The 225,529-nt window shown below is 42.1% G+C and overlaps 2 protein-coding genes across 4 annotated transcripts; both read left to right on the top strand.

Annotated features, from left to right (window-relative positions):
• The first annotated feature begins 59,800 nt into the window (after window positions 1-59,800).
• Window positions 59,801-68,623, top strand: LOC132086928 (ketosamine-3-kinase-like). The gene is made up of 6 exons (XM_059492896.1): window positions 59,801-60,017; window positions 63,190-63,341; window positions 64,705-64,796; window positions 65,221-65,303; window positions 65,707-65,829; window positions 66,523-68,623. The coding sequence occupies exons 1-6, from the start codon at window positions 59,877-59,879 to the stop codon at window positions 66,859-66,861; spliced, it is 930 nt and encodes a 309-aa protein (XP_059348879.1). The 5' UTR covers window positions 59,801-59,876; the 3' UTR covers window positions 66,862-68,623.
• A 26,789-nt stretch (window positions 68,624-95,412) lies between these two features.
• FBN2 (fibrillin 2) lies at window positions 95,413-218,533 on the top strand. Of its 3 annotated transcripts, none has more exons than XM_059491937.1 (65): window positions 95,413-95,663; window positions 96,443-96,525; window positions 99,831-99,929; window positions 100,410-100,505; window positions 102,812-102,907; window positions 118,206-118,403; window positions 123,511-123,636; window positions 128,487-128,612; window positions 131,086-131,238; window positions 132,470-132,706; window positions 133,531-133,668; window positions 139,329-139,448; window positions 140,010-140,135; window positions 140,773-140,895; window positions 142,009-142,131; window positions 147,488-147,640; window positions 148,537-148,590; window positions 152,153-152,278; window positions 155,028-155,153; window positions 160,229-160,348; window positions 163,746-163,883; window positions 165,210-165,260; window positions 166,417-166,542; window positions 169,521-169,748; window positions 172,800-172,925; window positions 174,735-174,863; window positions 175,998-176,123; window positions 176,829-176,954; window positions 177,757-177,879; window positions 178,002-178,127; window positions 178,704-178,829; window positions 179,779-179,901; window positions 181,106-181,228; window positions 182,784-182,909; window positions 185,499-185,621; window positions 185,846-185,968; window positions 186,250-186,411; window positions 187,354-187,422; window positions 188,083-188,208; window positions 188,900-189,025; window positions 189,539-189,691; window positions 193,758-193,826; window positions 194,360-194,485; window positions 195,253-195,378; window positions 195,717-195,842; window positions 197,149-197,265; window positions 198,733-198,858; window positions 199,160-199,279; window positions 202,433-202,558; window positions 203,118-203,270; window positions 203,580-203,645; window positions 203,896-204,021; window positions 204,111-204,230; window positions 204,798-204,920; window positions 205,317-205,448; window positions 206,949-207,074; window positions 209,477-209,683; window positions 210,367-210,492; window positions 211,111-211,233; window positions 211,379-211,495; window positions 212,138-212,266; window positions 214,336-214,455; window positions 215,924-216,155; window positions 216,758-216,914; window positions 218,153-218,533. In XM_059491937.1, the coding sequence occupies exons 1-65, from the start codon at window positions 95,413-95,415 to the stop codon at window positions 218,531-218,533; spliced, it is 8,727 nt and encodes a 2,908-aa protein (XP_059347920.1). The 3 variants fall into 3 exon arrangements, with proteins under 3 accessions (XP_059347920.1, XP_059347919.1, XP_059347921.1); XM_059491936.1 differs by having other exon boundaries at window positions 218,168-218,533; XM_059491938.1 differs by lacking the exons at window positions 95,413-95,663; window positions 96,443-96,525 and having other exon boundaries at window positions 99,863-99,929; window positions 218,171-218,533.
• The last annotated feature ends 6,996 nt before the right edge of the window (window positions 218,534-225,529 follow it).

Here is a 225,529-nt window from a genome sequence, read left to right on the forward strand (position 1 = left end):
AATTTTTTTGTTCGTTTTTGTTTGTTTGTTTTTTAAATAGGAATTTCTTTAAAACAGAGTGGGAGAAAGGTTTTAAGACACAGATATTGGTGGGAAGTTATTACTGTGTCTACAAACCTCATTAAAGTACCAGTGAATTTAATGGGCATGTCCTCTTTAACAGAGTAAAATGATAGGTGACTTTTGAGATAAAATTATGGCTGTTCCGCACTGCTGGACAAAATATTTCCTCCTATAGGACCAGGATACTAAGAAAATACAAAAATCAGATATTTTAAGTCGGGTGAAAAAAAAATACAGTATCCATTTTGCAGTTATGCACTGTAATTTCATGATTATGAATTCAGAGCCAATATGCTGAGCTATTCTAACTATTTTTTATTATTCCCAATACAACTGTTAGAGCCACAAAAGCAGCACCAGGTTATCCAGCTCCTCCTCCTGGAAGATAGTTTTTCTCCTCCTAAGCATTCCAGTATTGATTACTTTGTGTTGCTCCAGGAAAATGGAACCTCAGCACCTGCGAGCCCACTCTTTTGTGAGAAAGGGAGAGTGAGGAAGCAGCAGCTTCCATCCCACAGGGAGCAGGGATGCTGCTAGGGGATGCTCCTGCCTTGTCTGAAAACTCTGCTGGCTCTCTGCACCAGTTCTGCAAAACAGCTGGGACGCCTCAAAGTGTTTGAACCCTCTTGAACTGCATTCCCTGCTTCAGGGAATCATGCTTATCAGCAGTCTGGCTCTGTCTGGTCGCAAAGACACTTAAAGAAATTGCAGTGTTTGAATCAACACTGGCTTTCTGAAACTGTTTATGCTCTGGATTTGAAGCAGGCTGTGAAGCTGTGGTTCTTCCTTAGGGCACAGTGGCATCTAGTGGTACTCCACGGAGTGGATGATGAAGACAAAAAGTATATTAAAAATAGCTTTATTTCCTTTCCCTTTTCCCCTTTTCCTTTCCCTTCCCTGAACTTCCCTCTCCCCTTCCTGTTTTCCCTTCCCTTCCCTTCCCTTCCCTTCCCTTCCCTTCCCTTCCCTTCCCTTCCCTTCCCTTCCCTTCCCTTCCCTTCCCTTCCCTTCCCTTCCCTTCCCTTCCCTTCCCTTCCCTTCCCTTCCCTTCCCTTCCCTTCCCTTCCCTTCCCTTCCTTTTTTGTTTCTTTTCTTTTATTTTTCCTCTTTCCTTTTCGCCTTTTTTCTTTTCAATAATTTATTTTTTAAAGCACTTCTTGCAAATGAATGGGTTTAGGAATGAATTTATCACGTGCTCGAATTTCATCACTACAGATCTGGGCAAGCACTTCAGGAAAGGAATTTATGCTGTCCAGTGACTTAATTTCAACTCCATTAAAATAATGTATTTTCAAGTTAGTTAGAATGTGACTGTCTCAGTCTGGCACTGGTTTGTTTTTTGGTTTGTACTATCACATTTTTATTTTTAATTTTCCTATTAAAGAACTGTTATTCCTACTCCTATATCTTTGCCTAAGAGCCCCTTAATTTCTAAATTATAATAATTCAGAGGGAGGGGGTTTGCATTTTCCATTTCAAGGGAAGTTTGTGCCTTCCTTAGCAGTCTTTTCAAACCAAGGGACTGGCTTTAAAATTAACGTCACTAGGAAGCACCAAAGGATCTGCCTCCTTCTTGAAATGAGGATGTAATTCACACATTAAGGCAAGTCAGAGCACACCTACTGGAGAAAACACCTCCATATGTAACGGAAGAAGTTCCACACTTTACCTTAAAAATAATAATAATGAGGAAATCACAAGAAACAAATGGTTTTGTGGCTGATGGAAGTGATGCCATAGATCTCACCAGTTTCAGCCACTTTTTTCACTTGCTGTATTTATGATTCCATATGCTAGGCTACCAGAGCAGTGGAGAAAGAAAAGAATTGCTGTAGGAAATAAAATAAACATAAGGTATCCCCAGTTCAGAGCCTGTCTTGTAGAGCTCTGTGATGACTTCACCCATATAAATTCCATATTAAGGCATTTTTAAAACCAGCTATGAGATATAGAATAAGGACCTGACAAAGCGTATAATGCTGTAGAATATAATGCACTTCCTGAGTCAAAATAAAAGCTGGAAAATTAATTATTCTTAGAGTGATGAGGAAGAAATCACTGTACTTTGAACATTCTTTTTTTCTCAAAACTACTTATATCTTGAATGCAAGAAAGGTGATTGCTGGCAAACACCAATATAACAAATATTGCTGAAGATGTGTGTTTTTCATGAGTTGCAGAGCCACAAAATGTTGTCCTTGCTAGAAATATAAGTGGTGTGAGGAGGGAAATGGTGCATTGGGTAATGAACTGGATGAATTAATACACTATTCCCTTGCTAAGTCTTCCTGAAAAGAACAACTCAAAGGCAAGTGAAAGGAGCATATGTAGGTCAGAATACTTTTAGTTAAAAAACAAACAAAAAATTTTTAAAGTAGATTAGATTTAAAGAAAAATTAAATCAATATAACCCACTTCAGCAGAGAGATTTTGGAGAAGACAAAGAGGCTAAATAAGATTATTCTAGATTGCACATAGAAGTTTATTTCGATAGCCAATATTTGAGCAAGAAACTGGGGGAATTTTGGAAAAAAAAAGTACATATTATACACTATTCTTACCAAGGTGGACATATGAGTGAAAAACTCAAGAAATCAACCATCTGCTGACAAAACTTCCAAGACACCTGAATGCTGCTCTGCAAACTTCCTTCCTGACACACCTGCACAAGACTTGGCATTGCAAAGCCATCCCCAACCCCATGCAGAGAGAGCAAGGACCAAGCAGACAACAGAGTGTCAGCATTTGGCAATTTTTATGAATAGCTAAAAATACAGCACAGAGCTGAGAAATCTTATTGGGTTAGATTTAGATAATGAATTACATGGTAAATGAAATTAAAGAAACAAACTCTTTCCACTCTTTGTCCTATGAGTCTGAGCACTTTACAGTTTTTAATTAGGTTGCTCCAAGCTCACAGAAAACAAACAAAACAAACATTTCTAATTTTGCAGCCTAGTGATGTGGATGAGCCATGCTAAGACCTAATTAAAATAAACGCTCTCCAAGCTCATCATCACATCTAGCTGAAATGAATAAAATATGGTGTGCAACACTGAGAAACATTAAAATGAGAAAAAATGAGAGCCAGGACAAAGGGATTTTTGGATTCCCACAGGTCATACACTGGAAAGCATCTTCCTCTCTGGAAGGAAACCTCCCTGTTTCAGCAATCAACAATAATCAAGGCGGCTTGTGTGATGGTTCTCTCTTTCCTTCATGGTAATAAATCTGGATCTATTAGCCTCAAATCCATAGGAATAAAGATCATTCAAAGGCAATGGAGAATATCCTTCAGTAGGTTTTATTCTGAATCTTTTCCTCCTGTTCCTGTTGAGAGTTTTTCAAGGCTGCTCTCTGTCAACAGAAAGACGTATGTATTCTGAGCAAACTCAGATTAAAGTCAGCTCCAAACTTGTTTCTAGATAGATTAGCAGGGAAGAGGAAAAAAACCAAACCAAACCCTAATATTCTGGTTATATCATGTGTTTTCCATCCTCCAACTGCCTGCAAAATCTTGACCCTTCTTAGATTTCTTTGCTGATCTTTAACCTTCCCATAGACCTGAAAACCCAACACATCAGTTGGTTAGTCAGAGGAAGTTCTACAAAAGTGGAAAAAGATGGGAAGATGCTTCCTTCCCAGGAGCAGCAGGGAAACACTTCCTTTCCAAACCTGAACTATTCAGTTTATAAGGTGAAGGAAGGAAATGAGCAGAAAGCATAGATCAGTTGTGTTCCCATGAGGTGTTCAACCTGGTATGAGGAAAAACTTATGTGATAACATAGTCTCAACTTCACATTACCCTTGCTTGCAGAGGTCCTGTACCATTTTAATAATAAATCACGTGCTATAGTAATTATTATATCCTGTTAAAAATTTATTTGTCACTGTGATCTCACAGTCACCACGACAGAAGGAATCACTGTGTCCCCTCAGTGATGGGTGACACCCACATACTGTACAACATTTAGCAGAATGTTTTTTAAAAAATATGTGGATGATTTGGAATTTCTTTACTTCAGGAGTTGAACAATTTTATCTGAGATTTAAGGCCCTGTGCAAACCATTGCTTTTGAGATCTTTCCTGAGCAAGTTTCAGCTGTCCATGATCTTCTCCTCACACCTGCTATTGTAAAGAATAGCAAAAACAGGAAATAAAAAACTGTTATGCGACCACCAGCATCCTATAATACAGTAGTGACACACTGGAAATTTATGAAGACAGAAAAGTTATGTAGTTACAAGCAGAAGACAAACACTTCCATGGCTGATATATATTGGTAGCCAAATTCTTAATTGAATTAAACTTATTATACTTTTTCACACCAATAAGCAATGGTATTTTCAGGAATTGTCAGTGTTACTGAGCATAATTACAAAACAAAGGAGAAAACAAATAGATAATCATCATTTTCTTGATGAAAAACCTGAGCATGTGCTTCCTAAACTCCATTATCTTCCAGGACATTTTATTAATAAGATTAATTATTTATCTCTGGTATAAAGGTAAAACAATACAGCTCATTAATCTAAAACCACCATTGATTATGTGTCATCTCCACTCAGTCATGACGTGTGATAAAAGCTGAAACAGTCCCATCATCTTCCCGTAGCTTTTGAGACAAAAAAGAGAGGCCAGCAGCCATCCCTACCTTTCAATACTTTGGATAAATCTGGGACTCTTTAAATCAAAACATTCAAACAGGCGTGCCCAATTATCTATAAAAAGAATTTCCCTGGGTGTCTCTCCCGGTGGTTTCCAACCCAAACGCTCTGAGCGTCGCGTCCCAACCAGGGCGGTGCCGCCAAAAATCAGAGCAGAAACTTATGCCCAACACCTTGAAAGCACACTTTGAGCAGAAACACCGTTTGCATTCCCTGCCTGTGTTCCACAGGCGTTTTCCAAAGGCGAGTTTTACTGCCAGGAAGGAAGGGGAGGAGCAGGTGCGGCTCAGTCGTTACGGCACACAGCAGTGCCATTCCATCCTGCAGAACCCAGTCACGGCTGAGCTGCGTTACCTCATCTACGTGGAAATAAAACCTGCTGTGCACCCATGAGGTTTACACTCAGATAGCCCAGTTCCCCATAAAGCTTGTCTTTCACCTGGTTTAGCATTCCTGTCACCACTTTTTTAAGTGAAACACGGAAAAACAGAAGTTTTTCCGTTCAACTGTTTGAGTCAATGTTGACATGTGGCTAAACTCTTTAAAACCTCAAGTTTCCTAAGCTACAAACTCTGGAAAATGTACTTTCTCTGCTAAATCTTCATGCCAATGAGTAATCTAAGATTTTTCTTCTCCCCACACTTAGGGAGAAGACTTACACTTGTGTTTTCCTTCTTGAATTTACACCTTGCGTTATTTTTCAATGGAAAATTGGGGAAAAAATGACCCTTCTCTCTTCTGATTGTTGAAATCTAGTCAGCACTCTTCAATTCTATTCTTTCTACAGTTTTCTCTTTTCTAGATTCAATAATCCACTTTTTCCAGCATTTCCTTGGAAGAAAAAATAATTTAACCAGTTAAACTAACCAAGCAAATACATTTTGTTTCATTATATAACACATTCTGCATTTTAAAGGTGCAAAGACAATTAATTAATTATGTGAATTAGAAATAAAGTATGACTTTGAAACTAAGAATTACATTTTCTTTTCAGAGTTTCAGTTTTAGACTTTTGATTTTTAATTAAAGTTACATAGAACTGGAATGTTCTATGCAGATATTTTCAAAAGTTATTCAGATATTAGTTGTGTGTCTTGCCTAAGACAAAACACAGAAGTTATATAACCTATTTTATGACTACTAAAATTACAAAATTACACCTGCACAGTTGGTGGTCCAGAAGACTGAAATGACAGGTAAATTATGCTTATCTGTTCTTAACCTGGATCAGGTTTTTGCAAAGTGGGCTAGCTGTAGAATAATTTTCTTTTTTTATTTTATTTTTTTTTTCTCCAAGACTTTGCTAAAATAGGATTTGGTTTAGATCAATTAGTCCTGTTCTCTACCAATTCTGAGCTTTGCTTCTTTGGTGTTTCAAAGGGATCTTACTGAAGGCTTCACTGAAAAATTTTCATAAATCCATCAACTCCATTTAGCTTGAACTAAAAGGAATTTTAAAAGATCATCTAGGATATAATTTTTCATCTTTTGTTTAATATCTGCTTTGCACTAAACTGCACTAGGTCAGCTTGACATAAATAGGGGCTTTTTTGCATGGGTCAAAGGCCCAAGAAGATCAATCTTTTGTATCTGAGAACCCATTTAAGTACTGATTTTACTACTAGTTTGATGCTTCCGCTCTTTACCAGCTCAGAGTATCAAGAATTCAATTGCCTTTGTGCTGAGCAACAATAAAAAACTATTTATGAGGCTATATGCACAAAATGTGACATAAATAGAGTGACTCAAAACCTACTCTTTTTATTAATGTTGCAAATTCAGTTTCTGATGAATCATGGAGTAACACAGACAAAATATGTTTATGACCCTACTGCATTTGAAAGATGACTGTCAATTAGAATACAGGAAGACAAGAATACAAATTCTTACAATCAAATAGAACTTCCTTGAAGATAACAATATTTTTCGGCTATAGAATTGTTAAATAGCTCCGCATTCCCATAAAAAACATCCTTGAAATTTCATGGTATGAGCTAGCATTGGTATTTAGAATAAGAAGCTGCACCTGGAATCTTGGGAAATGGGAAACATAAAAAACCAGAAAGAGTTATTTTCTTATGCAGCAGGGAGAATCTGAATAAAAATACAGTAAAATGACAATCTAATTCTGAATGCTCTGAACTGTATGGAGTACTCAATATGGTGTTCAGCTGATCTCCAGTAAAAGCACAGCCTCTCTTCCAACACAGAAAGTGAAAAAAATATACACTAAAAAGCATAAGAAATTTAACTGCTCCCTTGAATTGGGTAATAAGGAAATTAATGAAACAGGTGGCTAGCTTGGATGGTAAAACAGGGGAAAATGTACTAGAGAAATATAAAAAGGACTGGGAAAACCATTTAAATCTCATGTTCCTCCTTTTGGTCCTTCTTTAGATCAGAATTGTGGCACTTCGCTATTACTTTACCATTACAGAGACACCCCTTGTGGTGAAAACAGACATTTTTAGGGTTGGGGTTTTTATCAGGACCGGTAGTCATATCCAGGTTTGGTTTTTTTTTCCTTTTGTATAAGTATATAGCTATATTAATATATACATACACCAATTTCATTCAGGTATTTTGGGAGTATATTCAGTTTTAGCTGATGGTCCAATAACTGCAGTAGAAAGACAGAAAGGTGCCTCTGCCAGGTACAGAGGCCTGAAAGGTGTTGTCATTCTGAGCGTGAGGGATGAAAAAACATTTTGCTGCAGCGCACAAAGATTATGGAGTCAAAGAAGGAAATGTTCTTTTAATTAATTCTGCGAATTCTTGTTAATTAATTGTTTATTACCTGCGGTTTAGATTGTGGTTTGCTTACTCTGCTCATTGCACTTAGGCGTTGCTGGGAGCCAGGAGAGGAGGAGGGTGGAAGATACGACCAAAAAAAGGCGAGAGGGGAGGGGACAGAAGGGTAGGCGCTCGGGAGAGGAGGGAAGTTCCCGAGTACTCCGATGGGAATAGGGACAGGGATCGCCCCTGGCAGGAAAAGGTTTAAAAAGCTGCCATTTTGATAAGGGCTGAGTTTGTTCTCTTCTGCGAGGCGGGGCACGCGTCAGGCTGTGCTGACTGATCGTCGAAAATCGGGGCTTTTTTTTCCCCTGTTTTGAGGAGTTTGTCCTCTCTCAGTTGCATCTAAAGTGAGGTACTTGTCACATGAGGGACTGATTTAATTTTGAAATAAGAACGCCTCAACACTGTGACAACTGTGTAGTTTTATTTCTGAAGTGTGGGCTATAAATGTGATTTAACTGCATTTGATGTCAAGTGGAAAAGCAGCAGAAGGGCTGCAGAGTTAACAGCACATGGACAGAAAAAAAGCTGTGCTGCTGGGCATCCAAGGGCTGTGTCCCTGGGGAGATGCCTCCAGGCACTGCTGTGTCACAGACATCTTTTGTGAAAAATCTTTTCTTTAGGATTTTTCTCCCTTCTGAGAAGTTGTGGCCTCAGCAACAAGATGTAAACAATGGTTATCTGCTGCTGTGGAATGCAACAGGTGCATCCGTGATTGGTGTCCTGTGGATGTTTGGATTTACTGACCACTCACGGCAGAGCTGGGTCTCGCTCTCTGCTGAGCCACAGACCTTTGTTTATTCATTCTTTTTCTATTCTTAGCTTAGCTAGCCTTCTGAGAACTTTCTTTTACTATAGTAACAATGTAATATATATCATAAAATAATAAATCAAGCCTTCTGAACATGAGGTCAACATTCTCACGTCTCTCTTCACCCTGAAAAACCCTTGCAAGCCCTGTGATACTGCTGGGGTGAGGACAGCCTCTGCCACCAGGCTCTGGGCTGCTCCTGCTGCTCTCCAGAAACCCCTCAGATAGTCAGACCCTGGCAGGGGTGTTACAGTCCAGTTTAAACCCAGAAGAGCAAAGAAAATTAAAGCCTCTGTGTATAAACTCAAAAGAACTTTGAAGGTTCAAAGTATTACCAAAAAGGAGATTAAAATGAAACAAAATTAAATGTTGATGCCAAAAAATTCATAGATTTTTATTTAATATGGACAGGCCCAAGGGTGGGTCGCTGCAGGGGATGTGTGAGCTACATACACTATTTTTAAACTGCAGAAATTCTATACTAAATATGTGCATTGCTATATTTTGTCCACCTTGAAAGCTATCATTTAAAGATTGCCTTTTATGTTACCACTTCAGTATTGTTTGGAAAAGTTTTGTCTCCTGATTCCAGGCAACAGCACCAGCAGAATGGGCAGCTGCAGTGACTTAGACCAAGGATTCCCAAAATATCCCATGACTCACAGTATTTTATGATTCCACTGCAAAACTCTCGCTGCTCTGGGGGAGGTACTGAGCATTCCCACCTAAACATACATAATTTTTGGACTTAGGAGAACACCACCACTCCTTCAAGGGAACTGGACCTTCCACAGGACCACCACTTTATACAAGAATGCCACCATCACTTGAACAAGGACTGCAAACACTACCTGATGGAACTGTGACCAACAGCATGCCGGGCTGCAGTCTGACTTTGTCAGTCTAAACCAGTTTCCTCTGTATAATTGCATTTATAGTAATGTCTCCAGTAAACTGTAACTCTCAACTGAAATCTTTCCTAAGGTAGTTCAGTGGGGTTCATTTCTCCTGCTGGCTCACTTTCAAACTAGCACATCTTTCCATCCCAAAACATGTTTAAATTTCAGAGACTATATGAGAGCTGCAGCAAGCCCTGGGGGTGTTTGTATTTTTTGTGAAAGCACAGCCCAGTCTGAGGGAAGGGTCCCTGCAGATGGAGCAGGGGCAGAGAAGCTGGCATGGCCATTTCCAGCACCTGCCCTGCCTGCTCCAGCAGGGCCTGGCAGCAGCCCCCGGCCACAGAGGCTGCACACGGGTGTCCCCAGAGGCTTTCCCGCTGTCCCCACCAGTGTGGGAGGTCGGGGCTTTGATCCTCAGTCCCTGTGCCCAAGAGAGCCCCAGACACTTGGGTGGGAGCACAGCCCAGCCGGGATCCGTAAGGGCGGGATCGCCCCACAGCAAAGCCCCGAGCTCTCCTTCGCTGGGCCCTGCTGCCGTCTCCCAGCCTCTGCTGTGCCGCAGCTCTCCAGGGAATCCCTCCTTGGTGCTGCCGGGCTCCTCAGGTGGAAGGAAACGGAGCTCCTGCAGCAGCCGCGGGGAGTCGGCGGGGATGAACCCCAGGGCCAGGCTGGGCCGGGGCTGCTCCTTCCCTCCGGCCCTGCGGCCGGGCCCCGCAGAGCCGCGCCCTCGGTTCTGCCCTCGACAGCACAACCCCCGCGGGCTCCGGAGCCCCTCTGCGCCGTCCAGAGCCCCTGTGCCCCGTCCGGAGCCCCTCTGCACTGTCCGGAGCCCCTCTGCCCCCGCTGGCGAGGGGCTCCGGGAGTCCCTCTTGGGCAGCTTGGCTCCGTCCCCCCAAGCCCAGGGGACGCCCCGGGCAGGGCCTCGGGCTCTCCCTGCCCCTCCTGCCCTCACAGCCGGGCTCGGCGGGCACCTCGGCCAGCGCCGCGCCCTGGCTAGCGCTGCTGCTGCTGCAATTGCTGTGACAGCAGCAGCCTGGGGCAGGCAGGGTGGTTTATGTTTGCAAGATCATACAGGTGTCATTCAGCATGGATACCACCCTGTCCCATAGGACTAAGGCTGGCAAACTCTTGTTATGATCAGATTATTAAATCAATAGAAATGCCTCTATTACCTTAATTTCCTTGCAGCATTGCACCCTCTTTTTTCCTCCAGTGGTTGTGGTATTTGGAAGGTGCAGACTTCCCAATCCACCTACTACATATCCGTTCTTAGTATAGACCTCCCTTCCATGGAATTTTAATTCTACCCTGGTGCAAAACTTAATACTCATAAACCTGTTAAGTCTTAGTTCCTGTTCCCAGCACTTTAGCATGACTTTAACCAAGCAGTAGTCTATATCCAACTAATAAAGTTTGCTAATGTAATGGGTACTCTCATTGTTTCGTTATATCCAAGTGTCTGGCCTTATCTACAAGACTCCATTTGTAAGGACACATTTGTCTATTATTGTTCTCTATGACTCCTCTAGTTATAAATTACTTATTTCAACTGATTACAGTAACTATCGCGGTCTGATGTAGCAGCCTTAACTGGAACTTTTTACTACAGCATCCAAGTACAAGTCCAGGCCTCTCTTTTTGAAACAATATTAACACACAATTACAATTACGTTAAAGACAGCAAAACCAATTGCTAAGTAGAGATGGACCTTCCACAGCCAAACCAAGAGCAAGGGAGAAACTTCCCTTGACTGTCAGGTACTGGCAGGGGGGCTTGGGTCAGTGCTGCAGCTTTTGGGGTGCTCACTCATTGCATTTGTTCAAGGCTGTTTGGGGACGCACTGGTGGTTTTGTAGTGCTGATGAAGTCTCAGGGTGGAGTTAAATTTGGGGGGTTGTTGGGGTCTGAGGGGTGCTGAATTAGCCCCCCAACGCAGGTGGATTTCTAAGGGGGTGTTTGGGGGGCTGAATCAACCCTCAGAGTTGATTTGTTTTCATCAAGAAATGTAGGCAGGAATCTGCTCCTCTTGAATGTGAGATGTCAGGGTAGGCTATCCTATGGAAAGCTTGGAAAGCCAAGCAGGGCCTGTTGCAGTGGGAGAGAAAAGGCTGAAAAAGCAAAGCTGAGGCAGTTGATAATGGGCTGAAGCTGCCCCTCTTACACTCATTTATTAGCATAAATTAAGACAGCAATTTGTCTTATGTGCAAAGAAGGAAAAGTTTTAACTTAGGAAAGAAAAAAACATTTACAAATCCTAGTATGGGAAGAAAAAAGTCTGGAGAAGTACTGGGAAGCACCTCCTGCGCTCTGTGACTGGGGTTGATGGTGCCATGCATGAAATCATGGCCAGGGCTGAGGGCACCATGCACAAAATGGCAGCTGGGGCTGAGGATGCCATGTACAAAATGGCAGCCAGGGCTGAGGGTGCCATGCACAAAATGGCAACTGAGGCTGAGGATGCCATGTACGAAATGGCGGCCAGAGCTGAGTGCACCATGCAGAAAATGGCAGCTGGGGCTGAGGATGCCTTGTACAAAATGGCGGCCAGAGCTGAGGGTGCCATGCACAAAATGGCAGCAGGGCCGAGGTCACACCTTCCAGTATGCTTGGTTCCCTTCTGGCCCTGGAGCAGACTGAACCCCGACTTTCAGCCACCCTCTGTGAGGGACATTAGCAGACACCCAGCTGATTCACCCATTGTGCTGGGCAAATTCACCTTTGCTCTGTGCACACAGAGACAAGCCAGTTTGTAATCTCAGCTGGCTGTATTTTTAATCTTGTGTGAAAATAACGCTATGTAAGATCAATGTCCAAAAGGCAGATGGAGTCCTGCCTGGACCAACTTATAATAACATGCTAAAGCTCACCAACCCATAGCCCTACCATACTCTCTAAAGTTTCTGGAGGATGCAGTCCCCTTTTACCCTAAACTGCTGGCTGCATGTTACTGAGAGACGAGGGAGGAATAGCCTTCCTAAACCGCCAACTACATGTTCTCTTTTTAACATGTATTCTGGTCTCTACCTTACATTGTAAAACCATTAAAGTCAATCCTAAGCGCACCCTGGGCGGACAAGTTAATATTCATAAATCTATTAAGCGCGCGCATTTTTCTCTAAAGTAAAGTTCAGGCTGTACTGGGTCCTGAAACAAAGGGGCTTTTGATGTTTGTAAAGACCCGCACACCCGTTCTTCCAGAACCTGATTGTTTCTTTCAGATCTAGCTGTTTGTGAAGAAATTAACACCTATTTTTTCCATCAGTCACGTGCTTCATAACGAGATTCTTCAGGTGCAGCACAGACTTTCTGTTCCAGCAACATGCAGACATGCAGGCAAGGGCTTCTTGGGCTGCTGCTCCAGTACCCATGGAAGGCAGAATTGCAGAATAAAAGCAAAGCCCATAAACAACTGGAGAAAAACAGTCACTGACAAGAACCAGTGGATGAAAAGAAGCAGAACATGAGAGTGGAAAACTGGGGGAAACATGAGGGGGTATTAGGATTGACTTGGCCCAAGATGAAGAAGATGAGCTGGGAATCTGTTGCGATTCCAGCTGGGAATTCCCATGTCTGGGAGGTTGTGGGAAAGCCTCTCAGACTCACAGGGAGTCAAAAAGGCCAGTCCCAGAATTCCCCCAGTTGTTATATGCAGGTTGTGCTAGAAAGTTCTCTGCTTTCCCCAGTTTGATTTGTTCCCAGTTACCTCATTACCACTGATTGGTCAATGAACCTCTGCATTGTTTTTCATATCTTTTCCTGTTGGACCTGTCCCTCCGATCCTGCCTTGACTCCATCCTAAACCCTAACCTATATGTACCCCTGCTTTACCCTGGACCCCAGGCTTTGGCTAGTCTCTTCTGGTTTGCTCCCATGTAGTTTGTTTGCCTTCCACTTAGTTATTTTCCATTTATTAAAGCGTGTAGTTCCTGAGCCACTAGCCTGGGGAGAGAGATACTCCAAAGCTATCCGGGCCCAGGCTGGATTGCAACGTCTGGCACCCAAATAGGGACCCCTGACATTCAGGAGACCTGTTGGGAACCCACCCTGCCTCCAGGAGTGGGTCATAGGACATTGCCTTTCTCACGTATGCCAGCAACAGGGCAAAACCTGGGAGAACTTTGCCGGATAAGGAGCGAGGTGGACGCTGCTTCATCACCTACCTTTGAGGAGAAGATAAGAGAAGGGCAGACATCCGTCCCATTAATTTCCTCTCAGTTGGCATTCTATTTTTTTTTTTTTAATGGGTGTGAGGATGTCACCCGTAGCAGAGATCAAGACATTTACCAAAAATTTAAGTTAAAATTGGCAAAACGGGGCAAAAAAATTTGAGAAGAACTTAAAAAAAATTAATTCAGTGGATCCATGGAAATTTCACAGATATTGCTGAGCCCAAGACAAATTCACTGGACTTTTGGGACTTGGTAGGGAAAAAGCTTTATAATTCAGCAGCAAATTGACACTGCTCCACCTAGAAATTGATTCTAATCTTCAAAATTACATTCAACATTATTGTTGTGTTGTGTTATTTAATTTCCCCAGTTATTCCCCTATGTTATGTATTTCCCCCCCTGCTTATGTACAAATGGTCCCTCCCTTCCCTGATTTTCCCGCCACTGCCTCTCCTGACAGTTGGTTTCCCTGGTTACCCCCTTCCCCCTCAACTGCCAATCTCCCTCTGTTATATAATTTCCCCTCCCCTACACACCTTATATGTAAGTTTCTCCTCCTCCCTGGGCCCAGTCAATCACCCCCCACTCCTCCCAGCTTTCTGGAAGTTTCGCCTCTCTGGGGGTTGTGGTTGGCTGTGGTCCCGGGGCCCCTCCTTTATGTTGTATTTATTGGTTTGCTCCTTATGTCAGTTATGTTTGTACCTCTCCCTGGTTGGCTAGTTGGGCTTCCCTCCTCTCTCCACCCCTTCACTTTAAAAACTTGCTTTCTCCCTTGTTCAAGGCCGTTTGCTGGTTGGCAGTCTCCTTCCTGGTCTGTGTCATCCGACCCTTCAATAAATCGGAGTTAGCCCCCAGCTAGTGGACGCCTCTTTTCTTCATCCCTCTGCGCTTTCCATCCACGCCGTGCATCCAGCCCAGCCCAAGGCCAAGACGCCGAGGGGGGCTGGCAATGCATGCGCCGGGGGTGTCGGCCACCTCCCTCCCGCATTGCTAGCCGGACATTAGGGCCAAGTACGCCCTCGCGCACATTATAAAGAGAGACTGAAAGGAAAAAGAAATGAGAGGAGTCATTTGACACATGCTGCGGTTTGCAGTGGTTGGTGGATGCAACTTTCCCCAAGAACATCAGGATAGACACACACACGCTGACAAAGCAACTCAAAAGTGAAGACATGGGAGGGTCCAGGCATGGAATTCCAGCAAATGTTTATTAGAGTCCAACACTGAAGGGGTCTAGGGGCCAGAGACAAAGAGGAGGGTCCAGGGTTCTGGTGGTGTGTTTTTTCTTTACGAGTTTGTAGTGGTTTGTTCTGGTGGCCCTATGCAGATGGTTTGCCCCTGAGTTATATCCTCCCACCTACCTTGTCCATCTTCCCAAAGACCTGTCCTCTGTTCCAGCTCTTTCCATGTCCATCATTGTAACCCTGCCTTTCCCTTGTCTATCAGGATGACCCCACCTTTGTTTCCAGAACTCACCCTGTCATTTGTGTATCCCCTGAGACCCCATTGGTTTACTCAAACTGTCCTCCCTTGTTATTCCCTATTGGCCTAGACATTGTATTCCCTGCCTTGCACTGCTCCCCAGCTGCCTTGCAACTGGTTAAAGATTGTACCCACCCCTAAGATCTCCCCAGTATATAAATGATGTATGGCTTTGTTCAGTGCCTTTCGACCCTGCTCCTTTCTAGGAATAAACTTTTTCTTGGGGAGCCATACGAAAGGTCCATCCCTGTTCTTTGTCCTGATCTTTGGCGTGGGAACAGCCAGTGCTGTGGAGAGCTGCCTTGCTGCTCTGGTATTAAGCAGCCCTGCTCTACCACCACCTGGACCGATCCAGGTAAGGGGTGGCCAATCTTGGCACAGTCCAGGAAGGATCCAGCTGAAGATTCATCTGGTGCTCACATCACAGGCTATAAATCCCATGAAAGAGGGCATGGAAGAGAGCACTAGTATTTTGAGGGCTCAGGAGTGGTACACACGGAAGAGACCAGTTGGGAATGCCAGGGTGGATAGGCAGGGACATAAGCCAGTGGGAAGACAGGGAAGGGAGATCCTAGAACATGAACATGTAAGGATAAAACATATAAGGAAACATATAAAAGGGATAAGGAAGGCCAGCAGGCCAATGGGGAGGACAGAACTAGGACAAATTAACCTTGTGCTGCTGAACAGCATCAGGGAAATCTCTTTCCTTACCTTGAGCTGTGAAGAGTGCCTGGATCCTAGAGCTATGGTGCATCTCTCCAGGGTATTGGCCGCTGCCCTTTCACTGTTAGGTTCACAGAGACCTCCACAGACACGCAGCAACAAAAGTCTAATTCAGGTCAGCTCAGGGACACCAACAAACCCTTTCTCGTCAAGCTTTTTCCTTCTGCACACTCTTGAGGACAGATGCAGGGCCGAGATGGCAAAAGCTTGTGCCCGTGGGTGGCCCAGGAAGTTACGCAGCTTGGCTGGTGACTCTGCCACCCTATGTCTGTGATCACCTGTCCTTCCACCTGGGGCACATCTGAGATGGTACTGCACAGACCATCTCAGATCTCTCCTCATTCCCTCATGCTTCCCTTATCCTTCTGACCTTAGTGATATGAAGCCATGCACTTCCATTGCAAATATCACTAGCTGTAATACCACCAACCACCATTTTAAGAATGACAGCCATGTTGAAGATCGTTCTACCACCTTCAGTCCATGCCCTGAGGCATTGGGAAACCCAGCCCAAAGCCCCACCTGCTGTCCTGCCCACTCCATCTCAGGACATCCAGCGCTCCAAGAAAGGTCCCCTTCCTGCCTGTGCCAGAAACTCAGCCAATTCCCTCTTCCAGAGACAGGAACCACAACCATTGGGGTTCAGGAAGGACCTGCCTGCAAAATGGCAGTGCCCACATCACCTTGGCCTGCCTTGAGGCCTAGCCTGAGGCAAGACCACAGGTACAAGAGGGTGTATTGTTGTAACTGCTACTAATAAAGTCCAGGATAAGGAAGCAAAAAGGCCTTTGCATAGTAAGCACAGGTGTTTAATTCAGTTGGCCAGTAAGATGTTCAGGGTCCAAAGCACGCTCATGGGAACACCCAGGTTTCTCTCTCCCCAAAGGTAAGGGCTAACCTGTGGTCTCGGGCAATAAAAAGATGAGGGCCAGTCAAGAAATTGGGAGGGAGTGGCTCAGGGACATAGGAATAGGGGAGGGAGCCAAAGGGGTCACAACAGCCCCTGAGAGAAGCCTCTTGTTTCCCCAACTCAGAGAATGCCTCCCAGGGTCCCCTCAACTCTCCCTTTCAATATTATTAAGAAAGCTTCTCTGAAGGATCAACTGAACCAACATAAAATGACAAAAACAATCAAAAGTGCCCATAAGACAATTTTCAAAATGCAAACAATCCTGAGTCTCCAGTGTCCAGACAGATTTTCTGGAGCTTCTTAGAGCTGGCAGGAGGGATGCGGGGTTATCTTAGTACAGTTTATCAGGAAACTGAGTCAGGAGAAGGTTTCTTCAGCAGGGGCTGGTTCTCTGTCACCTGTGGCAGAGTGGTCAGCTGTGATAGACTCTGTACAAGGTAGTGTAGGGGGTGGTGTGCCTGTTGGAATCCCCAAATAGAAGTCATTAACTTTGAAGAAAAACATGGTTACTTTAAGGAAACTTACTTTTCTTTCCCTCCCAATCACCACTCCTCTGCTATTGAGAAGGTGCTCTGGAGAAAGGATTAGTGGAGAGAGATCATGGGAGAGGGGAAAGGGAGGTAGGAATTTGTGGGGACATAGAAAAAGGGTAAGAGGACAGTGGCAAGGAAAAAAGGGACAGTATAAGTGAGGCAGGCAGGGAGGCCACAGGAGTTGAGGAAGGGGTATTAGAAGAAGTGGGACTTATCCAATGGGAAGGTTCTGTCATTATGGAGGTGGGCTTTCGGATGCAGGACGGCTAGCTCATTGGTGTTCTGTGCTCTTTTTGTTTTTAGGCTGTTGCTGGGATTTGATGGCTGTTGGTTTTGTGTTCTATTTGGTAGGTGTGTGGAGGACTTGTGTGATGTGGATAATATTTTGCAGGTGTGCAGTTTGGTGCATGTTCCCTACCTTACATTGGAACTCTGTCTGGTCCTGTTACATCAACTGTGTGGGGGTCTTTTATTCCTAGTACTATATTAAATTCGACAATTTCTCCATCTCCCAGACTGTGGAGGTATTTCCTGGGGTTGTTCTTTTTTATTGCAGTCTGTTGCAGAAACACATCTTTTTTGTTATCATTCTGGCTTATGAAACTGTATCTGTTTTTACACTGAACTATTTCACTATCCCCAAAATGTTCACGGCAAGGACTTTTTCACTTTTGCCAGCGGGGTTGTGTTTGTGTTGCTGGTGCTGAACTTGGTGCTGGCATGCAAGGTTTGTCTTGCTTTGGCCATGTGGAGTGGCAGCGGGGCAATGGCGGGTTTTCCACAGGGCGGGAGAGTGTTGTAGTGTGTTTTTGATTTGGCATGTTTATTGTTTGATTTGTGGTTTGGCAGTCGTTTTGTGTTTTTCTCCCTGTTTTTAGAGTGACACAGACCTGCCTTTGTTATTTAATTGAGCCAGGTGTTGGTTTATCTGTTTGTTACTTAGCTACTTCCCTGCCAAGTTTCAAACCCCCTTTCCCCCCATCCAGTTGTTAACCCCTCCTATCCCAAGCTGTTCCCCTCCCTTGAAATCCTTCATTGATTTACACGTTGCATTCCCTGCTTTGCGTTTCACCCACAGCTCTCCTGATTAGCTAGAGATTGTATCCTCCCCTGAGACCTCCCCCAGTTTATAAGCTGGTTTTTGCCCCCAATTTGGGGCCTGGGACCCTGGACTTTTTACCATCAAATTTTTACCATCAAATTAAAAGTCACCCCAGTTCCAATCAGGGCCCATGCTGCTGCCTTTGTTTCTGTGCCAAACCTCCACTGGGAGCTGGGAGTTTGCAGGGCTCAGAAAAGGCCCCATCTCGCGCTCCCCTTTATCATCTAGCTGGGACTTAGTTTACAAAGGGAGACAAGTAGGGATTAGTGCAAATCCTAGGATGTCTTTTGCAGTATAGTATGGGTGGAAAGGGATTTTATCGCAGTCTGAAGGGATGCCTAGAGGATTGTTTGATCCTGTTTCATGAAGCAAGGTGAGATGGATAAGTGTGAGGCCTACGATGATGAATGAGAGGAGGAAGTGAAGGGTGAAAAATCAAGTCAGTGTGGGGTTGTGAACAGAGCCTCCATCTCAGACTCATTTGACTAGTGTTTGCCTAGTTGATGGGATATATAAATCTGGACTATCTATAGCTGAGGAGACTGTGACAGGGGAGAGCCGTGGCGTAGCACGGAGAGGCAGCAGTTCAGTGCAAGGGGAAATGGCTCCCACCACCCACACCGCATATTGTGGTGCTGTAGCAACCGAGGTAAACACAGCCATTCTTTTCTTCACAACCCTTTCCTGCACTTTAAGGCTGATTAAACTCTACATTTGGAAGAGGCTTGCACGTGGGGTTTCTTTCCCCTTGCTTGTTAAGAAACTGTAATTTGCCAATCTCTGGCCTCACCACCCTCACTCCTGGGGCTGTGGGTAGGAGGAGGGGGGAGGAGGCATGGGGACCAGAGGGTGGAAGGGGGGACCCTGTGGCCCCTGACACATGGTCTCCACTGTCTTGAGCACATGAAAGCGACCATGTGGTGTGGTGGCGTGATTTCTTGTGTATGCTTATAATTGTTGGTTGTTACTCCTGTGCAAATGGTTTATCCCTGAGTTGTATCCTCCCAACCCCCTTGTCCATCTTTCCAAAGACCTGCCCTTTGTTCCAGGCCCTTCCATGTCCGTCACTGTAACCCCACCCACCTTCCTTGTCTGTCACTGTAACCCCGCCTTTACTTACAGAACCCTCCATGCCAGTCTTGTACCCCCTGAGACCCCATTGGTTTATTCAAAATGTTCTCCCCCGTTACTCCCTGTGGGTTTAAACATTGTATTCCCCACCTTCTGCTCCTCCCCAGGTTCCTTGGAATTGGTCAAAGTTTGCTCCCTTTCCAGCACGTAAGTTGCTTCACACCTTTGTTCTGTGTCCTTTCATCCATGAATAATTTATTCGATGGAAAAACTCCCTGAATCCAGGGTTCCAGGCCCTGAACCGAGGGCAGACACTGGCTTATAAACAGGGGGGGTCTCAGGGGAGGATAGAATCTTTAACTAATCTGGAGAACTGGAGGTGGAACAAAAGGCAGGGAATAAAATGTGTAAACCAATGGAGGATTTCAAGGGAGGAGAACAGTTTAAGTCGACTAATGGGGTTTCAAAGGACACAAAACTGACAGCAGAGTTTCTAACGGGAAGGGGCAGGTTCAAGGAGGGATTGACATTTAATGGAAGGAGGAGTAAGGAAGTTTCTGGGGAAGAGGGTAGGGACAGGAGGGGTTCACAACTGGGAAGGAGAGGGGGTTTGAAACGTGGTGGGGAATGGCCAGGTAACAAACAGCAAAATCAACACTGAACTGAATAACACTGAGGGAGGAAGGCTAATTTTAGAAACATTATATACAAAATGGGGGGCTTGTGCTGCTGCAAAGACAGCGGGAGGGCAATACAGAGGGATTGCAAAACCTCAGATTAAACAGTGAATTGTCAAATAAAGAAAACACACTACAACACACCACCTAGGCCAGTCCAGGTGTTATTAATAGGGCCAGGAGAGCAGCTCCTTTAAAAAGGCCTTTATTAAAAGACAGCTCCAGGTGGGGAACCCGAGGGGTCGCAGTGAGGAGGAGGAGCACAGCTTTGTCTTTCAGCAGAGCTGGAGCTTCTTGGCTCATAGCCCAGCGGTATCCTCCAAGCTGGGTACTATCAAAGTTATGGTGACAGGACGGAATCCAGCTCTGCTCAAGGGTGGGTGACTTAGTGTGGTTCTGGTGGGTTAAAGTCAAAGTTTATGTGCTGGTTCGTTGTTTTGAGAGGGTTAAATTAGTTCCCACAACCTCTCATTTGAATTCAGTGCGTGTGCAAGGCCTCCTGGGAGCAGGGGAGCAGGGAAGCGGTTCCCTACGGAAATGGGTACAAATCCGGCGTGAGAGGGAAAGGGGAACAAATACAGAGTATGACGGGGAGAGATGCAAATACAAGGTAAAATAGTAACACTTAACAGTGCCAACTAAAGGCAAGTCTTGGAATTCTAACATTCAGTGTTTAACAACAGACTAACATGGGGTACAAATGCAGAGTACTATGAAGACAGATACAAATGCAGGGTAAAATAGTAACATTTAACAATGGCAACTAAAGACAAGTCCTAGAACTCTAACATTCAATGCTTAACAACAGACCAACACTTCAAATTAGGACTCTATCAACTTCATTAACATCAACTACCAATTACTACTCTGAAAAAGAACTCTCATCTCCAGGATTTCATTCCTCACACAGGCAAGGTGTGGCCACTCTTGGCATGGTGCAGGAAGGGGCTGGCTAGAAGCTGACCCAAGACCTGTGTCAATAGAGCTGCAGCCATGCAGTGAGAGCCAGCTTGGTCAGTAAGGACAGGAAAACCTGGAGAGGCTTTTCTTGCAGCAGGGGAGGGGGTGCAGGGGCATGAAGAGGGGAACACAGAGCAGGGGTTTTCAGCTGGTGCTCACCATTTTTTAGATGTTCCTCAAGAGTCAGAACACATTTCATCATCATAGTAAAAAAAGGACAAAATTCTTTATGGAATTCTTTCCTAGTTCCTAAATTTTCCCAAAATACTTCCAAAAGTTCATAGTTTAGGACCGAGTTTGGCAAAATGTAAGGAAAGTGTTTTAATAACCAGTGTACAAAACACTTCAACTCCCCCTCTGAAAAACAAAAATTTTCTTGAAGGACTTTTTACGGTGGAGACAAACTTCTTGTTGTGTGTGGGTGAGTATTGTTTCCATCTCAACCCAAGTCTCGTCCCAACATCCAAGAGCAAAAGAAGGAAAGAACCAAAATTTCAAACTCATCACACTGGGGTAAAATCCCCAGATTCTCAGAGTGGTCTATTGCAGATGTTTTCCAGAAGACGTCCTTGTTCAATGCACCATAGGAACAGGGGAAGGAGCCAGTGGGGTCCCAACAGCACTGAAGGAAGCCCCATCCCAGGGAATTGAATGCCTCCCAGGGTCCCCACAGTGTATAGTTAAAGCTGATCCCTCCAAATCCTTGTCCTCCTCATTGGAGGAAGGTATCTATTGGCTAAAATCTGAAAAAAAAAGCCTGGGGAAAAAAAATATAAAAAGAAAAGCAATGAAAACAGGGGATTGGGAATTAGCAAACTATTACTGCGCCTATGTGGGTCGCAGCTGGTGAGAGAGAGACGGTGAATCTTGTTTCTTGAATCAGAAGGTTTGATTTATTGAGATATTATATATAATACATTAAGACTATACTAAATAGAATAAGGAGAGAGGTTTGCAGAGCAGCTAGGCTAGGCTAGAATAGATAGAAAGAAATCTATAACAAAGTTGTGTTCAAGGACTCAGTCCCCTGGCTTGCACTAGTGATTGGTGTTGTGTTGTGTTGATCAATTTCCCCAGTTATTTCCCCATTTTATGTATTCTCCCCCCGTTTCTGTACAATGGTTCCTCCCTTCCCTGATTTTCCCGCCTCTGCCTCTCCTGACACTTGGTCTCCTTGGTTACCCCCTTCCCCCTCAACTGCCAATCTCCCCTTGTTATGTAATTACCCCTCCCTTGCACACCTTATATGTAAGTTTTTCCTCCTCCTCCAGTCACCCCCCCCCACTCCTCCCAGCTTTCTAGAAACTTCGCCTCTCTGGGGGTTGTGGTTGGCTGTGGTCCTGGGGCCCCTCCTTTATGTTGTATTAATTGGTTAACCCCTTATGCCAGTTATGTTTGTACCTCTCCCTGGTTGGCTAGTTGGGCTCCCCTCCTCTCTCCACCCCCTTCCCTTTAAAACCTTGCCTCTCCCCTCACTCCTTGCCATTTACTGCTTGGCACCCTCCCTCTCGGTCCGTGTCATCCGACCCTTCAATAAATCGGAGTTAGCACCCAGCTTGTGGATGCCTCTTTTCTTCGTCCCTCTGCGCTTTCCATCCACACCGTGCATCCAGCCCAGCCCAAGGCCAAGACGCCGAGGGGGGCTGGCAATACATGGCCGGGGGTGTCGGCCACCTCCCTCCCGCATTGCTAGCCGGACATTAGGGCCAAGTACGCCCCAGCGCAGATTGGCCTTTAATTATAAACATAGAACATGAACCAATCACCAATCAAAATAGGTGCCCCTGCTGCATTCCCCAGCAGCTGATAATAATTGTTTACCTTGTCTTCTGAGGCCTCTGGCCTCCCGAAGACACAGAAATCTGAAAGAAAGGATTTCTGTGAAGAAATGTCTGCGACAGCAAACAAATTGGAAGTTATGCCAGTCTGGTACAACAGGAGGGAAAATTGATTTTGGGAATCTCTGGCATTCAAGCAAAGTCCAAGAATTAAGTAAAGTGGCTTGAAAATATGGCAGAAGCTCACTGTACTTTTTCTAACTGATCATGGCAACCTGATCCAACAAGGGCCTGCTGAGGCCTATATGAACTTTCTAGACAGGCTCAAAGATGCTGTAGAAAAACAAGAAACTGATGATCCAGTGAGGGAAAAACTATTTTAAGAATTGGCCGTTGTAAATAGCAATTCAGAATGCAAGAAAGTTTAACAGGTGCTGTCATCCCAATCAGAACCTACCATTCCTCAGATGGTTGAGCTTGTAATAAAGTAACCACTGCAGAACATTTAGCTAAAATTCAAGCCCAAGGTTTGGACAATCAAACAATTCTCAAAAAGAGCCTCAAAGCCAACAAAATCAGAAAACTGGATTAAATGTACGAGGTTTGAACTGTGATCTTAAAATCCATTGGGAAAAAAACTGCAAAAAACCAAAAAGGGGCAATGGTCAAGGACAGTGTAATTGCAATAAAAGCAATCCAAATACTAACCAGTGTTATCAAGTCCAAAGGCAGTGAAACTGCCGATAGTAAGTGGGACAGTGGCCCACGATGACACAAGATACCCTGTCACCCCCCTGGTGCTCAGCACTGCAGACATCCAGTGCAGAACTGCAGCATCTCATCAGTGATCTCCCAGTTCCAATGCCAGCAGGTACCACACTGGACCTGTCAACTGCCCAGCCAGCAATGATCTCTGACATTGCACACCACACAGTTCCTGCAGGGCTCCTCGGCCCAGAACAGCGACCACAAGACTTTCTAATTGAAGGTGTGGACAGACGAGCTGTGGAAGGATTAGTCTTACTAGTTATATCCAGTCAGGAAATTACCATTTTGACCATATGTCCTAACCCTCCTCTTGTTTCATACCTAAAGGTTTCGGTTTTGCCCAGACCTTTTTTCTTCCTGCTGCTGATGAAGAGACCAATAATGAGACCTCCAGATGTTGGAATGTTGGGGGACACAAGACAGATGTTGGACTTTGGACCCGGTTAATGTAAGAGATTTGATAACAGGATGCCTTGGCAAAAGCAAACGGAACTTTGAAAATTAGACCTGGATTGCAAGAAGATTAAATCAAACGGGTTTACCAGCAAAAGAAAATCCCATTAAACTCTGCAAGTAAGAGATGTTGTTACATGCATAAGTTTGTGTATGTGATTTTAATCTAATCATTGTAGTACACATTGCCAGTCTCTCTGAAATAATATATAAGTGCTTGTATCCCATAATAAAATTGGATTCTGAGCAGGGAATCAGTCTCCCCATCTCTTTGCATCATCAACATGCAGAGGCCCATGCATGGCATGGATCCAGCACATGACATAAGGAAAACCTTGATGACCTGCACCCTGACCTGTTTGGGCAAGAGCATCACCCTCTCAGGCCTCACTGACACGGGGGCAGACATAACTGTAATATCAGAAATTCACTGGCCTCTGGAACGGATTCTTGTTCCTTCCTTAGATTCATTCATCGGAATTGGAGGGCACAGCATCACCATGCATAACCTCCATCCCATCACTTTTAAGGGGCCAGAAGATTGAGTGGCCATCATAAAGTCATTTATAGCCAAAAAAGAAAAAATAATTGTGGGGAGAAGAGAAATTTTGTCTCAACAGGCTGGAAACAAATTTTTAATGAGGGCCACTGTCGACCCCAGCAGCCTAAAAATTTACTGTTTATCTGGGTTGATCAGTGGCCCTTCCAGAAAACAAATTAGCTATGCTAGAGACTGTTATTCAAGAACAATTAGGCCAAGGACACATTACCCCCACAAAAAGGCCCTGGAATACTCCAGTATTTGTTACCAAAAGCCCCATAGTGAAAAATGGAGGGCATTGCAAGATTTTAGAAAAGTTAATGAAATAGTCGAAGAAATGGGACTGTTGCAGCAGGGGTTACCATCACCCAACATTATTCCAATGGACTGGTCACTGATGATTATTGATATCAAAGATGGTTTTTGGAGTATCCCACTCCACCCAGAGGATGTACCGCAGTTTGGTTTTTTGGTACCTTCAATTAACAGACAAAAATCACTCTTTAAAATATTCCATTGGACTGTGCTCCCGCAAGGTATGAGGAATTCCACAACTATGTGCCAATGGTATGTGGCAAAAATCTTCACCTTTTCACAGCAAGTTCCCTCAATCTACCATACTTAATTACATGGATGATATTTTCATAGCCACCAAAGACAATACAGCTTTACAAATTGTTGCTGCTGGAGCAATTGATGAGATAAAAAACTGGACTCTCTACAGCTGAGGAGAAAATGCAGCAATCCCTTCCTTGGAAATATTGAGGGTACAAACTAACCGAGTGCGCCATTGTCCAACTGCAGGAAGACCCAACAACACTGCATGAGCTTCAAAAACTCATTTGGTCTGTCTGTTGGATTTGGAGCCTTCTTGGAATAACCAACCAGGACTTGACTTCAGTGTTTGATTTGTTGAGAGGCGATATGGACCTGAACTCCCACAGGAAACGAAGTGAAAAAGCAAGAGCAGCCCTAAATAGAGCATCCACAGCTTTGCAAATCTGCCAAGCACACAGATGTAACCCAGATATACCCTATTTGTTTGCTGTGTCAGGGGAAAGTCCACACCTTCATGGCTTAATTTTCCAATGGGACCAAAAGTTATCAGACCCTTTGTTAATTCTAGAATGGGTGTTCCTATCTTATGAAATGATTAAACCATTACTACAGGCCCTGAAATTTTGTCACAAAAAATAACGAAAGCCCAGGTTTTATCCCTTTTGGGAAAAGATTTTTCTGTTATATTTATATCTGTTACCTTTATTTATTTAGAATGGTTAATTCAACAATCTGAAGTTTTTCAATATGTGTTAATAAATTTTTCAGGGTGTTTTTCTGTTCGTTATCCAAAGCATAAATTATTGCATTCCCCTTTAAAAGTAATTCAGAAGCCTGTAAGAAGCCATACTCCCGTCAATGCTTTCACTGTTTTTACAGATGGGTCTGGGAAATCCTCTGAATGAGTAATTACATGGAAAAATCCTAACAACAGTGACTAGGAGTCGGACATTAGGATTATTGAAGGATCACCACAAATTGCAGAGCTTGCTGCAGCTGTTTGTGCCTTTTCTAAGTTTTCATTTTCTTTTAATTTAGTCACAGATTTGTTTTGTGTTGCAGCTATCATGGGAAGAGCAGAAGGTTCTCTCCTTTAACTTATTGCTAATAAAAAGTTGTATAATTTGCTTAAAAAGTTAATTTTTCTTCTCTCTTTGAGAAAGCAGCCCTATTTTGTGACATGTATTCGTTCACACACCACTTCACCAGGATTCATGACTGAAGGGAGCACCCACACAGCAATGCCAGTCCAAACCTACTGAATTTCTTTCACCAAGCTCATTTAAGTCATTCATTTTTCCATCAAAATGCTCCTGCATTAATGAGATTATTCAATCTAAATAAAGATCAAGCTCACATGATTGTTAGCTCCTGTCCTAATTAGTGGGAAGCGGGGTCAATCCCTAAGGAATAAATAGTTTGCAAATCTGGCAGTCAGACATAACTCACTATCAGTCCTTTGGAAAGTTTAAATATATACATGTCTCAATTGGCACAATTTGCCACTGCACACAGTGGTGAAAAAATCTAGAGATAGCATTAAACACTTCCTGCAAGCCTTTTGTCTTTAGGTATCCCCCTGGAAGATAAAAACAGATGATGGATGTGGGTATGTATCTCAAAAAGTACAGCAATTCTTCAATCTGTGGGGTGTGAAACACGTTATAGGCATCCCCCACTCCTCCACCAGTCAATCTATAATCAAAAGAGCACATGGATCCCTAAAAGATGTTAGAAAAAAACAAAAAAAGGAGGATGGGGACTACTAACAGTAGAAAGATTATCTAAAGCTATGTATGTTTTTAATGTTCTTAACAACTCTTTGATGGAACCCCTTCCGCCAATTTGCAGGCACGACACAGTCTAAATTGAAGGAAAGATCTTCTGTGCTAATTACGGTCTCTGGGCTCTTCCCACTAATTATATGGGGCAGGGGATGTGCTTGTATCCTCCACAAGTGCTGGATCCCAGTGGATACCAGTGAGGAACATCAAACTTTATCTCTAGCCCCTGCCAGAGAACGCCCCACCAACAGAAGCCCAACCAGAACACAGGAAAGAAAAAGAAGACAAAAACATTTCCACAAAGAAACCATCTTAAGACAGGCATGAAGTAGACTCAGATATCCTTGCTCACTTGCTACTGGGTTTTTTGGTTTCCTCCTTCCATGTATCACACAGGTAGTCCAGCAGGCGAAAGAAGATGTATGGACAACTTTAGCTAACATCATCATGCAAGAAACAATGACTCTGTTGGTGGCCATCCCTAACGACCCCTTTTCCACCTGCTTAGTGGGGTTGCCCACAGATGTGTGAGGATTTTGGCAGTGAATGAAGGTGACTGGGGGAAAATGTCCAAGCAAACCCAGCATATCCCTGAGTTCCAGTAAAGCTGGGCAGTGAAACCGCACATTTTCGATGGCCCAACCCACTGTGTAAACCCTAAAATCCAGAACAAGTTCCCTGTGGGAGAGGTCAAAAGAGGAACAGCTCCAGGGCACTGATGGATGTCTCTGAGTCACTCAGATGTGGTTGTGCCAGGCATGTGCTCCTTTCAGCAGATGCATTTTCAGGATATTGGCTGGGCAAGCCCTTGGGTGCCCACTGAGCTCTCTGTGCTTCTGTAACACCCACAGAGGTGCAGAGCTGCTGGAAAACCCTGCGGGACTCTGGCTGAATTAGCCTGGCAGAAATTCACCCTGTCCCAGCACAGAACGGGCTTCACGTGCTCCCGCAGTTCCCTCTGCCTGTGCTGAGAGAGAGCAGGGAAACAAATTCCTTCCTGTCAGCAGTTAGAGTTTGCAAACCATAGCTGTCAGTGTTTCTGTGTTTGTATTAATGACAAGGGTAGAGAGCAGCTTTGTGGTTTAAAGGAGGGTGTAGCAGTGTCAGAATTCAGTTTACTTCTGTTTTTATCTTTGATGGCATTTTTCCTGTCATAAGTCTGAAAATAATGGGCATCTTCTTGGGAGTGCTCAGAATCCAGGATCTGTGACTCAGCAGTAGCCAAGTGTCCCCTATGAACCTGTTTGCCTCAAAGTAAGCAAAGTTCAAGGCAAAGGATGTTCAGAGCAAAGGTGTAAGCTCTTGGCTACTTTTAGACACAGAAAACATACCAAACTCAAACCTGCTTGCTGAAATCTCTGGAAGATCTGACTTACTTGAGGAAGTAACATTTTGGGATACTTGTGATGTCAGAATGTGCAAATTTTCTGTTGGTCATTCATTCAGACACTCAGTGAGCCAGACCAATAATGTTCTTCTAAATGTTTTAACACTTCTGATTGAAATAAAATCACTTGAAATTTGGCTTCCATCTGCAACAGTGTTTTGAATATGAGATTATTCATTTTAAGGGAGGAACAGATTGCGTTTGCACAGCTGTGGTTTTTTGTTCAGCACACAGATTCTCTCATTTTCTCTTCTGTAGCTGTAAGCATTGAAGTAAACCACATGCTTTGGAAATGCAGCTCAAATGTACCTGTTTATATTTTGCTTAATGTAATTTTTGCATGAGCTGAAAGTATTAACTTGTCATTTGCTTTATAGCATTCTTTCTCATTGTGAGACTGGAAAAAGACCATAGAATTTCTCCCATTACCATTCAAGTAAGGAAGAGAGCATCACAAAGATTCTTTGGAAATATTCATGTTTAGATTTACATATAACTTTATTAAATGTATAGTTTGAAATAGATTTTACCAAGCAGTCTTTCAGTTCAATTACAGCAATTGCTTTTCAGTCGGCTGGACAAGAGAAGTATTCACACCCACATCTGCAATACCCTCCTTGTCTGTTACTCCATCTGAGTGAACTCCTTGCAGTTCCAGAGTTGCAGTGCAATGTAAGAAAATAATCAGGCACTGCATCAGAGTTTAAGAGGTCGGGCAGTCCCTGCTGCGGATGCTGCCCCGGGCACAGGGCCCTGTCCCCCGCTGGCTCCTCCGGGGCCGCTCCGGCTCTGCGGGGTTGGGCACAGGCTGGGGACAGCTGTGGCTGCTCTGGGCTGTTCCAGCATCTTCCTGCCCGCTGGAGCCTGGGGGGACACTGGTAGGGCTCCTGTCCTGGGAGCTGGAGCTGCTGGAGCTGCTGGAGCTGGAGCCGTTGTCCTCTCTGGTGTCGTGGGAGCGCAGGCGTCTCTTGGCCTCCCTGCTGCACCAGCCCGCAATGACACTGATGAGGCCATGGACCAGAGGTGCTGTGTGTTCCTGCAGGAAGTTCTGCAGCCTCAGGGCCAGAATTGCTGCATCGGGACCGTGGAGGCAGAGCTCACGCAGGATGGAGCTCTCTGCCACCTCTGCCTGCCACCAGCGGTCCCGGAATATTCCCTGCAGCCTCTGGCGCAGCCAGGGCCGCATGCGCTCCAGGACACACCGTCGCTGACGGAAAATGCCTGCCCACATCTCAGGCAGGAGGCCGCCCACAGACTCTGGCCCTGCAGTCCCCTGCTCAGCTGGGGACAGCATCCCCTGTGGAGAAGGTGCAGGGGACACTGCAGGGCCCTGAGGGCTGCTCTCGTTCAGGTGACCCGGAGCTCTCCCTGCCTGGCTGTGGGTCTCAGCTGATTCCACAGGGGAGGTGATGACAAACTGGACATAGTCCTGTTCGCCCCTCTCAGAAAACCTGACGGTCTCTATCTGTGTCCTGCAGAGTGGGCATGAGGGATTTGTTGTGGCCCACCGCAGGATGCAGCCCAGGCAGAACTGGTGGCAACAGGGCAGGGCTGAGGCCACGTCATCCCAAGTGTCCTGGCAGATGGGGCAGGTGCTGTCTGCCCCCGTGGCCATTCCTGTGCTCTGCAGCACATTGGGGACAGCTCAAGACCACGAGGTGCTCCCCCTCACTGGCAACACATGCTGCAGGAGGGAGAGGCCTGCCTTTTATTCCTTTCCCTGGCTGTGCCGGGGAAAGGAATAAAAGGTAGGAGATGCCCAGGCCCCTGGGGAAGGACACCTTCCTCTCTTGCTGAGCCCTGTCACCTGCTGCTCAGGCACTGCAGGGACAGCGGGGGTGTCACCCTCGGTGCTGTACCCGCTGTGCCTGGCTGCCCCAAGCAAGCAGCACAGGAGCAATGGCTCTAGGATAGGCTCTGGGAGCTGCTGAATTCTCTGGCAGCAGCCCCCAGCACTGGGAAAGGCCTGGCTTCAGACCAGACCTTGCAGTCTTGGTTGGCAGAGGCCAAGGTGTGTGGGCCAGACTGTCCCAAGCTCTGCTGGTGCCCAAGTGTCACCAGCAATGGAGGCGATGTCACAATCTGCCAGTTGTGATGTCAGCCTCCAGCACCCCGTGATGTCACAACAGGATGGTCCCCCCTGCAGGTGCACATTGCCAGGAGCAAAATGAGAATACTCTTTCTTATTTTCAACTTTTACATATCCCTGTTACTTTCATTTGGTTACCTGTGTTGGTGGCCATGAGTGTGTGTCTTGTCCCTGCTCCTGACATTGCTGAGCTGTCCCACGAGCAGGACTACGGTGGGAGCAGTCAGCCTGTGGCTGGATGACATGTCACTGACTTTCCCAGTGCAATGCCAGGATTTGGACGATTTGGGTGATCAGTGGCCAGCCCTGGGTAAGAGGAAGGATCATCTCCAACCACAGGCATTCAACCCACTGGACCCAGCTGTGAGAGGAAGCCCCTGCCAGGCCATTTGGGATGCTGACACCCTGATGTGTTGTCCAGGGCTCTGAGGAGGCTTCCTCAGGCCAGGCAGAGCTTGGGAGGGTGCTCATGGCACTGGGACCAGGTGAGGCAACTGGAGCTGCCAGCAGAAGCCAGGAGGGATGTTGAGTTGAACCCCCAGTGGAATTGTGATAAGTTGTCCTTCATGCCCAGTCTACCTTTGGCATCTGCTTCAGGTGTGTGAGTGCACGACGATTTTCTGTGGGAAGAGGCATGGCTGACACAGCCCTGGGGCTCTGGGGGACACAGCTGAGGCCCCCAGCACAGGGGTGACACCCACAGTGGGGCACAAGGGGAAGGGGAGAGAGCCCAGAATGGGGAGAAGCCAAGAAACCATGTAAGGGAAATGACAATGCATTCCCTTGTCTTTCCTGACTGAAGGGCTGCATGGAGCCTTGCAGCTGCTGCCATGGGGGGAGTCTCTTGCTGGAAGGAGAAGACTCCTGGTGCCAGGGGCCACCTGGGCAAGCAGTTCCTGCTGTGTCCAGGATGGGAGGAACTGTGGATGCTGCCCTGGGCACAGGGACCTGCTGCCAGTGGCTGCTGCAGCTCCTCCTGGGGCTGGTGCCACTCTGCAGCGTTGGACACAGGTCAGGGACAGCTGGGACCCCCAGGGGGGACTGTCCTCCTAGGTACCAGCTTCTTCCTCCACACTGGAGCCTGCAGGGCTGGTGGTGCCAATCCTCCCCCAGAAACTGCTGGATTCAGAGCTGCTGGAGCTGAGGCTGGCTCTGGCCACAGGGCTGTTGTTCTCATCCCTGACTTGGCCAGGGCTCAGCAGCCTCCTGGCCATCTCACAACTCTGGGCAACCCCAACACTGCTGATGCTGTGTGTCAGGGGTGCTGTGTCCTCGTCAGGAGAGGCTGCAGTGCCTGGAGGAAGACAACCAGCCCACAGAGGCAGAGGTGCACAGGATGCAGCTCCCTGTCCTCTGCCAGTCACCACCAGTCCCAGTACATTCCCTCACAGGCAGGACTACAGAGTCCAGGAGAAAAAAGGAGGTACCACTTTCTTGTTTGAAACTCCTGCATTTCTGTGTCGCTCTCCCTTGGTCAATTTTGGCACATATCCATGGCTCCGTGTCTCCCGAAATGATCTGGATGACCCTTCTGCCCTTCAGTGTCCTGGTCTGGGAAATGCTGGCATTCAGAGGACCTGGGGAATGTGTGGCCAGTCCCACCCCTATGGGTTGTGCTCCTGCTGTAGGGAGAAGCAGAAAGGAAAGGTTTGCAGCAACCCCATCCACTCCTGCTAGCATTTCCCACAGTCTGTTTCTGCTTCCCAAGTCTCCATGTTCCTGCAGACTGGTGCCTTGGTGCTCCTCAAGAGCACCAGCAGAGGAATCGGGCCCCACAGCTGCAGGAGGGAGCTGGAGTAGGCGACTCTCCAGAGTGTGGTACAACTTCTGGAGAACTCAGGATTCATTAGCATAGTCGGCCCTAGTGTCCCAAATCCCTTCTTGCCTCGGGCTGTTGCCATCATTTGGAGTCTTCGGCACTTCAGGCACCTCCGTGCATCCCCCACTGGCTCTGCCCAGGAACATCTCCCAGCTGACAGTCCCTGGTCTCTGCTCATGGGGCTCCTGCTCTGCCTCGCTGGGAGAGGCCATCGCCTCCAGGCATTGCAGGCCACTCCCTGCACAAGATAATGTCAGTGTTTTGCTTTAAAGTCCGAGTTTGTTCTCTCTGCAGCCCCGCTGCATTCAGGGCACAAGGGCACTGGGCACCAGGATTGGGGCTGTGTGACTGTCGTGCCTTGCTGGCCCAGTGAAATGTTCCCCTTGGTGCTGTCCAGCAGAAGTGGGGCTCCAAACCCAGGAAAGGATTCCCTTTCTTATTTCTTTTGGCGTCAGTTTTTTCACTGGCACAGCGACAAGGCCGGGCAGCCATCCTGGAGGAACACAGACCCGTGCCACACCACAGCATCCTGCTCCCTGCTGGGCACCGCCCAGGGGTGGGAGATGCTGGAGCTGTGCCTGGCGGTGTCCATGTGGCCCTGGGACCTCACTGCGACCTCATCAGCTCTGGGAAGCTCTGGTGTTACAGGGGGCTTCCCCGGCCAACCGCGACCTCACGGTGATTTTGGTCCTTGCAGACTTTTGCAGGCCCTAACAAAGGGCCGGTCGTGCTGGAACTGCTGAAAGCAGCCTATAAATCTCTGCCAGCACAGGGATTCCATCCTGGCCCACCGTGACCTCACCGGGGATGTCGGTTCCTTGAAGCTCTGGCGCCACAAAGGCCAGCCGTGCTGTCCCTGCCGACGCCGGCCCTGCAAAGCTCCGGCACCCCGAGGGGTCCCCCCGTGCCCCGCTGCGCCCTCGCTGGCGGCACCGGCGGTGCCCGGATCGGGCGCGGCACGGGCTGTCCCGGAGCATTGTGACCTCACGGCCGCCGCCGCCGCCGCCTCGCCGCCCCGGTGCGCTATAAAAGCGGGCGCGCCGCCCCCGCCCCGCGGCAGCATGGCCCGCTACCGCCGGCGCTCCCGCGGGAGCCGCAGCCGCAGCCGCTCCCGCAGCCGCAGCCGGCGCCGCCGCTCCCGCCGCCGGGGCGTGCGCAGGAGGCGCCGCGCTTCCCGCCGCTCCCGCTACCGCCGGAGCCGCCGCTCCAGCCGCAGACGCCGCCGCCGCCGCTGAGCCGAGCGCGGGGCTCGGCCTCGCCCGGGCTGCGGCGCGGGGCTGCCCATGCCAATAAAGGCCTGCAATGTGTACGGGGCTGTGCGGGTCCCTGGCTGTGCTGCGTGTCCGTGGGTGCCCGTCTGTGTCCTGCGTGTGTCTGGATGCGCCCGGAGTCCCTGGGTGTCACACCCTGGCTGTCCCTGCGTGTCCGTGAGTGTCCGTCCCCAAGCGGGACCCTGCCCCCAGTCCCTCTGTCAGTGACAAATCTCTCTCGTGCACGTGGCACGGTCCTGACTTCCCAAGTGAAGGGAACACGGAGTGAGGTCAACACAAAGCTCTCACGTCATCAAATCCAAAGGTTAACCCAAGCTACCCAGCCCACCCCCGAGCCATGGCCCCAGGTGGCACATGCACATCCTCCACCGCTCCCCCGTGCAGCCTTGTGGGACCCGGGCAGCCCCACAACCTGTCCCCAAAGAAATCCGCTCCACAAGGAGCCACTCACAAGTGGGCCGTGGAAAAGTCACCAGGAAACAAAAAGACACTTCAGGGCCTTTAGGGTGAAAGCAGTGTCACTAAGTGGGAGCTTGCCCTGAGCCCCTCTCAGTGACAAATTGCTCTTGTGGAAGTGATGGGGCCCTGAATCACCACATGAAGGGAACACAGAGTGAGGTCTATAGAGATTTCAGCTCACAAAATCCAAACGTTAACCCAAAAGTACCCATCCCACCACTAAGTCATGTCCCTAGTGCCAAATTTACCCCCTCTTTCAATTCCTCCAGCAATGGTGATCCCTGGCAGTCTGTTTCAATGTTTGACAACACTTCTGGGTGAAGAAACCTTTCCAAACAGCCATCTAAACCCTCCCAGGTGCAACTCTCAGCACTTTTCTCTCATCCTTTTTCCTGTTCCCTGCTAGAAGAGCCTGGTCCCTGCATGTCCCTGATTGTCCCTGTGTGTCCCTTGGTGCCCATTCGTGTCCCCAAGTGAAAGCTTGCCCCAAGTCACTGTCAGTGTCAAACCCAAACCTTTACCCAAAATTACCAATCCCACCACTTTGTCATGTCTCAGGTGCATGGTGACACCACCACAGCCCTGGGCAGTCTGTTCCAATGTTTGACAACAATTCTTGGTGAAGAAACCTTTCCAAACAGCCAACTAAACCCTTCCCAGTGCATCTCTCAGCACTTTTCTCTCATCAAATCCAATAGTTAACCCAAAGCTGCCAATCCCACCACTAAGCCATGTTCCAGGTGCCACATTTACACAAACAGCCCCTGGAGAGCCCTGCTCCACAATGAGCCACTCACAAATGGGTCACCAAAAAGTCATTGGGAAATAAAAAGACACGTCAGGCCCTGTGATCATTGCAGGGGGATCAGCAGCCCAGGTGCTGAGTCCCGCAGTTCTTCCCAAAACACCAAATTATGGCCATAGGAATAGGCACATCCCTCAGGCCAGTGCCTGGCTCTGAGGTTGGTGTCAATGGAAAAGTTTGGGGCTTGTTCAGCACAGAATGATCCACTCACCACCTGATCCTCTGACACGTGATGGGAGGCACCTTCTCCCTGAGGAAAAAGAGTTCCAGCACAGGAGCCAGCAGGGCTCATTGACAGAGCTTTGGAAGGGGGAAAGGGTCAAACCTGCCTTGCCAATTACGGGACATGGCATGGGGTGCCAACAATGGAACAAACAAGATGGAATCGATCCCCCAATCTGCTTCAGGAGCTGTTGGCCACAATGTACCACACCTGAAATGTTTCTACATGCCTGTGCTCAGCCAGAGGCAGAAGCCAGAGGAGCTCCAGGCTTTGTTCCAGTCCCACAGATCTGACATCCTCGGCAGCAGTGACAGCCAAAGCTGCTGGGATCAGTCCTGTGAATGCAGAGCCCTGTGGACACTCCAGGCTCTCAGGAGGGATGGGCAGGGCAGGACAGGTGCTGAGGGACAAGTGTTCCTCCTCTCCCCAAGCTCCCGTGTTTGGTCCAGCACAGCTGCAGCCTCTGCCCCACAGCCATGGCCATGCCCTGATTTACAGCTTCCCTGCACACAAATTTGTGTCCATCACCCACAGGGGTGATGCTGAAACTGCGTTTGGCTTTGAGTTCAGCCCTGCTTTGTGTGTGGTGCTGGACAAGAACCTTTAGAGATCAGTGCCAGCAGGGCTTGTCCTCCATTCCTGTGGCTGCAGAGCTGCATTTGCCAGGGACTCCAGTGGCACCAAGGCCAGCTGAGCCCTGGCAGGTTTAGCCACCAGACCCTTCTTCAGTATCCCCTCTCAAAATGCTCAGTCATGGTCTGGTTTGTGTGTAGCTGAAGCAGAAATAAAAGGTCCTTCTGCCAGTCTCTGGCGACTTGACTCCTGTTCTTGCCAAAATGCACGGATGGCCTGTGGTCACTTGATGAAAGATGATGGGAAATATCAAAGGGTCATCCCGGGTGTCCTAAACACCAGTTGGAGACACAGTGCAGACAACAGAGAAAAACATTAAAACATGAATGGTATAGATTTTGATAGTTCTCCAAAAAAGACAGTTTTTAAAAGTTTAAATACAACTTGTATTTTCTTGAGTAGTCCATAAGGAAAAAAATAATAGAATGGCCATTTCTTGCCATGCACAGCAAGGACATGACTGCTAACTGAATACCTGGCACCCAGCAGTGTCAGCTCCCTGCTGAGCACCCTGTAGTGATGGAACCACACAGGTAAGGAGAGTGGCAGCCAAGGGAAGGGATGTGGAGCCTGGAGCCCAGGAGCTCCTGAAGGTCCACAGGACGCCCAGGGCTCTGCTTTATCACAGGAACCTCACCTGCAGGGCCAGTTCCTCCAAAGCAGAGCAGTGAGCACTGCAAAACTGTGCTGATCTCGGTGTCTGTGAGCGCTGGGCACTGCTGGGTGTTCCTGAATGCCAGTTTCACCTGGGATGTGCCATTCCAGCATCCTTCCCAGCTGCAGCACTGGATCCACAGACAATATTCGTTTACTTTCCTGTTTCTCCAGTGATCAAACACACGTTTGCTCCTGGAAGCCGAAGGCACCTGAACTTCAGTAGTACGAGGAGATCCCTGTGTAAGAAATGGCTGCGTTGCATTTGCACAAGCACCATCTCAGCACTTATGTGTAATCTGCCCTCTATAAGAGAGATGACAAAACTAAATTACGCTTTTTTTTTTCTTTTCTTTTTCCTGAAATGGTCGCTGCCATTAGAGGAGAGTCAGGTAAAGCAGGCTCTGTGTAATTCCTGATTTCAATTGGAGCGAATCGAAGTCACCCACGGACGGCGCGGCCGAGCCCTTTGTGATGCCAGAGCATCGCAGAGGCGACGTCCCCGCTGAGGTCACGGCGGGGCCGCCCCGGTGCGCTATAAAAGCGGGCGCGCCGCCCCCGCCCCGCGGCAGCATGGCCCGCTACCGCCGGCGCTCCCGCGGGAGCCGCAGCCGCAGCCGCTCCCGCAGCCGCAGCCGGCGCCGCCGCTCCCGCCGCCGGGGCGTGCGCAGGAGGCGCCGCGCTTCCCGCCGCTCCCGCTACCGCCGGAGCCGCCGCTCCAGCCGCAGACGCCGCCGCCGCCGCTGAGCCGAGCGCGGGGCTCGGCCTCGCCCGGCCCGAGGAGCGCGGCTGTGGCGCGGGGCTGCCCATGCCAATAAAGGCCAGCAAAACTTACGGGCGTGTGCGGCTCTCTGGCTGTGCCCGGTGTAGCCCGCCGGAGGGCTCCGCCCCGAACGCGCCGCTCACAAGCGGGGCCCGTGTCTCAGCAGAGCTGTGACTCCCAGAGCCGTCCGAAGCTGTCGCTGGGCTGGCGGCGCAGGCACCCGGTGTCACACGTGGCTCTGCTTGTGCAGAACTGCACGTCCTGTGCTGCTCCTGTTCCAAGCCTGCTGAGGGCAAAAAATGAGCTTTGGGGTTTGGTGTGAGGGGAATGTCACTAAGTGGGAGCTTGACCTTGAGTCCCTGTCAGTGACAAATCTCTCTTGAGGAAGTGATGGGGCTCTGAATCACCACATGAAGGGAACACAGAGTGAGGTCTGCAGAGAGCTCTCAGGTCACCAAATCCAAACGTTTACCCAAAACTACCTATCCCACCACAAATCCCATCTCTCAAGTGCCAAATTTACTCCCTCTTAAAATCTTCCCAGGAATGGTGATTCACCAACAGCCTTGGGCCGTCTGTTCCAATGTTTGACAACACTTCTGGGTGAAGAAACCTTTCCAAACAGTCAACTGAACCTTCTCAGCACTTTCTCTCATCCTTTTCCTTGTTCCCTGGCAGAAGAGTCTGGTGCCAGCTGGGTACAGCTCTGTCTGTGCCCTGGGGAGGTCCATCCTTGGATAAGACTTGGAAGTTTTGATGAGGACAGCAAAACAGAATAGCACAGCCTTAGACAAATGGATGAAGGATGTAGCTTAGGCAAACAGAAGCCATGCCGAATGCAAACAGGACAGCTTTACTCCTTTTTTAAGTCCCTCCAGGAATGGTGACACTGCCCTGGGCAGTCCATTCCAATGTGTGACAACACTTTTTGGTTTAGAAACTATTCATAATAGCCGACTTAAACCTTCACAGGTGCAACTCCAGACATTTTTCTCTCGTACTGCGCTTTGTCCCAGCAGACTCGCCTGAAGCCAGCGTGATCAGCAGGAATCACAGTCTCCCTCAGCATCCTCCTCTCACCGTGTTCCCTGTGGGATGCTATGGCATTCCCTCAGTGACAGCCGGCCCTTCCCGCTCCTCATTTCCTCCCTTCTCCCCCCAGATACACCCCAGGGATCTCCCCGTGCCGGGTGCCCCGGAGGTGCCGCTGTGGCCGCTCCCGGGCCGGGCCGGGCCGGGCCGCTGCTGTAGCAGGGCCGGCGCTGCCGGGGGCTCCGAGGCTGAGCGGGACGTCGGGGCCGGAGGCAGCGGAGGGAGATCGTGCAGAGCCCATGAGGCTGGGGAGCACCTGCGGGGGCTGCGGCGGCCGGGAGGGAGCGGCGGCACTGAGGGGTCTGACGGGGAGCTGAGGGGCACGGCGGGACTGAGGGGACTGAGCCATGGCGGGGGCTGCGAGGGCCTGGGGGCTGAGGGCGGTGGCGGCGCTGGGGGCGCTGAGGGCGGCGGTGGGACTGAGGGGGATGGGGGAGAGAGCAATGAGAGCGCTGAGGGCAGCCTGGGGAGGTGAGGGTGATGGCGGCACTGAGGCGATGGAGGTGAGGGCGATAGGGGCAGTGACAGCACGGAAGGTGAGGGCGATGGCGGCTCTGAGGGCAGCATGGAGATGTGAGGGTGATGGTGGCTCTGAGGGCAACATGGAGAGGTGAGGGCGATGGTGGCTGTGAGGGCAGTATGGAGATGTGAGGGTGATGGCGGCTCTGAGGGCAGCACGGAAGGTGAGGGTGATGGCAGCTCTGAGGGCAACATGGAGAGGTGAGGGCGAAGGTGGCTCTGAGAGCAACATGGAGAGGTGAGGCCGATGGCGGCATTGAGGGCAATATGGAGAGGTGAGGGTGATTTTGGCTCTGAGGGCAGCATGGAGAGGTGAGGGTGATTTTGGCTCTGAGGGCAGCATGGAGAGGTGAGGATGATGGCGGCTCTGAGGGCAGCATGGAGAGGTGTGGGCGATGGTGGCTGTGAGGGAAGCGTGGAGAGCTGAGGGCAATGGTGGCACTGAGGGGGCTGAGGGCTGGACTGCAAGGGCCATGGCAGCCTTAGGGCACTGAGGGAAGCATGGAGAGGTGAGGGCAGTGGTGGCTCTGTGGGCAGCATGGAGACGTGAGGGGGCTGAGGGCAATCGCAGCACTGATGGTGCTGAAGGCAGCATGGAGAGTTGAGGGTGATGCCAGCACTTGGGGCAACATGAAGAGGTGAGGGTTATGGCCATGAGGGCAGCATGGAGAGGGGACGGTGATGGTGGCACTGAGGCCGATGGCAGCGCCACTGGTCTGAGGGCAGTGACAGCTCTAGCTAACTAAAGGCAAAGCCACACGCGAGTGATGTGGCAGCATGGCCCTGGCCCTGCTGCACCACTATTCCTGATCCAAGCCAGGTGCCACTGGCGTTCCTGGGCCCCATTTGATGTATGGCTGTTGTGGAGCCTTAGCAGACACTTTCCACAACATACACTCAAATAAAAAGCTCAACCAAATGTCAGTAAACATTGTCACTGTGGTACATTGTATTAATGCTTGCCACCACTTTATCCTGTTCAGTCATATTCCATGGATTAATTCAAAATAGCTGTCACCACTTTAACATGAAGCTTTTTTCTCTCTCTGGAGACAGGGAGGGCCATGCCTTTCTCAAAGGTCCCTTAATGATGTTGAGCCTCTGGGAAAGTGGAATTAGCAATTAATATTTGGTCACTCAGGGTTCCAGAGATCTAAACATGATTTTGACAGATACTGAAATCAGGTGGAAAAGAAACTTTCCAACAGTTTGAAGCATTAGAAAGTAGGGATTCTTCACCAGTGCAAGATACACATGGTATCTCCTTTAATCTGATGCGTGTCGTGAAATTTTACAGCAGGGTATTTATTCCATCACAGACTCACAGCATTCACAGAATGTCTAGGTTGGAAGAGACCTTCAAGATCATTGAGTCCAACCCAGCCCCAACACCTCATCTAAACCCTGGCACCCCATCTAGCAGCCCAGGAGGACACTTGTCCAGAGAACAAGCCCTCTTCCCACCAAAAGCTAAGGCAAAGAGGGCATTAAGCTCTTCTGCCTTTTCCTCGTCGTCATTACTGAGTTCCCTCCCGCATCCAGTAGGGAACAAAGGTTCTTTGTTGTTCCCAGTAGGGAACAACGGTCTTACCGTTCCTTTTGCCATTAATATATTTGTAAAAGCATTTTTTATTATCCTGTATAAAAGGTGCCTAATTAAGTTTGATCTGAGCTTTGGCCTGTGGGAACTCAGCACATCACTCCAGATGTCCAGAGTTGCCGGGAACCCTCTTGGGGGGCTCAGAAGACCTGGAATGTTGCCAGAAGCGCCTGGTGGCTTGACTTTGATCCATCTAGGGATGTGTCACCTGTGTATGAGGACATGAGAGTCACATGGGTTTGAATGGTGCAGGAATGATATATTTACAGGGCGAAAATGTAGATCTTAGGGGTTTTGGTGGACAAGATGGAGGAATCAGAGTGTGTCTCGTCCTTCCTTCTTCTTCTTGTCATCCATTTTCTGTGATGATGTTGGCACTTTGGATTGGTTTAGAGTAGAAGTGCACTGTCTAACAGGTGATGGGTATTGGGACATAAAAGTAAATACGATATACGTAGTTTGTAGTATATAAAGACGACGCTGCCTTGGGGGCGGTCAGAGTGCCTGTGGCTGCCTTGCTGTTCAGACCTTGGCTGGGCAGAAAGGAAAACTTTGTAGATAAGAAATAATAAACAACCTGAAGATTGAAAACTGAAGAGTCCAGTCTCATCCTTCAAATCTCGGGCTGCTCAGAACCATCCCATGCACCTCAGGGCAGAGACAGACAACAGCTCCCGAGATTGGCCTCCCTAATTTTTTTTTCCTACATGCCCTAGCTACCCCCTTAAAAACTTTCTGAGAGATCTGACCTTCCTTCCAAATATAATACGTCCTCTTTTTATTCCTAAGTTCCTTCAAAACCTCATTGCCCATCCAGGCTGGGTGTTTGCCACATCAGGGTGGTAACCCCTTATTAGAAGTCGTTGTCTGGTTCTTTAGGGTCTGACTTCTGTATCTGGTGTCCTTTCTAGGTGCTGTTCCTTGACCTGTTCCTCAGCCCTTGCTTTTGAGTATGCACAATATCATTGTTTTGCCTAAATTGTGCCTTGTCAGCCTTGCAGAGCAGAGCTGGTGTCCTGCTTGTGTTTGGCATGGCTTCTGTTTGCCTAAGTTACATCTTTGATCTGCTTGTCCAAGGCTGTGCTATTCTGTTCTACTGTCCTTGTCAAAACTTCCAGCTCCCATGGACTGCCCAGAACAGAGACCCAAAGCACCGGGAACAGCACCCGCCAAGGATGGACCTCCCCAGGGCACAGAGAGAGCTGTACCCAGCTGGCACCAGGCTCTTCTGCCAGGGAACAAGAAAAAGGATGAGAAAGTGCTGAGAGTTGCACCAGGGAGGGTTTAGTTGGCTGTTTGGAAAGGTTTCTTCACCCAGAAGTGTTGTCAAACATTGGAACAGACAGCCCAGGGCTGTGGTGGTGGCACCATTGCTGGAGGGATTTAAAGAGGGAGTAAATATGGCACTTGGCACATGACTTAGTAGTCGGATTGGTACTTTTGGGTTAACGTTTGGATTTGGTGACCTGAGAGCTCTCTGCAGACCTCACTCTGTGTTCCCCTCACTTGGGACAAATGTCACAAGAGAGATTTGTCACTGACAGGGGCTCAGGCAAAGCTCCCACTTAGTGACACTGCTCTCACCCTAAAGGCCCTGAAGTGTCTTTTTGTTTCCTGGTGACTTTTCCACGGCCCACTTGTGAGTGGCTCCTTGTGGAGCGGATTTCTTTGGGGACAGGTTGTGGGGCTGCCCGGGTCCCACAAGGCTGCACGGGGGAGCGGTGGAGGATGTGCATGTGCCACCTGGGGCCATGGCTCGGGGGTGGGCTGGGTAGCTTGGGTTAACCTTTGGATTTGATGACGTGAGAGCTTTGTGTTGACCTCACTCCGTGTTCCCTTCACTTGGGAAGTCAGGACCGTGCCACGTGCACGAGAGAGATTTGTCACTGACAGAGGGACTGGGGGCAGGGTCCCGCTTGGGGACGGACACTCACGGACACGCAGGGACAGCCAGGGTGTGACACCCAGGGACTCCGGGCGCATCCAGACACACGCAGGACACAGACGGGCACCCACGGACACGCAGCACAGCCAGGGACCCGCACAGCCCCGTACACATTGCAGGCCTTTATTGGCATGGGCAGCCCCGCGCCGCAGCCCGGGCGAGGCCGAGCCCCGCGCTCGGCTCAGCGGCGGCGGCGGCGTCTGCGGCTGGAGCGGCGGCTCCGGCGGTAGCGGGAGCGGCGGGAAGCGCGGCGCCTCCTGCGCACGCCCCGGCGGCGGGAGCGGCGGCGCCGGCTGCGGCTGCGGGAGCGGCTGCGGCTGCGGCTCCCGCGGGAGCGCCGGCGGTAGCGGGCCATGCTGCCGCGGGGCGGGGGCGGCGCGCCCGCTTTTATAGCGCACCGGGGCGGCGAGGCGGCGGCGGCGGCGGCCGTGAGGTCACAATGCTCCGGGACAGCCCGTGCCGCGCCCGATCCGGGCACCGCCGGTGCCGCCAGCGAGGGCGCAGCGGGGCACGGGGGGACCCCTCGGGGTGCCGGAGCTTTGCAGGGCCGGCGTCGGCAGGGACAGCACGGCTGGCCTTTGTGGCGCCAGAGCTTCAAGGAACCGACATCCCCGGTGAGGTCACGGTGGGCCGGGATGGAATCCCTGTGCTGGCAGAGATTTGTAGGCTGCTTTCAGCAGTTCCAGCACGACCGGCCCTTTGTTAGGGCCTGCAAGAGTCTGCAAGGACCAAAATCACCGTGAGGTCGCGGTTGGCCGGGGAAGCCCCCTGTAACACCAGAGCTTCCCAGAGCTGATGAGGTCGCAGTGAGGTCTCAGGGCCACATGGACACCGCCAGGCACAGCTCCAGCATCTCCCACCCCTGGGCGGTGCCCAGCAGGGAGCAGGATGCTGTGGTGTGGCACGGGTCTGTGTTCCTCCAGGATGGCTGCCCGGCCTTGTCGCTGTGCCAGTGAAAAAACTGACGCCAAAAGAAATAAGAAAGGGAATCCTTTCCTGGGTTTGGAGCCCCACTTCTGCTGGACAGCACCAAGGGGAACATTTCACTGGGCCAGCAAGGCACGACAGTCACACAGCCCCAAAACCTGGTGCCCAGTGCCCTTGTGCCCTGAATGCAGCGGGGCTGCAGAGAGAACAAACTCGGACTTTAAAGCAAAACACTGACATGATCTTGTGCAGGGAGTGGCCTGCAATGCCTGGAGGCGATGGCCTCTCCCAGCGAGGCAGAGCAGGAGCCCCATGAGCAGAGACCAGGGACTGTCAGCTGGGAGATGTTCCTGGGCAGAGCCAGTGGGGGATGCACGGAGCAGCCTGGGCTCGGAGCAGCCCTCAGGCTGAGAGTGAGAGTGCTCTTCCCAGGGAGAAAGAGGTGCCTGAAGTGCCGAAGACTCCAAATGATGGCAACAGCCCGAGGCAAAGAGGGGATTTGGGACACTTGTACTGGGATTGATGCTGGCTGGCAGTGGACAGGGAGCTGCACCCTGTGTACCCTCTGCCTCTACAGCCTGGATGTCTTGGTGCAGACCCTGCAGGGACCACCCGACCACTCTGATGCAGTGCCTGATTATTTTCTCATATTGCACTGCAACTCTGGAACTGCAAGGAGTTCACTCAGATGGAGTAGCAGACAATGAGGGTATTGCACATGTGTGTGGGAATACTTCTCTTGTCCAGCTGACTGAAAAGCAATTGCTGTAATTGAACTGGAAGTCTGCTAGGCAAAATTTATTTCAAAATATAGGTTTTATAAAGTTATATATAAATCTAAACATTCTATTTTTCCCTCAAGTGTATATTCTCATTTTTGAAACAGTGTTGCAGATTGAAGTCAAAATTTCAAGAAATTTTATTTCAATCAGCTGTGTTAAAACATTAATAAGAGGATTATTGGTCTGGCTTACCAAGTCTTTGAATGAATGATCAACAGAAAATTTGCATTCAGATATCGCAAGTATCCCAAAATCTTACTTCTTTAAGTCAAATTTTCTGGATAATTCAACAAACAGGGTTTGAGTTGTGTGTTTTTTCTGTCTCTAAAAAAAGCCAAAAGCACTCACAGTTTTGCTTACTCTGTTCAAGTCAAACAGGGGACACTTGGTTGCTGCTGAGGTCACAGATCCTGGTTTCTGAGCGCTGCCTAAGTAATGTCCTTGGCTGTCAGACTTAAGACAGGAAAAATGTCATCAAACTAAAAAAGGAAATCAGCTGAACTGAGACTCTGCTTCACCCTCCATTAAACCACAAAGCTGCTCTGTACCCTTCTCATTAATACAAACACAGAAACACTGACAGCTATGGCTGCAGAGAAATGGAAAGGAAAGCTGTCCATGCCTGTCACAGCCACGACAGCAGTCAGTGCTGGCCGGGTATCTTCTGCATTTGGGTCTCCAGCCATCAGCTTCACTTGCTGAGTTCAGGTGCCACCTCTGCCTCCTGGGCAGGGCAGCCCCACACACCCTCTGAGCTGGGAGTTACTCTGACAGCTGAAGGAGCTGATGGTGCAGCAGGTTTACAGACCAAATGCAACCTTTGGAATGTACTATTTCGCTCCTTGTGAGATTAAAAAACTGTCATGAAAAAACACTTCTTAAAAATGTCCTAAAGGGTGTGAGTTATGTCTGTGTGTGTGTGTGTATGTGCTGGGCTGGGGGCAGGAGTTATGCAAGGAAAAACTCTGTGAATTTTCCATGCAAGAAAATTTGTATAAATGCAGAAGCCTACACCAATACAGTATGGGCAAAATTGGCACAAGATGATCAGCTGGTTTAGTTCTTCAGGTCTGAGTCAGGTTGTTACTGAAGATCAGTAAAATAAAACTCCTTTACACCAGTGCAGCATTAAAGAGCAGGCATCCTTTATTATCCTTTATATCCAGATGTATGGGGGATAACTCTGATGTCTAATTTGTTTGTAATTTTGCAATTCAATCAGAGATTTGTTGTGGCTTGGGGGTTAGTTGGGTTTTTTGTTTGATTGTTTTATTTTGTTTTGGTTTGTCATGGACAGTTTGTGTTGTATTTTGATTTATTTCTAAATAATACTGTATTTTTGAGGGACAAAACAAGTAGTATTTTTTCCAGAAACCTCTGAAAATGGAGAAGTAATTAACAGAACTGAGAAGGAGGTGAGGATTGTGTTCCTAAACTGTCAGAAAACAGTGTGTTCACCAGAAAATGCTCTGCTGTAGCCTTGGGTGAGGGATGGCTCAGTCCTGATAACTGTGTTCTAAATAACAACATTCTCCCAGCCATAAGAACCATGTAATTTTCTGGGACATGTTTACTGAATTATTCATACTGTTAAGGAGTAGAGTTCATAGCCTTACCATAAATAAAATGTTATGTTTTGTAGATGTTTGCCACACATAGATAAGATTATCAGTCATATATTTCAATGTAGTTCTGCTGGAATTATATTCTCTTCCAAAACTGTCCCAGCATGAGGAAAATCAATTTAATTTTTTTCTCGTTTGGACAACGGGAAACAAAGACACATATTAGAACAGCTTTTCTAACCTCTGCTAGTGGTGCTCAGAGGGATTCCAGGGATTCAGGAACACAGGGAGGCAGAGCAGGAGCTCCTACTGGTATTTCCCCTCCTAGGGAAGTGCCTTGGGCCAGCATAAATTCTGCAGCTGTGACTTCACAGGTGCTGCTGGCAGTGCTGTGACAGCCTCTGCCACCAAGCAAGAGCATCTGCAAGGGTGGGATGGTGTAGAGATGCCTCTCAGAGAACAGTGAACACCTTCAAACAGCATCTGACAGAGGTAATGAAGGGGCGGTAAATCACTTTTGAAGGGTCAGATGGTAAAAATCTCTGTATGTGAAAATAAGAGACAAAATTAGTGAAGAGAGAAAGGGAGCGGGAAGGGGAAAGGGGAGAGGATGGAATCCTTGGAAATTCTACCTACAGGCCATTTTCTGACAATCTGTGTCACTACCTAAAGGTTCTGGATTTCAGAGCAGTGGAAATCTGGGTTTTTCAGGTCCTGGTCATGATGGCCACACACAATCTCAGCTCTTTTGTTTTGGAAATACATCCTGCAAATGCATCTGCTGGAAGCAGCACATGCCTGGCACATCCACAGCTGGGTGACTCAGAGACATCCATCAGTGCCCTGGAGCTGTTCCTCTTTTGACCTCTCCCACAGGGAACTTGTTCTGGATTTTAGGATTCACACAGTGGGTTGGGCCATCGAAAATCTGTGGTTTCACTGCCCACCTTTACTAGAACTCAGGGATCTGCTGGACATTTTCCCTCAGTTGCCTTCACTCACTTCCAAAATCCTCAGCATCATGTTTACATCTGCTAATTGCTTTGAGTAACACAGATCAACACCCATTTCAATTAAAACTTTAATTTATTGGAAATTGCTACAATTACACTGCTAGTATATGTAAATATCAATTTCAGTTTAAAAATTTCTTCAGGTTATTATAACAGGACTGACAAAAACCAAATATAAGAGAGGGCTGTACATGCAGACAGGTCTGTGGCCTCAGTAAAAAGTCTCTAAATTCTTAGCGTGGTGATCACTTTCTCTGGAAGAGCTGGGGAAGCCTCCTTACCTGGGAGCAATCCAGAAGCAGCTTCACTTGAGTGGTCTGGAGAAAGCCAAAAAAGGGGGAGAGTGAGTCAGTATGAGCTGTGTGCACATTTCCCTTGGCAGCAATTGTACTTCCTCTCAGGGACTATAAAATCCCAGATCCTTCCAAGCAGGCTTAGAAAGAAAACAAGGTCTCGAGCTTTCTAATAAAAAAGAACTTGTCTATTTAGCTCTCACCTCCCCCATTCCCTCCTCCTCAAAACCAGCCTACCTTACAATTCTTTGGCAGGAAAGCACTCACTGCCAGGTGCTTTCCCTTCTGCACACAAGTGACAGAAGTTTCAGCTATCCCTGCACACAACTGACCCCACATCTACACAGATCCCAGGATTTTCAAACCCTGCACCACCCAAACCCCCCATGTCCCCCCTGTGTCACCGCTCAGTTGGCTCTAGGGTGGCAGCAGCAGGGCTGAGTCCAGGTGCTGCTAGCAGTGGCTGGAAGCAGGGCTGGACACCTCCAGGCCGCCTGTCAGGTTCTCCTTGTGGTCCCTCTTCAGTCTCTTGGTGTCTGCAGGGACCTCGGGGCAGCACTCGGGGCTCTGCAGGAGGAGCTGCGGCCCCGCAGCGCTGCCGCCGTCGCCACCCAGCAGGGCCGGCCCAGGCCGGTATCACCGACCAGGGTCTGTGTACAAATCACAAACGGGACGGGGCTGCTGAGGAACTGCCTCGAGCTGTTTGATTTTCCAGCATCACTCTCATTACATGGGTGTGACAATGGGAAGATGCCAGCAGCTCACATCCCAGGCAGCAGACACAGAACTCAATGTCACAACTCACTTTATAAGATTTTTGACCAATCACACAAAGCAAAAGCACATTGACAGTAGTTCTATCCAACCACTGTAAGCACACGTACCTTTGGTTAAACAATGCTTGCTTATTTCAAATACAACACCTGCTTGTGAGCCTTAAAACATAATGCACAGAGCTCCATTATTAAGCTTCAAACTTCCTAATATCTTGCTAGATAAAATTTTCTGCAGTTTAGGGAGTAATTCTATACAAGTGTTAATACACACACCACTGTTCTATTTGTCCTTGCTATTGTACTTTTAAAATAACTTTTCTGCTGACCTATTTCATGGCTGCTGCTTATCTTCAATCACAGTCCCGCTGTCTCTGATGCCTGCCTTTTGCAGCTTTCCCAAAACCCTCTGGTTTTGTGGATTCCCACAGCCGGGAGCCTGGGCAGTTCCTCCTGGCAAGGCACGCCAGGTGGAGCTCTGGGAGGCACTGCGAACGCGGAGTCAGCAGCAGCCCTCGGGCGCGTTTCCCTGGCGCAGCAACTGTGCTTCTTCCGGGGACTGCGAAAAATGGCTGGAAAAGCAGACTCTCGCTTGGGAATTTGAGGCTGCTCGCTAGAGAACAGCAATCCTTCCAGAGCTTTCCAGACTGTAAAGTTTTGAAGTATCCTCATAAAGTCACAGCACTCACAGTGCAAGTGGCACCCACGAGAGCTTCAGTCAGTCCCAGCTCACACAAAGAAGCCCAGCCCTGCTCTTTCCCCGTGCTGACAGAGCCCTCAGTCCTCACTGAAAGGGCTGATGCTGAAGGGTGCTGTGAGCTGAGTCGTGAACCAGCTCCATTCCCTGGCGCTGAGGAACTCTCTCTGCAGTGAGCCACAGCTCCCACAGCCCTGCCACCAGCTCTGGGAGGGAAAGAGCTCTCTGCTCTCTCTGCAAGGCTGCTGCAGCAGCTTTGATCTGGAGTGCAGACCCAAAGGGCTCCCTCTCTCCTCTGAGGCCTTGCTAAGCTGGGGACCTTTAGGCTTTTCCTTTAGTTATTGGATTGGAGAATTGTTTGGCCTCAGATGTTCTGCTGCTTGCTTTTCTCCTGTGTCTCAGGGAGAGGGATCAGCAGACTGGCACCAAATTTAGGTAGTGATTTGAGGCAACAAGTTTGGACTTTTGCACTGGCTTCATCATTTTGGTGGGGTTTTTCCTGTTGCTGCAAGAGTCAGCCTGCTCAGTGCTGCCTCCATAGCACTGTCACCCTGCCGCACATTGATGCATGGACCTCGGGTGGCAGTGGGGACATTGGGGTTGGTGACACAGCTCCCACAGGCCAGGCTGGTGACACAGCTCCCACAGGCCAGGTTCATTCATGGCTCTGTTGCCACACGGTGTCGGTGGTGCCAGTGCAGGATTTGAGCCAAAGGCACAGGAGGCAGCAACACTGCAGACAGGGACTGAACTCTCCTGATCTCCCTTCCCGTGTGCCCAGCTCAGAGCAGCCCTTTCAGAGCTCTCTGCAGGAATGTGGGCTCTCCTCTTACCAGGCTCCTCAGAATCCAGGGGGCTGTGCCCATTGCTTGTGTTGCCAGGCATGGCTGTCTCAGCTACAGCCCTGTTCACAGGCTGCTCTCCTGAACACTCAGAGGCAATGCTGACATCCTCCTTAGAAGAGAAACAAAAACAAGTTAACCAAAGATCACTCGGTATTTTCATGGAGTCACTTCGGGCACGCAGTGACTGTTCTCCACTCCCAAGGGATGTGGGAGAGCACTGCCCTGGTGGTTCACATGACAAGTGTTTTGAACTGAAAATTAAAGTTGTCAATGAGAAGCCCATGCTGTCAAAAAATAACCTTCTAGGCAAAACATGAATTCAGAAAACCAGAATACACCAAATGAGGGTTCATGCCCTCACGCTCTGACCCTGACCTATTGCATGAGCTGTAAGTAAACAGCCACCAGAAATCCAGGTACTGTCCTTGTTCCTACCACGGCTGAGCAAGGGCAGATCCAGGGCAGAGCCAGGACGGTGTGCTGCAAACCCAAATGCAAAACACACATTCTGGCTGTGAACCTCACCCCAGCCCACCCAACTGCGTGATATTTTAGCATGCTGCTTTTTGAAGCCCTCTGCTGCTGCTCCAGATGTAGTTTGCAGGCAAAAGTACCTTGAAATTGGCAATTTCCAGGAGCATATGGCAAAAATCTGTAGGCTAAAAGCACCACTGTCCATTAAAAGATGAATGTAAGAAACCTTTACTTCTCTAGCCTACAAGAAAGTCCTGATCCTAGCACTGCCATTGAACAGACTTACCTCGAGAAAGGAGGCCATTTCAACATGGAGCACTGAAAGCTTCTCCTCAAAGAATCTGCCAACCCTTCAAGAGCTGCTGAGTTCAGGCTGAGGACTGCAGGTCAGGCTGATTCCCTCAGTGCAGCAGCTGCAAAGAGCCCCCAGTGCCCTCCCAAGCCGCCATTGGCCTCAGTGCCACCACTGCCCTCAGATGCACAGTGGCATCGTTGTTCGTGTCCCCAGAGCCGTCACTGCCCTCAGACAGGCGGGGCTGCCATCGGCCTCAAGAGCCCTCACCTCTCCATTCTGCCCTCAGTGCTACCATCACACTCACGTCTCCATGCTGCCCTCAGAGCCACCACTGCCCTCACTTCTCCATGCTGCCCTCACCACCACCATCATCCTGACTTCTCCATGCTGCCCTCAGAGCCACCATCGCCCTCACGTCTCCAGGGTGCCCTCAAACCCTCATTGCCACCATTGCTCTCCCCTCTCCATGCTGCCCTCAGTGCTACCATTGCCCTCACGTCTCCATGCTGCCCTCAGCCCCTCAGAGCCACCATCACCCTCACCTAAAGCCCCTCAGTGCCACCATTGCCTTCACCTCTCCATCCTGCCCTCAGAGCCATCATTGCCCTCACCTCCATCCCCTCAGAGCTACCACTGCCCTCACCTCTGCATCCTGCCCTCAGAGCCACCATCACTCTCATCTCTCCATGCTGCCCTCAGCCCCTCAGTGCCACCATCACCCTCACCTCTCCATGTTGCCCTCAGAGCCACCATCGCCCTCACCTCTCCAGGCTGCCCTCAGAGCTGCCATCACCCTCACCTCTCCATGCTGCTGTCAGTGCCACCATCGCCCTCACCTTCCGTGCTGCCCTCAGAGCCACCATCGCCCTCACCTCTCCAGGCTGCCCTCAGCGCTCTCATTGCTCTCTCCCCGATCCCCCTCAGTCCCACCGCCACCCTCAGCGCCCCCAGCGCCGCCACCGCCCTCAGCCCCCAGGCCCTCGCAGCCCCCGCCATGGCTCAGTCCCCTCAGTCCCGCCGTGCCCCTCAGCTCCCCGCCAGACCCCTCAGTGCTGCCGCTGCCTCCCGGCCGCCGCAGCCCCCGCAGGTGCTCCCCAGCCTCATGGGCTCTGCACGATCTCCCTCCGCTGCCTCCGGCCCCGACGTCCCGCTCAGCCTCGGAGCCCCCGGCAGCGCCGGCCCTGCTACAGCAGCGGCCCGGCCCGGCCCGGCCCGGGAGCGGCCACAGCGGCACCTCCGGGGCACCCGGCACGGGGAGATCCCTGGGGTGTATCTGGGGGGAGAAGGGAGGAAATGAGGAGCGGGAAGGGCTGGCTGTCACTGAGGGAATGCCATAGCATCCCACAGGGAACACGGTGAGAGGAGGATGCTGAGGGAGACTGTGATTCCTGCTGATCACGCTGGCTTCAGGCGAGTCTGCTGGGACAAAGCGCAGTACGAGAGAAAAATGTCTGGAGTTGCACCTGTGAAGGTTTAAGTCGGCCATTACGAACCGTTTTGTTATGTTTGCTCAATTATCCCATCATAAAAATAACCAAACAATATTAAAAGTATTTTAATTGAACAGTTAAAATAAAAAATATAAAATTGTATACAATTTAATTTGATTAAAATAAGGGAAAATTTGGTTCTAATATTAGCGCATAAGCAAAAGATAACCCCAGGGTACAGAGTGCGGGGTTCTGGGACCCTTGCCACATCACGTACGAGCTTGCCAAGTACAGATTCCCCCCTTAGATGCCATGTGCAAATGCCATCTCCTCCATTTTCGGTTCGTCATATTTCTATCTCCGCTCTCATCACCAACTTTACCGCGCATGTGCCATCACTCATTTCGGTGGTCACACAAGTCTTTGGGAGTCTTCTGATGAAGATTTCGTAATCTTCCTCTGTGTCCTTTAATTCACCTTTGGGCTACACATGCGCACCGAGCCAGTACAGTCTAGGCCAAGACTAACGTATCACTACATCTACATATCAAGGCAATAAATCCCTTATAATTAGCATTTTTTGGGACCCAACCAGGTTTTGCTTCCTTTCTGCTCATTTTTAGCAACTGTATCTTCAGCTTCTTTCCTCCTGTCCTTGCAAACATCTGCCGGGAGGGAGGGTGGTGGAGCCCCTCCTCTCCCTCTCTTCTTTGGCATTACAACTTTTAACTATTTTATTATTCCCAAATATTAATTACTGTATCAGTATTGATTACTGTTTCAATTTTTATCAGCACAAATCATACCTATTTATCACAGTTTCTAAACCAAAAAGTGTTGTCACACATTGGAACAAGCTGCCCAGGGCAGTGTCACCATTCCTGGAGGGACTTAAAAAAGGAGTAAAGCTGTCCTGTTTGCATTCGGCATGGCTTCTGTTTGCCTAAGCTACATCCTTCATCTATTTGTCTAAGGCTGTGCTATTCTGTTTTGCTGTCCTCATCAAAACTTCCAAGTCTTATCCAAGGATGGACCTCCCCAGGGCACAGACAGAGCTGTACCCAGCTGGCACCAGGCTCTTCTGCCAGGGAACAAGGAAAAGGATGAGAGAAAGTGCTGAGAGTTGCACCTCAGAAGGTTCAGTTGGCTGTTTGGAAAGGTTTCTTCACCCAGAAGTGTTGTCAAACATTGGAACAGACAGCCCAAGGCTGTGGGTAGTCACCATTCCTAGGAAGATTTTAACAGGGAGTAAATTTGGCACTTGAGAGGTGGGATTTTTGGTGGGATAGGTAGTTTTGGGTAAACGTTTGGATTTGGTGACCTGAGAGCTCTCTGCAGACCTCACTCTGTGTTCCCTTCACTTGGGAATTCAGTTCCCCAGTGGCACTTGGAGATATGGTTTAGTGGTAGGATTAGTAGTTTTGGGGTTAACGTTTCTATTTGATGACTTGAGAGCTCTCTGCAGACCTTGACCAGGACCCCGCCACCTGCACAAGAGAGATTTGCCACTAACAGTGACTCGGGCCAAGCTCCCATTGGGGACGCGCAAAGGTACCCAGGGACACACAGGACACACACGGGCACCCACGGCACGCAGGCATAGCCAGGGTGTGACACGCAGAGACACCGGGCACAGCCAGGGACCCGCACACGCCCGTAAGTTTTGCTGGCCTTTATTGGCATGGGCAGCCCCGCGCCACAGCCGCGCTCCTCGGGCCGGGCGAGGCCGAGCCCCGCGCTCGGCTCAGCGGCGGCGGCGGCGTCTGCGGCTGGAGCGGCGGCTCCGGCGGTAGCGGGAGCGGCGGGAGGCGCGGCGCCTCCTGCGCACGCCCCGGCGGCGGGAGCGGCGGCGCCGGCTGCGGCTGCGGGAGCGGCTGCGGCTGCGGCTCCCGCGGGAGCGCCGGCGGTAGCGGGCCATGCTGCCGCGGGGCGGGGGCGGCGCGCCCGCTTTTATAGCGCACCGGGGCGGCCCCGCCGTGACCTCAGCGGGGACGTCGCCTCTGCGATGCTCTGGCATCACAAAGGGCTCGGCCGCGCCGTCCGTGGGTGACTTCGATTCGCTCCAATTGAAATCAGGAATTACACAGAGCCTGCTTTACCTGACTCTCCTCTAATGGCAGCGACCATTTCAGGAAAAAGAAAAGAAAAAAAAAGCGTAATTTAGTTTTGTCATCTCTCTTATAGAGGGCAGATTACACATAAGTGCTGAGATGGTGCTTGTGCAAATGCAACGCAGCCATTTCTTACACAGGGATCTCCTCGTACTACTGAAGTTCAGGTGCCTTCGGCTTCCAGGAGCAAACGTGTGTTTGATCACTGGAGAAACAGGAAAGTAAACGAATATTGTCTGTGGATCCAGTGCTGCAGCTGGGAAGGATGCTGGAATGGCACATCCCAGGTGGAACTGGCATTCAGGAACACCCAGCAGTGCCCAGCGCTCACAGACACCGAGATCAGCACAGTTTTGCAGTGCTCACTGCTCTGCTTTGGAGGAACTGGCCCTGCAGGTGAGGTTCCTGTGATAAAGCAGAGCCCTGGGCGTCCTGTGGACCCTCAGGAGCTCCTGGGCTCCAGGCTCCACATCCCTTCCCTTGGCTGCCACTCTCCTTACCTGTGTGGTTCCATCACCTACAGGGTGCTCAGCAGGGAGCTGACACTGCTGGGTGCCAGGTATTCAGTTAGTAGTGGTGTCCTTGCTGTGCATGGCAAGAAATGGTCATTCTATTATATTTTCTTTATGGACTGCTCTAAAAGGAGAGAAAATACAAGTTGTATTTAAAATTTAAAACTGTCTTTTTTTGAGAACTATCAAAATCTATACCATTCATGTTTTAATGTTTTTCTCTGTTGTCTGCACTGTGTCTCCAACTGGTGTTTAGGACACCAGGGATGACCCTTTGATATTTCCCATCATCTTTCATCAAGTGACCACAGGCCATCCGTGCATTTTGGCAAGAACAGGAGTCAAGTCGCCAGAGACTGGCAGAAAGACCTTTTATTTCTGCTTCAGCTACACACAAACCAGACCATGACTGAGCATTTTGAGGGGATACTGAAGAAGGGTCTGGTGGCTAAACCTGCCAGGGCTCAGCTGGCCTTGGTGCCACTGGAGTCCCTGGCAAATGCAGCTCTGCAGCCACAGGAATGGAGGACAAGCCCTGCTGGCACTGATCTCTAAAGGTTCTTGTCCAGCACCACACACAAAGCAGGGCTGAACTCAAAGCCAAACGCAGTTTCAGCATCACCCCTGTGGGTGATGGACACAAATTTGTGTGCAGGGAAGCTGTAAATCGGGGCATGGCCATGGCTGTGGGGCAGAGGCTGCAGCTGTGCTGGACCAAACACGGGAGCTTGGGGAGAGGAGGAACACTTGTCCCTCAGCACCTGTCCTGCCCTGCCCATCCCTCCTGAGAGCCTGGAGTGTCCACAGGGCTCTGCATTCACAGGACTGATCCCAGCAGCTTTGGCTGTCACTGCTGCCGAGGATGTCAGATCTGTGGGACTGGAACAAAGCCTGGAGCTCCTCTGGCTTCTGCCTCTGGCTGAGCACAGGCATGTAGAAACATTTCAGGTGTGGTACATTGTGGCCAACAGCTCCTGAAGCAGATTGGGGGATCGATTCCATCTTGTTTGTTCCATTGTTGGCACCCCATGCCATGTCCCGTAATTGGCAAGGCAGGTTTGACCCTTTCCCCCTTCCAAAGCTCTGTCAATGAGCCCTGCTGGCTCCTGTGCTGGAACTCTTTTTCCTCAGGGAGAAGGTGCCTCCCATCACGTGTCAGAGGATCAGGTGGTGAGTGGATCATTCTGTGCTGAACAAGCCCAAAACTTTTCCATTGACACCAACCTCAGAGCCAGGCACTGGCCTGAGGGACGTGCCTATTCCTATGGCCATAATTTGGTGTTTTGGGAAGAACTGCGGGACTCAGCACCTGGGCTGCTGATCCCCCTGCAATGATCACAGGGCCTGAAGTGTCTTTTTATTTCCCAATGACTTTTTGGTGACCCATTTGTGAGTGGCTCATTGTGGAGCAGAGCTCTCCAGGGGCTGTTTGTGTAAATGTGGCACCTGGAACATGGCTTAGTGGTGGGATTGGCAGCTTTGGGTTAACTATTGGATTTGATGAGAGAAAAGTGCTGAGAGATGCACTGGGAAGGGTTTAGTTGGCTGTTTGGAAAGGTTTCTTCACCAAGAAGTGTTGTCAAACATTGAAACAGACTGCCAGGGATCACCATTGCTGGAGGAATTGAAAGAGGGGGTAAATTTGGCACTTGGGACATGACTTAGTAGTCGGATTGGTACTTTTGCGTTAACATTTGGATTTTGTGAGCTGAGAGCTCTCTGCAGACCTCACTCTGTGTTCCCCTCATGTGGTGATTCAGGGCCCCATCACTTCCACAAGAGCAAATTGCCCTGACAAGGGCAAGCTCCCACTTAGTGACACTGCTCTCACCCTAAAGGCCCTGAAGTGTCTTTTTGTTTCCTGGTGACTTTTCCACGGCCCACTTGTGAGTGGCTCCTTGTGGAGCGGATTTCTTTGGGGACAGGTTGTGGGGCTGCCCGGGTCCCACAAGGCTGCACGGGGGAGCGGTGGAGGATGTGCATGTGCCACCTGGGGCCATGGCTCGGGGGTGGGCTGGGTAGCTTGGGTTAACCTTTGGATTTGATGACGTGAGAGCTTTGTGTTGACCTCACTCCGTGTTCCCTTCACTTGGGAAGTCAGGACCGTGCCACGTGCACGAGAGAGATTTGTCACTGACAGAGGGACTGGGGGCAGGGTCCCGCTGGGGACGGACACTCACGGACACGCAGGGACAGCCAGGGTGTGACACCCAGGGACTCCGGGCGCATCCAGACACACGCAGGACACAGACGGGCACCCACGGACACGCAGCACAGCCAGGGACCCGCACAGCCCCGTACACATTGCAGGCCTTTATTGGCATGGGCAGCCCCGCGCCGCAGCCCGGGCGAGGCCGAGCCCCGCGCTCGGCTCAGCGGCGGCGGCGGCGTCTGCGGCTGGAGCGGCGGCTCCGGCGGTAGCGGGAGCGGCGGGAAGCGCGGCGCCTCCTGCGCACGCCCCGGCGGCGGGAGCGGCGGCGCCGGCTGCGGCTGCGGGAGCGGCTGCGGCTGCGGCTCCCGCGGGAGCGCCGGCGGTAGCGGGCCATGCTGCCGCGGGGCGGGGGCGGCGCGCCCGCTTTTATAGCGCACCGGGGCGGCGAGGCGGCGGCGGCGGCGGCCGTGAGGTCACAATGCTCCGGGACAGCCCTTGCGGTACAGGCGTGCCGTCACCGATGAGGTCACAGTGGCCGCCTGGACACGCCGTGACACTCCGCAAACCTCCGTGATTTCGGCTCGCACGTTCCACAACTTGAGTATGAGAACTCCTTAGGTCCTCATGAACGTTGAGGCATGTCGGCTGGCGTTTAATTTTTGGCTATATTGCTGTTTGTGAGAAGTGCATATTATATGGCTCTCCGCAGATATTTACAATATGTATTTTGATGTATTGATTAGTAGTGCTGTATTAACATTTTAATAATACGGTAAATGTCGTCTTGTAGTTAAAAGGGAACTTTTGTAATTAAAATAAGAACTATGTTAGTGGGATTTCTTTTTCAGAATGTAATGAGGCCCTCGGAAAAGATAGCAGCCCCAGGACACCTAAATCTTTCAGAGAAAAATAATTTATTGCTCCTTTTCAGGAGAAACGAACTTCTTCCCTCCTCGACGGCCCTGTTAGGATTCAGAGGAAGAAATTGACACAGACCAAGCAGAATCCTATGTTTGAATGGAATTTATGCATCATGTATGAAGTGTATGAATATGCAACAGGGTATAGTTTTTAAGGGTTAATCCTCTGTTAACGGGGGTCCTTTTTTGAGCTCGTGCTGCCCAGAAAATGGTACCTGGACATCTGTAACTCTTTGTCTTTATTGTCTCATATTGTCCTAATTCAATTTGTCCAAATTATTATTACTCTGATTGTGTTACTATTTTTATAACCATTTTATTACTATTACACTTTGTAAATTTTAAGAACAAGTGATTGGCGTTTTTCACACTATTGTATTTGTTATTCCTTGTCGCTATGCCAGGAGACAAAAGGAAATCATGAGGAATTCCCACTGATGCTCAGACTCAAGGTGTGGTGACACTGATTTTGCAAAATGTGAAAAACGCCAATCACTTGTTTTTAAAATTTTAAAGGTTTGATAGTAATAAAATGGTTACAAAAATAGCAATATAATTAGATTAATAAAAATTTTGGAGAATTTGAGTTAGGACAGCAGGAGACAATAGAAACAAAGTGTTACGGATGTCCGGGTACCATTTTCTGGGCAGCATAAATCTGAAAACAGACACCTGTTAACAGAGGATTAACCCTTTAAAACTGTGCTTAAAAACAATATGCAACTGTTAATAACCTGTTGCACATTCGTACACTTCATACATGATGCTTATATAAATTCTACTCAAACACAGGATTCTGTCTGGTCATTGTCAACTTCTTCCTCTGAATCCTAATGGCTTTGTCCTGGCTGAGCGGGATGGAAAGAAGTTAATTTCTTCTGCTAAGAGAGCAATAAACTCCCTTTCTCTGAAAGATTCAGGTGTCCTGTGGCTGCTATCTCGGTGCGAGTCCTTTCTTTAGAAAAAAAGCATCCTACATTAGCAGAGTTTCGATTGTAACATTTTGTTATAACCTAAAACTCTATTTAACACACTACGTGAAATAATTAATACAGCATAACTTTCTAACACAACACATATAATATTCATTTTAATGCTTGCGGAAAGCCAATCATAAAATCCGCATTTTTCACAAAAACGAAGCCAAAGACTCTGTTCAGCCCTCAGACTCCACCCACTTGAGCTGTCTTTGGTGCTGCTTCAAACGGAAGAACATGAGATTCCAAACTCCCCAGAAATGTTTACATGCCTTAATCTTCTTTTTATCTTTCATTCTTAGTGTAGCCCTGGCTATTGTGAAGTGAAGAATGGATGCCAGTCTGCACAACAGTGTGTTTTAAATTAAGAGACTAATACAGAAATTCTGCAACAACGAACAGAGTCCTGGCACACATCATCTGCTTCAGCCAGGGCACGTCTATCAAGTGCACTTTATTTATTTAAAACTTTAGGTTAATGCATGTAAGATTACATATGTCATTACTTAATCTTGTAGTTTATTTATTTAAGATTATGTAAACTAGCATCAAACTTTTGCATTACAGTTTGTAACTTTGTAAATTGTAACTACTTCTGTTGTCACCTATTACCATATTTGAAGCTGATTTTTTTTTTCCTGTTCTTTTCCTTTCTTCAAGGCTTTATCTAATAAATTTATCGGTAGATCCTGAAGATCCAATAGCTTTACTATGCAGCTGTGCAGATTTTAAGAAAAATATTGTAGGAGAATGCACTCAGGCACATGGGATAGTGGGGATGTCATGTGCAGGGCCTCTAGCTGGACTTGATGGTCCTCGTGGGTCCCTTCCAACTATTTTGTAATTGGTGGAACAATTTTGGAATTGTTCAGCAATTAAGAGAAGAATAAAACTGAACATAAGGGGAATTGGTGTGAAAAACGCCAATCATTTGTTTTTAAAATTTTAAAAGTTTAATAGTAATAAAATGGCTATAAAAATAGTGATACAATTAGAGTAATAATAATTTGGACAAATTGAATTAGGACAATATGAGACAATAAAGACAAAGAGTTACAGATGTCCAGGTACCATTTTCTGGGCAGCACGAGCCTCAAAAAGGACCCATGTTAACAGAGGATTAACCCTTAAAAACTATACCCTGTTGCATATTCATACACTTCATACATGATGCATAAATTCTATTTAAATATAGGATTCTGTCTGGTCAGTGTCAACTTCTTCCTCTGAATCCTGATGGCGTCTTCATGGTTGAGTGAGGCGGAAATAAATTAATTTCTTCTGATAATGGGGCAATAAATTCCCTTTCTCTGAAAGAACCAGGTGTCCTGTGGCTGCTATCTTGGTGCGAGTCCTTCCTTTAGGAAAAAAGCATCCTACATAGCATAGTTTCTATTTTAACATTTTGTTATAACCTAGAACTGTATTTAACATGCTACTTAAAAGAATTAATACAGCATAACTTTCTAACACAACACATATAATATTCATTTTAATATTTATCTGGTCATTGTCAACTTCTTCCTCTTATCCTAACAGCGCCTTCGAGGCGGGAAGAAGTTCGTTTTTTTTGATAAGAAGGCAAAAAATTCTCTTTTTCTGAAAGATTTAGGTGTCCTGTGGCTGCTACCTAGTGCGAGTGCCTCATTCCTTCCTTAAAAAAAAAATCCCACTAACATAATTCTTATTTTAACTACAAAAGTTACCTTTTAACTACAAGACGACATCATTAAAATGTTAATTTTAATGTACAGCACTACTAATCAATACATCAAAACACATAGAGCGAACATCTGCGTAGAGCCACATAATATGCACTTTTCACAATCGGCATACGAAGAACGAGGGAATCTTTTGACGGTAGTGCTCGAGTGCCTCGGGCGCCTCAGCCGGGCGCGTTAACGGCCACAACCGCCTCAGCCGCCCTTCGCCCGCCTCGTCCCTCCCCTTCTCGGCCCGTCCCTTCCCTTCCTTGCCCGCCCCTTCTCGACCCGTCCCTTCCCTCCCCTTCTCGGCCCGTCCCTCCCCTCCGTTGCCCGCCCGGTTCCGCCCCGTCCCTTCCCTCCGTTGCCCGCCCGGTCCCTTCCCCGGCAGCCGCCGCCATGGAGGACGCGCTGAAAGGAGCGCTCGGCACGACGCTGCTGCGCCCGACCGGGCACACGGGGAGCGGCTGCATCAGCCAGGGCCGCAGCTACGACACGGACCAGGGCCGGCTGTTCGTGAAGACCAACTTCCAGTCGGAGGTGAGGCGGGGTAGGGATGGGGGGGCTGCCGGGGGTGGGCAGGCAGCGTTCCAGGTCTGGGGCGGCAGAGGGAGCGGGGCAGGGCCCGTCCCTGGGCCGGCCCTGCTGAGGCCGCGCCTCGAGGGCTGCGGCACCTCCGGGCCCTCACACGGGCAATGGAGGGGCTGCGGCGTGGCCGGGGCGGGGAACGGAGCTGGGAAGGGAATGGAGCCCCAGGAGAGGCTGAGGGAGCCGGGAAGGGGCTCAGCCTGGAGCAAAGGAGGCTCAGGGGGCCCTTGTGGCTCTGCACAGCTCCTGCCAGGAGGGCACAGCCGGGGGGTGTCACCGTGATATTCTCTGAAAAATCCCCTCACCAGGATCTTTTCTCCTGAGAAGCTGGGAAGCTTCAGCCTCTATATGTTGTGCTTCTCTGGAATGTGATTTAGAGAATTGTTTATCCAGCATGTGAACTTTTTTTAATTAATGGCCAATCACAGTCAACTGTGTCAGACTCTTGAATCTGTCACAGGTTTTTATTATTCATTCTTTTCTAGCTTTCTGATGTCTCCTTTCTCTTTCTTCAGTATAGTTTTAGTATATAATTTTCTTTTAAGATAATATAACATCATTATATAATAAATCAGCCTTCTGAGAACGTGGAGTCAATTCTCATCCCTCACCTCGTCCTGGGGCCCTCACAACAGCACAAAGGGGGGGTCGGGCTGTGCTCCAGGGAACAGGGACAGCAGCAGAGTTTGGAACGGCCTCAGGCTGGGACAGGGCAGGCTCAGGGTGGACATCAGCCTTTGGACACTGCCAGGGATGCAGGGGCAGCCACAGCTGCTCTGGGCACCCTGTGCCAGGGCCTCACCACTCTTACAGTCAGGAATTTCTTCCTGATGTCTAACCTAAACCTATTCTCAGCAGGGATTTCTTCCTGGAAAAGGTTGTTAAGCATTGGAAGGGGCTGCCCAGGTAGGTAGTGTAGTCCCAGATCCTGCAGGTGCCCAAGGAACACCTGGACGAGGCACTTGGTGCTGTGCTGTGGGTGAGAAGGTGCAGGTGGGTCAAAGGTTGGACTGGATGGTCTGGGAGGTGTTTTCCAGCCTGACTGATTCTGAGGCAGGACAGGGTTGTGATATCGGTCTTGCTTGTCCAGGACAAGCAATTTGTTTGCTTGTAGATTTTGTTAGAGGCGTACCCTGGCACGCTGTTGTCACCTCCAAGGGTCACAGTGTGTAACAGAGTCTGCAAGTGCTGTGACAGGGGCTAAGGCAACCCAGAATTGTCTGCTGATGGGGTGTGTGCCTTCTGTGGTTTTAACTAAAACTTTTAATTCCCTGTGCACAAGAAAGAGTAAGTGATGCTTTTCCATAATTGTTCAAGCTTTTCTGCTTTGTCCTTTCAATATCTGGAATGTGCTGTCAAAGGTGGATACATGCATTTGGTAGAGGTAAATACAATACAACTTATTTCTTTAGGATCCTTTGCAGAAACAGAGTGGAATTACTTTAAAGATACTCCATACTTGTGTTTATCACACAAATAGCTTCAGTGGCAGAACAGGAGTCAAAACTTGTATTTGCCCTTCATAGCAAGCAAATGTGTTTGAAAGTATGCATGCAACTTTATCTATTCCAAATTTCTCAACAATTTCTGATCAAGCTGGGGAGCTGAATGGGGGTGGCAACATGGGATAACACAGGAAGGTTATCCTGCTTCACAGAAGAGAGTTTGAATTGATGTAGCCCTTCCTTAGAGCTATACACCATTCTGTATTTAGCTGCACAATCCAACGAGTTACAAAATGAGGCTTTGGGGGGGGGGGGGGGGGAAGAGATCTGGATGGATTTTCTATTCAGCAGTTTCATTTTGTGTGCTGCTGCCTGTGTGTGGATCCTGAGCGCTGATTGAAGCAAACTTTGTGGAAAAGTTTGTAAACGCTGTGCTGTGCGAGCAGCAGCTGCTGTGCATCAGCAATTCATGGCCCGGGGTGGTGCTTTGGACAGAGACAGAGCAGTCCCTGATTTCCTGTGGATGCTCCTGGGGCTAAAGGATGGCCAGAGATGTCTCCCAGAGATGGTCAGAGGCATGGAGCACCACGAGGAAAGGCTGGGAGCGCTGGGATTGCTGAGCCTGCAGAAGAGAGGGCTCTGTGGAGACACAGTGGCACCTTCCAGTGCCAGAGGGGAGAGACATTTTACAGAGAAACAGGAATGGCTTCAAACTGACAGAGAGTAGGGTTAGGTCAGATATGAGGAAGGAATTCCTGACTCTGAGAGGGGTGAGGTCCTGGCACAGGGTGTCCCTGGATCCCCGGCAGTGTCCAAAGGCCCGGTTGGACAGGGGTTGAAGATAGTGGGAGGTGTGTCCCGGCCCAGGGCAGGGGATGGGACAGGGTAGTGGTTTTGGATGTCTTAAGGTCCTTTGCAGCACAGATCATTCTGTGATTGCCTCTTAATTGATGTCTACTGCAAATTGTCCTGTGACATGTGTTGCATGGAACATTACTAAAGGGCTAGCATTCTCTTTGTATTTCATTCATTCTACTTCCCTGCTTTTGCTTTTGCCAAATATGTTAAATTTCCCACCTGCTCTTTCTACAGCCCCTGCCTGACTCTTGTAGACAAACATTTCTCATGTGATGAGTGTCCCTGGTCTCAGAGGAGGAACTGGGGAGAGTAGATGTTCCTTGCTGTGGGTAGCAGGTGCAGAAACTGGTCCCAAATTCAGAATATCTTCCAAGCAAATGCAGTCGGTGGTGGCTTGGGTTGTGCAAGTGTGATAAGGGGCATTTGGCCGCTACAGCTGATTGCCACCCACGCCCTTCCCCTGTGAGGTGAAAGGAAACACCATGGAAAAGCATTCTGGTGAAAGCTCTGATGGGGCACAGCTGAAGGAGCTCAAACTTTATGTCTAAGCAGTTTGCACTCCTTCAGTTCAAACAGACTTTCTGAATTATAGAGAATTCTAGAACCTAGGCCATTTTCACTCACTTGTTTTATGAAGTGAAATCCCTGTATTTGTAAAACTACCATCAAGTCTGATGGTGTGGTCCTGTCTGTATTTTGTGTGTGAATAAACATTTCCTCCAACCTTTCTATGCAAGTTTTACAAAATCAGTTGATTTTGTGGAAGTGCTTTGTGCGGCTGATGCTTGTAGACCCTAATGCTTTTCCTTAATATCTGGCAGGCCAGAAGAATGTTTGAGGGAGAAATGGCAAGCCTGGAAGCCATCCTGAAAACAAAGACAATAAAAGTGCCTCAACCCATGAAAATCTTTGACCTCACTGGGGGCATTACTGCGTTTGTGATGGAGCATTTGGACATGCGAAGCCTGAACAGGTAAAACAGTGTTGTCCTTGCCTCCTTTAACCAGAAATTTTGGCTCTTATGAGAGTTAATCACTTGTTTTCATTGGGGAACCTGGTTCAGTTTTTTTCCAAAGTGAGTCAAGAACAGTATGGGAAATCACACAGCAGAGAGTTGTATAAAATACTTCATAATGCCTCACCTAGCAAATAGATCATACATCCCAAGCTGAGTCTGGGTTTTGGTTAGTTTTGGGTTTGTTTGCTTAGGTAATTAGTGATTTTTACAGTAAGGTTTGTTTTCACAGAGAGGAAAATGACCCCCCTCGTGACCTGTTTTGTGTACTTGCCCTCTATATAAAAACCACTACTTTATTGCTTGGCATGGTTGTGCAGAGGCACTTCCCCAGATCAATTAATCTTGATTTCAGTATTTTCAGCTCTTACCTTCATTTTGATAGTTACAAACTTTTGACCCTTCCCTTTTGACCCTGACGAACATGATGAATTGATCTGTCTGATTCCATTAGGGAGGTGATCATGACCAATTTCTCACCTCTCTCAGAACTTCTGCTGCCAGTTTAAATCTTGTCCCTCATCCTGCTTGTTGGCAGAGTTTCTAATTCATGAAGATCCCTCACTGAGTCCCAAGAGAAAGGGCAGAGATGTTGCTGGTTTGGGGTCAAAAATGGTACCTTTGGCATGCAGATTCCCTATGTTAACAGGAACAAATTGAAGAAATAACTGTGCCTTAAATGACAGTGCCTGGACAACAGGGGAAGTTGAGGAAGGTCAAAGACATAAAAGGAACATAATTTTGTTAATATGGGAGGCAACTGGTTGTAATATCTGTTTGTAATTACTACAAGACTCTTCTGAACCATGTAGAGGATAAAGTTTTATTAAAAATAGGTAATAAACTAGGCTCCTGTGACTCTGAGCATTTAGGCATGTTAGAGAAAAGCAGCTGGAAGCAGCAGTAGAAGGAAAAGGATCAGCATTTTGGTTCTGTTTCCCAAACACAGTTTACCAGAGTTAAAAAAAAAAAAAGGCACAACATGTTGTGCATTCTTTCTTACATATATCTTACTGAGAGTCCTTACAGAAGTGATGTCACACAGAAACTAGAATTGGTAGTTTCTCATTGTTAGTAAATTTATGCTTTTCACTTTCAGTAGTGATGTCAGAAACAGCCAGGTAAGTACATTTCTTGCTAATATGCAGTGTTGATAGGCAGACAAGGTGTTTATAACTGGAATACACTGAAAAAATATTTTGTTAAGAGGTGTAGAACTGCTTTTATTTACTTGATAGATCTGTTCAAGTAACTCCTAGAATATCAAGCCCTGATTGTGTTCATGTGCTCGTGGGACTCACGTTACTTTTTTGTTTCTTAGACACTCAGCACTGCTTGGAAGTCAGCTGGCTGATCTTCACCTTACTAACCAGAAACTTGGAGAGAAGCTGAAGAAAGAAGGGAGCATAGTTGGTACAGTACACAGCTGTTTGCAAATTTAAACCAGTTGATAATATTCTACAAAGCAGTTAAAATGGCTTTTGCTACTTCAGGACAAGTTCATCTTCCCCTGAAGATAGCATGAGACTGGTTTGGATGAAACAGACCAAGGCAGGGATTCTTTTTGCTTTTGTTTGCACTCTTTGGATCTGTGTAAGCAAAACACATACTCAGTTTTGGCGTAAAGAACCTCAAAATACAATTTTGAAGAGCAGAATATAGCTGCTTAACATCGAACTTTAAAAAACGACGACATTGTAACCTTAAAAAAAAATTAAAATGCAATTTTTTTTATTCTCAGTAGAAGCAGCATTTTACTCTTGTGTGGTTTTAAAGGTTCATTTGTGTTGCTCAGTATTATGTCACTGTTGCTGAATTTTTGTCTTTGGTTTGAAAGGTAAAGGTCAAGGGCAATCAGAACTCCAGTTTGTGGACCAGTTTGGCTTTCATACAGTTACCTGCTGTGGGTATCTTCCACAGGTAGGTTGTACTTTCTCAGACTGATAGAATTTTAAATTCATTTTGTTTTCCCTTCAGTGATACAGAAGGTCAAAGTTAGCATAATGGAAATAAATGAATTTTTGTGGAGCTATGAAAATAAAAAAATGTGGTTCTGCCTGCTAAGGAAGGTTGTGTTTTGGACAGCACTTAAAAGTGCTTTGGACACTGATAGCTCTTCAATTTCCTGCACTTTAATCACTGAGAGAAAATTATTCCTCTAATTAGTGTTTTAAGATAACATTTGATTAAATGATGATAGCATTTACTGTACTGGATGGTGCCACCACAAAAACTGTGTGGTCCTCAAAAGTGTTATTTGAAAAAGAAGCAAATGTGCCTTTTGTGTGGTGTGGAACTGACATCTGCAGTGCTGCTCCTTCAGGTGAACGACTGGCAGAGCGACTGGGTGACCTTCTTTGCTAGACAGAGGATCCAGCCCCAGATGGACATGATTGAAAAGAAATCAGGTGACAAAGAAGCAAGAGAACTTTGGTCACAGCTTCAGGTAGGAGCAATTCCCTCAGTTCTCATTGTTGGGAGAGCTGGGTATACTCAAGTTTTATTTTCGTAAGCCAAAGTTGCTGTTTGTTGGTTTGCACCAGGTTCTGTGGGTAAGAGACTCCAGATTTTAGGGATCAAAATGCCCTACTTCTAAGGTATATTGGCATTTGCCACATCTCCCTATGCTAACATTCCAGAGTGAACTCCATAGTGCCAGATAGCGCTTTGCCTGATTGTTTGGGAAATAGTGGATGGAGTGCATATTCTCATTCCCTCTAACACGCTCTTGATGAGAAATGTACATAAACAGCTCCGTCCTGCATGCTCTCTGTTCATTCAGTGTGTGCACCTGATTGAGGGACTGCACTATTGGCTCTTTGGCTCCTACATTTTGGAAATTTGGTGAGATATCCTTGAGCTTTTTAATGATGAAGTGTTGGTGGCTGTTGTTACTAACCTTGGTCGATATCTGAGTTTCAAGACTTGTATTTTCTTGCTGAAAGAGATTTAGGTGACCATTCTGCTGCTGCCTTTCATGTGCCATAAAAGTCCTCTGGATGTACTCAGCATTTCTGCTGACCAGGTCCTGTGTATTTTAAATTATGGGTTTTAGGACACTTCAAGTATGCAGATAAACCCCTACATTTTGAAGTGAATGACTGTGTAATTTACATGTCTTTCTTTTCTCCCCGTGCAGCTGAAGATACCCAGTTTTTTCACTGGTGTGGAAATCGTTCCTGCCCTCCTGCATGGGGATCTCTGGGGAGGAAACGTAGCTGAGGATGAATCTGGTCCAATTATCTTTGATCCAGCTTCTTTCTACGGCCATTCAGAGTACGAGCTTGCAATAGCTGGCATGTTTGGTGGCTTCAGCAGTTCTTTCTATTCTGCTTATCACAGTAAAATCCCCAGAGCTGCAGGGTTTGAGAAGCGCCTGAAGCTTTACCAGCTGTTCCACTACATGAACCACTGGAACCATTTTGGGACAGGCTACAGAGGCTCTTCATTAAACATTATGAGAAACCTTGTAAAGTAAATTACTGCTCAAGCCGAATATTTCTTGTGTTGTTTGGAGAGCCCCATACTTGGTGGTGCAGCTGCAGGAGTAGTGATGTTAAAAACAACCTGTGAGACCCTTGACCTTGTTAAAGACCTAGAGCCAGTGTCTCCTGCTGAATACCAAGTGTAAAATAGTCATCCCTTTTTAGGATAGCTGGGGATAACTCCACGAGGGAAAAAACTAAGGAGGGAGTGAATTTGCACAGTGAATTAAGATTTCAGTGTCTAGAATGCATGTGAGACTTCTACAATTTTAGATGCCTAAAAGTTGCTCACTGCATTTTGCTGTGTCTTCCTCCGTCTTTGAGCTCTTCATGTCCAGTTGTGTGCATGAGAGCAACATTAACAACAGAGCGTGAAAGTCCAGGAGATTTTTGTAACAGGAACTGTGAGAGGGGATTTGGACTTGCTATTAATTTTCACAGAATCAGAGTGAGTGAGGCTGGGGGGGGGAATCACAGAATGCCATCTAGTCCAACCTCCCTGCCTAAGCAGATTATTTAGGATTGGGTCCAGAGGCTTTTAAAGAGCCCTCCAGAGTTCTGCTGATTGATTCCATTGGATGCAGACTGTGGATGCCTCCTGGACTTGTTGTAGGCTGTTCTGAGCTTCAATATCCACAGCAATTCTGCTTCCACCAGAACTAGTTCTCTTCCTTTTTGGGTCGTGCTTTTGTCCAATAGTGGGCATTCTGAGAGAACTTTCCAGGTAAGACACTTTGCACGTACACACCTTGTGGAGGTGTGTTCTCTAATGAAATAAAGTCAGTCAAAATGTACCTAATAATGAAACTATGTCAGTTGGCACTTTGTGTTTTCCACACCCACAAAGAAGACTATAAAAATATAACTTAAAAGGGGAAGGAGGTCAGGGGAGACTCCTGGGATGGCTCACAAGCTGTAACCCTCTGCTTCTCCACAGGAATGCCTATCAGTTAATTTTATTCTAAGGGGATACTACTGCTTGTGCTTTCTGATAATCCACAATAGTTTATGAACCTTATTCTGGCACAAGGATCAGTAAAGCACAGCATTTGTGTCACGGGGACCACAAATGTGCCCAGTGCAAGGCTGCACTGTTTGTACACCTGTGCTGGTGGGAGTTCCAATGCAGACTTGGAGTGCTGCACTGTTCACAATATTCTGTGTAAAGGCCTCAGACACGCCAGGAAGGGGAAGGTGTAGACGCCTCTGGGCTCAGTGCTTGTCTGGATAGCCTGGAAAGCAAGGGAATCTTCCTTTCCTAAACTCTGACCTGGCAGTTCCCACCAAGTGCAGGCTGTGGCTGTTGTGGTAAGAGACAAGAAACCAAAGGAAGGTGACATGTAACTCCCAGAGCAGCTCTTGACCCTGTCAGACGCCCTTGGAGAGAGTTCCAGACTGTGGCTGTAACACTGAATTTGTGCCCTTGTGATGTAGGCTGGTAGTGTGCTGCTGTGCAAGCCTGCCAGGTAGGTGAGAGAGATGCATGGCTCTAACATGCACCTTGAGTGCTGGGGAATGGCTTGTGTTAACTAAAACTGCTTTGCACTGGGTGTTGGCAGGTTAGTGAGGGTTTTCTAGTTGCAGTTACTTACACAAAATCTCCAAGCAAGTTTGGAGAACACTGGTATTTGGAGTTACTTTCCTTAATTCTGCTACTTTTGTCACTGGCTGTTTGACTTCTGCTGAAAAAAATCTGCTTGGTAGAATAGGTTTTACTTTTACCTTGTTGCCTGAATAAAAGGTTTCTCAGTTGATTATTGTTGTCACTGTTTTCTGAATTAGAACCTTACATCTTGGTTTATTCTTGGGCAGTTACTTGCTCTGACCTGTTTAAGATCCTTGGATAAATTATGATCATTGGAGGTGTTTCTGGGAATGTGCATGGTCATGGATTGGTTTGGAGCAGTGTGTCACTGAGGAAAATTTACATGTTCATTACAGGGCAAGTCAAGATGTTAATTTTCTTAAAATACATTTAACTTTTCATTTTAGCAGGGGAAAATGAATATGAGAGTGGATTTTCTGTCGGTTGTAGTTCTGAGGTAAACTTACTGATAAACAGCAACCCTTCAGGGATGACCTTTCAGACCTAATAGAACTGAATCCAGACATTTTTGTGGTTGAAGAAAAGTTGTGTTTATGCAAGTTATGCAGGTAGAAACAATTGTGTTTAGAGTTTTAATGTAAGGATATTATGCTGAATTTTTCAAAGCTGTTTTTTGCTGTCAGCAAGATCCAAAGAGGTGTAGAGAGGCAGAGAAGTGGAATGTGACAGGAGTCTCTCCTGGATCCCTCCTGGATCCCTTGGCTCTGAGCCGCTCTCGGGCTGCAGAAACTGCCTGCAGATACAAATGTTGCACTCCAGCGCTGGTTTTCCTCCTGCTTCCCATCTTCAGTGCTCTTCCAAAATAGATCTGGTGATTAAAACTGCTGCTGGGATCTTCCAACAGAAGCCAGAGCAGGTGGGAAGTGTCACATTTGAATGTGACAAAAAGCTTTAGAGGGAAAACGTTTTTCTGGTAACTAAGCCACACCACAATCACAACAGCTTTATTATTTTTTCTTGGTAGATATTCAGTTACTTTTGGTTTTATTTGAGGTTTGGTTTATTTGGGGGTTGGTTTTGTTTAACAACTAAACAGAAAAATGATCGAGGGTTTCTTTCATTATGCAGATGTAGATTTTGCTCTATTTCCTGTCATTATTTTGTTGCCAAACCACTTTATTCCTTTCCCCACATGCTCCACTGCAACCCAGCGTATGATTCTTTCCTTTCAGCAGCTGGAGCGCCATCTAACCAAGAATCTTATCTTTACAGAGAAATTAGAAGAACAAATGTTACAGGATCTGGGTTACAATAATGTTTTAAAGGCTCAAAACTTTATACCTGAGAGTGCCAGTGCACTTTGCAAATACATCATATAGGTTGATCCTGTTTTTAAATTCAGCATCATCGCAAAAATGAGTTTAAATTTTTCCTTCTTTTTAAGACCAATCCTCTGCACAACACAGTAGGACTCATTTACAGTGAAATACTGTTAAAAATTACTGTCCTGATCTTCATCAGTACCACTGATACAATGTAAATTACAGTCAACACTTGCTAGAAACACAAAACAATCTCCCAGCCAAAATCACAGGAAGGAGAATGAGGTTTATTGGTTTCCAGAAAAACACCTGGTCTGCACTGAGGAGATTTCTCCTTTATTTAAAAGATGAATTAGCATAATCCTTTCTCTAAATTTCTATACAGTTCTTTGCATTCCTTGTGTTCCACGGGAGCTTTAATAAATTGTTCCCAGAAACTGGCTGCATCCAAGCATGGCTTAATGTTCTGCATGTTTTCTTCTTGTTGTTTAGTGTAAATATTTTCCTCCCCTTTTGCAGTCCCTGCCTCAAACTTTTGCTGCTTGGTCCGTTGTCACTTTATCTTCCGTTTCACCAGCTCCTACAAACAATAAATGAGAACCTTCTGAGGTGAGTTAGCACTAAGGACAGCAGGCAGTGCTTTTTCAGGACCAACATGAACATTCCTGACATTCCCCTTGACTGCAGAAATGATGGAAAACATTGTTTCCTTGTAAGAAAATAATAAAAAAGGGGAGATTCTCTGCTCTGGATGAGGTCTGCATGGAGTGCTGTGTTTGTCAGTGCTACACCCTCAGGATTCAGAGCACCTAGAGAGGTATGGGGTTATCTGTGACACTGTCTTTTGATACTCTAAATTCTAATAAACAGCATTTTAAACCCCACTTTCTAGTTCAAGTGTGTTTCCTACAGGGATGACAAAGGACCAGCAGCTCTGGGTACAAAACACACGCCTTCCACAGAAATGTAAAAGCTCATAGTATGGTAGAACATTTCGGGTCCAGCAGCAATTTGGTTTCTGCCTATTTTTTTTTTTTTTTAGCTCCTTGCTTTTTCTACAGTTAAGATTACAAAAAATATGAGTGATTTTAAACAACAACTTGAGTGTGGCTAATACAGATGGGAAGTAATCTATTTCATCAGGGTGGAGTCATACCTTGTTGGAAACATGCTGGAAGAAATTTTGCAAGTGTTTGACATGTAATCTAATATAAATTCATCAAAATCTATTGCTCAACCAGCATACTTGGTGGAAAGACTCATTGCTCTTCCCACCATCTCAAATGTGAGCAAATAGTAAGAAATGCTTCAGAGTAAGCAGATGTGCAATTTGGTATTTAGTTTTCGACCATTCCACTCTGAATTACATGAATGCATGTAAAGATCTGTACGAGTGCAGAAAGATCCTTTACTTCATTTGAAATAGCTGATTTTACAAAGTTCATGATGCTTTCTTTTCCTGGCATAGTCCGCAAGTTATGACTGCACCTATTTCCAGTACTGCCAGTGGTCACATTTGTGATTAATTTAATAATCTTTTATGTTTTAACATGTTTCCTCCACTGAGAGAAAGAAAACTGCCTAAGATAAATGCTTGCAGCAGTATCAGCTGTAAGCAGCCCCCTGTGCCATAATTGTGCATTTTTAGGTCTGTAATTATTTTCCCCTGTTACAAATAGCCTGTTGTACATATTTTTACTTTAGCTCTAACACTCAAAGGTTCAGCAGTGGGCAGAAAGATAATTTTGCTCAGCCTAAAAGCATGTAAGTGGAAGCATTGTGCAAGGTAAATTAGGGAAGAACAAAGATGTATATTTTACCTGAAAGCTCTTCTGCTGAGTGCCTTTTTATTTATTTTTGAACAGAAAATTAGGTACATACATGCCATTGACATGTTGCTGTGTATTTAAAATACCTTTAAAAAAAAAAGGAATCCAGGTGATAAAAGGCCAAATGAAACCTTGACTGAAGCATCCACACTCAATGGATTTTCAGAGGATGTGGTAATTTACAGCTGGAGTTTGGCGTGAGAAAATCTACAAGGAAGTTACCACCAAAATAGTCAAACTGGTCAGAGAAGTGGCTCAACATGTACGTATTTCTCTATAATCTTATTTTTTAATCTTTTTATGCTTGTAGGTCTGCAAAATGCTTTAACCTAAGACCAGTGTCCCACTCATATTTTGCAGTTAGAAAAATAATTAATGGTATTGAAAATGCCAGAAATTAGTCAGTGATAGTTACCATTGGAAAAAAAATATTTAGGAGACATCATCAAACACAGGAATGTGCTATTTGCAGCACGCTCACACTTTGAGCAGTTTGCAGCTCAAATGGGTATTTGTGTTTGACGGGTCTGCACTTGCTTTTCTGGGGCTTGGATTGCTTTTTGAACATTTAGAAAGCTTCATGTGCACAAAACTGGACAAGCAAGAAGTTCCATGCCTAAACTAAGGGAAAACCATGCCAGGTGTGCTTTAATTAATCCATCTGCCACAAAATTACCCCAAAATACACAAGTACAGTGGAAACAGCTTTTATTCAGGCTCCACATATCTCCTGCTTTGATGTGGGACATTATTTGCCACACAGAAATTGTGGAGGTTCTCTCCACTGCATTCCCTGCAGAGGGGGTAGCCTGCCAAGCCCTATTTTTAACTCATTTTAATCTTCAAACCTCTTCTTCCATTAAAAGTGCAGCTTCCTCTATGTCCAAATTAAATCAGAAGAGGGCAGCATTTCATTTATTTTGACAAATTTTTTCTGGGGACACTCAGAACATTCTCTCTTTAGCTTCCAGACCATGATATAATCAGTTTTACAAGTATTGGACACATTTTCCCTGTAGCTTACTGAAAATAATAACTTCACCACATCACCTCGAATTGAAAGAAAAGATAATATCCTGGAGGATTTTTACTAGGTTCTGGGGGAATTTTACAAGACCACTTTCTATCTGCACTTAAAATTGCCTGAAGTGGCATCATTTTATGCAATTGCATGGAAATATATCTCATTTACAAGACTTCCATCTTTAGGGCTGTAAAATAGGTAGGGATAAGAGAGATAAGAGTTTAATTTGTAAAAGCTGTAGTGCTGTGCTTATTTTTTTCCTCACTGTTGTTTCATCTTTATATCCCTTTATATATATATATATATATATATATTTATGTATATAACTAAAAAGTTGCCTTTCAAGTCTCTCATTACTGATAATTTATCACATTTTCTGAAGGAATGTGCCTCTGGCAAAGAAAAATAAGGTAGGTACAAGAGCCTTGGAGTAACTATTTCACACAGCAGGTTTAAATGGAAGGTGTAGGAGAGGTTTACCCCAAACCTGTTTTATGTCAGATTGGTTTATAAAGGGCTTTGTGAAACTGACATTTCATAGGGGAACACGTTAGGCTTGCTCCAAAAGGAGGGATTTTGACTTGCTGAGATGAAAGTATTGTTAATTAACTAAATAAGAGCCCAAAGGAACGCTTGGGTTATAAAGAGATGCTAATTTTTTAATATAATGAAACTCTTTCAGTTGGGAGAAATAGTTGAATTGCTTCGTGAATGGGACAAAGTGGCCAAGCTTTGGGAAGAGGTATCACAAATGCTGAGAGATTAATCAGCATCTTACACCAAGATTACCAGGAAATCTTTCTGTCACTTAACAAATCATTTGGGAGCATTCATCTCTACAAGGATTTTCATTAAAGTACTGATTAACGAGATCTAGGGAAATTTCATGTTGAGTATTCTGGCTTCTGATGCTGTTTTAAAGGGAAATTTAAATACTGAATTTAAATTGAAATACACAATCCTGCCCCAGGGAGGCAGGGAGGAGGTGATGCAGAGAGGAGGAGAGGCTGTGCTCTGGTAAGGTCTGAGGGCTGTTGTTTTTCTGCCCTGGTGGGTGGGGGTGAGGAGTTGAATTTTGTCATCAGATTTTCCTTTATCAAAAGAGCAGTTCTCCCCACTTGTTTGGGGTTTTTGGTGTGGTTTTTTTTTTTTTTTTTTCTTTTCCCCTTTGATTCTGCAGTTTCTGTGTTTGTAAACAGAAATAACTCTAACATCACCCACTTTTAATTTTGCCGCTGTTGATTTCTTTCAGCATCTATTTCAGCCTAATTGTATCTGTGCTCTGAAGAAAGCACACTCAGAGAAATCAGAGGAGACTCTTTCACCTGGAGCATCATGGCAAGAAACAAACAGACAGTGAGGTAGAGCTAAAAAGGGCACAAGGAGGCACAGAGGTAATGAATTACTTCATTTCCACAGGAGAGATTCACCTGATCAGATTGCTGACCCTGTATAGCCTGCAGTAGGTGAGTCCAAAAAAAAAAAAAGTGGGATGCTTAACAACTCCTAAAAGATGCCCAGCTGTAATTTATGACAAGGTATTTTGAAGCAAAAGATCTGCAGAGAGATCTTTGTGGAGGTATAGTCTGTATCTGTACGTTGAAAATATTCTGCTTTGTGATCACTTTCAAAACACTGCAGCTGCTGTTGCATGCACAAGGTACCACACATTCAAATACAAAGGGTGTGCTTAAAGGTTTTGTGTCCAACAGTTATGTAATGGTAGTTTCTGAAAGAAAGAAACCAACACGGAAAAAACCCCCAAGAATTAGGAAGGGAAAAATTTATCTCATTTCCAGGGAGTCCAAAGTGAACAGCAACAAAGACAACACAAACCCCACAATAAAAGAATTGCAGAAATGTGTGACCCTTGCCTAGAGCACATATTCCAGATGAGCTTTTTCTGATTTAAATTTGAATTCTTTATCAATTTCTTTGTCTCAAATCAAGGCCAGTGTCTCTCACACCCCTTGTTGAGTGCTCTACAGCAAGAAAAATAATCTCCTAGATTATTAAAAATAATCTCCTAGATTATTAAAAATAATCTTCACAGCCTTTAGGGCCAGTTAGCAGATGGAGTGAATCTCACTGTCTTTGAATCAAGGTGCCTAAATTCTGAAGTGTCTTTTATTGATGATTAGAGTGCTCCTAATAAACTGAGACATGGGTTTATGAAATTCTTTCAAGGTACAGCATTTTAGAAACTAGAAAAAAAACAGGTGCTGGAGTCCCTAGGGCAAAGATTGTAAGATATAATCCTTACATAGAGAGGCATTACTGTAACTTCCCACTGGCTTGAAGACACACAGGAACTGGAATGCTCATAAACAAAGACATTTTTACAGCCCCTTCTCTGACTGTAACAATAATACAAGATCAACAGTTTAAAAGTGCACTGGGATGTTAATTTTTCACTGATGTGTAGTGTAATAACTAAAATATTCCTCATATAAATACACATGTGTAAAATAAACAGATGGACTAACAGACCCCAGCAGCATATTCCTAATTTTTATACAAGAATGTATACACATGTACATTAAGCACATTAAAACACTGTAAGAAATATCTGGGGATGAAAAAAAACAATTCTGTGGTCAGATGACTGTTTGTACTAAATGAATAAGCCAATTAAACTACTTTGTAAAAAAAAAAAAAGATTTTTCACATAGTGCATTTTTTCTTGCTAATAAACTTTATTTCAAAGAGGGATTGCAGCACTGGGTTTATTGTTTGGATTTGACTAATGGTTAGTTTAAAGGGTCTAAGTTTGAACAAAATTCAGTAACTACTTTATACTGTCACCATTACAAGGCTGTTTAGCCTGATTTTCCAACGAAGTTCAGCCATGGAAGAGAAATATGTGGCTCAGTTAAGCTGTAATGAATGTAGAGATGGAGAAAGAGTAAGTACAAATACACTGGTGGCTTAGCTAATTTTGCAGGCAGATAAACCTTGGGGTGAGGCTGAAAATCACTCGAGAAAATTTTGCCTTTTCTAAATTATTTTTTTCTGCTTTCTTACTATTGCTTTCTGGTAGTAATTTTCAGTCATACTACCTACTGTGTAAGCACACACCAGGTGTATGGGACTCCAGCTGGTAGCTCTTGTAATCACTGAAATGGAATTATCAGTACACAAATTTAGTTGCAGCAGTCCTTTTCTGCTTCATGCTTTCTTGAAAACACAGAATATGAAAAGAGGGGGGGGAAAGTGCTAGATTTGCTTCTTGCAGCAGTAGAAAATAAATAAATTTTAAATTTTATTCCTTTTAACATTGAAATTAATCATCAGCTGATGAATTGAGTCCTGTATTAGCGTTGCCTGTTTTAAGTCGTGTTTTGAGCCTCACAGGGAGGCAGCATTTGCTCTGTATCATTTCATATTTCACCTGCTCCTCATTCAGCTGCTACTGCTTTACTTTATATTTAAGATTACTCCCATAGTCAGAAAATACTCCATTACTCAGAAAAGCACTTTATGTGTGAGAGGTTCAGTTAGAAATGAGAAAATAATAGCAGGGTTTTTTTGAGGGATAACCCTGTGATGCCAATGAATATAAACACAAATCCAGATGTTTTGGCAGGCCAATATGAAGAAAATATTTTTGGTCTTCATTTACATTTTAAAGCAAATATTTTACTAGGAGAAAGTGAAGAATGTTGACATTCCACCACTTAGACCCTAGTGAAAGCCATGTTCTCAATGCCAATATGTCAACATTTGTTGCAGTTTTCTTCACATTAACATGCTATAAACACATCTGGCACATTTATTTCTCTTTTTCCCCCTTTTTTCCCTCCACTGTCTGTTGTAGATAGGACAGTGGGAAGGCAAGATAATTGTCATTTCTCTCAGACAGCCATCTGCACTCAGCTGTTTTGAAAGAAGAATAAAACCCAAACAAAACAGCCCAAAAAGCAGAAGGCAGCCATCTCAGGTGCACATCTTGTACACAGAGATCCATATTTATTACCTGTAATCTCTAATGCTTACATCCCTTTTAGAATATATATTTACTTATTATAATTCCCGTTCTTTATTAGGGTTTTTAATTCCTAGGGCACCTATGACAGTTGCTATAGATTACAGGCAAATTAATTTTATCTGTTTTCATCTGCCTGGTGCTGTCAGCAGAGTTTATTTCACGGCTGGACTGCATCCTCCAAAGCTCTCAGGCAAACTCCTTGGTTTTGGCCCAATTCCTCTTCAACCATTCCCCTTTTCCAGACACACCCAGTAGCAAATTAAGACTTTTTTCTCCACCCACATCTCTTCTGTTTTGGAGAGCATTTGGCTTTCCTGACTTGCCCTGATTCTGCACCTTTTTTGTGAACAAAATATTTTGTCACTGATTCTTCTCCTCATCAGAAGGGGAAAAAAGAAATTTCCAGCTTCAGGAGCCATGAAGTGCAGACACAAGGCTTGGTGTCTTTGTCCAGCTTTTCATTATGAATTTATAACGAATTTCATCATTTCATTATGAATTTGTCCATATTGTCCCTTACAGTCTGACTGCCTGAAGAACCACTTAATAATATCTGTGTTCCTGATGTTTCATCCTTCCATTTGCCAACGGAAGTAAAAAAAGTCCCACAGAATCCACAGTTGTGTTTATATTAATTATTGTGAATTATTGGCTTTTGTCGTTTTCCAACTGCAGGAAATCTCCAGGAAGAAAAGGAGATCCAGCTGTGACAGTCAGACTTATTTATAACATTCTAGAAACTGAAAGTGCTGCGGGAAATATTTAAATTTTTCTCCTTCAAAATTTCATTAACACTTGTTTTGCTTTGTGTGTCTTTGCTTTTAAAAAAATTACAATATAAGCTACTCTCTCACGTGCAGGAATTTCTGTGTGAACTAACAAAAAAACCCCCAAAAGTGCACCACCAAAAAACCCAACCAAAACCAAACCAAAAACAAACAAACAAAAAAAAACCACCAAAAAACAAAGCACAAAATTAAAAAACAACAACAACAAAAAACAACCAAAACCCCCCAAAACACTCAAAAAACCCCATTAAAAATAACCACACCATACCAAAGGCAGCATCCCGATTTGCATTTTCTGATTGGGCCCAGAAGACAATTGTGTCAATGACGAGTGATAAAAGCAGACAGAGGATCTCCAGTGAAAAGAATGAAATTGTTTATTTCCTTTAAATACAAACTGTCTGGATGCTGAAGGATGATGTGTCCCATCCAACAAATTCCCAGTTCACTTGGGCCACACTGCACTGAAATTGTGCAGTGGTTGGGTGTTTTCAATTGCAGGCAAATTTCCATAGAAGTTTCCATTTAATTTATGATTTTTTGTTACTTGAGGACTCCAAAACTACAACCACAGCACCTGAGAAGGTCACAGGCTCATTAAAAAAGGCCGAAATGTGAATTATCAGAAAAAGTCATGAGAGTAACTAAATTCAGTCACAAGTCCTGGAGAAAATTCTCACTGGATTCATTAAGATTTCACAAAAGAAACTGAAATTCAACTGCAATTCCTTCATTTTTTTTCCCCTCACATTCCCTTGTTTGCCATAGCTAGCAGAAGGACAAGAAATTTGGAGAGCTTTTTTAAACTTGTATTTGATATAACTATTGCTGTTTTCTTATTCCATTGGTAATGTTCACAAAGTATTTTTTATTTGCAGGATTTTATTAATGTCTTAGCAAACTGGACATTTAAAAGCTCAAGGACCTACTTCAAACCTTCAGCTCTGCTTACTTTGTCTTCTAGAAGAAAACAAAGTCAGGCTTCCCCCACTTCCCTATAATATATTTATATTTTTCAAAATTTCAAGTGTGGTTGTTTTCCAAATACAGATTGTGCCTTTAATTCCCATCTTGTAGATAAATAAAACAAAGCAAAATCACATAAAATTTCTAGAGGTGTAGAATAAAACCTCTCCCACTTGTGTAACAGCAGACATCTGCATTTAAAATTTTGAAATTCATGCACCTGCTTTTTAGTTTCAAACCAAATGCAGCATCCTGTATCTTGCACCACTAAAGAACAGGACCAATTTTGTGGTCACATTATTATTTTAAGTATTGAAACTGTAAATCTTGAAAGATACTGTTTCTGAATTCATAACTTGCTAAATGCAAGCGTAGCCCTAAAAAGAATGTAGTACGTTTTATTTTGTACTTTCCTTTTTTTTTTTTCTTGCGGAGCCTAGGCCAGATCAGGGAGACAAAAGCCTTGATCTCTGCGCGAAGATTTTTGACAGTTTTGAAAAGAATTCACAGCTTGGATGGCATTTTATTGACATCTGTCCTACAGAAGTTTCGTCGCAATTTTCTGTAATTCTTGGAGAGATATGTTAAATATATCTGTTTGGCAGAATGGCTACAGTGGCCTTTTGTTTGCAATTTTTTCCTCTCTCGTGTTCCTATTTTTAGGGATGGAAGTGAAATGCAGGAAGAGCTATCCCTGCCAGCCAGGCTGGTTTGGAACCACGCACTAGAACCTCTCAGAAGTTTATTGAGGAGTTTATGTGAGGAGTTTACTGATGTTTACCCAATGAAACACACACACTTTCCATGGCCCCAGACCCAGATATGGCAATGAATTCTCATCACAACTCCTTAAGGTGTCTTGGATTCTTTTAATCCATTATTCCATCCCAAAGACACCACCACTCCCACCCAGTTTTTTTTTAATGTCACTTTAAGTCTTTTTGATCAATAAAGGGTTCAGTTATTTCAGTTATTTTTCCTATCCTCTCCAGACAAGAAAAAGAAAGTAGAAGAATAAGAAGGTATCTCTGGAATGGCTATCCCACTTGATCCTTTCTTTTTCCTTGGAAAAAGATGCCCAATCCTGAAGGAATGCAGAGAGCAGTAGGGTTCTCCCATTTAGCTATGAGCAAATCTGGGAAGGAACTGGATAAATCTGCGGCCTGCTCAAAAAAAAAAAAAAAAAAAAAAAAAAAAGGCAGAATTTGTACATTTGTAGTTTTCTGTATGTGTTCTATCAATTGAAATTAATGTGTCATTTTCTCTTCTGCCACCACAAAAGTCACTTGAAAAGGAGCTCTAAAAAAAAAAAGGGCAAAACAAATAACACCAGAAACACAAACCACACTTCTAGAATTTTGTTCCAAAACACAAAAAAGGGGTGTTTTTCCCCTTCTGTGAATAGAAAATTGAGAGGTCACATCATCCCGAAGGCCAACGCAGCAAACCAGACTAATTCTGACACCAGCCCTGTTGGCAACTGCTTCAGCAGCTTTGGCAGCCAAAGGTGGGGCCAGCCTGGAGCACCAGGAGATGCAGGCAGGCAGAGAGCCACAGCCCCACACATCAGTCCTGGAAAAAGCATCCCAGGGCTTGGCATCTGTGCTCTGGTGCTTGGGGAGCGCGGCCCAGCACTGGCCACACGTGTGCTGGCGTCTGCAGCACAGAAACTAAAGGCAAGCAGGGAACACGCCAGAGCCCATTCCCTTCTTCTAGGAAAAAGAAGATTCTCTGAGAAGCCAAAGGTGAGGCTGCACATATTTTGTCTAAGCTACAGAAGGACTTTTACTTCGTATTTAGCTCCGGAAGTTTTGTTCTCTGTTTCTGCTCAAACTGTTTTCACCCTCTGTTATTTACAGGGCGTTATCTCACAATGCTTCTCGGTCATCCCAAGTCATTCACAAGGAGATTAGGATGAAAATCCATGCATGACAATCCACAGCATGCAGACAGCATTCCAAATCTCCCCATTCTGTGCCATTAACAGGATTCTGACTTTTTCCAATTTTTTTTGTTGTTGCTTTTTTGTTTTGTTTGTTTTGTTTTTTGGGGGGGTTTTGTTTGTTTGTTTGGGGTTTTGGTTTTTGTTTGTTTGTTTTGTTTTTTGGTGTTGTTTTGTTTTGTTTGGGGTTTTTTGCCTGTATATGGGCCAAAGATTCTTCCATTACATGATGAGCTCTTGGGAAGACAGGAATTGTTGTACTGACTCAAACTCAGGAGGGTTCCAGTGTTTGGGCTGAGGCTGCCTCTGAGCTTCCCCCTCCCAAAGGGAAGTCCACCAGATGTCCTAGGAAGACATCCTGGGCACAAATGGACAGAAATACATCCTAACACCAACTGCAATCTGATTTCCAGGTTGGCTGGGATCAGAAGCTGCACAATTGTATGGTGCAGTAGGAATTCCAAGTGTTTCAGATATCCTCAGGGAGGCTGCTCCAGCCTTGATGATCCCTTCACCCAGGGATAAACTGCAGCACTCACCCAGGGATGCAAAGGCATAATGCTGACTTAGAGAAAAACTGTCCTCACCTTTTTTGGGTTACAGCTGCTGGCTGGAGCTGTGAGAAACACTAATGTCACAGGGCTTGCAAGGGTTTTTCAGGATGAAGAGAGAGACGAGAATGTTGACCTCGTGTTCAGAAGGCTTGATTTATTATTTTATGACATATATTACATTATAACTACACTAAAAAGGAATAGAAGAGAAAGATCTCAGAAGGCTAGCTAAGCTAAGAATAGAAAAGGAATGAATAACAAAGGTCTGTGTCCAGGCAGAAAGCAAGAACAGCTCTGCCGTGAGTGGTCAGTAAATCCAAACATCCACAGGACACCAATCACAGATGCACCTGTTGCATTCCACAGCAGCAGATAAACATTGTTCACATTTTATTGCTGAGGCCACAGCTTCTCAGAAGGGGGAAAAATCCTAAAGAAAGGATTTTTATGAAAAGATGTCTGTGACACACCAACAGCAGGTGATCTTGGCAAAAGCAGCGTGATCCCAGAGAAACAGAGACGCCACACGCCTCTGGCAGCCAGCCTGTGAAATCTGCAGATGAGTTTGGTGATTTTGTGAGACCAGCCCGTGAAATCTGACCATTTCCTGGAGATGAATGTGCTGGTTTCATGAAGATTATTTCTAGCTGTTTTATTGTTTCAATAACATTCAACCATTACTTCGTTTTCATGGTGCCCTCCGTGGAACCAGTACTGGAAATTTCCAGTAAAGTACTGGAAAACCTGTAATTGCTAATTTTAGACCAGTTTCCTCATTTTCATAGACTTAGCTAATTAAAGCATGTCACTTCCATGAATGGTCAGCTGCATGCCTTGGTCAATTATTCCACTGGGGGCTACACACCAGATTGTCAGAATAGTTATTAATAATGCATTATTAATATGGAATTCCATCATTATCAAGGCTGTTTCACAGAATTTATGGACTCTGAAATCTTATTCTGTGTATTTCTCATTGCCTGAGATCCCCAAACACTGAAGATATGACATGAAATTCCCACCACAAAACCAGGACATAATTCATCCCTAATTTTATGTGTTCTACTGAACCCTTTATGCCACAAAAATTGGAGTTCTAGTCTTGAAAAGGAGCTTTCAGAAATGACAAAAAAACAAAAACAGAAGATAGATCTTTACACATTTCCAAGAAAAATTCTCAACCTGCTCAATTTCCAGAGGCCTTTTTACTCACAGTGGCACTTCAAGTGGCTCTGAATTTGTTTCCTGCAAATGCAGGAATAGTGATTTTTTTAAAAAAATGTCCTTCCTGAAGCTGAATTTATAGTCTTTTAACATTGGATGTATCCTGGGATATAAAGTGGATCTCCCACCTGAAAAAACAATGCATTTTTAATTATGTAGAAGCAGCTGAAGATTTTGAAACCTTTGCTTTAGTCTGCTAAATTTTGAAACATTTAATTTTTAGAATTCATTAGTACAGAGTGCTAAGTAGAGGCTCTCAGGACCTATTATGCTAAAGAAAGTTGACTCTTCTGCTAGCAGACAGGTATGAGTTATTCTGCCATTTATACTTCAAGCAAATGCTGATAAACTTTAATCAGAAATAGGTGAAGAGGAGGTCTATCCTTTCAATTGTAGTGCACTGAATTTTATACCTGGTTTACTCTGAAGCAGAAATGGCTGCATGTGAAGAACAATGCCAACAGTCCTAAATTTATGACCATTGATGACAACATTGGTGACAATTTTGTGGTTTTGTAAGTGATAAATATTTGGTGGGAGATGGTCACACGAATCCTGAAAATTGCCCCCACCTCAGCCTTGCACCACTAACACTGTCAACCTGTAAAATTTAAATTTCTCTTGACTAATAAGAGATGCCTTTTAACAAGATAACACTCACTGGCATGAGTGATCACCCTCCCAAATTATTATGCCTATTTTAATTGAAATATTTTTAATATTTGGACTGCTACATGCAATAACAAGTGTAAAATACTGTCTGTCCTCAAGAAATCATCACTTCAGGATCTCCTGTCAAATGAACTGTGAGCCAACAATTCTGGCAGATGTCTGGCACCTTTTCCCTGACTTCCCAAAAGTCAGCAGGTAGGGAAAGCCTCTGCACATATTTGAGAGCTATAAATTAATTTTACATGTGTCTATAAAAGCAAAATGTGTAAACAGAGCATGCCAGCACAAGAACCCAGTGTAAGTTGAGTGAGTGACAATTGTGGGGTACAAAATCACATTCTGATAATTTTCACAGAAGTTTTTATGGTAACAGCTGGATTTGGCAGCCAGGTTGAAGAATTGGCACCTGGAGTTTACATTAATCAAGTTTCTAGAGTGTCAATTGTGGTGAAGGTGATACCCATACAAGCTTTCTTTCCAGCCTTATAGTCACTAACAACATGCAGGAAAATCCTCATATCTAAAGCTCCCTATAGGGTAAGTTAGTATTTCATAGCTTTAACAAATGCAATGTTAAAAGACTATAAATTCAGCTTGAGGAAGGACAGTAAAAAAAAAAAAAAAAAAAAAAAAAAAAATCACCATTCCTACCTTTGCAGGAAACAAATTCAGGGCCACCTAAAGAATGTACAGAACTTCCTGCAGTTTATTTCAATTCACATTTCTCTGCTTCAGCCTACTACAGCATTAGTGCACATAACTTCCACATTCAACATCCAATTATGTGCAGAGGGGATAAAGTCATGTACACAAACACCACCACTGCCCACCTGTTTGGGTCGTTTATTTTCTTCATGTTGGTCATAAACAAGGGGCTGTTTCTCCAGATTTCTGCAGCAAGATCAGTTCCCATGAAGAAAGTGAGACTCAGCCTGTGGTTTATTGGAGAATTCAGCTTAGGCTTCACTTTTTGTTGCTTTCAAATTTTGAATAATTATTCCAGCATTTTCTTGTTAGAAAGAAAGAAAGAAAATTACAGTGAATTATTATTTTTTTTTTTAACAGACGAAACAGAATATTTTCAGTAGTATTAATTTAAACAACATGTTTCAGTTCTGGGCTTGCTTAGCTTACAAATTCCAGGTTCCAATCCTGGAATATTTTATCAAAAGGAATATGGATTTACAGAACTGTTGGTGATGGAATTTGTAGCTTGTGAGATAACAGAAGGAATGGGGAATGGGTAGGGCTGTGTTATGCAGTTTGATATGTTTGCTATGGTATGTCTCAACGAGGCAGATTAACTTTAAATTACGTTTTTATCAGGGGACTGATTTTTATCACAGGGGTTTAAATTCTTAAAGACACAGTATTGCATTGTAGTTTTCAAATTCTATTTTAACTTCAGAACAATACAGGAAAGGAAACAGATAAATAAATAAATAGTGAAATAAATTGTAGGTTTATGGTAAACTCTTTTCGCTGCAAATTGAGAGCTGTGCCAGTCCTTGTCACTGTGCTGTATAAGTAATCTGAATGCCAGAAGTAATTTGCTCACAAAGACAGGCTAAATGCCATGAATAATTTGTTTATTTGCTTCTGACAAAATTATTTCCCTGCTTCCACATCCTACATGATATCAAATTCAGGTTATGTCACCCTGCTTTGTAAAAATCTTGCAGTTGTTGCTCTTGGGATGAAGAGAGTCACTGTTGCTGGCCTGTGGAACCCTCACAGATGAGGATGTGTAAAATCTTTATATATCTCTGCCTCCTTCTTTTTTCTCTTCTGGAGAGTATCTGCAAAACATCTTTTTTCCCCCCTCATCCATACAGCTCTAGAATTTCAAGTAGCTGTGCATAAAATGCACAATGAATCCACCTGCCAAGCTTACCAGCATCTCTTCTGAGCAGTCCCTGATAGACAATTCCCTCCTCTTTTATACTGATCATAATATTTTGTGATCAAGAAATTCAGTGTTCATCCCATGAAACAAGAAAACAGCCCCAATGCATGAACAAAACCCCTAGATGTCAGTACAATAACACACACAAAAAAAGAGTAGCAGCTGCAAATAGCAGCAGAATTGTTTTAAAGTTAAGATGGTCTTGAATGACATTCAAGGAACTTGATAAAGAGATTTCAATCTAGGATTTAGGGAGAAAAAGAAAATATTTTTTCTTCACATTCACATGTGTTTTCCTCTAGGTTCTGTGCCAGTGGAAGTCAGTGGAGAACATGCCTTGGTTTTAGCTGCTGCTCTGGAAAGCTCTAGCATGGAAGCCTTATTTTGTGCAGAGAACCTTCTGGGCTATGTAAGAATAGCCACATTTTATGTCAGGTTTGGGTGTTTTAGTTCTCCTGGGCCAAGTCCTTTGGAAAAATATTAATGTTACATATATAAAACCATATTTGTTCACTTGCACACCTATAAAAATACAAATATATGCTCTTTTCCTAAACAAAGGAAGATGTCTAAGAGAACAAAAACATTCCTTTTCTTTGCGTTTGCATGTTGGGAAAAAACCCATCTTAATCCTAAAAGCTATTTTTTTTAAATTGTGGGGGAAATGAATATATAAAATAGATAAATAAATATACAGGTATGAAATGTACGTGAATATCTATGTATGAAATAAATATGATGCTTGAATTAGCAGAGATCTGTTTTTCTCTGCGTGCAAGACACACATGCAATCTGTGAAATGTTCTACTGTAGGCTGAAGGGGAAAGGGGTGTAACCAGCATTTCCTTTTCCGTCTGAAAATTTACAGGACTGCAGCAGGACATCTGTATGGAATTAGCATGGCTTCTGCCCCTCAAAAATTGAGATTCATGTGTCTGCAAACTGAGACTTTGCAATCTCGAGTCCCGATTTGTTTTACCTAATAAAAACATCAGGACTGACTGCACCTTAGGGTGTAATATTTAGAAAGGCTGAAATTAAGTTTTTAAGGAAGTAAAAATAAAAGCAGACAGTTTCATGTTGCTTTAAAGTCTTTGAATCTTTAGATATCTTTAGATGTGTGTAAGGGGTTGTGTGCAGCAGCCTATATATACACCAAACCCTATCCCTATATTTGCAGGCAATATTTGGGAGCTTAATTTGGGAGCTTCAAATGTACTCAAAAAATCCTTCTTTCTGGAAAGCCACGTGACAAACATTTCTGCCAGTTTTCTTATGGAATTTGCACTGGTGCATGACCTCTTATTTTTCCTTCCTATAGTCTATAGGAAGGGCATGCTGTACATAACATTTCATAATTACAACATGCTGGCCTAGAGCTGCTGAAATACATTAATGCAAACTCCGAATTGTTCTTAGTGTATGTAGTTCCATCACAGATGTTTTAAACATTCCATAATGATATTATAACATATTATACGCGAGAATTTTATACAAGACACGGAATAGATTTTATTTCTCTGCTTGAACAGTGAGATGGGACCAGCTGTGTGGTCCCTTGCCTGAACCATTCTGGGATTCCATGAACTCAGCGTTTGCACAGCCCTTACTGCCCTGGTTTAGGGCAAATTTGGGAGAGAATCTCCAAAGGGGGCCCTCCAGAAAGCAAACCCACACGGGCCCCTCCCCACAACTGGATCGGGAAGGATTCCTTGGAGAGAAGTGGAAAGAACCTGTTTATTGAACAGGCACAGCACCCCCAGCACACAAAATTAACAATACCAGGTGACACCACTCTGCCACCGCTCTGAGAAAGATGACAAAATCAGAAAGTCTCTGTGGGGGTGGTTGCTCTGTTCTCTGTCCCTCCTGTGCTGGGGCAGCTGCTGCAGCCACAAGGTGCAAACTCTCTCTGTTCCCAGGCCCCAGTCCGGAGCAGGTTCAGGTTGGTCCAAAAAAGGGGAAGGAGAAACAGTCCAGGGGAAAATTTGGACTGCTTAGCTAAACTAACTAAAGGGCCGAAGCAAAAGCAAAAAGCCGAGCAAAAAGCAAAAGCAGCACCATGCACTGCCCCATCTCTGAGTCCCGCCAGCCGTGGGGGAGCAGCTGATAACAAAACCAAAACAAAACTTTCACTCTTCAGAGCCAGTCGTGAAGGCACAGAACGTCATGTCCTGCACAAGCAGAACACACAAATGGGGATACAAGCATCAGAATGTCACCCCAGGACAAGCATGAAATGAATCAAAGTCTACCTTTACTTATATTCCATGAACCTATTTTAATTTGGCAGAAAAATGAAGTTTTGTTCCAGTTTTGCAAAACCAATCATGTAATCACGGATTTGTGAAGGTTGGAAAAGGCTCTAAGATCAATGGGTTCACTGGACAGGAAAACCACAAGATGATCACCACAGAAAACTGTTACTACTTCTTTTGTTCTAGATTATTCATATAAAACATAAATAACCACATATATAGATATATCAGGATGTTACACATATAGATGTATCAGGATATTTATATTGCTTAATTCAGGGGTGATCAGAGAACATGTCATCTCAGTGAGTTTTAGGACAGCTGAATCCTATCTTTCTAAATATGTTATTTAAGAGAAGCTGAATCAGAAAATGATGCTTGGAGAAACGTATAAAATTACTGCTACATCCAGCTATAAAATTATTAATGTGTTTAAACAACTTAAAACATGTTGACTGAGTTTAATGCCTGATGAATTTTCTCCTGAGTAATTGAGCCCTTTTATCTGCTCCACCTACAGACTCCCAAGGGAAGAGCTTCCTAATAAGATACATTAAATTAATTATTAATTATAGGCATATTCTTAACCTGGGAATTACTCTTGCAGCTATGTTGGGGTTTTCTTTCCAAAAATAAAACCAGAATATCCAATAATTTCTACCGGGGTTTTTATCTTGTTTAACTTGAATAATTTTAAGATAGACACTGAAGTGTTGGAGGTCTACGTACAACTTGCTGTTTAATTTTATTTCTTATTTCTATTAATAATTTTGCAAATACAATTTGGTTACCTTTTTCTAGAAGAAAAGAGAATGCCTTTTTTTTTTAACTCTTTCAACTCCTTCATTTTGATGACAGATTTCAGACCTCAAAGTAGGATTTGTTTGGTGGTAGTTAAAATGTCTAAATTAGGAACATTTCACTTCTGTTTGCTAGCACTTAAAAAAAAAGAAAAATCAGTAGAGTGGTCCACCCTACTTCTACTATGCTAAAAAAAAAAAAAATCCCAAATTATAATGAGATCTTACAGGCAGAACACACAAATCAGTTCTGGAATGATGTGCTAAAATATCTTGCCTTGTTTACATTTTTATTTGTGCCGCAAAGGTAAAGAATCAGACATTCCAAGCTGGGTAATCCTTTTGTAGATGATGCTTTGCATTGTTGAGAGATCTTTTGTTTAATTGCATGGAACAGTTCCCTCATGACGTCTTTCACCACATTTTTTTGCTTTTTTCAAATTGTCTTGTGTCTTAAGTACCTTTCTCTTCTGTTTTTTAAGCCTCGCGTAATGTTTTGCTCTTTTTCAATATGCCTCAGGCAACACATACATTTTTTTCCTTCTACAGTGAAAGCATGGCTTTGAAACCACTACTAAAATATTTTTGAATTTTATAAGTTATAAAACCGAAACTGTGGAATAATTGATCTATTTGTTGCATATGCAAGGGACTTTATGTTGAATAATATATTCACTTATATAGGTATGAAAATTAATTAATACAAAAATGCGAATCAAAATTGTTTCTTAAATGGCTGTAATACCCTTCATATGCATTGAAGTTTTACAAACAAGCACACAGAGAGGGGAGATCATAACTCTTTACTTATTTCTTTTTTATTGAAAATAAACTTAGAGTGGGAGAAAATTAGTTTTAGCTCTTTTTCCTTACTAGTTTTTATTTTTTGTTTGCTGAATTATGTCATATACCAAATCAATGCCTATATTTAAAGGGTGGGAGAAAGGAAGTTAGACCAACCTCATTTCCTGGCCTGAAATAATGCTGAAAATTGAAATAATTCAAGTTTCTATGTGAAAACAAGAAAATCAAAGCTAATCAAAAGATACTCCTCTAAAGCAAGGAAGGAACAGGCAGAGAATGAAGCAGACAGGCTGAATAATAAACAAATAAAAAAATATATTGATTACCTAATCTCAGCAATGCTTTTGAAACAGTCTCAAATTACATCTTCTAAGTAAGAAAAGCATCACAGTCTAGAGTAAAGTATTTCATTTTATATTATTTATTCTATTTCCAGATTAATGATGATCTGGAGATAGCACAATTACTTTGGAGGACAGGATTGGAAATCAAAATGATTGGTCAGATATATGGTCAGAAATACTACACAAATGGTAAAAAGAAAAGAAAGCACAGGTAAAAATCAACCAAGCAAGCAAAAAGCAAGCAACCTCAATCCTTCTTTGTGGTGAAACCACTGTAATCTATAGCAGATCACCTACAGCTGCGCAGAATTCCTGTGCTTCAGGTACAGGCTAAATGGTCTATTTTATTTTTGCTTTAGAGCACAGAGGTTTAATCAAATGAGTTTCCAAGGTCTTTGCCAAAAATACTTTTAAAAAAGATCTATGGTAAAGATACCAGAGATATCAAACAATATTAACAAATTTGTTTGATAATATTTAAAAAAATTAATATTTGTTAATATTAATAAATATTTAACAAATGTTTAACAAATGAAGTTCAGGCCCTCACTGAACATGCAGATGTGTGAATTCAGTCCACTGGGGAAAAGGGAAAAGCTGAAAAGAAATTTTTAGTCCTGACATTGTCTTGTCACTTCGACTTTCAATATCTGTACTGGGTCTAGACATCCACCACTGGGTGTTCTTGGTGATTCAAGTAATGAAGGGCTGAGAATGCTTTTACTTGTTAAATCAATGTGGCCGTTGAGAAACATCATTTTCAGAACTGTAAGAAATTATTTACAACCACTGAGTCTAGTTTAGTTAGATCCTACATTAGCAAAATGATGGCCTATGTTTTTACTCTGTTTCAAAGTGTCAAAATAATATGATTGGCTTTACTTAAATTTATCTCTCACCCTTGTCTGGGAAGAAATTTAATCACTTGGGAAAAGTTCAGATCAAAAAATAATCCCATAAAGCATTATGAGATTTTCTCTGGAAAAAAATCATTTATGCAGATGTACACTTGCATGCTTCCCGAATATTCACAATATGTAACATTTTGAACAATTGTTATTGGAATTGGCCAGACTTGAGGTGGAAGTTCAAGTAGAGCAAGAGAGGCATCACTCATCCTTCTGCATCAGCTACATGATGCCAATATATCATGGCATCCTCTGTGAAAGAAGCCTTTTTATTTTATAACACTCAGGGAATATAGAATTTGGATCAGCAGATCCAAATGTGTCCTAGGCTGATAAGAAGTGAGTCTTTTGGGATGCCGTGGTCAGACCACTCAGTGCCCAGATCTGAATATTGGCACCTGGTGTGGCCGCTGAAGACAGGGATACAGCTCTGAGAACGCAGGGGGTTAAAAAGCAGAGCACTCCCAGGGCAATTCTCTCTTGGTTCCATCTGTGAAAGATGTCAGCCTTCCCCTGCCCAGCTGCAGGATGGAAGGGTGGAGGAGCACTGAGAGGCACTGGGCAGCCTCTCGGGGTCTCTGCTGCTCACAGTGACCCTGAGGTATTTTCCAAAGTCTCTTCTCCCAGCCCGGCGCTTGAAGAAGGAGTCAGGGCTCGTCATTTCTCGGTCTCAATGTTGCTTATTGTTCCTTATCTATAAAATTCTCTCTCCTGTCCTGAGCAGGTCTGCTCAACAGGACAGTTCCAGGCACTCTGCCTGCCCCCAGGGTGGTGTTATGTCTTTAAACTAAAAACTTTGTATACAATATTTACAGTAACTTCCCAGTGCCTATCACCTATGTTAGACAGCGAGCTTCTACTCTAAACCAATCCAAAAGTGCCAACACCACAGCAGGAGATGGAGGCCAAGAAGAAGAAGAAGGAGAAAGGCTGGACACGCCCAGATTCCTCCATCTTGCCTCCTGAACCCCCATATCAAAAACCCCAAAATCTACTTTTCCACCCCGTGATAACTTCACTATCATTCTACCTGAACTATTGTGACTTGCAGATCTTCATCTGAGGTTGGTAATTTGCTCCATGGGTCATAACCAAACCCACAGGGGCATCTTGGACTCGGTGCCAGGCTCTCTGAGCCCCCTGGCAGGGGTCCTGGCCGTCCTGGACAGCCAGAGGGATGTTCTGGGTTCCTACAGCACCCACCCAACTTCCCCCCGGGAGAGAGAGAGGGAGAGAGCCTGTGCTTGTGCTATCTTGAACTCTGATGTCATGTGCTGGCAGCACAGGGGGGCTGTGGTGAGAAAGTGCTCGACATTTTAAGTGTTTTCTTGGACAGTGGAAACTTCACAAAACACGAGTCCGCCTTGGTTTGAACGAGGAGAGAGACAGACACGAAACAGGAGGAAACGGGCAAGCGTGGTGAAAGCCAGAGCAGGTGAAGGATGTCAGAAGAAGGTGAGGAAGAATCCTAGGTGGAAGGAGATGATGGAGTGGCCTTTGGCTGCACTTTTTTCTTGCATAGCCATGGATTGAACCAATTTTTCCTGTAACACAGAGACTGCATTTTAGGGGGATGCAATGAGCCAAGAGAGTGACCTGCCTCAGTGACTGCCAGTGCAGGAGTGAAGTGAACAGAAAAGGCTGAGGAGGGTGTGGTGGTGCCCTCTCTCTTCAGGGAAGAAGAACATCTCTGTTCTCAAGACCCTCGGCCCTAGGGAAGGTGAGAATGGGGGAACTGTTGTCCCAAAAATGAGAAACTGTTGGTTTTTGGTACTGGCAAAGCATCCTTAAAAGGAGCCCTATAAGCAGTTTTGGTCCATAGATGGTGGTGAGAGCACTGTATATGGAAGGAGGATGTCAGGATGGCAGTGCCATGTGTGACATGGAAACACAAGAGGCTTCAGCTGTGTTTCCTGGGGAACTATGGTACAAGAGAGACTGCTGCCTCCCTTGATGAACTGAGAGTTGCTTATCTGAGGCGTGGTAACTCGACTGAGAATCTAAGATGATATTTCGTGTGGTGGTGGAAATTGGGGGGAGGAAGAGGAATGCTTTTGGAAAGCTTTCATTCTGAGTTCTGTGTGCTCCTTTTTTCATACTTTAGTAAGTTAATAAAGTGCTTCTCCTTATTCCGAAGCTGGAGCCTGTTCTGCTCTATTTTTGGTCACATCTCACAGCAGCCACTGGGGAGAACATATTTTCATGGGGCACACTGGCATTCCGGACACATCGAACCATAACAAAATGCTTTCCAAAAGCTGTGGGAGACAGGATCAGGGCTGGGATGCCTTGGAAGAACACCTTGGTTTAATTCAGGGTGAAGAAGTGAAACATTTTCCTACAGCTCCCTGCGCCTCCACGAAATGCCGCCAACTGTCGCTCACCCTCCAGTTCTGGAAGGTTCTACGCTCCGAGTTTCCCCATTGGCTCTCCACAGAAGGCCCCTCCCTCCCTTCTCTCTGATTGGTCCAGCCTGTGTCACTCCACTCTGGCTCCTCCCCCAGACCCTTTCCCTGTTGGATTGTGGGAATCCACAAAACCAGAGGGTTTTGGGAAAGCTGCAAAAGGCAGGCCCCAGAGACAGCGGGACTGTGATTGGGGATAAGCAGCAGCCATGAGATAGGTCAGCAGAAAAATGATTGAAAAAGTACAATAGCAAGGACAAATAGAACAGCGGTGTGTGTATTAACACTTGTTTAGAATAGCTCTCTAAGCTACAGAAAAGTTTATCTAGCAAGATATTAGGAAGTTTGAAGCTTAATAATGGAGCTCTGTGCGTTCTGTTTTAAGGCTCACAAGCAGGTGTTGTGTTTGAAATAAGCAAGCATTGTTTAACCAAAGGTACCTGTGCTTACAGTTGGATAGAACTACTGTCAATGTGCTTTTGCTTTGTGTGATTGGTCAAAAATCTTATAAAGTGAGTTGTGACATTGAGTTCTGTGTCTGCTGCCTGGGATGTGAGCTGCTGGCATCTTCCCATTGTCACACCCATGTAATGAGAGCGATGCTGGAAAATCAAACAGCTCAAGGCAGTTCCTCAGCAGCCCCATCCCATTTGTGATTTGTACACAGACCCCCAGCCGATGATAAAGGGGAGCCACCTGCAGCAGAGGTATAATATTTTTCCTAAAAAAATCTAGTTTCGTCCCACAAGTAGTTGTAGTCTTGGGTTCTGCTCTTTAAAACGCAGAGCTGTGTTCCTGTCTTGTCCAAGCAGCTCTTAATTGTAGTACTGATTTGATTTATCATGTTGCGCTTTTTATTCTATGCATTTTCTTCCATATTTTTAAGAGAGCTGCTGCTAGCTAAAGAACCCAAGCCTTCTGGCAGTGATTTTTCTCTCCTTTACCACAGCAGTGGCTTTTCTGGGCAGCTACTGGAAATTTACCATGCGTAGTTCTAAGATGAATGATCAGAACATAATCATTATTTTAAATCATGTCTGGTCTTTTACCCATAGAGTATTTGTGATGCCCATTCTAACAAAGACAGCTTTCTTGGGAAGCATTAATTTCTATTCATATGTACAAGACCAGACTTACCAAAAGTAAGACATCTTGCCCAGTGAATGTTTTATAATTTTGCGTGCTAGCGCCTTCTTGAGTGCAAGAAGGTCTCTTGAGTCTTACAACCACTTTACAAATCGCTGGTAGCTGCTGACTTTGCTTTTGATACTCTACACATTATTTCCAGTTTGAAATTACGTCTCTCTTGGCTTTAAATTGTAACTTTCCTATGCTCTAATTTCTAGCCCACCCTTGCTGTGTAATTGCCAAACTTTCTTGGGGTGCTGTTTCACTGTTTGGGGTTTTTTCCCCTTCAGGATTTTCTAGTGTTGTCTTTTTACAGATGTGCTGTGTTTACCTTCTGAATTCCTTTTTTATCACTGTGTTTCCTCATACCCAAGACCCTGAGCTTATCTCAAATCAGTTTTTTCCTTTTGATTTCTTGTGTCCTATCTATCTATTTATTCCATGTGTTTTCTGGAGATAGTTATTCACACGAAGTGGTATGGAATCTTCCTCTTTTCCTCAGCTGCACTTCATTCACGACAGGTTTAACAGCTTCTGCTTGAAAGAAATTCCAAATCTCACCCACAATCAGGAGGTTGCTGAGCTCTCCAAACCCAGCTGCCTTCATAAATACTTTTAGTTTCTTAAGGTTCTTTAAAGACTGAGGTTCTCTCATGCAAAATTGGTTCTGCTAAATTTAGAAATTTAAACAAAATCAGCTTCTGCTCTGTCAGTAAATGGATCAGTAAATGGAGCTTCTGTCAGAGCCACTGGTGGTCTGTCAGGACCATCAATGCAGGGCAGTAAATGGAAAAAGAGAGTTGGCTGCTTGGGTTTTATTTCAGAGATAACAAAATCTGGCTCCTGCTTCTCACCCCTAGAAGTGACAGATAAAGTGCACGTGGAGGTAAATGAAGCTGTGACATGTCCCAGTTTTGTTGCAAAAGACAAAAACTCTAAAGTTTCCAAGTTGCCACACTATAACCATGGGTTGTAGAGCATGAGGTGTTCATCCCTAGAGGCACAGCTCAAAGGGATAAAAATCTCAGACGACAAAACCAGATTGTGCCGTGTTATCGCAATGACAAGCACCCAGCACTTGGGCACTGTCAGCAGGGCCACGTTTTTGTTCTCACTTCTTTTATTTGTTCCTCACCGGCGGCTAACTATTCGGCACATCTAGCTAAATGCATGCTCTCGGCCTTAAAAAGCAAGCAGGAAAATCCCTAAGCCAGAGGCTTTTTTGGGGATGGTTATGTAGGGAGAAACAGCAAGCAGAGAACAAGCAAAAATTTTGCTCGTTCCTGAAGGGAACTGCTCCTGAAGGAAAGCGCCAGCTCTTCCAGCACCACACATCCCTGCTCTTGATGGCAGAAACGCCGTAAGACGCTCGATGCTGAGGCGATAGGAACGGGGAAGGAGCTCTCGGAGGAGCCCAGCGCTCCTGTGCCAGACCCAGCTGGCGGGGCAGGTGTGCTGGCTCATCCTTGCCACCAGAACCTTTTGGGGAGAACGGAAGGAATGCGCAGAACCCGCTTTGGGACCAGCTCTACCCTCACCGCTGGCTCTCCGAGAGCCCCGTTCCCTCCAGCAGCCGCCAGCCCTCACTCCCTCCTCCTCTCCCCTTCCCTCCTGCCATCCCCTCTTCCCGGCCCCCTCCCTCCCTTCCTCTCCCCCTCCCCAGCCCCTCACCGGCACCGGCTCCTCCTCCGGCTCTTTTCGCTGTAAATCCGCCCCTGGCGCTGGGCAGGGGCTTTTCGCTCCCCTCTCGCTCTGCCCCAGCACGTTTATTTAGCCGCGGTTAATTAGCGTCTGGTTCTTTTTTTTTCTTTCTTTTTTTTTTTTTTTTTTTTTTTAAGGGAAAATTCAGCGCGGTTCCCTTAGATTTCCTGTTGCGGCGGAGTGGGCGGGGAGGGGGAGAGAAAATCCAACTATTCACCTCTTTTTTCCCCCTTCTCCGCAGAGGGCTGTCTGCGAGCACAGTGGAGCCCGGGCTTTGATGGCACCGGCCGGGCAGGCTGGGAAGGACGCACGGCGCATTTCCCGCGGCTGAAGTTTCTCCCCGCCCGGGGGCCGCCCCGTGCCCGCTGAGGGCGGTGCGGGACCCGCGCTCCCGCCCGCGGCTGCCGGCCCGCTTCCCGCCGGAATAGCCGCAGCATGGGCCGGCGGCGGCGGCTCTGGGCACAGCGCTGGTGCTTCTTATCGCTGTGCCTGGGCTGCCTCGTGCTGTGTGCGCAGGGAGCGGCCGGGAGGCAGCAGCGACAGCCGCAGCAGCAGCATCGGCCGGCGCTCCGCGCTCCCTCAGGAGCGGGCGGCCCCTTGGCCGCTACCGCCGCGCACCGGGAGGACGGGGCCGGGGGCGCCTCCGGTCGGGTCCGCAGGCGAGGACAGCACGACGGGCTCCGAGGGTAGGGACAAGGCTGAAACCCCCTTCCCCGCCGCCTGCGTGCTCCCCGGGGCATGTCCCCAGCCAGAGCCCCTTGCCGGTGGTCCCGGTGTGTGTGCCCCCGGTGCCGCTCTCCCTCCCGCCTCTCTGAGGCTGGGGACTCGCGGTTCCATAAGCGGGAGTTTGGTGCTTGCCTGTGGAATCTGGCTTCCTAATTAGTGCGATTTAATTAAACGCTGACCTTGTGGGGAGCCTAGATTACAGCTAATGAATTGACCCCATTGGGCTCCTTGGTACAGGGTCTTCCGATATTGAGACGCTTAGACGCTCACTGTTTTGGAGGGTTTCTACAAAGAAATTATGCAGAGTCGGTTTGGTTTTCTTCTGATATTTCAGGGATTTCTTGGTATTAGTTTATCCTTATGAGAGGGCATCCCTTCTGTCTAGTGTCAGATGACAGCAAGAAGCTCGTTTTTATGGCAGTGCTTCTCAGACTTTGAATGAAAGCAGAATCAAACTCATCTCTTCCATGTCCTCAGTTATTGCAAGAAGGATGAATGTTACCCACCCTTGCCTCATCTACCTCTCCTCTTTTGTATTAATCAGTTGAACTAACCCAAAAATAAAATCTCTTGGAGGAAGATTTTTTTTTTCCCTTTGGGGAGTAGACAACTTCACTATGCAGTTTTTTGTTTGTTTTATGCAGCTAGATTTTTCCCGTGTCTGTATGTAAAACATTAAATTCTCTTTGGAGTGCTTCCTGTTTTCCTGTACACATTTATTGATTTGTCTGTGTTGCAGGCCAAATGTGTGTGGTTCTAGATTTCGCTCCTACTGTTGCCCTGGGTGGAGGACCCTTGCTGGAGGGAATCAGTGCATTGTTCGTAAGTGTCTGGCTGCTTCTACTGCTCAGGGCTTAATAAGGAGAGTAAATATTCTCCTACGAGTCACACTTATCCTTCAGCACAAGAAAAGCTACTTCCAGTTCTGTGCTTCACGTTATTTTTAGGCACTAATTTATTTTTTTAGGAAAAATAAACCAAGATGGAATTGCAGTTTGACGTTCCTTGTAGCTGAAACGGGCTGTATGTTGATAAGAGACATGTCTCCACCTAGTTTGTAAAGAAAAGCCGTGACAGCTCAGGAAAAAAGTCCGAAACTTTGTCAAATCAAATGCTGAACTGTAGTAACGGGGAAAAAAAAGCCAAAAGGTTTTGATATAGGCAAATCAGATCTTAAAGTTCTCTGAAGCTTAGAATTACAATCAAATAGAAAGCTCCTTTACATCTGGGATGCTTACTGTCTTGGCTGTTATTTTTAGTTGTGTTTTGATGGCTGTCAGGCATGTAGACTGGCTACTGGCTGGTACTGTGCTGACAGATGTGACTTTTGACATACATGGTATGGCAAAAAAATAAAAAAAGGAAAAAAGTTGTGTGTGAGGGGAATGTGCTCAGAACTCTGGTGGGATGATGTCTTTGGGGGTGTCTACCATGAAATAGAAAATGAAGTTGAGATTTCTCTGTGTTAGGTAACAGCTGATAGTAGACAATGCCTCCTTCAGACCTTAAATTTTTAATCTGTTGCCATTTAATTTAGCCTGTCACTGTCTGTTTTGTTAATAAGTATGCTCAACTTCAGAGTGAAGGTCTTTGTCATTCTCCACCTGATTAACTGCAGGTATGCAGGACAAAACTGGGCAAGGGAAGGGTGATAAGCCAAGGTTATTTTTTATGATTCCAGGCCTCCCTCACCTGCTCACATCTGTTGGTTTTACATGGTTAGACTTGACTGGCTAATATTGGGGATAACTGTGCCGTGTAACACTTATTTTCACCTCAAGCTGACCCAGAATTTTCCAGTGAAGGATTATGGTGCCATTCAGAGGAAGATCCTTTTATTGATGTTGCTGTGGAATAAAAGGAGTTCCTCACAATGTTCTTTTCACGTTTATCAAATCTTTCAATACTGCTTGATTTGCTTTAATGTAAAGTAGAGATTTTAAGAAGGCTTTGGGCTGCCTATTATGCTCTTGATAGGCTTTTCAGATTCAGCTGTGTGTCGGGCTCAAATGTGTTTAGGGGCTTTCAACAATCCTTACAAGATATCCTTTAAATTGTCTCTCAATGCCTCTTAAAGGCCTTGCTCTCAGGCCTGCCCACATCCAGAACAATCTGTTTTATTTTTAATTTATGTGCACAAGGGACATCTTTTAGCTCCTGCCTGCTTACTGCACTCTAATTGCAGTAAGCAATTGGAAAGAAAATTGCACTTTCTAACATGTTTATAGGGTGAATGATTTTGGCAGAGCAGTATTGTCTGTGACACTTTTCTGCTTTTGGTCGAGGTTTAAGTGTACACATTTCTATGCTGACATTTAATGTCTGTGGAGATGACATTCCCTTTAGCTAGAGTTTTTCACCTAGAAAAAAACCTCCTGCACAGGATGCTGGACAAGGTATCAAACTTCTTATTGGAGATGTGCTGGTTATAATTGATGCATACTTTAACTGGTGATTTTAAAGTGGTATTTCAGTGAGGAGAAATCTATGAGCCAGTGGTAGGTGAAAAAGAAACCATCCTGACCTGACAGCGTTTCAAGCTGGTGATGTGGTGGTGGTTGTTGGTGGTCTGTGGCACATTTATGATTAAAAGTGATCTTTTGTCTAAAAACCAAGATTTTAGACCTTGGTCTAAAAGGTCTACTTACTTTTACTCTTTTGTTATACAGAGTAAACTGTTCTGATGAAGGCATATTTAGGATATGGCCTTAAAGTCTAGGGCTTTCAGTTTGGTAAAAAAATTACTCCTTTGTGGATAATAAATTAAGAAATGGACTAAATGTAAACCTTACTCTATCAAGAGGTTGACATTGTAGTATATAAAGATGGACTGAACAGGAATATTAAAAAACAACCCCATTTCCTGTGCTCGTCAAGTGCTCTAAATCCACATCCTGGCTCATGGAATTGTATTTTAAGTCAGCCTATGGCACGTCTCTAATTCCAGTTGAACAGAAAAATCCCATAAACTCTTTGACTTCTCGTGCTTTCACATTTGGGACATTATTGTAGCATGTAGATGATGCATTTTGCGTCTTTTGGATGCCCAAAGAGTGGCGTGTGATCTTCTCAAGGTATTTGTTTGGTTGTAGCCCTTCGGTGGAGATGTGCTGCCAGATTATTTGGTTCTCACAGAACTCTAGGCCAATTTACAAAGAAATTGTGATTCTTAGGGGTTTTTTGGTGGTGGTGTTTGCTTGTTTTTGAGGATTTTTTACTATACAAGCTATCTGTTGCACAATGTATGTCTTTCTGAAGTCCTCTGTTGTGCTATAGTGACTCTGACTGCTTCAGGCTCTTTTGATTCATTTGCTACTTGAGCAGATGGATTTGATGTATTAATTTGTATCTGCTTTAGAATAATTTATACTTCTAGCTCTTTTTTTTGTGGTTCTGTCACTCCTTGCTGTGCTGCATGGTGAGTGAGAAGGAAAAGCAGGAACTTGGGGTCATCATGGGGATGGCACAAGGTCAGGCATGCAACATGCCAGGTGTGGGCTCAGCAGGCTTTCCTGGGCTTTTTATGCTTTTTAAATAAAAGTGTGGGAGCTACCTGAGTGCAGGAAACCATATTTAGGGAAACACTACAAAGTTGCAAAGTCCAGCATTTGCACATTGACTTCCCGCCAAGCTTCTTTGGGCAAAGGATGGATAATCGTGGTGATAGAAAAAAAAAAAAAAAAAAGACCCTAAAATGCTTTTAAAATGGTGATTGTAAGAGTGAAGCCCATAGTGCAAATTGGCATTGGTTATATTCCTTCAAATCTTGGGTTCTTGGTAATGTTTTCTCACAGGTCTTGTGGTCTAAAAGACGTGTTTTAAATGATTTTACATTACTTGCATAATTGGCTGATACTTCTAACTGGGCAAAGAATTGATTACCTGATTTCAGTGGTCAGGTCAGTGTTTGAATATGCCTGATTTAATTCTGATTGTCTTCAAATTTGTCAAGAGATACTAATTATGTCAAAATTCAGTTCACTTTATGTAACTTAAAATTACTTTTGCATGCGTAATTGCTGTCCCAATGAAGTGAGTTTTCAAGAGTTGGTTTGTTGTTTGGTTTTTTTTTTTTTTAAGCCTCAGGTTTCTGTTAATCCCTGTCACCTTTCTGTGTTCTTCCTCAGCAATTTGCAGAAATAGCTGTGGTGATGGATTTTGTTCCCGTCCCAACATGTGCACTTGTGCCAGTGGGCAGATATCACCCACCTGTGGATCAAGACCTGGTAAGGACTTAAGTGTGTTTTCATCAGAGATTTCATTGAAAGTCATTCTCTTCAAGTTTCAGTGACAAAAATGCCAACTTCCTTAAAAATAAGTTCTCATTACTGCATGTGCAAGTGTAAATTATGCTTAGGTAAGACACCTGGAGTTTGTTATTCCGCACGTGCCTGTTTATTCTGTGTGACAAATCTAAACAAAATATGCTTAAAGAGAGAAGTAAGTTTAAAAATGAATGTGTGTGGTATTCACATTTCCATTGAGTCCATTCTGGTAAGAAATCAAGATTGTACAGTTCTCAATGCAGTTAAAAGTTCTGAGTTGCAACGTAATCGTAGAAAACTGTAGGAAACCCCTCCATGAGTGTGCACCTAAAATATGCAGCATAAGGTGGTGCAAAGCCCACCATTCGGGTCCCATCTCCAGGGCTGTGAAAGGCCATTCCTTGGTGGTGTTTTTGGCTGATTTTGGGTCTCTCCCAGCAGCACAGCAGTGCAGCATCAGCTGCAGGAACGGCGGGACGTGCGTGGATGAGCGGTGCCAGTGCCAGAAGGGCTTCTCTGGTGCCCACTGTGAGCAGCGTAAGTCGCAGCCGGGTTTGCTTGAGGCGCAGTGAAACCCCCGAGAGAGATGCTTGTTTTGGGGTGTGGTGTTCAGCTGGCAGTCATTTCCTGCATGAGGTGCTTTTGTGCTCTCTAAAATTCAAGTTACAGTTTGGAATCACTGAGCAATTTTGGGGAGCAGCATCACCGTGCATCCCCCTCTTCATTCCAGATGTTCGCCGGTTTTTCATTCTCCCTTAACAAAGTTTTCTCTGCCTCAGAACAATAGTCTCACTGCTGAGTTGGAGAATGTTCTCCTGTTTTCTACTTAGTCTAAGGAAAAAAAGGATTGAATATGGTTCAAGCTATTGGATACCTTTTTGGGTTGGCAGACAAACTAGAAAGTGAATTATTTGCCCAGCTTTACCTATAACAGCACAGTGTTTACAAGCTGCAGCAATTTAGCAAACAATAAAAGTCCCTAAAGGCTGCAGAGATGAAGAAAGACTCAAAAGTGTATTCTGAGGCCAGCTGACTACTAATTAGGAGATAAATTAATTCCATAAAGCAGGGCTGAAAGAACTAGAGGCAGACAGAGGGCAGCTCTGCAAAAACTAGATGGGCTGAATAGTGTGGAAGATTGTTTTTTCCAGCATTAATAAAAATGACTAGGGAAAAAAAATTGTCTTGCTCCTGCTTTAAGTGGATAAAACTCTCTAAAATTTTAGCAAATAGTTGTAATCCTCACCTGTGACCCCAGTGAAGTTTTGTATTCAGGGTTGCTGGTCCCTTCCTGCTTTTGTTAAAATATATTAAAACATATTGTTAATATATCCAACACCTGAATGTTCTCAGACAAGGCAAGTTTCCAGTGAATAAATAAAAAGATGATTGAATTTTCAAGTGGTGACCCTGAATCAGTCCAGAAAATCTGAACAAACGCTGGAGATTGGTTTCACTGTATCATGTAGTTAAAATTTCAAGCAGGATTATGAATAGGTGTCTTCTAGACAGTCTTAAAAATGTAAATATGTTTTAATTTCTATTTAGAAAAATTTAATTGTATATAATCAAGTTAATTGTCTTGCTGAAGTGCCGTCCATTAATTCAGTAATGTAACACATGCAGCAAAATACCTTCTTTTTATGTGTGCATTTTCAGGAAAAGGTAATTCTGTTTGGTGGTTCTTGGTAAGAAGTAAGGCTTTATCACATTTCCACCCAACAGTTATGCTCTCCACTATGATACAGGAGCCATGTGTACCTTTTTTTCAGTTTGAAATTATTACCTTCTCTAGGTTTCTGAGGTTCTTTTGCCCTGGATACTCAAATGTGTTACAAATACCACATCCAAACTGAGGAGACACATTTAGGAAGGCAGCCTACTGACTTTGAGACCAAAAATGGAAAAGTTGAAAAATATTATGATTGTCCTGTAAGCTGAAATACTTTGATTTGGAAACGTTTCATGTGCTAATTTTGGACAATTTTGAAGCCAAGACCTGAAGCGATGAGTCAGAAAGTAGCTAAAGTGATGGTTAGTTAAGGCACTCTTTTAATGGCATTTTTCAGCCTCTCTGAAGGACTCTTCCTCTTCTTCTCCTCCTTTTGAACTGAGAAAATTCAGTGGTCTGGCAGGAAGCTTTGTTCTTGATTTAGACCATTGGTAAAGAGTATGAGTGGGTGCTCTGAAGTTCCATGACAGTAAAATATCTTTTTCATCTAAATGTTCTGTGGATTTATAACCCTTTCACCCCACCCTGCTTCCTCCTTCACCACAAAAAAATTATTTTTTTCGGGATCTTTTAAGAAACACAGGGGCTTTTTAGGTAAAAAGTGATGAGTTAAACAGGTAATTCTTTACCTTTGCTTTTAAACATCACTCCTCCTTCCAGCAGCATCGACTCTGAGAGATGCTTATCTCTCTCTTGGACTCCTTTCTCTTCTCAAAAGGTTCGTTGCTGTTGTGACTGAACAACACAATCTGCCCAAAAAATGCTTGAGGTTTGATAGGTAGGTAACTTCGGTGAGGGATAATAAGTTCTTACATAGTTCTTACGAGTGACTAGAGCTGCGCAGCTGATTGAAACACACTGAAGTTGGACATGTGCTGCTAGTCTGTGCTGGGCAGCTGTTTGCAGTTGATACCAGCAGGTGCTGATGGAATTTGGTGTGCACAGTCATTGCTGGTGGAGGTGGCAGGAGGGAGATCAGCTCCATCCTCAGGCCTAGAGAGGCTTAGAGCAGCGGGAGAGAAATGAGAATTTTTTAAATGACGCATGTGTTGCTCTGTCAATGCCATTGCCGTGGCATAATTAACCTTTCTGTCTGTTTTGTTAATTGAAGCTGTCTGTGAGAGTGGCTGTCAGAACGGAGGGAGGTGTGTCGGGCCCAACCGCTGCGCCTGCATCTACGGCTTCACTGGCCCTCAGTGCCAAAGAGGTAAAGGGAATTTAAGGAAGGAAACTGTGAGTAGTTTTATACAAAAAAAATTGCTGTGTGTGCATGTCTATTTGTAATTTTAGAAAGTGTCTTCTTTTTTTTTTTTTTTTTTAAATTTTTTTAGTTTGGCAGACACATTGAGCATTGACACGTACAAAGCCTAATTGGTAGGAATTTCAGCTCATTTAGGCTGTGTATTTTGTCACACAATAGTTAAAAGATTAGATGCCTTTTGCTCTCTGCTACATAAAATAACAATCCAGCAGAATTGGTGGTGGTGTTGGGATTGTGTAAGTCTAGATAATTGAACATTTTTTTTCCCTGTGTAACATCTCTTTCATAAGAGGAACTTTGGAAGTAATTTGCTCTGGTTAGTTGAGAAGAAGTCAGAGAAGGACTGAAAAAAATAACCAATTACCATAGTACAGGGTTCAGTTCCTAAACCCATTGTTATTCTAGAATGCATCTCAGAGGTGTCTTCAGAAGGGAGTCCTGTGGAAATCCCTTTTTCAAATTCAGCTGTGAAATGCTCAGTGCTGTGTATAAATTTGGAGAAATACCTTGAAAATATGTCTTGCACCTTTTTATGTTTTTAATTTTTTTTTTTAGCATTTGTTTACTGTGAAATGGGAATAAATTCCACGGAGGTAAAGGAACTAGAAAGCCACACACTGAAAAAGCAGGAGTTTCTATTTGCTATTCCAGGCTGGTTTATAGACCCACTAGGTATCGCAGGAGAAAGAGGAATCAGTTTGTTTGTCTCCAGCTTGTTGTTGTTTGCATTCTTAAACCTGATTTGCAGTTTTCTATTTATCCCATTTCCTGTAGTTATTTCTTCTGAAGCAGGCACAAGGACCCAAATCTTGCATAGTTTGGTTAGTGGAGAAATAGGAAATAGTATTTTGTTAAAAATGTATTAATACTTACAGCTGTTTTGTAGCCATTCAGAGGTATGTCTGTGCACAGTGTATACTTGTGTAAAATAAGAAGTTACCAAGTCTTTCTGTTTGGAATGGATTTTCAAGGGGTTGGACAAGGTTAGGGTAATTTGTAGTTTGGGCCTTGCTTCTAATGGATCTTAACACTGCAAATTCTGCAGTCTGGGCTAAGTGTCTAAGGTGGATTATACTTCTGGCTGAACTATGGCATGATAGAATTGCAATATTCAAAATAGTTCCTTTTTAATGTAGTTGATTGCACTCAGAAATGCTTTTTATTTATTGCCAGACAACTTGGTAAGCTTGCTTTTTATCCTAGAAAAAAGAAACCATTCCTAGTTAAGACTTGCTTCTGTTCCCCGACTACATTCAGGGCTGTGGAATCATATTGATGCATATGACAGACTCCAGCTGTGATGATGGCTCAGAGTTTTTAGTAATGATTTTTATACTTTAAATTGTTTGACCTTCAAAGCTTAAAAGATTCTGCTTCACTTGGGTGTTGCAGCCTAACGTTTGTGATGTTGAAAGGGTTCAGGTTTGCCTTCTTGCCATTCATTGTGAAATCTTTAGCTGCAGAATTCAAGCCCTGTACAGGAATTTAAACATCAGTGTTTTGGCATCCATATTTCCCAGCTCTCCTTGAAAGTCCTAGGTTTTCAATTTTGTGTGGAGTGCTCTTGTTCTGCGAGAGTTCATCTGCCTTATGTGGGTATTTGAAAATTGAGTTATTTCAATTCAAGGTTTGCATTTTATTGCTTGAAATTGGAGGTAGTAACCCAAATTTCCTTCTGTTACTGTCAATAAAATATAGCATATATAATTGCATATATAATAACTGTCTAATCTAATATCTAATATAGCATGCTTTTACAGCTTTGATAGGGCTAAGTACAATTTGCCTAACCTTGGTATTGCATAGACCTTCTCATACTCAAGTAAAGAAGTTACTAATTTATTTTACTGTTATTCAGTTAAAGAAAGATGACTCCTATGGTATATCCTGATAATAACTATAAAATTATCTAAGTGGTCATTTTGTTTATGCATTACATGAGATGGAGTATGTGAAAGTATTGTAAAAGATGCCTTAGATGCCTATTTATTTCAACAGAAATTTGTAATTTATGCTTTTAATGTAATAGTTTATGCTTTCCAATAAATAGCAGAATGCAGTGGTTTCTTCATCTATGGGTTGCCATAGTTGCCTGAAATATTTTACAGCAAGAAGTATCTCAGTGGTTTATTTTTAAACTGAATTTAGCAGCAGTTCATAACTCTGAGTAAAATTTTATAGTTTAAGGATATGTGAACTTCCCTTGCAAATCACCTCAAAGTTATAAGAGACGTTGTTTTGTAGGTTTTATTTACATCAGTGTGTTTTAAACGCACGCTTTTTATGGTTCTGTAAATTAAGTTCTTTAAAATTAGGTATTTTCTTCCTAACACAGAACATGTGTGTGTTTCCTTCAGCTTGGCCTCCCAGCCTAAGCTGTAGATAGAATGTGGTTGGTTTTTCAGCTATCTGGGCTCTGAGCAGACTAATTTCCGGGCTGGAGACAGGAGGCTGAGCAGTCACTGATGACTGGCATGATCAGAGTATTCAACTTGAGGCTTTCTGCTGGGTTAGAAAGAGAGAAGAACCTGTTTGGGAGGTCCTGCTTTTGCTGATGTGTGTGCTGACCTCTTATGTTTCCTGTCAAATCTGGTCTCTGGTCAGCAAGCGCCCAAGATCCAAGTTTTTTGTGTGGTGTCTTTAAAGAGGGGAAAAAAAAAAAAAAAAAAAAAAAAAGAAAGTGTTGAAATTTCTGCAGTTGAGTTTTCCCAGAGAAAAGAATAGAAAAGAAGAAAGAGCAACAGAAAAGGAGGCCTCATTCTCAGTTGTTCATGTAAGGACAATTTTTTTCCTAGCATCACCAATTCTCTGGTTTCTCAACACTGTAAATGAGAGTAGTGTCACTGCTCATGGTTTGTGTGCATTTTTTAAAATTGATAATATTCAGAGATAGGAAGCTGTGGAAAAGCAAGCATGTTTTCTTCCTTCTTTATCATGGGATAAAGGAAAGAAGTAGGGAGAAAAGCAAATCTTGTCACTGATGTAACTTTGCCTCCATCCCATACAGGGGGAGGAAGAGCAGTTCTTGTTTACCCCATATTAAGTGGCTCATAATGGGAAGCAAAAGGGTTTGGAATGAGTAGAAATGCACAGCTTAGGAAGAGCATCCTTTTGAAGAGGGAGGAGAATTTCACATAAAGCTATCCAGCTTTGACAGGTAAGAAATGGGGAAAAATAAGGAAGTGTACAGTATTTGAATAGCAACTTTCCAGTAGCTAAAGGGAGCCTAAAACAGATCTGGAGAGGAATTTTTTACAGGGACAGGTAGGGTTAGGACAAGGGTGATGGCTCCCACAGCCAGAGGGCAGGGCCGGCCGGGATCTTGGCAATGAGGAATTGTGCCCTGGCAGGGTGGGCAGGCCCCGGCACAGGGTGCCCAGAGCAGCTGGGGCTGCCCCTGCATCCCCGGCACTGCCCGAGGCCAGGCTGGACACTGGGACAGTGGGAGGTGTCCCTGCCATGGCAGGGTGGCACTGGATGGGGTTTAGGGTCCCTTCCCACCCAAACCATTCCAGGAGACTAAAATTCTGTTAATACAACATGAGATAAAGAGTTTTTCTTTAAGCTGGGCAGTGGATAAAAAAGCTGTCAACAGCACAGAGAAGCAAGTAGGACAAAGCAAAGAGCATCCTCAGCTAAAGTGTTGTTAGTAATTGAGGCAGAAGGGTAAAGAATAATACAGAACTGAACTGGACACACACTGAGGCAGCTGATGGGCACAGGGCTTATAGAGATGTTTGGGGATAATGCATGTGTTCAAAATTAAGCTAGTGTAGCAAACTGACACACATTTGTATAGTAGTCAACACTTCTCAAATACAATTTTATTATAAAGAAGAAATAAAATGTATATTTAATCTGTAGTGGTGCTGAAGATCTATGTGCTTTAGTGACAGTCTAAATGAAGCAACAGAAAATGTAGTTCCTTAAGTAATGTCTTCTTCTGACAAGTATTTAGAAGACCTCTTAACTTGACACAGCTTTTCCTGGTTGATGCTAGCAGTACCATGAGGTGCTCAACAGCAAAAATGTTTTTTGATCAGCAAGCTCTTCTCTTTTTGTGGGAGTCTTGGGAAGATAGTTTTTTAATTTTGCTGTGAGGTTGTTGGGTTTTTTTTTTTTTCCCCTTTATTAATGGCTGCTATCATCCTGAGCCAGAGTAGAGGTTTTTTTTATGGTCTTCCTGCTTCTTTTCTTTCAGTGTACAATAAATGAAAGAGTGACCTGCTAAACATCAGTTTAATTCATCTTCAGTCTAATTTTAGCCTTTGGGAAGTGCAGCATGTGGTCCTGGGTTATTTTGTACAGGTTCATAAAGAAGTTGTGCAAGGCCTGTTGAGTGAAGAAAAAAGTAATTAGTTTACTGTAGCATGCTTAAAACTACATGGCCCAGTTCACAGGGGGTGTTCCTGCTCACTGAGGGAAATACAAGTGTTAAATCATCAACTTGAAGCCTAATTTAAATAAATTAAGTTCTGTTTAATAAAATTAGCTAAAAATAAGTCAGCAGAATGTGAAAATCTTCACTACAGAGTGTGAAAATCTTCCTACAATTTGCAACTTTCACTATTCTTCCCTTTTATCTTAAATTTTTTTAAGAAAGCATTTCTGTCAGCTTTTTCAATGCTTAGCTGAAGGCTGATTGCAAGCAAAATGCTGCAATGGCCATGTTTTGTTACAGCAAAAGAAGCTTCAGTTTAGACTAAAAAAAACCCAATGCTTCTATTTCTGTTGGAAATAGTAGAGATAAGAATTGCAAATACCTGCAGCAGTAAGAGGCAAAGCTTCATCTGTCAGGTGAGTACCTGAGGCAAGACCTATAGTGAGATATGGGGGAATAAATAAGTACAAGTATTTGAATAGGTTCTTCTATGTTGGAAGGACTTGTTAGATATTTTGGAGGGCTTTTTTGAGGCTAGAGGTGCTGCCAGGTGTTAGTAACACACACGTTTAAGTGCAGTCCCTGCTCACCAAGCTCCTTTTTGTGCCGCACATTCTGGCGTGTAGATATTCGGCCCACATCATCCCCTGATGGACCACAGCAGGGCAGGTGCAAAAAGCTGCTTTCCTGCCCTCAGATGTCAGTGCCTAGTGATGTTACAGGCCTCTGGCAATGCATTCCCTGCTTTTGTTGTCCATCATTATCCCCAGAAACAAGGTTTTCAAAGGGAAACGTCCAGAAAAAGCTGCACAGAGTGTGTGTTTGCTTGTTGTTAGCTGGCACTGGAAAATGTCTCCCTTCTAGGTCTGCAGAAGATACAACATTTAGCAGTTTTAAAAATGACACAGGTAATGCTGACATGCTGATTGCAGTAGTGATGAAGGAAGGACTGTGATTCCAGTCAGTGTCTCTCCCTTACTCCCTTCTTTTAGTTTTTAATTAAATCCCAGTATTTGAATGACTCTTTGTTTGGCACCAACAAAAGAAAAAGGTAAAAACCCTTAAATGCAGCAGTTTTTCTGCTTTTGAAGCGCTTGAAATCTTCAAAACTTCTCAGTTTGTTCAAGCATCGGACAGGAAAGTGTGATAGATGTGGGGTTGTTGCACTTTGTATTAGGATTAAAAGCTGAGGTTTTATGCCTTTAAAGTAGGTCTACAACAGTAAAATAAAAATATGGATTAAAATCACTTCTTCCAAAGGCTTGAGAGTTTTCACCAGAGTGCAGCAGCTCAGGCACAGGGAATGTTTCACTGGTTTAAAGAATTTAAAAGGGAAGCTCTGTAGCTGTGCTGCCCTAAACTGTGAAAAGAGAGAAAGAAAGAACTGCCAGAACTGTTACACCTTATACTTAGAGCCAATATTTGTATTTTTTTCATATATCTACTTTTTAAAAAAAATCTGCACTTGAAAAGTAATTTTTTTCCTCTTACCTATAAGAGGAACAAGTCTAGGACAGCATAAAAAATTGTGTTTTTTATGTGTTAGGTAGGACTTATACCAGCTTATGCTCTACATCTAAGGATTGTTCACTGAAAAGTGAAACGAGGGTCTGATAATAGGGAGCAGTGAAGCAAAGTCATGAGTGAGAAACGTTGCAGAGGAGAGGGAAGATGATGCCTTTGAAAAATTCTGTCTGGTCTTATCTTTTCCCTTCCACAGTGAAAATTTTGCTGTTGGTCAGTAGCACTAAAATGTCATCTTCTTTTTTTGTTTTACTTGGGGAGAGAGAAAATACAAGAGCTGAGCAAGGCCATGATGGCTTTGTTAGAGTTTCAGAAGAAAAGATTATTTCTTCTGAAAACTAAAAAAAAAAAAAATTAATCTTATTGAGCTAATTAATTGGTAAGATATCCAGGAAAAAAAAAATCTTGTTCTATTTTCAGGATATCTAGGAAAGTTAGAGATCAGAAGAAATTGAGACACTTTTGCCCACAGGGAGTGTCTTTAACAAAGAAAATGCAAAAACGTCTGAAATACTCATGTAAATAGTAAAAAACTTTCTGTCAAATTCAGCAAGTACTAGTGTAATGTATTGCTTATATGGGTGTTCTAGGCAAAATTGGAAAAAGCAGAAATAAGCTGAAGGACCCAGTTTTGAAGTTCTGGAAAGAGGAAGAAATAATCAAATTTTTCACTTTTTTTGACTGTAAAATATATTAGAATAAGTTAGACAAGTTTCCTCTTAAGTTTACAGGTATTGTGTAGAGGAGGCTTGAGAGATTATCTGGGAAACTTAGGAACCTTGGAAGCTTATTTCTGTAATGATTATGAATGCCTGAAATTGTTTTTTTTTTCCTTGATTACATGTTCTGTGTACACAAAGGCTCCATATTAGATCTGAGAGAGAGAGTGAAAGAAGGGTTTTGGATATTTCTTTGACTATTGCAGTGTTGGAGCAAGAAATGGGAGAGGGAAAGTGCATATTATTCAATAGCACCTCCACAGTTGTTTGTGAAACGCTGAGTTTGAAAAATAAGAAGTGGGAAGATTTTGTTGTTGTTGTTGTTGTTTTGCTTGCTTTTCTCTCAAAGGGCATTTTCATTCACCTTAGGCTTGTTTTGATTAATAAGAAAGGAGTTTGATAAAACTGTCTCAATGTTGAGCCAGGAGGATGAGTGTGGAGACCCCAAAACTCTGTGTGGCTTTGGTTGAGGGTTAGAAAGATGACAGATATTTGGAAGGAATTTTCTTTTCTGTATTTTCTCCCCTGATATTTTTCATTATGTCTGTTATGCTTTGAGCTCCCTTACAGTGAATTAAATGGTAAGGCCTAAAGTTATGTAAAGTGGATCTTCTTTAAATTTTCAATCATATCTGTCTTCATAAGCATTAATCATTTATTATGCAGTATCTTAAAAGCTGTAGTTGCTATAGTAAAATATGTATGGAAAAGAGTAATCCAGGTATTATCAGGAGTAGTTTACTGAAGCCAGTCAAGAGCACATTGCATCCAGGGTTGCAAAATCATGGAGTGCCAAAAGTAAACTGGTTTACTTCACCTCAGACTAATAGCTTGCTATATGAGAAACATGATTAAATTACTTCTGTATTGAGAGGATGTATAAATGATCTTCCTTCCTATATTTTGGTTGTGAAAAGATACTCAGCTTTATAATGTCTCCCTGAAAATCCTGTATGAGCTCAAGAGGTAAATTTCTAAAGCCCTTTGGTTTTGCTGGACACACCCAAAAGATCTGAAGAACAGAGGCTGTGTTTCTGCCTCTACACAGACAGAACTCTAGTAAATAGTAGCAGGCTGGGGTTTTAGCTTATTCTGAACTTAAATTATCACATCAGTCTAGACAGTCATCTGAGGAAATGTTTATTGCAGTTTAAATAGACATATATATGTTTAATTTTTTCTCTAAGGGTAATGTGTGAAACAGTTATTTTTCCTACTTAGGTTAATAATTAAGAAGATTGTTTTCAGCTCCAGTGTCTGTGGTTTTATTAGGGTTTCTGGTCCGCTGAGAATGCCTTGTGCCTTTTTCCATGCCTTTGTAATTTACACAGAAGATGGTTATGAAATATTTTCCCTCCTCACTCTGCGTTCTGCAAGCCTTGGCTTTTGCTGTGGGGAATGACACTGAGCTCCAGAATGGGAGGGGAGGGTGGAATGTGCTCTTTTTCAGGAATACTCTTGAAAAGGGTATCCTGTCTTAAAGTGTAAGTCCTCCTCTTTGCTGATTCTGTTCCTTTGAGGTTGAGCTGGGTAGCACTGGCTTCATGGAGCAAGGAGCCAAAAGCCTGTGGACAGTGGAATTCAAGTTTGCATCTTAAAAAGTCAAAGAAATTAGCATATTTTTGCATGCACAGATTGAACTATTGGCATCTTAATTCCTGGGATGCGAAAGGATTAATTAAGAGTTTAATGTGCATCTACCTGGCTTTCCAGCATCCAAGCTTTGATGAGTAAGGTATTTTTGGAGGAGAAGCATGACAGGAAGGAGCAGCAGGCAGCATGAAGGAGTTCCTTCACTTTAGATACTGTAAAACAAACATGTACAAACATCATATTAGGGTAGTTGGCATAAACTGCTGAATCTTAGAAAAACCCAAAAGAGATTATTTTTCTCTTTTTTGTCTGTTATTTGCCCAGGGGTGATTCAGCCTGTAACTTCCTGCAATGACTGATGATTATTATTCCATTGTGTGTCAGGCTGTGTGCTAGGTGCTGGGATTTCATTAATCCCACCTCAGGACATCTTTATATAGTAGCAGGCCCTGTGGAAGCATAAGGAAATATGTAAATTTACAAGGAGCTCCAACCAGACCAAACTTGGACATCTTGCTGAAACCAAAATTCAGGAGTACTTCTCTCTCCCAGCTTTTATTCTGTGCTTGAAATTTTCTGTCAGTCAGTGTATGATACTTCAGTTACACGTGGAAACGTTTTGTTCCAAGAAGTTTTTAAGTGTTTTAAGTTTTTAACTGTTTCTGTGCTTTTTTTTTGTGTGTGTGTGTGTGTGTGTGTGTGTGTACTTTTCAAAATGTTTTGTGTCGTGAAGTAATAGGAGCATTTTCTTCACTGTTCAGATCATTTAGACAAAATTGCATTTTATTTCAGAAATACTGTTGTTTATCTGCTACTTTGCCATTCCCCCCCCCCCCACCCCCATGTGCTTAGGTGTGCAAGAACGAATTACTTTTTAATTAATAAGAGTATTAAGATACGAAGTTATTACTACACTAAGACTTTATCTGCTTAAAACTGTCATAATGCCAATTATATCAAACTGTCTGTGTGAACCATGGAGTTGTTGCTTTTGGAAAAGAGCTGCTGCTGCTTCTGTTCCAGCCAGAGGAAAATGAGAATATGCTTAGAATGCACATGACAGAAATATTGGTGGAACCTGGAATTTTGCTAAAAGCTGCTAAGGTTGCACAGATTCCTGCATTGAACCTGTGGCTTTTCCTTCTTTCATTTACAGGTGCCCTCCACTTCCTTTTCAGCTGTCAAGTGTGTGTTTTTACAGGAGTTTGTGTGATGGGAAGTTTAGCATCGCAGGAGCTGGTCAGAAAAGGCCATGTGGGACCACTAGAACAGTAATAAAATTTCAGGCTGAAAATGAAAGCTGTCAGCTGTATTAAAATGTCCAAACCTTCATGATGTGTTTAACATCAGTTTTCCACTAAGCTGCTCTTCTTCTCTGTTACATGTGAGAATAAACTTTATAGACCCCTTCAGGTAATGACTAAAGAACCAGCTGGGGATGTGTCCCAGCTTCGTGTTAGCGGCAATTTTAAATGTTTGAAAGGCTATTGTGATCATTATTTATGTTAACAATAAATGTGATGCTATTAGATACTTAATTGAGACATTTACATACAAGTTTCTTAGGAAAAGTCCAGAAATGGAGGCTTTGATTTTTACTATTCAGGTTTGCAAGAAAACCTCAGTCTAAATAGCAGTGCTGCCCGCAGATTATTTTTTCCAAGAAAATTAATAGCATTGCCAACTCCCTTTCATATTCCAGGAGACTCATTGTTCATTTCCAGCCAGCAGTCTCTTTTACCATAACTTTTTGGATGTCACCTTTGAAAAAATTCTTTTCGTTTATATCAAGTACAATTCACCTACCTTCTTGTTACCTTTGAAATGTCCCTTACTGTGTACTCTGTGCTGGAAGCTAAGCATTTGCTGTGAAAATGCCCCCCAAATTTCCATATAAAGTTGATCAAAACATTAAAGGAGGATAAATTTTAGATAACATTTAATAAACATACGCACTTTAAAATATTTAAATAGCTTTTTGCATTACTGTGACTTATGATCTGCAGATGTTGGAGTTGAGTAAGAAGAATAATATTTACATATGCATAAATTTCAGATTTGTGCTCTGAACGCAGGGACGGTTATGAGTATTGCCAGCCCTTTCATACTCACATGAAAAGTTTGTCAAGGAAAGCCCTGATTTCCTTTTCTTTGGAAGGTTTGGGCAATGCTGTAATTTATCCAGAATCAGTGGGATAACTGGGCATGCCTTTTGCTCTTCCAGTCCTGATGGTCCCTTTGTAGGAATCTGTGGAATACCATGGAATTTCCCCTTGCAGGAAGATGAAACTTGACTAGACTTGCATTTATCAAAACATGAAGATTGCGCATTGCAAAGGGGAAAACTGTGAGAGTTCCATTGAAAAAAATCTCTTCAGTACTCAACTAGCAGGTACTGCAGCGAGCAGCCAAAAAGAATTTCAGATGTCTGGAGACCTCTGAGTGTTAGCAGAAGCTGTGGGGAAATTTGCCACCTATCAGAGTTGTAATAAAGACAGTTGTTTCTCCATCTTGCCTCCTGTTGGAACAACTTTTAGCAAGGTGAATTCAGCCTCAGGTCTTTGCCAGGACAGACTTAATGTGTCCACCCTGAAGGTTCCCTGACATAGAGTGCAGTCTCTTGGGCTTTCACTCACTGTGCTGGTTTTTCTTTCAGGAGAAAGTGAAGTTCCTGGTAATGCTGGCAGCATTTATTTCTTTCCAGCATTCAGGTCCCATGATTTAGATTATTAATTTAATAATGCTGCTGTATGAAATGGATTTTTCAGATAACAACAACAACAGTAATAATAATAATAATATGTTTGCTGACCTTGAGTCTGCAAATGAGGTGATGGAAGTTGAACTTACTTATTTTCTCAACTATTCCGTAATATTTCCTAAACCTTGCTTAGGAGAGTGAGGTTCTGTAAAAAGTCCAGTGAAAGGCAAATTTGCTTTGTAAGGGTATGAAACACATTAATTATTAGGTCTTGTTCTTTAGTTGACAGGGGCTGTGAAGGCCTATCTCAGACACCTTCCTTTACTCACTCCTGATGTGATTTTGATGAACATGCTTAATGTTTTCAGAATTTATTTTTAGTAATAGAAAGATCAATCTTCTAAGTAGCTTCTAGTTAAAAAATGCTTGTTTCCAGATGCATGTCCTTACAAGGATATGGTTGTGTGGTTTTTTTTTTTTAAGTAAAAAAGATGGAAGATACTTCACTGTTCCTTCCTGCTAAATCTTCCTAGTGCTCACAAACATGAAATACAGTATTTGAGGTAATGTACTTTTCCCTTCTGCAGGCTGGGTGCAGGAGACTGGCCCTGCACCCCTGCTGGATTTCTTGTAGGAACTGTATTTTGGCATTGGGAGCTTTCATTTAAAATTTCAGTCTCTGCTTTCCCATGAAAGAAAACTCAACTTTTAATATCCTTCTGGATAGCTTGCAGTGGACATTCCAACATTCTTTACGCCTTGCTTTTTCTCTTTCATATTGCCTGGGAAGAGGTGAAAATTTTAAGGGCAGGAGTTGTGACAAAATTCAGTTAGAAATTGGATCCTTACATGTGTACCACAATATTTCAATGTTTTGTCCTGAGTGACAGTAGGTGGTATTTGGGATGTTGAACACTGTGTTTCAGGTTTTTAGCTAGTGGGTGTTAGACACAGAGGACACGTGGCAGACAGGCTATCTATTCCATATCTGCTTACAGTGGTTTTTTACACCTTCATCTGAATCATTTGTTTGGCCGGAGGAACAGGAAGAAAACAAAAATAGATGGATACTGAACCAAGATTAGAAATCTCAATGTTGCAGCTCCTTGTCTCAGGCTCCTGTGAACTAGACTTCTTAAATTACAGGTAGAATTAGAATTTTGGGAAAGAACTAGTGGAAAAAAAAATCCAAGAACTGCAATTTGAGTAGTTGAATGGTTCCATTTGAGAATACAAAATATACATAGAAATGTTGCAGCATAGTTAAATACTGAAATCCATGGTGTGTTTTTTTTTTTTTTCTTGATGCCAGGAAAAAAATATTCCTCATTAAATTTAATTATATTAACAACTTGAATTCTTGATAAAGGTTGTCGTTCTTCAGGTCACTGTGCATATTGAATATAATTTTTGAAGTTAAAAAATAAAACTGTATAACACATGTGCTGAAGATCGCCTCATTTCACCAAAGCAATTACCCTTTCTGGAGTAACAAATTATTTATAACTTATGTTCAACATATGTTCTTTCTGGCAAAATTATTCTGTCAGCAGTGCTGGCAAAGGAACAAATGAAGAACCACCTAAGAATTAAGACAAGCAAACCCATATGGAAAAGATGACTGATTCATAAGTGAGGGTTTTTAAGGTCTGATCAGCCATTATAATAATATAATCTGACTGGCTGCGTGAAACAGCTCCACAGCTTCATTGGAAGCTACAAAGTATCTTCAGAATTGCATCTACTTTTATTGCATTTGTTTCCCACATGTAAAATTTACTGTGTGACTACAGATCTTTGTGTAAACAGCTGAACTTTGCTGTTAACCTGAACGTGCTTGCCTTCACTTTGTATTTTAAAATCTTGTATTTTCCTTGTGGTATAGGGGAGCAGCCACTAATCAGTCTCTTTACCTTTGGGCTTCATGCTGGATAAACCAGATAAGTAAAGATTTTTTGAAATGAGTGCACTTTTAAAGAATAATATGTTAAATTACAGTAATATTTTAAAATACTAATATTATTATCAAGCATATATCTGAATAGACATGCAGCAGGCTTATCCTGATAAAAATTGCTTGGTTGCAGAATCTGAATATTAGATTAATGCATATTCTGTTCGTTAGGCCATGGGTAGGCACCTATGCATAGGTGGTTTCCAGAGCATGTATTTCTGTTTGATAGGATACAGTAAGCAGTAGGTGTATGGGCATCACTCCTTCTTGTACCTGACTCGATCATATTCTCTTGAACAAATGTGCTTTGGTGTCTGGTTTTATTCTCTAATCTCTCTACTGAGCACACTCCATAAGCTGAACTTTTCATTGCTAGTTTTGACAGAGTTTACCCAATCATTTTGTGTCTTACTGGATGGTAGTGGAACTCAGAAACAATTCACAACTCTAATCTGAGCTTCAAGGTTAATTTCCTCTGATTGAATTCCAAGCTTCTTAATGCAGAATGTCTTTGGCCAGTATATTCCTGTGGGTCACCAGCTGCTAAAGAGAGAAATACATGGTTTGAATTTCTCCTCCTGCTGTGATTTCTTCCTGATATCCAGAGATTGCTCCCGCAAAAAATTGTGTCTCAAGGAATTGCTGCTGTAAAAATACAGCACTGCCAGAAGCACTGCTTATTTCCTGAATAGGAATTGGTAGGTGAGCTGGGATTGCTAAGGAATTCAGACCTGCTGAATGCAAGTTTTGGGAATTTGAAGATGTGTAGTAAGTCATTATTTGATTTCACTGTAGAGGGCATTCACCCATGGAGGGCTGAACTCTCAGTGTGTGGAGCAAGGACAGGATTTTCTTTTTATCATGTATTTATTTCACTAGAAGTGCCATTTTTGTGGCTTGGTGGTCACAGGGGAAGCTGGGAGTGTAACTTTGAAGAATGTTTTGTATTGATAATCAAGAAATAGTAAAGTTCACAGGCCTTACTGAGTATGTAAGATCTTTTAATCTTCTTTTATCATCCATCATTTCTGTACTTGGTTGACTTTATTTAAAGTGAAAAGCCCAGCTGAAATTGACTATCAGTGTGCATCAATAACTGCATTAGTCTTTCCTAGACTGGTACCTGAGTGACCCTTTCCAAAGAGAGGGAGCAGAACATTTATTTCTGTTTGAGCTTTCACTTTAAGAGCCCAGGAAGCTTAGTATAGAATCTCACTGGGAAGACCATTTTTTTGCTTTCTAAAGATGTCAAAGCTCTTATTTTTTTTTTAGGTGAAAGAATCAAGTTATAGAAAACATGGGTTATCCCTTTTGCATGTTGGTTGTGGGACCAGCTGCACCCTAATGAAAGTGTGGAAGACAGTGTGTTATCCACATACTGGTGTTGGAGCCCTGCTTCTGATAGGAAAAAAAAGGAGGATGGAACAGCAGCTTCAGCAGCCATAACTTTGCATTTTCATCTTTTTTTCACCCCTCACTCTTTTTAAGAGTTTCCATAAGGATGTGAAATCTGGCTTAGAGCAACAAGCTGTTTCTTATTTATTCCTAGAGAATTTCAGTTAATTGTTGATTAACTATTGACTGTTGATCCCAGTTGATGTTGACTCATAACTTAAAAAAACCTCTCTTTATACAGATTCAGTGTTAATGAACTGAATTTTCCCAGGAATTCTACTAGAAGTATATTTTCTATGCTTTATTCAGTGTACTGCATACAGCTTGGATTGGTTGTGTTGCCTCCTGGCTTCCTTCTGAAAATAAGTTGTGGCTTGCCAATCAGTCCTCTGTCAGTAGCACTACTTTGCAACAGGAATTGCAGCTGGAATGATGATTCTGTGACACTCTCTGGCATGCATCTTGATCAGTGTGGAGTGAAAAAAATGTGTGGCTCCTGTGTCCTGTAGCTCCTTCCTATAAATCACCATGAGGTAGCTTAGAAGCAAGAAAACCAGTTTCTAGTCATTGCTTAATCTCGTCTTTTATTTGCTTGCTTGTTTGTTGTTAAAATTCTTTTGCTTACTTCGGATTTTGCTGGATACGTTGTCAATGCTCAAGAGCAACTTTGTGTCCAGCTGCCTTTCATTTAGCTGTGTCTTTTTGAAAGAAATAAATTGAATGATAACCTCGTGAAAGTCACTACCTTCAATGGAAGGTGTTGTGCGACTTCTGTAAGCAGCAATATAGCTTAAATTTCCATGGAATATTCTTAAGATATTAATTTTCTCTAGTATATTAATTTTCTTAATATTTCCATGCAATTTTCTTAATATATTCTTACATTTCTTTTCTTGATTCAAAAACAGTTCCTTCTGCAGCTACAGGTACGGCGCCACGCATAACACAGCGAAGCTTTCCTTTCTTTCCCCCTGCAGATTACAGGACAGGCCCGTGTTTCACCCAGGTGAGCAAGCAGATGTGCCAGGGCCAGCTGACAGGGATCGTGTGCACCAAGTCCCTGTGCTGTGCCACCGTGGGACGGGCCTGGGGCCACCCGTGCGAGATGTGCCCTGCGCAGCCCCAGCCCTGCCGCCGTGGCTTCATCCCGAATATCCGCACCGGGGCCTGCCAAGGTGAGCTCTGCCTGCAGCTCTCCGCGTGGCAGCCCTCACCTCTGACAATCACCCTGGAAACCTTGGCAAGGGAGTGAGGTCGCTGTTTTCCCCGTGAGTGGTCTGTGTTTAAAACCCAGGTGTGCTTTGCTTGCCTGTGGCCGTGTTCACAGGGGTCCCAGGATGAGGGGAGAGATGAGGATATGACTCCATGCTTCAGAAGGTTTGATTTATTGTTTTATGATACATATTACATTAAAACTATACTAAAATAATGGAAGAATATATATATATTTTATACACTATACTAAAAGAATAGCCTTCATCAGAAGGCTAGCCAAGAATAGAAAAAGAAAGAATGATAACAAAGGTTTGTGGCTCAGCTCTCTGTCTGAGCCAGCTGACTGTGATTGGCCATTAATTAGAAACAACCACATGAGCCCAATCCCAGATGCACCTGTTGCATTCCACAGCAGCAGATAACCACTGTTTACATTTTGTTCCTGAGTTCTCTCAGCTTCTCAGGAGGAAAAATCCTAAGGAAGGGGTTTTTCATGAAAAGATGTCTGCGACAACTGCCTCCAGATTTTTGCTGCTGGACCTAGAGAACAAAGCTTAAGTGCCTGGAAAAAGTGATTATCAATCAATACTAAGGAAAAAAAATACTTGATGTTGTTTTTCCTTCTGTGTCAGAGCTAGGCCTCTGCCTGCGTGCAGCAGTTTATGTTTTGCCATTTGTCTTGAAGTGATTAATTTGTTTTAGGCACTCTTTTCGTAACAGTGTCAGGAGCAGAAACAGTGCAGCACAGAAGGGGTGCATGTTGCAATCTCCAAGTCAAGCTCCATTGTATGATTTGGCCACATACAAAGGATCCTTGAAGCTGCTCTGCCAGGCTGGCCCTGGCATAGCTTCTGGGGCTTCATTTGAATTATGTGAGAGATCAGTGGTGCTCTTTATCACCCATGCCCACAATGATTGCGTTTTCTTTTTCTGGCAGTATATTCCCTGGGGCAAATAGTTTTGAGTTACCCGTGGTCAGATTCCGCTGGGGAGCATAGAAACAATGTGGTAGTCTACTTTGTGTGATGGGTAAACAAAGGAGGATTGAACAGCTGTAATTTTTGCTACATTTTTGACATAAAATTGCTAAATAGGAAGCTTGGATTGTATTTCTGTCAGCTGGGTTAGCACACAATGTTACAAGGTGCTGGGAAGGCGTAGATGAGAAATGCTTGGCCTTTCTTTGGGGAAAAGGGAGAGACAGAATTTATTTATTTCACAGAATCTTTGCCTTCCAGCAGTTGGGACATTTCCTTCTGAGCTCTGAGTACTGGTTACTCCTCCCGACCTGAGCTCTGTGCTGTGAGCAGGTTGGTAGCACCATGTCTGCTCTGTTATGAATCACCAGCCCACTTTGATGCAGGAAGGGGCTGGATGTGACACTTTGTGCCTTTCCCGGCTCCACGTTGCAGTGCAGAGTCTGCTGAAATAGGATCACAGGATCTCAGAATGGCTGGGGCTGGAAAGGACCTCTGGACATCATCCAGTCCAAGCCCCTGCCAGGGCAGAGTCACCCAGAGCATGCAGAGACACAGGAGTGTGTCCATGTGGGGCTGAAATGCCCCCAGACCTGCCTGGGCAGCCTGCTCTGGTGCTCTGCCATCCTCAGTAGGAAGCTCAGGAGAAGCCAGATGTCTTCTCTGAGGGTTTCAGAAGCAAACAGAGGGATCTGTCCTGCCTTTCAGTGCTTTTCTTTCTGTTGAGGACATCAGGTTTGCACAGACTTTGATATAAGGAACACAAACCCCTTCGGTATTCAGTAAAACTACTTTTGTCATGTGTCAGGGAGACCAGGCTCACTCAGTCCACACTTGAGATGTTTGGTGGTTTTGAAGTGAGTGCTTGCATCAGTAGATAGCTGGGTTTGGGAGTTGATATGAACAACTCAAAACAGTGGAAGTTGCAAGCTTTGCTGCTGGAAAACGAGTTATGATTTCAGTATCTGCTAGAGATCTGAATTTGACAAGATGTCACTACCAAGTAGAAAGTTGCTCTGCAAAGGATTTGCATGATTCAATCTTAAATGGGTCTTCAGGACCTTTTGAGGCTTAATTATGTTTTCTATGTTTTTTATGTTTATGTATTAGTAGATTACTAGAACTACTACATTGTAGTAGTACTGTTAGCTTCATTATTACCATGAACAGGTTTAAAAAAAATCTAAGAGAAGCAAAACCAATCCAAAATTGTTTGGTTGTTTATTTTTTTTTTTTTTTTTCCCTGGAAGTTTATATTCAGTCATGCCTTAAAAAGGGATTTAACTGTTCAGACATCCCTCATTCCAAGAATTCAGGCAGGAGGAACTTCAGTGTTCTGCTTGAATGAGCTTTATTGCCACTGCTGCATGGCCCTGGGAGAAGCATAGTGGCAGAAATGCTGTGCTGGATGTTCTCTCAGTTCCTCCCTGCATTCCTCAAAAGTCCCATTTCCCACCTACACCCTTTCCCTGCAGACAGTTAACTTTTTGCTCTAAGGAGAGAAGACTGGTCACGGCTGAGCAGATTTTGAAAATAGGAAGGTTCTTCTCCCTGCCTCTGCTGCTGACATGGTTGTGTGCATGTATCCCCATGACAGGAGATAAGATCCAAGAGAATCTGTTCTGTAGTAGGATGTTAAAATGTTAAAGGCACTGAGTTGAACTGAACCAAGAGAGAGAAGACAGGGGAAGGTTCAAAATCATAATGAGAAGTGTTGATTTCTTTTTGTAACTGGGTGCTTGGTACTAATGGGTCTGAGTTACTGAAAATTTTGACAGTGTTTTCTAGGGTCACGTTCCTGCTGCTGTGAAAATAATTACTAAAACAGGGAAAAAATAGCATCACGTTATTTCTGTGGTGTGCAGTATTTCTGCTTTTATTTCCACATGCCAGATCAATTACAAAGAAACTCCCCATGCATATTCCAGGCAGAGAGGTTTTTTAAATTTGGTTAAATTTTGTCACTACTATAATAAATAAAAAACTCTGCAGACTTTGTGTCTAACATCTGAGTGGATTTATTTTTCCTGAGTTTTTTTGGTTTATCAGAGTTTTTTTGAGAAGCAGCCCACAGATCAGAAAGGGAAGGTGCATGTTTAAAGTTAGCTGTGCAAATCCCACAGGCATTTTGCAGAGGAAAGTCTGCAAAAGCACAAAATCTTTTTTCCCTCATCAAATATTAAGACTATGAACACATAGAAGCATTCTGCTTAATCTGCAACATATTGAACTTTTCTATGTAGAACTGTATCTGCAGAGTTATTAATCAAATTTGCTGTTTATGGTAAAAAGTTTCTTGTGTTAATGTGGTTGAGATTTAAAAGTGTAAGTGGATAATTAATAATGCTGGAACTTCTGTGTGGTTTAGCCTAACTGTAAACGATTCTAAAAAAAAAATATAAAAGCTTCATTTCAATTTGCTTGTATTTTGAGGAAAAAATATATCCTAAAACAGCTTTTAGGAAGCAATTGATAAAATACACCCTTTGAATAAAATACTTTTGTTCTTCTTGACTTTTCTCAGTCCCAAAACACCAATAATATGTTTAAACAAACTTAGGTTTTCAGCAAGAGGTAATACTGACAAAAAAACCCCATCAGTCTTCTAGCATTAAGTTAGGATGACAGTTGAATCTGCTTGCTTTCTTATCAATTAAATATGATGTAAATACACTTAAATATGATGCATTGCATCATTGGGATTGGCTCTTCAGGCTTCAGCAAGGCTCAACATCTATTTTCCATCTTAAAAGGACTGAAAGAAATTAATGGAATTGATAGAGATTAAAGTTTAGTTCCCCTCAGGCCTCCAGTGATATTTTCCTGTTTCTGGGAGGTGTTTATTGCCTGGTGCTGCTGCCATTAATTCACTATTCCTTGACACCTTCAGCTTCTAAAACTGCATCACACACACAGTGGATTTTAACAACTGATCTGCTGACACAGGGAACTTAATTTAAGTGTTGATAAGTGACAAAAGGCACAGGCACACTGTGTGTGATAAATGCATTTTGGGGCCCCAGGGTCAGAAGACAAACACCACATGTTTTACTCAGTAGGGAGCTCCAGGGTGGGCTGTGCATTAGTAAATGCTGGAACCATCTTCTCTCTAGATGCTGCTAAACCATGTCAAGAATAATTGGAGTTGGAAGGAATCTCTGGAGAGCAACCAGTCCAGCCTCCCAACTCTTTAAAATACTTGTGACATGAAATGTTTGATTTCCAAGTAAACAGGCAGCAAACAATGGTTGTTACTATTATTATTTAGGGAGAAAAAAATCAAATTAAACAAATAAATAATGAAGACATTCTATGCCTTTGATCAAGTCCTTAATCCATGTGCAGTCTGACTGTTTCATTTTGGACATGACAGTATGCTGTGTAAATCAGCATGGACTCAGGAGCCGAATGCAGAATTCTCAGCAAATGTACTTAAACCCAAGTCCCATGGTTACCAAAAAAACCCCCAAATCTGCAAAAAGTGCTTCTTCCTGAGCTGCAAGAAATTATACTTGCTTAAATTAAAAAACAAGGTAAATACCATAGGTTTATCTATAGCACAAGTACCAGGAGGAATTAAAAACTGGAGAAGCACTGTAATCCACAAACACAGGTGGAATTTCAGTGCCTTGCAGGGGCTTTGATCATCCGTCTGAAAAAGAGTTCATATTCTTGCCAGATGTTACCTGGGGGCACCAGACAGCTGGAACAAACAGGTCCAAAAGATTCTTGAAACACCTGGATGGTAACTCCATGGTACAGGTACTAAGGGAGCCAACCAGGAAAAACCTCCTGTTGGACAGTTTTGTGTAAAAAGGTGGAGAAACATGGGGGGGGGGGGGGGGTAACCAAATTACAGCTGGGAATAAAAAACCTGAACAAACAGAAAAACAACAAAACAAGAACCAAAAAAACCCAAAACGAACAAAAAAGAAAAAAAAAAAAAAACCAACAAAACCCAAAAAAACCAAATCAACCCAAAAATTTGAAGTGAAATTAGAACTTACTGAAATGGGACAGGAAGCTACTGAAAGTAACTTCTGTATCTTGTGTAGGTGATCAGATCTGGGTCTTTTTTCTGTGTTTGCAGATGTTGATGAGTGCCAGGCAATCCCTGGAGTCTGCCACGGAGGGAACTGCATTAATTCAGTAGGTTCATACGAGTGCAAGTGTCCTGTGGGCCACAAACAGAACGAGGCAACTCAAAAATGTGATGGTAAGTGATTCTGTGGGAGAACATACCTAAAAAGGCGTTTTGCAGAGCATTAGAGCACTTTGGTAATTAACATGTTTAAGTAGTTGGATAGTTGTGGTGTCTGATCTGGGCATAGCATCACTGAACTGTGCTTTTATATTTATTTGCAGCATCCCATCTTTTCTACTTGGCTGTTCCTATTTTACATTAGATATTTTTTTCTGTCTGACTTTTGTGGGTAAAGACAGTGTTTATTTTCTTTGAAAATTTAGCACTTGATAAAAGCTCTTGTGTGTGAGTATAACTGCTGCTGAGTTACTAGGATTTTCTTTGTTTTCTAAAAGGTATATTCTAGTTCAGGTAGATATTTTTGGCCTAGTGACTACAGAGTAAAGAAAAATGGATGAGTCTGGGTAAGTGAAAAATACCAAGGAAATTCCCTTCTCTTTTGGAAGAAAAAAATACACAGCCCATCTGTGTTATGTGTAGTTTAATAAACATAGACCATATTTACTCAGTAAATGCGTTGATGGAATTAAGGGTAGGAATTCCATATAATTTAAAACAATGTGGAAGAAAACTGCTGAGTTTTTGTGAGTTTGCTGAAGACTTCACTGATTTTAGTGACTTTCTCATCCCTTTGAAAGGAATCAGGACTGTCAGAGTTCATCCTAACCAGTGGGTGCTTTCACATTTAAGTTATGTTGATAAGAGGATTTTGTCCTTAAAGGCTTTGACTTGTTATTTGCTGGCAGTTTAATTATGGTACCAAATTACATTATGCTCAGTATTCAGTTACAAACAAATACATTGTTTGTTGCCAATTTTAGACATCCCCTCAGAGTTTCCTTGACTTGCATACAGTACAACAGTCACAGAAAAATTAAGTAATATAATCCGTTTAAAAATCGTGTCTTTTCAGTGAAAATCTTGCTTGTGGTGTTGTTGCAAATAATACCTAAGTAAAAAATTTTAAAAACTCCAAATATATTCTTTTCTGGTCCTGCCCTGCACATTCTTCTGTTTTTCTGTGGTTTTGTTTATTTTGTGTTGACTAGCTTTAATTTTTACTCAGCACCTGAAAGGGGAGGGAGCAGGCAGGTATGTGGATGCTTGTGGTTGGAAAGGAACAACAAAAGTCAAAAGGTCCCTGAACACTTTAAAAATTGTATTAGGAAATTACACATTTGCTGTGGGAATTGGAATGTTTGTCCCTGATCTCCAGGTGTCAGAGATGGGGGTTGGATTTGAAATAAAGGGTAGGGTGAAAGAGAAGAGAGGGAGGGAAGGAAGGGAGGGAGAAAAAGAAGGCAAAAAGGAAAGAAAGAGGGGCAAAAAGGTTCCTTGCATTGGCTTTTTACACAGATTAGTGCAAGAGGTCCTTTATTGGTCTAGTCCTTGATTTTTACCCACAGAATCTTTACCTGTTTGTGACTGTTTCTTACAGGCAGCTCTTGTCTATCTGTCCATGCCTATGATCCATTCTCTTTTGTTAGAGGTGCACTTGGATTTTTTTGATTCTCTTAACTGTGGTTCTTTTGAAGCCAAAGGATGTATTCAGAGACATGTTTCCTTTCTTCTGAAAACAGTACTTAGAGCATTCTTTGCATTCTGTTTTACCAATCTAAATCTTTAAAAATGTTATTTTCCTTGATAGTTACCACTTGAAAAGGTGAATGTATTTTTAACATGGATCATCTTAAAAAGCTGTGGTGCTTATGGGACTATGCATAATCATCTGCTGTCTGATTTTGCTGTTACTTCATGGTTTACTAATCAGCAGCTCTTCATTTCCTGTTGGAAATGAACAGGTCATATGTTCTGGCTTTTTTGTCTTTTAAGCCCTGCCACATGTGTTGGTGGCAAAAGTTAAATACTGATCAGTCCCTGGTCACAGCTTCCCCAGTCAGATAATTCCCCACAGGGAATGAGGCAAATAACAGCCCTCTCCTCACAGTTTGTACCATCTTTTTTGGGGAGGAAAGACATTGTGAAGCTTCACAGCCAAGGAGGTAATGCCAGAATTGTAGCAGGATAATGTGAAAGATAAGCCGTGGTTCCATTCTGGCTTTTTTACTTGTGTGCTTAATTAAATGTTTGTAACCTCTCAGGGTTAAATTTATAGGAGAATACCATAGCCAGTCCTTCAAACAATTGCACTTTCAGTTAGTAGGGCGGGTAATTTGAATGAAGTAACATATTTTTTATATATATCTAGGAATCTGTGGATGTGGGTTGGACCATTGGGAAGGATGTAAGGAGCTGGTGTCCTGTGAGTTAACAGAACCTGTGTACAGAGAAATCATTTAGTAGAAACTGCATTATTTTAAGGAGTTTTGTTTTTTTTTGTCACAAACATTGTGTAGAAATGAGGTGGTATGGAGTATTCTGCTCACTCCTTTCCCTCTTTTAGGTATGGAAAAGCAGATCAAATGTTACTTACTGGCTGCAAGGGACAAAATCCAAGTTGGAGTCAGCAACAGTCAAGGCTGTTCACAGGCTGGAGCCTTGCCATAATTATTCACACCTTCTTTACTATAACAGCAATTCTCCTACCTAGGAAGGAGAGGTTTGAGGTCCCCTTGTACCCTCTGCCCCTGAGCATCCAGAGGTATTTTGTAGGTTAGGGGTTTTTTTTCTCCTGTTGCTCTTCCTGGAAATAACAGCGCTTGTTAGAAAAAGTAGAAATGTCCATGTTGTGCTTTTTGTACCCATAATGGTTGGAAAAATACGCAAAAGACCAATATAGGGATTGTACCAAATTCCAGATATCCTGTCCACCAATGTGCTGTCTTAGCTAAACAAAAGAAAACCACAAACCCTTCACTTTTTTTTTCCCCCCCCTAAAAATTTTGGTCTACAACACACTGAGTTTTCACTATCTTTTTAAGAATTAAATGCTGTTCATTTGTAGGATGTTGTTATCTCCCAGAGTTAATGGAACTTGGGTTATTGAGAAAATGAATTAAATTAGAGGAACTTTCAGTTATGATTGCTGCTTTACAAAAGGTGTGGAGTATTACTTACTGTGTTCCAGGGTTCCAATAAATGTGTTCTACTTACTCTTCTCAAATAGCATCATTATACTTGTTAAAAGATGTAGTTAGTTATGACACCCTTTGCGATTTAAGGTGTTCTAAAGAGGTAGGATGCCTCTGCTGCTTTTCCAAAAAGATATCTTACTACCTACTGTTGATATCAAAAGGTTAAGACTATATGAAACAGATTAAGGCCTTAAAAAAAAAAAAGTCCCACCAAAATAGAAAGAGTCCCTTAAAATAAATAGTTCTATTTCACATTTTCCTGCTTCAATGTATAATTTCATTAGACTGTATGCTATTCAGACTTACCAGGTATTACTACTTTCTAATATTATTTTCTAGACTAAAACTGCTTTTAGGTGGCCGTTTCCTAAAGTTTTGCAGTTGAGAGCCCCATTTCTCTTGTAATTCAGTAATTTAAAAAACCCTGCTTTCCCTGGCAGTAAAAGTCAGACATTCTGAACTGCAGGCAGCTGGGCTGGGTCTTTTAGGCAGAAACTCACTTGGTACTAAATCTGCAGCATTTTTGTCATACATATACATTCTTTCTCACGTTGAGACTGGATGTCCCATCCTGCATGCAGCACTGGAACCATTCATGCCTCCAGACTTCCTCTCCCTTAATACAGCATTTCCTGTTGCTTGTATTTGGAGCATTTTCCCTGAGACCATTAATTTTATGTACTTTGGAGGGGAGAAGGGAAGAAAACTAGTAAAATATTCAATCAGCCTTACTGCAAGTAGCCCTCCCTGAGATGAAGTCTCAGAATTTCCTGTCAGAGGAAATAGCAATATTTTGAAATAATTACATGTGCAAGAACCAGGGGGGGTGGAAGGAGAGACAGAGATTTGGCTCAAAAACCAGTGAACCAAAAAACCAATTACTCATTACAGCTCCAGTAAGTTAAATTTATTTTTCTTCCACCAGGGTTCTCCATGTTAATTGGTTTTTCTGTCCACATGGAGAAGACTGTGGAGTCTTCCTGCTGCTCTGATCACTGCCTGGGTTTCAGGAAGGTGCTTTTCTACCTTCCCACCTTCCTGTCATTCTCGGACAAGCCCCCTGGACAGTTCCAAACTGCCTTGGGTGTAGCCAGTTGGGAAGGATGGTCTGCATCCTGCAGCTTTGCAGAGGTGCTGAAAAACTACCTTCATCTGCCCTGAACTTGCCAGCCACAAATGGGCTTTGCAGTGCTGCACCACTGGTTGGGAATCTGGCAGCCCCTGGTTAGACACAGCAGCTCATTTATTAGCGTGGTGATGCCTCAGTTTATACATATTTACACACAAAATTGCCTTGCTGCTCCAGTAGGACCTCTGCTCTCAGTCAGCAGAAACATTTGAGTGCATCAGAAGGTTCGTTTGCATTTGCAAGGGTTGGACACAATTCTTTCTTACAGCTGGGATGTCAGGGGGCCTGAGAGCAGTCAGAATCTCATGAGCCGCGAGTTTGTGCGGTCTCGGGAAGCGCAGAGGTGTCCTGGCTGGCTGCTGTGCCATCCTGCTCCCTGCATCCTGGAAGCAGGAGGTGTATTCTGGCATTCCATTCCGCGCTGCTCCGTGCTCCTCGGAGGTGGCACTGAGTCATTCAGGAGGGAGGAAATCTCAGCATTTTCTGTGGCATCTCTGTGCCTGGAAGTGCTAAACACCCTGTGCATGGACAAGGAAAACCTCCTACAGGTGGCAAACAAAACCATTTCCAGCGAGCAAGCAAGCACCAGCAATATTTTATTCAGAGTTGAATAACGACTTCATTTCAGAAAAGCTCTCTTTTTCCCCTCCTTTTAATGCAGTGTGCTAATTATCCCATGTCCTTTCCTTTTTGGGTAGACATTGATGAATGCAGCGTCGTCCCAGGGATTTGTGAGGGCGGTGTTTGCTCCAACACTGTGGGGAGTTATTTCTGCGTCTGCCCACGGGGTTTTGTCACAGCTGTGGATGGATCCTGCACTCCTGGTAGGTGCTCCAGAGCCACCTGGTACTTCCCCCTGCCCCAGGGCCTCACTCTGTTGTCCAGGCAAACATAGGAATTGTTAATTTCGTTTGTTTCTCGAATCTGCATCTGATGAGCCCAAAAGTTAAGCTCGCTTTGGTTTTAAAGGAGCAAACATTTATCCCTGCTTGGTGCTTCAAATCCCATTTCACACGGGTTAATTTAGTCTTTAGTGGTCAACATAGGGCACAAAAATAAACTCAAAAGACATTAAGATGTGCCACTAATTTGTCAGAATCAGATGAAGCAAACCAAGTGCTGGATTTAATTAGATTTCACCTTTTACAGGACAGTTTATTTAATAGATATCCCTACATTAAAAAAACCCATTTTGTTTATTTCCACGTGTTGATTTCTTATATATAGGTGCATGTGATTTAAACATTTTGACCAATTAACTATTAATACTGCATACCACATGTAAAAAAACCTTAACAATTGCTAACAGTACTGTATTTTCTAGATCTCATGTCATTCTTCTTACTTCAGATATCCCAAAGCTGCTTGTTCTCATACTGGGGAAGGAGTAGGAATTCTGAAAGGGTTTCTGACTTGCAGATAAATGATGTAAGCAAGCAGCAGCACATGACCTGCTAGTGATTTAAAATTAATAATTTCTTAAACAGTGTAGCCACCTTCTGTTACGCAGGTTCATCTGAGGAGTGCCAGCTTCAAATACATTGTGGCTAGCCTCAGGAATACTGAAAACCTATGATTTCCAATATGACCAAAATTTCTGTGGATTTTGGCGTGTTTTACAATTTGATTTTTAAAGTCAGCTCCCAAAACCTGAGTCCTGCAGAAAAATCACATGCTCTAATCTGACAATAAAAGATCATCTGCCTTTGGAAGAGAGTAATTTTCACATGGCATTACTAAATACTCTGTTGTACTTTCTGTCAACTGAATAGCATTTTTCCAGTTAGATCCATCTAAGCTAAGGGAAAAAAAAAATCATTAAATTAATGTATTTATGCTGCTATTGCTACATGAAGTATCTCAGGTTTTGCCATAGTAGGGTTTATATATATAAATATATATGGTGTTTTGTTTGTATTGCTTTGTGTTTTTCACATCATCCATATTTCTTTGTTGGACTGAGCAGACCTTAGGATTGCATGGTGGATTAATGCAAAGCTGATGCCACTGCACCTGTGTGATCCTGCAGTAAATCCAGTGTGGAATACATGGGTCAGATAATTATTGGGTGCAGTTTGGGTATTGTGGGGGTTTTTGTTTGTTTGTTTGGTTTTCTTTTGTTCTTTTTAATACAACTTGTAAAGCATTTTCATCCTTACCTCAGCTGAACAAGGGAAGGTAGCTTTGGGAGCTCATGTTGATGCCTTTTTCTCTGACCCTAAAAATATGTGTCAGTCACAATTAGGGTGATCAAAAGGGTACCTTTTATATGAGGGTCCTCAAGTACACAAATTCATCGGGTAGAAAAGGCCAAAGATGCTCCCACTGTGTAATGCATGTACCATTTTTATAGATCCTGCAAATTATCGTATCTGACAAACCCCCTCACTCAGGAACCTGCCTGGTGAAGTAATTCCCTCAGTTCTAGTACCTTCTGGATTCTCCTCCCTTGGGATGAGATCCAAGCCCCGTTTACAAAAGCCAGTCTTGGAAAGCTGGTTTCAGCCTTGGTTTCTAAGGAGGACCAAGGCAGCACAGGGATCCAGAATTTTTTTTTTGTCTTTCTGCTGAGGAAAATGTTGAAACTTAGCTACAAGTATATGTGTAAAGGATACAGAGAATGTGGAAACTCAGGGCACTGGGAATATTTCTCTGTCTGCTCTGGGCTGCCCTGACCCCCAGGGCAGCGCTGACTCTGACCCTCATTCATGGAGAAAGTTTCCCAGACTTCAACATAGACTGGAACCCACAAAAGTGTGTGATAGATTACAGAGAGCAGTGTGGGTGTATCACTTGGTGAGAAATTGAGGTGTTGGGATTTTAGTGTGTTGTGGATGGAAGCAAGATGGAGGGCACAGGGTGTCATCCTGGGTTTCTTCTTCATGCTGACTTCTTCCTCCTTCTTCTCCATGGGTTTGGGTGGCATTTTTTAATTGGGCAGAAAAGTCTGCATTACAGCTCTTTGGGATCAGTTATTGGGTTAAAGGGAAAATATTCCAGGTGTCAGTTCTTAATTGGATGGTTTAGTCTTAAAAGACCTTGGAACAAGAGATTGGTAGCCATTTTGTGCCTTCTAATGAAAAGCTGCAGAACTCATAGTGATGGGACTATTTTACTGATCAGAAATAATAAACACCTGAGTCCGAACTTGAACTGCCATCTCAAGTGCCTTCAATCCAGACCCAGAGAAACCGACAGCTGGAAGCCCCGCAAGAGACTGTGTAAAAGAAAGAAAGGTAAAAGCAAACCAGCATCAAGGTCACGGTTTTTGGTGTTTGTCTTTTCCCTGGCTGCCAGATCAGCGAGCAGGCAGCTGTTTCTCCAGCTCTGCGAGCGGCCGCTGCGCCCAGGAGCTGCCCGGGAGGTTCACCAGAAGGCAGTGCTGCTGTGAGTCTGGCCACTGCTGGGCCACTGCCTCTGGCCCAGAGGTGTGTCCTGCCAGAGGATCTGGTGAGTGCCCTCCTGGTTTGGCTATTTAGCTATTGTTTTGGCTGTTACTTTCGCCTTGCTGTTCATTCTGCTCTGGGTGGAGGTCACCGGGGTGCTTTAAACTGCTTTAAAATGTAGGCTAAACAGAAGAAAATAAGGTCATGGATTGCATTATTATTAATTTCCGTGGTTTTAGTACTGATATTGCCATCTGTTAACCATTTTTCATTTTGGTCTGTGGTTGTTTGGCACTTGGTTTTTTAATGTCCTTTTGTTGGCTTTGGAAATAGGTTTTGGGAAATGGGAAAGACTTTGTGGTCAGGCTTGAAGAGGAAACAACTCTTAGGGTCCATAGTTAATTTTGATTTAAAGGAACAGTTCCTTTCTTGTTCCATTGCATTTTGGGTAACTTTGAGCTAGAATGCATCAGTTTTAAGTTGTTCTTTCAGTTCTGCTCAGAGAAGAATAGTGCGCATCCCTAATGAAAGATATTTTCTGTTACTGGGCTTGCAAGGGTCTTCAGGGTGAAGAGAGAGACGAGAATGTTGACCTCGTGTTCAGAAGGCTTGATTTATTATTTTATGATATATATTACATTATGACTATACTAAAAGGAATAGAGAGAAAGTTCTCAGAAGGCTAGCTAGCTAAGAATAGAAAAGGAATGAATAACAAAGGTCTGTGTCCAGGCAGAAAGCAAGAACAGCTCTGCCGTGAGTGGTCAGTAAATCCAAACATCCACAGGAGACCAATCACAGGTGCACCTGTTGCATTCCACAGCGGCAGATAAACATTGTTCACATTTTATTGCTGAGGCCACAGCTTCTCAGAAGGGGGAAAAATCCTAAAGAAAGGATTTTTATGAAAAGATGTCTGTGACAATTTTCTTTATCAAATGAGAAGGTATTTTCTTCTCCTCCGAGAAACCAGGGAGTTACAGCGCTGCTGTCAACACACCAAGAAGACAGTTTCAACAAACACTTGAACAAATATTCCTAAATTACAGCATTCCTTTTCATTATTATTTCCTCGAGCAACACCTGCGACGACCAAGGGAGGCTCAGAGCAGCCGGGGCAGGACGCGACATCGCGGAGAGCCCTCCTGGATTTTGCGGCACACTATGGGGAGGGCTGTGCCTTCCCTTGGAGCTGCCCTCCTGGATTTTGCGGCACACTGCGGGGAGGGCTGTGCCTGTCCTTGGGGCTGGCTGTGCGAGGCTGACCCTGTGTGCTGTGTGTCCCTGTGTGACAGATGAGCACCGCAGGCTGTGCGTGGACGGGGCCCCTGCCCGAGGCGGCGCGCGGCGCGGCGGCGGAGCAGCAGGGAACGGCTTCCATCCCCATCCTGGCGGCAACGGATTCGGACCCAGAGGAGCTGGCTTCATCCCCATCCCGGGAAGCAACGGATTCTCCCCAGCTCTGGGCGGGGCAGGGGCAGGAGCAGGTGGTCACAGCCCCGCTGGAAGCGGCCCGATCATTACAGGGCTGAGTAAGTGCTCGTGTCCTGGTTTGTTTGGTTTTTTTTTTTTTACGCTATTCCTTCTGTTTTTCCTTTATTTTTACTGATCAGCCTGGATATGGTATGGCGTTCTTCTTAACACTTAAAAATGATTTTGCCGTTCAAGCGTGTTTTAAACGCCTCAGGAAGGTCAGGAGCCTTTCCTGATGCAGGAAGAGGTTTTTGCATGACTTCAGTTACAGAGTCCCTGAGCCCATGTTGTCCTTGTCGAGGTGTCTTTGTCAGCACTAATAAAACTCCAGATTTCTAGTATTTTCCAAAAACTACCGAGGTAGTAGTTTAGAAATAAACATCTTCTGTATTTTCTCTTCCAACTGTAAAAGCTACTTACTCTGCAGAAACACTGCCTTGGCTGAAAGCCCAAACTGAATAATTTTCTGGCAGAAGTCTCATGGATGTAAACATTGCTCATGACATGTGTAAACACACCCCTGGCATCAGAACCAGAGAGATCATAAAATGTAAGAGGCATTATTAAGACAGGTACACCAAAAATTGCTTTGACTTTCACACAAATTGTGGTTTATCCCCAAGTTCACTGACAGGCTCATCAGGCTATAGACAGAAATGGTAAATCATATTTAAGAATGTTTGCCTAATGAAGTTTTTTTATTTCCAAGAGCTGTTTGTTGTTGTTAGTTTACTGTCAGGTCAGCAGATAGTGCCTTGAAAAAGGTTTTTTTAATGTGTTTGTGCACCTCACAACATCCTTCATGAAGGCAAGTACAATGTTCACATTTACTTCCATATAAAAACCTGAATATTTGTCTCTCATTCTGATTTTTTTATATTAGCAATACTCAATCAGACAATAGACAACTGCAAGCACCGTCCCAACCTTTGTTTGAATGGACGTTGTATACCAACCCCCTCTAGCTACAGATGTGAATGCAACATGGGATATAAGCAGGATGAAAATGGGGATTGCATTGGTGAGTGCACATTTCAAAATCCATTATTCTAATATTCTTCAGCTTAAAATCTTTTTTACAAAAACAAATCATATTAATTTTAATGATGCTGCTCTTCAGAGAAACTGCAAAGACCATGGTATTAGTTACACTAGAATAATTTCAGTTTTCTATGAGAGCTGTCTGTTTTCTTACCAAGAAAAAAAAATCTTGAGTTGCAAATATTGGTATTGAGTATTCCTACTCCTGTAGTTAAAGGCTATTGAGCATTTTTGTCACACTCAGTAAAGTTCTGCTTCATTTTCTCTTCTGTTAGGCTGACAAAGCTTGACTTTTGGGATGTAGTATTGTTATGATCAAGATGATGAAGGGTAGAATTTATGTTTTGCCTCCTCATAAGGATTAATGGCAATTTGAAAGATATAAAATAATTCAAAAATTGCATTAATTAACTTCTGGTTAAATTTGCATTTCAGATGAAAATTTGGATCCTATACTTTGATTCCATTCCTGTGGACTTCACTCTTGCAGTGTCCAAAACTCATCAGTTATTTCAGGGAAAATACAAGATTTGGGGGTTCTTGTGGGGTGGTTGTGTGGAGAGGAACCCCCTATGCAGGATACAGTGATTAATGTATAGGATCCTAAATAAAAACTTCTGGTTATGTTTTGGATTGAACCCTTTTTACTGAGTCTTTATGAAGAGATTGAGATCTGTGAATGAAAAATACCACACAAGAGCTTGTTAGCAGTAGGTTTGCATCACAGCAAGTGTGGGTTGAGAATCAATTTCTAATGTGTCTGAGGATTGCAGGTCCCCTCTTAGTTCAGCTGTGCTCTTGCATCAGAGAGCTTGGTACCTGCACCATTCCTGGCCACTGCACACCCTCATTTCAGGAAAACTCAGATAAAAGGGACGTCACCGCTTCCCCAAGCACTTGCACTGCTCCCATTGTCAGATATCCAGAAAGTTTTCAGAACATCTAATTTAAACACTGCATTTGCAAAAGATTCAGCTTCTCTCATTTCTCTTCTTATCCTCACTGTACAAAGAAAGTAGTCCAGTACCTTCTTCATTTCACTTTTTTGTACTTGAAGGTTGATATAGTTCTTCATCCAAGCTGTCCTTTATGATATAGGGAGCCTGAATCTTTTTTACCTTTTTTATTTGGGGGAGAGTTTCCTGTACCTCTGACCTCTGACTGGGAAGTTCAAAGGGCTTTATCTCTTGCTGCATCCTTGGGTCTCAGGAGCCATAATCACATTGTGAGAGGGGAGTAGGAGTCTTGTGATGTTTGTTTGCTGTTCTTTGTAGAAGATGGCTTGATGGTTCTTGATGGCTGTTCTTTAGAAAAGGAGTATGGAGAACCCTGGCTCATTTGTTAACGCACTAGATTTTGCATCACTGAAATCAGTAATATTTTTAACTCTGATGGGCCTTGACACTCAAGGACTCTCTGGTGTTTTGGAGTATTTGATCTTTTTGAAATATAGTTTATATCTTGTATCCATATTTTTGTTACTCAGGGGTCAAGTTGAAAATAACATCTGAAGCACATAGGTTGTAGCAAGTAGAGCTGTGTGAACTTCAGTTTTTTAGTTTTTCAGGTGTCATTGGAGCATGGCAATAATCTGTGGTTTGAAAGGCTCATCAGCTTTACTTAGCTGGGAGCTGGGACAGAAAAAGACAATGTGTTCTTGATAATGTGGCTGTCATTCTGTCTCTGACTCCTCTGTGGGGTCACCCTGCAGGACACTTGCTTGGCAGTTCCCCTTCTACTCCAGGCTTGTGATAATCAGTGAAGTTGTATCTAATTTTCACTTTGGGGTCCCAGTAGGTTGATGGGTGCATTGAGGGAAAGAAAAAATTGACCTGGTTAATTATGTGGCTTACAGGTATGTGCCCAGTGAAAATGTGTCTTCACTTAAAGAACTTAATGTTGACTTTGCAATGCTTACCTCAGCATAAAAGAGTAAACTGAAAGCAGAGGAAATTTTGGGTGCACTGGGATCAAAACAGAAATTTCAATTGGTTTAATGAAAGCTGAAGGTGCAGTGCCAGCTACAGTGCTGTCCCACATGGAAAGCATGGGAGGGGACACCCAAAATGGCTTCAGAAAAGTTTAAGTGTCATTTTGCCCATTTTTTTGTGGCATGAAATAAATCAGCCATTACTAATTGCAGCTCTGCAGTGGTTTGCCTTCTCAGTAGCTGCTTGAATTCAGATGTTTCATAAGAGAGTGAACTCTATGAATTATAAATAACTCTGCGAGCTCTATAAATAACACAGCTTTGTCTCACAGTTATTTTCTAATTGTGTTATAAAGAAATAGCCAAAGTTCCCCCCTGAATCTGGGATTTGTGAACAGTAGTTGCTGCAAATTACACAGAAAGTTTCTTGGAAATATAGGCAGGATATATATTCTAATTTATATATATATATATGTATGAATTATAGTAGATGTCTGTATTATAGTTTGAATATTTTATCGTTTTTCTGACAGAACAATCTTGGGGCATTGGTAATGGGGTTAATGGCACATAAATGAACACTATTTCTGTACTTCTCTGCCTGCTCCCAAAGCAATAAATTAAATCCAGAAATGGTTACATATTTTTCTGTAGAGTTAAAGAAAAGCCCTGTTTCAAGATTTATCCTGCCAAACCAAAAAACTGTGGTGTTACTTATTTGTCTCTTACCTGAAGTTGCATTATGCTGTTCTCACAACAGAACATGGCCAAGGACCATGAGTGCCCTCAGTGGTCTGACTCCAAACGGTCAGTCCTTTTCTCCAAAATAGACAGCTTTAATTTTATTACCTTTCCTTGTTCACTTCTGTTTCAAAAAAATCTGGATAAAACTGTAGAGACTTTTTAAAAGGTGGGAGCAAACCTGTAGGTGTGCTGTGTTGAATTGTAGTTGTCTTGTCAATACAAATAGGCGTATTTAAAATTTTAAAATTTGTCTCCAGACTCATTGCAGTAAGTCTTTTAAGGGTATTTTGGAAGTTTCCTACTGTGCCTGAGAGAATTCTGCCAGTTGTTAGAGATGAAAAACTGAAAAGTGGAGATGTGTGTGAGGCAAGTGCTGAAAAGCAAACATTTGACCTTGAAGAGGGCATGCTGGGAGACAGAATAAATGGGTTAAATATCTCTGTCTTAAATGTTTCCTGTTTATACTGCTGGAATATGCATGCTTTCAATGCAAAATCAAAGCCAACAACTCCTTTATATTAACATACCTTTGCCATTTCCCTCAGTTATCAAGAGCTTATAAAAATAAGACCATCTTAAGAAGCATATTTCATGTGGAAGTCATGTGCATGAAGGATGCACATGGCTTTGGAAGGATTTTCGAAGCTTAAGTCAGCTGCTTGATAGAGAACCTCTGCATTCCTGCTGTAGAATTTATAAACTTACAGACAGATCCTTTGGAGCATGAACATGGGCTTTTATTGAAGCAAGTTGGAGCCTGTAATGGCGAAGATCCTAAATGTCATTCTCTTCAGGAAAACTCAACAAAGTAGATGAGCACTGTTTCAACTATTTATAAGTTCCCTCTGTGCTCCCTTATAATAAGGCAAAATATAAATACAGTAAATTCATTTGAGTTAGGGCACTTGACAAAAAATTGTCATCAAGATGTGATTCAGAGCTTGATGTCCTGTTGGTAGCTGAGGACTTGGTTCTGAAGGGGTGGTGTTCAATCCTCCTTCACCCCTTTCTATATCAGCTGAGCACTGAGGAAAAATCACCTCTGGTGAAAAATCACCCCACTCATGACAAAGAGCATCCCAACGTCCAGGCATGGCAGAGAAGCTTGAGGACAGGGAACTACTACAGTGACACAGACTGGCATGTAAAAATTCATGGTTAAATACCTCTGTATTCAGGTTAAATACCTCTGTATTTAACACCCTGAATTCCTCTTTTCTTTATCTCCTCTCAGTTCCTGTGGTTTTACTGCAGTGATCAGTGGGTATGCAAATGTGAATGAGCTAGTTACTTGTGAGGGGAGCTGTTTGAGTCTTCCATTTGCTTTTCCTTTATTCATTTAGCTGTTTACACAGATTGTATCTGGGCACCAAGAGTGCTGTAACCAGGCAATTATATCAGTGACTTGTGTAGACACAGATTCTTTTTGTATGGTGATGCTCTGGGTTTAAACTTTGTGTTCATTAACTCAGAAATTCCTGTTAAAAATGGGGTCTTATTTATGATGAAATTAGAACAAAAGGAACCTTTTGCCATCTTTTATAGTGATTTTAGAAGTTGTTTGTGGAACAGTACTTTCTAGAAAATACACATAAATATCCTTATGATTTCAATTTCTTGTTGCATCCCAGTATTCTCAAGATGTTATGAGCTAACCTCTAGGACCAGATTTGATAAGGTGTGAGTGGAAATGATCATGAAAATTGCCCTGGGGTTTTCCTGGTATTTCTGGAAGCATGCACTGCAAGATGCATGGGAAAATCATCATTGTTAGGAACTGATCAGCTTCAGAGTTTCTTACGGCAGCTTTCAGCCAGATGCCAGAAACTCCTGCAAATCACTGCTGGCTTTCTGCTGTTAAAAGTCTGCCTGAATGAAGAGATGAGTAATTACAAGAGCGTTGTAAGTAAGTGAAGGGCCTAGCTGGAGGAAAAAGTCAAAGTAGCAAAAATTGCTGATAAAGAAATGGGGGATTTCATCAAGGGATCTATTTGTCCCCTGTAAATTGAGCTCTAACAGAGAGCACCTGCTTAGGTCATCCTTTAGGAGCTGCTATGGGGACTGATCCAGCATTCCTGCCCTACCAGTGGGATACACCCACTCTGCTCCGGTGGATTGCAGGGTTCTGGAGGGTTTACAGAAGAACAATTGTTATCTTAGATCTGGGAATAGCTGTCGTGACCAGAGACACCTCTGACTCACTGGTAACTACTGGATATCAAATTTGGGAAAGGGTTCTTAAAAAGAACCGTGGAAGTTTTCAGAGCCCCATGTCAAATGAGAGTTATTTCTGACATTTCAGTTGGTTAAAATGTGTTTGGTTGCACCCAAATACCCAAAACTTTTGGAAGGGAGAATAAGGTACATTACAGAAGAGGGTTAGGTTAAATCTGGCATTACTCAGTGCAAAGACTGGGGTTGAGGGTGCAGTGGGGCATAAATGTTTGAGATGTGGTGCACAGACTGTGGTCTCATTAAGAATCCCTCCTGCTGGTGTGCAGCCCCTCCTCAGATTTTTACAGCAAACCTGTAAAATAATAGGGGTGGGTTTTGGATGCCGTGGTTTGCTCTCATTTAAAGTGCCTGTTTTGATTAGTATTGTTTTTTTCTCGTGAAGGAGCATAAATGGACATTGAGTTAAACAAAACTGGGTTGTATTAAATCAACCATAAAGGCAACCATCAGGTCTCAAAATCCTCAAGAAGATTCTTCTTCTGTTGTCCCCCAGGATGCTTACAAATGATGCAGTGCCACTTCACTTCTTACAAATGCCTGCCCAGCTGAACCAGGAACAGCCCCGTGTTCCTGGCAAAGCAGTGATTTTGCACCAAGAGCAGGCTTTAGTAATTAGCATTTGGCTGCTAGTTACCATCTTTTGCACTCAGAAGCTTCCAGATTGGGGGGGGGGGGGGGGGGGAAGTTGTAGATTTTGTGAAGTCACTAATGCCTCTCTGTGCTGCCAGCAGATGTTGATGAGTGCACATCAAACCCCTGCTCCAATGGGGACTGTGTCAACACACCTGGTTCCTATTACTGCAAGTGCCACGCAGGTTTCCAGAGAACTCCCACCAAGCAAGCCTGCATCGGTAAGAAACTGCTCCGTGGCTGCTGGCATTGCAGGTGTTCTGAGCCCTTGCACCAGACTCCGTCTGAATTTGGATTTGAAAGATAGGAGTGCAATTTCAGTACATCCCAGTGTTAAATCAGTTCTAGATTTGGGCTGCCACCTCATTTGTTTTGTTGTCGTTTTTTAATATTTATCCATTATTCTGGAATATCCATTCAGGGAATTTCCCAGGCAAGAGTTCTAAAAAAAAAAAAATTTAAAAATTGAATGACAGGTGCTTTTTTGTGTATGCATGCAGATGAAAGTATTAATCATATTTTAAAAGTATTCATGAAGAAGTTGCAAAGCTTCACAAAAGGTAGCATTTGCTGTACGTGTCTGTAAAAACATTATTTTTCCCTGATGCAAGGAGACTAAAATTTTAACTTACTTTTGAACTTTTTTCTAAGTAATGTTTGAGTGACATGCCAGTATTTTTCAAAGCACTAATTGCCTCTGAATGCATTTTTATCTTAACTGTAGTTCTCTGTTTGTGTAGGATTTCATTTGTTTGGCTTGGTTTGTTTTTTCTTCCCCTTAGATATCGATGAGTGTGTTCAGAATGGTGTTCTTTGTAAAAATGGGAGGTGTGTGAACACTGAGGGAAGCTTCCAGTGCATTTGCAATGCTGGGTTTGAGCTGACTGCAAACAGAAGAAACTGTGTGGGTAAGGACCTTTCTAAAGAATGGGGCAGGCATTAGCTTGGTGGTTCTAGAAATTGTGCTTCATACTAGAGCTGAGGATCACTAAAGATTACCTTTTTTGAAATACTGTGAACTTACAGGCCTTTGATTCAAATAGTTATTGTACAGAACCATATGATCTCAAAGAAAATTTGAGATAATTTTTGTTTTTGAAGCTGCACCTCTCCTCAAGAGTCCTAAGAATAATGTTTTTCCATAAACCTTCACAGCAAATGATCCATAAATCAGCATTGCTGAAGAAAACACCTGTTTTTAAATTTGGCTGCACGGTGTCAAGAAAAACCCTAGCTAGATGAACAACAAGCTCAATTCTCTCAGGCAATGGAAACTATTTATCCTCTCATGTATGAAAGAAAGATGCACCCTGTCCTTTCATATACAGCCTGCTGAAATATGCAAAGCAACTGATCAGAACATGAAAAAAAAATGGCTGCTTTTTATGTGGAGTGAAAACTCTTGAGATACTTTACCACAGTTATGATCAGAAATTAATCTTCAAGTGAAGGAATATGCCACACCTGTCCTGACTGATTATTTTCACTGTGTTGTCTTCTGGAGGGTGAGAAACTAAAATCAGTTTTCTTTGCAATGTTTTGTAGACCACGATGAGTGTGCCACCACAAACATGTGCCTGAATGGGATGTGCATAAATGAGGATGGGAGTTTTAAATGCATCTGTAAACCAGGATTTGTCCTGGCTCCAGATGGACGTTACTGTACTGGTATGTGAAATTTGGGGGGGATACTGATGGAAAATGGCTTTTCCTGTCTGTTCATCCCTGCAAGAATGGCAGTCTGGTAACATGGATTGATTCAAAGCCACATAACACCTTGCTGCTCACTAAAGTAGATTTCTTTAGCTGCCTGCAAACAGATCTGTAATTTACTGAAAGAAGTACTTAATAGTGTTAGGAAAGCCACAGTGATCAATAAATTAGCTTCTGAAAAATATTGAAGCATTGTAAATACATAAAAATATTCAAGCCTTTTGTGAAATGGTAAAGTGAGCAGCAGTATGGTTTAACTTCTGAAAAATATTGAAGCATTGTAAATACATAAAAATATTCAAGCCTTTTGTGAAATGGTAAAGTGAGCAGCAGTATGGTAAATTTAAGAGGTTTGAAAGATTTTACATTGATGAGCCCCACCCACACACACATATTTTCCACATCATTTTTCTAATAATTCAGAGCGCATAGCACTTGAGCCATTTTACGGGTCACACAGCATTGTAAACTTCTTAAAGTGCAATCACTAAAAACTTCTATTAAACATTTTAAGAATACAGTCTGATTTAGCGCCAGTTTCAGCAAACTAATTGAAAATACCTGTTGCTGCCCACATAGGTGTGTTTGGACTTAAGCCACTTCTAGTAAATAATCTAAGTTGTTAGTCTTCTGATTTGAATTTTAACCATTTCTACAGTTGTGCTTTTCTTAATAACATGCAGTTGTGCTTAGAAATTGATGACCCCTTAAAAGTTCTTTGAAATTAAAATTAACCATCATAAGGATATTTTGTGTCTGGTGCTCTTTAGCCATACTTGAAAGCAAAATTAAAATATGGGATGGACAAAGGGGAAAATTTATCATTGATTTTGCTTAATGTAGAATATGAAGTACCTCTAATCCTAAAGTTCTTCTGCATGTTTTGGGGTTATTTTATTTTTTTGTGCAGCTGGAATTTTGATTATTCCAAGATTAAATTTTTATTAGAAATAGAACAAAGATGCTGTTATCTATTATCATAAAGTAATTTGATAATGTTCTGAAACTATTAAGCTGTAATCTTGCTTAAAAACAGATTGATTGCTGAAGTGTCTTGCCTCCTCTTAGATATTGATGAATGCCAGACATCAGGAATTTGCATGAATGGCCACTGCATAAATACTGAAGGCTCATTTCGGTGTGATTGTCCACCTGGCTTGGTTGTTGGAGTTGATGGTCGTGTGTGTGTAGGTAAATCAGTTTTATTCTTTTCTCTTCATGGAAAAACGAGTGGAATTATCAGGTTAATTAATTATCAAATGCATCAAATTATTTCCTTCTAAATAATGTTGACATCAAACCACAAACAAGATGCAATCCCATAAACCTGTTGTTAAAAGACAAGAAATTAATTTTCTCTCTCCAATGAGGCAGTACCTCTTGTTTACCTGTTACTCATATAAATGTAAGCCTAAAGTGCCTGCTCTGCCTGGCATCTTCTTTTGGTTTTGAGACATACCCTTTCTAGTCTGATGAAAAATAGTATTTTGCCATGTAATCAGCCTCTTGTCCTCTCAAATGGTACTGGTTGGAATTTCAGAGATTGTTTACTGAGCTCTGCTAGGAGCTCTAGCATATCTCCAGGAAGCTCGTGGGACAAAAAATAGATAATTTTCAAGCTGATGAATTAAATAAGTATAGAAAGCAAGAAGTATTCAATCCCTTCTTCTGTGCTGATTGCTGGTGAGGAGGGAGGAGAGGAATAAATATTTGACAGGGATTTCTGAGGGTTATGATACTGTGTGTACTTTGCAAAGTTCCTTGATTTAATCCACAGGATTTTCCCTGTGTGTCTCAGAACATCAATTCTATATCCCCAAAATGTTTCCTTCCCCAGCTCCTGCATGTGTCTGTCATCAGGCACGTTACTGAACAGAGACTCCACAAGAATCATATTTATTAATGGGTTAATTAACAATTAATGACTGTTCTTGCTGATGGACTTACGGATGTTGTATCTGCCTTTGTCTTACCAGCATATTTCCAGGTAAAGGAAAACCAGCATCACAGTGCTTTGGAGGTTCTCACACCTCAGGGATGGGACATACCAAACCCTCATGTTGGTCATTTCAGATAACATTTCAGATGGTGCTAAAGTTCAAAAGTCTTCAAAACAAAATCTAGGACAAGTGTTTCTACCAAGTGCCAGCACAAGCTAGCCCCTTCTGTTACCACTTCTGCTTTAAAAATGCATGATAAAAAATGAGGACTGTCTTAAAAACATAGGCTCAAATAAAGCCACAACACATTCTCAGTCTCTCAGTTGGAACACAAATTTTGTTGTTTTAAGTAAATTAAATGTTCTAGTAAGCAAAGCTGTACTGAAGGTTGAACCAACAAAAGCAAGTTGTGTTCCCTCCTGTGTGGTAGCTGAGTTGTTTTCTTCTGGTTTATTAAAAGTTTGGAGAAAAGCAGTGAGAAGTAAAACAATGAGAAGAGACCTGTAGTACTGTTTTAAATATTGGAATTTCACTGCTCAGTGGCACACCAACAAAAACAGATTTGAGTACAGGCTGTTCAGTACCTTTTTTGTGTTCCAAGTTGGCCTCATCTTTACCCCTGTCAGTGATACAGCTGCAAAGAATCAATACAGTACTCAATTTTCTGTGCTTTCATTTACCTAATGTTGCCACAGTGCTAGCAGCAAAAGGCTTGACAGGTTGGCCATCATCTGTGAACACCATTTATTTAGAAGTTACGTGTTACACAGCTTTAAGGCTTTCCATAAATGCTTACATTTTCAACAGGAAGTTCCCTTCACAGGACAAAAAAAATCTTAAAGCAGAATAATGATCTAGTTGGAAAATTCATTAAAAAAAGATGATGTAATTATTCCAGCCATAAAGTAACATAGCAAATTTCAAATAATGCATCACAAAATATCCTCACACATGACTTGAGAGCAGAATTTCCAAGCCAGTCCACTGTTCAGAATTGTGTATGTGTGTTTATATATATCCACATGCTGTATTAACTACAGGAATTCTGTGTCTGGCTATTCTATTCCATATATTGCATGACCTAAATAGTACTTTTCAGACATTCTGGCTGCTAGAAGATCATTGGTAGTTTGAAAATTAATAACTTAAATTGGAAATCTTGTAAGAACATTCCCACAAGTCTGCTAGGTAACCAGCGAGGAACATAAAATCTGAGAGCCCACAGTCCAGCTGCCCCCTCTTTCTCTGAGCTCTATTTTACTTCTAAATAATGACCTTGATCCTGGTGGGAGTGCACACAGAAAGGAAATGCTGTTTTACTTAGTATTTATAAGTACAGTTGAGTCAATCACAGAATGTTATACAAGCTTGAAAAAGGTACAGCACAGGGGAACAAATGCTTGGAAAAGGAACAGTTACAGAGTCATGGAACAGCTAGATAAATACTTGGAGCCAAACTTCCAATATTTGAATATTTGCAGGCTTTTTAGGTTTGGCTGTACTTCCAGCTGCAGCCCCATGCTTGGACACCTCAGCTGGCTCTGTGTGTGAGCGTGTATCACCTCAGAACTTGTGCTGAGCTGTGGCTCCAGCTTCACACAGTGTTGTTTGTTCTCTGCTGAGACACTTCTAATTACCTCTGCCCAGAGCCAGAGACATCCAGGACAGAGTAACCAAGCTTTGTATTACCCTGGTAATTTTTTTGAGCCAAATGGGTGTTTGTCATTTGTCCTTCTAAGGCTCCTGGGTGGGTGCAGTGACTTTCCCTGAGTGTGGGTCAGGCACTTGTGCACCTGATACTGACCACAGACGTGGTGATCATCATTTTTGTAGGTGTTGAAGTGCTACACTGCCAAATTTAAGAGTGTAGAAGTGCCATGCCGTGGGACGGAGTGGAGAGTCCCATAAACAGGTACAGCAGCAGCGATGCTAGTCTCTGGTCCAGGGCAAAAAATAAATTCTTGGTGCTCTGGAATGAGTGGCCAAAGCCTAATCAAACTAAACATGGGGAGAAGCAGAGGTTCATCAGTAAGTGCAGACTCAGAACTGTTGTGGAATGGAGAACTGAGCTTCGTGAGGTGCCTGCAGCAATTGAACCATCCACAAAGAGGTGCCTGTCCTCATTCTTGCTCGTAGCACAGCCCAAGGGGGACATTCTCCTTGTCCCACAGCTGCTGGGGGAGAGGCAGCTTGGTTCTTCATCCCTCACAGGCTTGGTGAATCACTGACACTGACAGTAGATCAGACTGTTTTCCTGTAACTAGGCATGACATTGTCCCCAGTTTCTCTGTGTCGCTTCTCTAAAAGCACTGGTGTGCCCTGAGAGCACTTGTTCTCTTGTGCAGAGCAGTTGCTCAGTACATCTGTAGCTTCCTTCAGCTACTTCCCATACTCCACATCTTTGAAAACCTTCCTCCAGAGTATTTCTTCCACACTTTCCAGTCTCCTGTCCCTCTGCAGTTTCCCTTGGTGCCATTTCCTTCCCTTGACTTGCTGCTCCATTCCCTCACAGGCACAACATAACTAGGGGGAAGCCTCCCCTTCTGTGACAGGGCAATGATTGAAGTCCCTTTGTTCATGGCAGAACTTGTGGGTGGCAACTGGACTTGTCTGAGATGGAGGGAAAGCATGTGATGCCACTAATTATTTTGCCAAGTAAACGAACAGAGATTTCTTGTGCAAAAGTCCTCGACTATTTTCAAGCATCATAATCTTTTCCCGATGTCAAGTGCAAGCAAGTTGTACTGGCTTCACCTAGATTCTTGGCAGGGGAAAAAAAACCTCTAAAATCTATGGAATATGTAGCTGTGCTCCAGAACTATGTGTTCCATGCGATACCAAAGGCAAGTGAAAACATTTATGTGCAGGCAGCACTGTTATACAGGAGCCAGCTTACAGCACTCAAAGGGCCGACAGAACGCATAAGGAATTGCCAGTTCTTATTTAGATTGGCGCTGGATATTCAATATTCACTGTAAAGCTTCTCATGCAACTTTCCTTTGTTGTTTTGGGGTCATACTTCAAGCAAGGAACTGTCTGGATTCCCTCAAACTCGTTTCAGTTTCTGAGTCCACTCAGGCTCGTGTCCAGGCCACAGTGCATGGTGGTTTTACTGGGGGACTGTCAAGCAGCATGAATTAAAGCTGTGTTCTGTTCTGGCCCATAAAGGTACCTGAAACAAAGAGTATTTCTGAGCTCCTGTAGAATTTTAGGAGTCAAAAGTAAAGGCTGATTATCTATATCCTGCTACAGTTCTCAGCTACACATTTTTAGAAGGACTGTCCAATTACATGCTTGTTCAAAGATCTCTAATACTATCCTGTAAGCAAACATGGGGAAAAGCCTTCAAGTTTAGAAGGACCAAAACCAGAAAAGTACAATAAAACCCCAAAGAAATGTACACAAAGCAGTCTCAGACATTCTCATAGTTCTTGGATAAGGAGGGGAGATTAATATTCCTGTAAAGGTAAGTATTGAGGTATGTCTTGTAAGACATTTCTTGCATCTTACTGGCCAAGGCTGTCAAATTGATTTATGTGATTAAATCACCTGTAAGATTGGCAGTGTGTACATGGTGAATCTTAGACGTGTATGGTTGGCCTGTATAATTTTTCTGCTGTCTTTTTTTGGACTGGTTTTCAGGGTTGAAGAACCTTTCAGGTGTTCTGTGTTTTGTTTGTGTGACAAGTGGTGGTTTATGCAGCCCACCATTTCCAGGCCTCTCCCCAAGGATGGCACTTTAACTTCCAGAGTGTGTTTTTAATCACAAACCCCCTGAAGGTTCTTATAGTCTGGACAGTATCACTGCTTTCCTCACTGCCTAGTGTGTGTAAAATTTGCTAGATTGCTGTTCCCAGCTAGATTTTGGGGCCTCTTTGGTGTGCTAAACCAGCACTGGTGTCTGTTTATGTATAAACCTATTAAGATGGTCATGTCACGTAAATGCTTGTCTGAACAATCTGCTAAAATTGCACTTCTGTTCATGATTTTGTAAATACAGCTGGAGACCATGCTCCTCCTTCCAGAAGCTGGTATAATATCCCATATTATAATATAATATGTATATCTCAATATATATTTATATTATTTTGGGATATTATGGGTAATATGGGATATATGTTGGGATATATATATATATATATATATATATATATATATATCCTAATACACTATCCCATATTACCAGCCCTGTGCTGCTGATGGGTTATCCTACCTGAGGAACCATTCTGGAACTCAGAGATGTCTGTGGTACTTCCCAAAGGGAAGAATCAGCCACCCCATGCTGATCCAGGCTGTTCTGTGTTTCTTACTGGGACATTTGTTGATGGATTTACAGAGCTGCTTTGGGGTGTGGGCCTTTGCTGGGTCCTTTGGAATGCCTTTGAATGTGGTGACAAAACCCTAGTTTAGGTGGTTTGAAAGTGCTTTGGGGAAAGCTCCAGGAGGCAGCCACGCTGAGAATCGGCCTTGGTCTCATCAGGATTTTTAAGGCAGTGCAGATGTAGCCAGTGTGGCCTTTTTATTGACCAAAAATAAGGGATAATATGCATACATTTAATTTTCAGCCTAAGGAAATGATTATTTCTCCCCTTGTCCTTTATCTCTAGATACTCACGTGCGGAGCACATGCTATGGGGGCATCAGGAAAGGGCTGTGTGTCCGTCCCTTCCCTGGGGCTGTGACAAAGTCTGAATGCTGCTGTGCCAACCCTGACTATGGCTTTGGAGAGCCGTGCCATCCCTGCCCTGCTAAAAACTCAGGTACAAGTTTTGTGTTTCCTTGAGTGCTGCAGTGAACATACAGACTTTAAACAAAATTGTTGAAATCGCATTGTTGGTTTTTATTTCATGCCCGAAAGAAAAGTGAACAGGGTGAATTTGGGTTCCTGAATTAAATGTTTGCTCTAAGTAATAACTGTTGCAAGAGAATAAGCAGAATTCTTCAATGAATCTGTAAATTTCCTGCTCCAGTCAATCCAGCTTAAAAGAGCAGCCCATATTATTTCTAGAAATATGTATTTCATTTTAAAAGAATCAATTCTTTAAGTAAACCTGGGAATTGATTAAAAACAAAATCTCTTGACTACAGAGCTGAGGTGGTGCATCTTGACAGAATTTCCATTTAGTATTAATAGTATAGCAGAAAACTATTAAGAAAAAAACAAGTAAAACTGACAGTGTGGTTAAAAGCAGTAACTTGAGAGGACAGTCGTGTCAAGATTGTAAAGAAATCACCTAAGTTTCTAACTCTGGTCATCTAAATATGGTTTTGTATGTATATATATATATAACCAAACATAAATATATATATATATATATATATATATATATATAAAGCCAAACTCCAAACTTATATTTTATTTATATATAAAATACAAAACCAAGCTTAGATGACCAGAGTTAAATAAATATAGATATTTATTTATTTACATATATATATATATATGAAAGTTCAGGATGAAGCACTTCCTTACATAGATTTAACTAACTTATCTATAAATGGTTATTTCATGTGAACGTTGGCATTTCATTAGTTACATGGTAGAAAAATTACTTTGGGAAAAAAAAAGTCATGTGGGTTTAGTTTAGAATGAAAGAAGGTGAAATACTGGAAATAACATTTTCTTTTCCCCAACATCTCCACCTCAACTGAGCAGCTGAGTTCCATGGCCTGTGTAGCAGTGGAATAGGTATTACTGTTGATGGAAGAGGTATGTTTTATATTTTTTTTAACATATACGATTGTCCTGGTTTAGTCCTTAGATTGTCCTTAGTTTAGGGCAAATTTTGGGAGGAAATTTCTGAAGTATTTGTTTCTAGAAGGCAGATTTAAGTGGCCCTTTCCCCAGGAAGTTCAGGAGGTAAATTTCTTTCAAGAAAAGTGGGCAAAATTTTTTATTTAACAACATTTTGTGGTTAACATTAAGATGTTGTTACATTGAAATTTTAACAACTGATTAATGATTTAATAATTCAGCATCATAAAGTCACCCCAGGACAATGATTCAAAGTTTTTAAAAAAAAATCCTCAGAATTATTTTTTTGATAACATACTAGAGTGGAGTTTTAACTTCAAGATGATTATGTTAATTTTAGTATTTTAATTCTCGGACTACAAATGTTGTAGTTGTTGTAAATGTTGTCTGGAGAAAAGGGTGGAATTAATTCTCTAGAACAGTGGATTTTGCCTGACCCTCTCAAGAAAAAAAAGTAATCTGTTTCAGAGTTCTGACCTACAATTTTTTTTTTTTGAGATCAGAAATTTTTTCAGATGAGACATCAAACAGTTCTCTCTCATCTGACAGGAGTCACTTGCATTTGCAGTTGATTTTCAGTCAGCTGGGATAGTAATAGAGCAGTTTTTCACTCCAGATTCAGTGTTCACTCATGGACCGTTTCCATGGACAGACTGTATCTCTGTAGAGGTAAAAGTTGGAAGGGAGCTTAACTGAAAAAAACATACCCTTATGAAAAAAAGTCCTGAAACTGACCACTGAACTGTAAAGCTCCACGTCCTTTTCCTAGTACCACAGAGACAGGAATTTTCAGAAACAATGGCTGAGCCAGGTCTGAAGTAGGGGCAAAGCATGCTGCAGCTGCCAGACAAGTAAAATGGGTTGAAGAAGGAATAGGAGGATATAGGAACATAAAATTTATTGCTAGGTATTTGTCTGGTGTGTTAATAATTATCCTTGTCAGCATTAAAGCTCCTATTCTATACAGCAGAAACAGAAAAAGAGCTCCCATCATTACATTTAGCAATAGCCTAAAGAAATTTTAAAAATAGCACTTAAATAAAAGAAATTCTGGTTTTGTTCAGTACCGTAAGTATCTGCGTATTTTTTTCTTAACATGCTGTAAGCTTGTATGAGTGATGTGAAATCCATGGAATTTATGAATTCTCTCAGTTCACTTTTCGCTGAATTATATAGGGTCCATTGAAGAATCTCTAAATCTCAGAGCAGTAATGTCAGCATTCATTAATACTTAAAACAAGCAGCATCCTACCATAAGAATTTGCATGCAGCCTGGTGGAGAGGTTCACGCATCCTTTTGGACACATGGAAAATGCAATTTCTCACTCAAACATTGGAACAACTGCGCTGTCTACCAAGTGCATGACAAAGATCATTCTTGTCTCAGCTGTAGTTCTCTTTTGTTCAGGTTTCCAGAGCAAACACAGGGTTTTCTGTGCCTCTTGTACAGCAGCATTGCAGCCAATTTTCATGCTTCTGCTCCTGTCACTGCCTACACACTCCTTGTGTGGCTTGTCCTCAAGATCCAGACATGTCTAGTGAGCTACAGAATCCATTTTGCTCTAAAGAAAATACAAATTTGAAGTGGCATGCCAAATCGTATTTTCTTACAAAGTTTTTTGGGCGTCTCGTAGCATTGAGTTTTATCCGGGGTAGCATGGTTTTTTCCAAATGCATATGTGATTAAATGTATTAAATCAGTACCTAAACTGCACTGTGATTAAAGAGGAAATGTTCTTTACAAAAAGTTGGGCCCTACAAGTATAAAACAAGCCTTTCTTGAAGTCACAGCTATGCCAGCACCCTTTCTTTCCAGGGTTTGGGAAAGGGGCTATTTAAAGTAATGGGCTTACCATATGAGAAGAAGGAAAATATTGAAAAACTCTCTTTTCCTCAGAGGCAAGAAGCATTAAAATTAGTCTGTTCCTCTTCTTGCAGTTCATATGAATATTTTGGACTTTTCCAACTACAGCAGAAATTTTATATGGAACTGTAAATTCAGGGTATATAACTCATCCATCATCCTGTCCTGTCTGTCTGAGAAAAAAAGTTAAATTTCCAGCAAGTACTTGCAGGACTCAATTTGCTGTAGTTTTGACCTATGTTTTACTTATGTATTAGGAAAATTTATGTGTCAACTAGTAATTTATAACTTCTTACCTAGATCCCTAAACTAGAGGCACTGGGTCCACAGACTGGGTATTTTGCATCAAGCTTTTTGTTACAAGCATGTAGTTCCCTGTCAGTTTAGGTTGGAAAGGATATCTGGAGATGATCCAACTTAACCTTCTGCTCAGAGCAAGGGTATATTCAAAGTTAAACCATTTCTCAAAGCCTTGCCTGGGGGAATTTGGAAAATCTCCAAGGACAGAGTTCCTACAGCCTCTTTGGGCAGCTTCCTCCACTGCTTAGCCACACTCAAGGTGAAGAATTGTTTTCCTGGTGTTTAATTTAAATTTCCACTGTTGCATCTTGCAAGTGTGCACCTCAAAGAGGTGGCTCCATCTTGTTTGTAATCATCTGTTAAAATCAGGCTAACACTGTTAGGGGTCCCTCTGATATTCCCTCTTTTCAGCTGACCAAATCCAGTCCCTTCAGCCTCTTCTTGCACCTCAGGCACTGATGCTGCTGAGGGAATTTAGCCACACTGACATGAGCTGAGTGTAGTCCAGGAGACACTTGGAGCACTCTGAGGGGAAATTTTCTTAATCCAGGTGATACTTTAAACAGAGCAGAGGCACTACTGCACCTGTGATTATCAGCACAGATGAAATGATGAGTAATGAATTAATTAGTGATGTCCATACTGGTGGCAGCCTGAACTGCACTGGTCATGCCCTGTTGGAACTCATGCTGAGTTGAGGGGTGTGGGCCAGGTGGAGAGTAAAGAGAGCACCCTGAATTTCATGAGCTTCCAGTTGCTTAAGGCATCCCAAGTGAATGGGATTCCCTGGAAACTGCCCTCAGGTTTGTAGGAGCAGAACAGAGCTTTGAGGATGTTTTCATGAGATCGCAAGAGCTCTCAGTTCACGCATAAGAAATCAGGCAAAGAAGGGAAAGACCAGCGTGGCTGCGTAAGGATCAAACTGGAGTGTGAGAAGGAAATGCAGTGTCAGGGGAGCCAGGGAGGAATGCTGTGAGGAGGAATGCTGTGAGGAGCAGAGGAAAGCTGCCCAGGTGTTTAGGCATGGGACTGGGAAAGCTGGAGCACTCTGGGGCTGAGTTTAGCAAAGAGTACCAAGAGTACGACAGGCGTCTGCAGGTGCATGGGAGGCTTGAGGAGTGGGCCCATGTAAAGTGGCCCAAAACTGGAGGCGGTGTTCCAGGTTTGGCCCTCTAGTATCAAATAAAGGAGAATAATCACCTCTTTCAGCCTTTGGGCTGCACCTGTGCTGTGCCTTGGCTCTGACTGGGAGCCCCAGCAGGCAGGCAGTCAGGTGTTGCCCACACCTCTCACAGGAGCAGGTTTGTGGTACCTGGCAGTGCCTGACTGTCCTGTGTTGCTGTGCTGATGCAGATATTAACGAGTGTGCTTTGGATCCTGATATTTGCTCCAATGGGATTTGTGAAAACCTGCGTGGCAGCTATCGCTGTAACTGCAACAGTGGCTACCAGCCTGACCCTGCTGGAACCAATTGTGTGGGTAAGTTTTGGTTGGTTTTTTTTATTGTGCATTAATTATTTATCATTTCGTTGATGCTGGTTTGACCTGACAGGATGTAGGTTGCAAGGCATCTGCTTCTTCAAGCTACAATAAAAATGCAAAAAACTTGGAATTACGCTTTTCTCAATCTCTGCATAATTTTTATTCTTACTGTATATTTTGTATACTGTATATTTTACTGTGTTGCTGTTTGGGAGGTAACATTGCAGGTTTCACTCTCCATCTAACTAATTTTGCTATTCATGACCATACATGAAATCCAGTGGGTTTTTGTTTTTTTCTTTTGGAAATTCTTACATCCAGAAAAAGTGTGTTACACCACAAGTGCGCTGTACGATCATGTTGCTTATAGCCTTGTAATTTTAAGCAGAAAGGCAAAATTTGTTTAAACTAAAAGCTAATAGAAATCTCTCAGGAACCATCAGATGTCCAAAGTATTGTCCTTAAGTACTGTGTTTATTTTGGTAAATTATTGCTTTCTGCACTTAAAGATTTACTGACCTGTCTGCTGGCAAAACTCCAGTTTTGCTGGGGAAAACCTGGTCTATAGCTGCAGTATAGTTTTCATATCAAACATTCCTTCCTGGTGATGCAAAGGAAACACAAAGTAAAGAAAGTGTCTCCTTTCATCTGCTTGAATAAAGGAACTTTACATCTAGTCACTTCCTAAAGCCCTAAATATGACCTTCTGGCAGGAAAAGCACTGGTGTTTTTATTTTTAAAATTCTTCATGTATTCATTCTCCAAGTGGATTTTATTGGAAGGGGTTTTATTTAGCTAGTTACTCTTGGGATTAGGTAAGTGCTAGTATAATCTATGTATTTACTTAACTTAAAGATAAAGCTGACTGAATGTGAGGATGTGTTTATTCTTGGATAGAATTTTTCCATAAAAGAATTTAAGTATGAACACTCAGATAAAAAGTTGAAAGGTTATAATTAATGGCACAATTTATGAGATGCCAGGAAATAAAAATGGTCATCAGTCAGAATGCAGACAGAATTTTTGTCAGGTCTGAGTGGGTTTAAAGCATGAGCTGCATTGTTCAGTGTTTTTACAGAGCTTATCCCAACAGATTACAGTCCAAATCTGAAGTTATTGTGTGAGATTCTAATGAAATCTGAAGTTATTCTGTGAGATTCTAATGAAATAATGCATTCATCACACTGCACAGTTTGGGCTAAAGCATTGTATGACAACAAGCTCAGAAACGCTCTTGAAAATGTCAGTTTACAAATTTGTCCTCCTTTCCTTTGTTGAAATCAGATGAAGTTAGATTAAGGACAGGTTAGGAAAGAAGAGATTTTTTTTTTAATTTATGGCTGCCAGACTTAAATCTTGGATTCAATATCTGGGGAAATGTAGGCTTTTTTGTCTGAATCCTACAGGAATAAGCACACCTTGGAAAATCTGAAGACGTTGGGGAAACCAAAATTCACCAGATTGTAGTTATATTGCATTCTCACTTTTCTTCTCTATTTTTACACTTAAAAACTCTCTAAAAATCTGTTTGATGGAAGACTTCACTTGCAGTATGAGGTTTGGGAAATCAAGCAGTCAATAAAGAGGAGACAACCTGAAGCAGGATAAAATGTCATGTTTATCCTGACTTATCAATATTCTTTATATAAACATAGGTTATTTTGACATGTGATGGCCATTAAAGCAGTAGGCTTAAAATTATATTTTTTTCTTCTTTCATAGAACAAGTAGTAGGGCAGTGAGGAAGACACATTACATTTTATTAGAATTATTTTCAGTTGGTTTAAAGGGAGTTCAGGGAATTATGTTACTATACCTAGTCAATGTACTTGATATCCTGGTCTTAATCCTGTTTGTTTTTAAATTCAGTGTTCCTCTGGAGGGGAGGTGTATGTGTACTCTTGAGATGGCTGCCATGCATGAACCATACAGGACAGATTTCAATCCACTTCATTGATAACAAAAACAATTTTAGCCTATAAAAGAGAGTTAGAAGAGAGTGACAGTGTTTGCAGGGGTCTTAGGATGGGGGAAGAGATGAGGATCTCACTCCATGTTTCAGAAGGGTTGATTTATTATTTTATGATATGTATTACATTAAAGCTATACTAAAAGAATAGAAGAAAGGATTTCATCAGAAGGCTGGCTGAGAATAGAATAGCAAATAATGAATAACAAAGGCTCTGTCTTGGACAGAGAGTCCAAGCCAGCTGACTGTGATTGGCCATTAATTAGAAACAACCACATGAGTCCAATCACAGATGCACCTGTTGCATTCCACAGCAGCAGATAACCACTGTTTGCATTTTGTTCCTGAGGTCTCTCAGCTTCTCAGGAGGAAAAATCCTAAGGAAAGGATTTTTCATAAAAGATGTCTGTGGCAGAACAGTAATTAACACACTGCTGTTTCTGTGTTTAAATAAAAGAAATAATTAAAATACTGCTTTCAGAGCAAATAAACCTCCATTAGTTTATATGGTGTGGTCATAGAAATGACAAAGATCATTGTCATTTGACCAAGGTCAAGGTCATTGACCAAACTCAAATGAACAGGGTCATTGCAGGAAAACACAGTTATTCCTTTAAACCTAACCGTGAACTAATTTTTGTGTTTGCTAGTGGAAAGAACAAAACAACTTTAAAGGCAGAGCAGAAATCTTTGCAGCAGAAGCCTGAAAGTGAGTGAGAGCTTTGCAGGTCAGAGCTGTCACTCTCGGTGATGGTGTGTGTGTGTGTGTCCCTGCAGACATTGACGAGTGCTCTGTGAACGGGCTGCTGTGCGACAACGGGCTCTGCCGCAACACCCCGGGCAGCTACAGCTGCTCCTGCCCCCGGGGCTACCTGTTCAGCGCCGAGACAGACACCTGTGAAGGTGAGCAGCCTGCACCTCCTGCCACGCCTGTCGTGCATTCTGCCACGCCGCAGCGAAACCGGCGCCGGAGTGGTGGCAGATACCAGAGGAAAAGAGAGAGCTGTGATGTTGCATAAATTTTCACATTTCCTCTTTTTATTTCCCTGCTTTTTAGTGTGTTTGGTGTTGCTGTTGAATTTCTTTCAAAGTAATAATTTAATTTGATGCGATAATGTTTTCCTTTGCTTAGCTACAACATTTTTAACCTACAATACGTGGTTGCCTGTGATCACATAGCAGGAGCACCACATCTGCCATTTGGGGAAGTGCATCTGTCTTGATCACAGAGTCTCCTTTTTCTTTTCTCCCTTCTTCTCTCCCTTCAGTCTGGGGTGATAGTTAATTCTAGATCAATCCTATTATCTGTGATGAATTCCAGGACCTGGGTATTACTGCCCAGTAGTACTAAAACTGTCCTTCATTTTTTCAGTACAATCAAAATTGCTTTCTTCATAAATAGAAACATTTATAAATACTGATATTTATATATAGTAATATTTAAAAATAATCTTTCTAAATAGTAATATTGCTATTAGTGTTAGTTAGTACTTTAATGTTAGTTAATACATTACTACAGATGTTAAAGCAGCAAAAATGTCGTATAGCAGAAACCAATGAGCAATTTTAGTTACTAAATTTACTGTACCAAAAAAAGTAAAATTGGAAGTGTTAGCTTATGTGCTAACTCTTAATTAGGATTAGAAGTTGAGAACAATTTTTCTGGTCTTCTCCTTTTTGTTTAGTTCCACAGTAAATCTCAGTATTTGTAATCATTAGGAAGTTTTTATAGTAAATGGTTTTGCATTTCTTTGAGTGATGGGGAAGCTGTAATTCTTTGTTGCAAAACACTTGTTATGTGAACCAGTGTAATCCTCCAGATTTTTCTGAAATGGTGGAAGATTTTACTGTCCTCAGCTCATTATTATTGATGAGGTAGAAGTTACTGCCATACAGCTAAGGAAACACATAGAAAGGAAAGTGGCAAGGTTTTAAATTCTGGCAGTATAAAATCATTCACATGTTCCATACAAAACGTCTTCACCCCTTCTATGCAAAAGAAATTGCATTCCTTTATATTTTAATACATGTGGGTTTCAGAGGACACCTTTAGAAGTCAGTTCTTGCTCCTTTTGCATGTTACAGATTGGTGCCACTTGTTCAGAGTGGGGCTTTTCTTGTGCCAGCCCTCGTGGATTTACAAGACTTTCTGTGCCAAGCTGTCTCAGTGCCTACCTGCCCACAGTGCTCAGGAATTTATTCTGCAGGGTTTCTCTCTGTGATTCGTGTCTGTGCACTGCAAGATTTCTGTCTGAAAACAGTGTACTGTGTGCCCTTAATGCACATGTTTCTTGAGGAATCTTCCAGACAGAGAAACTGGTGTGGTGTGGTGAGGGGAGGTGCTCACTACCAAGAACTTCAGAGCATAAAACACTGATCTGAAGCTGGGTGGGTGAGCAGCCAGAATGCAGACAGCCCAGCCAGTCCAGTCCTGTTGAAATAAAACGTATCTGCATTTTCAAACAGTAAACTTGGATTTATTTCTTAATGGTAATGGTACTATTATTGCTAATACATCTTGAGTCTTGTCCTTGGATTGATGTCTAAATTTAGCCAATGAGGTAAAAAAGCTGGTCAGGAAGGGTTTTGTGTAAAAGTGTCTGTGAAAATATTTGATGTTGCGTTTTTACTCACGTTGGCTAGGCAGTGGTAATGCTGGGTTGGCAGCAGAGAAGGAAATTACTCTCTGCCCAAATCCTCTTTCTCATAATTCGTTTTGGAGTTGTAAGTTCACTGGTTGTAAAAACCTGCTGTAGTCAGGAGCTCTGCGTTGAGCACTGAAAATGCTCTGATGCTTATTAGTCACCAAGAAATTGTTAATATGAATCTCATCAGCAACTCGGAAGAAACAACAAAACTCTTGTTTTCTTTGTAGTTCAATTGAAATGTTATCAGTTTGTTGCACGGAGTAGGAGATTTGTTTGAGGCACCAGAGTCTGTGAAAGTTGAGATTTTTATGACAAGCTCCATGGTTTAGTTTGTGTTTCCAGTGACATAACTAGTTAAATGTAAACCAGATGTGCTTTGAAGTTCATTTCCAGGAATGTACAGTGGACTGTTTCAACTTTTCTTTCTCTGACGTTTACAATGTACACTCACTTCACTTAAGAGAAAAAAAATTTAAAACACACCTCAATAAATATCTTCATACATAGCATGTACATACAAAATAGTGTACATAGCATTTCTTCATACAAAATAGTGTTAAAATCCATTTGGTTTGTTGCTTGCTCAAATTTAAAAAAAATTAAAAATTACCATTTAGTATTGTCATGAGAAGCTGTAGGGAAACAATTTTCGGAGTTTGTTTACATTGTGCATGGTATACTTTTTCACTTGATTCAGCAGTGCACTTAATATCATCTTTTAATTTTATTTTTCTTTCCTGGATAGCAATTTTGAGATGTAGTCAATGCACTATTCTCAGCCTATTGCTATCGAAATTTATTTGGCTTGGGGTTTTGTTTCTTTTTTTTTCTTCTTACTTAGCATAGTGCTAAAGTATATCAAATGCAGAAGGGCCTGGAGCATGGCTCATGAAGCCAAGAGAGCTGACTCTACTCTTCAAAAGGTGATGAAAGGTTTTGTCTCTCTATCTCCACTTACTCCCTTCTTTGGTTGTAGTTTCAGGGACATTGGCTTCCAGGTGTGGCCCTCAATTATTTTTGTCAGATTTTCGTTTAAACTCTGAAAATTTGAAACAAAAAGATGTCTTAGAAGAAAATTGGTTGTAATCCTGCCTTGCTTAATGCCAGGGAAAATCAAAGGTAGGCATGATGACCTCATATTACTCCCATAAATGTGAAGCAGTTCACCTTCCCTGTATCTTCTTGAAGCGATGATTTGGACAGTGACACCTGTCTGCTTTTCACTTTGTCTTGCACATTGGTTGTGTCTGTGCAAACCTCTGTGTGAGGGCAGCTGAAGCTCTTAAAGCAGTGTGACACCTCACATGAAAATCACCCATTTTCAGCTTTAAGTACCTTCACAGATGATGCCTGGTCCCTCGTGGAAATTTCTCTACAGTTACAACTTATTTAAAGAAGGGAGTAACACTTGTGATTGTTTGGATGGAGAATACATCACTTCTGTTTTGTTAGTTTGTCCTGTCTTTTCAATTTTTTCTCACTTTTTTTTAGAGCTAGACAAACTTCTGAAAGCAAGATGGCAGAGGGAGAGGGAGCAAAAGTGTCCTTATCCCAGACCATTTATATTCATAGGATTATTTGACATAAAATAGATACTTAGATTGCTTTTTTTTTCCTGAGTCAGAGTGATTTATGATTTTCAGAACCACTTTGGTTTCTCTGCAAAAGCAGGAGAGAACACTCTCCACCAGCAGGTATTGCTGGCTGGGGGAACCCAAAGAGTGGGAAGCAACAGAGGCAGGCAGTATTCCTGGGTACTAAAAATTGAGGTAATAGAGTATAAAATATATCCACAGGGAGTAGAAGGCCTTGGTGCAGAGCAGATAATTGCTGGTGAGGACTCCAAATTGCCAGCTTGGATGCAGAGGGACTTGGAGCTTTTTCTGTCAGAATTAACAATGAGGCACATTGTCCTGACCTGATAAAGCCTCTTAGATCTTGCATCCCTGTATCTGTGTAGGATTAATCTGGAAAATGGGCAATCCACAGTTTAAAATCAGGCTTCAGAAACATAAAGCTCAGTTGTTGGTCAGAAAGTTGGTGACAGCCAAGTCCTGTTTGCTCTTTGTAGATAAGTCCATTAAGTAAAAGATATGTGAAAGCTGGCTTTTAAATTAAGTGCTTGCTTTTGGCATGAAAAGAGATAACACAGTTTCCAAAGTGTACTGATTCTGGGCATTTTTATCTCTCTCTCTTGCTTTCTGTTGTGGTTTTTTTTTTAATTAATACATTCATATTATTATATATGTTTAAATACCTGTTGCTTCCTTCACCATGCACATCTCTGGTGAAAGGAAGGCTTGATGCATCATAACAAAATAGCAAATTGTATCTCTTAGAAAACTTTAAAAAAAATACAGAGGGCATTTCAGTTTGTCTTGAAAATGATCTCTTCATGCTGCTAATATCTCTAGTGCTTAGTTAGATACTACATTAGGTTGTAATTAATTTAAATTAAGATGGTTTAATTTATAGATATCACAAGATATTGCTGAAGCACTGCTAGCAAATATAAGCAAGCACTAAACATTTTTAACTTCAAGCCTGCCAAAGGGAACTGGTTGGATTAGAATGCATGGCTTGATTCAGGATGCATATAAAAAAAATCAGATTAGTTGAGTTGAGAGGGAAATGGTGGATATGCATCAACAGTCTTCTTGGAGAGAATGTGTATTGTTTCAACCTTAAAACTGATTCCACTTAAAAGAAAAACATCAGCAAATAATGCTGTCTGCAGGGGTCCTATTCTTGCATGTGAACAAACTTAAAAACCTCACAGGGATGATAAACAGGATTTTGGGGCTAAAGAGCAGTACCATTTACAGTATTCCAATTGCAACTGCTGTTTCTCCCGCATTTCCATAACTGGAGAATTGCACCCAGCATTGCGATCTTTTGCTTCTGACAGGGTTTTCTTAATTCTTCTCATGGGGCCATAAATGGCAGAAACAGTGAGGGCTTTGTTCGTTCTCTGCATGGTGTGGCTGGGAATGCATTTGCATTCTGTGAACAAAGAGTTGTGTTTTCTCACGGGACAGTTGTAATTGATGCTGGAGAACTTTATGGCCCATGCTGTTGGAAATTAATTGTCCTTGTAGAAAAGGGCCATTTAATAAACACCTCCAAAGTATGGGTACTTCAAAATACAGCCTACCTGTCTGTCCCTGTATCTCTTGATACAAAACTTCTGCGAGGAGAGGAGGGGCAAACACTTCAGGCAGTCTTGGCCCCTCACAGTCTACAACAGCATTTAGAGAATATAAATTACCGTGGAGTACTTCCCAGAGGCACTCTTTCGTCCTAATAATGCCTTTTGTTTCTGGATTACAGATATAAACGAATGTGAAAGCAGCCCATGTGTCAATGGAGCCTGCAGGAACAACCTTGGGTCGTTCCACTGTGAGTGTTCATCTGGCAGCAAGTTGGACCCTACAGGACTGATTTGTATTGGTGGGTGTTTCCTCCTTTCATTTTCCCTTTTTATTAAAAAAAACTTATATACAAATATAATTTTTTAAAATTTATATATATATACAGATACATGTTCTACATGTATCTAAAAATGTTAGTATCCTTTGAGGATTCTTTTGGAAAAAAAACCAGAATGCTGCAGAGGTTTTATTGGAGTAAGCAGCAACAGTTGTCTGCAGGGTGTCATTGCCATTGTCTTTGAAAGCCATTCATTAGTGTGGGTTTTTTTTTTTTTTTTTCCCCTTGGCTTTCTAAGAAAATTCAAAAGGGTTGTGGTCTGCTGTGCTTTGCAGGTGTTTATAAGCTGCCATTATTTCATATCATTTGTGTAGTATAACTGAAATTATTGTAAGATATGTGTGCTGCTCCAACTAGTAAATGGTCATTAATAAGTGGGTGTCGTTATTAAGTGGGTGATGCTAATCCTAAATGTTACTTTTGTTTTCTTATGGATTTGTTTGACATTTTTCATTTCTTGTCAGGATTTTCTTAAGGAGGAAAAATTAATGCAAAGACTCAAGCTCTTATTTAATTATGGTATTCTTCCATGCCTTAGTGTGTTTTTTAAGTGAATGTTACTTTTGTGCCTAAGCTTTCTCTTACATTTCCTTGTAGCGTACTGGCTGGTGAGGTTTATTATTGTTTTTCTGATTTTCATGTTGTGCTAATTTCTTGATATAACCATGCTAACATATGCTTGTTGTACCTCTTATTTTTAATCTTGTGTTCTTGCATCCAAAGGGGCCACATGTTCACAAGGAGCCCAATTATAACAATGTTCCGGATTTACTTTGCAAATGTTTTTTTTTTTTTTTTTTTGATTGTTTACAGTACGAGGTCCCATTTGGCCTAAAAAGCAGTGACAAATAACATAAAATATAAACAAAAAAATGAGCTGAGTAGTCAGATAAAAACTGAAGAATAGGATCCAGCTACACACTGAGAGCCTAATCATTAGTTTTTCATGTTAACAAAAACAGTCTCAGGAACCATGTTTTTCCACTAAAAGTGTGAATATGTTAAGACAGAAGGGTCAGAAGTAGAGCTGGTGCAAGGCATACAGATTTTTACTGCTAGAGCCCAGTTTTTCCACCTTGGCCAAAATTCCATTGGCATTGGAAGCAATGAGAGGAGGGCAGGCTGGGTTACTGAAAAATAAGTGAGGGGTTGGAGATTACAGATGACTTACTGTGTGGAAAAACTTAAAAGTGTTCTTATCAAATGTATGCCATTTTAAATCTCAAGCTGATTTTCCTCCATTACCCCTGTAGAGAAAAACTTGAATATATTTGTACTGTTTTTTTTTAGCTGATTGCTTCTGTCAGGCACTGCTGTGGCAACAGATACCTTAGTCCTAAATATAAATGAAGGGCTAAAATAATATTGAAGTTTAGGATTTTTTGTGTTCTGCACAGGAATGATCAAAATAAGGTAATGTTCGATTCTGACAAGTTTATTTTTTTTATACTTTCAAATTTGCTCTCGTGTCAGAACCAGAATCAGTACCACATTATTCAGCATAGATGTTAACCATTTGTCTCTTTCTGTGAGCTTTCCTGGGAAGATAGAGAAAAATCCATTGCTCAAATTACAGTGATTTGCACTCAGATTTAAACTCCAGCCTTCAGCAAATGAAGGCTGTAAGTTCAGTAGTTACAAAACTTGCCCATGGGCAGCTTTTGCAATATTAAGACCATGCTCATGGAGGCAAAAAAAGAGTTGTTGTTTTTGAAGCATATTTGAAGTACACAAGTGTTTCACTGCTATTTTGGGAATTGCCCATAATTCAGATACAGCCATTTGTGCTTTTTGAAGTACACACTTTTACATGCTTTTTGCACATATTTTAGTTAAGATTTTTGAAGTTAATACAGTGCACAATAAGTAGGATGCCATCTGCCTCTATTATGCATATATTCTTCTTCAAGTCAGAATCAAAGAGATAAGAGCAGCAGAAGAAATGATTTGATGTTGGATAATAACTCTTTCACAAAAGATTTTTGTCTGGACAAAAGAGATGATGCAAAATAAAGGAATAGCCTGAAAAGGATAAGACAAGCAGACTTTGGCAGAATAGTGTGGTATGAGCAGAAGCACCTGCTAATTTGTAGAATATAGATAATTTCTGAGATACTGGTATTGATTTTTCGCTCCTATAAAGGCAAGTTGGCAAGTAAAAGGAAATAATGTTGAGCTCTATATTTATGCACTTGTTCAAGTTTGGAGCTCAGTCCCACATGTTTGAGACCAATGTTAACCTAAATAATACAACTGTTTTACACTTAGCTGTTAATGAAATACCCTGCCCAATTTCTGGGGCTGATTTCACTCACATTATTGGGTGATGTTTTTTTCCTGTTGCTTCAACCTAAGAAAAGTCGTGCTCCTTGTGGTCTGCATCATTTTTAATATGTCAGTTTGGTAGAAAATGTGAAGCTGTTTGGAAGAAAATAAGTGGAATGATTCTGTTTTGAGCAAGTTGTTCCTGAGCATGAGGTATTGGTAAAATGTCTGGCTTTTTGCACATACAATGCATGTAAATCTTAAAGCCAAATCCTATTTTCCTTTCATTATTGATCAAACTAAATTTGTCTGGGTCACTTTGAACTTTTGAGTATGCACCTACTTCTAAACCCTGCCCAGGCTGAGCTTCCATTTTAGGTCTGACCTTACAGGCTGCTTTTGCTGTCTGATCACCAATCCTTAAAACAGGATTGCCTGTCCCAATAAATGTTGTACCATTTGAGGGTAACCTTGGTAAGGTGGGGAAGTGTAAAGGTGTTGAAGGTAAAACTTACAAAGTGCCTGATTTGAGATCTGACTGACTTTCCAAAGTGTAGCTAATGCAGCAGCAGAACCAGACCCCTAAAATAGTACAGAACACTCCTACCCACCGTGGTTTTATTTTATTTTTAAACTTCCTTACAACCTTGAAGGCTTCCCTTTGAGACAGACAAGACACCTGCATTTCAGAAGGGGTTCAGGCAGACACCCAGGAAAGGGAGTTCCAGGTTGGGATCTCTACTTTTGTCTATTTTATATGGATCAGCCACTAGCTGAAAGAAATTAATAAAACCGCTGCAGTCTCTGGAAGACCTCTGCCAGCTGTGGGACCTGGATTGTAAAATGCCTCAGGCAGTGTGGTTTGTTGGTCACTTTCAGTGATAGTGCTATCCCTTTACACTAAAAGAAAATATTTAGTTTAGACAAATAGCACTATTTATCTAAACTAAACTGTGTACAAAATCACTCTAATGGAAGTTTTTTCTTTTTAAAGAGAGCCTGTGCTCCCTTGGTACTCTGCCTGCTGGCGTGGCATGCCAGCTCTTCTGGCTGTGACAATTCTGTCTCGTTTTTGCTTTCTGTTCTGCTGCAGACAGCCTGAAGGGGACTTGTTGGCTTACTATCCGAGACAGCCACTGTGAAGTCAACATCAACGGTGCCACGCTGAAATCTGAGTGCTGTGCCACCTTGGGAGCAGCTTGGGGCAGCCCATGTGAACGCTGTGAACTGGGTATGCTCCACCATCCTGCATCTTTTGGGAGAAGGGAATAAGTATCATTAGTAGATTCCTATTGTCTCTCTGTATAAAAAAACCCCAAACAGAAAAACACCCCCAACAAACAAAACAAAAAAAACCAACCAACTAAAGTAAACTAAACAAAAACCACCAAAACCAGCTCCCGTCCCAAAAACCTAAGAAAAGAAGTTGTCTTCTTTAGAAGTTATCTATTTTAGACTTGTAATCTGCACCATCAGGGATCATTCTAATAACTTTGAAGCATACCAGGAAATAACATGTGAATAGACCTCTTAATGGCTCCAATATGTTTCATCTCCACAAGGACTATGTATTGACTGGGATAGGGAAGTAAAGGACTAAAACAGTAAAGTGGAATACCTGGCAAAATTCATTTTTATGATGTGGGCTGTTAACACTCTTTTCCCAGCTCTTTTCAAACTTGTAGCTCGTGTACTATTATTGACTGCAGAAATAGTGCTGCTATTAGATTTCAGGGCTACTTAGAGAAGCTGGGAGCAGCAATGCTCACTGTACTCTAGTTTATGGCAAAAATACTGATCCCCTTAAGGTTGGAAAAGTGCCACTGGCGGCTGAACTGGTGTCAAGATGTTTTAGCTTCTCATTTTTAATTGGAACAGTAACTGTGGGCACATGTATCCCCCCTAACAAGCAGAGTGCAAGCAGCATCCAGCAGAGCTCTTAACTGTGCAGTGCAGCAAAGATATTCCTTTGGACTTCAGGAAGCAGATGGTCAGGTTAGACTGGTAAAACTGATCAAAATCTAATTAATGTAGACAGATAATGTGTTCAGATTGGGTGAGTTTGGGCTCTGAATTTCCTATTCTGCAACTAATTAAATTACAGCAAGCTCTGAAATCATTGTATGATGCTACATTTGACATGTATCTCCGCAAGTAAGCTCATTGCTCAGATCCATTATTCAGCTTTGGTGGGGGAAAAAATAGCTGATAATTGACATGACTACAGTTTTAAATCTTTAGGCCTCTTGAAGGAATTTTACCTTTCAGCTACATGTCAGTGCAGGGACTGAATCTGATTAGGTGCTGATCATTTCAGTAAGGAAAGCACATGAGAAAGTAACAGTCTGAGATTAATTTCCTCAACTATTCACTTAGTTTAAACATGATCAGTAGTTTAAATATGAGTCAATACTTTTCTTTATTGAGGCTAGAGCACTCCCCACCTTACAGAGTGAAATTATTAGCAAATTCTGAAGATACATGTATTTTTAAATTTTCTGCTCCTGCCTTACTGTCACTCTGAAGCAGTAACAATATCTCTCTGGCTTGATTCCAGACACAGCTTGCTCAAGAGGATTTGCCAGAGTGAAGGGTGTTACCTGTGAAGGTGAAGTTTTTGCTTCTTACTCAATGTTATATGTAATAAATGAAAAAGCCGAATTAATAATAATAATGAAAGATTTTATTTTCACGGCTGAAAATGCAGTCCTCAGTAGCCACAGTCAGAGACAGTGGTGCTGGGTGAACCCTGATCCAACCTCTATCACACCAGATATCTCTCTGTTCACAAATGCTGTTTTATACAGTTTTTCCTGCCTGAGGCAGAGGTGATTTCTTTTGTCACCCCACATATGCATGAAGTCTCTTTTCTCCGTGCAGGGCTGGACGATGCTGTTTCTGGGAGGTGGCTGGTGTTTGATCGAATTATGGGAACCCAGTATTCAGATGTGTGTTCCTGATGATAGTGGAACCCTGGAGAAAGTTAAAGATAGAATCTAAAATGTTAGGCTTTGTGCTTTCCCAGATCAACTGCACCTGTGTAAGCAGTATGATAAATTATATAATTGTTAGATGTGATGATTGTTTAGTAATTAAATGTAATTATTATATAACCATAAGAAGAATAGTGAGAAACTATGCTGGAAATTCAGAGAGGGGCTAAATTTATGTATACAATAGAACAATATAAGTTTAATAATTAACATGAAAGTTATGTAACGATAGAGTATAAAACATGATCATTTCGGATGTATGGTCGGAGTCAGATTTGGGTTGAATATACCCCGATTCCCAGAGCTCTTAATAAAAAGCACCGCATATAATCCCCCGTGATTATGTGCTTCTGAACGCTAACACTGAGACTCTGGTTTTCTTGGTTGAAGATATTTATCAAGTGTTCATTGCTCTTGCAGTGTTCTCGAAAGGCTCATCACTGCACTGGCCACGTCCTTTTGCTTGCTAATTAGGCTTTCTTTCCTTGCTGCCATCTGGAGTTTGACAATTTCGCTGTGGCAGTCTGAGTGTCAGTGGTCTCAGGCTTTTGGATTTTTGTTTACAACTTTATGTTATACATTTTTCATATAAGCATGAATTACCTCACATCACGTATCACACTCAGCATGTCCCTTTTTTCCCCCCCATTTGAAAATGTGATGAAAGGGCATTCACTGTGTCATTTCTTTCCTGTCACCTAAAATTCTCCATGAAGCCGAAGCTCTGCCCTAGGAGCGTGCCGGTAACCGAACCCTTTGTGTCCCCGGCAGACGTGAACGAGTGCGAGGTGTTCCCGGGGGTTTGTCCCAATGGGCGGTGCATCAACAGCAGAGGCTCCTTCCGCTGCGAGTGCCCCGAGGGGCTCACCCTGGACGGCACAGGCCGGGTGTGCTTAGGTAAGAGCACACCCCACTCTCTCAGCTGTGTCCCACAGCCCTCCAAAACCCTTCTCCAAGGGGCTGGAAAGAAAGCCTGGTTTGTTTCTGAATTATCCCAGATGACGTGCCTGCTTAGATGTCGAATATCTGTGCCAGTTCAGAGAAGAGCTGTTGATTCCTTCGAGGATTGAGTTTGTTTTGAGGCTTGTTTTGCCCTCGGTGCAGTCAGTAGGCTGTGCTAAAGTGCTGTCCCTGCTCTGACTCCTGTTCAGGAGCAGCGGTGTCCTGGGTGATGGATGGTGAGCACAAATATGCTGGTGCAAATTAGTCTTTTTTTTTTTTTTCAGTGCTCAGGCCAGAGTGTGGTTCTTTTCCTGACATTTGGGTACACAAGTACAAGATTTTGCCTGCACACTTTGTTGATTTGTCTTCTGGTTGAACTGCTTTGCTGCTAATGGGATGGACCCTGGAGTATAATAAGCATAATTAACTTTTCTGGAAACCTTATTGTATTTTCCTGGTGTTACAGTAAGCGTAACAACAGTCAGTTTTTTTGGTTTTAGTCTGTATTCACTACACTATTAAATTAATTCAGTAACATAAATATAGAGAGGATTTTTTAAAGAATTTTTTTACCATTTCTTTTTTTTTCTTTTTTAACCACAAGAGCCACAAAAGGGTCATTTCATAAGTCAGAATGCCTGGTACAATAAAGAAACAGATGTGGCTGTCCCATAAAATAAAAGGGTCATTTTATAAGTGAGAATACTTGGTACAGTAAAGAAATACATGTGTCTGTCCTGTCAAATACACACAGAATCCTAAGAAGCAGTGATGTGAGGGTAAGGATTTATCTTGATATGGGGAGACAACAAAATAAATTCTTGTACTTTTATGTGGCCCAAGAAAGATCCAGAAATTTAACTATAGTGCAGCATCAGCAACTTCAAATGGCTGAACATTGTGCAGAAATGCAGAGCCTTGAGCAGGAGCTGAGTGTTAACGTGTGCTTGTTAATGTTCTGCCAATTGACGGGGGTGATTTAAAAAACACAGACACCGATGAAGAGAATGCTGTCATTTTACTAAGAATATGAAGGCAACACAAAGGTAAAATAATGCATTCAATAAAACTACACGCTTACAAGCAAAAGTAAGCAAGGTAGTGCACCCACTCATTACTGTGTGAGAGAAAGGATAGTGATAGAAAAAGATTAATCCCCAGTTGCCTAAATACTTTACCATCATTCAGATCCTCATTCACAGCAAGGACCTGGACAACCCTTCCCAGCAATTGGGAAAATCCTACACAGTGTATCCACCTGTAGCTGGGGTCTCCAAATTCACCCCAAAAGTGAGTCCAGCTTTTATAGGCCCAAATCACCAAGTCAAACCAACTTGAATATATTTTTGGCACAGAAACTCCTGGATCTGGTGGCACACATCCCATCCAGAAAGGGCTGGGGCTTGGCCAGGGCCCAGGCCTCAGCTTGGAGGGTTTCTCCTAAAATACCCCACAAACAGGCCTCTATTCATGGAGAAACTGATGCCTTTTCCAGAGCTACCTAAAAGCAGAGGCCTGACAAAATTAAGGGAATAAAAAGTGGTTATATTTATTGAAGAGCCTTCAGGTACACTTCCTGACGACAGACAAAACCCCGCCAGGGGCTGCACCCAAAATGGATGACAGGTCCTGGGTTTTTATACTTTTCTAAGTTTGGTCCAGTTGTATACTGGGGGTTAATCTTCCAATTACATTTACAATTCCATTACAGCTTCAGGTAATGAAGTAATTTACCCTAAGTTTGCTCCCCCCAACTCACTTCTGTTTACATTTCTTGGAGCCTGAGGCAGGGAGGTGTCCTGGATTCCCAGGCCTAGAGAGGAATTGTTTTGTCTGACCAAAATCTGAAGATAGTACCTAGCACTGTATATAGAGTTTAGAGTTATACACTAAAGAACTTCAGGATGATATAAAAATACATAAATACATAAAAAATGTACAAGGTAAAATCCTAAGGCATCAATGGTGCTTAGGAAAGTTTCTTAAATTGATGCATTCTTTGTAGATAACTACATAAGCTTATAACTACACAGCTAGCATAAGCACTGTTGTAATCTGGTTTTAGCTAAATAACACTGGTGGTGTTAATCACAAAGTGCCCAGGATTCATCTCTTAAGCTCAGCTGAGGCCTCAGGCCTCAGCATGTATGTGAAAAATGCCAATCACTTGTTATTAAAATTTTAAAAGTTTAATAGTAATAAAATGGTTATAAAAATAGCAATATAATTAGAGTAATAAAAATTTTGGACAGTTTGGATTAGGACAATATGAGACAATAATGACAATATGAGACAACAGAAACAAAGAGTTACGGATGTCCAGGTACCATTTTCTGGGCAGCACGAGCCTGAAAAAGGACCCATGTTAACAAAGGATTAACCCTTAAAAACAATAACCTGTTGCATATTCATACATCTCATACATGATGGATAAATTCAGTTCAGACACAGAATTCTGGCTGGGCAGTGTCACCTTCTTCCTCTTAATACTAACGGGCGTGAGCGAGGTGGGAAGAAGTTCGTTTCTTCTGATAATGGGGCAAAAAATTCTCTTTCTGGGAAAGATTCAGGTGTCCTGTGGCTGCTATCTCAGTGCGAGTCCTTTCTTTAGGAAAAATGTATAGCATAGTTTCTATTTTAACATTTTGCTATAACCTAAAAATGCATTTAACACACTACTTAAGAGAATTAATACAGCATAACTCTCTAACGCATCACACATAATACTCATTTTAATATTTGCGAAAATAACATAAAATACGCATTTTTCACAACGTAACAGCCGAGAAGACGGACAAAAGCCTTGAAAAGCCCGTGGTAAAATACACCTTTTTCACAATGTAACAGCCGGGGGGAGGGATAAAAGCCTGTTTGCTGTTGTTGTGGAACAGGAAGAGGGATAAAAGCCTGTTTGTTGTTGCCGTGTAACGCAGATATCCGCACGGAGCAGTGCTACCTGCGCTGGGAGGAGGAGGAATGCGTGCAGGCCGTGCCCGGCAGGCTCCGCATGGATTCCTGCTGCTGTGCCCTGGGCGCCGCCTGGGGCTCCGGCTGCCAGCGCTGCCCCGCTCCCGGCTCCCCGCAACACCGGGCCCTGTGCCCCCGGGGCCCCGGCTTCTCCAACAGGGGCGATCTCCTCACGGGCAGGCCCTTCTACAAAGGTGAGCCTTCCTCCTTCTGCCTGACGGGTAAGTGTGGGTGCATCCCAGAGGGTATCCCGAGGGAATTCCTGCTTGAGAGGTGGATAAAGGCCTGAAAGAGTTGGTGGTGCTAATGGCTTGGAGTGTGTTGTGGGAATCTCTAATATTAGAGGGTTTTGAAAAAGCTGCAAAAGGCAGGCAGAAAAGCTGCAGAAAAGTTTATCTAGCAAGATATTAGGAAAAAGCTACAGAAAAGTCTAGCCAGATACTAGGAAGTTTTAAGCTTAATAATGGAGCTCTGTGCATTGTGTTTGAAGGCTCACAAGCAGGTATTGTGTTTGAAATAAGCAAGCATTGTTTAACCAAAGGTACGTGTGCTTACAGTGGTTGGATAGAACTACTGTCAATGTGCTTCTGCTTTGTGTGATTGGTCAAAAACTTATAAAGTGAGTTGTGACATTGAGTTCTGTGTCTGCTGCCTGGGATGTGAGCTGCTGGCATCTTCCCATTGTCATAGCCATGTATTGAGAGTGATGATGCTGGAAAATCAAACAGCTCGAGGCAGTTCCTCAGCATTCTCATCCCATTTGTAATTTGTACACCCTGGCCAGCGATATGTGTTCCTAGAACAGAGGCTAGACAAGATTAAGAGGATTAAAGTGGGTTTTTATTGAAGGCCTTCAACAGGTACAGCTTGTCAAAATCGTCAGAAGCCTCTGAGAGAGGTTACACCCAAGATGGAAAACTGTTGCAGCGTTGTGAGGGTCCCCAGGATGAGGTGAGGGATGAGAATTTGACTCCAAGTTCTCAGAAGGCTGATTTATTACATTATGGTATTATATTAAAAGAAAATTATATATTAAAACTTCACTAAAGAAAGAGAAAGGAGACATCAGAAGGCTAGACAAGGATGAATAATAAAAACTCGTGACAGAGTCCTGGCACAGCTGAACGGGGATTGGTCGTTAAGTTAAAACAATTCACATCCTGGGTAAACAATTCTCCAACTCACATTCCAGAGGAGCAAAACATGGGGAAGCTGAGGTTTCTCGTCTTCCCAGGAGAAGAAATCCTGGCAAAGGGATTTTTCAGAAAATATCAAGGTGACAGAAAGCAATCACGAGTTTTTCACCCAGTTAAAGTTTGTCCATTTACATGTCAGGGGTTAATCCTCCAATTACAGCTTCAGGTAATGAAGTAATTTCCTTTAAGTTTGCCCCCCCCTAATTTTGACATTTGTTTATGTCTCTCAGGGCCTGAGACAGTAAGGTGTCCTTCAGTTTCATGCCTAGAGAAGTATTGTTTTGCCTGAATAAAATGGGAGAACAGTAGATGACAGGCTATGGGGTTTTAGAGTTACACACTAAAGCAGTACAGGATCTGAAAAATATTAAACCTAAATCCTGAGGCATCAATTCTGGTGTCTGAGGATTAATTGTGGGTGCATCTGAGAGGGTATCCTGAGGAAATTCCTGGGTTTGGAGCTGCTTGTTAAGTGTACTTGAGAGATGGGATAAAGGTATTTGCCTGAAGGAGCTGATGGTACAGGTGGGGGATTCTCTGCTTTCATGGGTGCTTGAGAACAAAAGCTGCAAAGTCTGAATTGGGTAAGGAGGAGAAGGAAATTCCTGAAAGGAGAAGAGCTCTGAATTACAGGAATAGTGCAAAATGTGCATGTTTTTTAGGATAGTGCTTTGCAGGGAATGAGCCAAGTGTCATACAGTATGAGAAATAACTTATTTTAGATGTAAACACAAAATAATACTAAATTTTGATGAGGGCTCTCTGGGGGACTGAAGAAGGGTAGATTCTTTCTCTGGTTTGGAAAATCAGTAAGTGATTAAAAGGAGAGGGTGTCTGTTGTGTCATGATCGTGAGAGCAGTGACAAAAAGGATCTGCAGTGATAAAGGAGTAAATAAAAGTATTTTGTCCAGTTCTTGCTACCTTCACCTCTCGTAGAGCAACAAGAAAACAGAATAGGCTGGAAAGTGTTAAGAAACCAGATCCAAGTTACTTCAGATGGATAAAATCTGAGAAGAAAAACCAGTTTTCTGTGTCCAGAAGCTCAGGTGATCCAAAAATTTGTTAGGGTTTTTATTTTTCTTTAAGGATATATTCTGAAGCATTTTTCTTGGAATATTTTGAGTTGCTTTAGAAAGCTATAACAGGTGAGACCTCTGCTTCACCATAAATAAGCTCTGCTTTTTAGGAGTCATTACACTCAGGCAAAGCTCTTGATTTTCATTGGTGAGTTACCGAAGAAATAAGGAAAATATAACCACAACAATAGCAACAATAATTTAACCAACATTGCTTTAATTGAAATAGTTAATTATTTCATAAATCTTGTCTAGACTGAGATTTTCTGAGGTTTGGCTTCCTGTTTCTGTTTCTTAATGTGGACCACTGTTGTGTTCCATTCACAGAAATTAGTGGGAGATAGATGCTTGTTTTGTTGAAGATGATACTCAGTTAAGGACATGGCCTCAGCAAATTATTTCACAGAGTGTAGGAGAGGTCATTCAGCCTTGTCCTGTGCAAGATCCTTTAACAGTTTGTGTTACTCAGCATTGAGGAGAGGTGAAACATTTCACTTGATGCTCTACAAAACAAAAAAAAATAAAATTTTCAGAACAGCTCCAGATAAAACTCTGGCAGTCTCAATTTGAAAACCAAACCAAATCAACCAGGTAATGGTTGCATAATTTACAAACTGGCTCAGGAGTGCCAGGAATATTGATTGTGGTACAAAGCAAACTTGAGCACCATACACATATCAGAGTTTTAACTCAGAGAGTATCCCTGAATTTCTTTGACTCCTGATTAGTATAAACTTTTAATTATTGCTTTGGGTATTGTGAAGCAAAGAAACCCAAAAATAGCCAAAAGATTGGGAAATGTTTCACCTCCAGTCAGGTCTCCAAGGATGTCCCCTCTAACCCAAAGCCTGCCTTTTATGCTCAGTGCAGTTGGTAAGAAATTCCTGTTCCTGGAAATTCCTGTTGATTCCATTTATCTTTGTGCTTAAGAATTTCTTAATTCTTAATTACTTCCTTTGTGTTTATTCCTAGATATCAATGAATGTAAAGTGTTCCCTGGCATGTGCATGAATGGTAAATGTAGAAACACAATTGGAAGTTTCAAATGCAGGTGTAACAGTGGGTTCACTTTAGATATGGATGAAAGAAACTGTACAGGTGAGTAAGCCTTGCATTTTCCACAGTTTTGCCTAGAATAATGGAATAGTCCTGCTTGAAAATGACCTGGAAATACCAACCTGTTCCTTCAAACTATTGTGGAGAAAGCTGAGGTTATCTAGCACCCTGTCCCCCTTGGAAAGATCCAGTGATGGGGACTCCACCACATCCCTGGGGCTTTTTAAATTGGCTTGCTCTTGTGGCATAGCTTGGTGATCTGGAGACCTGATGCCATTCATTTCCTTCAGTTCCTAAGAGCTTAATCTTTGGAGAGAATGGCAAACAGTCTCAAGTTTTCCTTTCAGAAACTAATTAGTTAATAAGTGCAACACTTTTATATTTTTATCATTGATGCTTAAGGTGCTCAGGTCACGCTGTATCTGTACAACCTGAAAAATCAATAAGGATCACCAGCAAAGCCAAGTTTAATGCTCTAACACAGAGATTATCTTACGTTCCTTACTCTCTGGTCATTGTATGAATTTAGAGACTGCAAGTTAATTACATTTAGATTTGATGGCTGAGAACACACAAGGGCACCTCAGCAATTCTGACTCAAGTGCAATGTTAACTCAGGAAGACACAGACACGTGTGTTTAATTTACAAGTTTAGGATTTTGTTCTTTACTGTCTGGAAAATCTGAAGATAGGCTTGATGGTTGTGTGGCTGTGGGAACTCGGGTGTCAGCGTTGTGGGTGGCTGGCTCTGTGCTGAAAATGAAGGAGGTTTTGTTACAATATGCAGGCGTCCATGAGTGTGTCTGAGTAATAACTATGAAGTGTGGGTGGTAAGGCATGCTCACTGAGGTTGGTCTGGATGCCAGTGTTGCCCTAACTGATGATTTCCTTGTTTTTATAGTGATTGCATTGACGAAGAATGTATTTTACAAACTTTATTTCTGAACTAACCAGAATAGGTCAGAAAACTTGCAAAAACTTTTTTTCCCCCTTCTGTTCTGTAGTCACGAAATTACTCCACTGAGCAGCTGCAGAGAAACAAGTTTTCTGAAATAGATTACCTTTTTGCTTGTTTTAAATCAGCAAGAAATTGTTTTATAAAGTTTGTAGGAGCCCAGATATTCAGTAATGTGACAGACCTGTCATGTGGGTCTGACACCTCCACAGGTCTGTGAGGACTGGGTGTCATCACTCAGCAGAAGCCCATGAGGGGAGGTGGCACAAAGTCCTCTCCTGCAACACTTACCTGTTTCACTGGATCATATCTGCATTAAAATTCCCCTTTAGATTTCTGACTCACTACCAGTGTGATTTAAAAAGAGCTCGTCTGTCTTTTCTGCTATTGTTTTCTGCAGTAGGTTTCATTCAAACGTAACTAACAAGACAACCAGTGAACTGTAAATATAGCTTTGATAGGAGCTAATTCCTAATGGAAAGGGTGTATGTAAACTTATAATGCTATTACTGGATAAGTATCTTTATAATAATCAAATTAAAATCAATAGTATTGTAGTCATGAAGTCAGTTGATACCTCTGTAAGAATGGTATCTTGGAATGTCTTACACTTAGTTATTTCCTTAAGAATCTAACCTTAAATTACACTTACTAGAAGCAAACTTGTTACATAGTTTGCTATAGCTTGAGAGCGCTGAAGACTCAGCCTTACAAATCTTTCATTGTCTGCTTCACATAATCAGATGTTTCTATAAGTAATTATTTTTTCTCTGTTGATTTGCATACTATATATGGTTTCTGTAGGCTTCATTTACAGTGACCTTTTTTTTCTGTGAAAAGCAGGATAACCTTAAACCCAGTTTGATTTTCCTAACCTCTGCACTGCTTTGTAACAGACATTGACGAGTGCAGGATCTCCCCAGACCTGTGTGGAAGTGGCACTTGTGTCAACACTCCTGGCAGCTTTGAGTGTGAGTGCTTTGATGGCTACGAAAGTGGATTTATGATGATGAAGAACTGCATGGGTAAGCATTGCCAGGATCCCCTGGAGTCTCCATTTGCTGTGAACAGCCTGGCTATGGTCTGAGCTGAGCACTTCAGATGTGTCATTATTGTGGCTTCATGAGCAAATGAGTCAGATATGCAGTTTATAGAGACAGATAACTGAATTAAGTATATAGCCTTGCTTGTTCTTTATACTAATTACTGATACCCTTAAGAGACACTTATTCTCTACAGATATATTGTAGGATGGCAGCAGCTCTTCACACAATTCATTTCAAAACTGCTAATGGGATTCCCAAATATTTGGTAAAGCTAGGAATAGAAAGCTGGAGTTTCGAAAGCAGTGTCAGTCCCTTTTCTTTCCTTCTTCTAGGACTGAAGAAATTCTCACATCATTTCCTGAAAAAAATTGTCATCTCTTTAATCTGTTTAAAGTTGTAAGAACAGGTCTGGAGGCACCAAAAGGTGTCTAGCCACCCTAAAAAAAATGACAGTTTGGTTTCAGTCACCTTTTCTTGTTTTCCTGCAAATTGTGATGCTTTTAGACTTCCCTGAGAGTCCAGAAGTGTGAGTGAATCCTCCACCTTGAACATCTTCTGTTTGTATTTCTCTCCATCCACACCTGTAGTGTTAGCTGGATTTTTAAGTTTTGTGAGTAAAATATTGTTTGCCTTTTTGATCTGTAGCCAGAATATTTCCCAGCCACACCATGGCATACACAGGAGTTACCAAACTGAGGAGCCATTTAGGTAAAAATTGATACACAAACATCCACCATAAGTGCATCCACAGGCAGGAATTTCAGTGCATATGTGAACAGGTGTTTGATTGCATTAAGCAATTTGAAAATATATATATATCACATTAATGCATTGTTCTAAAGGGCAATATCCAAAAATTTGCTGCCTTTGCTTGTTTTCTTGAATATCTAATGATAAATGATGAATTTCTGGTTTTCTTGAGAGGAAAAATACCCATCTTTAGAGTTAATAATGACACATAGTTTTTGGTTTGGTCTGTTTTGTGCAGCATGAGTAGAGGAGCAACACCATGAAACAATTATTTTGTCACTTGTAGACCCTGGAATTGCTTTTCTCTTTGTTGCCCCTTATTATGTGCCCATTTTCTATGTGCACGTGGTGGTTTCTTTGCAGATATAGATGAGTGTGAACGCAACCCTCTGCTGTGCCGAGGCGGCACCTGTGTGAACACTGAGGGGAGCTTTCGCTGCGACTGTCCCCTGGGGCATGAGCTGTCACCATCCCAGCAGGAATGCTTGGGTGAGTTTCAACTCAGGAAAATAACGTTTAGTTGGAGGAGTGGTCAGTCCCTGGCAGAGGTGGGGTCTCCGGGATCTCTTAAACAAGTTAATGCTCTCTTAAACAAATTAATGCTCCTCCTTTATATCAAAAATTGTATCTTCAAATAAAAAAACTAGAAGCCTGTAAAGTCCTCAGTGCCAGTAATGCTGTTGATTCCAAAGAGAAGTTTTTTACCAGGCCTCTCAGGGGTTATTTAGCAGCTGAAAGGACTGTACCACTCATGGGAGCAACTTTGATCAATCACGAAAAGTTGTTGTCCTGTGTTACAATGGTTACAATGCATCTCTTCTTTTGGCCCATAATCCACCAAAACGAGGAAGGAAAAAAAAAAAAGCAAAGAGAGAAAAAGTCAAAAAATAAGCATATTATCTCTTTAGCTTATTGTCTTGATGGAAAGGAGCAGACTTGGTAATTAATGCCCACCCCAGACTCTGTAATTCATTCTCTCAGACCTGAGTCAGAGAAGATAAATCTTTGGACACTAATTTAAACGTGGTGTGCAGAACTCCATTCCTTGAACTGGAGCATGCCAAGAACAAGAAAGAAACTTAACAAACCTGAAAGCCAGCAGTTTGCAATTTACCTCTCATTCTGCCTGGAACCTGAGCTGTTTAAGCTGTTAAATATCCTGAATTGCAACTGACCTGACCAATTCTTCCCCAGACGTAAACGAGTGCTCGTTGAGTGACAGCCTCTGCAGAAATGGCAAGTGTGTGAACATGGTTGGGACCTACCAGTGCTTCTGTGACTCTGGGTACCAGCCCACTCCTGACAGACAGGGATGCACAGGCAAGTGTTGGGCACCTGCACCTGGGGTTTTGCGCATCGTTCCATCTGTCCTTGCTTTTATTTAACTTCGCACCTTCCTTTTGAAAACCAGCAGGGCTGTTTTCTCATGTGCTTCGAGGCTTATCATGAGCTATTGTGGGAATACAGAAGTATAAAGGAATATAAAGAAGGTATAAAAATATGGTTGCTGTAGTGAACTCTGCAGAACACTTTTAAATTATACTTCCTATACTGCTCCATTAAAATCAGAGGTTTGAGGCCAACAGCAAGAAAATGCACCTAGGTTTCTCGATCAAGCTAGAAAAGTTCTATGCATTGATGGTCTATCTTTCACTTTTTTTCTCCTTATCATATGCATCTCTTTAATTCTTCACTATAATGATACTGAATGGTGTAGTGCCCAGCACACCAGCTCCTTGCAAAGGAGAGCAGCAGTACTGAGAGGGTTTTCTATTTCTTTTTATGGTTGTTTTTTACAAAATTGCAAATTTGTGCCACATTTCAAGCTCTTAAGTTTCTCAGCATTTCCCTTTTTTCCTTTCCAAACTTTTTTTCTTGAGGTTTTTTACACAGCCCTAGCGATACACGGGAGCAAAACCAACATTCAACTTAGCAGCTTGCTCCCACAGATGAAAAAGCAGTTAAAAGAGGGAAAAAAGAACCAAGTATAAATCAGAAACAGTAGAATGAGAATGAAAATTCAGAATGAAGCCACTGATGAACTTCTTTATGTAAAATGTAAAGGGAATATGATGTTTTTCTTAAAGAATTAGACTTACTGCTACCAATGTTGCTTCCCCAGATATTGATGAGTGCATGATAATGAATGGGGGCTGTGACACCCACTGCACTAACTCAGAGGGCAGCTATGAGTGCAGCTGCAGTGATGGCTATGCTCTGATGCCAGATGTCAGGACATGTGCAGGTAGGATTTTACACCTGAAAAACCCCAGCATCATTATCTTTCAGCCAAAATCAAGGTGGTGTTCCAGCCTATCCGTGCCAGTGACAGAATTATTGCCTGGTTGGTTTTTTTTCCCTCCTCAGATATTGATGAATGTGAAAACAATCCAGATATTTGTGATGGTGGGCAGTGTACCAATATCCCAGGGGAATATCGCTGTCTCTGTTATGATGGATTTATGGTTTCTATAGACATGAAAGCTTGTGTTGGTAAGTAGCTGTGTGCACCAAATTTAGTGTAAGCCTTGAAGATTCTGCAGCTTTTTCTTTCTGCTCTTTCTACTGCATCCTTGAAAGTGAATATTGAAATTATGCATATTATGAAAAAAAATAATCTATATGCCTATTGGTAACTCCTTAACAATTAACCAGGTCCCATAGTTAAAAAACATTGGTGTGATTTTACTATAATGGAACGTGTGTACTGAGAAGGGATCAGATGAGGGGCTCAGAAGGGGGCACTTCAAAAGTTGTTCATTGGAAGAAAATTATTATGATCGCAAATATGTTTTACAGAAATGATTTTAAGTGATTCTTGTAAGAAAAAGTTTGCTTCATATTCCTTTAATTAGCATTCCAAAAAAAAGGTGAAAACAAATGGTATTTGTTTTACCACAAAACAGTGGTATTTGGACTACACATTTATCTTTACTTGTTATAGGGAATTTGCAGAGTAGAACAGCTGAAATATATTACGACCTCATATGGCAGGTATTTTCACCTGAAATAAAGTGTTCCAAAATGACAGTAATGTCCAACTAATAATTATTTTATAATCACCTACAGATGTGAATGAATGTGATTTGAATTCCAACATCTGCATGTTTGGGGAGTGTGAAAACACCAAAGGCTCCTTCATTTGTCACTGTCAAGTTGGGTATTCAGTCAAGAAAGGAACCACAGGGTGCACAGGTAAAACAGATTTCCATTGAATACGTTACATACCTTGGTTGGCTTCCAGGTAAAATAAATGCACAAGTGTTCACACACAAGAGAGAGCTTGGTATCTGTATATATTTGTATATATATGAGTGTTTCACATCTGCTAGCATGTGCCAGAGTTTTAAAGGGAGTGTTCCTTCACCAGTATCAATGCTGGAGGCCCACTGCAAACTGATTTTAAAGATTTTGGCAGCACAGGTTATGTGAACACCCCTGTTACAGAGCTGGGCTTGGGGTGGCAAGGCTGCACTTGTGTTGGAAGTTTTTTATCAGTGCTCATTTTTCACATGCACCTGGAGGATGAACTCATCTCCACTCAAGCTCCAGGAAATGGCCTCGTGATCTAAGGGAAGAACAAGAGGGGAAAAAAAAAGTTACAAAATCCTTCAACCTCTGCCAACAATTTTTAAAGTTCTGTAGGCATAATCACTCCACAAATTCTGTGATATTTGAGCAGTACCTTTTCTTCCACATGCTCTCCATGGCTCATCCAAAAGAAGTTGACAGAATTTCTCCTACAATTTTGTGTTTAGGCATATGTTCTATAACTACTACAGCCATGGGTGTATAATTATTTTTATGACTGAAAGGTGTCTTTGCACCCAAAGACCTCATCCCAGTTTTAGACATAAAGAGATCAGCATATTTCATATTTCTGGAAAAGAGTGTTAATTTCATGCTGAAAAGCAGTTGTAGGAAAGTGGATTGATTGTCATGTTTGCAAACAAAAAGCAAAAATGAAATGCAATTGTCACTCCTTTTTACTAATACAGAGTATGAAATAGCTTGCTTGAATTCTTCTAAGTTCTTAAACATTTGTTTTTTAAAGGGCTGCAAACCCTCACAGTGGAAATATGGAAAAGGAGCAGAATTTTTAATATTCTGATGTAAATACTGATAGTTTGTTTTGTGCTTGTAGATGTGAATGAGTGTGAAATTGCAGCTCACAACTGTGACATGCATGCCTCATGTGTCAATGTGCCAGGAAGTTTTAAATGCAGCTGCAGAGAAGGTTGGGTTGGAAATGGCATTAAATGTATTGGTAAGTACAAGGAAAACAAAGATTTTTTTTCTCTCTCTCCCCACTCCTTTTTTTTTCTTTTTCTGAAAGCATGTAACGTGACTGTGGGATTAGTCCATTGGAAACAAAGAATTATTCTTCTGTCTGCTGTTGCCTGTGGGTATGAAAGATTCTTAGGTTTCACAGATTGGTTTTCTAAGAAAAAAATTAAGATTTGCTATCTCTGACACTTGATGCTGTAACATCTTTCCAAATTCACTACATATTTTACAAAGTTTATATACAACTGCTACTAGAATGTGCAAAAAAACCACCCAAACCCAGAAATTAAATAGATTTCGTTTTATTGTTTCTAGTCAGTCAGATATTTCCAGACCTTCAAACATTTTTTTGTAAATGTCTTGTAATTTATCTGATTTGTAGACCCTGATGTAAACCAGATTGGGACTGGAGGGGTGGGAAACCTGTATCTGCATTTGCTGGGCTGCTGTAATTGTGTATGTCCCCTTGCCTTCCTCTTTCAGTTTGATGGGTAAAAGATTGTAATACTTGCTTTTTGTTTTCAGAACTTTTTGGATCTATGGAAGATAAGGCTTTATTGGTGTGATCTGCTAAAAAAATTACCTTATTATGAGATTTCTTGATTTTTCTTCTTTTTTTCTTCTTTTTTCTTTTTTTTCTTCTCTTTTTCTTCTTTTTTTTCTTCTTTTTTTCTTTGTTTCTTTTTTCTTCTTCTTTTTCTTTTTTTAATTTGTTTCTTTTTTTTCTTCTTTCTTTTCTTTTTTCTTTTTTTTTTTTTTTTTCATACATATTAACATCCAAGTGAATAACTTGCCTCAACTCTCATGGGGTTGCATTGTTTTCACTTTCTTCTATTACTTGAGGAGACTTCCTAAATAAGTGGCAGTTTTTTACCTCACCGCATTTCTTTGGATCAGTTTCCTTTTTTTAAAACTAATTTTAACTTTAAGCTCATTAACAGGACATTAACATCCAAGTAATGAGCCAGCCGAATTCCATCTGTTGCTCAGAAATATTTTTCCCAGTCCCACCCGCTGTAATTTAAAGGAAGACGTATTAAAGTGGAGTCACTATAGATTGACCCTGTATCATCGAATACTAAATATGTGTATTTGTGGAGATATAAATCAAGTTTGCAGTGCTGCTGGTTGTCTTGGCAGTCAATTAGCAGCCAGTGTACTAATTGCTGTGCTGCTGCCTGCAGATGTTGATGAATGCTCCAAGGGGACGCAGCGGTGCAGCGCCCACGCCCAGTGTGTGAACAGCCCGGGCTCCTACCACTGTGCCTGTGCAGAGGGATTCACTGGAGATGGCTTCACCTGCTCTGGTAAGGGCTTTGGTGACACCTGACTTGTCCCTGGTGCTTCTTCTCTTGTGTGGAACCTTTGTGAGTTAGACCTAAGCCCACAGTGCAAGACGATGAATGTGAAAATGTAATTTAAGATCAAGATGCTCCCTGTCTGTCCTGTGTAAGGAATGGTGTCAGAGGCACCTGATTGTTCTTTGATTTGTGTCCCAGTTGGATTCACCACGTCCATTTTTAGGGGAAATTCCTGCTGCTTCTTCCTCCTCCTCATCTTTGTGCCAATTATTTTGAATACGCATGTCCTGCTTCCAGCAGTGCCTCTAGTCAAGAACACCAAATGCCAGCTCTATTACAGTTCTCTGGCATAATCTATTTTCCCATCACTTTTCTATTAGAACAGGATGTGATTATTAAATAGGACTTTTTAAAAAGCAAAACAAACTGCGGTTAAAAAACATTGCCCATGCAATTAAATTTGTAGGTGAGAGTGGACATTGTTATTCACACAGCAAGTGACTCAAAATAAACTAATATTTATTATATCAAGTGTAAAGATTTTATATTAAGTATTAATTACTGTGTCTTGGGTTACTGTGGTCTTTATCACTTACAGGGTGGAGATAGAACATTATCTCTGCTGTCAACTTTTAACACAGCCTCTATTTGGTCACCATATTTAAAGGGCTGAAGAATTGCATCCTAATTATATTAAAATACCTAGAAAACTACTGTGAATATATTCATTCTTGGCTAACTGGCTAATTACAAACAAAAATTAATTTAAAGCTTAGAAACAAGGTTTTCTGATTAGTCGTGAGGTGTTTTATTTGAGAATAAAGACCTTCAAATATGACTTGGTTTGGTATTTCAGATTTTTGGTTCATGAGCACAATGTTTTATCCCTATATTGAGCTTCTGGGTTTCTCTAAAAATCAGATGTAATGCTAATTATGGACTAATAAAATGAAGAAAGCTTGTAAAATCCTTTTCGGAGAATCATAACAATACCTGACAAAATTATCACTTCTTACGATGACTGCAATGGTGAATGCCCTCCCTTGCCATTCTCTTTCTTTATAGCTCTTTTGGGTCATACTAGGAGAATTTCTGGTGTGCAAGCAGTACTTGTAATGTTCCTCACCCTCAAAGAATATATTCTAAAATGAATATTATTATAATTTTCTATGTATTATTTAGGAAAATTTCCCTTTGAACATTTTTCCTGACAAAATAGCATAGCAATATATACCAAGAGGCAAAATTTTGACATTTTAAGCAAGGTATTTAACTTCTTTGTCAAGATTATTCAAAACTGAATCTTAAAAGCCTACATTATTTAAAAAATTTTCATCTGTTAGTGAAAAACAAGGAGTAAGGAATCGTGGCAAGGTGAAAGGAATAATTTTGTACACTGTGTTTGCTTTTCTGCATTCTTTCAATTTACTTCAGGATACAAGTGTTCTGTTTTATACCTTCGGCGCTCACCAGCGCTGTTATTTTGAGCACCAGGACATATTTCTGTGCATTTCTGCTGGTGAAGCCTGTGGCTCCAGAGATGCTTTCCTGTCTTCCACAGATGTCGATGAGTGTGCAGAGGACGTGGAGCTGTGTGGGAACGGGCAGTGCCTGAACGCGCCCGGCGCGTTCCGCTGCGAGTGCGAGATGGGCTTCACCCCTGCCTCCGACAGCAGGTCCTGCCAAGGTGAGCTCCTGCTCCTGCTGTTCCTGCTGCTGCTGCCTCAGCTCTGCCCTCTGAGCCGCTCTGAAGCAAAGAGCAACCAGCAGAGCCTCAGCCTGGAAGCAGAGAAAGCAGCACTTGTTTCATGTACAAGGGATTTCTCCGGTGTGCGTGTGACCGTGTTCACAGGGGTGTTATGTTGAGGGAAGAGACGAGGATTTGACTTTATGTTTCAGAAGGGTTGATTTATTATTTTATGATATATATATATATATTACATTAAACCTATACTAAAAGAATAGAAGAAAAGATTTCATCAGAAGGCTGGCTAAGAATAGAATAGGAAAGAATGAATAACAAAGGCTCTGTCTCAGACAGAGAGTCCGAGCCAGCTTACTGTGATTGGCCATTAATTAGAAACAACCACGTGAGCCCAATCACAGATGCACCTGTTGCATTCCACAGCAGCAGATAAGCATTGTTTACATTTTGTTCCTGAGGCCTCCCAGCTTCTCAGGAGGAGAAATCCTAAGGAAAGGATTTTTCATAAAAGATGTCTGTGACAGGTGTGGATTATGTTGGGAGGTTGCTTTCATCTTTATTGTGATGTTTTCCTGGCTTTCACCCATAAATCCCAGAACAGAGGTTTGCTTCAGCAATTTTTGTAATTTTTTTTTTTAATTCCTTTTGGTCACTATTGGATAGTGTGCAGAAAATCCTCTGTTATCTTTCTAATCCAGTTCAGCTTCTATTCCCTATTGTGTTCTTTTACCTTTTGTTTTTGTTGTTTAATATGGCTGTATAGTAAATGAAAACATTTTAGCCGGTGTCCCAAAGCTTTTAACTTACTTCATATTTAATGGTGAAAACCACATAACATCTTTGGAAGTGAAAATTCTTGGTGAGATACGATAAACAGGTTTCAAAATTTAATCTCTAAGATTCAGTCCAGAGCGTGGCATGTTCCAGCATTCAGGTGTACATGTATGAATCAGGTTTCAGAATAATTCAGGTGCTTCTGAGGAATTACCTGTGCCACAGTCAGGTTTGTTAATCATTATCAAGTATTGTCAGTCATCTTTACTGAATTTCTTTGCGCAGCTGATTTGTATTACATGGTGCCAGTGGTCTAATAAAAATCCCCTAATAGATCCAATCTATTCCAGCCAACCAATAAAGTGTTCCAAACTGACAATAATGTCCAAAAGCAATGTAATTCTCTAAATTTTGGGTCAATGTGTTGGAGAATTTGGGTCCAAAAATTGAAGGATTTTGGAGAAATACTTAATATGTTACTGTGATTACAGCAGAGATCTGAAATCATTCCATTGATTAAATTGTGCTGTTGGAGAACTAAAATATCTGGGTGCTGAATTCTTAAAATAAGTTAGCTTTTATTTCTATAATTTTGAGGTTGATATATTAATCTGTACTATGATAAGAAGAGTCCTTTGCTGATTTCTACAATCAAGAGGCAAAATCCAGTCTTGATTTGGTGAAATAATGGTAATAAAAATTATTAATCCACTTTCTTCAGAAGTCTCTTGAGATGTCAGTACATTAGCTTCTCAATGACCTGATTTGGAGGTTCATTCCATGGCTGTACTCCAGGGTATTTAGAAATTTTATTTTCCAGATGAAATTGACTCAGCACTTTTGGATGTTAGCCATTTATTTTCCCCAAAAAATGTATCTTTCAAATGGTCTTCAGAATTTAACCTTTCTCATATATTACCATGAAAAGGCATTTTATCACTTCTTAGCCTCTGGCTGAGGTAATCCAGCCAGGTTAAAAGTAGATATTTTATTACTGTAATAATTTTAATACCCCTTTTGCACATCTTGTGCAATATTAGTTCATCAACAGAGCACTGTACTCAGGATTTCAAATTAAGATTTGGCTGTGCTTTGTAAAATGATATTAATGCTTTCCACTTCCCTGACTGTGCTAAAAATAATTCACTAATACGTGCCAGGACAGCATTTGCCTTTTCCACAGCTGCTTTATTCTGGCAACTTAAAAAGTCCTGCTGTCTGACAGTACATGGAGGGGTTTTTTTTCCACTCCTATCCTACTTACTTTCAGCTCAGAAGTCTTTTACAGTTTGTGCCTAAAGCCATGGCTCTGCAGTCGGTGGTGTCAGTGTTCATCTCCTTTCCACACTGCAGCTGACAAAATCATCCAATTTTCTGTCAGTGTCTTTCAGCTTGATTTCATCTTCAATTTAGATGAGCGTGCAGTCCTTTAGATGCATTTTAGCTCATCTGTATGTAGTTACTACATAACTATTTCAATGTGGGCTTGAGAAAATCATAGATAATTCTTATACTTCCTGTATTCCTATTTTCCCTGTGTTTGTCCTCCAAGGAGATAGGACTTTTGATGCCTACACACTCTCTTTCTTCTTATTAAACTTTCTGTACAATTACAAATTCACAAATAGAAATTTTATGTAGTATTCTACAAACTCAGAAATGTTAGTTTTTAAAATATTTTGCATGTGTCTCCTTTTGCTTTTATGGTGCTGTGACACGTAACAACAACAACAGCAATAATAATAACAGTAATGTGGTAAAGCTGTGTAACTTTCTGATTTAAATACATTCCTTCAGACACAGATGAATGCTCCTTCCAGAATATTTGTGTGTTTGGCACCTGCAATAATCTCCCAGGAATGTTTCGTTGTATCTGTGATGATGGCTATGAACTGGATAGAACTGGGGGAAATTGCACAGGTAAGTCATTGCTTTTCAGAAATACATCAGCAAAAAGGGTGGCTTCTTAAATATGAAGATGAACAAGGTTTATTTGTAATCATTTGGCGAATTATTTTTAAGACTCTACTTCAGTTTCAGCTGAAATGCACTCGCATTTGAAACTTTCTAAGTTGTCTTAGAAAGTAAAATTATTATTTTCTGTCCAATGAACAGATTTTTGAATGTGGATTTTCGTGTTTTAGATATTGATGAATGTGCTGATCCCATTAATTGTGTTAATGGTCTTTGTGTAAACACTCCTGGAAGATATGAGTGTAATTGTCCTCCAGACTTCCAGCTGAATCCTACTGGAGTGGGTTGTGTGGGTAAGTGAAAAGCTTCCTCAACTATCACTTTAAAAATCACTGCTTTTATGCAAATAAGATAGAAAAATAGCAATTCCACCATTCTGCATATCCTGTTACATAGTATTTTAGCGCTCTCTGTCTCAACATCAATAACTATCAATGTTCTTGAAGTGCCAATGGCTTCAAGAACACACTGTTACCTGAATTCCTCCTTCTTGGTATGAAATTGCAGATGAGTGCCTGCGGTTCTTTGCCTGGATCTTGGTGTGCAGCTGTAACCACGTGTGTTTTTTGCACAGATAACCGTGTGGGCAGCTGCTACCTGAAGTTTGGGCCGAGAGGGGACGGGGGCCTGTCCTGCAGCACAGAGATTGGGGTCGGAGTCACTCGCTCCTCGTGCTGCTGCTCGCTGGGAAAGGCCTGGGGCAACCCCTGTGAGACCTGTCCCCCTGTCAACAGCAGTAAGGAAATGTCCTCACCTTCCCCTGGTGCTGCCTTGTTTCACAAGGGGTGGAAAAGGAATGTGCAGTCCCTGACGTTGGTCATTCAAGTCAAATTTCACGTTGGAGGGACCAGGGGTGTGGGCCTGAGCATCACAGATCTGACCTTTAGTCTTGTGTAACTGACTTGGTGCCTGTTCTCACACTAATAAATCACCTTTAGAAGGCGCTTCCCACCAGGCCAGGTGATACTTTGGGTAGTTTTGGACACTTTATTTTGCTGTTACTCTTCTCCCATTAAAAAAAAAAAAAAGAAAAGAAAATTGCAAATAAGAGTGAAATAGAATGCATACATCTGCTGGGCATTTTTGCTCAGCAGCTCCAAGCTGGTAAGGAAATAAATTCATTATGCTTTGAAATCAAATCATGGCTTTAATTTGGAGGGCTTCATTATTCTCCAAAACAGAATGTTGATAACTGTTGTTGTGTATGTATAAGTCGCTCTTCAATACTTTAGAAACTCTTACTTAATAATAGTTGTCAGCTTTGAAGGTCTCTAATGAATAATGCAACACAAATGTCGAGTGTGTTGTTCATACATAAGAATAGGAATTACAAGTTTGACGCTTACCTTTATCAGTGGCGTACTGACATTTCATATTAAAGAACTAATCAAAACAGAAAATATGTGCTTCTGTAAGGACACAGTATGGAAAAATCAAATTGTGCCTGCCTCAAGAGTATCTGAATTATGGTAATAAAAGAAAGCAGAAGTCCTCATTTTACGTTGGTTTTCTCTTAATCTAATGCACATGTTTTATTTACTGTGAATAGGTCAAAAAAGTAGAAACCAAATGACTGTAGGGAATAACAGCCATTAAAAACACAAGTGATATTTTGTGATTCTGTTGCATAATTTTATTTTTTATGGGACTAACATGTCTCTTTTATATTTTACTTCAGCTGAATACAATACTCTCTGTCCAGGGGGAGAGGGATTCAGACCAAATCCCATCACTATTATTTTAGAAGGTGAGTTTCTTATGAATGACTGCGATGATTGATATTGTCAATAATAGAAAAAAGGGGTCATCTTTGAAGAGGAACTGCATTTTTTCAAAAATCAGTATATTTAGTGCGAAGCTAAAACAACTGTTTATGTGAATTGGGAAACAGCATGAAAAGACACACAGCAAAAGAATATTAAAGAAGTCCAACACCATTTCAGTAGGAGAACAGTTTGGTGCATACCTTTTGTGTGCTTCCTTACTTTAACTGGATTTCAAAATTGGGCCCTGAAGGATAAGTCATTTATGAAAATTACAGCCCGTCAGCAGAAAGTGAAAATGTCAGGAAATATTCATCAGGCAAAGCAGCTCTGGTTCCAATAAGTGGGCAGAAGTGAGGATTTAGATGCCAGAATCCTGTAAACAGCAATAGAACATTGGGCTTAACAAGCTGAAACTGCTCCTTAAGGGCTGTTTGAATGGAAGAGAATGAGCATCTTATCCATGCATTCCTGGAGAGCAATTTAGAAGCAAAAAAGAAAAAAAAAAAACCAAAAAAGCCACACATGTCAGTTCAAAGCTACTAGTTCGCAAAATTTCAGGGCAGTACTTAAATTCTCTTCTTTCTTTTCATTGTGGAATGAAAATATGGTGAGTTGTGTTTTTTTTTCCCTTCTGTTTTCAGACATTGATGAATGTCAGGAGCTGCCAGGCCTCTGCCAAGGTGGAAATTGCATCAACACTTTTGGCAGCTTCCAGTGTGAATGCCCAAAAGGTTACTACCTCAGTGAAGAGACAAGAATCTGTGAAGGTTGGGTCCTTTAAAGCCTCTTTCTCTGTCACAGTGCAGTTATTATGAAAACCACTGCTTTTTAGCCTTAAATCCATAAGTGGGCATGGTACACCCCACCCTTACCTAGAGTATTCCCTAAAATTATTATCTTTGGCACCAGTGATACAATTAGTACAAAGCCTGGAATAGAACACTTGGATATATTAATATTTATTTTAGATATTAGACCTCAGCCACCTGTATTCAGCAAACTAAGGGGTTATTAATGATTTCTGGCTTCTCACCCTGCAAGTTTTATGATGCTCTCTGCATTTTGGATGTGAGAGTACCAGTTTAATTTACTCACTATGAAGTAAAGTTCATACTGGTTTTCCTTTTGTGTTTGAGAGTTTTTGTAACTGTTAAAACCAAAATTGTAAATTGACCCTAAACAGTGACTAACCCCGCTCTGAGAAGAAGATGTGAATGTCTTTTGTGAAGTTGATTTCAGTGGCAAGTTAGGAACTTATTCACTATGTTGTCTTGCACTTAAGAGAACTAAGGCTAAACTTAGAGGTTAAAATCAGAGCTGTATTTTTCATGCTGTTCTTTAAATGAAGGATTTTTGTTATCTTGGCATGGTTAATTATGGTTGTGTTCCTCAGAAATATTTGCTTGGCCTTGGACCTCCTCTCCCTCATTAACTGGAGTGTTTTTTCTTGTTTTCTAGATATTGATGAGTGTGTTGCACACCCTGGTGTCTGTGGTCCTGGCACCTGCTACAACACCTTGGGGAACTACACCTGCATTTGCCCCCCTGAATATATGCAGGTGAACGGAGGACACAACTGCATGGGTATGCAAAATGTCATCTTTACTAGAACTGCAAGATTATCAGGCTGTTTGAGGCCCAGACCCTGTGTTTTGTGTTTATTTTGACTGTTTTTAGCTCCCAGCTGATGTCATGTTGTCAGGAAAGAGATCCCTGTGATTGGCCTGCAACATTTAGGGGCTCTTGCTCCCTAACAGGACTCACTGTTCACTGGTTTATTTCAGCTGATCATTTCCAAATGGTGGGGTTTACCATACAAATGGATCTGTTGAGTGTCTGCACTGTGTTTATGGTTTCCTAGGAGTTTGTCTTTTTCCCCTTTGTGCCTTTAAATCAAAACAGAAAATATGTCACACAAGCCTAAAGCAAAGACTGTGGATTACATCAATCCTTAAATTGTTTTTTAATGCCTGTGTTTATGTTGCATTCAGAGAACTGAGTTAATGAATCTTGGTTTGGTAGGGGGTTGATATTTACATAATATCACAATTATCATCATGTTGGCTACTTCATAAGTGCTTCTTTTCTCACATCCAGACATGAGGAAAAGCTTTTGCTACAGAAGCTATAATGGAACCTCCTGTGAGAATGAGCTGCCCTTCAATGTGACCAAACGGATGTGCTGCTGCACATACAATATTGGGAAAGCCTGGAACAAACCTTGTGAGCCGTGTCCAACTCCAGGAATAGGTAAAGCCTTCTGTGGTCACCCCATTTTGTTACTTTTTATGCTTATCTGCTGCTTTGACCTATTAACTAAAGTAAACATTTCATCCCAAGGGAACTTTTACTGAGCAGTAATACTGGTCTTGAAGGTACTGGCTGACCAGAGATACCATCAAAAATGGGTTTTTTTCTAAATGTAGGAAGCCTTTCTAGGTTTTTCAGCTGTCTCACATTTGATCTATGATCTGCTTGGTTGCATTTACATCTCCTCTGCTGAAGGTGACTGAACTTGCAAAAATTGCCCAATAAGTATGGCATTGCAACAGGAATTAAAAAATTCTATTCTGTAAATGGAGGTGAAAATAATAAAGGACAGTTCATTTTCAGTCAGTCTTTATGGAATTGTTTTGCTGGAATAAGACATCCCTGAAAGCTCAACTTGGAACAGTCATTGGTGGGAGAATCACCAATTCAGAGGGAAACCTGACATCCACTGAAATATTCTTTACATTTGGAAAAAGGAAAAAAGATGCTTAGATAAAACTAAAAAACTCATGTGCCTGTTTTGTACAAACACAGTTTATTGTTTAATATACTTGCCCCAGGTTTACTGGTTTAGTGTCACTTAATCTATGCCTCTGGTGCTGTGATTTTAATATAATTTATCATTTTAGTGTAAAGAATTTATTACTTCCATTCAAAGTGGTTTATCCTGGTGATTTGAGGTAAAAACCAGATAATTTAAGAAAGATTTTCCCTCACAGTAAAGAGGAGGAAAATGGGACTGAAAAGAAGAGGGAACTGCCTTTTCCTTCTTAAACAGGAGGAGGGAGAATGAAGGAATGCTCCTAGCAGGAATGGGAAATGGAAATAAACTGGAGAGAGGAAATACATGTTTGCTACCACAGAGAGCTCATGAAATTTTTTCCCATAGTTATTTATCTAAATGTTATAAAATCGTCACCATGGTGACAACATGACGAGAAGATTACAGCAAACTGCTAGCAGGGATTCATACAATTAATGCTCTTGGGTGGAAGAAAGAATTCTCCTTTTAGATTTCTGACACTCAAATTTTCAAAAACTCCTGCAGCTTTTAATGATTTGTTAAAACCAGAATTGCTTGGTATTGCAAGCAGTTATGGGGTTGAAATATTTCCTGAAATATTTCAGTGTTGCATTGTTAGCTTTTCTAAATGGCTGTACTGTTTTTGCAGGCATGGTTGAACCTTTTTCACCATGAAAAGGGATTGTGTGGGGGATCAAACACAGCTTCCAAGTGGAAATGGTTGAATAGCTGCACTTGTGTTCTATAATCAGTTGTTTTGCAATCTGGGTGAAGGCTGCACATCACAGACGGGTTGGGGTACACTGGCCTTACCCATGTCACCAGACTGAGCCCAGTGGCTCATTGGGGCCATTATTCTGCCCTGATGAGGATTGCAAGTGAACTTCACATGCCCATGCATTTGTCTTTTTTCCCTTGGTGAAGAGAGCTCTTTCTGCCTTTTTTCTCTGTTTATTCTTAGCAATCAGTCTCTGTTTGATGACTTTAAGTAGTAAAGACTGTTTTGTTTGAGTTTACACATTATGCAGATCATAACTGTTAGCATACAGACTTTAACCAGAAATAATAGTCCTTTTTTGTTTGGTTTTTTACCCAAAGAAGTGTAGAAAGCTGCTTCACTGTTACAAGGTAATGAAGAATGCAGAACTCTTCCAAGGTTTGGTAATTTCAGGAGTGCCTGATCTCAGGTTTTTTTCCTGTTATGTGACAGATCTTTTTGTCCTAAAAAATAGTGTAGTTACAAGTATATGGGGTTTTGGAATATTTTTAAAATATGATGCAAAGCCAGGCTTCCAGAAGGTAAATGTCTGGCATGCTTTTATGTGGATGTTTTGGCAATTTGTATAAAGATATTTTCATACAATCCTTACCTAATTATATACCCTTTCTCTACACAGTAAAGACTGGGGAGAAAAATTGTGAAAAACTGAATTCACTGAAATTCATGAAACATGGAGGTAGCATAATAGAACTAAAGAGGTTCTTCAATCCTTGGAGGATCCTTCCTCAAACTCCCAGACCTGATGTGTCTTATCATGGAAGCAGGTGATCACACAGGTGATCCTAGTGTCCCACTAGGACAGGGTAGTGAGCACAGGGCTCTGTTTTTGTCTGGGTTATTTACTCACAGCCTTACTAACAGCAGTAAATGGCATAAATCTCCTTGCAGGAAAGAGCTAAGTTGCTAAGCCTCAAATCTTACACATAGGTAGTGTGTAAAATATATTAGTGTATTGTTATAGTAGCATGTATTAAAGATGTATCTGTGAAAGGGCAGTAAATTGCTGGATGGTAAAGCACTGTGGGAGACAGTTCTGTAGCCCTTTACCCTACACTGCAAAAATAACCTGGGTGAACATTAAGCAGGCATTAAAGAGTAGGACAGAAGAAAGTAGAAAATGCTGATGTTCAGATACACTGGATCTTGCTTGGCCTAGAGAAATGACCAAATATGTCTGAATGTGGGAAAAGATTTCTGCCAAATATCCTTCTGAGCAGCGATTACCTAAATTTGCCAAAAATGGGGATGTTTGGTGTAAAGGAGGCAAGAATTATTCAATTTATAATGGTAGTTAAACTTTTCAGAATCGTGAGCTGCTGAGGAGATGCCATTAAAATGCAGATGGTAAGAAACTCAAACTACAGCCAGTAAAGACTATAACTGCTCCAGATTAAAGAGCATTACTTGCAAGAATATAGAAGGAGCTCTTTGTTTTTCATGTTTTGGTGCTAGAATAATTTGTCAGCATTTCAGGTTTAGAGACAAATCAAAGGCAGGCTCTATACCCTTCCTTCTGTTGGGTAAAGAGCTTTCCTGTAGGTCCTCAGCAGCACCAACAGTGGACCAAGCACTCATGGAGGTCTGCAGATATTAAACTTCCAGAAACCCTTTGAATTTTATGTCCATCAGATGTTTTTGTAAATGTTACTCACTTTTTTGAAGGATATTTCACTTTAACCTAATTCCCTGAATGTAGAAATAACCTGCCACACACCTTGAAATGCTTCCTTGGCAGTAGTTTGGAAACTGAATATTGAAACGTGCTTTTTCTGGATAGCATGAATGCTGATAGGATCTAAAAAGGTGCTGAATAGGATCTAAAAACGTGCATGGTTATTGTTTGCAAACTGTTCATTCAAACTGGTTGTGTCTTCACACTGGCATTGCTTCATTTCCCTCAAACAGGTACACATTCTTCTGGTGGTATTACGCAGTTTTGACATGCTTATAGTTGTAGGCCTCTCATTTTTTATATTTCTACCTAGATAAAAATTATTGCTGTAAATGTGTAATAACCTTTTGCCTGGAGAGCGCTTTTCTTCCGCTGAAGCCTCATCTGCAAAAATTAGTAGAATCCATGCCAGAAATTTTTCTCTGTATGTTGCAAACCCACTCAATTTAAAACACCTTTCCTAGAAAACTGTAGCTTAATTTATTTTACACATCAAGCATTTCCCACTCTCCAAATGCAAAAAGAGGATATAGAAGGAGCATATTAAAAAAATGTGGGGCTTTTGGAGCATCTCTTTTTAAAGCACAGTCTCAATTCTGCTGAACAGTTCAGAGGAACTGATCTGAAGTAATTCCAGAGAAAATAAAATAGATAGTATTGTGAAAGAAGCACAGGTACTGGTAAATTACATTTATTTCTCATATTTGAAAATGCTGCTGTAGATTCTGACTACAGATTCTTAGAAAACAGGAATAAACCGTAAGGACTTATGTTTAAAAAAACAACCGAACAAGCCAAACAAAACCAAAACCTGATTGTATGACTGCATTCTCAAATCAAACATTTACTCATGTGCCAAAAACTGCAAAGATTTGAGGAAAGTATGTTGCTATTTCAAGTTGCATTAATATTTTGGCAGTCTGAATTTTCAGTAGAAGCTATAGAAGAACAATTGCTCTCCTGAGTAGATTTGGCTTAAAACAGCTCTGGAGTAGCTGGGAAGACTACAAGTAATTATTGGGAGATGTATGCATTCCCTGAAAATGCATTGCTCTATATTTTGCTCTAGTTGAATTCAAGAGCCTGTGTGGAAATATTCCTGGCTTCACTTTTGACATCCATACTGGAAAAGCTGTTGGTAAGTTTCACCACTCTTACTTTATCCTAAAATTGTTTGGCATAATGTTTTTGTGCCTGCATAATGTTAACTAAAATAAGCATTTCATATATAAAGTTGTCAAATTTCATTTTGGACTTCCAGTGGTGACACAAATTGTGACCAATTTTTATGTAAAATGTTTCCTTCTTGTTTTTAACTTCTACATTTTGTTGTGCTGTTTTGTTCACTTGCCACCATTCGAGTTCATGATTTTGAGTTTTAGTCAATAAGTTAAAAAACTTTGCCTTCAAAAATACTGCGGAGCTTCTCTGCAGGATTGTCAGTTTTGCATCTTGGCCAATATTTAGTGTAACTCTGTTTTGATCAGTTCTTGAACTTCATGTGCCATTTTCTGTCACAATGGGCATATGTGTGGTTTTGTAACCTGTGTGTAATTTCTGTGGATTAAAGGGAACGTCTCAACTCAGTTTTAAACGCAGTGAAAATGAGAATCCTTGCAGTGTGTAAAGACATGATGAACTGTACTTAGAAGTATCTCCTCTGCCTTTCAGACATTGATGAATGTAAGGAAATCCCAGGAATCTGTGCCAATGGAGTTTGCATCAATCAGATTGGCAGCTTCCGCTGTGAGTGCCCCACTGGATTCAGTTACAATGACCTGCTCCTGGTCTGTGAAGGTGACTTGAAATTTGGTTATTTTCTCCTTAGTCCCCTTAAACTTATCCTAAAGGGTGGGCAAACATTTAATTAATGTGGTTTTCAAAATTTAAGAGATAGACTCTGAGCTTTTGTAGGGCTTGAGGTTATAAATCAGTTTAGGTGCTTGTCTTTATTAGGGATGCACATGCACTGTATAAGATTTGTAAATGTTTTCTGTAATACCTCTAAATAGGTAGTCATTGCTTTTGTTTTGTTTTATTTTAGGGAGAAAATTTAATTCTTGTTCTTAGAATTTCTCAAAAAAATGTATCTTGGATTCTTTTTTCCAAATTGTGTCTCTTGTGCTACAGTTTTAGAGGCAGAGATATTCATAGAAGCTGATAAAGTTTTTTGTTTCGTAAAGCCAGTAGGAGATTTGTCATTTGTTCAAGAATTTTGTGCTAACATGTGCAACCTAAAAAGTTGCGAACTGTGCCACTTACATTTTCAGCCTAAAGGCAAGGAGGAAGTTTTTTTTAATACAAAAATTTCTTTAGGCAGATGTTGCAGATTTCCAAAGTGACTTTGATGCGCGGTAAGTTGGATTCATGGGATCCTCTTTCATCCAAAAGGTGACCTGGGTGAATGGTGTTGATTTTGCTTTTTGTGTGCATTCCCAGCACGCAGGGCTGGAGGTCAGTCTGCTTGAGCTTTATGTAGGACTGAGTTTTCCTCTTCCACAGACAGACAGTGAGTAAATCTGAGGCAGGAGTGGTTTCTGATGCCTGAACTCTTGGTTTTCCAGATATTGACGAGTGCAGCAATGGGGACAACCTCTGCCAGAGAAATGCTGACTGTATCAACAGCCCTGGGAGCTACCGCTGTGAATGTGCTGCTGGCTTTAAACTGTCACCCAACGGTGCCTGCATTGGTAAGAAATCAGATTACTTCTATTGTCTGTTACCTTTGTGCATGCTGCTGTTTTGATTTATAGCCACATTTCTCAGTGAAAAGAAAGAAAAAGACAGAGTGATGTTTTTAAAGGACATTTTCTAGGTATCAGCCAAATCCTGACAGTAGTTTTATCCTCAAGGTGTGTAGGGAAGCACTTCCTGTAAAATGAAATTCTCTTACGATTCAGATTTGCTTGCAGATAATTTTGCACCTGGTTTTAATCATAACAACGGATTGTAAAAACATTATTTGTGTAAAACGAGGATATAATGGAGGTCAATGGCGTGCACCATCTGTTTTGTGTTTTTGTTATAGATCGCAATGAATGTCTGGAAATTCCTAACATTTGCAGTCATGGCTTGTGTGTGGACATGCAGGGAAGCTACCAGTGCATATGTCACAATGGCTTCAAGGCATCCCAAGATCAGACTATGTGCATGGGTATGGAGAGAAATTACTCTTTCTTGTGTGTGGTTTTTCTGGTTGTCCCCCCCTTTGCAGCAGGGAAGATGAGTCTGATTTTTTCAGTAAGTTACACTGACATTAAAAAACTGAATCAGGCATTTCTGGGGTATGTTTTTGTGAATAAAGTCTGTGAAGTTGTCCTTGGAAGGGAAAAGTTAATTTGAAAAAAAACCCTCAGAACAAAACAGTGTATTCTGAGATAGCTCCACATAACTGGAGAAACATTTCCACAGAAATACATCATAGTGGCTTATAACACATAGAGTTTTATAGGATGTATCAGAGAGTGATAGAGCTTGGAGCTAAAACCACATATTTTCCAATTATTTAAATCTATTGAGTTCATGTGTCATTTTAAAAAACAGAATCCCCCTTTTAATGTAACTTTATACTCAATTCATGTGAAGATGATGACATGATAGAGATGATGCAAGAAATAATATTGAACAGTAAGAATGTTCCTGCTCTTTTAGTTCATAATCTTAGTTCTTAATCTATTTAGTTCTACAGGGTTTTAAAATGAAAAGGTGATGCATTTCAACTTTAAACAGATATTTAAAACCTAATAATGTTGTAATATATATTCATATTTGCCTAGAATCTTCTCATATTCAAACTAAATCACATTTGTCAGATGATTAGAGGAGGATATTTGGAAAAGTGACCTGTTTTGACAATGCAAAATTTTGAAGAACTGTCAGGACAAAATCTCAATAGCTTCCAGATCCCCATGAAACTCCAGGAATTACTGTAAAACACACAGGAGACATTGAACTTTTAGTGCCTTTTAAAAATGGATGTTTGCAAAAGTTTTTAAGCAGTCTTTGTAATTCTGGATGTGATACTGACGTTATCTATGTACTTAACATAAATTGAGTTGCATTTTCAAAAGCTTTTCATGAGCTCTGAGGTACAATATGTACATAACAGTTGATCATTTCAGGGCTGTGATGCCTTCATGTTCAATCCTGGTCACTTGTATATGTTAAAGAAATTAAGAAATGTTAGTATGGAAAACAGAAAGATGGAATGCCTTCAGATAATTACACATACACATTTATTTTTAAATATGAAGTACCTTTTATTTTAAAACACAAACAAAATTACATCCTGTAGTGTTTTTCTCTGTGTACTGAGAAGCTTTAAAAATCTGTAGCACAAACACAAAATGTGACAGATGAAACGAGGGACCAAAGTTCAGGATACCACAACTGTGCACAGACAACACATCACCCATACCTGGGAAAACCTGTTCCCACCTGCAGTTTGTCTCTCCTTGCAGATGTTGATGAGTGTGAGCAGTATCCATGTGGAAATGGAACGTGCAAGAACACAGTTGGATCATACAACTGCCTGTGCTATCCAGGATTTGAATTAACTCGTAATAATGATTGTGTGGGTAAGAGACCTCAATCCAAGCTCTTATTTTCATTGCTGCTAGCTTGGCATGCCAAGGAGGACTGTGTGCAGTGAAAAAGAAGAGATGCCAGGGTGTGAATGAAGTTAATTGAATGCAGTAGCTTCTGCTGTAACCAGCCCTAGAGATTAATCCTTTCTGCTATGTCTTAAAAGAATTAAAAGTGTTTTTTAATTACAGACAATTGAAATAATATAATATTATCCTAAATATCTGGACTGCTAGGGCAACTTTCAGTTCACTGATGTTTTAATGCATCTCTGAACTCCTTTAGATTACCTTGTTATTTACAGCACATCTCTGGCTACAGGCACAGTCCACAGGCATCTCTTGTTCTATCCCACCACCAGTGCTGCCTGATGAATTTTAAATAATTCCTTTATTTCACTGTTTTGCTTGACTCTTGCCCAGGGTGAGAAAGAAGACCGGCAGTAAGAAAGCCAGGACAGCTGATCTATAACCTAAACAGCCAGATGTGCTCTCCTAAAATGAGCAAAATCATGCAGAGCTGACACAGGCATTGCTATTTCACATTCATAAAGTACAGGGCACCAAAATATCTGATGAGTTTGGACTGCTTTAATTCCTGGGTTCTTGTGATAAAGGAACCTGGGCTGATAAACAGGCTCAGACACCTGAAGACCTCCCTTGTGCAGAGCATAAGCAAAGGAAAGAGGGAGGCTTTACACTCCATCCTGCTACAGAAGGAAGACACAGCGAAGTTTTCAGCCTCAGGATAGAACTAGTACATCTTTTAAAAAGCATTTTAAATCTTCTTCTTGTCCAGGAAAGAAAAAAATTGAAGTAAGAAGAATGTGCTGCAAAGTACAAGTTTTTCTCACAGCTTGATGCTTATCCAAAATCCTTTTCATTTATTCTTCCTCCTCCATATTTCTTCCTTATGCAGTGCTCCTTTAAGTCTGCATTACTAAGTAACCCTACAAAATAACAAGAATTTGAAAACATCATTTCCAGAACTGCTACTAAGGAGAAAATCATCCTGTGGAAAGCAAATTACACAGTGCAAAACTTGAGATTGGCAGGGACAGGTTTTTAGGAGGAAACTCAAGTGCATATGCTTCCAGACAAAATCTAGAACACCCCATGTAACATTTTCTCCTCTGTTGGTAGACTTGGTGTCATGCCGTCCCTTACTAGTAATTGAATATCTCCAGATGCAGTAACTGAGGCAATGCTAGAAGCCTGGAAATTGTAATACTCTATAAAAAATTGTGGTTTAATTAGAATGTGCATCTTAATGCTCAAGTGAGAGTTACTTTCCTCTGGCTGTCAGCCGATTTCTTGTTGCTACAAAATGCATCTTTTCCACAGAAAAACTAAGCATTGAAACTTGAATGTGTTCTTAATGTACTCTATGTAGTATGCTGGGACTCAACTCTCTCTTCTTGGGTTCAATTTTGAAATTTATAATTATTTCTTTTTTATCAGATATTGATGAGTGCAGTTCCTTTGGTCAGGCGTGCAGAAATGGGCGGTGTTTCAATGAAATTGGGTCTTTCAAGTGTTTGTGTAACGAAGGATATGAGCTTACTCTGGATGGCAAGAATTGTGTTGGTAAGTATGAAACCACATGATGTTCAAGTATTGCTGAGCTGAAATAAACTAAAATAGGCTGAAATTAGCTGAAATAGCTACCATGTGGAGGGAAGCAACACAGTCTGAATAGTTAAATATCAAAAGAGAATGATGGTAACTGAAATGCAAACACATTTTTTTTTAATAGTTGTTGATCTTCAAGCAGTTAATTGCCTTAGAAAAAGAAAATTAGTACAGAACCCTTCAGTGTTTTTCATGCTTTGTTATCATAAGAATTACAAGATTCTAAACCTTTCTTGATTTCCTCCATTCCTCAAAGATACCAACGAGTGTGTGGCACTGCCTGGCTCATGCTCTCCTGGTACCTGCCAGAATTTGGAAGGCTCATTCAGGTGCATCTGTCCACCAGGATACGAAGTAAAAAGTGAAAGTTGTATTGGTAAGGCAAGTTGTAACTGTTGCTCCTGAACAATTTAAGAATTTGTATGTGTTTTTAATTGGGTGGAAAGCAGTTGTACGCCCTAATGGTTGTTAATGTTTCCTGACTTAAGCTGACAGGGAATAGGTATGAAAAGTCTTCAGGAAGAGATTTTAAAAAGGAAGGCAGAAGAATATTTTGTACTGTGTAGTACTCTATTTTGAACATTGGTGTCTTCATTAATGCAAAGAAAAATACTTTTAAAAAAATAAGTATTTTATCTTTCAGTGACTTTTGAAAAAATATAATTCATATAGCAGGTGTTCTCATGGTATTTATGTAATTTTTACAGAAGGTAATTATTGGTAATCAATGCATGAACTAAACATTTGGTTTCAGAGGGAAATGATGTTTAAAAATCTTGATAAAAGTTATGGTGCTTATAGGAACAAGCAGTTAAGTCAGTTTCTTCTAGCAACAGTTTCCTGATTTTAATGTTATTATTTATATAATGTCTCTGAATTGCTGAGATTCCTAAGAGGAGAAAGAGGATACAGCAGACCAGTCATCAATTTTTATGTTCTAGCTTGTTCATACAGGTCTCACTTATAGCCTTGAATGCTGTTCAGGAGCTGAATGTCACACACTGAGCTAAGATTTGCTGTGGCAGAGAGCAAGAAATAAATCCAAATTACAAATCGCTTTTCCAACAGAGCAAAGCAGGGGATCCTGTGAATTTATTGGGCATTTAAGATTTTTCTTACTGCCACCTAATCTGTGTGGCTGCAGAAACAGGAACCGTTTTGAACTTTCTGTCTTGAACAACAGGATTTATTTTTCTAAGCCTCAGAGTTCTCTCAGCCACTTGTATCATGCCACCAATATTCAGTTTGCCTGCCAACTTCATGATTTCTTTTGGCAGCTGCTGGCTCCATATTAGCAGTTATGTTTGAGATGAATTCAAATCACCTGCAGTTCTAAAGTTATGAACGTAAAATAAAGGAAGCTTTTGGTTTTCAAGGAATGTTACTGTTTATGGCCACTTTAGTACCTTCTCAGAATCTATGTTTTTGAGAGCATCAGTGACTGCCAGACAGATTTTTGCCCAAACTGAATGAAAGGGGCTTGCTTGCATTCTTTTGTCATTCTGCCACGTGTCCAGAAAATCTGAAGCAAGATCTCCTAGGAAATGTCCAGATTATCACATGTGATTGCACTAAAACTTAGATTAATATTTTGACAGCCCTTGCAGCAGATGTTCCCCATTACTCTCCTCTGATGTTGTATGCAAACAGCTTTATGAGAATCCATCACTGTCTGTGATGTGAAGGTTGGTAGTGGCTGATTGCTTTGTGAGCTCAGGGTGATTGTATGCAGAAAAAACAGAACTGGGGCCACAGAAAAATTCTTAGCTTTCACCTACCCATGTGATATATTCCCTTCCATTGTACAGGAATAAAAGGGAAAGGACTTGTTCAGTTCCACAGTCTGGCTAGCCACCTCTCCATCACGGCCACAGAAACAGCCTCAGCACCAAACCATTCATTGCAGTCATAATGAGCACTTCAAAAGAGCAACTTTCCTGTGCAGCTGAGTTGCTGAGCTTTGTATATTAACAGCTATCACTGGAAATTATTTGCCATTGGGAAATAATGGGAAATTGTTTACCATTTTCTCTGAAATAAGCTGACTTAGAATGCTTCACACAGAAAGTAGCCTGGGAAGCTACTGCAGAGTTCAGCCAGATGCCAGATTGTGCTGCAGTGGTTTGTCCATGTGCTGTACCTAAAAGCAATTTCTGAAAGTGGGAGTCGAGGTAGTATTTCTCAGAAATTACATCACAGACTCTACTCCACCTGACTTCTTCCTTCACTCCACTTACATTTTCCAAATAATGAAGATTGTATTTCCATTGTTTTCTTACCTGCTGAAAACAGGGTGGTTTTCTAAAATTCAGCACAGCAGAGAATTCAGTAAATATGGGCAAAAATGGCACTACAAGTCTGAGTATTCAACATCCATGGAGCTAATTTTCATGGAGAGAGCCTTGTTCCTGCCCATGCTTTGGTCAAGCTCAGTGTGGCTTTTGTTGTAGAATGCTCATATAGCCACAGGCTTCTGTGATGGTTCTTCCAATATTCCTTAGTGAAAGACTCAAATAGCATTGTACTTTGAAGATTATTAAAATACATCTCACAATTTATCAGATCATAATTACCTTTAAAAATTACATTAGCAAGGCATTTCATATATTATTTTAGTATTTGCAGAATAGGATAAGTCAAAATATAGTTTTGAATAATAGATATGAAAAATTAAGTGTCTCTTAATATATTATTTTCCTGTTTCGCCTGTACAGTGAGGGATTTACACCTGATGCTGTTGGAGCTGCACAATTTTACAGGCACTTAGAGATTTACTAAATACTAATACTTTGACTTATGCCTTTAATAATTATTTAATATAATATTTCATGATATACTGCTATTAAAAATAAACCTTAACTGTCTTCTTACAGTAATGGTAATAGACGATAGATTATTTAATAGAACAGGAATACATTTTAAATAAAACAATGAAAGTGGCAGTTAAAGACTGCCAAATGTAAATCCGGGCATGTAAATACAAGTAAGGGTGTCACTCTACTAATAAGTAGCTGTAGTTTCAGACCCCGAATCGGACAGTATATGACAAAAGTATACCTTTAATTAAAAAGAACTCCCAATGTACAGATTTTAAAAAATAATCTTTGGATGTTCTATGGATACATTTTTGTTCACATGAAAGTAGTGTTCCTATGGGAAATATAATCTGAAAGCATTTGTGTCATGTTTCTGTTTTGAAAATAAAGAAGAGCAGAGAGTGGTGTTTGGAAAAAAAGGTGCATGCCAGTGAAAAACTCTTAATTTGAAGGAGTCAGTGAAACCTACAGCCTTTAATATTTTAATTAATTAATTAATTTTGAGTCTAATGAAGAGCAGAGAATGATGTTTGGAAAAGAAGGTGCATGCCAGTGAGAAAATCTGATTTGAAGGAATCAGTGAAACCTACAGCTTTAACTCTTGGTCAGTTTATTGGAAACTTGCTTTAGTTAATCAATCAATCAATAAACAAAACAATCCTCCTTGACCACAGCAAGTGAGATTGTGGTGAGGTTTCTCTGTTGCTTTACAGATATTAATGAGTGCAATGAGGATCCCAACATCTGCCTCTTCGGGTCCTGCACCAACACCCCGGGAGGTTTCCAGTGCATCTGTCCCACAGGTTTTGTCCTGTCCGATAATGGGAGGAGGTGCTTTGGTGAGTTCATGGGCAAGGAATGCAATAACTCAGTCTAAAAGACAACAGATACTCTGTGGAAACCCCTCCCAGTTTATATCTTTATGAGGATTGCTAACTGATTTTTTAAAAGTATGAAAAATACAGGTCTTACGTTATTTCTCTCAGGGCAGATGGTCGTCTGCTGTGCTGTTGTGAGGGTCCCCAGGACGAGGTGAGGGATGAGAATTGACTCCAGGTTCTCAGAAGGCTGATTTATTATACAATGATATTATATTAAAAGAAAATTATATACTAAAACTACACTAAAGAAAGAGAAAGGAGACATCAGAAGGCTAAAACAAGAATGATAATAAAACCCCGTGAGAGTCAGAGGTCCAACACAGTTGGCTGGGATTGGCCATTAATTAAAAACAATTTACATGCTGGGTTAAACAGTTCTCCAAATCCCATTCCTCTCAGGGAGAAGCTGAAGCTGAAGCTTCCCAGCTTCCCAGGAGAAGAAATCCTGGTGAAGGAATTTTTCAGAAAATATCACAGTTACAGTCATCATCTGCCTAACTGTATTTTCTTCTCCTAGATACTCGTCAGAGCTTCTGTTTCACCAACTTTGAGAATGGGAAGTGCTCAGTGCCAAAGGCTTTCAACACCACAAAGGCCAAGTGTTGCTGCAGTAAAATGCCAGGAGAAGGATGGGGTGATCCTTGTGAGCTCTGTCCAAAGGAAGAGGAAGGTGCACATTTAAAGTTTAAAATTTGTTGCTGGGGGAAAAGGAGGAGCACATTCGTGCTGTACTTTTCTTTCATTGGAAGGAGAGATCTTTCTGGCATTTGTTCTCAGTGGATTTTTCTAGAATGATTTTTCAATTATTCAGCAAAAGGAGTAAAATTAAATGGAAGAAACGACAGATGAAGAAAAATACTTATTTCTTGGGTTTGCACTGTAAAGACCTGAACTTTGGTCCTTTTTGGATGACTTTAACCATTTGTCATGATTCTGTCTCTCACTTGCTCTGTTTATTAAAGAAAATGTATCTCTGCAGTTGCTTTTCAGGACCTGTGCCCATATGGTCATGGAACTATTCCTGGAATTGATGATACACGTGAAGGTAGCTGTTCTTCTAAATATAAAAAGTAATATTAATACCTAAAGCTACACTTGGATATTGTAGCATGTGACAGTTTACTCTTCACAGCTCCTGGTGACAAGAGGCTGACCTGTAAAATATGTTAAAAGAACGCTTCTGGAAGTGCATGCCTGAAGACAAACATAACAGGGTGCTGAGGTTTTTTTAAATGCTTTTTTTGAGACTTGAAATGCATCAGCTGAGTGGCTGTTAATATCTTCCTGCTTTTTAGATGTCAATGAATGTCTTGAAAGCCCAGGGATTTGCTCCAATGGTCACTGCATCAATACTGATGGATCGTTCCGCTGCGAGTGCCCCATGGGGTACAACTTGGATTTCACAGGAGTGCATTGCATAGGTGGGTGCAGTTACAGGAGTTGGAGCTCTTGAATTTAAAGCACAACTTGTCCCTATTCTCTTCACTCTGCATTTGTTCATTATGAGCAGATACAGATGAATGTTCCATTGGCAACCCCTGTGGAAACGGAACATGCTCCAACGTGGTTGGCAGCTTTGAGTGCAGCTGTCACGAAGGATTTGAGCCAGGCCCAATGATGAATTGTGAAGGTAACCTGTCCTCTTCTTTTTTTTTTTTTTCCTTTGGCTTTTGTCCAGCTTTTGTCAGCATTCAAATTACTTCATTAGCCATGTTTTTCATGCTGTAATAACTCAGAGGGAAAAAAAGTTTCTATGCTTTGAAATATGTCATTGGAAAAGAAATCTGAATTGCTTTAAGCAGAGCTTTGAGTTTATCACAGGACTTCCCACACTCAATGGGAATGCCCCATGTGGGGCATTCTCAAAAATGTTATATTTTATGAATCATAATTAGTTTGCTTTCTGAAGCTGACATTTCTCACCACACAAAAGTACATTAAATATGAGCATATAATAAAAATCTGAAATAGGCCTGCCCTAACTTGCCATACTAAGCTCAAGTAGTTCTATATATATACTATGCCATTATTCTTAAGCAGAGCATTGTTGAGTTTTCTCTAGTTGCTCAAAAGCTAATGGTTTGAAATACCTTTCAGATAATTTTAGCTGACAAGAGAAACATAGGTGTAATAAAACCTTCTTGGTGATTATTTTGAAACATGGTGGAGAATGCCTGTTGTGTTTCTCTCTGCTCAGATATCAATGAGTGTGCTCAGAACCCTCTGCTGTGTGCTTTTCGTTGTATCAACACTTACGGTTTCTATGAGTGCACCTGCCCAGTGGGATATGAGCTGAGGGAAGACCAAAAGATGTGCAAAGGTAATGACTGATGTATAAACTTCTCCCCACCTTCCATCACCAGCACATAATCCAAATATTTCTGTGCATCTTGCATTCATCCCCTACAGTGGAATGTAGCCAGCAGCCCAGCAGGTTGCTCTTTCAGAGCTCACAAAAAAAGCAGTATTTAGTGTTTTTGTCAGCAGGTATAACCCTTGATGGGGAGTGCAAAGCCAAGAGTGTCACAGTGGTGAATTTCATCTTTAACATGACAAGGTGATACAGCTCACGAGGATCAAGATAACTCCATATAATCATACATTTTGGACTTTTCCTTCAGTGCTTTTACTTAGGGAAGCCTGTACATCCTTTCTCTTGAAGGAGCTGAAGCGACTGGAAGAAAGTTCAAACACAAAATTTGTATTTTTTTCCCAGATCTAGATGAGTGTGCTGAAGGTCTCCATGACTGTGAATCAAGAGGCATGATTTGCAAAAATCTGATTGGTACCTTTGTGTGCATTTGTCCTCCTGGGATGACCCAGAGACCTGATGGAGAAGGATGCACAGGTAAAGCTTAGAAGGGGAAGGAGGCATCTAATGGAATATACAAAAGCAAAACTAAATTAAAAATCTTTTATATAGGTATATATATACATACACACATATATATACACACATTTATATATAAATTTATATATTTTTTCTGATTCTATGCACATAATTTTTTTCTGATTTTATATATATATTTTTTTTTTCTAACTTTATGTATATAAAATCAGAAAATAAAATTTCATGAAGGACATTTAAGATATCTAATGATGCCAAGCATCTTAAACTTTTAATTTTGTTTCAGTGTGAGTTCTAACTGACTAATAAGAACAAAAACTTCATTACTGTAAAGCTAAATCCAGACTTTTTTTAGTTAGTTGTTACATCTAAAAAATTAATTTGTCAAAAAAAATGAAACCTTGGTTTATGGGTAGGAGGCAAGATTTTCATAAATAAAAAGCAACATTTCCTTTAGTGTTAGTATAAATAGTGTGTCACTTCTTTAAACAAGAATCCTAGGATTCTGAAACCACCTATAAATGCCATAAAGGATGAAAGATATGGAAACTTTCAAACTTTTGAACTAGTTCAAAACAATTCCACATCCTGGAAGTAAACAAACACTTCTTCTCTATCATTTACTCAATTAGTTGAGTGGGGGTCAGTACCTACATTTTAGCAAATTGTACTTTCTTCTGGTATATAGAGGAAAAAACAGGGCCATTGCAAAATTCTCTGGGCAAAAAAAAATTAAATACCCATCTTAGTGAATGTTTTTAATAAAAGTATTTTATAAAAATGTACTTTCAGCAAGAGAATGACTATTCTCTTTTAGACAGCTTTATGATTTTTTTTTTATTTTACAGAAAATAGTCTTTATTAACATTTCTTTTGGCATATAATTCTGCCTTTAAAGAACCTGATATTCTCCTGAGATTTATTGTAAGCATCTAAAAAATTTGTGTAATTGCTTACAGTATGTGTGCCATTAGCTATGGAAGAAAATACATGAAGACTATAAACTTCCAGGAAAATATCATGTGGACTCAATAATGACTTATTGGGGGAGAGATCAAATGTATTCAGAGACTTGATAATGAGAGAGTGAAGATTTGTCACTCAAATCATGCATGTGTTCCAATTTTATTTAAATTTTACTTACCAGCTAAATGTTGTGACTGCAACTTGCTCTGCTGCGTTTTCTGCTTCTTGTTACAAGCTGTGAAGCATTAAAGCTTTTGTCCTCTGATGAAGTACAGAAGGAATGGAATAGGATAATGCTCCTTTGAAAGCCCTTTCCAGGCTTAATCAGTTGATTTTTCCACTTCTGGAAAATATTTTTCAAATGCTACGTGGAATAGTTAATGTATTCTAGAAATTCTGATTTATTTTCTTGTAATGAATTGCTGTGGTAGTTGTCAATGTAATTATATTTTATTTTTGTTCTTACTGTTTTCTGTTACTATTATAATTTTATTGATGTTATTATATTTTTTAATGAAATTTTAAATTATAAAGATGAAAACGAGTGCCGCTCCAAGCCAGGTGTCTGTGAAAATGGGCGTTGTGTGAATATTGTTGGCAGCTACAGATGTGAATGCAACGAAGGATTCCTGTCCAGCCCCTCAGGCATTGAGTGCCTAGGTAAATGTGTCTCTTGCACACATTTCATCTCACATTACAGTGTAAATGTAGGGAGAAAATTACGCTTCTGAAAACCTATCAGCTCTCATATCTTCAGAAATTAAATAATTACACTTCTTAGTTAAATAATTATACAGTATTAAATAATATTATTAAATATTATTAGATACTTTTAGGAATTAATAGCTTGTAGCAATCAGGCCACACATAGAAGCATCTTAATTCCGTAGGACATAAACGTAGGCAAAATACAGGCATTTTTAAAGAGGAGAATTTAGTCACCTTTAGATAATTCAGAAATGGATGCAGAGTAAAGTTGAGCGTTTGCTTATTCAGAATGTGATTCTAAGCACCATGTGGCAGCTAGGCATCTGAATTTCTACACTTTTAATTCAGACATAAAATACTGTGATTTTACCAGAAAATTGCAAGATTTTTTTTTTTGAGGCAGACCTGCAAGATAAATGCTCCTGAAGGGTTTTTGTTCATCAACCTGTATTTTCTTTTTAATACATCCATATTTATCATTTGCACCACAAAATTCACCATTCCCTTTTTTTGGAGTCAAAGAGAACTGCAAAAATTTACTTCTTCTTTACCAGTGTTCAGGGTGTGTTTATTTATTTACGTATTCTTGCATGAAAAAAACATAATTATCTTATGCCATTACTGTAAAACCAGCTCCCTCTAAATTGTCATGAGCAGTGTGCTGACTTCATGGCTAAACAATAACATTGAAGTGCAGAGTATTTCCTGAGGATTAGAACCAGATGGGAAGAGAAAACTGCAGTCTGTTAACCCCAGCCAGTCATTAATGCCAAGGAAATACCCTGTTTGGAGGTCATTATTGCTTTATATATTTAATATGTAATTTTCCTATTATTTTCTGCCTTGGGAAGGTTTGCTTTTTGCTGCTTTTCTTTTTGGGTTTCCTGGGTTAGAAAGTACAATGAAAAATGGATCTGGCAGAAACACAGAATTTCTTCTGAATTATAGCACGAGCATTAAGTCACAGATTACATTTTTCTAAATACATTGTGGAAACCTTTACATTCCACTCACCTTAAAGTTCATTTCCCATCTCAGACTGGGGACAAAGTGTTTATGTGTTCTTTGGGTCATAATGTCCCTAAAGACCTGCACAGTGTCCTGTCTGGGAGAACAGAAATTTGCAGAGTCTTGCAAATTACTACAGCAAATATTGTCTTTCACAGAACTGACACTTTCAGTGAGAACAGCTTTGTTTGATGTAAAAAGTTAAGTTAGCAGGTGGACAAATCAAGTCTTTCATAAAGCCAGAGTTTGCTTTTTGCCTAATTCTTGTAAGACATGTACAGATTCTTTTAATCTGTAAAAGACAAGGTCAGCTGAGTATTGATACATTTACACATTTTGAGGGATCACTATGGGCTTTGAGAGGAAAAAAAAAGAAAATCTTTCATATGAAAAAACATAAGGATTCTCGGATCAGTAACTGACAGTGTCTCCATTTTAATCAAGAAAAGAGACAGATGACATAAAAGAGAGAAGAAATTTTATTTTCTATATAGAAGATAAAATCTCTGCAAGATTTGGAGTTTCTAGTAGCACTGGAAACTGGGATTTCTTTTCTCCTCAGCTGCCTGTTTGAAGGTAACCTGTAGGAGCCCCATGACTTTAAAACTTTGCTCCCCTTTCATTATTGATAGGCATTAACCGAAAAGGTTAAAAATTAAAATAGACTTAGACAGGACCATACCAACAATGAGGCCATACAATTCTATTTTTTTTCCCCAACAAAATTCTAGGAGTACTACTGAAAAAGTAATGAATTGCATATACACTTATAAGTTATAAGGATTTTTTATTTAAACCACAGCAGGATAATTACAGATGATCAAACATGTTATTTTGGCCAGTTAAACAAACAAACAAAACAAACTTCTAACCTCACTCCAAATAAATCATTGAAATGCAAACACAACATAGGCAGCTGAAGTGGAAGCTCAGTTTTACCCTCAGACTTTATCTTATTTTACCAAGAGCACAGCTTTCCTAGAAGCAAAACTTAAAAAATAAGAAGCAAAACTTAAAAAATAGCAAAACCCTTCATCAGCATTTTTCTTGTTTTACTACCAAGCATTTATCTTGTTTTACTACTAAGAGCACAACTTTCCTAGAAGCAAAACTCTTACCCAGCTCATGCAGACACTGAACATTAGGGGTGTCTTGGATATATTTGGAATGGCAGCATATTACCACACAACAATTCTGAAATGCCAAATCAAGATGGACCTGATGGTAGCTAATCACCGTCTGCTGCTTGCCTATAGCGACAGAGAGCTGGAATAATACGGCAGATGCTTAACGGAGCAGATCTTTCTCTCCTTCCCTACTGCAGCCTGTGTCCTTCTCCCTCTCAGATAACCGGCGGGGGTTTTGCTTTGCTGAGGTCCTGCAGACCATGTGCCAGATGGCTTCCAGCAGCCAGAGCCTCGTCACCAGGTCCGAGTGCTGCTGCGACGGCGGCCGCGGCTGGGGGAACCAGTGCCGGCTCTGCCCCCTGCCCGGAACCACCCAGTACAAGAAACTCTGCCCGCACGGGCCAGGCTACACCACAGATGGAAGAGGTATTTGCAGGGATGAAAAGAGGAGGAAAAGGGGAAAAGCGTGTGCTCGCATGCCTAAGGAAAATGCAAGAATTCTCTTTGAAGTTCCTTCGGAGGATTTCCTGTTAAACAACAGAGTTTGATTTTTCAAATAGTGCCGAGAGAGCAGAAATTAAAAACATATTTGGCAGTAGCTGCAGGCAGATCAACTGGGTGCAATTTTCAGAATTAGGATCTGGTTGGAAGTACCAATCAGTAACTAAAAGCTAGAAATTATCCCAAAGCTTTTGTATTGCTGAAAACTTAGACACATGGCAAAGGCAGCAACCATCTCATTTAACAATGATCTCATAATGCTTTGCAGGTACTATTTCCACACAGAAAGAGGCAAATGTGTATTTTTTAATGTTGGTGATAATTTTTGACATGGAAGTAGTCAAAAGAAAATTCTCTTGTATGGGCTGTTATTTGGAGTTGGTAAAACTGGAATCTCAGTACACAGTGAAACAGCAGGAAGGTGTTGGGACAAAGAACAGAAATGAGATTTGAAACATGGTTGGCTTTGGAGTAAGATCCATTTTTAAAGAGGGAGAAGGGAGAAAGTTCCTGTCAGAAGCATGATGATGAGGAACTGCAAAAATGGAAAAGAAGAAAAAAGTAGAATTGAAAACTGAGACATGACATATTTAATAATTTCTATACAGATATTGATGAGTGTAAGGTCCTGCCAAACCTGTGCAAGAATGGGCAGTGCATTAACACCATGGGCTCCTTCCGGTGTTTTTGCAAAGCTGGCTATACCACTGACATAACTGGCACATCTTGTAATGGTAAGATTCATTAATTAATCATCAGTTGAAGTAATCATCATTTTTGATTTTTTTTAATTGTTACACAGTGACGTACCAACCTTTGTAAACACTTGTTGCAAACCATTTTTTTGGTCTCTTTTATCTCATGTCCTTTATTTCTTTCCCTAATATACATTTCTGGTTTTGTGTTTCATTTGGGGAAATGGAGGAACAAGCTCTGCTGGCAGAATTCCTGCAGTAGAATGATCACTGAAGTTGCTTAAAGCTCTGCAACCACTTGAAGTGGCAAACCAGCTCATTACTTCATTTCTACATTTGTCCCACTTTTTTGTTGGTTTGCCGGTACAAGTATACCATAGTATACCAAAAAGGAAATATTTGTTGCTTAGATGCAAATACCAATGCCACTCTCCCTCTAGTGTATTACTCCTTCAAGACAGTTTGTTGTGGCAGTAGCAGCCCCACGTAAATTCCACAGCAACACATTCACAGAGAAGGGAATAGGAACCCTGAACAAATGTAAATGGGGGGCTTTCTTCTTTGAGCATTTTTCTCTAAAAGCTTGTGCTGTGTAGCAAACATCTTTCTGTCAGAGAGATGAGGACAAAAGATAACCTCATATTTTCCTCTCGTTAGATCTTGATGAGTGCTCCCAGTCCCCCAGACCATGCAATTTTATCTGCAAGAATTCAGAAGGGAGCTATCAGTGCTCATGCCCCAGGGGCTATGTCCTTCAGGAAGATGCAAAGACATGTAAAGGTAAGAAGGTTATACACAGTGCCTTTTGATTTGGTTACAGCTTAACTTAGAAGGAATTGGTTTTGAAGTGCAGTATTTTTATCAGATTTGATTAAATGTGCCTCTTTGTTGACTTTTTTAAGACAACATCATCTCTTACTTTCAGATCTTGATGAATGTCAAACCAAACAACACAATTGTCAGTTTCTCTGTGTCAACACCCTTGGAGGCTTCACATGCAAATGTCCACCTGGTTTTACACAACATCACACAGCTTGTATTGGTAAGAAAAATACCGGTTTTCTGTCATAAGCTTTTTTGTAAGAACAACATTCTCAACTGTCTCTTGTGCTCTTTATGCAGAGCAGTAGTGTCAAGAGGGCAGAAAACAGATTTTGAAAAGGAGCAATTATAGCTAAAGAGAAAATTAGTCTATCCAGTCTGTCCACTATTTCTGTTTTCTTGATTAGTAAAGAGTTGTACATATTTAATACATCTTATTATGTTCTAAGTATAACCACATGGAGACAAAAGGGTGAATTATTAAAATCTCATTTAAAATGTAGTTAACCAAAACCAGACTGCATTTTCTTTTTTTAGTTGATACAGATGTCTTCAGATCTTAAGCATATGTATAAATCTTGCCAACTGAAACTGTTTTAGTTCAGCTAACACAAAAGGGCAGCATTTTTCCAATATCGGCAATCACATTCCACACTCATATCACAACTGAACTACCACTGGCACTTCCAATTTATTAATTACTCATAGCTCTGCATGAGTCTCCAGTTCATCTGGCATTTAAAAATGAAAAGGTACAAAATAAAATGCTGCACCTTTGTGGAGTTTATTTTTATCTTACATGAACATGTCCAACATCATGCCACAAGGTAAACCGATCTTATGTCTCCTCTGTATTTTGAAGATAACAATGAATGTGGTTCTCATCCATCACTGTGTGGATCAAAAGGAATTTGCCAAAACACTCCTGGAAGTTTTACCTGTGAATGTCAAAGGGGATTTTCTCTGGATTCTACTGGATTAAACTGTGAAGGTAACTAGGAACAGTCAGATTTTTTTATGGTGTGGATCCTTACTTCAATTTCTAGTGAACCATTTGATGTTAAAGACAGAGAAAACAGAGCACCAGCCACAGTAACAGTAATTACAAAAAGAAATTGGAAAGTATTAGACTGATGGTAAGTATAACAAAAGCATATGCAAGAATGTACTGCCTCGAGTAATTTTTACAGAAATTAGGATAAAAAGGTGACTGTTTAATTGAACTCTTAAACAGCTGCTTTCAGCTTCACATAGGTTTATGCATCTAAAAGTGTAGTAGTTGTGGGGCTTTTTTACATTTATGTCTTCATATGTCTAAAGAAAATCTCTCTACAATTTTCATTTTGGCTAATTCTAATTAGATTAGATTCTAAATTCTGTACTGAATTCTCCTACCACAGAGTTACATACTGAGAAGGCCAATTCACTGCATTCAGAAAGATAATTATTACAGTTAAAATGCAGGTTATATTGATGAGCTTTATCTCTCTCTGTTGGCCCAAGGGGAAGCCTCAGTCAGGAAATCTCTATTTGAGAGCTCCAGACTTCTCAGTGGGCCTCAGGTATTGAGCAAAGAGGAAAATAAAAGGCAATACAGGGCCACCTGGCTCCTGAGAATTAAAAATGCAAGAGCCTGCATGAAGAAATTTATGGTCTCTCAAAATACCAACAACTCTGATGGAGCATTTAAAACAGGAATTGATATTTAGAGCCTGTTTCTAGAACAGCAGTGCAGAATATATGCAGCTATAAGTTTTACTAAGATTTATCTCCTGTCAGTTTACTTTGTTCTCATAAAGTGCATATGTCCTGGTGTCCTGTAAAACAAAGATTTTTTTTTTTCTACTTGACTTGCATACCTTAAAAATTAGGTTGCTTACAATCTACTTTTTTCCTATGGCAGATACAATGTAAGATGTCTGACTTTTTAGAATTTGGAGGGTGGGATGGTTGTGGCTGACACCTTTTATTTAACACTTGTCTCAGAGACTTTTTATGTGGCTTTTTATTTTCAATTGCAAAGATATCAAAATTTGACATTGAAACACTAAAATATATCTCAGGAAATGGAAAGCTTATCCCTAAGTGATTGGTTTAAAACTGAAATTTAACAACCTCTCAAATTCTAAGCATTATGCTAAAGCAGCAACATGGGATTGTTGGGAGTAGTGTTTATTCTCCAAAATTGAGTACCAAAAAGGCTCAAGAACTGAAATCAGATTATTGATGGAAAGAACTGGACATTAGTCAACTTCCAGGCTTTCCAAAAGAAAAACTTTCATGGTCCGTCTATCTTACCTCAATGCTCCTCGGTCATAAATTATAGAACCGCAAAATGGCTGGAATTGGAAGGGACCCCAAAGCCCATCCAGTGTCACCCTGCCATGGCAGGGACCCCTCCCACTGTCCCAGTGTCCAGCCTGGCCTCGGGCAGTGCCGGGGATGCAGGGGCAGCCCCAGCTGCTCTGGGCACCCTGTGCCGGGGCCTGCCCACCCTGCCAGGGCACAATTCCTCATTGCCAAGATCCCGGCCGGCCCTGCCCTCCGGCACCGGGAGCCGTTCCCCGGCCGCCGTCCCCGCGGCCCTCGGCAATCGTCCGTGTCCATCTTTGCCGCGGCCCCTTCGGGCCCCGCGAGGCCGCCCCGAGCTCGGGCCAAAGCTTCTGGTGCCCGGGTGAGCGACGGCAGCCGTGGCAGCCTTTGGTGCCGGCGGAGCCGCTCCATCCCCGTGCCCGCGCCGGAGCCTCCTCTGGCCCGGCTGCAGCAGCTGCAGCTCCTTGCTGGGCTGGGCCGGGGCTGGGGCAGCTCTGCAGGTGGGCTCTGCCTGAGGGGCAGAGGGGCAGAATGGCCCCTGCCCTGCTGCCCCCGCTGGGCTGGGCCGGGCACGGGGCTCGGGGCTCGGGGCTCGGGGCTCGGGGCTCTGGGCTCTGGGCTCTGGGCCTGGCACGGGGCTTTGGGCTGCCAGACCACATGGCTGGGTCCTAACAAACTTCTGATCCAGGAGTGTTTGGCAGAGGGAGTAATCCTGTGTCATGCTCTGCTTCCCTCCTGAACACACAGATGTGGATGAATGTGATGGAAACCACAGGTGCCAGCATGGCTGTGAGAACATCCTGGGTGGATACAGATGTGGGTGCCCACAAGGATTTATCCAGCACTACCAGTGGAATCAGTGTGTTGGTAAGGAAACAAACAGCACAGAATTTAAACAGCAAATGTGTCATAGTGTTTTGTTTGTTTGTTTGTTTGTTTGTTTGTTTACTTATTGGGACAACACCAGGCAAGGGCAAGAATGAGCAGAACTAGGAGTGTTCAACAAAAATCTTTTTATCTGTCTCCCACTCTTTCAATACACGTACTATTCCCAATCTAAATCAATGACAGGTAGCAAGAAAATGCACTCAACCTTTTAAACCTCCCTGTGAAAATTAGCTTTCCTAGAAAGGTCTAAATTCTGACCTGTTTCTTCTGTGAAAAATCCCCATTATTAAATGTACATTGAATTCCTAAAAGTATCAATGTAAATACCTCTGCTGAGGCAAAAAAGCATTGAAAAACCATACCTCTCATTAAAAAAAAATTAAAAATCCACAAAAAAGCATAAAAAAACATAAGCAATTTAAGAATGCTGCAGAATAGCATCTAAAGCGAAAGGTGAGAAAAATAGACCAACAAAACCATTAAGGATTTCCTTCTTCCAAAACAGAGTCTTAAGGGCAGTATTAGTTCTTTGTGCGGGGAATGGGACAAATTAGGATGCTCAGGAGTTCTGTTTAGATTTAGCTCATTCAATCCATCACTTGCACTGAGCTATATCATGTACAAAACAAAATGTGGGATTTTTCTATTAATAGAAACCAATTTACAGAGAAACAATGTCATCCCATGCTGTTCACAAAGACCAATACAAAATATTTACCTTTTCAGATTTTCTGTCATGGTATCATAATCAGAGCACGACTGTGAGCACTGCCATACATTTCATTTACGTTGATTTTACTGTACTGATTCTATACATAAAAATTATTCTACCCATTTTAACATTAACTAGCACACCAGCCGGTTTCTCTGAAGTCCCAATGACCATGATCACTCTTGACTTAATACTGCTCTTCAGCAAAGAGGGCAAAGGACTGGGGCAGGAGTGACAGACCCCACAATGAACAGCTCCCACAAAACCCCAGCTTAAGTTTCCGTAAATCATAGTCCTCAAAGGAATCTCCCTCCAAGTGACTGCAGGCAAGAATGGCAAAGCATTCACTAGCGGCCTTGGTGAGGAAAACTGAGCTGAGGAAAACTTTGTGAGGAAAACCTACAGGTTTTAGAGAAATACCTCGGTGAGAGAAATAAAATAACTGTGATTCCAGCTCCCAGAACAACTTTCCATACCACAACATTCCTTTTTTTTTTCAAGTCACGCTGACTGGAGATGTCATCTTCGCTATATTTTAACACCCACAAGTGAAGATGATACTCCTTTTGTCTTTCAGAAACCAATTGTCCACGGGATGGTGAGGCCAGGGATGCAGCAGAGCCCTGGGACTTGCAGATGTTCTGGTTTCTTAGTTGCATTCATGCTGACCTCTCAGTTGCATTCATGTTGTCTCTCAGACTAGAAAACACCAACATTTTTGTGTTTGCTTGCCAGATGAAAACGAATGCTCCAATCCTCACATGTGTGGCTCTGCTTCTTGCTACAACACCCTGGGGAGTTACAGGTGTGTGTGCCCATCGGGGTTCTCCTATGACCAGTTCTCCCATGCCTGCCATGATGTGAATGAGTGCTCCTCTGCCAAGAACCCCTGCAATTATGGCTGCTCCAACACCGAGGGTGGTTATCTCTGTGGATGCCCGCCTGGCTATTACAGAGTTGGACAAGGGTGAGTTTCTCCACACAGCTTTTCACCAAAGACACATTCAGAAGGTGCAGATGTGCAAATTAGGGACAAGCTGCTAAGTCCTTTCTAGTTTCAGGCTAAATATCCAGAAACTAGGAAAAAAAATGGAATAGCTGTACATGCAACACGACATTAATTTTAAATGTAGCATATAAATAACGTTAAACAAGTTCTGCTTTCTCCCCCAGTGTCAGCACATGAACTCCTTCACAGACCTTCTGAGTGGGGATTGATGATGCATAAGGATAGGTACTATGTGTACTGAGATAATTAAGGGGTTTAAGTATCACTGATCAATCCAGAACATTGAACACAAATTAACATTGTTCTGGTACAGGGCAGGCTGGCTTTTTTTGGTTTCTCTGTAAATGAAAATTAGATCAGGCTAAAAGCCTTCAGCCAGCGTTTGCATTTCCCTCTGTAAACCACTCTAGTGTGAGGGAAATTATTGCACAGCCCTCCTGCTGGGGAAAGGGCAAGGAAGGGGATGCAGACACTGTGGCACGGATTACACACACTCCATTAAGCAGGGACAGCTCATAAAACTGCAAGGAGTGACTAAAACACACGTTTTCATTCCACAGACACTGTGTCTCAGGGATGGGATTTAACAAAGGCCAGTACCTGCCACGGGATGGAGATGCTGATGGAGAGAATGCTTTGTCCCCTGAAGTGTGTTATGAGTGCAAAATCAATGGCTACTCCAAAAAAGACAGCAGGAGGAAGAGAAGTGCTAACACTGTATGTACTAGGATTAAAAAACACTGTAATGTTTCTCGAGGTATTTTCAGAGATATGACACTATAGTAAATAGTGGAAATCTTTTAAACAGGTCACCTTCAAAAATCTCTTTTCTCCCCCTGCCTCACCTAGGTCCTTCTGGCAGTAATAATTTGACAATAAGACACACATCAAGAGCTGTGAAAGGATGAAGTTTTTGAAGCTTGCAAAGATTCCTTTGTAGTGTGAGATGTGATATAGTTCCTCAGAGTACATTCAGGGGAATAATTTTCCTTTAATTACAGAGACCTGGGGAATTTGACATGTCTACGACATGTTCTGCTGCCAGGAGGAGGTTGGACACATTTATAGTCTGGGGCAGCTAAACTTATATTGCAAAAGATCATTTTAGTCTTGGTGTCTGTTCACAGTTGCTCATAGAGGTGGGTGATTAGACCTGGCTGATGAAGTCAAATGTTCACAGAATTGATGAAGTTTTTAGAGAATTACACGTTTAATTTTTTTCGTGCTGCATTTTGTGGGCTTATAAAGGTAAGTTACAGGAAATCCTATCTAGTTTGTAATTGTTACATCTTGTAGTTACAATTTTTAAATAACAATAACCTTCTCAGTTTCTAGAACTCTCTAGGCAGTAAAAGTGACAACCATAAATTATGCAAAAAAAGAAACATTTTTTAGTCACTATCATCATCTATGGGGTTCAAGTATTTAAAGCACTGCATTGCTTGCTCCTGTCCTAAAATTTTCGTTATTTTCACTATGCTTTCTTAGTTGCTTTACATAGTGTTACAGTATGGAATTTTCAGCGAAGGTGTCAGGGAATTTCCATGCAGTGTTGTGAAATGCATTTCTCTGTTGTTTCTGTTGGTCATAAGAACATTACATTGTGTGTAAACACAGTAAACACAGGTTTCTCCTTTGGTGGTACATCCTCCCCTCTTCCTTTCCAGACTGCAGTGCAATCTGAGAAATCCTCATCTTGCCTCGGCCTTGCAAATTAAATCTGACTTTTGCTGATACTCTGATAGATTTTGGGTGATCTCAAACACTTGCTCATAACACTCCTTTACATGGCCTCTGTGCAAGCATGATGTTAAACAGGTTCTCAAAATCACCTGAAATCAGAGCCTTCAGAGGCTCTGCAAGGCCTGCTTGAGGCCTTTAGGCTTTACAGGCCATGTCGCAAAGAATGGAGGCAGGAGCTGTTTAATTATCCTGACATTTCCTGCTCTAAACAGTCTTCCCTCCTACAGCAGGGGCAGGTGAGCTGGGGCAGCCTGGACACGGAGAGTCCCCTGAAGGTGTGGGTGGCCATGTCCAGGCTGGGCAGCCGGGAGCCCATCCTGGAGCTGCTGCCGGCCCTCGGGCGCCGTGCGCGCTACGCCATCGCACACGGCAATGGGCGCAGAACCTTCCGGATGCTCCTGAGGGACGGCGCCAGCCGCCTGCATGCCGTTAGGAGCAGGGCAGCGCCCGGGCTGCACGCCCTGGACATCACCAGCGTGGCCCTGCCTGAGGAGAAGGAGATGGAGCAGCTGGAGAGCGGCCATGAGGACGGCGGCCTGCGAGGGGAGAAGGGAGAGGCCCTCAGGCTGAGGCTGTGGGTGCGCCTCTATTAGCTGTGGTGCTGTTCTTCAGCCACTTCTTTTTGTGTCTACACACCCCAGAACGTATTTCAAAGCAAATCTGCTTTGGAAAAATGTATTTTGGGGGAGGAAGGCAGAGGGGAAGAGCCCTTCCTTTCCATCCTGCCAAGACTGCAGAACCGCCCTTTCAGGGGGGGGCGACTTAAAACTCTGCCACTGCCAAAACTTCTATTTACAAGGGCAAATCGTGGTTACTGTATCTTTTATATAACCTCCATTTAAAGTATGTTTAAAAAGCTAAAGTTCAATAAGTCATCCCATGGCACTAAATGGCACAAATACGTGAACTAATTTTTTTTTTTAGCTGTTACCAGTCTGTAACACTTCGGGTATTTTGCTATAATTCCTAATGAAAAAAAAAAATTATAGAAGTTTATTTATTTTTAATGCAGTAATATATGGAGAAAATAGCAAATTATGTAAACAAAAAGGGAAACTTGCTTGTTTTTCTGTAGTTTTATAAATTTGAGGTATAACATTTTAGAGGTACTTTTGTAATCAAGGAAAAAAGAAGTAGATTCAAAAGTGTTTTCTTTTCTACTTGGACCAGCATCAAAACAGTAGATAAGTAATTCTGAAATATATCAGAGCTGAAAGATCAGTGTAGTAGGATATCCTGAAGTGGGAGATTGTAAACTGTTCACGTAGTAGGATGCACTAAAGTTCTCTTGCAAATGAGAACTAGGAAAAAAAAGGGGGAAAAAAGTCATAGAAGACGCGTATCACAATCTCAGTCTGTGCAGAGATCGTATTTCACAGCGGCTCAATGGGTTTGTGTTCTGTATCACCCACAAATGGTGGAGGAGGCACAAGCCCTGTAGCAAAATACCTGGACTGATTTTTAATCCCCTTGAAGCTGCAGAACCAAACTGTGCTGCCCTTCCCTCAGTGACCTCATGAGCCAAGACAGGCAGCCCACTCCTCATGCTTCAGAAAGGGTGCTCCACAAACTGGCATTAATTCCCACAGGCAGCTGAAGAAAATGCCTCTCAGAAGAGAATGCTTCACCCTGTTTGGTGCTGGCTCAAAACCAGGCTGCATTTCCTGAGCCCTGAGTGCTGTGTCAGGACTGCCACACCTGCAAACTCAGTTATTGCAGAGCAGGTGAGGAAAGTTATGTATTTGAAGTTTCATTTGTTAGAGATCTCATTAATGCTGTAGTTATACACGCCTCATTTTATCATAGCTTGTTCTGTAAGAAAGATGATGGTACAATGACTTGAGTTTTAGTTTAGTGGTTTTTTTTTTCTTTTCACATTTTGTACTGTATTGTGTTAATTGTATGTCTCAGTGGTGCTTTCTGTGGCAGCTGGTGCCTGTCACTGGCCGTGCAACAGAATCTCACATGTGAGAATAGCCAAAGCACATCCAGGATTGTTCCAGTTGCATGTAGGTGCTGACCAAAGACTTTATACTAAGTTAAACTCAGTGATTTTTCTTCTCTTTTGTTGAGTTTGGGGATTTTGAAAAGAGATGTTTTAAGAAAAAAAGCTTTCTCTTGAACATTTGTATCAGTAAGACAACACTTTTCTTGCAATAAAGCTTATTTTGGATTTTTTTTTTTTTTGGTCCTTTTTTCTATTCAGAGTCAAACTGGTGATTGATTTAAAGCAATAGCCAATACTAGGGTCTGGAATCACATTTATTTGACATTGCTTTCATATATGGTTGCGCAATTTTCAAAGGATTCAGAGCTGTTTCTGGGTGAAGTAACTGACATTACAGAAATAAAGAGACCTCTAGGGGTCTGATAAATACATACAGCACTGGCTGAAAGGCTGAGCAACTGCCATAGGTGGTTTAGAAAAAGGTTTCTCTTGTTCCAAAATGGGAGTTTTCCAGGAAACCCTGCGGGAAAAGCCATCAGAGTTGCACACAGCAGAGCATTTTGTCGTTTTTTGTCAGACTCTCAGGAGAGAAAGTAACAGCAACACTCACCCATGACTTCTCTGAGGCTACAAGTTCTGGAGGATTTTCTTGTAGCTTTTTTTTTTTTTTTCAAAAGAAACCATCATCAGATCATTTCACCTGCATTAACTAATCACACAGTAAGTACAAGGTACAAAAAAAAAGTGTTATCTCTTTTCTAGAAAGGCAGCATTAGCGCCAGAATTGACAAATTCCACAAGAATAAGTCACTCCAGCTTCAAATCCAGATGAAAAAATAACTACAACTAAAAGAAAAAAGTAATCCCAAGGAAGAAGTCCAAAACCTCTTTGCCATCCAGCCTGTCACAGTATATATTTCTATACCCTTTTTTCAAAATTCTACCTTTTTGCAGCTTCTAATCTTTTAAAGAGAAATCTGACTGGACATGCACAGCCATGGTGTCCCAGGAAGCTACAGAGCCCCCTCATCTTTTCTTTAAAAGTAAAACGAAAATCTTGCTATTTAAGAGAGCCTCCAGTATCTCATGGCAACTCCAACCAAGATTTTAGGGACTGTGGGTGAGACCTAAGGCAGACCTAAGACCCATTTGTAAGACCTTGGCCTAGGCAGCAGGGACTTTAATTATAATTGTCCATACTGTGTAGTACAGACACAGGTTTGATTAAAGTCAATACAGCCAAAATCTCACTGCCCCGCCTCTGCTTCTTGATTCTTACCACGTGTAACAAACTAAGATTACATACCTAAACCAAACTGAAGCTGCAGAACAGGCATGCCTTAAATCCAAGAAGAGGGCTGGGTTTATGAACTCCACTCTGTGGAGGTGGATATTCACACTTCATAAAACAGGAGGGTGTCACTGTGATACTTTATGAAAAATCCCCTCACCAGGAGTTCTCCTCCTGAGAAGCTGTGAAGCTTCAGCTTCTCCCTGTTTTGCTTCTCTGGAATGTGATTTGGAGAATTGTGTATCCAGCATGTGAATTGTTTTTAATTAATGGCCAATCACAGCCAACTGTGTCAGACTCTGGTCAGTCACAGGTTTTTAATATTAATTCTTGTCCAATCCTTCTGATGTCTCCTTTCTCTTTCTTTAGTATAGTTTTAGTATATGATAGGATAGGATAGGATAGGATAGGATAGAATAGGATAGAATAGAATAGAATAGAATAGAATAGAATAGAATAGAATAGAATAGAATAGAATAGAATAGAATAGAATAGAATAGAATAGAATAGAATAGAATAGAATAGAATAGAATAATAAATCAGCCTTCTGAGAACATGGATTCAAATCCTCATCTCTCAGCTCATCCTGGGGTGACAACACCCCAAGAGGAGGGAATGAAAACCTGAGAGGGAAGGACTACATTTCATACCTGAGATAAAATCCTGTTGTGGCTGTTGATAGGTTTGACACCAAATGGCTGTGTCAGAGATAGGAAATTATTTCTTTGCTCCCACAGGATTACAGGGCTGGTGGAGGAGGTGGTTTCTCACCCGTTCCAAGAAGCCAGCCCCATCTCAGCATGGGTGGTTGCAGAGATGTCCGACCTGTGTGTTTGGGCATGGGTTTAGCTCATGCTAAACCCTCCCAAGGCCTCCTCCCTGCCTGGGCTTGTCAAAAATGAGGTGGTTACCCAAATCCTATGAAAATAGGAGGGAAAATACGACCCTCTCCAACACTGTCTTGTGTTAGCAAGTCGGGCTTGGCTTTATTCTTGGCCAGGGTTTGTGAAAGTGGTTGTCAGATTTTCAGCCTCCACAGAGTCTGATGCAGAGCTTTTCCTCTCATGTATGCATTTCTTCCAAACACTGAAATTATTGTTGGTTCCAAATGAAATAATTTTCTTCATTAATCAGTGCTCTTTCCTGTGGTGGTTGATTTTTCACTCTTCATGCTCATTTGGCCCACACTTTTAGCCCTTTTGTCATCTTTTTCTCAGAGAGGGAGTTACCAACTTTCCAGGCCTTCATCTCCTCTCTATCTTCTGGTTACTCCAGCATCTGTGAAGTGCCATGAATTTAGGATCCTAGATGTCCAATCTTCAACTCCTGTTGGCTTTGTATATTGAAGCTTGTCAGGGTTAGTTTTAGCAAAATTAAGTTTTCGGTGATTTAATGATTGAAGTAACAACAAGAGTCTGTGAAGAAACCTGACTGGTGCTGGCTAAAAGTGTTTTCTCTTTACAATTAATTAAAGCAACTAATTAAAAGTTAGTTAAGAAAGTTACAGCATTTCCATTTCCACTCCAAAACCAGACCTCCAGACACAGAGAATGCCAGCAGGAGCTGCTCTTGGTGTGCCATCCCTTTGCTGCCTCAAAAAGTTACACAAGCAGGGGTGTTTTGGTACATTTTAAAATCCTGTGACTAACAATGTTTTTATTTGAAGTAAATATGCAACGCTTTTCTGCATTTTTGTCCTATTCTGGTATTTCTGTATTGCTCATGTACTTATAGAAATATTTGGTATTTCTCTGCTTCGGCCTCTAGCATTTCCTGAGCAATGTAGGCTCAAAAACCCCTGTCAGCTGCCCCTGAGATTCAACCCTGGGCAGGGTTACTAAGAAAAAAAATTCAAAACCAAACCAACACAAATATGCACGTGGCTAGACAGACACCTCCTCTTCTCTGCAATGATGAGAACTGAGGAATTACTGTCACCACTACACATGAATTATGGGAATACTTGGAATTTTAGGTCAGATCACCAAACTCACAGCTGAAAATGAGCGTGTGGTTTTGAATCCAAAGAATAAATATGCATTGAAGAAAACAGGATCTGATCTCCAGTTTACTTATTTAGCAAAAAGAATTCTTTATGTACCTAAGTGAGGGAAATACAAAGGCCTCTTGGCATTCTGGAAAATAATTTCCCTATCTCCAGGCCTTGGTGCCCCACACAGGATGGGGAGGGAGAATATCAAATAACCATCTGACCTAGCATTCAGATTAACATGCAGTTTTTTGGAAAAAACATTAGCTTTAAGGTAAAAATCAACATACACAGCAACCATAACACCCAAAGGCAAAAATTTCACTGTTGTTCTGTCTGTTCCAGAAAAATCATCCAGCAGAAGGCTGAAAGGAACTGACTAAGAACTTACCAGTTCAGTAGAAACCCTGGCGAGTAGTTCACTCCCAAGGTTAAAAGGTAATGGAACTGTTTTCCCCAAATCATATCCCATTTCTGAAAACCACAAAATGCGTAAAGATCAGAAATAAAAGCAGTTTTGGAGCATGTGAGGTTGACATTTGAGAAGAGCTGCTCCCACATGACACTGGCAGGCGCAAATGGGTCTGAGTCAGGTGTAAACACTTAACATGGACCAGGAAAAGTTGTGTGGTACAAATACAAAACAATCTGGTGTGCTGCAATTGGGTAGCAACCTGAGATGGAAATTTTGTGCACACATTTTTACCTGCGTGTATGCACAGCCAGAGAAAAGCAATGTCCAAAAGCAGTCAGATCTGGTGATTCTGAGACAAACTGGCAAAATCCAGCGGTTCCCCCTTGTTCCAAATGGGCTTTTTAACTTGTATAGGCTTCACATTTTATTCTGAATTTCTTAAAACTAAGATTGGAATGTCTCCTGCTATTGAATCCAAGTTGTCCTCACTCCCAGGCCCTAGTTTTAGGGATAATCAAAATCTTCAGCTCTAGAATGAAGTCTGCAATCCCACACCATCTGATAACCACAGAATTCTTTTCCCCCCCCTCGTCTAAATTACTCATCAATTATCCAAACACTAGCTTAACAATTTCTGTGTCACAGTTTTACATTTTGTACTGCAAAATGACAGCCAGTGCTTGCCTGGATGCCTTCTTCTCATGGCATTGTTTCAAACACACAGCTGGGAGACTGAAAACCCATAGTTAAGAATGGAGATTGAGCTTGAAATGCCTGTTGTTAAATCTATCAGGTGTCTCACAGAGCTTACATAAGATACATTGAAACAACAAAAAACCTAATTACAGTATTCTAAGGCCAAACTCACTGCTGAGATACCTCAGCTCTCTGTCCCTCAATCTTGATCAGTAAAATTGATCACCAGCCAGCTCTGCCAGCAGCACCCACACCTCTGAAAAGTGCAGTGTTTCTCCACAGGCCTCAGAAACTGGTAGAAAAACCCTTTCCTGAATCATTCATTGAATCCTTAGGCACAGCATTTCAGGCTTTTTTTTTTTTTATTTCAGCATGCCTAAAACTTAGTGAGATCCCCACATTGTGTACTATTTCTGCACAGATGAAGCTCAGGGTGGTGGTCTCAGCTGCCCTTGAACTAGAGCTGAGATCCCCTGGGATGGCTCCTGGTGCAGCTCATCTATTAATATCACTCCATGGAAAATACCAAGTGTGCCAGACGTGCCACTAATTAAAAAGGATGAAATTCCTCTTCTTTCCTATCACATGATGCAAATAAATGCTGTTTCTAAGTGTTCCATCCAGCCCCAAAACAGCTGGTTTTTGGCTAAGCAGCAGCTGTCGGGGAACCCAAGATTCAAAGCCAAAATGGAAGCAGAAGATTTATTCTAAAATGAATTTTATTGTTACAAGCAACTTCTCAGCTGCTGACAACACAGATGTAAATTTTATAAAGACAGACACACACACACACACACACTTCAAATTATGAGAGTTTTTGGGGAAGATGGAGCTAATCACAGATATTTTTTCCACAGAACATGGAAAATGTTACAGTCACAGTACCAGGTCTTCTCCATTGTCCAGACAACACTTTCCAAAATTAATAAAATAGAAATTTCTTCTATACATGAGAAGAAATCACTCTTCGTTGCAAGTTCTTTGTCTTCAGACTAAATACTTAAAGTATTTATGTCTCATATAAATACTTTTGGTTTTTGTGAAATAACCACCACCTTCCTAAGAAAACTCCTTAGATTTTCTTTGGTTTAGTGTTGCTACTTAATTTTAAAAAAACACTTGTTTTCCTAATTTTTCCCTTTCAGCCATGCAGTACCATACAAAGAACTGTGCACTCAGGTGTAGAATGCAGTCTGCACCAAACAAACTGGTTATGGTGGCAACCAAGAACAAACATGGTAAAGTGACC

Source organism: Ammospiza nelsoni, chromosome Z (genome assembly GCF_027579445.1).
Source record: "Ammospiza nelsoni isolate bAmmNel1 chromosome Z, bAmmNel1.pri, whole genome shotgun sequence".
Taxonomy (NCBI): Eukaryota; Metazoa; Chordata; class Aves; order Passeriformes; family Passerellidae; genus Ammospiza; species Ammospiza nelsoni.

Coding starts and splice junctions, on each gene's coding strand:
- LOC132086928 (XM_059492896.1), top strand. CDS start 59,877: ATGGAGGACGCGCTGAAAGGAGCGCTCGGCACGACGCTGCTGCGCCCG. Junction 65,304..65,706: donor GCTGTGGGTATCTTCCACAG/GTAGGTTGTACT, acceptor CTGCTCCTTCAG/GTGAACGACTGGCAGAGCGA. Junction 65,830..66,522: donor AACTTTGGTCACAGCTTCAG/GTAGGAGCAATT, acceptor CTCCCCGTGCAG/CTGAAGATACCCAGTTTTTT.
- FBN2 (XM_059491937.1), top strand. CDS start 95,413: ATGGGCCGGCGGCGGCGGCTCTGGGCACAGCGCTGGTGCTTCTTATCG. Junction 148,591..152,152: donor TATTACTGTTGATGGAAGAG/GTATGTTTTATA, acceptor GTGCTGATGCAG/ATATTAACGAGTGTGCTTTG. Junction 189,692..193,757: donor GTGTCCAACTCCAGGAATAG/GTAAAGCCTTCT, acceptor ATTTTGCTCTAG/TTGAATTCAAGAGCCTGTGT.